This window comes from Meles meles, chromosome 18 (genome assembly GCF_922984935.1).
Source record: "Meles meles chromosome 18, mMelMel3.1 paternal haplotype, whole genome shotgun sequence".
Taxonomy (NCBI): Eukaryota; Metazoa; Chordata; class Mammalia; order Carnivora; family Mustelidae; genus Meles; species Meles meles.
Window position 1 is genome coordinate 44302239 of NC_060083.1, and position 280063 is coordinate 44582301.

The window sequence follows — 280063 nt, forward strand, 5'->3', positions numbered from 1 at the left end:
TTGCAAGGACCAGTTGAGTTAAAGGGTACAACGATGTTGGTGTACCAATGTGCCATGATTCAGTCCAGGCTACGTCTTTAGTATGCTAACTACAAACCAGGCTGGGGATTATTACTATTCCTAGTAATATTTTATGGTCCGTCTTCTTTGGGGGAATGCATTCCCATATGATTTTTATAATCCTTCCTCACTCCCCATGTAATGTTGTATCTTGGAATTGGGAATTGAGGAGCAATTAGCAGAGGTCAGCCTGGGACCCCAGCTCAGTCCAGATCCGAGGCAGTTTCTGACCTTCCTGAACCCCATCCCAGAGGCCTCAGTTTTCTCCTCTATAGTCTGGGCCCCTAAAACCACCAGGGTGCTTTGTGGTGGGAAATAGCAGAGACCAAAGCAGGGGACTGAAAGCAAAAAGAAACCCCAAACTTGACATTTCTGGGGAGTTGCGTTATCCAGAGCCACGACCACAGTCACCTCTGCCCCCAACCCAGCTTTGACACCCTTCCCTCCTCCACTCCCTTGGGTAGCCTTTGCCCATCCTGGGAAAGCTCCAAAGCTCCTCCTTCTCCCCATTGCATCGCAAAGGGAGGACAGAGGCACAAGGAAATGGGAGAAACCCAGACAGAATCAGAGATTCAGACAGAGACCAGAGACCTAGAGAGAAAGAATCAAAAGGAGGAGGAAATAGAAAAGCAAGAGGAGGCAGCAGGCAATGAAGGACACTGGGATTCAGGGCCTTACACACAGAGGGCACATTGGGGAGAGAGCAAGAGTTAGCCCAGGGAGCAGCTGCAGCCTGATCCCCACAAGGTGGGGGGCACAGCACATGACACCCTGAAGCTATGGGGGCACATCCATTTTGGCCAACCCCTCCAGTGTGGTTCACTGGCACCTTAGTCCTAGTTTTTTTTAGGACCCAGGGCTATCCACCTTCTAGCCAAGCCCAGCCCAATCTAGCTAGATGTTTGGTGGGTACAGCTGCCAGCTGGAGCAGCAGGTCCCTACAGGCCCTGGGGAGCAGGCTGGAGAGGTGGCTGCCTGGAAGCGGACAGGCAAGGCTCCCACTCCAGACTTGCCACCCCCATGTCACCTTCTCCAGATGCCCAGAAGTGGGTACATGGCAAGTGTGGCCCCCTGCCTTCCAGATGGGGCTCAGAGGACTTGGAATCCAAGGACTCTCCTCCCAACCTCTGGCTTACCCATCTGCTGGAAGCTAGAGGCTGGAGAGCACAAACCCTCCATCTTTCCATGGGTTTACATCTGCCACTGACAGGTGGTGTGACCCTGGCCAAGTCATTTCCTCTCTCCAGTCTCTGTTGCCCCTTTTGTAAAATCATCTTTACAGGTCTTTCCAGCTCTGACACTTGACTCTCATTCCAGGTGACCTAGCTCTGTGTGTCTGGCCCTCCTCTGCCAAATGAATTGCCGGGAGTGAGGAAAGAAGCAAGGGAGAGGCCATGTACTTCCCCCTCATGAGACTAAGAGACTGCAGCGATGTGCGAGACCCAGAGATCCCAGCTTCTGGGGCTGGAAACTTGCTTTTTCTCTGAAGGAAAAAGAACGACAGTGGGGAAGGTACTGAGGGGCAAGAAGGTGGGGGAGGAATGGGAGGGGGGAGGGAATGGAGAGAAAAGGGTAGATCCAAGAAGGCATAGGGAGGGAGGGAGGTAGAGGAGAATGATTCCCTCCAGGACACATGGTCCTAGCCCAGCGAGGCCCTCCCTTGGTGCTGCCAATTCCAGCTGCCAGGCAGAGGGGAGGCCCAGAGGAGAGGGAAGCTGGGCAAAGGGGATGGAAGGCTTCCAGACCAGCCTTGCCCAATTCAGCAGGCCCTGTAGGGGGCTTTCAGGGAGGGGGTTGTGACCCAGGCAAGGCTCAAGGAGGGTGTGCCCAGCTCTGGCAAGGCCTTCTGGCAGCTCTGAGTTTGTAAGGATTTAAGACACCCCTTCTGAAGGTAGGACCAGCCTCAGATGGGACTGGACCGGGTGAGAAGTGAGTGGGCAGGATCATTTAGGGATCATAGTCTGCAGACCAGGCCATAGATGCCCCCTGTGTGACCCTGGGCAAGCTCCTTCCTCTCTCTGGACTTCCATTTCTTATCTGCAAAATTTTGGGGAGGGATTTGAAACTTCAGACTGCCAAGGTTCTTTCCTGTTTCCACTGCAGGGGCCAGTGCCGGGTGGTGGGAGTGATGGAAGGTGGAGCCCTGGTGGTGAGCTGCCTTCTCTGGAATCCCCAGTCTTTCCCCTCCCTACCGCTTTGCCTCTGAGGTCACAAAAGCTGTGTCCCCAACCCACAGAAACACACACACAGACACACACACACACATTTACATTTACTTTTTTAATCTAGACACTCAAAGGATGACAAACGCAGAGCTGGAAGTCATGTCCAGCTAGTCTAACCCTCCCCTCCTCCCTTTTTACAGGTGAGAAAACTGAGGTCTTAGTTTGGGATTTCCAGAGGCGGGGGTTTCCCGGCTCTCCCACCCCCATCCCCTGCCCCCCTCCCCCGGCCACTCCAGCGCCTGCTGCCCGCCAGTCCACAGCTAGCGGGTGAGGGCTGCCTGGGACTCCCGGGGGACCCCGCCGTCGGGGCAGCCCCCACGCGCGGCGCCGCCCAGCCTCACCGCTAGGGGCCCGGCCGCGGCAGCCGGGGCGCACTCACGGGGGGAGCCAGCGACCGAGGGCGGAGGCAGGGAGGGAGCGACAGAGGCTGGGAGGGGTGTTGGCGAGAGCTCGCGCGCTGTGTATGGTCTATCCGAGGCAGCTGACCTTCGAGGAGGAAATCGCTGCTCTCTGCTCCTTCCTGTAGTAACAGCCGCCGCCGCCGCCGCCGCCGGAGCCCAAGCCCGGAGCGAGAGCCGCCGGGCGGACAGCCGGTCCCGTCGCCGGACGGCTCGGCGCCACCAGGTGGGTGGCCCGGCAGCGCGTCCCGAGTGGCGCGCGCAGAGATGGGGCACTCGACTCCCACCTCGGGCCCACGCGCCCCGGGACTCGGAGCCCGACGGCCGGCAGGGACGCGGGGACGGGTGTGCGGGACCGAGAGGGAGCTTTGGCTTCCGCGCGGGGCGCGGGGCGCGGGACACTGGACGCGGACGCGGGGAGGGAGCCGAGGGTGGGCGCCGTCCCCGCCCGCGGGGAGCAGGGGGCGCTGTCGGGCCGGACAGTGGGAGACCGTGGGGGTCCGGCTGGGGCGGGGGGGAGCCTCTGAAGAGGCAGCCTCTGTCTCCCCAGCCCTCCCTCCTCAGCATCCCCAGCCACGTGCCAGCGGGGACCAAGCCGTTCCGTCGGTGCCCTAAATTTGGGCTGGAATAAACCTCCACCCCCCCAACCCAGAAATTGGGACTCGGGGCTCCGGGCTGGGCGGGGGACCCGGGTAGGGGGGTGGTTCTTGCAGCCCTCCCTAGAGGGCCCGTGGGCCTCCGCGTCAAGTTTCTCTTTCAGTTTTCTAGCTGCCGGCCCCCCCCCCCCCCCCCGGGGAAGCCCCGGTGGGGCAAGGGGAGAGGAAGAGGGGGAGGGCACCTGACTTTCGAGAGCCCCTCCCCAAGCCTTAGCGGGTTCCTTGTTGGAGGGCCCGGCGGCCTTCCCCTCCTCACGGCCTTTCTTCCCGCACAGGAAAGCGTGTCTGTGGGAGGGGAGGAGCCTGGCCTGACTGCGGTCCAGGGACTGGTGGGCATGGCAGGACCAGAGGCGGGCGCAGCCCTTGCTCCTGTCGAGGAGAAGCCTCTGCAGCCCTCCGCTCGCCCTAGGTGAACGGACATGGCAGGCTGGATCCAAGCCCAGCAGCTGCAGGGAGATGCGCTGCGCCAGATGCAGGTGCTGTACGGGCAGCACTTCCCCATTGAGGTTCGGCACTACTTGGCCCAGTGGATTGAGAGCCAGCCATGGTAAGTCCCCTGCCCTGGGCCATCATCTGCGGGGGCGCCTACCACAGGCCCTTTGACCTTTAGCGCTTCTCTTTGTGTTTTGGTGTGATTCTAGCCCTTTCTGCCCCTCCTGCAGATGGGGTGGTGTCCCTGGGAAAGGGGAACAGGGAAATGGGACCTTGGGAAGGGAAGGGGTGTTTCTAGACCGTGATGCCTGTGGAGTTGCCCAGAACAAGTCTTGTGGGCTCTGGAGTGCCCTTAGTCTGGAGCCTGGGATTTCCGACTCCCTCTTGGTGCCTGACCTCCTTGCCCAAGGAGATGCCATGGTAGTCTTCTCTCCCCTGCCCTGCCCCAAGGGATGCCATCGACCCGGAGAATCCCCAGGACCAAGCCCAGGCCACCCAGCTCCTGGAGGGCCTGGTGCAGGAGCTGCAGAAGAAGGCGGAGCACCAAGTCGGGGAGGATGGATTCTTACTGAAGATCAAGCTGGGGCACTATGCTACGCAGCTCCAGGTGGGTGTGAACGCGGGCACTTCTGCAGGAAAGCAGTGTCTGCCTTTTCTTTCCAGCAACAGAACCCCTGGGTTTTTTCCTGGCCTGGTCACTGACTCATCGTGTGACCCTGAGCTGATCGGTAACTTTTCTGCTCTTCAATTTCCCCCACCCCCCCTTTCTAAATCAGACCTGTCAGATTCCTTGAGCATGCTACAAAGCGAAGGGTGGGGTGTGTTTGTCGCCAACAGAAGGGAGTTGGGTGAAGTGGCATTTGAAACAGATCAAGCAAAAGGGATGGAGGTAGGTTGAGTCAAGAGTCCTTTGTTTGACAAAGGAAGACTGAAAGCTCCTAGAAATGAGGAATGAGGCAAGCAGACGTCCCTCCTAGGACTCTTTTAAAGGTGAGAGGACTGCGGAAGTCCTGTGGGCAAGGAGCAGAATTGCCCCGGAGGCAAGAGCTGGATAGAAGAGCGTTGAATGAAGGATGTAGCTGTACCGTTGTGCCTTCTCCTTCTCTGTGGGGAGTAGGGGAGGTAACAGGGATAGTATAGGGGAGAAAGGAAGTTTTTGTGGAAGCAGGAAAGGGGTGTGAGTGGTAATCACAGTCAAGCATTTATTGGAACTTACTTGTATTCCTCACAGAACCCTTCTTAAATACAAGCATCAGGGTGCCAGGGAAATAAAAATTCCATCACAGAAGAGGGAGGAAACAGGAGAAAGCTGGGAGGAAGAGGAAGGCAAAATAGGAACCCAAGGCCAGGGCAACAGTAGAAAGTACCTTGGCCTTGGCATTGGATTCTCCGAGTCTTGAGTCATCTGCTCACTTGTTTGCTTCTGGACAAGTACTTAACCTTTCTGAGCATCAGTTTTCTCACCTGCGAAATGGGGATAATAGATTCTGTGGACTTCAGGGTATCTGTGCTCTGAAAGTCAAAGGAGACAAAGTAGATTGGAGGAGCTTTGGAAACTTTGGAAACTCGAGTCAAGGAGGGATAGAGGTGTCTGGTGACAGTTCCTGAGGTTTCTTGAGGAAAGCTGAGGCAGAGGCTAGAGGAGAGGAAGTGGAGGGGGCACGCGGCACCGTGGGGGGCCATGATGGGACCGTCAGGAGACCAATTGTAACTGCTGTCGGATTCTTTCAGAACACGTATGACCGCTGTCCCATGGAGCTGGTGCGCTGCATCCGACATATTCTGTACAACGAACAGAGGCTGGTGCGAGAAGCCAACAATGTGAGTGTCCCGTGGGTGTGGGGAGAGGAGCTGGGAAGTCCTTCCACCCGCCTTTTTCTGCAGACAAACTGTATTCTATAAATGCTGGCAAGAGAGCACCAAGCAGATAAGGGACATGGGCAAGTGTGAGAAGCAACAGCACATGGTAGTTACAGTCCCTGTACCTTCTCTTCAGGCCCTGGCTTCAGGCTCCCCCCTGCTCAATTGCTTACTAGCTCTGTGACTTGAACAAGTTACTTATTCTCACTGAGCCTCTGTTTTTTCAGTTGTAAATGGGGCTAGTAACAGTCTCTTCCTTATAGAGTTAGTGTCAGAGTTAAATGAGATACTGTGTGGGCCACGGGTAGACAAACAGACTAATGAAACAGAAAAGGAAGCCCTACACACACACACACACACACACACACACACACACACACACACCCCCTGCAAATTCAACCCGCGTTAGACAAGGGATCATAAGCCACCAGGGAGAAGAAGTATTTGTCGTTTAATAAATGGCGCTAGGGTTGAAAGAAGATATGTTCTCTGGTGGTGACTGTGAGGGGAGGTGGAGCTGAGGTCTGGGTCAGAAGAGAACCCTGCTAAGCTCCAAGAGCTGAGGTTCAGAGAGGCAGAAAGGAACTCATCCCCCAAGCTCTGTAATCATGAAGGCATTGAACATCTGCTTGAACAATGGGACAAATATTATCTTATCTAGAGTAAAGCAAGATGAATTTCCTTTTTTTTTTTTTTTTAAGATTTTATTTGTTTATTTGACAGACAGAGATCACAAGTAGGCAGAGAGGCAGGCAGAGAGAGGGGGAAGCAGGCTCCCTGCTGAGCAGGGAGCCCAATTCGGGGCTTGATCCCAGGACCCTGGGATCATGACCTGAGCCAAAGGCAGAGGCCTTAACCCACTGAGCCACCCAGGCACCCCACAAGATGAATTTCTTAAAGTGGCCACACATGGGTGAAGACCACAGAATAATGCCCGGAGCATATTTATTTATTGCAGTGGATGCTGATTTCAGGAATGTTACAGTTCATTCAGTTAACATGTATGGAGGTCCTGTGGTGTCTGACACTGGGCTAGGACTGGAGAAACAGACAAAAGCCTGGTCCCTACCTAAAAGGGATTCAAGCAATGATAGATTCTCTAGGGGTGAGTAGGGGTGAGCTGGGTACTAAGGGGGCATATATGGAAAACGTACCCAACTCACACTAGGGCAGCCTGACAGGGGGATGTCTTGAGGACAGGAGCCTCTAAACGGGAAAAAGGGGAAGAAGAAGGAAAGATGAACAAAAGTAACAGGAGTATTATATGTGTGGGCAGGAAGGCAGGAACCATCTGAACACATCTGAAGACTTGCAAGGGGTCAGTGATATGGGGGAAAAGGGAGCCAGTTGGGGAGCCCCAGTAGGTAAAGCCAGAGAGGAGGCAGAAGCCAGGTCACAAAGAGTCTTTTGGGAAAACTGTTGTAGCCCTTGACTTGTTGCTACCACAGAACTATCTATAAACATACAAATGAATTCCACTCCAATTAAGAAATACATGTCTAAAAAAAAGAAAAGAAAAGAAATACATGTCTACGGCATGCGTGTTGTCATGGTCACGAGGAAAGTCGTTTCTTCTCCAAAACATCAGGCTGTTCTTGAAAATCTCTGATGTGCTACCCTTTGGGGATTTCGTGGCATACAAGACAGACAAGGTTCTAGCACTTGAGAGCTTATATCCTAGTGTGTGGAGGCAGACAAGATAGAAATAAAAACATAAAGGAATAAGACACTTTCAGATAAGGGTGTTGCTATTTGAAATTGACCCATCAGAGAAAGCCAATCTGGAAAGGTGCCAGTTGAAATGCCAGCCTTAGGAAGATTTGGTGTTAGAATGTTCCAGAGAGAAGGAACAACAAGTGCAAAGGCCCTGAGGCAGGAACATGTTTGTGTATTCAAGGAACGGAAAGTACCTGCTGTGCTTGGGCAGCAGTCGTGCTGGGGAGTGGTGGAGGTAGGCAGAAGCTCTCAGCTAGGGCAGTGGAGGCTGTGGGAAGGAGTTCGGATTTTATTCTGAGAGCAGTTTACTGGACAGGCCCTGATGATTTGGTCTCCTCTCAGCCAGTTGTGGAAGTAGTAGATCAGACCCGGTCCCTTAAATGGCCTTACCAATACCTCCCCTGTAACTTTCCTCAGTTACAAAAAGGTCTTGAGTGAGAACACAGATGATGTGCGTTCACATAGCCTTGTTCCCCGCTGTGTCCCCAGCACCTCACACGGTCTGTGGCATCGGGTCGGTGAACGAATGTGGAATGAGGGGTCACTATCATTAGTCTGCAAACCCAGATAACTCCTGGATGTGCTGAGTTCTGCTCTCTCCAGAGAGGGCTTAGGTGGACCCTGTTTGGGTGACTCTGGTGGAGGCCAGAGCTACAACAGAAGTTTCTCCTGTCCTTTATGAAGTTGCCATAATCTGCCAGGTCCCCTGTTTCCTCCCTCCTTTCCAACTCCATACCAGTTCCAGTTCATGCTGCCTGCACTCTCCCCCTGCTGTGTCCCCAGGGGAGTTCTCCAGCTGGGATCCTAGCTGACGCCATGTCCCAGAAACACCTCCAGATCAACCAGACGTTTGAGGAGCTGCGGCTGGTCACACAGGACACAGAGAATGAACTGAAGAAGCTGCAGCAGACCCAGGAGTACTTCATCATCCAGTATCAGGAGAGCCTGCGGATCCAGGGTGAGGCCCGCATGGCCGGGGCGGTGTATGTCACGAGGCCAGGAGTGAGGACCACTCTGTGTGTTCCTGCAGGGCCGGGGCTGTGTCCGTGTCTGTCTCCACAGAGCCTTACCCAAAGCTTTGGAGAAGTAATAGTTCTTACTGAGCCCCTGCTGTGGGCCAGACCCCAAGCTCAGCCCTTTGCATGCATTTCTCTTTTCTTTTGCTTGCATGCATTTTTCAATCCAGACTTTACAATAGTCCCAAGAAGTAGGTAGCTGTATTATTCCTATTTTGTAGATGGTTCTAGTAATGTGGCCTGGATGGCTTATAAGTTGCAGAACCGGATCTCAACTAGAGATAATGTCATAAAGTCCCAGTACTTTACTAAACAATATTCTCTCCCTGATTGTTGAGTATCTCAATGACTGGATGAACACGGACAAAGTGTTCCCCACTCAGAGGGAGGACTTAGGTGGGGAGTCTTCTGGTTGAACCAGGCTGGGGAGAGGTGGGACTCCAGAAATGCCCCTTCTTGAGCCTCCCCGATAGGAGATGGAACTGGGAAGTGGAGGTGACCGTGGGACATTGTCCTGTCTCCTAGGTCAGTAGTTCTCCAGCGGCTGTTGTGATAAGTGTGTGGGGAAAGAAAATTTAACTCAGAGCAGATTAACTCCCAGTACAATTTGAGGAGTCTTGAGACCTGGCCCATTGTCCCCCAACTCCAGATTGACCCCAGAGCTGTTCCATCCCATCCTCTTGAGAATAGGAATTGTCAAGTTGCCTTTTCTTTTGCTCTTCTTTCTCTGGCTTCTTAAGGTAAAACCGTAGCTCATTGACTTTAGACCTTTCTTCTTTTCTGATACATATATTCAGAGCTTTAAATTTCCCTCCACTGCATTTCATGATTTTAACGATGCTGTATATTCATTATTATTCAGTTTTGAAATATTTCTTTTCTGAATAATTATTTTGTCCACACATTATTTAGGAGTATGTTGTTTAATTTCCAAGTATTTGGGTTTTTTCCCCTATATGTCATATCGTTATTGATTTGGTTTGCATTTTATTATTGAATTCCACCATTGTCAGAGAACATACTCTAAATGATCTCAATTCTTTTAAATTTATTGAGACATGTTTTATGGCCCAGTGTATGCTCTATCTTGGTGAATGTATCTTGTGGACTTCAAAAGAGTGTATGTCTCACCATTGTTTCATTTAAAAGTAGCAATTTTAAGTTAAATAATGTTAACATAAGAAAGTTTTACTAAAAAAGTCACCCAAACCAACGTCTGTATTTTCCAAAACAAAGTTTAGCAAGAAGCATTGCTTTAGATTTTTACACATCTCTTTAATGTGAGGCTTAATGGGAGATAGCTAGGTCTTGCTTTCTTTTTTTTAAAGATTTTATTTATTTATTTGACAGAGATCACAAGTAGGCAGAGAGGCAGGCCGGGGTGGGTGGGGGAAGCAGGCTCCCCATCGAGTAGAGAGCCTGATGCGGGGCTCGATCCCAGGACTCTGGGATCATGACCCGAGCCGAAGGCAGAGGCCCAACCCACTGAGCCACCCAGGCGCCCTGGGTCTTGCTTTCAATCTATTGTAATATCACATATCTTGAAGTCTTTAGAAAATGTCACTGTTTTCCTCTAAGAGATCGAAAGAGAAAAAGGCAGGTAAGGTCTTCTGACCTTATAAAAACAGTTTTGGCTTTGTAGGCTGTCAGTAGAGTTCTTGGGAACCCCCTAGAGATCCCTGGTCCACACTTTGAGAACCACTGTGATCTCAGTCTTTATTGATTTCTTTCTTTTTTTTTTTTTTTTTTCCTAATTGTTCTATCAGGTGGTGAAAGAGAAGGATCAAAATCTCCTATTATATTATGGAATTGTCCCCTTCTCTAGTTATCTCTGTAAATATTTTCTTTGTGTATTTTGAAGCTTTGTTATTAGATACATATAAGTTCATGATTATAATATCTTTCTGATTGACTGATACCTTAATAACTATGAAATGCCCTTCTTGATCTCTGGTAATACCTTTTGTTTTGAAGTCTACTTCAGCCTTCTTATTCTATATAGCCACAGGGCATCTTGATAACATGTTTTTTAAATTTAAAATGTGGATAACCATATCGTTGAGTCTTGCTTTTATGAGTATTCTGACAATTTCTGCTTTTAATAGAGATGTTTAGTCCACTAATATATATATATTTTTAAAGATTTTATTTATTGATTTGACAGACAGAGATCACAAGTAGGCAGAGAAGCAGGCAGAGAGAGAGGAGGAAGCAGCTCCCTGCTGAGCAGAGAGCCCTATGCGGGGCTTGATCCCAGGACCCTGGGATCATGACCCGAGCGGAAGGCAGAGGCTTTAACCCACTGAGCCACCCAGGCGCCCCTAGTCCACTAATAATTAACATACTATTTAATGCAGTTGCACTGAGATCTACATTTTAATGTTTATTTTGTTTTCTCCCAAATTTTAAATTATTTTCCTCTATTCTTTCTTTTTAAAATCTATTTGAATTTTTTTTTAGAATGCTGTTATGCTGTTTTATTTCTTTTTAAGATTTATTTAGTTATTTATTTGAGAGAGAGAGAGAAAGAAAGAGCATGTGGGGTTTGGGGCAGGGGGAGAAGGAGAAGGAGAGAAGCAGACTCCCGGTTGAGTGCAGAGGCCCATGCAGGGCTCTGTCTCAGGACCCTGAGATCATGACCTGAGCAGAAATCAAGAGTCCGATGCTTAGTTGGCTGAACCACCCAGGTGCCCCTATGCTGTTTTAATTTAACTATTTAAGCTCTCCTCACCCTGCTGTGTCAGTGTTTCCCATGCTCTGAATTCCTCAACACTTTGCCAGAATCATAGTAGGTGTTAAGTAAATGTTGGTGGGATGATTCTAGCATGTCTTCCTCTGAATCCATCTTGGACTGACCCCAGAGAAAGAGTGGACCTCTTCCTAGATTAAGGAACAGGAGAATTCAGACTGTCAGTTGTTTTTTGGTTTTTGTTTTTGCTTTTTTTAAGATTTTATTTATTTATTTGAGAGAGAGAGAAGGAGTGAGGGGAAGAGCAGAGGAAGAGGGAAAAGCAGACTCCCCATTGAGCACAGAGCCCATTGCAAGGCTCTTTCTCAAGACCCTGAGATCATGACCTGAGCAAAAGCCACACGTTCTGCCCCAGGCTGTCAGTTCTAACCCCAGTCTTTGATGGTTGATAGTTCTTCCAGTCCCCTTCTTGGTTTTCTGTTTCCTATTTAAGGGTTTGCATTAGATTCTGCTTTGGGTTTCTACCCACCATGCAATGTCAGTTCAGTCTCATTTATCAAGTTGACTCATCAAAAACACAGACTATTGTTCTGTTTGTGCAAGAGAAGGCTCAGCTCCCTCCAGTGGAGCAGAGAATCGCCTCCCATCTCCTGACCTTCCTTCCAGAAGCTTCCGCAACGTGCCGGGAGAGACCTAAGTGGGTCACTGGCGTAGGGAGGTTGGGCCCAGGTGTGGGGATCACCAGCACCCCCCGTGGATGGCAGGATTTCTGAGATGGCGACTATTCTGCTGTGTGCCACAGCTGGACGGTAGTCTTCTCTCTCAGTCCCCAGTCATGGGATCAGAACCGTATTTCCAATTCTCTTCCAGTGCTGGGGCTTTCTCGGGCTGTCTCGAGTTGCTTTCGTCTGTCCCAGCTTGTGTGTCCACGAGGGATCAGAACCGTATTTCCAGTTCTCTTCCAGCGCTAGGGCTTTCCCAGGCTGTCTTGAGTTCCTTTCGTCTGTCCCAGCTGTGTGTCCACAGGGCCTCAGTCAGTGTGACATGGCCCTCGACCACGACATGCTGATTCTCCCATCTCCTTGTCTCAGCCCAAGTGAGGACACTGGGATACTCGGCAAGACGTTGGGCAGGCCATGATATTCCCAGCGTGGAGGACAGTGGTTACCTTTGGAGGCCGGGATGGGTTTGCAAGCAGGGAAGGACGTACAGGTGGCTTTCCCTGTGGTTTCTTCAGCTGGGTTATCAATATGCAGGTGTTCCTTGCATCACTCTTTCTACCTTCCCTGGGTCTGAAGTGTTTCATAATAGATTTTTGGTAAAACGGTAAGGAGGCCTCCCTGACTCCCTCTTCTTGCCATGGATGAGAGCCCCACGCTAGCGTGGAGAGAAGCTACCTTCCTGTCCTGAGAGAATCTTGCTGCTTCTGTGTTGCTGCCAGTGGGCGCTGGTCATTCCCTCTCACTCGCCACCTTCTCCTTCTGTCCGTGTGTGTGCCTATCTGTGCCTCTCCATGTCCTCCTGGTTGGTCCGCTTATTTCACCACCCAGCCTGGACAAACCAACATGTTAGGCCCCTGCCAGTGCGGGGAAAGAGAAACCCCTTGTTCCAGAGGAGAGGCTGCTCCAGGGGCGGGACAGAGCCTGTGGGGCAGGGGCTTCCCTAGGTGGTCTTTCTGTGTGGGGTGGGACTGAGCAGCCGCTTGTCTCTGGCACCCTGTAACCTGCACTGGAAGCCACTGCCCAGGAAGGACCAGCTCTCACCTTCAGGGCCCGCGAGCGGGAGGTTCCTTGAGCCTTTGGTGGATCATCACTTACTTATTCCTTGGCGACTCACTGAGGCAGGGGCCAAGATTCTCCCGTTTTGCACATGGGTAAACTGAGGCCCAGAGAAGGAAATGATTTGCGCGAGGTCCTCCAGTTAGTAAACGGTGAGGGCACACATCGAACCAGGCAGCAAGGCTCCACGCTGGACCCCCGTGTGGCGTGAGGAGGTCTGGGCAGGCAGCTGTGTAGACTAAGACGGGAAGGGAGGCCTCGGGGGGGCTGTGCCCCCAGGCTTCCATCTGCACAGTCCCTAAAGGGGAGATCAAAGTCGAGAGGCCAGGGCTCAGAGCCTGCTCAGGTCTGGCTCCCTTGGCTGCTAGAGCCCCAAGTTGCCATCCGTCCGATGTTGGGCAGACCCTCAGGGCCTTGCCTCTGGAACAGGTGTTTGTGTTCTACTGGGCTTCCTGCAGGAAGCCAGGAAATGACAGTCGCGGGTGTCCCATCGCCTCTCTAGCTCAGTTTGCCGGACTGGCCCAGCTGAGTCCCCAGGAGCGTCTGAGCCGGGAGACGGCCCTCCAGCAGAAGCAGGTGTCCCTGGAGGCCTGGCTGCAGCATGAGGCCCAGACGCTGCAGCAGTACCGCGTAGTAAGTGTGGTCTGCGTCCTCTGCTCCCCAGTGCGGAGGTCCACATCTGTGCCGTCCAGGGAGCCCGAGAGAGGACTAGGGCCGGGAGGAGAGCGGGACCCTGGAGAGCTGGAGGCCAGAACCTTCTTTCCTGTGGGGAGCATGTGAGGCAGAGCGGGTTTGGGAGAGGGGAGGGCCTGTGCCCGGGGCCTGGTCCCCAGCCCTGCCTCTGGAGTGAACTCTGGGAGTTCTATGGGAGCCCAGAAGGGCCTGCTGTCCCCACCTGCCTTCAGGAGCTGGCCGAGAAGCACCAAAAGACCCTGCAGCTGCTGCGGAAGCAGCAGACCATCATTCTGGACGATGAGCTGATCCAGTGGAAGCGGCGGCAACAGCTGGCAGGGAACGGAGGGCCCCCCGAGGGCAGCCTGGACGTGCTGCAGTCCTGGTAATGGTGTTTGGGGGTGGCTGGGGGCAGGGGTGCTGCCTCTGGCGTCTACTCAGGCAGCCAGCTCTCTCTGTGCTGCAGCAAGGCTTAGTTCACTGGGGGTTCCTAATGCAACTTTGGGGCCCCCGTCATGTGCCATGTGCCCAGGAAGGGAGTCCCTGTGCTGGGGAGGGGGACAGGGCTGGGTGTGCAGAGTGAGCCTCAGGCAGAGCGGACCGGTTCCGGGGTGCTGGTCCCGTGCAGCTCTGTGTTCCTGAAAGTGGGGGCACTCTGCTCCCGGGTCAGGAGTGGCGGCTGAGGTGCAGTACCTTCCAGGATGAGGGAGGAGCTGGGTCTTGGGGCATTCTCCCCAGACTGGGGCCTGGGGCGTGGGGTGACACCATTGTCCTCCCGGTGTCCTGGGGCTCCCGTGCAGGTGTGAGAAGTTGGCCGAGATCATCTGGCAGAACCGGCAGCAGATCCGCAGGGCTGAGCACCTCTGCCAGCAGCTGCCCATCCCCGGCCCAGTGGAGGAGATGCTGGCTGAGGTCAACGCCACCATCACAGACATCATCTCAGCCCTGGTGACCAGGTGATTGCTGCCTCCAGTACGCCCAGCCCCTGGGTGGTTGGCATGGAGCAGGCCGGGTGCTTTGCTCACCGGGGTTGTGGTAGGGGGGTCTCGTTGGATTCCTTGTCTGTTTTGCCTTGGGCCCCCATCCCTCTCTGTCCTTAGTTGCAGTGGCTGCTTGGTGTTGACCTTGCCCAGTCTCTGTTGTGGACGCTCCATGGACTGCCCGTGTCTCCCCCAGCCTGGGCCAGCTGCTGAGTCATGTCACTGCCTCCCCTCCCACCACCTCCTCTGACTCTCGGTGGCCTCCCTGGGAACAGGAGCTTTGCCCTGTGCCGTTCCTTTGCCTGCGGAGCCCTGGTAGCCTCCCCACGTCGGTGAGCAGGCACTGTCCCCTGAGTCAACATCATGTGTGTTCTGGTCCCTCGTGTCCCCACAGCACGTTCATCATTGAGAAGCAGCCCCCTCAGGTCCTGAAGACCCAGACCAAGTTTGCAGCGACGGTGCGCCTGCTGGTGGGCGGGAAGCTGAACGTGCACATGAACCCCCCCCAGGTGAAGGCCACCATCATCAGCGAGCAGCAGGCCAAGTCGCTGCTCAAGAACGAGAACACCCGCAAGTACGTGTTTCTCTCTGCCCCCTGTGTTCTGGACTGGGAGTTCCTGTCTATTCTGTAACTAAGGTTCTGGGTGATGGAGGCAGCTCAGCCTCCCTCCCTACAGCCGTGGTGCAGTGTCCCAGTTCTTTCTGTCTGTCCTGGGATACACGTTCTTCTCGGCACGTAGTAGGTCAACATGGATTGCCCTGCTGGCTTGTTCAGGTACCTGTGCTAATCCCTGGGACAGAGCTGCAATCCACACCGTACTTGGCTCTGTCTTCGCCCAGCCCAGCAGAGCTGGCAGCAGTCATGAGAAGGGGAGTGTGCACCAGGGGAGACCGAAGGCACTGGGGAAGTGGGTCGTGCAGGGGGCAGGGCAGAATGACAGTGTCAGGACGTGGGATGAATGGGAGCAGCTAGGGAGAGCGTGTGAAGAGAGGAGGGGGGAGACTTTCAGACAGAAAACATGGGCCTTATCCGAAAGGAGAGTGTAGGGAAGGCGAATGTGACTGGAGAACCCAGGATGGGATCCAGGGATCAGGGCAGGCCTGCACAAAGGATGCAATGAATGAGGGAGTGAATGAGTGAAGTGGGAGACTGGGTCGTGTGTATTGAGAGCCTACTGTGGCATCTGGGAATAGGATGGTAACGAAGCCAGAGAGGTTCTCATGTTCTTAGAGCTTACATTTTGGCTGGGGAAGGAGACCATTCTATGCTTGTGGTAATTCTGCAGTGTCAAAAAGTGATAGACTCTAGAAAGAAAATGAAAACAGTGACATCGTGGCATCCAGATAGATGTTACCTCACCACGTGAGGGGCCACAGAAGGCCTTTCTGAGGAGATGTTTGAGTTGAGACCTAAACAAGAGGGTTCAGGGCACCCGGAAGAGTGGGTGCCCAAGTCTCGAGGTAGCACCAAGTTTGCGTGTTCGGCCAACAGACAAGGCGGCATGGATTGCTTGTCCTGAGTGAGGGGAGAGGAGCCCAAGAGGCCAGGGAGCCAGGCTGGGTTTGACCCTGGGGTCCTTGTAGGCTGTGGTCATGGTTATTATTTTAGCTGCACCAGAAGCTGTCAGAGCTGAAGGCCCCCGCATCAGTCTCAATGCCGACAGAGTTGTTAACCTAATGATAGAGACCCAGAGCCCACCCTTGAAGACTTTGCTTTACTCTCAGGCCTGAGACACGGAGAGAGAGAGCACGAGCAGGGAGAGGGCAGAGGGAGGACCAGAGGGGAGAGGGACAAGCAGACTCCACGCTGAGCAGGGAGCCCCATGCAGGACTTGATCCCGGGACCCTGTAATCACAACCTGAGCCAAAATCAAGAGTCATCCACTTACCCGACTGAGCCACCCAGGCACCCAGGGGGGAACACTCGAAGGAGAAGGGGGAAGGGCAGCATCTTCTGGCTGGGCTTTCGGGCGTGAACACTGGGCCCAGGGCACGCACTGAGCCACCCCCCTGGCCTGGGGCCCATGTGGCCGTGGGGGTCACTTCTCCTTCGCAGCGAGTGCAGTGGCGAGATCCTGAACAACTGCTGTGTGATGGAGTATCACCAGGCCACCGGCACCCTCAGCGCGCACTTCAGGAACATGGTGAGTCCAGGGCCTGACCCCTGGGGCGGCCGTCCACCTGGGGCCGAGTCCCCCTAAACAGCCACTTTCTCCTCATCTCCCTCTACCCTCCCCCGCTGCAGTCACTAAAGAGGATTAAGCGGGCTGACCGGAGGGGCGCGGAGTCCGTGACGGAGGAAAAATTCACGGTCCTGTTTGAGTCTCAGTTCAGCGTTGGCAGCAATGAGCTTGTGTTCCAGGTGAAGGTGAGGCCTCGCTCTCTCATCCCCCACTGGTCACCCAGAAAGGTGGAGACTTCCCTGAGGCCACCTGACTGGTTTGGGAAAGCCAGACAGCTCTGAATGCTCACACGGTCATGGCCCATTTAGCCCAGGAGGCTCTCAGAAAACCTGCTTTCACTCTGCTGGTGCGTGCCTGCTGTGTTCTCATCTGGTGCCGGCGACAGAGCTTAAGTAATGGGCCAAGAAGAACTAGGTTGTGGTTTTTTTGTTTGTTTAGTTCTGCTTTGATTTCATTGGGAGGTTTCGTGGGTGGGATGGAGGGTGAGGAATGAGGGCTCAGTGTGGTCGTGTGCCTGCTACACTCATTCCTTTGACTCTCGTTAGACTCTGTCCCTTCCCGTGGTTGTCATCGTTCACGGCAGCCAGGACCACAATGCAACCGCCACCGTGCTGTGGGACAACGCTTTTGCCGAGCCAGTGAGTCCTCATGGGACCCCCATCTCAGCACCCCCTGCCCTGGAGTCTCCCTGGATTGGCCCCAAGCCCCTGGGGCCCTGCTGGGTGGTCTCCTGTCAACCTTAGGGCCCCACCAGCGCTGAGGTGCGGTAGGGACAGCTCACGTGAGCGGGTTGCCTATGGCATGTCCTTAGGCTCCGTTTTCCAGGTCTTAGGAGGGGGATTTCCTAGGTCTGTGAGCTTAGCTGTTGGGCTCTGGTCTCTGATCTTCCTTCTGCTTATGGTTTGAGTCCCTGATCTCTATCCCAGGCTCCTGGTCTGGGTCTCTATCGCCATATGCCCACCCCTGCTGCCCTGCCTTTTCTTTTCTTTTCTTTTTTAAGATTTTGTTTGTTTATTTGAGAGTGCACGTGTGAGAGAAAGCACAAATGGGGGGTGGGGATAAGCACGTCCCACACTGAGCAGGGAGCCCAATGCAGGGCTCCATCCCAGGCCCCTGAGATCATGACCTGAGCAGAAGGCAGATGATCAACTGAGCCACTCAGGCGCCCACCGCCCTGCCTTTCTTTTTCTTGTGTTTGTGTCTCCTTTCTGGATCTTTCTTAGTCTCCTTTGTCTCTTGGTGTCTGTGGGCCCGAGTGTGTGGGTGTGTGCACGGGTGCGTGTGCGTGTAAATATTTCCTACTCCCTCGGTCTGCTTTCTCTTCCCTCCGCCTCAGGGCAGGGTGCCATTCGCCGTGCCCGACAAAGTGCTGTGGCCACAGCTGTGTGAGGCGCTCAACATGAAATTCAAGGCCGAAGTGCAGAGCAACCGCGGCCTGACCAAGGAGAACCTCGTGTTCCTGGCCCAGAAACTGTTCAACAGCAGCAGCAGCCACCTTGAAGACTATAATGGCATGTCCGTGTCCTGGTCCCAGTTCAACAGGGTGAGGGACCCGCTGCCAGCTGCCTGCCCGGAGCCACCTGTGCCCTGCCAGGCTTTCCCCACCTCACAGACACGTTCCTGGCCTCAGTCAGCAGCCCCCCTTCTCCATCCTGACCTGCCCTCGCCTACAGCCAGGAGAGATGGGGGCTAATACCCCAGGGAACGGAGGCAGGGGTAGCAGGAAACTGCACGGAGCTCTGTGAGCTGGAGCAGGACAGTGGAAGGAACCCGGGGCTGGGGGTCTGGATCCTTGAGTTCCTGCCCTGGGTCGGTTAACTAAGTGGCCAGGCCCTTCCTTTCTCTGTGCCTCAGTTTCCCCTTCTGTCCACTGGGGGCAGAAATGACTTTGGAGATCTCAGCTTACACAATTCTGGGCACCTCCTACCCCTGCCCCTGTGCCTGAGAGGCAAGAGGCGGGTTTAGTCTCTTGTACCCAGGCTGCAGGTTGGGGGATGTGTCCATTTATGGCCCACTGGAGTGTAGGGCGAGTAGAGTGAGGGATTGGGAGAGGGTTTCCCTGAGGACAAGATGGCACAGACTATTCCCTAGGCCACCTGTGATGATGGGGCCACAAACCCTGACTTGGGGTTTCCTGGGTACTCTCAGGAGAACTTGCCGGGCTGGAACTACACCTTCTGGCAGTGGTTTGACGGGGTCATGGAGGTGCTGAAGAAGCATCACAAGCCCCATTGGAATGACGGGTAAGGAATGGGGGGCCTTGGGAGTGGGAGGCCATGGGCTCAGGGGACAGGAGATGCTGGACTGGTAATGACACTCTATGCTCCATGCACCCAGGGCCATCCTAGGTTTTGTGAACAAGCAACAGGCCCATGACCTGCTCATCAACAAGCCCGATGGAACCTTTTTATTACGCTTTAGTGACTCCGAAATCGGAGGCATCACCATTGCCTGGAAGTTTGACTCTCGTGAGTGCCCTGGCTCCCATTTCTTTGCTCCCCATTCCCCATCAGGTCTGCATCCTTAGATGGTTTCCCCAGGGGAAAGACTGGAACTGAACTCAAAGGTAGGGGAAGACTTGCTCAGAAATACATTCCCTTTCTACAATTTTCCGTCATGGAGAACTTAAGATCACTGGCCCTGTGGCCTCCAGAGCTGCTGGGGGACTCCTTCAGCGGTTCTGAGTTCTCCCTTCTCTGCCCTGACCTAGTGTTGCTGGCGTCCACTTGCTTGGTTCGCTGGGTAGAATGTTCCCATGGTCACTTGCTCACCCTGTGCCAAGGAGTTCCAGACAAGGTGGAGGGTTGCAGAGCAGGCTGGTAAAAACCCAGATGTCTCCACACACCAGATCTCAAACCCCATAACCCTGACCCTTCTCCTGAGGGTGGTGGGTGGTGGGAATGAGCTCGTCCTTTTCACAGCTGACCGCAACCTGTGGAACCTGAAGCCATTCACCACGCGGGACTTCTCCATCCGGTCGCTGGCTGACCGACTAGGGGACCTGAGCTATCTCATCTACGTGTTTCCCGACCGGCCCAAGGACGAGGTCTTCTCCAAGTACTACACCCCTGTGCTCGGTCCGTCCTGCCCTGATACTCCTGGGCCCTTCCGCCCTGATACTCCTGGGCCTTTCCGCAGCAAAGCTCTTGGGGCAAGGCAGCGGGGACTCCCCAGGAAGAGCCCCGGGGCCATGTCCCCCATGGGCTTGGTCGGTGGCTTGGTGTGGAGCCCGTAGAGGGGATTTCAGGGCTCACAACCGAGAGGGAAAACAAAGCCTCTGACCCAGCTTTCTTCTCTGCAAAGTGGAAAGCTGGGTGGATTCTCACTTCTGCACCCTTGGAGGACGAAGAGGCAGAGCTGGCCAGGATAATGATACCCACAGATAATGCATTATTCCCATCTTAATCAGCTGCTCTCATGGCTCCCACCCTCAAACCTGCCCCCAAGTTGAATATGGGAAGCAAAATGGACAGGTTTTTCCTCTTCAACTTGTCCCCAGTCCGCTGTTGGGTTTGCTGCTTGGCATTGGTTCTGCTTCCTTGGCAGGGGTGGGGTGATGAGAGAGCGAGCAAAGGGCCAGAAAAGAAAGGAGGAGGAAGGAGATTGGAGTGAGGGGTCTGGGTGGCCCTTGGGCGGGGTCCACGGGCAGGTGTTTATAGGTGTCTGGGGAAATCTCATCACCGCTGAGGCCTCACAGTGATGTGGGTAGGAGGCAGACTGCATGCGGTGGGCTTCCACTACCTGGGAGCTCCCGGAGGCTGGTTCTCATCACACTCCCCCCTCGGCAGCTAAAGCGGTGGATGGATATGTGAAGCCACAGATCAAGCAAGTGGTCCCTGAGTAAGTACCCAGGGTCTGGCTCTGGTCTCCTGCTGCCTCCTTTCTCTCTCCCCCAGCCCCCCTCACCCCTCAGCCCTGCTCCGCCCACTCACCAGCCCTGCCTGGCCCAGCCCTTCCTTCCCCCCTAAAACCTGGCTTAGCCCTGGAGAGGGAACTGGGCTTAGTCTCAATGGGACCAGGACCCAGGGCCCCACTCCCGCAGCTGGAGTCCCAGGCCCAGTGGGCACTTTGTCCTTCCACGCCCCCCAAAAAGGTGTAAAAATGTCCCCCCAAGCCCTCCCCAGGTCAGCTGGTGCCCCAAGGCCACTAAGGCTCTGCCATGTTTCTCCTGCAGGTTTGTGAATGCGTCTGCAGACTCTGCTGGGGCCAGCGCCACCTACATGGACCAGGCCCCCTCCCCAGCCGTGTGCCCCCCAGCTCATTATAACATGTACCCCCAGAAGTAGGTTGTGTTCTGATGGGTCTCTGCGGGGAAGAACTGGGCACCTGGCCTCAGGCTGGGCCCCCAGAGGGCTGTTGGGCAAAGGGCCCCAGAGCTCCTGTGGGTTCGAGACCACCCAGGCAGGGCTCCAGCCTGTGCACAGGAGCAGAGAGGGAGATCAGCCAGTAAAAACGCAGAGCATAAGCTATATGTAGCAGGGTCCTTGCTCTGGTGCTGACTAGCTGTGTGACCTTGGGGAAATGATTGAGCCTCCCAGATGCTCAGTTTCCTGCTCTGTAAAAGGGAGGCAAGAACACCTACCACATGGAATGGGAGGGGTGAGGGGGGCAGGACAGAACCAGCTTACACATTTAGCTCTGGGAGGCTGTTGTAAAGGTAGCTACGGAAGGGGCAGTTGTTGTCAGGAGTTGGATAGGAACGGGGTATCACTTGCTCCTCTCTGGAGGTCCCAGAGAATTCATTCTCTGCTGAGCTGTGGGTGGCCCCAGCTGGGTGTCTGGGTGCTTGGGAGGCACAGGCTACACTGGGATGACCGTAGGCCTGAGAGTCACAAAGACTGGAATTCCAGTCCTGAATCCGTTTGCCAGCCAGGTGGCCCAGAGCGGGTTTCCAGACATGGCCGAGTCTCAGTTTCCCCCTCTGTGGAGTGGAGCAAATACGGGCCTTAACGGGAGGCTAAGCACTGGGGTCATGTGATTTAAAGGCCCCGCCCCTTGCAGGTGCTCCGCAAATGGAGCCCATGATTGAGTGGTCCAGCGTCTCAGTGGGCAGGATTCACTGGCCCGACTACCTCGTTTTGCAGAGGACAGGGACAGGGGAGAGGGACTCTGATCCCCCTCAGTGAGGCAGGGAGAGTTGAGACTAGAGCTTGAGTAACTGTCTGCCAATGAGCCATGACACGGTTTCAGCTTGAGGTCGGGGGTGGGGGTGGGGGGCAGAGGGGCATTCCACCAGAGCCAGTCCTGTTCCCATGGGACTGTGGTCTGAATGGGGAGGGGGCCAGAGGCATGCCAGCTCCCTCAGACCTCCTTCTCCCCCTCTCTCCCAGCCCTGACGCCGTCCTCGACCAGGACGGAGAATTTGACCTGGATGAGACCATGGACGTGGCCCGGCACGTGGAGGAACTACTGCGCCGCCGGATGGACGGTCTGGACCCCCGCCTCTCCCCACCCGCTGGTCTTTTCACCTCGGCCCGAGGCTCGCTCTCATGAACATTCGAATCCCACGCGTCTCTTTGGAAACAACACAGTGTGAAGGGGTCGTGTTAATGGGGATTTATAGTGTCGCTGTGCATACTGATGCCTCCGCGCGCGCACGCGCACGCACGAGGTGTGCCTGCCTCGCCTTCGCCCTCCTGGGCGTGTGGTGGCAGGACCCACCAGCTTGCTGTTCAGATCGAGGTCCCCGCGAGCCCGCCGGGCCTGTGACTGTTGTGGGAGGGGCTCTGCTTCTGCTACTGTCGCAGGTACTCGAGGCGATGCAGGTCCCCTGTTCCTGCGGAGGGGGCGCCTTTCCTGCTCTGTAATGCCTCCGAGCTTAAGTCATGCTCCGGAGTTAGCAGCTTTGGCTCCCAAACGTGTGCGTGTGCGTTTAGGGTGTGCTGTCCATTGTCATGCACGTGTGTTGATCTATTGGTTCTTTGCCTCGGGAGGGAGGCTGGGCTTCAGTTTTGAGTAATATTTTGTGTTTTATCTAATGACGTATGGACTGGAGACTGTGCCTCAAGAGCTTATCTAGAGCATGACCCTAACGCAGCAGAAACAGGTCACTGGAGTCGGGTCTGTCCGAGCTGCTCCGAAGTCAGTGTGGCTTGGCCTCCCGGCCTCCGGGCCTCCCGGCCTCCAGCCAAGGGACCTGCGCTTCGTGTCTGTGGTGCTGCTGCCAGTCCTGCTATCTTTTTCCGTGATCGCCTCCCCTGCGTCAGGCCCCAGCTTTCTTTCCCAGAGGCTCTACAACCTTGCTCCCAGGAGAGGTGGGAGAGGGGCAGGAGCTGGTCTAAGACGCAGTGGGGTAAACAGAGGGCCAGGGGCTTGCGGGGCTGACCCCCCTCTCCTCCTGGGGAAAAAACCTGCAGTGGGAGACGGCCGCAGAGCCGCTTGCTGCGTGAGGGGTGAAATCTGTGGAATCCTGCGTGAGGGGTGAAAGCTGATCTCGTTCCCCTCTGCCGGTGGACCCGGACCAGGCCTCATCACAGCTGCAGAACGCTGAGGTCTGAGAAGGCCTTGCTCCCAGCCTCACGTGCTCGTCCCTCTGGGGCCCTGTGACCTACAGCCCGGGCAGCTGGTGGCAGAGGTTCGGGAGTCGGAGGTTTAAACATCCCGAGGGAAGGTGGGGACCAGAAGAGGGATCCTTGTGTACTTTGTACATAGGCCACATATTTGTGTAAACAGTGTTTTCAAATAAAGTATTTTTTTCATAAATTTGCTGGCATGGCTCCTGGGTGGGCAGACCTGGGTAATGGGGACCCCCAGCAGGTGGCTTGTCTTGTTTCTCTCCCGTGTGGCTGCTGCTGTAATGTTTCCAAAGCTACCACTCTGCTCCCTCTTCCATGGATTAGGGGTGCCCACTAGCCCTGGAACGCAGTCTGTGCTCCTCAGAAGACAAAATGACTAGCGCTGGAGGCCTTGGGGTGGGGGGGGCGGCAGGAATTCTGGGGCAGGGGCCAGGAGTCTGGGCCTCTCCTAATCACCTACTGCTTAGGCAATCTTGAAGCCCTTGGGGGTGGGGGGCACTGTGGGGGGGTGCAGCAGAGATCCTCACCAGCAGTCCCTTCTTGCCCCGCCTCTTCTTGGGACACCAGCAGGTGGCACCATCCCGCTGCCACCAGCCTGTTGAAAGGGCCAGCCAGCCTGGTGACCTGGCCCTGAAGGGAAGCAGGGCGAGGACGATGGTCTCCCCATTTGGACCCTCTGGTGCTGACCCACTGCCAGTCCAGGGGCTGTCACTGCGGCCCTGAGTGTTTGCGGGGTACGGGTTGTGAAGCCATGAGGTTTCCTCAGAGCTCAAAGAAAGGGAAGAGGGGTTTGCAGCCCGGAGGCAGGCAGCGCAGGGGCCTGCACAGGGCTGGCGGGGGTGGGGTGGCAGAGAGCAGACGCTAATCTCTCCTTCCATCTCTGCAGGGGCTGGCGGCGCGGTCTCCATGGTGCTCGGCACCCGGGGAGGGGGTGGGGAGCCAGCCGAGTGGGTGCGTTGCTGTCTGTGAATTATCACCACCGGTCGGGCAGCCAGTGAAGTGTTTCCGTTCATCTCCACGGAGTGAACTGAAGGGAAAGCGATAATGGAGCAACTGTGGGAGGGGAGGCCCTGGGGCAGGGTGGGACTATCTGCACCCCAAGCCCCCTTAGGTAGCGCTTATCTGACCCAAGACAGGTTGGTGCAGCTTGTGAAGGCCAAAGGAGTGGGGGAAGGAAGAGGGAGGAAGGAGGCAGGGCTCCACGGAGACCTTTATGCAGGAGTATGACCTCCTTAGAGGCCGCTGGCTAACATGGTGGGGAGGGGTTGGGTGCCCGGGGTCCCAGAGGTGGGCTGCGGAGACCAGCCTGGGAGCAGGGGCCCCCACCTCCTGTCAGCATCCAGGCTCAGCCTGTGGGTAGGGCCCCCTCAGAACCGAAGTGGGGAGAGGAAGGGGGGACCTCCAGCAGCCAGAGACAAAGCTGCCACGCCCTCAGACGGTTCCTATATAACTTTTATTTCTGGAAGTTAGATACAGCAATATACAAAAACGAAACAAAAAACCAAAACCCCACAATAATATAAATTTTTACACTATGAAGTATACAGTGGAATCTGATGCGGTGACCAGGACAGCAGCCCACAAGCCACTGAGCAGGTAGTTTGAGCCATCTATGGGGACTGGGCTGGGGACGGGCAGGGGGAGACAGCGGAGAGAAAGCGGGCAGGTCCTGGAGGGCTCGATTCTTGAAGGGAGGGGCCAAGCCTGGGCTCCTCTCAGAACTTTTGCTACAATCAGAGTTAAAACCAGATACACATGCTACCTCAAAGCCACGAACTTTACAATATCGGCGCCAGAGAAGCCTGGATCCTTGCCCCAGGTCCCTCTGATCTAAATCTTCTCTCAGTTTCTGAGTTAAGCTTATTATGAAGTGAAGAGTGTTGCTGGAAAAAGGAGAGCTCTGTGCTACCTACCAACATGTCTAGGCCGAAGGACAGGGATGGCCAAGCACAACCCCTGTCCGTCTTGGAGAGAAGGTCCCCATCCCCTTATTTCTGAACCTGGTGAGTATGGGTAAAACAAACAGCATTCCCACCCACTGGGATAAGGTGGTCCTGGACTGCCTGATCTAGTCGGGCATCTGGGACAGAGACGGCCCAAGTACTGGAGAGCACGAAGTGTTCTGAAACGCACAGTAAATGGGGAGTGCGTCTGCTTCATCTGTGAGGCCCCAATGGGGAGAAGACTGTCACCAGCTTCATCTGTGAGGCCCGAGTGGGAGAAAGACAGTCACCAGCACTGGGGGGTGAGGAGGGGGGTGAGGCCAGGGTGTACACTCCCTCACACAAGGGATAGACCTCAAGTTTATCAGTAAGCCTTTGCCCCCGGCTTAACCAAGTGAAGAAGGGATTAGAGGTGCCGCCGGAAAACATCAAGAAACCGGGATAAGAACCATATTCCCTGAGCTCAACTAGACCCTTGGCTGGGGCCCCACAGTCTGTTGCGTTCCACCTGTTAACTCTCGCCTTCTTATTCTGGGATACCCAAAGCAAACAGAACAAGGGACCTTTAGACACTGGAAGGAGCCCTACACAAGGGAAGTAAGGTGGACAGGGAGGAAGGAAGGATCACCCCATCCCTTATAAGGCACCCACAGAATAGCCCAGGCTCTAGAACAGGAGCAAAGTCCAGGGAGATGGGGATGGGTGGGCTGGGGCGTCGGGAAACGACAGGTGGTAAGCACTCCTCTGCCCAGCCTTACCTACTAACAGGCCAACACATTAAAGGGGAAAATAAAAACTTTGTTTATTAAAAAATGTCTAGGATGTTTAGGTTGTCCTTCAACCTTCCTATTTCATAACCGAAGGCCAAGCCACAGCTTCAGATGTCTTTTAAGGACTGGATCTGAAGCCCATTTCAGGATTTCTATAAATTATCAGCCTGAAGAAAGCTGAATGCCTAAAGCACCAAGAAGGCTATTGACTGAGTTGTCTTAAATACAGAAAAGGCTATGCCAATACAGTGTTTTTTGCCCTTTAATTTTTTTTTTTTTTTAATTTAAAAAGAAACCTAGGGGCTGTGAAAGTCCTATCTTCTATTTGGTTGTTAGCAAGGTTAAAAGTGCAATGCCAGGAGTAACGCAGCTAGAGGCAGCCTGTGGCATGAGCTTACAGAGACAGGCAGAGGGATCCGCGGGCACCAGGAGGCACTTGTCCAAGGACAACACGAGCTGCTGAGAGAGGAGGGCCGGGGAGCAAGAAAAGACCAGAACATTTCCACTCTCTCTCCCTCTTGCCACCCCTTCCACATCCCCGCCGGTACAGTCTCAGAGAACACATTCTTATTTGCATTTAGGTAAAAGCGTATCACCCACGTTCACTCATTTCTCTATTTTTAAAAGTGCCCAGATTGCTCAAAGATAGCAGAAGTAGGAGATTAAAATCTGGAAGCACAAAGTTAGAGGAGTCTCAGACGGTCTGGGGCTGGCTGTGTAAGGGTGCTGAAACACAGGTAGGTGCCTCCGTCCTCGCTCTCTGCAGCCTCAGCCCGCAGCGCCTCACATCGGGGAGGTAGCGCACTCCGAGGTCAACTCCATGTCGAACGTGAGGGACTCTGGGGGGACAAAGCGGGAGAGCTCGTTCAGTTGCCCAAGCTTGTTCAGTTTTTTCCCCAGCCCGACAGCCCGCAGGGCACGCTCCCGTAGCCCTTGGGGGTACAGAGGCTCCGCCACCACTGCCATCCAGTGTCCTTGCCCCATATGGCCAAGACAGGGTCGGATGCTCCAGATTGACTCTCCTCCCCAGAGGGTCTGGTCTAGTGGAAGGGCTCAGCCCTCTTCCTCTCTTAACTCGTTCCCAACCATCCACGTGGAAAGACGGAAGGCTGTCCTCCTGAATGCGGCAGCCTGGAGCCCCTGGGGTGGGGAGGGGGGAACTCAGCACCAAAATGTGGCTCTTCCCACTCGAGATGGGCTGCAGCCGCACAACACCTGGCAGGTCTCAGAGACTTAGCACAAAAATAAAAAAAAACCCTCATTAGCTCTCTCTTGTGTATTAAGAGGCTAGTATTTACTGGGGATTTAGTGGGTTACAGAAAAGATATGATGAACGTTAACTTCGCTTGTTTCTTATTGCTGTTCTTCACGTGGCTACGAGAAAATTCGCACTGACAGGCATGGTCCACATTTGGTTTCTAAGGTAGAACACGGCTCTAGAACTTTCTACCAATCCCAGGGAGCCAGCTCTCAGCTTGGTGCATGGCACACCAAGGGGGCTGACTTCCCTTCCTAAGGACAGGCTCTGTCACCAAACACTCACCGAACTGCCCTCCTGCTGAGGGCTCAGCACCTTCACCATTATTTCCAAACTGCATCAATGAATCTAAAGTGCGGGGGGACATCGGCAGGTCAATGGTATTGCTGCACGTCGTTCTGTAGGAAATGGGGAGCAGCAGGAGGGGAAAGGGCCGGGTTGACAAGACACAATGGAGAAAAAAAAAAAAAGAACAAAACACACACACACAAGCCATCAAACTCTGGTCTCCAACAGAAAAATAAACGCTTCAAGCTTTTTAAACACACAAGGTCACTCTGAGTACTCCACGGAGCCCAGGGCGTTCCGCCCCTTCACCAGGTGGCTGTCACCCAGTGACCTACTCCCAGGAGAACTGAGGACACCAGAAATAAAGGTCAAATTGAGAAGGGAAGCCACTTACGGTGTCACACAGATAAACTTGGTCTTCAGGTATGGAGCAGCACCTGGGAAGAAGAAAACTGGGGTTTACTAACTGGGACCCCACTGCGGGCAGGGGGGGGCAGGAGGAAGCCGGCTGCCTCTTTGGCGCTGCCGAGCACCTTCCTCCATCCTGGAGCAGAGACTATTTGGAAGCCCCATCTCCCCCCAGAGCTGCCCTCCGGCCACTGTGTCCTACTGGGTGTGCGAGGCGCTGGCAGCTTGGCAGTTCAAGGCTTTCCATAAAGCCTTCCTGACCTGCAGACACTTAGCAGCACACCCTGGTCCCACCTGGGCGTCAACCACCACCAGCCTCGTTGGTTCTTTCCCCAGAGGATGGGAACACTGAGCTGCCCGCATGGGGTCTGGGGACTGTCCTCTGGCCTGGCCGAATGTCTTAGCTACAACCTCTCTGCGTGCAGGAATGCAGCTGACGGTCGTCTGGGCTCCGACACAACCTAGTCCTGCTCAGACGCCAAAGTCACTGAGTCTCTAAGAGAACGCGGAAATGGCTCATGCTGTTCCAGGGCCAGAGTCATACTTCTCGCTCCTATGGGCAATCGTCTGCCTCAACTACTTTTCAGGCGAGCCGTATTAGTAACTCCCAGCAGGACAGCGACATCACACAAAAAGCAGCCTCTCTGGGAAGGGAGGACCGTGGACTCTGGACTGAAGACAGGAGGCCTGGGCCTCGTTATGTCTTCCACAGCTAAGACACCCAGAGCAAAGCACTTCGCACCTTCTACCCTAAGAGGGAGGGGAAAGAGTGAGAGGGAGGTGCCCATCTCGGTCATTTACAATTCTTGTGCCATAGTTAGAAGTGTGGGGATTGAAGTAACTGAATTTTAGGTGCTGAATGTTTACACCAAGAGGTCACGGAGGCTTGGAGGCACTGGCATGAAATCGGGGGGATTCCGGTGCACAAATCACTTAGGAGGTGCGGGGCAGGGTGGGGTGGGCCGAGAGAAAGAAACAGTTACAGCGCTTTAGGTTTATAGAGAGACCGAGGAATCAGAAAGTGTGCTGACAGTCTGAGAAAAGGCATTGTCAGGAGGTCCTCAGACTGCCACTCAAGGTTATTTGGGGCCATGAAATAGATTCACATGGAGCAGAATCCAAGGACACTACCCAGGCAGGGTTCTGGGGTCCTATAAATCCACTGTGGCAAGGACCCGAGGGGAGCCGACATCCTGGGCAGAGAAGGATTTAGTTCCCCAGTGATCAGGTAGCTGCGAAAGCTAGCTTCAGCGTGAGATTTAGCCAGAGCAGAAACAAAGGAGAACCGAGACTGAAAACAGGAGCCATGGCTGTGTATAAGGTTGTCAACATACTTCATCCAATTTGTTCGGTTAGGGGGTTGTCATTTTTAAGAGAGGAGTCTTGCCCTCAAGCCATCGAGAAATCCTTTGAGGGGGGGGGGTCAGGTGGCAAAGTAAGAGGATGGTAGAGTCCTGGAAAGACAATCGAGCTATCCCTGGGGGCAAAAATACCTTCGTGATGGAAAACAAGAGGAAACGGGCACAGATCCAGCTGCTGGAGGACGCCCACTTGAATGCAGGGACGCCCCCAGCACCTGGCCCACCCCGTTACCAGGCTCCCAACACACCAAACCCCTCAGTGCCCACTGCCTACACTCACCTCCCCAGGAGGCGGGCACAGCACTCAAGTAATTAACTCCTTTCTCCTGCCTGGGGTCTTGGCCATCCCCCCCCACCCCAAAAACACGGACTCCAGGCAGGAAAGGACCTTGCCTCCCAGTCACACGGGATGACTGATGATAAAGGAAGATTGGGAAACTGGATCATGAAAGCAAACTTTATTTGCTTTCATGCATTTGGACCTAAAGGTCCTCTGCAAAAGGAACAAAGAGTAGCGTGTTGGGGTTGATAAGCACATCTCCCAACTGAAGCACAGCTGGAAAGGCAGATAAGTAGCAGACAGGAAGTGAGAGTTAACTCTTCTCCAGTAGAACAAAACCCAACACCAGAACAAAGGAAAGAGGGAAGTCAGTTAACAAGCAACTCAAACTCCCTCTGCAAAGTCTGTCTTTCCCCATCGCAAGAAATTCCTCAAAAGAGGGGATTCCTAGGAAAAGGGGTATGCCTGGATGCGTGAGGTCTTTGCACAGAAACAGTTTTTTCCAAAAACAAATGGGATACAGAAACTACCCTCCAAGGATCCTTTTAGAGAGCCCCCTGCTGGCTCTCCAATTAGGGGAAGTTTTAAAAAAAATTAATAAAAGAATGGCGAACCACAGGCTCCCCATCAGGATCAGGACAGAGAAGAATCCAGAGAGCCAAAGCAGCAAATGGGGATGAGACGGACTAGAGGGCCACCCTTCCACGCTGATGACGCTGGTGGTTACAAGCTTACTATGAAACAATGTCTACAGACTTACAGAAACACCGGTGCTCTTGCACATGACCCAACCGCTTAACTCAACTGCTGCACACTCTAAATCCCATCCCGCGCCCTCCCACAGGTTACACGCTCCCCCTCCACCACCACTCCCCCGCCGCTGCTGGTAAACCGCGTTCCAGTGTTGCGAACACTCATTTCCTCCAGAAAGCCTTTCTCCATCCCACACGACACCGCTCACATTGTTCAGTGATGGGGAAAAGGAAACATGCTAGACTCAAGTCTGAGTTGCAAACCTTCCAGCAGCTATTTCGTAAGAAGAGCTGTGCTGGCTGGACATCCTGCTACTGAAGAAGCCTGTCCTCGCCCTCTCAGCAGCATTTTAGGTGTTTGCACTGAGTGTGTGTGTGCTCTTAGGGTGGCAGGATTTCTGTGGGGCAGGGACGAGTGACTCTGACTCCCCTCCTTTCTCCAACCCCATCAGCTGCCCCAAAAGCACTCACTACAAAGTTCCTTCCCACAAAAAGGAATAAAAGATCACCAGGCTCTTCAGGCATTTACCTGTTTATCTCCCAGGGATCCTGCAATTTCCTCCTTTTCCCCAGAATTAAATGCCTGGCACGGAAAATCAACAACTACCTGGGTCAGCTTCGGGATGCTCCTGGCTCTCTGGTCGACAGTACTTTCCAAACGCCTCCTCCTTCGGAATGTCGGGGTAGAGATAGACCAGCGGAGACACCAGGATATTGGTAGCGTCCATAATCTTATAGCCCATGATGATTTCAGCAAACGACATGTTGTTCAGCTGTTGCTTAGTATATGGTTCCACTGACTGGATCTGGGTCTTACCTGTCATGGGATATTGTAAGGGAAAATAAGGCAACCTATGGCCAGGTGATCGCAGAGAAAAGGACCCCATTTATTTTTCCTTAAAAGGGAAAGTCTTATGCCAACCTAGCTCCTGAGCCCTGAATATCCTGTCTAGTCAGTGGGCACTGTGGAAACGTCCAGCTGCCTTCTGGAGAGACCACCCAGGTGGCTCACAGACAATATACCTAAATAACTACTTGCAGAAAGTGTATTAACAAGGCAGGTAAGAAAGGAGAAGAAGAATGAGGTTTAAGTGGCAAATATTTCTAGGCAAATATTAGCCCCCAAAGTAAGCAAAACCAATCTGGCGAACAATACTCCAGCTGAAAGAATTTGGAGAGAAGAATTCACTGTAAAGCCTCACTTCAAGTCCAAGGTAGGGGAGTGCGAAGCCATCTTTTCCCACTAGGGGGCAGTGGGTGCTTGAAACTAGCAGTCGTGGGGCCTGCAGGAACTGCCACCAGGTGGGGCGGGTTAGAGTCCAACTTACCGCTGATGTCCTTCTCTACCCAAGTGAAGGTGACACCTCCTTCTTTGCTGCTTTCACTGAACCGTAGCAGGAAGGTGCCTGGGGGCTTGGTGCTCAGGATGGCCCGCTCCCGCTCCTTACTGATAAAACCCATTATGTACCTGGAGCCAAAGAAAAGCAAAAAGAGAGTCCCCACCACTGGCCTCCGCAAGAGCAGGTGACTTGTTACACGCATGCACTCCGCCAGACACATTTCAACATACCCTTCATTCCAAAGAGCCAGGATGTACTTTTTCACAAGGTCAATGATATTGTCCAGCCAAACCCAGAAAGAGAAGCCTTTGCCAGCCATGTTTTCCTGAAGAAGAGAATAATGGGAAAGCTAAGTCTACCCTCCCAGCCACCTCCTTCCTTGGGGCACGATGCCACCTAAATCCCCAGGCCCATCTACCCTCAAGTAGGTCCTACTGGCCGCAAGACCACGAGTCTTCAGCCTTCAAGCCCAGTACCATCCAGGACAACCTCACAGGTGAGCACTCCCTCCCACTCCCAGAGGTGGCCCGAGGATTTAACAAGACGGCTTACTTTGCAAAATTTAGCCCACGTAATCTGACACCCTGAATAGTTCACACCGGGTCCTGAAGGAAAAAAAGAATAAAGCGGTGTAATTCACAGCTTTGAATCAAGGTCTTTTCTTTTTTTAAAAAGATTTTTATTTATTTGACAGAGAGAGATCACAAGTAGGCAGAGAGGCAGGCAGAGGGAGAGAGGGGGAAGCAGGCTCCCTGCTGAGCAGAGAGCCAATGCGGGGCTCAATCCCAGGACCCGGAGATCATGACCTGAGCTGAAGGCAGAGGCTTAACCCACTGAGCCACCCAGGCGCCCACAGTCCTATTTTCTTGTAAAAGAAAACACATTCATACACATCTGTCCCACAATGGGCCGAGACACCACCGGCTTCCACGTGTTTGAAGCTTCCCACTGTTGCATGCATGCCTGTGCGCACACACGGACACACACATCCACCCTCACAAAACCCCGTCATCAGCGTACCTGGGGTGTGGTGGTGGATGACATGTCAAGTCTCTCCCCCCGCCACCCCCCACCACCTCCTCGTCTCGGTGCGGTGGACTGGGGACCAGTAGCATACACAAATAAGCTGACAGTGTTAGAGGCTCACGTTTGGGGACAGCACGAGATAAAGCGGCTTTCAGTCCAGGAAGCATGCAAAATAGAGCACTGAAAATTTTTTTTTCAGGAGAAAAGAAAAAAAACAGCTTCCAGTTTATTGAAGAAACAGACAGGGAGGTCAAGCTTTTTTTTTTTTTTTTTTTTTTAAGATTTATTTATTTGACAGATAGAGATTACAAGTAGGCAGAGAGGCAGGCAGAGAGAGAGAGAGAGGAGGAAGCAGGCTCCCAGCCAAGCAGAGAGCCCGATGCGGGGCTCGATCCCAGGACCCTGGGATCATGACCTGAGCTGAAGGCAGAGGCTTTAACCTGCTGAGCCACCCAGGCGCCCCGGAGGTCAAGCTTTTACCTCTGCCTTCTAACACGCACTTAAAAAAAACCTCTTCCTAAAGCTAGACAAAGTGGTGCTCTGGAAGGGTGAGGGGTCCGGCCACCAGGAGAAGAGACATCTGCCTCCCACCTCAGAAATGATCACTGGGAGGGGAGCTTCCTCTGCCTCCCACCTCTGCGGGCACCCTCCCCACCCCCCTAAGTGCACAAGCGCATGCGTCCTAGCCCCCAGCGGGAGCCTCGCTCAGCACATTTTCCTGAAAACAGCCCCATGGGCCAGATTCCTTTCCCCGAGGAGGGCAGCAGGGAAAAGAGGGAAAATGCTGACCTAAGAGTTTCTCAGCCAGTGTCGTCAACTGCTCGATGCTCAGCCCTCGCTTTGTGGTGGAGGAGAACTGCCAGCTCAGCACCTCGGCCACTTGATCCCAGGTGCCAATCGGGGGCTTGGTGAAGAAGTTCACGTTCTGTTGAAAACGACACAGTTGTTCAGTGAGATGAGAGAGCGGTGCCCGAGGACCCACACGAGGGACTACAACGGTTTCCAGAGGACGGGCGCCTACCTTGGGGTTGTTGGTCAGCATGTTATACCACAGGATTGATGCCCAGGCGTTTGGCATCTGACAGATGTTGGAGATCACCACAACTGGCAAGGAATGGGTCTGTGGAGAAAGCAGGCAATGAGCTGGGGAGGCAGAGGGCCCTCCCAGCGTCAAACAGCTCTTCAGCCATACCTGCGGGTTTTGGAATAAAAGAATGTGCCGTGAACCACACCTACTGCCAACTTTTGGGGAAGAGCGTGGCTGAGTCAGCTCAACAGCCACGGTGGAGAGAATGCCAAACATGGGCCACAGGGCACAACCAGGAACTTGAAAATCTGACTTGCTCAAACCTGGAACTCACAGCCCTCCGATTCCCCATCCATAAAACCTGGAAGGCAGCCTCTGGGAACTGAAGCTGTATCTTCCCATTAAAAGAGAGGTCCCAGGAGTCAAAGACAAGGATTTTTGCTTTCTTTAGCTCCACTTTTAACTTAAAAGATCAAGAAAGTTGGTAAAAAGAGAAGGCAAAGGGCATGATTGCCTGTGTACTAAAACACTGGCTGTCTAAAGACTATTTTGCCCAAACCTTATAAAGTCAACGATAACTGATTTCTAAATACAGATTTTTCACATCAAGTCTGCTAAAAGTCGACTTTATAGTTGACCCTTGAACAACATGGGTTTGAACTGCATGGGTCCATTTATACGTGGATTTTTTTTTTTTTTTTTTTTATAAACAGAGTACGGGACTGTAAATGTATTTTCTCTCATGATTTTCTTAGCAACATTATCTTTTCTCTAACTTACTTAATTGTAAGAATACAACATAGAAAACATATAACATACAAAATGTGTGCTCATTGACTATGCTATCAGGAAGGCTTCCAGTCAACAACAGGCTATAAATTGTTAGGTTTGGGGGGGAGGTCAAAAGTTACACCCAGATTTTCAACTGGGCAGAGGGCTGGCACCCCTAACCCGTGCTGTTCAATGGTCAAGAAGTGCATCTTCCAGGGCACCTGGGTGGCTCAGTGGGTTAAAGCCGCTGCCTTCGTTCAGCTCAGGTCATGATCTCAGGGTCCTGGGATCGAGTCCCACATCGGGCTCTCTGCTCGGCAGCGAGCCTGCTTCCCTCTCTCTCTCTCTCTGCCTGCCTCTCTGTCTGCTTGTGATCTCTCTGTCAAATAAATAAATAAAATCTTTTAAAAAAAAAAAAAAAAGAAGTGCATCTTCCAAGCACTCAAGCAAGACTCTACTTTCAGTGGGATACGCTGGGGTTTGGGAAGAAAAACAAGCAAAAATAAACACAGTGCTGAGCAGAGAGTCATCTCTCTACCTTCTGTAGAAAAAGTCCCAACTGGAGGTTCTTGTCCTCAATCACCCCCGCACGCAGCCCCGTCCCAACTCTGTGGCAGAACTCACCTCAAGGTCAATCTTGAGGCCTTGGTGATACACCTCAGTCTCAAAGGTGATCAGGTGCAGCTCCTCGGTGACAATCAGGGAGGCCTACAACAACAAGGAGGACACTCTCTTCCTCAGAGAAAAGCCCTTACACTAACAGCCATGGCTGAGGAGAGTGATAGGCCACAGCCACGCTGCACCAAGAAGGGCAGTTCACCAGGAGGCCATGGACACGCGGCCAGGGACACAACTCTGGGCACATGCGCTGTTCGACTCTTAAGTGCTATGACCTTCAAGCTCATCCTTTACGGGTTTTATCAGACTATTACAGACTTATTACAAACAAGAGATTATTTGTAAAACGGGGAAGAACACCTGTACCCATTGCCCAGTTTAAGGGAAAAGACTGTTACACTGAGATTCTCAGGGTGCCCTTCCCCACTGTCATCCCTGTCCCTGCTCCCTCAGATCTAACTGCTGGGTTCGTTCTTGGGTTTGGGTTTTCAGTTTATCATTTCCTAGCTTTTCTTTATGGCGTTACCATATTTCTATCCCTAATAATGTATGCGCTGTTTAGTTTTGGATGTTTGTGAGCCTGACACAGATAGACGCATACCCTACGTACCGGGTGCCTCACTTTTTGCGTCCGTGGCTGTATGACTCGGCTGGTTATTCGTATTTACAGCTGTATCATGTTCCATCATAGGACTCTACACCAAATCCTTTATCCACTCCGTGGTGACGGTGGGCTGCCATTTAGGACTTACCGTCAGGCTGCTGTGACGTTTCGTACACGTCTTCTCACACGTATGTGCCAAGATTTGTCTACTGGTCAATCCTGGGAGTGGCACTGCTGGTTCCTTTTTTATAACCCCCAGCTGTCCTCTGAATGCTTTATACCTCCACCAGCAATACTGCAATCTTACTTTCAGTGAGACTTTCCATGAATTTTCAGACACCCAATTCCAATTCATTTTTAAAGATTTTTTTTTTTAATTTATTTATTTGACAGAGAGAGATCACAAGTAGGCAGAGAGGCAGGCAGAGAGAGAGCAGAGGAAGCAGGCTCCCTTAAAACACTTTTTTTTCTAACTATAAAAATAATGTATGTTCAGTTTAAAATACAATTATTGGGGCGCCTGGGTGGCTCAGTGGGTTAAGCCTCTGCCTTCAGCTCAGGTCATGATCTCAGGGTCCTGGGATCGAGCCCCGCATCCGGCTCTCTGCTCAGCCAGAGCCTGCTTCCCTCTCTGCCTGCCTCTCTGTCTACTTGTGATCTCTCTCTGTCAAATACACAAATAAAATCTTTTTAAAAAGATTAAAAAAATTAAAATACAATTATTATGGAGATAGGCTAGAGCAGTCCCGGGCACTGACAGCAGCAAAAATACATCAACACTGGTATATATTCTTTTTTTTTTTTTTTTTAAAGATTTTATTTATTTGTCAGAGAGAGAGAGAGAGAGAGAGCGAGCGAGCGCGCACACAGGCAGATAGAGTGGCAGAGGGAGAAGCAGGCTCCCTGCGGAGCAAGGAGCCGGACGTGGGACTTGATCCCAGGATGCTGGGATCATGACCTGAGCTGAAGGCAGCCGCCCAACCAACTGAGCCACCCAGGCGTCCCAACACTGGTATATATTCTTTGAGAACTCTGGAATACATACACGAACGGACAAAAAACTGTGTACTACGCTTTGTAAACAAATATACTAATTTACTACTCAAATGATTTTGCATCTTACTTTTTCTTTTCTTTTTCTTTTTTAAGTAGGTTCCATACCCAATGTGGGGCTTGAATTCATAATCCCACATCAAGAGTCACCCATGCTCTACCCCGTATCTTGCTTTTTCAAAACAAACATGCCACAGACATTTTTCTATGCTGTTGAACTTCACTCTTTTTTTTTTTTTTAAAGATTTTATTTATTTATTTATTTGACAGACAGAGATCACAAGCAGGCAGAGGCAGGCAGAGAGAGAGGAGGCAGAGAGAGAGGAGGAAGCAGGCTCCCTGCTGAGCAGAGAGCCCGATGCGGGGCTCGATCCCAGGACCCCGGGATCATGACCTGAGCCGAAGGCAGAGGCTTTAACCCACTGAGCCACCCAGGCGCCCCTGAACTTCACTCTTAATAGTCAAGTACTATAGGGGCGCCTGGGTGGCTCAGTGGGTTAAAGCCTCTGCCTTCAGCTCAGGTCTCGGGCTCTCTGCTCAGCAGGGGGCCTGCTTCCTCCTCTCTCTCTGCCTGCCTCTCTGCCTACTTGTGATCTCTGTCTGTCAAATAAATAAATAAAATCTTAAAAAAAAATAGTCAAGTACTATAAATTTGTTTTTTTAAAAAAGGTTTGTTGCATTTTAGAGAAGAGGGAAGACTGGCTCAGGACATAAATACCAGAAAAAGAACAGGGTGTCACAATCTTTTCAAAAGATTAAAAACCAGTTTCTGGTCACATTTACCTATTTTTTTTTAAAGTTTATTATTGACACCAAGCATTCAATAATCTGAATCAGAGGGAGGGAGACAATAAGGGAAATAGGGGGATGGGTTTTATTCTTTTTCTTTTTCTAGGATGTTTAACCCCAACTTAACTACACCCTTCAATGGCCCGTCAGTGAGAAAAACAGGTCACCGAAAATGGAGCCACGCCATCTCAGCCAGCAGAAGTTGGAAGGGGAATCTGGAAAGCCCCAGGCAAGGTGGAAAACTTCTTTTCTACCAAATGGGTGTGGGTAAGTCAGTCAGGGACTTTCCACTCCTCCTTAAAGATGAGCCAACTCTCACCAACTCCCAGGACAATCACGGAAATGTTCCAAGTTGGAGAACTCCAGAGCAGATAATGACTTCTGACCATGTCATTCTGAGCTGCGGTGATTTTTCTGTATGACTACAGCTTAACCACAGGTTGGTGTCCCTAATTCTGGGCAACAGGAAGGCTCTTGTTCTCTCCCCATCAAAGAAGACCTTCCCAGCTGGCTCCCATCCCCAATAATACTCACGTCACAATTGGCTCGGCCCCCGTTACCACATCTCTGCTCTCTCAGGGTCTGTAAGAGAGGCAAGGAACACCCGTGTCACGTGAGCCCCCCCACCCCCCCCCTCCCTCTTCCCAACTGCCCAGGAGACGCAGACCCAGGCTCCCCCCTTGTACCAGGTGTTTGAATTCTGCAGACAGGCTGCCATTGTTGGACTCTTCCATGTTCATCACTTTTGTGTTTGTGCCCAGAATGTTAAACTTCCGGGACCTGAATCACAGCAGAGAAACCAAGCACGCAGCTGACCGGGTAGCCAGAAGACAAAGTCAGATTGAGCAAATCAAAAAGAAGCCTCTAGGCTGAACTTACCCTCTGAGAGCTGCAACATCCCCGGAGTCTCTGTGAAGAATATAAACTGGTGTTAATAAAACGGGCCCCGGGTTTCTTCAAAAAGTCTACTTTGAATACCTGTCGTTTACTCTGCTGGAAAAACCACTGTTCTCCAGGGAGTTTCTAGAAACGATTCAATTACATTTTATATGGGTGACATGACAAGCCTCTCCATACCTACCCAGCATCACCTCTCCCTTCCCAAGAGACCCTTGGTTCTGCTCAAGTGTCCTTCCTGTGCCCGCCTCCAGGGCATCCTGACTGTTGAGTACATCAGAGCACAGCATGCCCACAGCGCAGTGGTCCTGGGGGTGCGGACGTGACCTCCACTGTCTCCCTCAGGCTGGGAAGGAGGTACAACCCAGCAGGAATTACTTTTTCCACAGCTTCAACTGAACAGAAGCAAGGAAGTATGGGACCTTAATTAGCAGAAGCAGCCATACTGGAACTCAGAAGACAATGTTACAAAGTGGATGATACTCATGATGGCCGAGGAGGCAGACGGAAGATACTGGGTCCTGGGTGACGTAAGTGAGTCACTAATCTCACTGTCAGGAACTTGCCCTAACTCTGCATTTCCAGTTACACTGGGCTGCAAATTTCCTTATTATTTAAGCCACACTGGACTTTCTGTAAAGGTTTACTGTTACCAGCAACTCAGACCATCCCATCTGGTATTAGCTGGAAACATTCCCCCCCCCCACCCCGGTGGGTCCACTGTCTTTTGCTCTACTGTGTTTGAACATATGGTTTTTTATATAGTCGCATTTCTCATTCTTTCTTCTTTTATTATTTTAAGTATTATCTTAAAAGTGGTTCTCCATTGCTATATATGCACTAGTATAGCTACTATTTATTAAATAGAGCATTTTGTGTGGGTTTACAGATGAAAACTGATTTTAACCCATTCAGAAGATATCTTTCCATATATCACATTTAAGAGTCTTGTTACCAGGAAATTCTCCCTCGTGTTTAATCTAGACTTCCTTTTTATTTATTTTTTTTTTTTAAGATTTTTATTTGAGAGAGAGAGAATGAGCAGGGAGGAAGGGCAGAGAGAGAAGGAGCCTGACTTGGGGCTCGATCCCAGGAGTCTGGGATCATGACCTGAGCCAAAGGCAGCACTTAACTGACTGAGCCAACTCAGGTGCCCCTCTAGATTTCCTTTTTAGAAAAAAAAAAAAAAAAAATTCTGTATTATACCTTTGACACATAACTGATGAACAGTGAAGTGCACTACTGAAAATGTATGTGGACAAGGTCTGACCTATGTCTGTACATACGCTACAAATACCTATGAAATCACCAGCAGAGACAAGATAACGAACAGACCCATCATCCCACAGTTTCCCCAGGCCCATTTGCAATCCGTTCCCAATTCCCACACCCCACCCTACCTCTGTCCCCAGGCCACCACTGATCTGCTTTCAGTCACCACAGATTCATTTTCATTTCTAGAATTCTATATAAATGGAAACTAAAGGACGAGTCTTTTTTTTTTCTTCGTTTTTTCTTCGTTTGGCTTCTTTCACGGAGTGTAATTATTCCGAGATTTCTTATGCGTTGTAAGTATCAGTAGTTCATTCCTCTTTACTGGTGAATAGTCCATTCATAGGTAGACCATAAATTATGACGTCCCAGTGGCACAGTTGGTTAGCGCACGCTTATAGACATGCCACGAATTGTTTATTTGTTCCCCCGATTAATGGACGTTTCCGTACAGCCCTGTGTGTGGATATATACTCTCATTTCTTTTGGGTTAATACCTCAGAGTGGAAGAGGTGGCTCCTAGGGTAGGTGCACGCTTAACTGGTAGGAAGCTGCCAAGTTCTTTTCCAAAGTGGTTTTACCGTCTTGTGATTTTACCATCATTGTATTATATATACGTTCTCCTACGTGTATGTAAGACACATGAGTTTAAACATACAGATGCATCTGCTGGTTAGCAATCAGTAAAACTTGAGCTTCTCATTCAAATCCTCTCCAATAGCAGGTCTTCCCAAAACTCCTTCCTGAATAATCCATCCTTCACTCACAGATTCGAGGTATCATTTTAAACATATGTTAATTCTTTATATATGAAGGTCTATTTCTGGACTCAAGATTTTATTTCAAGGGTCAATCAGTTTATTCCTGCACTAGTCACACACTCATTTAGGAGCTGAAACTACATGTTAGTATCTGGCCAGGCATCTTCCCATACCACTCTCACTTATTTTTATTCATTAAAATTTTTTTTCAGAAGTGAAATGGTGGTCAGCAGGGACTGGGAGGGTAGGGAAACGGGGGCTTGTTGTCAATGGATGTAGTTTCCATGTTGCAAGATGAAGTTGTGAGATCTGTTGCACAACAATGAGAATATACTTGACACCATATACTTAAAAATGAGTAAGATGGTAAATTTTATGTTAAGATTTTTTACCCTAAAGATAAATAAATACATCCCTTTTTTAAAAGAACTATCTTTGTGGAGTGCCTGGGTGGCTCAGTTAGTTAAGCACCCGCCTGCAGCTCAGGTCATGATCTCAGGGTCCTGGGATCAAGCCCTGTGTCAGGCTCCCTGCTCAGTGGGGAGTCTGCTTCTCCCTCTCCCTCTCTCCCTGCTTGTGTTTCCTCTCTCCCTCTCTCAAATAAATAAGATCTAAAAAAACCCCTAAAAAAACAAAAACTATCTTTGCTTATTTTTCTCATCTAAGCTACAACTTGAAGAGTTAAGTCAAAGAGTTTAAGAAATTCTATTTGCATTTTGCTTGGTGTCACATTAACTGAGAAGAATCAACATCTTTATAATGAAAGTCTGCAATCCAGGAATATTATTATTTCATCATTTTTTACAATATCCCTTCCTCATAAAATTTCATAATTTTCATCAAATAGCCCTTAAACATTTCTGTTAAGTTTACTCTAATATACTTTTTTTACTTTTTTGCTTATTGCAAAATCATTTTTTCTATTATAATTTCTGACTGGTTAATGCTAATGTATGGTTGAAGTTATTAATTTTTGTTTGCTTATTTATTAAACCTACCGCCTTCCCTAAGTCCCTTATTTCATTGGTAATTATTTTCCAATTCTCATGGTAATTTCCAGATACTTACATCACCCAAAATGAAGGGAAATTTTCTTTTTTCAAATCTCTTCAAAGTGTATGTGCATTTTAATTTTTGAGAAGTATACTTAAATTTTGAGAAGTAAGTATTCCATTATGTGGTGAAGCATGGAACAGTAAAAAGCATCAATTTTTCCCATATAGTCAGGGTTTTATGTGATATGCATAAATTACATTGATAGGTAAAAAAATTAAATAAAAACCGGGACCCAGGGTCACAACAGCAATCGCAACTCACGTCTGTATCACCAGCTTTGTGACTTTGTTCAGGCACATAAATGACAATGCACTACAAGACTTTTGAAAACTTTTGTTCAAAAAATGAAGGTCCCCGAATGGAGATAAAGTCTCTAAGGTCACATGATTATCTAAGTTCTCATTTGTTTCTCATTTGAAAAAAAGAAAAAAGAAGAGTGAAGATACAGAGTACTTACTTGTCAATGCACACTTTAATTTTAAGTTGATAATTTAACTCAGGGAACTTGACCAGCAATCTGTTTCAAAAAGGGGGGAAAAAAAAGTTTTTGAGTAAAGAAAAAAAAATATCAGTTAAAAAAAAAAGTCAGTAGGCTCCCCCTCCCAAGCAACTCTTACTTAGAGGAATATAAAATTCACAACCCTTCATTTCTAAAAGGTGAAAAAGCATAGTCCCAAATTCCTCTTCCTGCTAGTAGTGTGTCTTTGACCTTATGCCGAGTATCACCTCTTCGGGCCAAGAGGTACTGAAAGGAAGCCTAAGAACCTCGAACTTGGACAAAGTTGTGAGAGATTCACAAAAGAATTGTAAAAGTCGTTTCACGAGAAGTATTACAGGAATACGAGCTCCGCAGCTGGTGTTCTTTCTGTTAAACCTGAAACCTAACACCAAGTTTCTGAAGAGGGAAATTTCACTACAGAAGGGCAAACCCCAACATACCTGTTCTTACTTAGGTGTGAAAGCCACACACATACCTCCCGCCCCCCACCTCATCCCCCTTCAACCCCCCCCCTTCCACCCCCCGCAAGGCATACCACCCATCTGCTCCGGGGCCTCTTAGCTTCTGGATCTCAAAGCCTTACTCATTCTCTTAAAATCCTTAAGGAAAAGCAGGCTCCAAGAACAGAAAATAACCAGCATTATTCTGCCTCTGTTGCAAGACAGAAGGAGACACAACAGCCTGAGACTACAGGCCTGAAATTATAGGACTATGCCCAGTAACCTCCAAAAGAGGTAACCATTCCTTGGCTTTTGACAGGAGAATCAAGGCACAAGCTGATATCAATAAATTCCATACCCGCCATTCCACCGCCTGTGATGCCTGGAGAGGACAACCGTGGCCACCAACTCTGCTCTCATCCTAAGAGCGTCTCTCAATAAAATATCTAGCAAAAGAGGAAGTGCGGGGCCCACCTGACTTTGGTAGTGAACTGGACTCCAGTCTTGATGACTAATGGCCGGTCAGGATGCATGGGCATGCAGGGCTGCCGTTCAACCACGAAGGCACTGAAAGGCAAAGAGAGGAACAGTGGTCCATATGCTTCACAGTGAACCGGTCTTCGTCCTGTGCCTCCGAAGCAAGAGGATAAGGGAAAGAAACCGGAATTCTAAGTTACCTTTTCATTAAGTTTCTAAACAGCTCTACAATCCTCTCCTCCAGCATTGGCCGGTGCTGTACGATGGGATCCCCTTTGTAGGACACTTTCTGCTGCAACTCCTCTAGTTTCTTAATTTGTTGGCGGGTCTGAAGTTGAGATTCCGCTAATGAGGTTATCCTGCCAATAAAATAAGAAAGCTATTAGTTACCTGAGTGAGTGCACACCAGTGAGCTGGAGAAGAGGCAGGGAATCCCAGATACAAACACCACCATGCAGACCCCTCAAATTAGAAAGGGAAATTTTTTTTATTGTGGTAAAATATATATTACATAAAATTGATCATTTTAAGTGTGTAATTCAGTGGTATTAAATAAGAAAAAGTGGGGGGTGGCTGGCTGGCTTAGTCAGGAGAGCATGTGACTCCTGATCTCGAGTCATGAGTTCAAGCTCCACACTGGGCAGAGAGCTTACTAAAAAAAATTAAAATAAAAATAAGAAAAGGTAAATCTATTTTTTTTAAAAACAGTCCCTTCCTAAAATTTGACATTTCTAAGAGAGAGCTAGGCACAGAGGAAGAAGTGTTAAAATTTATCCCCCAAAGAATGGGCGCCTGGGTGGCTCAGTAGTTAAGTGTCTGCCCTTGGCTCAGGTCATGATCCCAGGGTCCTAGGACAAAATCCTGCACTGGGCTCCCTACTCAGCCAGGAGCTTGCTCCTCCATCTCCCCCTGCCCCTCCCCTTGCTCATGTTCTCCGCATGCTTTCTTGCTCTAATAAATAAAATCTTAAAAAACAAAACAAAAACAAAAACAAAAAACAAAACTTACACTCCCAAGAAGCATGAAGAAGTGACAAGCATTCGAACAAGCATTCGGGTTTTTTTTTTGTTTTTCTTTTTTTAAGATTTTATTCATTTATTTGATAGAGAGAGATCACAAGTAGACAGAGAGGCAGGCAGAGAGAGAGAGAGAGAGGGAAGCAGGCTCTCCGCCGAGCAGAGAGCCCGACGTGGGACTCGATCCCAGGATCCCAAGATCACGACCCAAGCCGAAGGCAGTGGCTCAACCCACTGAGCCACCCAGGCGCCCCTTGAACAAGCATTCGAATTACGAAGAACATGAAATATAAAATGTGGCATTCGCTGTCTTCATTCTAACCTGTCCTTGTACCAAAATGTAGGGACAGGGGAAACGCAATTAGACAGTCCCTTCACCATCGCGGGCCTTCGTGACCCCATGCATGACAGGAGTTGAAGCGCATGATTAATAAAGACTAGAAGACCTCAGAGAGAAGGTGTAGATGTGCTGGGGGGTGGGGGTGGAGGGGGCAGGTAGGAACAGGACAGCTGCTGGAATTTCTGGGCTCCCTGACTCTCTTCTGGCACTTACATTCTCCCATTCCCCGAACTTAAGATTTTTGGTTCCCTGATCAGAAAGCACTTAAAGTGGCCTGGGTGGCTCAGTCGGTTAAGTATCTACCTTTGGCTCGGTCCTAATCTCAGGGTCCTGGGATCAAGTCCTACACTGCGCTCCCTGCTGAGCAGGGGGTCTGCTTCTCCCTCTCCCTCTGCCCTTCCCCCCGTCTCCCTCTTTGTCTCTCATAAATAAATAAGATCTTAAAAAAAAAAAATGTGGGACGCCTGGGTGTCTCAGTCAGTTAAACATCTGCCTTCAGCTCAGGTCACGATTCCAGGAACCTGGAACTGAGTCCCATGTTGAGGTCTCTGCTCAGAGGGGAATCCGCTTCTCCCTCTGTCTCTCCCCAGCTCGTGCTCTCTCTCATCCTCTCTCTCTCAAACAAATAAATAAAAATCTCTTAAAAAAACAGAATGTATTTTTTAAAAAGCACTTAAAACTGCTTTTAGTGAATTAACAAAATTCAAGGTTAGTGAGGATATGAACAAGCAGGCTTTCTCATGTAGGGCTGTCCTAAATTTCCAGTTTCATGCTCTACACCTGCTGGGTGTCCTTTTATGTCAAGTTTCTCATAGTTTAAGCTGGTGCATCATGGGCACTGTTGGGCCTTGCACGTCAAGGATGCTCACTAAGGACATGCTCCATGAAGAGCAGGGAAAGAGCAGATAAAGAATGATCCCACTGATATGAAAATGTAGAAATGACTACCATTTTTTCTTTTCAGATTTTTTTTAAAGATTTTGTTTATTTGACAGACAGAGATCACAAGTAGGCAGAGAGGCAGGCAGAGGGTGGGTGGGAAGCAGGCTCCTTGCTGAGCGAGAGCCCGATGTGGGGCTCGATCCCAGGACCCTAAGATCATGACCTGAGCCGAATCAGAAGCTTTAACCCACTGAGCCACCCAGACACCCCTGAATGATTTTTTTTTAAAGATTTTATTTATTTATTTATTTGCCAGAGAGAGCGAGCAAGTGAGAGAGCGCACAAGTAGGCAGAGAGGCAGGCAGAGATGGAGAGAGAGAGGCAGGCTCCCTGCCAAGCAAGGAGCCCAATGCAGGACTCAATCCCAGAACCCTGGGATCACGACCTGAGCCAAAGGCAGCAGCTTAACCGACTGAGCCACCCAGGCGTTCCTGAATGATTGGTTTTTAAAAGACTTTTCTTCTCTTTGTTAATTTTCTGTGTATCAACTTTTTTCCCTTATAAAAAGCATGCATCATTATAAGATTATTAGAATAACTAAAATTCAAACTTTGGTCTGTGCTACATGGTTAAAACCAAAAGCTTTATTCAAATTATTAAATAAAACGGGGGCGCCTGGGTGGCTCAGTCAGCTGGGTGACCGGCTCTTAGTTTCAGCTTAGGTCGTGACCTTTCAGGCGTGGAATTCTGCACTGAGCATGGAGTTGGCTTCGGATTCTCTCTCTCCCCCTCCCTCTTCCTCTGCCCTTCTTTCCATGTGCGTGCTATCTCTCTCTCAAATAAATAAAAACATATTTAAGATATAGCAACATAAACAAAATTTTATTAAAAAATTGTCCAGGGGCGCGCCTTGGTGGCTCAGTCATTAAGCACCTGCCTTTGGCTCAGGTCATGATCCCAGCATCCTGGGATTAAGCCCCACATCAGGTTCCCTGGTCCATAGCAAGCCTGCTTCTCCCTCTCTCCCGCTTCCCCTGCTTGTATTCCCTCTCTCACTGTCTCTCTCTCTGTCAAATAAATAAATAAAATCTTTTAAAAAAAATTGTCCAAATAAAGTAAAACTTTTCAGATTTTAACTCTTAGACTTCACTAGTTTTTTTTTTTTTTTTTAGGATTTTATTTATTTATTTGAGATACAGTATGAGCGCACACAAGCCAGGCGAGGGGTAGATGGAGAGGGAGAGGGAGCAGCAGACCTGCCACCCCCTCAACGGGGCAGGGAGCCCAATGCGGGGCTCGATCCCAGGACCCTGGGATCAGGACCTGAGCCGAAGGCAGATGCTTAACCGACTGAGCCACCCAGATGGGTCCCCAGATGGACCCAGATGAGTCCATCCAAGTCTGCACCTGTGAGATGCAGTCCACTCCTGAGTCTGCAGTTAGGACCGTAATTTTAGCACAGCGTTCTAGAAAGGAAGGAACACTCCTCTGTCATCTTTTACCAGTTTTCAAGGCGATCTAGGCAGATGTTGGGAGGGCCTCCAATGCACGCAATCTGTTGCCGCCTCTTCCAGTCAGCCAGCTCTTCGTCCGTGAGAGTTTTCTGCACATACTCCATTGCGGACAACAGCCCCGCCAACTCACTCACGATGTTCTGATTGGAAACCCAAACAAAGTCAGGAAACATTTCCTCAGACAGTCTCTAACCACACTCCTTAGTCAATTCCAGAGAAGGAACTCTTTAGAAACCAGGCGAGTTCTGCCAGGAAGTGTCGTGACCGCCCAGGTCGGGGGGGATGGTGCAGGCAGGGAAGGTGGTCTGAGCTCTTACCCGTCGCATCTGGTCCAGCGCCGTGAGCATCTGCTCCAGCTGCTGCATCTTCTGCCTGGTCACTGACTGGTTGTTTCCATTCAGATCCTGCATGTCTGCGGATGAAGGAAAAACCCCCTTGACTCGATGGAATACTTGTGTCCTTAACCCTCCCGGAAGCACCAGAGCCCCTCTGTGCACCACCTCCACCCTGGCCACCGAGTCTGAGCAGGGGCCGGATGCACGAGTCCCAGGACTCAGGTAACAGACGCACTTTCTCCAGCAGATTTTAACGTCTCTAACTGTCACTTGCCTCCTTGACTCTTGAGGGTTTTGTAGTTGAAATCAAAGTCATCCTGGAGATTCTCGACCACTTTCATTTTCTGTTCTAGATCCTGTTTAAAACCAACACACAAAACACACCAAAACAAAACAAAAAGGCAGAAGTGAACAAGAGTTTCCTGGGAAGAGGGAAAGGAAAGTTTCTGAGAATTAAAATGAAGCCAAAACCTCAAACAAGACACACGCAGGACCCACAGGCAATGTCCCCCAGGAAAGGCTCCCTGCCCACGACCTGCTTCACCTGCACTCGCTTCCGAACGTCTTGTAGGTGCTGCTCTAGCATCTGCTGCTTCTCTGTCACCACGGCGGCCGTGGGGTGGTTGGCCTGGCCCCCTTGCTGCCAGAAAAGGAGATCAACACACACGTGAGCACAGGAACTACGGGGAGCTGTCCAGTGCCATCCCACTCACCACCCTTCCTGTTGGCTGAGGTGCTGCTGCTACTGGGAGGGGAAGGGAAACAGGCCGCAAGCTGGCGCCATCAGCAAAGTTTGCTCCGCGTCCTTGCCTTGACCTTGGGCCAACTCTAAAGCCACTCTCTGTTGGACTAGGGGACCACATGTTGAGCTAAGACATGGTCCCTACCTTCAAAAACCTCATTCTAAGTTAAGTATGTTAAAAAAAAAAAAAATTCAGAACCCGGGTGCCTGGGTGGTTCAGTTGGTTAAGTGTCTGCCTTCAGCTCAGGTCATGATCCCAGGGTCCTGGGACTGAGCCCCCTGTTGGGCTCCCTGCTCAGTGGGAAACCGACTTTTCCCTCTCCTGCTGCCCCTTGCCTTGGCTCGTGCTCTCACGTGCTCTCTCTTGAATGAATAAAAAAAAACCTTAAAAAAAATTCAGAACAATTATGACAGCAGGTCTTGGGTGCCCATTTAGTGTAGGTGGTATCCGACACATTTTGGTGGCGTAATAAAAAACCACGGACCGTGGCTCAGTGGGTTAAAGCCTCTGCCTTCGGCTTGGGTCATGATCCCAGGGTCCAGGGATCGAGCCCCGCATCAGGCTCTCTGCTCGGCAAGGAGCCTGCTTCCCCTTCTCTCTCTGCCTGTCTCTCTGCCTACTTGTATCTCTGTCTGACTTGTGATCTCTGTCTGTGAAATGGATAAATAAAATCTTAAGAAAACAAAAACGAAAAACAAAAAACCACCGTCCCAGAGGAGAAATGCGTTATTGAGAGACTACCTCACGGGACGTACCCTGAAAAGGTCAAAAAGCACATGAAACGTGAAAGTAGTAGGATATCTGGGGCACGTGGCTGCCTTAGCTGGAGGAGCTTGTGGCTCTTGACCTCAGGGTCATGGTTTCGAGCCCCACGCTGGGTACAGAGATTACTTAAAATGAGTAAATCAATAAAAACTTTTTTAAAAAAGGAATAAGATACCTGACCCCCAAAAAAGACCACATAAGGGTGCCTGGGTGGCTCAGTCCATTAAGCAACCATCTCTTGATTTCAGCTCAGGTCATGATCTCCGGGTCGTGGGATCGAGCCCCATGTTAGGGTCTGTGCTCAATGGGGAATGTGCTAGAGATTCTCTCCCTCTATCTCTGTCCCTCCCCCTGCTTAAGTGCTTGCTCTCTCTTGCTCTCAAATAAATCTTTTTTATTTTTTAAAGATTTTATTTATTTATTTGAGGGCAAGAGAGAGAACACAAGTAAGGAGGAGGGGCAGAAAGAGAAGGAGAAGCAGACTTCCCGCTGAACAAGGAGCCTGACATGGGGCTTGATCCAGGACCCTGGGATCATGACCAGGGCCAAAATCAACACTTAACCCAATGAGCTGTCCAAATGTCCCTAAATGAATCTTAAAAGAAAAAAAGAAAAAAAAGCTGCAGTGATCAAGACAGTACATACTGGTACGGGACTGAGGAAAGACATCATAGTGCTAGTTTTCCAAACTAGAAAATCTCTGTCTCAAAGACAGATTTCACACAGAGTCACCAAATCCTCCTGGCTCTGGGCTCCATAATCTCACAAACAGATCTCTAGTTCCACTGGCTCAGCTCAAGCTCCAACTACTGATCTCTTTGCCTCTAGTCTCTCATTTCCAATGTGTCCTCTGTACTGCTACCAGGCGTCTCCAAAGTAGACCCAAACATGCCAGTCATACAGGGACCTTCTCTCCCCCTTTCCAAAAGTCCCCATCCAAGCCCACAGAACATCGACTTCCCTGAGTTCAGGGAGGGCAACCCCTCTTTATTCTCTTCACAGTGGGAGTGACTCATCTGATTGGTGAGGTTAAGAGAAAGACTGCACGCACAGATCTTCGAAGAACCCAGCACTTTAGCTGGTGCCTCTCTCTTCCACCTCTGCCTTCCTGGGGCACACACAAGGTAGGAGCGAGGGCCTGGTTTTTAGAAGCCATTCTAGAGGCCTCTCACTCTGTGTTCAGTGGGTCCATACGGATGGTAGGGGATATACTGTCCTGCAAACCACCCCTAGTTCTAACACAGGGGCAGGCATCAGAAATCCCCAACGGTTACCTACCCAAACCACATTTTCCAGTCTTGTTTTATCAACAATACAGCTGACAGTTTACTGTTTTGGACTGCCGTGTCTATTTCTAAATTGGTGCTGCATTTAAAGGGAAACAGATATGGTTCATTGCCATGCACAGAAGCCCACCTGCAGGACCAGCGTAAAACCTGCCGGCTCCCTCTGCTTCCAGGTATAGACATACATCTCCACCCAGCACATACCAATGCAATCTGATGACGAGGGAAGCTGACGCTGCCTGTGTTTCAGTCACCCCAAACTACCCACGCTTCCCCACACACAGCATGCTCCCCACACACCTCGGCTCAGGCTGGCATGCGCTTCCGCCCAAGGACACCTGAACTCCTTCACCTTCAAACTCAGTGCAACTGTCTGCTCTCCTTTAACACCTTATTCAACTTCTGTAGGCAAAATTACTCACATCTTCCTCTATGTTTCTCTTGCTTTGAGTGTTTGTATACCTATCATCCCAACTAGACTGAGAGCCCTGCGTGGAGGGGCTCACATCTACTCGTCTTCCTAGTTCCTGGTGCTCTACCCATAAAAGACACTTAAGAACATGCCAGATGATGTAAAAAGAGAAAATAACAGGAAGGCCTGCATTAAGGCATCAAGTATCCAATATGTAGTTCTAGGTCAAGGGTGGCAAACTTTGCCTTGTAAAGGCTGTGGTACCTATTTTTGGCTTTCTGGGTCATCCAGTCTCTGCGGTAAAGACTCAGCTCTGTCCCCAAAGCACGAAAGCAACCAGAGACAACGTGTATATATACGGGTGTGGCTATGTTCCCCAAAATTTCATTTACAAAAACAGGCATGGCAGGTCGGACTGAGGCCACGGGCACTGTTTGCCAACCCTGGATCTGTAAGATTGGGAACATCCGCAGGGAACCCACTGTTCCCTTGCCTTTTGTGATAAATTTGGGAGCCTCTACCCATATTGGCTTAAATTGAGTATTTTTATCTTATGGGACAGGATGAACACATACATAAAGGTTCTCCACAACAGAGAACTCCAGTGATGCAAGGGGGAGTGCCTCTTTGCAAGCTGGGCTGTCTCTGGTGTCTCAAACAGTGAGTGTTACCAGTTCCCCCTCATGCATATCTGAGCACATTAGTGCTCTGCTCTGGGTTCCTCAGTGGGTTCTCCTTTCTTACGGTAGTGGTGACCGCCACGATGATGACCAGGATTGTGACAGAGATAGCGGAGAGCAGTTCATGTTTACTTTGCATGTATGTCAGGCTCTAAGCACTCACAGGCACGAGTTAATGTAATTCTATGAAGTGAGGTACGATGACCATTCCCGTGGAGGCATATGCCCACAGCCTGAGGTTATCCAGCAAGGGGCAGAGCTATGAGGCTCAAACCCAGGCAGCCTGGCCCTTGAACCCTTGTGATAAACTGCTCTTCCAAAGCCCAGCTGCTGGGCATGACTGACTAAAGAGATGTTCACAATATGGCCCTTGACCTTTCCTTATCCAACCAGATGTGGAATTTTCCACAGCTCCTCCCAGCAATACATGCGTTCATGTTTCCCTGTCTGAACACGATCTTCTCTCTGCCTGGAGTGCTCTCTCCTCATCAGCCTGGTGTACTTGTCATCAGCCTTAAGTCTTGGCTCAAACACAATCTCTCTCTCTCTCTGTGATACTTTCCCCAACTCCCTCAGTTAGACTTAGATGTCCTTTTTTTTCTGTTCCTGCTACATTTTTGTCTTGTAAGAGAAAAAAGTGTACACTTCTGTTCACAGCAGCATTATTCACAATAGCCAAAAGGCAGATACCATCCAAGTGTCCCTCAACAGATGAATGCGTAAACAAAATGTGGTCTATATACAGCGGAACATCATTCAGCTTCTGAAAGGCAGCAAATTCTGAGATGTGTTACAAGGATAACAGTAAGGCATTATGGTAAGGAAAGTGACCCAGGCACAAAAATACAGGGTAGGAGTCCACTTCTATGAGGTCCCAAATTCACAGAGACAGAAAGGAAAGTGGTGGTTGCCAGGGGCTGAGGTGAGATGGGAACAAAGAACTGTTGTTTCCTGGGTCTAGACTTTAGTTAAGATGAAAAGAGTTCTGGAGATGGCTGCACAACGATGTAACTGAACTCCAACACTATGAAGTGTACACTTGAAAATACATCAGATGAGGGCTTGGGTGGTTCCGTCGGTTAAGCGTCGGCCTTTGGGTCAGGTCATGATCCCAGGGTCCTGGGATGGAGCCCTTCAGCAGGGAGACTGCTTCTTTCCTCCCTCTGCCCAACTCTCCCTCTCCCCCGACTCATTCTTTCTCTCAAATAAATAAATAAAATCTTTAAAAAAAAAAAAAAGATTCAGATTGTAAATTTCATGTTGTGTGTATTTTAGCACAAATCTTTTTTTAAAGAAAGGGGGCCAGGGATGCCTGTCTGGCTCAGTCACTGTCTGACTTTGGCGCAGATCAGGAACCCAGGGTCCTGGGATCAAGCCCCGCATCCAGCTCCCTGCTCAGTGGGAAGCCTGCTGCTCCCTCTCCAGCTCCCCCTGCTTGTGCTCCCTCTCTCACTATCTCTCTTGCTGTCAAATAAATAAATAAAATCTTTAAAAGTAAATAAATAGTAAAAAATGGGGTCAGGGAAGAAAAAAAAAGTCTCTGATTATAGTAAAGAAAAGAAAACCCTCTCAGAGAAAGTAAAAAAAAAAAGCCTCCTATAACCAACCACTGTGATGAGTCAATATATAACCTTCCAGTCATTTTATCATATATACCAATAATACACGCATATTATATACAAATGTTTTTACTATTATGAATCAGATTTTTTCTTTCCTGACATTTTCTAACAGGTTATTGTTGCTATTACATAACTACATAAGATTCTTAAAATACTTACCTTGAACGCAGTCATCTTTCTAAACTCTTGTTAACGCCAATGGCTTTTTTTTTTTAATTATTTCTCTTGGATCTTACAAGAAGACCTATCTATCTATAAATAATAACAATTTTGTCTCCAGCTTTCCAACATTTTTACATAATGTAATATTAAATGAAAAAGGCAAGACACAGAGAAGTAAACGCATTTAAAAAGGCGAAAGATTTATGCGATCTGAAGAGAAACCAGAGTGTAAACACATTTAAATAGAGTGTGTGTGTTGTGTGTGTGCGCGTGCACGCGCGCATGTGTTTATTTTCTATAGTTTGTATGAGCCTGGAGAAAGGTACTGAAGGATATACACCAGACTATTCACATTGGTCTCCTGGGAAGAGATAATAAAGAGAGGGATGGACATTTCATATTTTTGTAAAACTTTCTTCCTTAGGGTGCCAGGGTGGCTCAGTTGGTTGAGCGACTACCTTCTGCTCAGGTCATGATCCTTCAGCCCAGGGATCGAGTCCCGCATCAAGTTCCTGGCTCCATGGGAAGTCTGCTTCTCCCTCTGAGCTCCCTTCTTATGCTTTCTCACTCTCTCCCTCTCTCTCTCTCAAATAAATAAAATCTTGAAAAAAAAAAACCTTTCTTCCTTATACTATTGTGTCAAATTTTAATTTTTTTTCAAAAAGACAGTGCATTATGTACTCAAGAAAAAAAAAATTCTTTCCATTGTTCATAAGAAAAACCCCATGTGGGGCCCTGGGTGGCTCAGTTGGTTAAGCCTCTGCCTTCAACTCAGGTCATGATCCCAGGGTCCTGGGATCAAGCCCCGCATCGGGCTCTCTGCTCAGCGGGGAGCCTGTTTCCCCCTCTCTCTCTGCCTGTCTCTGTGCCTACTTATGATCTCTGTCTGTCAAATAAATAAATAAAATCTTAAAGAAAAAAAGAAAAACCCCATGCATCCACTTTTCCCATGGAGGTCGTTGCACACTGTTATGACTGTGTAAGAGGGAGCCCATCTCTGCACACAAGAAGGGAAGCACGTCTTCAATGGTGCTTTGTTTCTTCCCACGTCTCACCTGGGCTGCAGTGGCTGCAGTCTGAAGCAGGCGGGACTCTTCCCACAGGCACCGGGCCACGATTCGGGCAATCTCCATTGGCTTCTCCAGATATCTGCTCTATAAGGGGGAGAGAAAGAATGAAAAGTAGCAGTAGTCCAAGGAGCTGTGGACCCAGAATATTACACTTACTACATGAAACAATAAAATGAGGGCCTCAGAGCCTGGCTGCCACCAGTGGGAGATGAAGGGGAGAACAGAAAAAAGATTGTCACAGTGAGCTGTCCTTCTGTGACAGAAGGCATACCAGTCTGAGTCTTTGGAAAATATGTTATCCTGGTCTCCTATGGAGGTGACAGACCTTGTCCAAGAGTATCTGATTACAGTCAAACATTTAACATTTAAAAATAAATCATCTGGGGTGTATGGGTGGCTCAGTCAGTTGGGAATCTGACTCTTGACTTCGGCTCAGGTCATGATCTCAGTGTCATGATATCAGTCTAGAGTGGGGCTCGCCCTGGGTGTGGAGCCTGCTTAAGATTCTTTCTGCCTGGGGTGCCTGGGTGGCTCAGTGGGTTAAAGCCTCTGCCTTTGGCTCAGGTCATGGTCTCAGACTCCTGGGATCCAGCCCCACATCGGGCTCTCTGCTCAGCAGGAGGCCTGCTTCCTCCTCTCTCTCTCTGCCTGCCTCTCTGCCTGCTTGTGATCTCTGTCTATTAAATAAATAAATAAAAATATCTTAAAAAAAAAAAAGATTCTTTCTGCCTCCTTCTGCCCCTTCCACCCCTTCCTTTAAAAAAAAAAAGTCATTTTCCTATGAAACCACTAGTTCTGATCATGTTATTAAGATATACTAATGCAAGATGATTACTGTAACAACTGGGTCTCCAGCGGACAAAAGAAGTGTATTTCAGATAATGATGCCCAAGGGTGGGTATACAGAGGTTTGAGGAAGGGCTAGTAATTTCTCCTTTGATTTAAAGTACAAGATAGAGTCTCATTCCTAGGCAAACGAGGAAAGAAATGCTTCTTGGACAGAAAGCTAACAGCCTACTCTGCAGGGTCAGGTTCGCACCCCACCTGAAGGAACTGCTTAATTCTCCGCAGATTGTGCTGATAGAGAACATTTGACTCCTGCAGGAAACGGCTGTATTGCTGGTCAATCTCACCCAGGAGATTATGAAACACCAAAGTCGCATGTGATTCCTTGCTGGCCGCATATGCCCTAGGAAAAGGAAGAAGGATACAGAACGATTCTGAAACCAACATACACCTGCATATACATACACACACACACACACACACACACACCATAAGCGTGCATGCGCGCATGCGGAAAAATCACCATCAAGGTGCGACAAAAACAAGACAAACTTGATACTTTAACTCACTCCTCACTTTAGATTCACCTTGCTCAGCAGCAAGAAATATCATGAATTCAATGATTATTAACAATTATTCCAGACACTATTAGCCATTGCCATAGTCTATACTTATAAAATACTCAAGTGGGGGCGCCTGGGTGGCTTAGTTGGCTGAGCAGCTGCCTTTGGCTCAGGTCATGGTCCCAGAGTCCTGGAATCAAGCCCTGCATCGGGCTCCTTGCTCAGCGGGGAGCCTGCTTCTCTCTCTCCCTCTGCCTGCTGCTCTGCCTACTTGTGCTCTCACTCTGACAAATAAATAAATTTTTTAAGAACCCCAAAAAATAAAATACTCAAGTGAAGTGGACAGATAAGCTGTTTTGCTTTTTTAAATTCTCACTCAGTCACCTCTGTGGTCAGATTACTAGTAACAAATAAGCAAACCCAAGTTGGGATGGCCCGTCTCCATCATCTCTGACTCACCTCCCTGGCCCCTCACCAAATTCTAGAAAAACTAGGTCATAGTCCTGAATTAAATGAAAATTAATAGGTAGATCTGAACACGTTAACATGAAGGAAAAAAGGGGTGCTTGCAATGGCTCAGTCGGTTAAGCATCCAACTCTTGGTCGGCTGGGGTCATGATCCCAGCATCATGGAGCCTGCTTGAGATTCTCTCTGTCAGGATGCCTGCCTGGGTGGCTCAGTTGGTTAAGCGGATAACTTCGCTCGGGTCATGATCCCGGGGTCCTGGGATCGAGTCCCGCATCGGACTCCTTGCTCGGCAGGGAGCCTGCTTTTCTCTCTGCCTCTGCCTGTCTGGGGGCTCTCTATCTCTCTCTCTGACAAATAAATAAATAAAATCTTAAAAAAAAAAAAAGATTTTCTCTGTCCCTCTCCCTCTGCCCTTTCCCCTACTCTCTCTCTAAAAAAGAAGAGGGAAAAAATTAAGGAAACAGTCCTTGGAATTCTGGGCCATCATCTCTATGAATGAATCTGTTTCTCTTAACTCTGTGTCTCCTTCCTTTAATTAAAGGGGAATCAGAATTACATACCCCCCCCAAAAAAAAGAATTACATACCCAAATCTCTACCCATGGGAGAACTCTCCTTGAGATAAAATATATTTGTAGCACATCCCTGGAGTGTCAGAACACACAGAGGCTCTCGCCAAGGAGATGAGATCCAAATCAGCCTTTGAAATGTCTACCACCAAGCAGGCTGCTGTCCCAGGTGCCAAGAGACAGCTGCCTGCACACACTTCTAACATAGAACACGTTTTGCAAGACCGAGAGTCTGTCTTTATCTCCTGATCGCTTTCACCCCATCACCTATACCCTTAAGTTTTTTGATGAAATAGCACAGAGTTAAGCTAGAACAGGTTAGGTCTCTTGACTCAAACCCAAACCAGACACTCTGGAGAGTTTCTCAGGAAGGACTTACCAATCCTGACTCTCGATCCAAGCGGCCAGAAACTGCCGCAGCTCCATCGGGAAGCTGTCGCTATACAGCTGATGAAGCTGCTCCAGGTACCGCGTGTCGAGCTGCTGTAGCTGATTCCATTGGGCCATCCTGTGGCAATCAGGGGTCCCAACTGTAAACCAAAGTGTCCACAGGGTCACTGCAAGCCTTAGGAGGAGCAAACCACCTAGAAACACCCCATCTACCCAACACAAGCGTCTGGTCTGTGATTAGGGATAAAAGATGCTTTGCATAGGATCCTCTTTGTTTCTCCCAGTTTACAGTAATACAGACATGTCCCCAGTCTCTGCCTCTGGAAGCATATCACAGCTTTTCCTGTACTGGGATGCCAATGTGGGTATGGCATCAGCCAAGTTCCGGAATCTGTTATCTAGCAGACGTATGTGAAGTTGAAAAATAACTTTCAGATTTCCACCTCCTCGTCTATAAAACAGAGATCATCATTCCCACCTCTCATGGCTGTTGAGATAATTTTGAAGAAGTTAGTGAAGTACATAGCATGTCAGCTCCTTTCTTTCCACCCTACCCCTCTCTTCTAAGGGGGTGCACTGGAGGGTATAGACAACAAGCCTAAAGTCAGACCGAAAAGTGGGGGAATGTGGCTGTTTAGGGAAAACAAAGCTAATTCTAAGAATACAGGTTTTAAAGTATAAGCAAGGACCTGCCTGAGATTCTCCAAATCAATGAAAAGTAATTTTGTTTTTAAAAAAGTTCTCAGTTAACACAGGCAGCAACCTCTTCCACCTCAGCGGCAGCAACTTCTTCCTAGGAACATCGCAAAGGCAAGGGAAGCAAGGGCAAAAATGAACTATTGGCATTTCATCAAGATCAAAAGCTTTTGCACAGCAAAGGAAACAGTTAACAAAACCAAAAGACAACTGACAGAATGGGAGAAGATATTTGCAAACGACATATCAGATAAAGGGCTAGTATCCAAAATCTATAAGGAACTTAGCAAACTCAACACCCAAAGAACAAACAATCCAATCAAGAAATGGGCAGAACACATGAACAGACATTTCTGCAAAGATGACATCCAGATGGCCAACAGACACATGAAAAAGTGCTCCACATCACTCGGCATCAGGGAAATACAAATCAAAACCACAATGAGATAATCACCTCACACCAGTCAGAATGGCTAAAGTTAACAAGTCAGGAAATGACAGATGCTGGTGAGGATGTGGAGAAAGGGGAACCCTCCTCCACTGTTGGTGGGAATGCAAGCTGGTGCAACCCCTCTGGAAAACAGCATGGAAGTTCCTCAAAAAGTTGAAAATAGGGGCGCCTGGGTGGCTCAGTGGTTTAAGCTGCTGCCTTCAGCTCAGGTCATGGTCTCGGGGTCCTGGGATCGAGTCCCGCATCGGGCTCTCTGCTTGGCAGGGAGCCTGCTTCCTCCTCTCTCTCTCTCTCTGCCTGCCTCTCTCCCTACTTGTGATCTCTATCTGTCAAATAAATAAATAAAATCTTTAAAAAAAAAAAAAAGTTGAAAATAGAGCTACCCTATGACCCAGCAACTGCACTACTGGGTATTTACCTGAAAGATACAAACGTAGTGATCCGAAGGGGCACTTGCACCCTAATTTACAGCAGCAATGTCCACAATAGCCAAACTATGAAAAGTACCTAGATGTCCATCAACAGATGAATGGATAAAGAAGATGTGGATTACACACACACACACACACACACACACACACACACACACACAAATGGAATACTATGCAGCCATCAAAAAATGAAATCTTGCCATTTGCGACGACGTGGATGCTACTAGAGGGTATTATGCTTAGCAAAATAAGTCAATCAGAGAAAGACAACGATCATATGATCTCCCTGATATGAGAAAGTGGAGATGCAACCTGGGGGGTTTGGGGGGTGGGAAAAGAATAAATGAAACAAGACGGGATCCGGAGGGAGACAAACGGTAAGAGACCCTTAATCTCACAAAACAAACTAAGGGTTGCAGGGGGAGGAGGGTAGGGAGAGGGAGGTGGGGTTATGGACACTGGGGAGGGTATGTGCTATGGTAAGTACTGTGAAGAGTGTAAACCTGGCGATTCACAGACCTGTACCCCTGGGGCTAATAATACATTATATGTTTATTAAAAATTTTAAAAATTATAAAAAAAAAAAAGTTCTCAGTTGAGAGGCGCCTGGGTGGCTCAGTCGGTTAAGCGTCTGCCTTCAGCTCTGGTCATGATCCCAGGGTCCTGGGATGGAGCCCCGCATCAGGCTCCCTGCTCAGCGGGGAACCTGCTTCTCCCTCTGTCCCTCCCCCTGCTCATGAGGACCCTCTCTCTCAAACAAATAAATAAATAAATAAATTTTTTAAAAGAAGAAAAAGTTCAATAAAGCAAAGAAATGGGAATGTCAGAATGAGGTAATTGCCCCCATCAGGCCAATATGTTTCCATCAATAAACTGAACCTTCTGACAACACCAGAGGTGGTGCTTGGCATTGATTTAATTTTTTTTAAACAATGTCTTCCTTCCCCTTAGGCACCTCCCAAACATTTTCAGCTGCCACACCTTTGCTGTTGCCCCTGTCCTCACTACCCCCAAGACCAACCTGCCACAGGACAGATGCTACCTGGGCCATGGTACATGTATACTAAGCATTGACTGGAACGAGAGCGGTAGCTGAGGCATTATAACCACGGTGGGCATCACCCTCGATAAGAAATGAAAGGCCAGGACGTCGGGGTGGCTCAGTGGGTTGGGCGTCTGCCTTCAGCTTGAGTCATGATCCCAGGGTCCTGGGATCAAAGCCCCACATCAGGTTCTCTGCTCTGAGAGGAGCCTGCTTCCCCCTCTCTCTGTCTGCCTCTCTGTCTGCCTCTCTGCCTGCTTGTAATCTCTGTCAAATAAATAAATAAAATCTTAAAAAAAAAAATAAATGAAGTACACTCTCTACCTGCAATGTGGGGACTGAATTCACAACCCCAAGATCAAGAGTCACATGTTCCACCAACTGAGCCGGCCAGGGGCCCCTAGACACCTACTTTTTATAATAAAGTCCAATGTTATAAGTTAATTTAAAAAACAGACTAATTACTTAATTGCTTAACTTGGATACAAATGCATAGCCATCACAATCTATTACCTAACGTTCCATGTTAGAACCATAAAGCAACATCCCACTATACCTGCTCAACTGGACATAAACATTGGGTCACACACAAATATACACATTTTCAGCAAACCATTAAAAAAGTACAAGTTGTTGAAAATTGTCTAGTTCATTTCTAGGTCCGTAACTCAGAGGTGTTTTCTGTTGTTGTAGTTTTGGCTTAGGGGTGGGGGGGACAACACAAAGGGGATAGTAAGTAGTACAATAATTTTGTCATTTATTAAACCACAAACCAGTTACTAGTTTGTTTGTTTGTTTTTTCCATAAAAGTAAAGCACCAGGGGCGCCTGGGTGGCTCAGTGGTTTAAGACTCTGCCTTCCGCTCAGGTCATGATCCCAGCATCGTAGGATCGGGCCCCACATCAGGCTCTCTGCTCAGCAGGAAGCCTGCTTCCCCCTCTCTCTCTGCCTGCCTCTCTGCCTACTTGTGATCTCTCTCTGTCAAATAAATAAATAAATAAAATCTTTAAAAAAAAAAAGAGTTTAAAAAAAAAGTAAGGCACCAAAATGACTGACATTATGCTTTACTTCTTAGTCTAATCACTGTAGGTAACACTTTAATAGCTATACTTTTTTTCAAAAATCACTGCAAGTTAAAGCCAAAAGCAGACAGCATTCTCAAGGAGAAGATGAGCAAAGAGCCTTACAGTGATGATTTTCTTACAGGCCACTTAGCTACAAACCATATTTAACCAACAACAGCCACAAGGCAATCAGCCCAATGTTCTTCATAAAAACTGTATATCCTTAAGAGATCACTAGCCAAACTGTCTAGGAAAACCATTGCCAACTAGTTTGTGGCCACTGTTTTACCAGAAAAAGTTTTATGAGAGCCTACCTTATTTCACAATCTCAATTGTTTTTTTCAAATGACAAGTTAATCTAAAGAACTCCACTTAAGTTCTCACTAAAGTATTTATCTACAAAATAATGCAAAGCCTGTGATCTAATAACCATTTTCACCGACCCACAGGACACAGAAAGTGATCTGCACAATCTGAATGCCAAGTGCCATTCTGGGTGCAGAGAGAAATGAGTTCATTCCACAGAGAGACTGGCTTAGGGCATGATGTAGGGCTTAATTCTCTCCAGAGGTGAGTGCTAAGTGTACGTTAGCAGATAGCAGATGGGAGCATATAAAGGGAATATTAAATCTGATCCTGTTTTCTACAACTTCAGAGAAAAGAAAAATAAAAATGAAACAGCAAGTCACCAGAGACTTTCCGGACTTTTCAAAACAGGAATTTCTCAACCCCTTGGGGATAACTTACCAACAAGTCATAACTCAAACAGCTATTGTCTGATGAGGAACTTATTACTGTAAAGATCAGTAAAGTTTGTCCAAAGTCGCAGTTTTCATTTATATATTACATTCTAAGGAAACCAAGAGACGTGTCAAGAAACATAAATCAGGACCCCTTACAAAAAGGATTCATTACATCATTTCATAAAACTTCGTTTTAAATTAAGATTTGTAAATCACATCCACGCACTAATGGATTTGTGGTAGAGTGAGGGGCCAAAGTGAGGAGAGAGACGAAACCCCAGCGCATATAATCCAGAACAGAAAGTGATCTAAGATAATTTCTGTTCCACCTTGTCACAAGATTCTTTTGGGTGTTAGCCACACTTTGTATTAGAAGTACCTATATTATAAACAGAGCGAAGCCGTATCTTATCCATTGCCTCTACTAAGCCCCTTTTGCTTCAGGAAAGGCCCAGTGACTAAGGCAAACAAAGAAGTAACAGAAATACCCTTGCACTAATTTCTATAGAAATTAGTCCTTTTAAGAAGCTATTGTTTTTTTAAGATTTTATTTATTTATTTGACAAAGAGAGAGAGAAAGCACACAAAAGGGGGAAAGGCAGAGGGAGAGGGAGTAGATTCCCCACTGAGCTGGGAGCCTGACTTAGGGCTTGATCCCAGGACCCTCCGATCATGACCTGAGCCAAGGGCACATGCTTAACCAACTGAGCTATTCAGGTGCCGGGAAGATTTTTTTTAAAGATTTATTTATTTGAGAGAGTGTGTGGCGGGGGGAGGACAGAGGGAGAGACTCATCAAGCAGACTCCCCACAGAGCTCAGAGTGTGAGGTGGACTGATCCCAGGACCCATGAGATTATGACCTGAGTGGAAAGCAAGAGTCAGACCCTTAACCAACTGAGTCACCCAGGCACCCCTTTAAGAAGATATTTTTAGGGGCACCTGGGTGGCTCAGTCAGTTAAATGTCTACCTTCAGCTCAGGTCATGATCTTAGGGTCCTGGGATCGGGGCCCCTAGTTGGGCTTCCTGCTCAGTGGGGAGTCTGCTTCTCCCTCTGCCCTCTGCCCCTCCCCTCTGCTCGCACATGCACTCTCTGTCTAATAAATAAAAAATTTTTTAAAAAGCATAATATATAGCAAACACTTTTCTATGAAAAGGTATTTTTGTTCAGAGCCCTCAAAACAACTATCTCATTTCTATTAGTGTTTTCAGTCTAATCCTACTAATCTCCAGGGCCACAAAATTATTTAGACTTGTAAGCTCCAATTTGTTTATCCTCCCCATACCACTTCTAAAATAATCTGAGGTAGCTGCAAACTCCATAAAGTAAATTAGGGAGAAGAAAAATTATTAAACTAAAATGCAATTAATGCTAGACCAAGACACTCAACCTGCATGAAATTTTCCTTGTGGGACAAAAGGTGTAATGAACAGCAGGCAGCCCATATTTAAATACTGTATTTTTAACAATTTAACCATGGATAATATTTTTTAAAGATCCAGGACCCAGAGATCATGACCTAAGCTGAAGGCCGACACTTAACCAACTAAGCCACCCGGCACCCGGGCACCTCTAACCATTGATAATTTAACCATTCGTAATTACCTTAGACATTAAGACTCTGTAATTTCAAATCAGAAAAAGATAATTCAAAATAAGTACGCCTGGGGGAGACTGAGCAGCTCAGATGTTAAGCCTATGACTCTTGCTTTTGGCTCAGGTCATGATCTCAGGGTTGTGAGATCAAGCCCCATGTGTGAGATCACACCCAGTGTGGAGTCTCCTTAAAATTCTCTCTTCCCCCCTAAGCACACACACTCTCTCCCTCTCTCTTTTTAAAGTACGCTTGTATAGTAAACATATAATTTTATTGCTTACAAATCCAAATAGTACTTTTAGTTTAAGTCCAGGAGTTTGCCTTTGTAATACGAAGTTTATATATAAATCTACTTTTCGTTTCCTAAGAAGAGAAAATATTAACAGTTGGGCACCCAATCCAACTATATTATTGTAATATTCAAATATATTTAATTACAAATAATAGGATTTGCTTTGAAGTCAGAAACCAATTCTTCATTGTAAAAATGGATATTGAGATACAAAGGAACATTAATTCTAGTGCCCTACTAATGTGGCAAAACTGAATATATGGACAAAGTACTAAACTACTGGGGTGTAGAGTTCAGAGAAGTGAGGGAAAGGAAAGGATGGTTTTTTCAAGATTTTATTTATTTTCTTGGAGAGAAAGAGTGTGAGTGAGAGAGAGAACAAGAGCAGGGGGGAGAGGGAGAAGCAGACTCCCCACTGAACACAGAGCCTGATATGGGCCTCGTTCCCAGGACCCTGAGATCGTGACCTGAGCCAAAGGCAGACACTTACCTGACTGAGCCGCCCAGGTACCCCGAGAAAGGGCAGTTTCCAATGGCACTCTGAAACATTCAAAAAAATGATGTAATCTTGGGGCACCTGTGTGGCTCAGTTGGTTACGCATCCCACTCTTGATTTCAGTTCAGGTCACGATCTCACGATTGTGGGGCTAAGCCCTGAGTTGGGCTCCTGGCTCAGTGCCTCTGCCCCTCCTGCTCGTGCTTGCATGCTCGTGCTCTTTCTCTCTCTCTCAAAATAAATAAATAAAATTTTAAAAAAACCAATGTATTCTCCATACTTGATTTGGCACAGGCACCATATCTGATCACAAATATTTCAGATTAAAGGAACAACAATATAAACATAATTGCTTCTAAAATGAAAGTAACACAAGTAAACGTGCTTTTGTCGATTACTAAGTGTGCAGTTTATGGTTAAAGCTGTTTGAGAACAGGTCTGAGCTCTAGATAAAAACCACAGAACAGACCAAATTGGTGCATCACATGGCCTCCCCATTTTGTGACACTTCCACTCCCCCGACCAGACAAGCTCCACTGAGGCAGGGTGATGTGATGCCAAGGACACGGGACAGACTGTCCCATAGGATGGGCCTGGGTCCAAACGCTGCCTGCCATTTATTAGCTATTTCTTTTAAGGGTATTAATTGACTTCACTAAAATGGGCAAGTATCACTCTTTTGAAAGACTGCCGTAAAAGTTAAAAAAAAAATAATAATGGATATACAGCATCTCTCATAGGTGGTGCTGGGTACCTAGTGGAGCTGAATGGTTCCTCCCTCCCACAGCATTCCTTCCACTGGTACTTCTTAGCTACATCTATCTCCTCAATGCCCAGGAAACAGATTAATTCATCAGATTAACCATGTTAAATGATGAAGTCAGCTCTCTCTGCCATGCAAAATGCATGCATTTGAATGAGTCTTTGTATTCTCTCCCGGGGGAGGGAGTTTGTAATGCTGTGATTTTTTTTTTTTTTTTAGTTTATTTTTTTCAGCGTAACAGTATTGTTTTTGCACCACACCCAGTGCTTCATGCAATACGTGCCCTCCCTATTACCCACCACCTGGTTCCCCCAACCTCCCACCCCCCGCCCCTTCAAAACCCTCAGGTTCTTTTTCAGAGTCCATAGTCTATCATGGTTCACCTCCCCTAATGCTGTGATTTAGTGTATGTGTCTAAGGGGAAGAGAGAACAACAGGAGGGCTCCCTCCATACACAGTTCACCTAAAGATAGCTCCAAGTGCTAGAAAGACTAAAGGTAAAAACACTGGAAGAGGGGCGCCTGGGTGGCTCAGTGGGTTGAAGCCTCTGCCTTCAGCTCAGGTCATGATCTGGGATCAAACCCACATCAGGCTCTCTGATCAGCGGGGAGCCTGCTTCCTCCTCTCTCTCTCTCTGCCTGCCTCTCTGCCTACTTGTGATCTCTGTCTGTCAAATAAATAAATAAAATCTTAAAAAAAAACAAACACTAAATGATAACCAAATGAAAGAAGAAGACAAAAAGAATGAACCTTGGTTTAAGAACAGGCCAAATAACTAATGATTATCACTAATGTTTATACAGCACTTCACTATGTTCTAGGCACTGTTCTTTTTTTTTTTTTTTTTTTTTTTTTAAAGATTTTATTTATTTATTTGACAGAGAGAGAGATCACAAGTAGGCAGAGAGGCAGGCAGAGAGAGAGGAGGAAGCAGTCTCCCTGCAGAGCAGAGAGCCCGATGCGGGGCTCGATCCCAGGACCCTGAGATCATGACCTGAGCCGAAGGCAGCGGCTTAATCCACTGAGCCACCCAGGCGCCCCTAGGCACTGTTCTAAACACTTGACATATTTCAGTTACTTATTTCATCCTCACAACAACCCTATGAGATAAATACATTTTTAACCCCGTTTTACAGAGGAGGAAACTAAGTACAAAATTTTAAGTGATTCACCCAGACTCATCAGATAGTAACATCATGGAGCTCGAATTCTAACCCAGTCTGTTTTCAGAATTCCTGCTCTTACCCATTAGGCTAGAGGGGGAGTTTTCATTGATTTTTAAGTAACACATGAGTCAATCATGACATCAAGCCAATGTGATCATATGGGTTTTTGGTTTTTTGTTTTTGTTTTTGTTTTTGAAGGAAGCTCTCTGCCCAACATGGGGCTTGAATTCACGACCCCAAGATTAGGAGTCACACGCTCTACCAACTGAGTCAGGGATCCCAATCTTACGTCATTTTCAACAGCCACATACAGTGTCTGAATTAAAGCTATTCATCCCGCTGTAACGAGGCTCACATCTACCATGAATCTCTAAATGTATCATAATTTAAATGGCGTGACTAAAAAACAAACATATTCAGGGAAGGGTAACCAGGGTGTGAAGAGTCTGAGAACTTGAACATTTTGCCCAGCAAGGCGGCTTGGGGAACAGGAAGTGTGGTTAGGAGAGGGGAAGATAATTACAGAGGAGCAGCTCTTCAAAGATGGGGAGATCTGTACATGCAAGGGCGAAACACTCCAGAATCAATCTGCTTCCCTGCAAGACCGACCCCTGTTCTGCCCTCTGGAGCACTCCCTCTGCATCCACAGGTACCCATCCCGGCTGCAGTTCTTTTTTCTTTGAAGGGAGAGATGCCTGGGAAATCAAACCAGATTTATTAAATCAGAACTGCCGAGGGACGGACCCATGTTTTGATATTTAAAATCTCCCCGGACAATGCTAACTGTGTGGCCAGACTGAGGACCCTGGAATGAGAGCAGAGATCAGGATCTGGGTGGTCAGGATGATGTGAGGGGCTTTCAGAAGCCAGAGGCTGCTCCTTACTCCTGATGTATTGAATAATGATCTCCAGGGACAGGGTCCGGGCAGGTTTAACGAAGCCCCGATGTAAGCCATACTGAGAAACATAAATGCCTTCCCGGGGGGTTATAAGGAAGTCTGAAGAGTGTTCAGCAGGCTGGGGACAATCTGATTTACATTTAAGATCCCTCAGGCAGCAATAATTGAGGTGAGATCTGGCAGTGACCGGAAGCTGTTGCAAGGTGGACATCTTCCAGAAATAAAGAGGGAGCTGTTATGGGGCTTGGTGACTGTGTGAAGGGCAAATGGGACTTAAGACAAAGGGAGGAGGAGGGAACAACCTCCCAGGCTCCTGTTGTGTTTGGTGTTCAAACGGAGGTTCAGTGTTCACTAAGAAACGTCCCAGGATTACCTCCGACACTGGGAGACCCCAGGCTGGATGGCCGCAGAAACTGTTCTATCTGTAAACTAAGATCGGGCTCCATTCCCTCAAGACATTAAGGTTGCTGCGACCCAAGGAAAAATGCTGCAGCGGAAGGAATACACGGATATTTAACAACAAGGATCTGGGGCTTGCACACCAACTACCAGTCAGCCTCTGTGCCTCAGTTTCCCCACCCGTGATAAAGGGCAGAAAACAGGACTCACCTCGTAGGGTCACTTAAGAACTGAATGAGCCAAAGTAGACAAAGGACTTAAGATGCCCAAGCAGGCAGGCAGGACGTGTTTCTAAGTGTCATTACTGCAACTGAGGGCCTGGTGAGCCCCGCCTTTCTTGCCTCAGCTGGTACTGGCCTCCTGGCTGAACGCCCAGCACTCACCCTGCTCTTCTTCCAGCTGCTCAAAACACCAAGGCCTCCCTCTCGGGGTCCTCCTTCTATCACCATTCCCTGCCCAGCGCTGAGCACCAGGACTCCATAACCGGGACCTGCAACCACTTGGCCCGATGCCAGCTCCGCGAGGTCAGGAAGAGCCTTGCTTAGTGCTGCGCCGCACTGTGTTCTCCTCCTCATCCACCCCTGCCCCAAGCATCCAGCACGGTGCCCCGCTCACAACAGGGAGTCCAAAAACATGTACTGAATGAATTAACTGCTGGGCTATTTTACCACTCTAACTGAATCAGCCAGACGAGGACACCACATCTGGGAAGAATTACTCGGAGGAACAGACCAACTGACCAAACCTTTCAGTTCTGCTGTCGGAAAAATTCAAGAATGGTCCCTCAGGGACCTTTCAGTAAGAGTAAAATCTCAGACAGCATTCCCCAAGCAGAAAAGCGTACACTACCTTCTCACTGTCCAATCCCAAATCTCTACCCCTGGCCAAGGCTCTGTGACTCCTCGGCCAATTCTGCCACCTCCCTCCTCTCTCCAGCCTCAAGATGACTCTCAGGTCTGTTTATCTCCTCCCCCCCCACCCCGGCCCCAAACCCCAGCCTTTGGTCCTTTCTTGCAGAGATGTTCTTGCCTGAAGTGTTTCTCCCCTTGGTGGCACTTATGTCCCTTTGCTGTCCCCATTGGAAAGGCACCTCTGGCACAGCCTCTGCTTTAATGACGAACCTCCACAGCACTTAGACATGAGTCATGGCAATTCTGATTCCTTTTCCATGTGAGGAGTTCCCTGGCAGCCCTCATGGCTCCTTCTGAGTTAGAGCTTCCGACTGGATGTTAGAGGATGCCAAATGAACACTGCCTTTAGTTTCCTTTCCTCACCTTTGCACACAGACATAAACACCAGCTCCCACTGCAGAAGTGTCTACTGATGGCCACAATACTGAAAAGCAGGACATGAATATGATAAACTGCACCCAAGGGAACAAAATCAACTCTAGCCTGCATGGCTGCTTATCCAGACTTTTTTTCCGGAGAGAAGCAAAGCATTCTTCCAACGTATAAATGCTGAGGGCTTCACCCTCGCAGGAATCAGAGGTAGGCTGCCAACTTTTTTTTTTTTTAAGATTTTTATTTATTTATTTGAGAGAGAGTGTGTGTGTACACCGAGGGAGAGGGAGAAGCAGACTCCTTACTGAGCAGGGTGCCCGATGGCAGGGCTCGATCCCAGGACCCCAAGACCATGACCTGAGCCAAAGGCAGATGCTACTGAGTCACCCAGGCACCCCAGGCTGCCAACTTTTTAAAACAGAAGGAATATAGCCCTTGAGAAACAACTGTAGATTGGGCAAGCGAACATCATGTCAAAATTTCCAGGCTTGAGGGCAACTGAAGGGAGAAGGGCAAGTTGCTGGTAGAAGCCTGCACATATTGTATCCTTGGACAAAACCCAAGTAAGAGTCAAAAAAGCACCCACTGATCTGGAATGCCAGTAAGTTACTAATATCTTCAAAGATAGGAAAACTGAAATAAACCAGCAAAAGGGAATTTAAAATTCTTTTTTGGGGGGGGGCTTAAATTTCTAAATCTCAGTTATCACAGACCCATAATATAGCTCACCACTTATTAGAGATAAGCAAGTACCTTTTCCCAAGTTTATTCAAGTCACTTCCCTAAAAGAGATTATCAAAGTAATCCTGGTCACTTAGCATGCAGCAACGCACAAGGGGGGCTGAGAACACACAGCCGTGTTTCCTGTGTCGGAACTCCTTCCTCCAAAGAAACCGTGGTTTGGGGGCAGAACCTTAAATTCAAAGGGCACTGCCGGTGGTTACAGAGCATGGCCCCAATTTCTTTAATACTCTTCCAGTTGAGACAAGAGGTCTTTGTCTCCTCCCCTTCAATCTGGCTAAGGCCATGACTGTTCCAACCAACTGGGTTAAGACAGAAGGGTCGATATGCAACTTCAAGGCTTCCGCCTGATTCTCTTGGCAGGCTCATTCCCCAGAACCCAGCCAGCACCCTGTTTGTGAAGCCCAGAGGCACAAGGGTCCACGTGGAGGCACTTGGTCTGCAGTCCCTGCTGAGATCAGCCTTTGACTCATCCCAGCCCAGGCATCAAATATGTGAGGGAAGCAGCTCCAGAAGACAATTGCCCCAGATGATCCCGTCGTCCCAGTCCTGTGCGACAAAGGCAGCCACCCCTGCTATGCCGATCACGTGTTCTGCCCCTAGCATCTCTGAGCATACCAATATGGTTGTTGCCTTGTGCCCCTGAATCTGAGGGGTTTATTCCATTTGGTACTAGAACACCATTTTTACTAAATAGTGATAGAATACCGTCTTCACATACAGTCTAACTTCCACGAGAAAAGAATTTGCAGTTTTAAAGGAAAAGGCTTTGCTGTTAAAACTATTTGATTTTTTTGAAAATTTTTTAAAAATTTATTTGAGAGAGAGAGAGAAGCAGAGGGAGAGGCAGAAGCAGGTTCCCTGCCAAGATCCCAGGACCCCGGGGATCATGACCTGAGCCAAAGGCAGACGCTTAACTGACTGAGCACTCAGGCACCCATTTTATTTTATTTTTTAAAACTTTATTTATTTAAGTAATCTCAACGTGCAACATGGGGCTCAAACTCACAACTCTGAGATCAAGAGTCGCACACTGTTCCGACTGAGCCAGCCAGGCGCCCCTACTGTTAAAATTGTTTTGTTTTGCTTTAAAGATTTTATTTATTTATTTGACAGGGAGAGAGAGCGCACATGCGGGGGTGGGGGGCAGAAGAGGGAGAAGCAGCCTCTTGGCTGAACAGGGAGACCCCAGCCAAAGGCAGACGTCAAACCAACTGAGTCATCAGGCACCCCTTAAAACTGTTTTCATAGGAAACCTCTTCTTTCCTCTGTGCACTCCCTTTCTTTTTTTTTTTTTTAAACTTTTTTTTTTAAGATTTTATTTATTTATTTGACACAGAGAGATCACAAGTAGGCAGAGAGGCAGGCAGAGAGAGAGAGGAGGAAGCAGGGTCCCTGCGGAGCAGAGAGCCTGATGCGGGGCTCGATCCCAGGACCCTGAGATCATGACCTGAGCCGAAGGCAGCGGCTTAATCCACTGAGCCACCCAGGCGCCCCATGTGCACTCCCTTTCTAAGTGATCCATCTAATCCCACTCCTTCAGAATGACCGCTACACCCTGACAGTCCCCAAATTTATATCCCTAGCCTTATCCCCCTCTCGTGAGCTCCAGAGTCACATCTAACTGCCTATTCAGCATCTCTACCTGGATTCTAACAAGAAGCTCATATTTAATGTACCCCACACCAATCCCCTCATTAAAGACCTTTTCTGGCCAACTTCTCCATTTTAGCAAACGACAACTCCATTTTTGCATAGGCTCAGGCTAAAAACCTTTAAAATAAGCCTTGACAGTGTACCTCGGTGGCTCAGTTAAGCATCTGCCTTTAGCTCAGGTCATGGCTGGGATCGAGCCCCACATTGGGCTCCCTGCTCAGTAGGGAGTCTGCTTCTCCCTCTCCCTTTAACCCTCCTCCCTGCTTGCAGGCACGCTCCCTCTCTCCCTCTCAAATAAACAAATAAAATCTTAAAAGGACAAATAAAATAAGCCCTGACTCCAATCTCTCTTCTCCTTCTCTTCCCTCCAGCATCCAATCCATTAACAAGTCCTGTTGGTTCTACCTTCAAAATGCATCTAGACTGTGAGCACCACTCACCATCTCCGCTGCCGCTACAATCTTAATCTGAGCCCCTGCCACCTCTTACCTGGCTGCCACCACTGTGCTGAATTCCTAACTGGTCTTGGTGTTCACTCTAGTCCCATCACAGTCTAATCTCCACATTACAGGTCCTTCAAAAGAGAAATCCCACCACTCCATTCTTCTGTTCAAAACTCACTTAGGAAAAAGTTCAAGCTCCTACCTCAGCCCACCAGATGACCCAATTTGCCTCTGGAGACCTCTGTGATCTCCTTTCCCACTGCTCTCCCCTTTACTCACACTGGTCCCCTTTTGCTTCTGGAACACACCAAGCCTCCCCAGAAAGCTCTTCCCTAGACTATCACCTGGCTCACTCTCTGACTCACTCAGACTTCTGCACAAACACTTCACATCACTTCAATCACTCCATCAAAGAGCACATCTAACCCTGCTGAATATTTCTTCATGATACTCAACACCCTCTAATACACCATGTATTTCTTTTTTTTTTTTTTTAAGATTTTATTTATTTATTTGACAGACAGAGATCACAAGTAGGCAGAGAGGCAGGCAGAGAGAGAGGAAGGGAAGCAGGCTCCCTGCAAAGCAGAGAGCCCGATGCGGGGCTCGATCCCAGGACCCTGGGATCACAACCCAAGCTGAAGGCAGAGGCTTTAACCCACTGAGCCACCCAGGCGCCCCTCTTTTTTAACTCCTTCCACCACCAGCAGCTAGAGATGTAAGCTCCATAAGAACAAAGACCTTCTTCTGTTCACTGCTATGTCCTCTGGGCCAAGAGGATGCTGAAATATTTGTTGACCAAATGAATGAAAATTAGTAAGGTTTTTTTGTTTTGTTTTGTTTTGTTTTTTTAAATCTGTGACAGGGGCACCTGGATGGCTTCATTGGTTGAGCACCCAACTCTTGGTTTGGGCTCAGGTCATGATCTAGGGTTGTGGGATCAAGCCCCACAAAGGCTCTGTGCTCAGCAAGGAGTCTGCTTGAGCTTCTCCCTCTCCCTCTCCTTCCATCCCCCTCCCCCCACTTGCACTGTCTCTCTCAAATAGTTTTTTTAATTAAAAAAATTAAAAAGTAATAAATAATTTTTAAAAATCTTAACATACTGCTAGCACAGAGAAGCCTGAAACACCTTAAGAAGGTAATTAACTTCGTGGGGTGCCTGGGTGGCTCAGTGGATTAAGCCGCTGCCTTCCGCTCAGGTCATGATCTCAGGGTCCTGGGATCGAGCCCCGCATCGGGCTCTCTGCTCTGCGGGGAGCCTGCTTCCTCCTGTCTCTCTGCCCGTCTCTCTGCCTACTTGTGATCTCTCTCTCTGTCAAGTAAATAAAATAAAGTCTTTAAAAAAAAAAAAAAAAGACGGTAATTAACTTCAGGGAAGGGTATCCACTGGTCTTCCTCCAGCATGAGCTAACAGGTGCAACTAATTCATGCAGATTTACTGTCAGTGACAAGCAAATATGTAACACTTCCCAATAGAAGAATTTATATTAAATGTTAAACCTCAAAAGAGAAATGACATTAAATATAAAGCTAGGGCTCCTGGTGGGCTCAGGTGGTGAAGCATGTGACTCAGGATTTTGAGTTCCAGCCCCACGCTGGTCTTAAGAGATTACTTAAGGAAATAAACTAAAAAACAAACAAACAAAAAGCTTAAAAAATAGGGGCGCCTGGGTGGCTCAGGGATTATGCCTCTGCCTTTGGCTCAGGTCATGATCTCAGGGTCCTGGGATCAAGCCCCGCATCGGGCTCTCTGCTCAGCGGGGAGCCTGCTTCCCCCTCTCTGTGCCTGCCTCTCTGCCTACTTGTGATCTCTGTCTGTTAAATAAATAAATAAAGTTTTTAAAAAATAAAAAGCTAAACTGATATAGAGTTGTTTCTCCTTAAATTGCAATAATGAGACTTTTGCACCTGTCATCATCTAAAAGAAGGTATTCGTTGACATGTGCCTGTTGGTAGTATTTGGAAATCTAAGAAATTACACCCTAAGTTAAAACTGATGGGTAGACACTGAAATGAGACATCTCATAAAACATAAAACCACTGGGATGAGTAAGTTTATTCTGAGATACTCCCAAAGTAAAAGTTCTAAGACCCAACCTAGAATCAACAGCAAACTTCTCTACACAGTAAATCAATTAATTATCTGCTTTTCAATGCTTTACCCTCAAGACACTTGGACTCAAACTCAGTAACAAAAAACATGTTTGTGATGGTTGTTGTTTAACAGCCCTTAAAATGTAGAAAATCCAACTTCCTCACACTTTACAGACATGGAAACAGACCACAGACATGAGCATCGGGAATAACAATCAAAAGGGCAGCCTCTTGACTTGGTTCTTTCCACCACACTATGACTTAAGAGGCAAGGAGTACATCCAGCCGTAAACTTTGTAACTGGAAAAATGTGGCTAGAGTGGAAAAGACATGTGACTGCAAAGAGAAAATCATCTATCCAGGCAGAAAAAGAGGGTCATAGTTGTTATTCTCCCAAAGAGAAGTACTTTATTGTTGGGATTAAAAAAAAAAAAATGTATCACATAATTGTGACCTTGCTAGATAAAAATGCACAGAAACCAAATGCATCACCTCTCAGAGGTTTTCTTTCTTTTCAGTGTTACTGAGATAAAACTGACATATAACATCGCATTATTTTTAGGTGCACAACATAATGGTTTGATGTATGTAGTATTATGAAATGATCACCACAAGTTTAGCTAACATCCATCATCTCACATACCCACAGATTTTTTTTTTTTTTTTTTGATGAGAACTTTTAAGATCTACTCTCTTACCAACTTTCACATATGTAACATCATCTTATTAACTACGGTCCCCCTGGTGTATACTATACACCCACCCCACAGGTGTTTTGGCCCACCTGTGACATTTAGGTGGCCACATGTAGAGGTGTCCTTGGTTTACTCAACACCTGAGTGCCTCTTTACCAGGTGCTTGGCCAAGCTGTGGGGACACCACAGGAGCATACTGGGAGCATATAAACTGGAGAATTCATGGTCCCTACCAGAGCAAGAGGGATGTACAATTTCAGGGGGCACCCCTGGAATGTTAATTCCAAAACAACCAGGCAAATGGTGCTCCTGGGAGTGGTGTAGCCTGGTCCCTACTGTCCATGAAGATACACTTTTCAAAGAAAAGGAGGGGGTGCCTGGGTGGCTCAGTCGGTTAAGCATCTGCCTTTGGCTCAGGTCATGATCCCAAGGTCCTAGGACTGAGCCCTGAGTCAGGCTCCCTGATCAGCAGAGAGCCTGCTTCTCCCTCTCTCTGCCTGCTGCTCCCCTTGCTTGTGTGCTCTCTCTCTCTCTCTCAAATAAATAAATAAAATCTTAAAAAAAAAAGAAAAGAAAAGCAGACATGTAACAAGATAATTACGTGTAAATGGAATGGTGTGGCATTAGAAGACCAATCCCTTACAAGGACCGGTGGTCATGCTATGGAGGAAGGGGTAAGCAGTACCAGCACAGGGAACAGCATGTGCAAACCCGGAAGAGCTCAAAAGAACATGACACGGATCTCCTGGTTAAGGATGGCCCAAAAGCTTATTAAAGTGACAGTAAAGCAGGAGCGATGAGTATAAACCCACAAGGACAAAAAGTGGGAAATGAGATGACAGTGGTCTAAAGACATCAACAGATTCTGGAATCCAGCAAGCAGAGACAGGGTCACTGACCTAGCGTAGCGGAGAACTGAATACTAAGTGCCTGCAGAAAGGATTTCCAGCCAGAGGTATGCCGTATGACCCCCAAAAGCTCAAAGTTGGAGAAAGTAGGTATGGTTCGATGGCAGGGATGAAAGGTTTGGCTGAAAAGAAGAGAACTGGTTGAAAAATCTATATAGCTGAGATTTTCCAAATAACTACCTCTGAACCCAGCAGGAGACAAAAGTACTCACTGTCTGGAAAAAAACAAGTACAGACCCCGGGAAGCCAGACACAGCTGAGAGCAAGGGAGTCACTGAACTAAAACAACAGAGATTAGGTAAGAAGCTAACATCAGCTCCCAGAATTCCGGGAGCCAGGGCTTTCCCCAGTTACCCCACAGTGAAGCCCAACAAGCAAAGAAAACCAACTTGAACTGAGAAATAAGAACTACCACATTTTTTTTTTTTAAGTAAGCTCTAAGCCCAACGTGGGCTTGGGCTTGAACTCACAACCCCAACATCAAGAGTCACATGCTCTACCGACTGAGCCAGCCAGATGCCTTAAGAATTACTACACTTTTTTTTTTAAAGATTTTATTTATTTATTTGACAGACCGAGATCACAAGTAGGCAGAGAGGCAGGCAGAGAGAGAGAGAAGGAAGCAGGCTCCCCGTGGAGCAGAGAGCCCGATGTGGGGCTCGATCCCAGGACCCTGGGATCATGACCTGAGCCGAAGGCAGAGGCTTAATCCACTGAGCCACCAGGCGCCCCTAAATTACTACACTTTTGAAGAAAACCTCCAATATAAGAGAGAAAGAGAGGGATGAAAACAAGAGGAACCCAGGAATCAGAGAATGCCATGTGCATATAAAAATTTCACAAAATTAGGGGTGTCTGGGTGGCTCAGTGGGTTAAGAGACCGACTTTGATTAAGTCTTGATCTCAGGGTCATAAGTTCAAGCTCCGAGCTGGGCTCCATGGTAGCCATGGAGCCTACCTAAAAAACAAAACAAAAATATCACAGAACTATAAATGGTATCCTCAGAGAGACAAGTTATGCATATTAAACAGGATTAGGATGAAAATGAAGATAAAGAAAATGACAAGTGAAAAAGCGCTGTTGAAATTGAAAATGGGAGCCAGAATTTAAAATTAAGTAGATGAAAAAAAAATTAAAAAAAAAATAATAAAATTAAGTAGATGAGTTGAAAGATAGTGCCAAGGAAGCCTTCCAGAATATACTTCAAAAAAGATGGAAAATAGAAGCAGAGGGGAAACAAAATAAAACTCTGATGATCTGTCAGAAGATCCAATTTCTGAGCAAGAGGATTCCCAGAAAAAGAGAAGGGGAAAAGGGTAAGATGGCAATCATCAAATAAAGAATAAGAACTTCCCTTTCCAGATTGAAAGGGGCCCATCAGGGGTACCTGGGTGGCTCAGTTGTTAAGCATCTGCCTACCTTCAGCTCAGGTCATGATCCCAGGGTTCTGGGATCAAGCCCTGCATCAGGCTCTGCTTGGCAGGAAGCCTGCTTCTCCCTCTCCCACTTCCCCTGCTTGTATTCCCTCTTAGTCTCTCTCTCTCTGTCAAATAAATAAATAAAATCTTAAAAAAAAAAAAGAGGGGTCCATCTACTACCCAATCCAATGAATGAAAACCAATCCACACTAAGGCACGTCATGTGAAATTTTGAGAGAGGGAATAATTTCTAGAAGCTTCCAGAGAAAAGAGCTATGTCTCTCAGAGAGATCAGAATCAGAAAAGCCTTAGACTTTTTTTCTTAAGACTTTATTTACTTATTTACTGGGGCCTGGAGGGCAGAGGGAGGAGGAGAGAATCCCTAGAAGACTCCACTGCTGAGCATGGGGCCCGTGGTGGAGCTCTACCCCACAATCCTGAGATCATGAACTCAGCCAAAGCCAAAACCAAGAGTTGACTCTTAACCCACTGAGCCACCCAAGCACCTCAACAGTGGACTTTCAACACAAACTGTGAAGGATTCTAAAGCCAATCACTGAGCCAAATGCCTTCAAAATGATGGACACACGATTCGATGCTCAAATGATCATTCAAGTGAGAAGAAAGAATAAAGATATTTCAGATGCTCAACTTTTCCCAAAAAACTGAGTTTCCACATACTTTTTCTTGATAGCATGTTACTGGAACAGGTGCTTCAAGAAATGAAGTAGTAAAGCTAGAAAGCGGAAGACATTGAATCTGGGAATGAGGGACTCCAACATAGGAGACCTTGATTGCAGCAGAATGGGGGTGGGGCAGGGGTGACTGCCAAGAACATAAAGACTAGTTTCCCAATGTGTTTTAAGCATTTGAAGCAAACTGCCAGGCACTTGAGAAATCTGCTGAACACTTGGGGAAAGTCAGCAACAGGTATAAGAAAACCAAACAAGTTTTTAAAAATAAGGTATTAACTCCAGAAAAAAACAACACCAAGTATTTGTATATAAAAGGAAACATAACCATAGTACACTTACCAGCGGACCACTTTTAGTCAAAATAAAACACATGATTAGCGGTTTTGCTAAAGTGGTCTACAACTTATAACCACTCTATTGTGAGGGATGGGAAGGAACAGCAGTGGCGAAAGAATACATCCTCACCAATGGTAACAGGAAATTAAGGAGCATCTAAAATTCTGAGAGGTCGAAAATAGCAGCGTACACATACTACTGAGAAGCATGGGATAGTTGGAAAGTAGAGTCTGGGAAGCAATGATTGGAAGTAAGGAAGGGTGGGACAGAAGACTGTCGTTTTCAACATAAGTTTTCCAGTATTCTTCAGTTTCTAAATTATTTGTGTGCGTTACTTGGATAAATTTTTTTTTTTAATTTTTAAAAGATTTTACTTACTTGACAGAGCAAGTGAGAGAGAGAACACAAGCAGGGGGAGTGGAAGAGGGAGGAGCAGGCCTCCCGCCCAGCAGGGAGCTAATGCGGGGCTTGATCCCAGGACTCTGGGATCATGACCCGAGCTGAAGGCAGACACTTAACCACTAAGCCACCCAGGTGCTCCTCGGATAAAAATTATAATTATGTTTTCTAAGTGAAATGTTTAATACCAAAATAAAACTTAGGTAACATCATATTCTCTTCTCTCAGAAGGAACCTCCTTACTTGATTCATTCATTCATCTGTTCATTCATAAAAGAGAAACACAGGGTAGGAACCAAGGGCAAGGTATGCAATGGTGAACAGGGCAGGTCCCTGCCCTCCTCAAGACACAGACACAAGACACAGGGAAGAAGACAGACAAGTAAGTAAGGAAGTAATTACTACTTATGATAAGAGCAATAAAAATGACAGGATAATGAATGACTGGGGCCAGGCTGGTAAACTTTAGATAGTCAGGAAAGGCATCTTAGAGGAAGGAACTATTTGTCCTGGTTTCTAAAGGCAGACAGACTTTTTGATGTTAAAATCTCAGCTTGGAGGGATGCCTGGGTGGCTCAGTAGGTTAAGTATCTGCTTTAGGCTTGGATCACAATCCCAAGGTCCTGGGATCCAGTCCCACACTGGGCTCCTTGCTCAGTGGGGAGCCTGTTTCTCCCTCTGCCTGCTGTTCCCCTTGCTTTGTTCTCTCTGACAAATAAAAAAAAAATGTTAAAAAAAAATCTTTAAAAAAAAAAAAATCTCAGCTTGGAGTTTCCAGGACCAAAAAGGTAGTATCGATCTAAATGTTAAAATGGGCAGGCCTATGCTTAGGAATTGTTTTGGGAGACTTGGCTGCTCCAACTCCTCCAAGACCAAAGACCTGGTCTCCTGCCTATAGCAGCCTTTAAACTAAAAATCCTTAGTAAAGGGGCACAGAGGTGGCTCTCAGCCAGTTCAGCATTGAACTCTTGACTTCCGCTCAGGTCATGATCTCAGGGTCATAAGACTGAGTCCCCAGTCTGGCTCCACGCTTAGCACGGAGCCTCTTTGAGATTCCCTCTCCATCTTCCTCTGTTCCCTTCTCCACTCACATACCCTATCTCTTTCTCTCTCTCTCTAATAAATAAAATATATTTTTTTAAATCCTTGGTAAAAAAGATAAATGCTAAACTCCAAGCCCCATTATTAAAAGGGTAAATGCTCTCTTTTTTTGGTGAGATTCCATTTGATTTTGGCCTCTCAAGACTTGCCCAATTTTCTTTTTTTTAAAAAAGATTTTATTTATTTATTTGACAGAGAGAAAGATCACAAGTAGGGGGAGAGGCAGGCAGAGAGAGAGAGAGGAGGAAGCAGGCTCCCCACTGAGCAGAGAGCCTGATGCGGGGCTCGATCCTAGGATCCTGGGATCATGACTTGAGCCGAAGGCAGAGGCTTAACCCAGAGCCACCCAGGTGCCCCAACTTCCCCAATTTTCTTAAAAGTTCAGTTTCTGCAACATTTCTTGGTGTTTTGCACAGGAGGGTTTTCAGGGTATCTAGTCTACCACAGAGCTGGAACAGAAGTCAATCAAGATGAGACACAACAGGAATTTAAGAAAACTTTAGAGGTAGCACCAAAAGGACTTGCAGATAATTGAAGAGAAGCAGAGGTATGAGAAAACAGGGGGTTGATGGATTATTTCCAGATTTTTGGTTTGCGCAGTGGGTTAGATGATAACGCCATTTATTTAGATGGGGGAAAATTTAGATGGGGGTAGGGAGAATGGCACAAGCTTACGGTGAGAAAGTTTTATAAGAGTTATGTTTTAGTCAAGATAAACAGGAGACAACTACAAGTTGTCCAAGGGGAAATGTCAAGTGAGCAGCACTACACAGGAACTGGGAGCCTGGAGAGGCCCTTGGTAATCACCAGAATGGAGATGACGTTTAAAGCCGAAGTAATGCAGGAGATAACCCGAGGACAGAAAACAGAAAAAGGAAGGAAAAGAAAGACCCCGAGGCCTGAAACCCTTCAAACGTTAGTTTCGGGGAGCGGATGAACCAGGAAAGGCAACTAGGAAAGACCAGTAAGACTGAAGAGAAACCAAGGGAGTATGTTGTCACAGAAGCCAAGAGAGTGTTTTAAGAAAAAGGTGTTCAACTGTGTCCAATACCACTTAAAGGATGAGCAAAATGGTGACAGCATCCATTCAGTGTGGTAAATGCGAAGTCTCTGGTGACTTACTAGTCCTTCCTTCAATTAGGTTAATGTTTCTGAACCCCAAGACAAATCCACCAAGATCACAAGGGCACTCAAACCACTCTTGCTACTTTTCTCTCTAGAAGAAGCGACCCCCTGGATGAGTATCTTCTCACTTTTGTCCCTTAATCTGATACATATCTGGCCCCCCCCCAAAAAAGAGGCAATTTAAAAGGCCCCTAGAAGGATGGTCTCTAGAAATAATATTCTTTTTCCCCGAAAAAGATTTGGAAATCTCCAGTATTTCTCCACTATTTCAATATACCTGGGATCAGAAATGTTCAGGTCTTAATGAGGATTAACACCCTATCCAACATATTCCATGGAAGGGCAGAGAGATTACTCTAAACATAAAGATCAGTGTTTAGGTCTATCCTCTGGACTACAACCCTCCAGCCAGCCCCATCTAGACCCAGGAGAATCTGAAAATTAAATGTGGGGAGCAAGCAAGGTTAAGTATTTCATTTCCTTGTTTTCAATGTGCTAACCACAAGCATCCTGAAGTTTGTTTCTGTATAAACTTGAATTCTAGGAGAGAAATTTATGCCAATTAAAAACATTTTAAGGGAAGAAAATTAAATATATCGCAAGTATACAAAGAACTCTTAAGACTCTCTGAAAAATGAGAAAACAACCCAATTTAAAAATGGGCAAAAGGGGCACCTGGGTGGCTCAGTCGTTAAGCATCTGCCTTCAGCTCAGGTCATGATCCCAGGGTCTCGGAATCAAGCCCGGAATCCGGCTCCCTGCTCGGCAGGAAGTCTGCTTCTCCCTCTCCCTCTCCCCCAGCTTGTGTTCCCTCTCTTGCTGTGTCTCTCTCTCTGTCAAATGAATAAGTAAAATCTTTAAAAATAATTAAATAAATAAACAAACAAACAAACAAATAAAAATGGGCAAAAGATCTGAACAGGCACTTCACCAAAGAAGATATCTTACACATGCCAAATACGCATATGAAAAGATGTTCAACTTAATACATCACCAGGAAACTTCAAATTAAAACTACAATGAGATACCTCTACACACCTATTAGAATGGTCAAAATCCAAAATGCTGACAACAACAAATACTAGTGAGGGTGTAGGGCAACAGGAACTCTCATTCACTGTTAGTGAGAATGCAAAATGGTACAGGCACTTTGGAAGATAGTTTAGCAGTTTCTTATAAAACTAAAATACTCTTGTTTAAAAAAAAAGATTTTATTTATTTATTTGAGACAGAGAGAAAGCATGAGTGAGGGTAGGGCAGAGAGAGAGGGACAAGCAGACTCCCCACTGATCACAGAGCCTAACCTAGGGCTCGATCCCAAGACCCTGAGATCAAAGTCAGACACTTAACTGAATGAGCCACCCAGATGCCCCACAACTAAAAATACTCTTAACATATGATCTACCCGTCATGCTCCTTGGTATTTACCCAAATTAGTTGAAAACTTGTATGTACAACAAAAACCTGCACACAAGTATTTATAGCAGCTTTATTCATAACTGCCAAAACTTGGAAATCAATCAAAAAGTCCTTTATTAAGTGAATGGATAAACAAATTGTGGGGCATAGAGGGAATGAAGTATTAATCAGCAACACAAAGGAATGGGCCTATCAGGCCACAAAAAGACATGCAGTGATTTGAATGAATGTTGCTAAGTGAAAGAGGACAATCTGAAACAGCTACATACTGTATAATTCCAACTATATGGTGTTCTGGGAAAGACAAAACTATGGAGACGGTAAAAATGAGCTGGTTACAGTGGTTTGGGGGAGGGATGAATAGGTGGAACACTGGGGATTTTTTGGGCAGGGACACTATTTTATGAGATACTATAATGGTGGACACATTTGTCAAAATCCATAGAATGTACAACGAAGTGAACTCTAATGTTAACTGTGGGGCTTTAGTTAATAATAATGTATCAATACTGGCTCATGAGGCACCCGGCTGGTGTGACTCTTGATCTCTGGGTCCTGAGTCTGAAAACTCCACATTTGGTGTAGAGATTTAAAAAATACATACTGGCTCTTCAACAGTAACAAATGTACCACACTAACACAAGATGTTAATAATTGGAGAAACTGGGTGGGGGGAGAGGAGAGGGTGTATGGGAACTCTATACTGCTCAATTTTCCCATGAAACTAAAATGGCTCTAAAATATATATAGTCTATAGGGGCGCCTGGGTGGCTCAGTCAGTTAACATCCCAGACTTTTGATTTCAGCTCAGGTCATGATCTCAGAGTCATGAGATTGAGCTCCGTGTTGGGCTCTGTGGTAGGCGTGGAGTCTGCTGAAGATTCTCTCTCTCGGGGCGCCTGGGTGGCTCAGTGGGTTAAGCCTCTGCCTTAGGCTCAGATCATGATCTCAGGGTCCTGGGATGGAGCCCCGCATCGGGCTCTTCGCTCAGCGGGGAGCCTGCTTCCCCCTCTCTCTCTGCCTGCCTCTCTGCCTACTTGTGATCTCTGTCAAATAAATAAATAAAAATCTTAAAAAAAAAAAAAAAAGATTCTCTCTCTCCCTCTACCCCTCTGGTCCACCCCTGTGAGTGATCTCTCTCTTAAAAAAAATAAATAAATAAAAATAATATATATGTATATACACACACACATATGTCTGTGCATGTGTGTCTATAAAATCTATTAAGTTTTAAAATATATGATTTGAGCTTTATGAAAAGGATTTTCAAAGATAAAGCTAACCTACAAAGCTTAAATTTTATTCCAGATAAAAGATGAGCTATCTCCCCAATTAAAACAAACTTTTCTATTAAGCCTTCTTAAAATGAGTAATATACTTAGAAAAATAAGTCATATCATGTACATCATAGTTTTCATGATGTAAACACCCAGAAAAAAACTGATCTTATCCATTAGCGTCTCCATAAGAGCTTATGAAAAGGCTCAATTACTCATGAAATTATAACCCAACAAGGTGAGGTGAGAGAAGAAAGAATAAATACTTAGAATCAGAGCTGTACAGAACTTGGCCTAAAGCATGAATTCACATTGGACTTCCCAGTCAATCACTCAGCCAAAAAGAACCCTGAAGCGGCCAAGATACAGTAACAATTCTATCAAATAGGTTGTTGTTCCCATTTTCAGATAAGGGCAGAAATGTTAAGCAATCACAAAGATAATGCTACAGCCAGAACACGAACTTAAGAGTCTTCAAATTCCCAGGCTAGTAGAGGCAAACGATCTGTCTTATCTCTAGTGTGTGATCTCTGACAAGTACATTCCTCTTTGAATTGGTTATGTAAGCAATTATAAGAAGAAAGGAAAATACTAATTTTACATATGGGGGCACCTAGGTGGCTGAGCCGTTAAGCATCTGACTTTGGCTGGGTCAGGATCCTAAGGTCCTGGGATCCAGCCCCGCATCCAGCTCCCTTCTCCTTGGCAAACCTGCTTCTCTCTCTCCCCCTGGTTCTGCCCCCTCTCTGTCTGTCAAATAAATAAAATCTTCTTTAAAAATGCACACTTAGGGGCGCCTGTGTGGCTCAGTGGGTTGAGCCTCTGCCTTCAGCTCAGGTCCCCTTTATATCCTTAAAAATAAGAACCTCAAAGAACATTTCTTTATGAAGGTTCTATCTACCAATTATTTACTGTATTAGGTGGCTCAGTGGTTTAAGCCACTGCCTTCGGCTCAGGTCATGATCTCAGGGTCCTGGGATCGAGTCCCGCATCGGGCTCTCTGCTCGGCCGGGGGCCTGCTTCCCTCTCGCTCTCTCTGCCTGCCTCTCTGCCTGCTTGTGATCTCTCTCTGTCAAATAAATAAATAAGAAATCTTAAAAAAAATTAAAAAAAAAGAAATTGAAACAAATTTAAAAATATTAATTTGTTGGGGCGCCTAGGTGCCTCAGTGGGTTGAAGCCTCTGCCTTCGGCTCAGGTCATGATCCCAGGGTCCTGGGATCGAGCCCCACATCGGGCTCTCTGCTCCGTGGGGAGCCTGCTTCCCTCTTTCTCTCTGCTTGCCTCTCTGCCTACTTGTGATCTGTCAAATAAATAAATAAAATATTTTTTAAATATTAATTTGTTTAAAAATAATAAACCTATTATATGTTAACATGAATAACATTTCTATGAAAAATAACTACAATTTCTAAAACAAAATATTTAGTGGAAAGAGTGACACTGTAAAAGTTTTTGAAATTTCTTAATGTCTGGCTTAATAGAAGACAGCTGGAGTCTCATATCTGCTTTTGCATTCAATCTGTTTCAGTATGTTGCTTTGATGAAGAAAACTTGGTGTCACACTGGCTGGAAAAGGGAGGAGACTATCTTAATAGCCTTTACAGATAATTCTGGATATTCCATAACACCACACCAAAATTCACAAGTGGTCATTTCCTTTTTTTTTTTTTTAAGATTTTATTTATTTATTTGACAGAGAGATCACAAGCAGGCAGAGAGGCAGGCAGAGAGGCAGGCAGAGAGAGAGGAAGGGAAGCAGGCTCCCCGCCCGCAGAGAGCCCAATGTGGGGCTCCATGCAGGGCTCGATCCCAGGACCCTGGGATCATGACCTGAGCCGAAGGCAGAGGTTTTAACCCACTGAGCCACCCAGGCACCCCAACAAGTGGTCATTTCTTAAAGATCAGATGCAATGTGGATTGCATGCCACTGGATCTCAATTAACTTTTCATACTCAGCGGCAATGAGATCCCCTAGTCTATCCGGCATTTTGACCCGAATGTTTTCCCAAGCAAGATCTAGTCATGTTGTGCATTAATCATCTGGAAAACACTATCTCAGAGACACGCAGACCTTCCACATGTCGACACATTTCATTAGGAACTATCAAAACATCACATCTGTTTTACCATAAAAAATTCCATTCATTAATCTAGGAAAGCAGTCAAACTCACAATTTTTCTCCCAAGTTTACTCAAATTCTAATTTTCACTCGAAAGTTTCCATTTTATCGTTGGCAACAAATACTGCCAGCCAGAGACAGCTTCTCTTCTCTCATTTTTGAGGAAATATCTACCAACATCCCAGTAGGGCTGTCATTATTTCACAGTAAAAACAGTGTTTCATGAAAAAAGCAGCTAGTTTGAGAGAACTGAAATGTTCCCACAGGAGCTCTTCCCTGAAACAACTATCATACTTGGTGATGTAGCAGGAAGAGCTCTTGTGGAACATTTCAGTTATCATCTCAAACTAGCTGCTTTTTTCTTGAAAACATTGTTTTCTGTCTTTCGATTCTGCAGTCTATGGCTATCATTAGGAGATTAAATAAATTATTAAAAATTTAAAAAAAACACTTAAAAGAAAGGGGCTGGCTAGCTCTGCCAGTAGAGCATGTGACTCTTGATCTTGGGGTCATGAGTTTGAGCCCCACCTTTGGGAGGGTAGATTATACTCAAAAAAGAAAAAAATCTAAATAAATTATGGCATCCAAAGCCTAGAATACTGGGCAGATCTTAAAAAAACACTAGACAGCAGTGCCTGGCTGGCTCAGTTGGAAGAATATATGATTCTTGATCTCACGGTTATGAGTTTAAGCCCCAGGCTGGCTGTAGAGATTACTTAAAAATACAATCTTAAAGGGGTGCCTGGGTGGCTCAGTGGGTTAAGCCTCTGCCTCTGGCTCAGGTCATGATCTCAGGGTCCTGGGATCGAGCCCCGCATCAAGCCCCACATCGGGCTCTCTGCTCGGCAGGGAGCCTGCTACCTCCTCTCTCTCTCTCTCTGCCTCTCTGCCTACTTGTGATCTTTGTCTGTCAAATAAATAAATAAAATCTTTAAAAAAATACAATCTTAAAATACAATCTTGTACAATATAAAAATATAATCTTAAGCACACACAAAAACACGAGAGTGTTTAACTAAGATAAAGTGACAAAAAGTAAGACAGAGTTATGTGTATAATGTACTATATTCTTTGGCAAGGGAAAAAGAGAGAAAATAGTATGTTTGCATGCATACAAATGAAATCACTCTGAGAGGAATAAAAAACTAGGGGACTAGCTGTCCCTGGGAAAGAGAATTTGGAGGTAAGGTAAAAAGAAAAAATAAAGAAGAAAAAAAAAAAGAAAACCTTCCACTTACTACAAACTTTTTGTACTGATTAAACTTTTTCTTTTTTTGTTTTCCTAAAATATTACTTTTACGATAAAGAAAGCCAGAGTCTGGAACCGAAAAACAAAACTGATATATTCTTGCAGCAAATCTGTGGTTAAGACTAGCTAGCATTATCTTTCCTGGGGGAAAGGGGAAGTAGTTTAATCCACAGACTGTATGGTGTGGGTTTTCTCTACCCGCCACCCCCAGCCTCCTTCTCCCCTACTCCAAAGATATTCTCACTGGGTATATAAGAATGGTACTCTCGGGGCACCTGGGTGGCTCAGTGGTTTAAGGCTCTGCCTTCAGCTCAGGTCACAATCCTAGGCTCCTGGGATAGAGCCCCAAACCTGGCTCTCTGCTCAGTGGGGAGCCTGCTTCCCCCTCCCCCCTGCCTGCCTCTCTGCCTCCCTGTGATCTCTGTCAAATAAATAAATAAATAATCTAAAAAAAAAAAAAGAATGGTACTCTCATTGTAAAACTTAGGGTGAACTAAGGCAGAAGTCTGTAGAATCACACAAGGCACTTCTGACCCAGGACACCTTGGGTATTTTTGCAGAAGTAAGATTTTAATTAATAAGCTTTAGTTTTAAGGGGTGTCTTGGTGGTTCAGTGGTTAAACATCTATCTGCCTTCGGCTCAGGTCATGATCCCACGTCCTGGGATCAAGCCTCCCATTCGGCTCCCTGCTTGGCGGGAAGCCTGCTTCTCTCCATCTCCCACTCCCCCTGCTTGTGTTCCTGCTCTCGTTCTCTCTCTGTGTCAAATAAATAAATAAAATCTTTTTAAAAAAATAAGCTTTTTAAAGCAGCTTTTAGGTTCAAAGCAAAATTGAGCAGAAAGTACAGAATTCCCATAAACTACCCCCGCCCAGAGGCCAACAGGCACAACCTCGCCCATTATCAATGTCTGGCACCACAGTGGTACACTGAGAAACAGGAATTTCAGATGGCTCCATGAACCCAATATTCTCCAATAGTTATTAGGACCTTAAGGTATCCCACATGCTTCTCCGCAGTTATAGTCCACTCTTACTTATGCACGTAAATGCAAAGGGACAATAACACATAGAATTAAGAACAAATATTGAGGGGCGCCTGAGTGACTCAGTGGGTTAAGCCTCTGCCTTCGGCTCAGGTCATGATCTTAGGGTCCTGGAATCGAGCTCCTCATCCGGCTCTCTGCTCAGCAGGGAGCCTGCTTCCTTCCCTCTCCCTACTTGTAATCTCTCTCTGTCAAATAAATAAAATCTTAAAAAAAAAAAAAAAAAGAAGAACAAATATTGGTATTTGTGGGGCACCTGGTTGCTCAGTCGGTTGAGTCTCTGACTCCTGATTTTCGCTTGGGTCATGATCTTGCAGGTATGGAGTCAAGCCCTATGTGGGACTCCCCACTCGACGAGGGGCCTGTTTGGGAATTCTTTGTTTGGGATTCTTTCTCTCCTCCTCCCTCTGCTAGTCTCTCTCTCTCTCCTTCTCTCAAAAAAAACAAAAACAAAAACAAAAAAACCCCAGGAGTTCCTAAATTATGCAGAAAGCAATATCTGTTCAGAAAAAAAGGGGGGGGGGGTGCTGGGTTCCCTCTCTCTCCATTAAGAGTCAGTAAAGTGTCTGACTCAGTTTCAGCTCAGGATCTCAGGGTCTTGAGATGGACCCTCACCTAGGGCTCTGGAGTCTGCTTGTCCCTCTCCCTCTGTTCCTTCTCCTCTCTCTCAAATAAATAAATAATTTTTAAAAAAAGATTTTATTTGGATTTTATTTACTGGGGTGCCTGGGTGGCCCAGTCATTAAGCATCTGCCTTCGGCTCAGGTTATGATCCCAGTGTCCTGGGCTCGAGCCCCACATTGGGCTCCCTGTTCCAAGGGAAGCCTGCTTCTCCCTCCCCCCGCTTTATTCCCCTCTCACTGTCTCTCTCTCTCTCTCTGTCAAATAAATAAATAAAAATTTTCAAAACACTTTTTTTTTTAATATTTTATTTATTTGACAGAGAGAAATCACAACTAGGCAGAGAAGCAGGCAGAGAGAGAGGAGGAAGCAGGCTCCCTGCGGAGCAGAGAGCCCGATGTGAGGCTCGATCCCAGGACCCTGGGATCATGACCTGAGCCGAAGGCAGAGGCTTTAACCCACTGAGCCACCCAGGCGCCCCTTCAAAACACTTTTTTAAAGATTTTATTTATTTATTTATTTGACAGACAGAGATCACGAGCAGGCAGAGAGGCAGGCGGGGGGGGGGGGGGGGGGGGGGGGGGGAAGCAGGCTCCCTGCTGAGCAGAGAGCCGAATGAGGGGCTCGATCTCAGGACCCTGAGATCATGACCTGAGCTGAAGGCAGAGGCTTAACCCACTGAGCCACCCAGGTGCCCCCAAATAAACAAATAATTTTTAAAAAGAATACTGATACTTGGCTCCAGAACACTTTAATTATTCCACCTCCCCCTATGCATAAAGTCATCATCCTAATTATGTTTGATTTTAGTTAATGTTTCAATAAACTGGCTTTCCCTAAACATATTGATAAAAAGAGGCCCAAATACCAAACTGATTTATCAGACAAAATGAGTCTAAGATTAAATATTTACCATATCTAAGCCACAAGTAGGAAAAAATAAATTCAAAGGCTGACTATTTTAATGCTAACTCAATGCAACACCGTCCTCTGTTTGGTTTATAAAAGAGATAATTATACAGCTAACATCTGGGTTTGGGGGGGTTTGAGGATTACCCTGGTGGGGAGAGAAGGGGAGAACAAAGGAAAGTCTTATGTTTTTCATTCTGTCATAAAAACAGCATAGGCTAAATAGCAAAACAAAAGTACATTAGGAGAGATTCGAAAAACATGCATTTTAGGAAGCTTTCACCTAAGCAGGTGCTCAAATTCAGACTCAAATCCTCCATTTCTCATAACTAGAATGAGTGGTCAGGATACCGAAAACTAATAAAATCAATCAACAAAGCGGGAAAGCAGGTGGTTAACACCAGGCGGGGCAGGGTTTTCCTAAATTGAGCTCACCTTCGCTAATCTAAATCAGTTTTCAGAAATGGCTTTTACAAAAACTACCCAAACATCCCCCTAATAATTTGTACTCCTCCTCCACAACAGGGAAGCCATTTATCTACCAGAGAAGGTTTACTTTCTCTTTCAAGCTCCGCTGGCTTCCTCCTGCCCCACATACTCGCTAGAAGCAATGGGGCGGCCCTTCTTTCCTGGCTTCTCGGATCCCGAACTGGAGAGCTAGTGTGAGAAAACCTGTTTCACGGAGAAGCTGAGTGGTTCTTCTCAACCGCAAGGCTATTTTGAATACAGATGCACTTTGCAAAGGAAAGTTACAGGACAAGAAAATAATGCTCTACTCCTCGGGTGAAAACATACGCACTTACACACGCACTTACACACACACACACACACACACACACACACACACGGACAAATCACCTCCTAGCCGCAGACAGGTCATTCATTCCCCTTGGGATGCGCCACACACACACCCCAAAATAGTATGCTGCCCCACCTTCAGAGCCGGACTCCTCTCCCCCTCAAACCTTCAACATCATGTGTACTTCTGGCGTTAGGAACTCCAAGGGGCTGTTCAAATTCCTAAGGGTATGTAATACATTTTTTTTTTTTTTTGGTAATACATTTTTAATGTGTCGACTACTACTTAAAGTAAATGGCCCATAATCAGAGCCTTTGGAAGATGTAGAGAGACCTGTCACAAGGGCATTCGTGTAAACAGGAATTTACGGGTTGCCTATTCCTTTTACGTGACAGCCTCCATCTCCTCCACCACAATGTAAATCCCCCTGGTCCCTATTCATTTAGTTTTTTCCTATTAGGTTAGAATCTCCCAATTACTCCTTCTTTCCTTTGGGTCATTAATGGCCCCCATGAATCATAACTTGCCTGACTTTGTAGGTGGATAGATACTGTAGTTTTTAATGGTATTAATTATTAGCACTCAAATTTTAGCTATCTGCCAGGCACTAGACAAAGTACTTTATATGCATTATCTTGTGGGGTCCTTGGCTAGCTCAGCGCATAAGCCATGCGAACCTTGATCTAGGGATGCTAAGCAGAAGTCCCACGCTGGCCGTAGAGCCTACTATAAACAAAAAAAAAAGGGGGCACTTGGGCAGCTCAGTGGGTTGGGCAGCTGCCTTCGGCTCAGGTCATGATCCCAGGGTCCTGGGATGGAGCAGCACAAGAGGCTCCTTGCTCAGCGGGGAGCCTGCTTCTCTCTCCCTCTGGCTGCTATTCCCCCCACCCTCCCCGACTTGTGCTCTATCAAGCAAATAAATTCTTTAAGACAAACATATACAAATACATATATACACACATTATCTTGCTTAATCCTCACAACTTCCCAGCAAAAAAAAAAAAAAGCCTGCTATCTGTTATTTTATGGCTAGAGAAACTGAAGCCGGGAAGTTAAAGCACTGACCCTGCAAGGTCTAAGAGGCGCCGGATTCGGGATTAAAGCCGGAGGAGTCTAACCTCACAGCCCATTCTTTTACTTCCCATAGCAGCTTTGGCTCATGAGACCCTCGAACACATGGCCCAAGCATTTCGACAGTACAATGTTACCTTAGGAATGCTCAACATAAGTTCCTTGTCCAATGGAGTTATAAAGCAAGCCAAAGGTCAGGCAAAAGTTCAGTGATTAGAAGAGTCATTTATTCTTATGGGTGGGGGGTAGCAGAAAGAAAACCCAGATAATCCAACCCTTATCGTATTTGGGGGGTAGATTTGCCTTCCTTATTGTTTTTTTTTATTAGGCTATTAGAAAGAAATTTGCAATAAATATGTCCAAGTTGGGGCACCTGAGTGGCTCAGTGGGTTAAGCCTCTGCCTTCAGCTTGGATCATGATCCCAGGGTTCTGGGATCGAGTCCCGCATTGGGCTCTCTGCTCAGCAGGGAGCCTACTCACCGCCCCCCCCCAATTTGTGATCTCTGTCTGTCAAATAAATAAATAAAATCTTAAAAAAAAAATGTCCAAGCTAAACTGGTAAGTAGAAAAAGGTGCAAAAAATCTGGAGATACACCATTAACCATTAATACAAGTATTAACAGGATATATATATCAGGATATATATATATATATCAGGATATATATATAATATAATATCTATATATAAAATACATACAACTTATAGTTCTACAAATTTAAATATTTTGTAATAGCAAAATTTTTGTAAGCAGGACCAAACAACTTAGTTTTGATGACATGTGAACCCAATAAGGAACAGAAAAGAAGGGGGAAGAGCCATAGCTCAGCAGCTTCCTCTCCCCTCAGTTCAGTCCTCCTAAATTAAGAACCTACACTTGTAGCTCCCTGGACACCCTCTGCGCATTCATGTTCCCTGGCCTTGAATGCAACTTTCACCACCAACTCTGTCAGGAGAACTCCTATTCATCCTACAAAACCCCATTCATATGTGTTCCGACCTGATAAAGACCCATTTCATAGGTATTCTGACCTGATAAAGACCCTTGGTCATGAAGCCTTTTTCTCACCCCTGAAGAGAATGAATCTCTTTTCTGGGACATTTAATAAGAACTTAGATTTATGGAGTTCTTACCGTGTGCCAGGCATTATGCTAAGCATTTTACCTGTATTTTCTCATTGCATCTTCAACAGTTCTAGGAGATAGGCCCTGTTACCCTCTACCTTCACAGATAAGAAACTGAGACTCAGGTTCTGAGGAGGAAGTAGCAGATCCAGGATCTGATCCCAGACTTGTCTGACTCCAGAGCATCAGATGTGAACCTCTCATCCTGTCACCTCCTCTGCTCTGTTTCCATACTAAAGCAACACACACCCTGTTCTGCACAACGCCTCTAAATCCGTGAAAATAGGAAGCATATTTCATAACCCTTGTATACCGCCAAGCACAGTAATTGGCTCTCAGTATAAAATGTCTGCCAATAATTAATTAAAACAAAACAAAATGAAATAAAATGTTTGCCGGCCTGATCTAAGAGTTGTGACAATCCTAACATAATGAGAACTGAGCGGAATAGAAATTCATTCTTCCACATGCTGCTCCTTTTAAGAACCAGAGACATTTCAAACAACTGACCACCAAAGTACCATCTGGCCATCCGGACTAAAGTACACCACAGTAAGTGGAGGTTCTGAGGGACAAACATGTAATGGGGATATTAATCCTTTTCACCATGACTGACGAAGTCTGAAAAGGCCGGGCAAAGTCATCCTGCTGGATCTCACCAAGGTTGCTCTAGGAACCAGGACTTCAAGATTTGGGGACATCCTTCAAGTGCTCTTTTGGTGGTTTTTATGAATGACCCAAAAGTTACAGTAGAATTGTTTAAATCTGGAAGACATAAAATGTAAGTGGCCATTTACAGCCTATCAAAAATCCTAAAAGACACTTCCGCACTTAAACACACAGATCTGTTAAGTTAGAACACCTCTCTGGGTGCTGGCCCAATTTATAAGCTCAGCCCCAAGGACAACTCCCCTACGGAAGTTGCCATGTGCACTGATCTACTTTGTACAAATTGACCAACGCCAGGCACGTGCCCAACACACAGGAGGCACTCCACAATTAAACACCAATACTTGGCCTCTCACATCTTTGAAAGGACAAAACCTGAAATTCCATGGCCGGCTTCAAGGCCCCTTATGAGTAGACACTCCTCCCCTACTTACCTTCCTAGTCTACCAGGATTTTGTTCCTACTGTACCACCATACCTCCTCACTCCCAGCTCTTTACACCTATCAAATTCCTGCTATTATTTAGGACCCAGATCAAATCTCTCCTTTGGCAAGAAGACTTCCTAGACCATTCCAGACCTTATAACCTCTCCTTCCTCTGAAGACCTGTAGCACTTAGGGCAGCACTGTCCAAAAGAACTTTCCAGGACAATGGAAATGTTCTACAGCTATGATACTTTTAACATGTAACAGCTACCTCACTGAATGGCACAGGTTTAAGGTCTCAGCACCTCTTTAAGGACATGTTGTTCTACAGGGATAATGCATTTATCAAGTCCCCTCAGTGGACTGCAAGTCCTGTGAACAAAGCCTCTGATTCTTCACGGCAACTTTCACAAAGTCTCAAAAAGCAAGTATGTGTTGATCTGTACACCACCTCTGGGGAACCCATAAGGTAAAAAGACACTGGACTCAGCATCTGGAACGCTCACTAGCCCCATCTCACATCGCAAAGTTAAGATAACCAGAGCCAGGGAGGAGAAAGTAACTTTCTATCTAGAGACACGAATGGTAACTAATCAAGCCATAAGGCACTCTGGATTAAAGTGCATTTTTCTCTCTCTCCATTAGCAAACAGCTAAATTCTGATGACAAGTTACACTAACTAAAAAGTTAGTGACTTCCCAAGTTAGACACAGCAGACAGAAAAATAACCTAAGCATACCCTGTTTCTACTTGTTTTTGCACCTGTACTGGCTATCTCCCTTGGAGTCTTAACAGCCTAATGGTGGTATTTCACTGTCCAGAGAGATGCTAGAATTCAGTGACAATTTTCCCAGCAGGGTCTGGACTCACTGTAAATCAAGACCTAATACTTAACATAGACAGGACAAAGTAACACAAAATATACCAAAGGTATGAGTTCCACCACTATGACATTCTGCTGCCTTGGGCAAGCACCTTGTTCCTTTGGCCTCAGTTTCCTTATCTATAAAATGGGGCTAATGTCATGTGAACTATCTACACTCTGTAGGGCAAGTCATAGCCGTGGATATTTCTGAACAGTTATTCTTGCCAAAAGTACTATATACAGAAAGAAAAGATCCATGAATTTGCTAGTGGTTCTCCGTGGTAGATATGCTAACGAATATACAGACTTTAAGATCAACCCTCTAATATCTAATTTTTCCCCCCGGTATTCCATACTTCTTTTCTCCATCCCACTATGCAAATGTCTGAGCAAAAATTCTGCTAGTATGCCCGTCTGGCACATGTAACAAGGAAATAAATGTGACGAAGGGAACACAGACATATTTAATATAAAACAGAAATTTGGCTGAATCGAGTCATAACAGTCTAAATCCACATATGAAAGACTGAGATTATTTATAGTTCTGATTTATTCCAACCAATGCTTTATCAGCAAAACCAGCCAAAAAGTTACAACCCATACACAGAATATAGCCTGTAGATGCACACATGATAAAAACCAGTAGATACACACTATGTACATTTTTATTTAAAAAAAAGTGTGTGCCAATACCAGACACAAAGATGTGCACTAAATATGGAAAAAGCAACCTGGATGACGGTTTGAATTTTGCTAACTTAAGCCCAACCACACCCCCCAATCACAGGTAAAGTCTGCACACATGGCTTTGCCAAGGCCAGCCTGTCTTTGTTTCCCTCTTCGTTTACCCAAGATCTTGGCTCTAAGACAAAAAACTCCCACTCTCGATTGGTTCATTCTGTCCTAGGCAATTAAGCAACACCACAATCCAGTAAACGCAAGGGCTCAATTATTTATCTTCTGGCCAAGTTTACCAGGTGTTTATAAAAGAACAATGTCAAGGAAGAAAGAGGTTTATTTCTCTCTAGAACTGGCTTGATGGAGATTTTATTTTGCTTTGTTTTGTTTTTAGAAGGGGAGAAGAGAAGCAAGGTTTAATGGGGGGGGGGAGACGGGAGGGAATTTAAAAAAGAGTACAAGGCTGTCAATTTCCCTACAGGAAACTTGATTCTTATGCAATAATCCTACCCACAACCAACCAGCCCGTGGGGCTGCAAGGGGGAGACACCTATTCCTACCTCTAGAGCGGCACAGCTGGCTCCTGGAGGAGAGAGAACAGGGCAAGGCCGAGGAATTGGCTCAGTCGGGCGCCGCCAGGGAGAGAGGAGAAAGCTCTTTCCAACACCCCCACCCCCCCGCCCGTGATCTCTGCCTGCGTGACAGTTGCTCCTGTTGCCGGAACGTCCCCAGAGCCTCGGGGAGCAGGAAGTCGGGGGGCTGTCCCTCACTCCTACCACCCCCACCCTGGGTGATTTCGCCCCACTGTCCTCCCCCTTGAGCCCGTTTTCTCTCTTCTTCGGCGTCTGCCCTTTCTCCGAAGAAGGAAACTTCCTTCCAGCGCCCCCTGTCCCTTCAGAGGCCCGCTCCTGTCATCCCGGGAGTTGTCCCTTCAGTTCAACCCTGGCGTGTCCACGTATTCGCCACCCCCCCCCCCCACCCTACTGAAGTTTCCATCCACAACTCCCCCAAACACCGCAGGGGCTCCCGGCCCCTCCCGCGCCCCCCCCCCCCGGTATCCCCAGGCCTGGGGGCCGTCGGGGAAGGCGGCCCCACCCTTCACCCCCTTCACCTGTTTCTCGGGCTCGGGCCCGATAGACCGGGGCTGCGCTTGCGCCGGGGTGCGGGCGGCGGGGCTCCCTCCGGCCGCAGGGCCTCTCCTGGCAGACGCGGAGAGAGAACGCGAAGCAGGGGTGCTCGTCAAGGATCCGGTTCGGGCTCGCTCGCTCCGCGGCGACGTCGGAACCCCAAACTCCCCCCTCCCCGTCTACGCCGCGGCCGCTCCGGAAACCGCTGAATTACAGCCCCTCCAGCCAATCCCCGCCCAGTCCCAGCTTGGCCGGGACACGCCGTCTCTGCATAATTCATGAGACGGCCAGTTTTCCCGGCCGCCCAGAAGCACTGGTGCATGTACTGTACACCCGAAGCCCCACCCACCGGCCAATGAAAAGAGCCTCTGGGGAAAGGGCGGGGACAACAGTAGGCTGGGAACGCCCCTGTGCTGGCTGTTCCGAGCACTAAGTATCCCTCCCTCCGCCACAGCAGAGGAGGAGCCGCGGCCTTGGGCACAGAAACCCGGGGGGAGGGAGGGAAGATGACCGGAATGTCCTGCTGAAAACTCAGCTGAGTTCCTGGCAATGCGTGACGTCAGGACACTTTAAATGCCCCTGATGCGGCTCTCTTCAGCCTGCTCTCCCTTTTCCCAGCTTTTGGCACCGCGTGGGGTCGAGGTTGCAGGCCACTTACCACGTGGGAATCAATCAGTTAGACAGTCCCCAGGTATCGACACATCCTCAGGGGCCCAGCGCCAGAACTGGGTTTCTGGAGACAGCAAAAAGAACATGGGTGACTCCCGCCTGCTTTGAACTTCAGTTTCTGCGTGAGTCGGGACACACACACCCGGAAACATGACGTGGAAATAGAGTAATTACTAGAGTGCGTGGGGAGAGGGTAGTGGATTTAACCCTGTTCTCCGTTCCGTCGCTTCAAGCATCAAACGCCAACGGCTCCCATATTGGCGGGTTCACAAAAAGGCAGACGATAAAGCATGTGAAGATTGACAAACACATTATTTTTATAAGTCCGAGCTGCAATACTTGAAATTGCCTTTTTCTTCTTCGTCTAGTCTATTTCGATTGCAAATTTTACTGCGTTGAAGCCAGTAGTTTATAGGAAATGTAGACATTTTACCTTACAAAATAGGGGATGTACCTTGCATAATGAAATGGGGGTGGGGTGCCCGCTAACACTATCAGGATTTTTTAAAATAACAGCTATTATATTTGTGTTTATTGTGTTTACTACAAAACGGTATAAAGATGAGATCTCTAAACAGGGCTCTTATGACACCATCCAGATAACCCCTGATGAGTTTTCTTCATTTCTTTTTTTTAAGGTTTTATTTATTTATTTGACAGAGAGAGAGAGAGAGCGAGCTCGAGCGAGCAAAAGCAGGGGGAGCGGCAGGCAGAGGGAGAGGGAGAAAGAGAAGCAGGCCCAGGACCCTTGGGATCATGACCCTAGTTGAAAGCCGATGCTTACCGAGTTGAGCTCCCCGGGTGCCCCAATGAGTTTTTTTTCAATGAAACTTTTCATTTCATGGTTCAGTGAAACATGTTCATGTTTCAAAAACTGACATAGTTCAGAAAAGTCAAAAATAAAAAATGAACATCCATCGCCTTCTGGGAGAAATTTCTCAATTTCTGGTGGGAAAATCAATGGCTCTTAACTTTTGGGGGGCAGGGGTGAGAGTGTCACAGGTGCTTCTGAGAGTCGGCCGGAGACTATGAATTCTAGCCCCCAGAGATCAGAGCATGACTTTTACTCGTCTCTGGTTCCTCAGATACCTGAAGCCCAGCCAGACTCCAGATTTGGATCTTTGGACCACCTTAAATCCAAGTAAGAGGAGAAAGTGTCTGTAGCACAATCGGTAAAGTCCCTGGTGGTGGAATTGATTTTCCCATGCCCTTCTGCAGACCCAGCCCAGTCCCAGTGTGGAAATTACCGTACTTGTCAGGGGCACGCGCGCGCGCGCGCGTGTGTGTGTGTGTGTGTGTGTGTGTGTGTGTGTGTTCCTGTGTTTATCTTCACCTCTGAACAGTAGAACAGACACCCTTACCTTCCATCTCACCTAAACTCTGCTTTAGCTGTGCTATTCCAGGCAATTTACTGCCTCCCTAAAAATGTAAGGTCTGATATTTGTTTAACTATTTACTGCTTACAAAGCACTTACTCTTTACCTCTTGTCTTTTTCACAATAATTATGTGTAGCAGATAGAAGCCGTATTATTTACAAATAGAAAACCAAGGACAAAATAGTGTGACACTTCCTGGGGCGCCAGGGTAGCTGAGTTGGTTAAGCGACTGCCTTCAGCTCAGATCATGATCCTGGGGTCCTGGGATCGAGTTCCACATTGAGCTCCCCTTGCTCTGCGGAGAGCCTGCTTCTCCCTCTCCCTCTGCCTGCAGCTCCCCCTGCTTGTGCTCTCTCTGTCAATGAATAAGTAAAATCATAAAATTAAAAAAAAAATAGTGTGACACTCAAGATCAAAGAGATACTCAGCAGTATACCAGGTAGATTTAGAATCAAATTTTTGGACTCCCCATCCCATAGCTTTGTTCATCGACTCAAACCCTGCCCTCTTCCCTTGACTCTTCAGCAAATGGCCTTCGCTTCCCTCACTGCCCTCCCCCACAGGCCACATAAAATGTTCCCCTGAGCCTGTCTGTTCCACCTATAAAACCTCTCTCCAGCCCCACTACTGGCCTTTCTCCATACTCTACCAAATCCCCCAAGCTTACAGATGGCTCACAGTTTCTCCCGCATAAGCCAATGTTTTGACCTGAACTCTGCTTTCCAGCCCCCTTCCCTCCGTACCACACACCTTGAACTCCCTCACTGAATTTATCACCTTCCTCCAAACATGTCAACACCTTCTGTTACTTTATGCCTTTGTGGATCTTCTTCCCTCCACCTGGAATGCCTTCTCTTTCCTCATTCTCAGCCAGAAAACTCTTACTCAATCTTCAAAGCCCAATCCAACATTACCTCCTCAGGGCTTTCTGAGATTCTTCCTGGCAAAGTTAATCTCCTGCCGGACTTCTTTAGCAGCTTGTTTCCCCATCCAGCATGGCGCTCTTTACCTTGGACTGCAATGTCTCCATTAATTAGCCTACTTCCTGATAAATGAAATTAATAATTAACACATATTAAGTAATTACTGTGCTCCAGGAACTGTGCTAAGCTTTTTACCTAGATTATCTCATTTGATCCTCACCAATACCCAGTGAGGTAGGTACTACCGTAATTCTCATTTTCAACTGAGAAAATTGTGGTTGAGAAAGTGGAAGATAGGTCCAAGGTCCCACAACTAGAAACTATGGATGAACTCAGAATGAGAATCAGGTTTGGCTGACTCCAAAGCCTGGACTCTGCCTGCATGCTTAAAACACATCCCAAGGATGATGCCTGGCTGACTCAGTCTGTGGAGCATATAACTCTTGATCTCAGAGTCATGCGTTCAAACCCTACATTGGGTATAGCGATTACTTAAAAAAAAAAAAAAAATATATATATATATGAATGAATATATACACATATATTCCCATAGGGGGAAAAAATATATATATATATATATGAATATAGCTGTAGGTTCCTGGAAGCTTAAACCCTTAGCTATATGCTAGAATTATTTTCATAATTCTAGCAGATAGCATCTAGCAAACTCAACTAAGCATGAGTTAAATATTGATAAACATATATTGAATAATCATATCAGCAACAGCTAACATGGAGTGTTCGCTATGAACTAGCTCTTGCTCTGAGCATATATTATTAACCCAATTATTAATTCACTTAATCCTTGTAATGACCCCATGTAGAGGATACTGTGGTGTTACAGATGACGAATAGGAGCTTATCCAAGGTTAAGTGACTTAGCCAAGAACAGAGAGCCGGGAAATGGCAGAGCCAGGATTCAAATCCAAGTGTGTGTATGGGACGCCTGGGTGGCTCAGAGGGTTAAAGCCTCTGCCTTTAAAAAAAAAAAAAAAAAAAAAAAAGCCTCTGCCTTTGGCTCAGGTCATGGTCCCAGGGTCCTGGGATTGAGCCTCGAATTGGGCTCTCTGCTCAGGCAGGGAGCTTGCTTCCCCCTCTCTCTGCCTGCCTCTCTGCCTACTTGTGATCTCTGTCTGTCAAATAAATAAATAAAATCTTAAAAAAAAAATCCAAGTGTGTCTAACTTGAGAGCCTGAATAGCTGCTCTTCCTTCACTATATCCCCAGGCTGAGCCTTCCTCTTGGATTCCTAAGGAAGAGTCTTAAGGAGGGGAAAGATGAGGTGCCCATCCTCTACCCATCTAAGTGGATAAACCAGCGTCCATCCCATTCAAGCCTGTAGTGGTTTATAAACACGTCTGAAAATTCTTTGATACTTCTCCCATTTAAAGGTAGACTGATTCCATTCCCTCAGTAACTCACTTCTAATAAATAGAACACAGTGAAAATGATGCTGTGTGACTTCTGAGGTGAGGCCATAAAACACCGTACAGCTTCCACAGGACTCTTTCCCTTGGGACACTCACCCTTGGAACTGTTGGAGGAAGCCCAAGCTATATGTAGAGGCCGCATGAAGGGGTTCTGGCCAGCAGTCCAGCTGAGGCCCAGCTGACAGCAAGCATCAGCTGTGAGTGGAGCCAGTCCCCAGATGATTCCAGCCCCCAGTCACCCCAACAGAGGCCAAGTAAAGCAGAGGTGGGTCGTTTTTGCTGAGCCTTACACAGATTACAAATTCATGAGCAAAATAAGTGTTGACATTGTCTTAAGCCGTTAAGTTTTGGGGTGGTTTGTTACATAACAATAAGTAAGTAGGATAAGTTTCCATTTATCATTTCAGAGAGATTCTGGAACGATAAGCTAGATCAGGAATGGAGACTGATCAGACTTCGTAAGGTTCTAGAAAATTTATTTACTCTCTTTTCCCTGGAGGAACTAGCAGTTAAACTCTAAATCAAGAAGACACGGCAAAGAAGAGATTTGGAGAGGAATCTTGGGGGTGACAAATGGGTGACAAATGTGTCACTGCGGTGACACAAGGGAGCAAGGGGCAACTTGTGTGTGTGATGGGACCCCTGTGGGGCTCAGCAACAAAAAGGGTCATCAGGGCTGCTCAACTTCCCCCTCACTGAAATAACAGAGAAGAGCATCTCTCCTTTCTCCTGTCTGAAGAACTGTCCTCCCTCCTCAATACTTTCAAGGCAAAGCTCTTTTCCTATGCTGCTTAAAACATCATTCATACTGTATCATTCTGTCCCTTCAGTGGCTTCCCATGGGACTTGGGATAAAATGTTTCTCCTTTTTCTTATCCCTGTCAAGGCCCTGCCTATTCCACCAACCTCTCTCCTGCCCACTAAATTCCAGATAGTCCCTTTTCCACCTCAGGGGCTTTGCACAGGCCGTTTTTTTCCCCCCTTCACCAGCTTTGGCACATGCTAGTTCCTTCTCACCCTACTGGTCTCACCTGCTCAGAGAGACAGGTGTAACTGTGTTGTGTAACTACCCCCACTGACAGTTGCTTCCAGTTTGTTAATCACTATCTTTATGTGCTGTTTCCTGTGAACTCTTAGCATTCTCATTTATTTATCTGTATGAAGTTTCTTATCTGTCAGTTTCAGGAAAATGAATCTTACCTGTTTGCTGCTCCCTTCTCTTCCCAGTGCTGGGCATATCGTAGGTGCTCAATAAATGCTTGGTGAATGAGTGGAAGTTCTCTTGGTCTCACCCCTCCCCTCACTTGAGTTTTATCAATTCTCCTCTCCTTCCTGACCTTGTCTCTGGTCATGTCTCTGTCTCAATGTCTCTGGAGATATTCCTTCTTTCCTATCTTGACCCTCAAGTTACCCCGCCCTTTCCCATCATGGCCCCCATGTCCTCACCTCCACTTGTTCTGCCAAGGTGGCTTCCGTCCTTTGTCTCCATAGGACAGTGCTCTTGAAGGCCACCAGGGATCCCCTCCTCATCAAAGCTAATGTCTTCTTGTTGTCATTTTATTTAACGTTGCAGTAGAATGTGGTACTGTCAATCACCAGCCTGTCTCCTAGACATTCTTTCCTCCCTTGACCGTTGCAGCAGTCAATAGAAGCCATTGCATTAACTACAAAGCTGGTGGAGCTGAAGTGAGACACACTCGGTTTGAATCCTGGCTTTGACACAGAATGGACTGTGCCTCCCTGGCCAAGTTCCTTACCCTCTCTGAGCCTCAGCATCCACATCTTCGAATGGAGAACATAATTCTGACTTTGATTAGTTTGCATTAAAATGTCTTTGATCAGAAGATAATCTCAAATTAACTGTGAAGCATGGCTTTTAAAAGCCAGACCCTGAGGGCACCTGGGTGCCTCAGTTGTTAAGCGTCTGCCTTCGGCTCGGATCGTGATCCCAGGGTCCTGGGATCCAGCCCCACATCAGGCTCCCTGCTCAGCAAGAAGCCTGCTTTCTCCCTCTCCCACTCCCCCTGCTTGTGTTCCCTCTCTCACTATGTCTCTCTTTGTCCAGTAAAAAAATAAAATCTTTTTTTTAAAGATTTTATTTATTTATTTGACAGACAGAGACCACAAGTAGGCAGAGAAGCAGGCAGAGAGAGAGGAGAAAGCAGGCTCCCCACCGAATGGAGAGCCCGACTCGGGGCTCGATCCCAGGACCCTGAGACCACAACCCGAGCCGAAGGCAGAGGCTTTAACCCACTGAGCCACACAGGTGCCCCAAATAAAAAAAACCTTAAAAAAAAAAGAAGCCAGACCCTGGCAGGGTTCACCACTCAGCCACCCCACCTATGCAGCAATGTGACCCTGGGCCAGTTGTGTGACATCTCTGAGCCTCAGTTTCCTCCTCAATGAAATAAGAACTATGAGAGCACCTCCCTCATAGGTTGTTGTGAAGCATTCCATACAACATCTGGCTCATGGCAACCCCTTAATAGACATTAACTCTCATTGTCTTATGCAATGTCTTTTTAAAGGGTGTGTGTGTCTTTATTTATTTGAAAGACAGAAATTACAAGTAGGTGGAGAGGCAGGCAGAGAGAGAGAGGAGGAAGCAGGCTCCCTGCCGAGCAGAGAGCCCCATGCGGGGCTCGATCCCAGGACCCTGGGATCATGACCCGAGCCGAAGGCAGAGGCTTTAACCCACTGAGCCACCCAGGTGCCCCGCAATGTCTTTTTAAATCGCAAAATCGGGGAGACTTGTTGGAAGGAAACTGAGATTTCTCCCAAATTCCAGTAAAGAGTTGAACAACCACACCTTGGGAAGGGCAATTTTAGGAACTTCTCTAGAGGGAGTCCTTGCAGAACATCTCACTCAAGTTCTGTCCGTCCTTTGTGATGACTTGAAGCTGTTGCTGAAAATGTTCAGTTTCTGTGGCTGTCAGCTCAAAATTCTAAGTTGCTGGCTGGGAGGATTTCATTGGCCCAGAAAGGACAGATCTCCATCCTTGGGAAGGCAGCTATGGACAGGGGCAGGGGTCAAGGTCAACCAGCAGAGACACAGCCCTGGAGGGAAAGGGCAGGGTCTTTTCTGAGCAGAGGGACACCCAATACTGGTCAGAATTACCTGAGATAATGTTTATGAAAGTGCCCTGCATTGTAGCAGGATGTCCTTCCCCCTCTCTGACCATCCACGTCCACTTTGCTGCTCCCCCTTCCAATCCCCATGACCTCCTAAGATGTGCCATCCCTAAAGATGGGCACTCCCGCCTTTAATTCTAAATTCCATCCTTTCTCCCCCACATTCCCTCCCTTGGCACACTCATCTATTCCTAGCACTTCCAGGGCCACCTCTGTTCTGACCAGTCTTTTGTGCTGAGTCTTACTAGGTACAGATAAATTACTTTCTCTTCTGGGTCCCCAGCAACATCCTCTGTAAGATGACTCCTTCTATTGCCTCATCTATAAAACAAAACTCTTTTTAGTTCCAACATTCCATAATTCTATTAATTGTTCCTCGATCATGCCTTCAGCTTTCCTGTCTCTACCTTTCCGCACACTATTTCCCTTGCCTGGAGAACTTTCCGTGTCCCACATCACTGCTTTCATTCAATTACCTTTACTGAGTACCTACCATATTAATAGATACCTCTTGGGTCCTGCCTGGTGCTCAACAAATCCTTCTTTCCTGGGGATTGTTCCTCTCCCCACTCTGCAATCATTCACTGGAATGGGTCCTTTCAGCCACACCTGTATTACGTGAGCCTGTCCTCCTAGCCATAGATTATTAAATCCGGGTGAACACTGATGTTAACTGCTTTAATCAGATTCTCTGTGCCAGGAATCTGGAATTTGAAACTGAGAAGCACAGAGCCTGGGAGCCCTTAGAGCTGAGTTCCATTAATGTCAGCATGTTAGGGCTATCCATCAACTCTCTCTCAGAAGTCCCTGGAGATCTCCTGGTTCCTATTCTTCCTACCTTAGCTGTTCAGCGGTTCCTTGGAGTCCATGGGATATCTTGGCAGCCTTCCAATGTAGGTTCCTTTTCCCCTTTATGGCCAGTATCTTTTTCTTATATTTTCAACCAAATAATCATTAACCACTGTAATAGTTGAGACACCATTAGTCTCTGGTGACACAGAAATCATGTAAAATGCTATCTCAGCCCTCCGGCAACATCTATTTGAAATCCTACTCATGTTTAGGAGTGCATCTTTCAAATGTCCCCATTTTCCCCACGCAGGATTAATCCCTCTCCGGTGTACAGCTTTTGCATTTTGCTTTACCTCCCTTACCTCCCTGCTTGAGCTCTTTTGCATATCTGCTTTTCCCACTAATTGCAAATGCTTTAAAATCAAGAGCTAGATATGTTATCGTTTTAGTCTCTGGGCTCCTAGCACAGTATCACTGGGAAAGAATATCTGTTGTTTCTTCTGCCTATCATCCTCTCCCTTTTCTGTTGATAACAGCAGTCCAATTTTCAGTTGGGAAATCGGCCTTCCTTCACTCTCTGTTCTAGAAGAGAAGTTTTAGAAGTGGTACATAACCTAGATGTGGTCAGAGGCACAGAGATTCAGATTTATGACCTACTTATGACCTTTAGGGCCAATGGACATCCTATCTGTGATTCTGGCTGGAAAGATTTGGAAAGAAACCCCCTTAATTGGGTGGTTTAGCTGTTAAGCCATAAGCCTACACTTACTGATGGTCATCTTTGCCAAGACATGGGGGAAAATCTGATTATTAATCCAACAAACACAATGAAAAAGAGAAAATAAGAGGGGAAATAAACTTCCAATGATATTATATCAGAATTTGCATCTTGGACACCCTTGGGCCTATTACCAGGAATTTTTTGATCACATTAATTCCTTCTGCATTTGTTTTCAGCTTTTTTCCCCCTCCATTCTTTTTTAAAAGATTTATTTATTTATTTTAAAGAGAGAGAAAGAGAGAGAGAGCAAGAGCGTGAGGAGAGAGAGCTAGGAGAGAAAGCCTGCACACAAGTGAGGGGAGGGGCAGAGGGAGAGAATCTCAAGCAGACTCCCTGCTGAGTGGGGGGGGGGGGCTCCATCCCATGACCTATGAGAGGATGACCTGAGCGGAAATCATCAGTTGGATGTTTAACTGACTGAGCCACCAGGTGCCCCCATTATTTTTTTTTTAAGTAATCTCTATAACCAACATGAGGCTTGAACTTGCAATCCTGAGATCAAGACTCATGTGCTCTACCGACTGAGCCAGCCCTGCCACCCTGATTGTTGTTTTGTTTTGTTTTGTTTCTGTTGCAGCTGGTTTGAGTTTATGATACAATAGAAAGAGTCTTGTCATTCATTCACTCATTCATTCAACAAGTGTTTATTGACATAAAGTTCTATGGGAGCCCTGAGAAGGGAAGGGATAGTACAACCAGGGTGGAGCTGGGGAAAAGGTTGGTTTAAGAGAGTGGGGCGCGTGGGTGGCTCAGTGGGTTAAAGCCTCTGCCTTCAGCTCAGGTCATGATCCCAGGATGTGTTCTCTGCTCAGCAGGGAGCCTGCTTCCTCCTCTCTCTCTCTGCCTGCCTCTCTGCCTACTTGAGATCTCTGTCTGTCAAATAAATAAATAGAATCTTAAAAAAAAAGAGAGAGAGAGAGAGAGAAAGTGAGGAGGGGAAGGCCATTCCGTAGAGAGGGAGCAGCCTGAGCAAAGGCCCACAGGTTTGAAAATGTGTGGTCCATTTCTGGCCAGCAAACTCAGTAAAGAGCATGTTGAAGACCAGTAAGAACTGGGGCGGAGACTAGACTCTTAAGGGATCTTGTGAACCATGTCACTAAGTTTAGCCCTTTGATCAGAGGAAGGGGTTTAAACTGTAAGGTATGTTTTCTTTAAATATATATATATATATCTGTATCTCTAGATCTTCTATTTCTATCTGGCAGTAATGTGGGGAATGGATTGGAAAAAGAATTTAAAGTCCATTCAAATATTCCAGGTGGGAGCAGATGAGGGTCTGGACCAGAAACTGACTGCAGCGGTTTCCGACCCCAACAGACCCCAGCCCTCTTAGGGCTTTGGAGGTACCATTTAGAGACCTGATAAACTCAATCTGAGGCTGTAGGGGAACTTCCTTAGATCTCAAGGCACATTTGATTTTATCCTTTGAGAAGACAATACCCCTAGTTTATTGTCATGGAAATAATGCTAATGATTGGTGCACAAGTTCAGGGCAAGTTCAGGACTACCTTGTGGAAAAGATGCTTCGTAGCTGTGGGACCTTGGAATGCCCTCAAATCCTATTGGTCGACTGTGGACTATCTCATCCTTACCTTAGACCCGCCCTCCTCCTCTCCTCACCAGCAAGGAAAGAGGGAAAGGAATAATTTCTGATTCTGGGGAGGCTGTGGCCCCTCACTTTGCCGTGGAGCAAGGGGTAGCAGAAATGTGGCTACTCAGAGAATTAGGACTGTTCTTAACAAAGCAGTGCCCAGAATAAACTGGGTAGGGAAGGCACACCAAAGTCATCGCCCTGGCATTGAAATTGTGGTGGACCAGTGAGAGGCATGGCTTGTAGAAGGGATGTGTGTGTGTCAGGTGCCCGATTGTGGATAAGAGAAGTAATGACGGCCTGGTATCCCAGGACTTTTCCTGGTTTCCCCTGGCCTTGTTACTCCGCAGCTGGGGTCCTGACAACATGCCCTGCTTCTCACAGCTGTACATCTGGATCCCAGAGGAAGAAGGATCCTCTCCTGGCAGGAAGGAAGTTTCCTGGCTCCCAGGCTCTGAATTTTCAGCATCAGTTTTCATTTCTTTTGGCAGGAAGCCAACCCTTTTCTGGGAGATTTGGAACTCCAGACTGCTGTGCTTGTTGCTGGTGGCGGGGATAGGGGAGTTGAAGGGAAATACATGGTTCATGAGGAAGGACTCAGCTTTTATGAGTTGTGACAAAAAGCTGGGATGGAAATCAGAAATGACACTATTTTCATTAGGGAGGTTCTGATGTACAGGTGGAACCCACATGATGACTTGAGCCCATTGTTCTAAAAAATCCATAGCTCGTGGACAGGTAGGGCAGGCTGCTTACTCATGGGGAAGAGAGACTGCACAGATAACAAAATAGGTGCCCACCCCAGGATTGTGGGGAGAATTAACTATGCTGTGTGGCTATGACTGGCGCATCCGACGTGCACTGGAATCCTTTATGACATTCAGCCCTCTGAGTCAGGGTCTCTGAATTTTCCCCTCCCCAGGTCAGATCTGATTCGGAAGTGCGGATTTGGAGGAAGCTCAAACTGAGTGGAGTTAACTGTGTGTCTGGAGGGCTAATGCCCTGATAGCAGGGAATGGATCCAGACAGGAGAAGGTTACAGATTCTTGACAGTTAAGACCATGGAGCCAGGCTGCCCAGCTCAGAATCCCAGCTCTGCCACTTACTGAGTACGTGACTTTAGACAAGTCACTCTGTGTTTCTTCATCTCTAAAATGGGGATTATAACAATATCCCACTCTCACACCCACTCCCACTCCAGGCACATGGGACAGGTTTAAACCAACAGTCCTCTCCCTCTTTCCCACCTGGTTCTCTCCTGTCCTCTGTCACTCAGCCTATGTAACTGCCTTTAGACAATATAATCCAGCACAGATCCTTTTAAAAAAGCAGGTTTATTGGTCGGGCTGCTTACCAGGACACAGCAACATGAGAGGCTCCCAGGAGCCCACAGGAAACTGTATCTGCCCACAACTCAGGCCCCTTCAGCCCATCAGCACCAAGGGACCCTGTCCCACAATCCCCATCCTCCCTCAGCTGAAGCGTCTCCAACCCTTCAGAAGAGAGAAGGGAACCAAGAAGGGGGGGGGGGGGGGGAGGGAGGGAGCGGGGTAGGGGTTGGGAGCCAAAAGCAAAGCTTTGTATTATAAAAAAAAAGTTTGTGTCCCCAGGCTCCCTCCCTCCACCCCTTAAAACAATTAGCTGCAACTCTAAAAAGCAAAGCAGGGAAGATAAGGCAGAGGAGATGCGGGAGGAGGAAGAAACCTTCAGTCCTCCTTTTTGGGCTGTGCTTGAAGGGGAAGGGAGTTGTCTTTGCTTCTGACAAGCGGCCTTTACTGGAGAGGAACAGTGGGGTACTGACGTGTCCTGAGGAGAACCTGTCAGTGGACAACAGAACTGGAAGTAGCATCCCCATCATCCCCAACGATTCAGGAGAAGAACCCACAAGGCAAGGAGGTCTTGGCAAGTTTTGCAGCTTTATGATACTAGCTCTAGGAAAGGATCTTGAGAAGAAACTGCCAGGAGTGAGCCAAGGCCGGGTTGCTCCATACACTCTCTCCATGTCCTCTCCAGCTCTGAGCTTGGTGGCCTGGCCATTAGCACGTTGCTGTCTTTCCAGTCTGCCTCCCTGCTACCTCCCAGCTCTCTACAGTCTGGTGCTGCCCCCTTCTGGAACCCTCATATTCTGGACTTGAGAAATGGGCTGCCACAAGGGGCACCATTCAGATCTCAGTTAAGGGACGGGGTGAGGTTTACCTCTCCTCTTTGGATCATCTCTTTCTCACTGTCCTTCCTCCTTATTCTGAAAATTGTCCCACTGTCCTCTGAGAACCCCACTACCACGGGATTCTTGTCCTGTGTTTCTCATGCTGCTAATGAGGAGAATTCTCCCCTCTTCACCCATTTCCACTTTCTACTGTTTCCCATTCTCGTTCCCAAAGCCGGAGCCATGTGCTGCTGTTGCAGATGCAGAAACATGGTAAATGTTCCCTACATCATCTCCTCCTTCCCCAGGGCTCTGCTTGGCTACAGCCTTCCTTGTTGGAACCCTATACAGACAACGGTGCTAGCCTCTCATTCCAGGGTCACGCTCACTCTGCCCTCTTCCCCCAACTGCCTGAGGTTCTCCTGAAAGCTGCTTTTAAGTCCTTCCAGTATGAGGCCTCCCCTGTGGGCAAAGGTCCTCTTCAGGATTCACTCTTTCCTTTTATGGTAGTTTTGACTTTCAAGCCTCCAGGGATCAGGATGAGAAAGAAGAGCGCAGTGAGCAGGAATGACAGCGGCTGGATACAAGTGTGAGGTGGAGGTTAGGGGGAAGGCAGCCTACCCCAAAGTGGGGTGGGGCAACCATGGAAACGACAGCCATTTCCTTTAAGATCCCTGACTTGGACAACCACGACACAGATCACTCCCCTCTCCACTCCCAACCAGACTGTGCCCAAACTGGGGCGATCTATGGTGGAGGCTGCCTCCCCCTCCCATCTTAACAGCCGTTAAGACTTGGAGAGGTGCTCCTTGAGGGGCGGTGTTGTCAATTTAGAAACATCTCAGCCCTCGTGGGGCCGAGAGAGAATGCAAAAGAAAAAGTTCCAGAGGGAAAGGCATGGGGAGGGGGTGGGGAATGGCGGGGCAGGGTGGCGCGGCCTCCTGGGCAGAGCCCCGCGTGCGTCCGCTCAGTCGCTGTCGCTCTTGTCCACCAGCACGGCGTCCGACTCCTCGGTGATCTCCAGCAGCGTGTGCACGTCGGGGCTGCTCCCGCGCAGCAGGTCAGCCGCCTCGCCGCGCTCTGCGCCGCCCTCGTCGTCGTCGGCGCCCACCTCCACCATCTCGGTGGCCTTGAGCACCTCCACCTCGCCCTCGCGGATCTTCTTGACGTGGAAGGTGAAGGGCGGCACCTTGTAGACCGCCGTCTTGGAGCGCGCGTACACCACGTGGTCGGGCGTGAAGGACTTGCGCAGCTTGTCTCGCGAGGTCTTCAGCTTCTCGCGCCGCTCGGCGGGGACAAGGCGCGTGCCCAGCTTGTTCATGCGCTTCTCCAGCGTGTGCCGCGTCTTCTCCAGGTTCTCCTTGGTCTTCAGGCGGGTCTTCTCCAGGTTCTCGCGGGTGCGCACCTTGGTCTTCTCCATCTTCTCCTTGGAGAAGGCCTTCTTGAAGTCGTCCACGCGCCGCAGGCCGCTGCGCTTGATGCGCTCGGCGCGCGACTCCTCGATGACCTCCTCCACCTCCACCGCCTCGTCGGACGACAGCTCGAGCGCGGCCGCGTCCTCCTCCGGCCGCTCGCCCTCGCCCAGCTCGTCGCCCTCCTTCTCGGGCAGCGCCTCCGCCTCTTTCAGCGACTTGCCGATGCTCACTTTGGCTGGCAGTTTCACCTCGTCCTGAAGGGAGAACAGAGCGAAGAGGTGAGGGGGCAGAGCAGAGGGATGGTCGGGGACCTGGGGGACGCTGGGCGAACCCGCGGCAGGAGGGTGGTGATTCGGGGGAGTGCGTGGTAGCTGTGACATCCGCCCGACTCCTTCGCCGGTGTGCCAGTGTCCAGTAAATTATGTGTTGAATGAGCGGTAACTGTATAGACAGGGCGAGGAGGGATCGGAGCTTCTGGCTTGTACAGTCATTGCACTTGAGCTCAATATCTCTGCAGCCCCCAAACCTGTCCTACATCCTGCATCCACGCATGTTAGTAACTACTCCTACCTCAGGGAACATAGTTTGACTTTGGAAATGGGCAGAGCGCCCCCTGGTGCACTAAATCACACACTGCTCTCGCTAGGCCAAAGTGCAAAGGGGTTTGAGAAGTCGTTGAGGGGTTGGGGATAGGGGAGTGAGCTCACAGCGCGACCCCCAGGTACGGTAACTTGAAGGCAAGATAAAGGGTATGTTTCCCAGACTTCAAATAAGTTCAGGACCAGTCTTAGGGAAGGAGAGCTGTGCTGCGCCCATGCTCCCCACCCTTGACCTCCTCATACTGATTTGTTCCAGCAGCGGTCATTACCCCCCACGTAGAAATTGAGAGAGGAAAGAGGAAGAAGCTGGCTGGCAGCCAAGAGCATGTTTTCTCCCCAACATGGACATTTATTCTGGTTCTGACTTCCCAGCCTTGGAATGGAAGGGAGGGATTACTTTTTCCATTGTGTGTGTGTGTGTGTTTTTTTTCCTCCCCAGACCAGAGCTTAAGGGGCCAGGAGTCGGGTAGTGGTCCCAGAGTCCCTGAGATCTAGAGCTCAGAGCCAGTTCTTCCCTTTTCCTCTGGGAGTACCTAGCACCAGCACTGTTTTCCATTCTGGGAAGATTTTCCAAGGTCCTGACTCTGGGCCAACATTTCAGAATCTCAGGATCACCCTCTGCAAGAAGGTAGGGGAGGCTGAGCACAGAAAGGGCAAGGGGGCATATTCAAGAACATAAACATAAACCCAGAACTCTTTGACTCAGACTCTCTTTAGGAACTTCAAATGAAGGAAGGAGACAGTAGGTTTTCAAAGGGTTTTCTTTTTCTTTCTTTTTTAAGATTTATTTACTTATTTGACAGAGAGATCACAAGTAGGCAGAGCAGCAGGCAGAGAGAGTGGGGATCAGGCACCCTGCTGAGCAGAGAGCCCTATGAGAGGCTGGATCCTAGGACCCTGAGATCAAGACCTGAGCTGAAGGCAGAAGCTTAACCCACTGAGTCACCTAGGTGCCGCTTCAAAGGGGTTTCTGAAGACTTATTTCCCAGAACTGTAAAAACAACATCAAAAACCCATCTGAGAAAAATGAGGCAACATGAATTGACCCCTCTTATAAACACACACACACACACACACACACACATACACACACATATTGTCCACATGGTATCTCAGCACCACCTGCTACAGAAATTCCTCCCCCAGCCCCCAACCTCTTTCCTCTTCCCACCCATCCACATCCCCCCAAGAGTTTCCTGGTTTACACTGAAAACTAGGAACACCCCCTCCCAACTTCCTTCCCTCCCTGTCAATAGCATTAGCAAGGACAAAGACAGAATGCTGACTCCACCCCTTCTCCCATACTGGACACCAGTACTGCTGGGCATCAAGCCACCTCAAGCTCTCATTATTCAACTACACCTCCCAGCAGGCAAGGTGATCTGGGCTCAGGGCATTCTGGGACTTGTAGTCTCCATCTGCCATAGCTGGCTTAGTGCTGTCATTCTGTCCATCCCTCTCCCTCATCAATCACAGAGGAGTTGAAGGGGTTGTTTTCCTTGTCTTGAGTGTAAGAGGATCACAGCCTCTCTTAACATTCCTTATTTCCAGTTGTCCCCTTTGGGTTTCCTTTTTACAGTATTTCTGCCTGCTACTCAAGTCCTCTCTCTTACACACTGTTTTAGGATTCTCCATGATCTAAGCTCTCTGCTACCTCTTCATCCTTCTCCACCCAGAATTTACCTGCAACCCCAGTATCAAAAGGGCGCCTGGGTGGCTCAGTGGTTTAAGCCGCTGCCTTCGGCTCAGGTCATGATCTCAGGGTCCTGGGATCGAGTCCCGCATCGCGCTCTCTGCTCGGCAGGGAGCCTGCTTCCCTCTCACTCTCTCTGCCTGCCTCTCTGCCTACTTGTGATCTCTCTCTGTCAAATAAATAAATAAAATCTTTAAAAAAAAAAAAATCTCAACTCTGATCTCCTTCAAAGCCTCTCTGACTAAAACCCCACACATGCTCCACCAAAGGATAGTAGAGAACCCTTCCTTTCACTAAACTCAGACAATGTGGATGGGCTAGGGAAGGGTTAGGGTGATGGGCGGGGAATAGTCAGGAAATAGTCCCAGCTGCTGGAAAACAAATCGACATTGTCTCCCTGCCCTACCCCCAGCATCCCTGATGCCTCCCCTTACCCCTCCTCCACCCCTGCCCCACCCCATCCCTTAAAGGCTGAGCTGACTGGTTTTCCTGGCCTCTGGCTTCCTAAATTAAAGGTGTTTGCCAGCTGAGCTTGAAAGTGAACGGGGATAGGGACAGAGTCACAGACCTCTTGTAGCCAATCCCATCTTCCTAATTCCTGTTAAAAGGTCTCAAATACAACATCAGGGAATAATCCCAGTGAAGGGGGTTTATTCCTGGATTTGAAGGTGTCTCTCCCAGTCCAGAAAGGTATATGGAAATATATTAACACCATTCATAGTAGGTTCCCCCCAGAGTGATAGCTTACACCAGAGGCGCTGCTTTGGTGGAAGGTCAGGGGATGGGGGAAGAAATAACTTTACCTAATTCCCCGGACAATATCCAATAGACTGGCTCTGCAGAGGGTATACCACTATGATTTTAGCTTTTTCCCCCATTAATGGATTTTTCTCTTTTCTCCCCCTTTCCAAGCCAGGTTTCCCTTATGACTCATAGGCTTGGAGTGCTGTTTTGGGTCCACCCCATCAGCCTGTTGCTACAACAACCACCAACACAATTCCAAAGCACCTCCCCCTACCCTGGGCACAATGGCCAGGCACCCTTGTCCCACCCCTGCTGCCCTGGCAGAGCTCCTACACCAAAGGAGGGGCCTCAGGGGGTGGCTCTGCTTGTTCTGTTTTCACGTTTTTATTAAAGAAAACCACCACTCCCGACAGGCTTGGTTTCCAGAGTTACCTTTAATGACCAGGTCTGAGCAAAAGCATGCACAGCTTCCCCTCCTCCCCACCAAGCACACACAGTTCTCCAACCCAGGAAGGCACCAGTCCAAGATGGGTTTCAGGAGCCCCAGGGAGACTTCCCGCCCCTTCCGCTCCACTGCCCAACTCTGCTTTATAAACTGAAGATCCTCTGGTCTAGGAAGAAGATTTTAATATGATTATAATTTAATCAAGCACCTACTATGTGCCTAGTCCTTGGCCAGGCACTTCACATTTGTCAGGGAGAAGGGACAATGTCATATGACTCTTTAAGTAGGAGCCTTTCTTTCCTTTTTTTTTTCTTTAATTTTTTTTTTAAAGTAAGTTCTATACCCAATGTGGGGCTCAACCTCATGACCCCGAGATCAAGAGTCACAGGTTCTACTGACTGAGCCAGCCAGGCACCCCAGGAGACTCTCTTGACCTTGCGCTCTTTCCCCAACTACTGCCTGGGAATAGCCAGAGAAGACTCTGGAGAGGGCATTCAGAGACCCAGGATCTGCTCAGAGAATAAGTTAGAATAGGGACAAGACTTGGGGAGAGGTAGAAAAGAGGGAAAGTCATAAAATCTCAGGATTGTTACTTTAGATTGCCGAGACAAGGGGTGAGAGACACCAAAGGCAGAGGGTCCTTTCTGCTAGAGCAGGATTCTCAACAGGATTCATGTTGCCCCCAAGAGGGTGGAAATTAATTCTTGAGGGGAGAGGTGGATTTAGATATCCCAGTAGTTTGTAGTGCCAAAGAGTCCCAATACATATGTAGATAGATAGTATATCTGTAGCATTAAAATTTCGTGGAGGAAGGGACAGTTAGGGAAAATGTCTAAAAGGACTCCTTAGGAGGATGATTTTGGAAAAAAAAAAAAAAGTTGGAGGAAACCCTTTTGTGCTATAGGGAAGCCAGAGGATCCAAGCCAGAGCCAGCGAAAATGTCCCCTCTTCCGGCCTCTCCGAGTTGGCAGCTTTTGGGTGCCCCACCCAAGGCAGGATCTGGCAAACATAAGGGATCCCTTTGCAAAACATTTTCTAAAAAAAAAAAAAAAAAAAAAAAAAGGAAAAAATAAGTGTAAATGTTTTCCTCAGCTCCAGGGAGGGGGTGGACAGGGCACAGAACAGACCCCAGGCCTGGGCCTCATGAGGGCCCTCTCCAAAGAAGCTTTGAGCCAAACTGGCCTGTCCCTGAGGAGGAGGCAGAAGGGGAACAGGAAGGAGAATCAGATGCCATGGCACAGTTTCATGCAATTTCATGCAGGGCAGCACAGGCTGCAGCTCCAATATGGGGTTTGGAGCGTCTACTATTAAGACAGAAACCCAGAGGTAGGGGAGGGCCCCGTCCCTTCGCTTCCCACCCCATTGCACACATCACATTTGCCTGAACTCTGCGAGAGTATTTTCATCATACCCACCACCAACCCAGGGCTTGGAAGACACCTCTCATCCCAACACTGATCACCACTAAGCAGTGAGCTGGTGGTGGGCTGGAGTGATGGCCCATGCCCACTGCCCCATGTCACCTAGGAGACCCTAAGCGCCCCCGCCAGCTGTCGGCTTCTCTGGGGTGGGCAGAGGCACAGGCTCTGGGTAATAGGGCAGTGTCCTAGGCATCTGGTCAAAGGGTGGGAGCTCAGGCACTGTCTCAGGCTTCAGGTCAATGGGCTCAGTCTCAGGCAGAAGGTCAAAAGGCACGATCTTGGGTGTGGCCAGGTCAGAGGGTGCTTTCAGCTTCTTCTTGGGCTAAGATGAGGAAAAGGGGTGTAAATGGGGCTTGAGATGGGTGCGGATGGGGTTGAGAGAAAGAGGCCTTAGTGGGCATGCAGAATTGGAGTTGGTGAGTAGGGGGAAGGGAATATGGCATGCATCAGGCTGGAAAGGAACCATATTTTACATTCTTCATCAAGAGGGCCCCAGGAATGAAAGTGTGACAAACCCAGGCCCGTGTTTAATAAACAGTTTAAACAGAGCTCCTCTCTTCTTCCCTCTAGAATCTTCCCCACTCCCATCCTTAGCCTCCTGCCTTCTGTCCCTACCCGGTCATAGTCGTCATAGTTGGGATGATGCTGTTGAGGGCTGGAGTGAGGGAGTAAGAGGCTGCTGCAATGTATAAAGAGCTCTCCAAGAGGTCAGTTACTGACTCTAGCTGGAGAGGCTCTGAGGAGTGAAAAAGACGGCAAGGAGGCGAACAACTCTACTGTCTTCAGAGTCCTAGTTCTCATTATTTCCTCAGGGCAGGGTGGGCACTGGGTGCTGCCCGGATAAGGAGAGGGAGAGGCACGGAAGAGGGACATCCTGGTTGTTTCCCTTTGGCCATGTCCCCTCCTCTTGCCTCCCTTGCCACCCCTCCCCTTACCCGTGCCTGGGATAGCAGACACCAAGATGCGCAAAGAAATCAGGAACAAAGCCAAGCTGTTTTTATGACAGCTGGGCCTACGTCCTGGAAGACCTAGCGGCAGCTCCCATCCTCCCTCCTGAGGGGCTGAGCTGCCACTCTTGCCTTGGACCATCATGAGAAGTCAGGGAGAGAGATGGTTAGGGGCACTACCAGACTCCAGTGACATCAGTGGTGGGTAAAAGCCTGCAGCCACAAAAACAAAGTAGCAGGTTCCAACCTTCCCTGTGGATTATAAGGAGAAGGAATGCCAAGGAGAAAGCCAACATGGTCCTCTCATAGCCAGCTGCAGAGCCTATACCAGGGGATACCCATACCGGCCAGGGAGCTCTATGCCTTACTCTCTGTACCCCTCCCTCCTCCCTCACTGTCATTGGTCCTCTGTCATTGGCCATTGCCTCTGCTTCAGTACTAGGAGGCTAAGCAACTAATGGCCACCAACCTTAGCCACCCTTCGTAATGTTGATTGCACCCTCACATGTACACACGCACGCACACGCACACATGCACTCAGACAGCAGCCCAACTGCCAGGATGGTGCAACTATCTCCCTTAGAGAATGAAGGAGCCAGAACAAACCCACTGTTGGAATAACCTCCGCCCTGGTTTCTCCGCAGAGCCCGGGAATGGAGGGAGGAAGTGGGGAGCAGAGAATTTAGCAGAAGAAGGGGTACACCTGGGTTCTAGTCCCAGCTTTGACCCCCACTGACTTGAGTGACAGTAGGCTAGTAAGTTCCCCTCTTTCAGCCTCCACTTCCCCAGCTATAGAATGAAGGAGCTTAAGCTGATTACCTCTGAAGCATCTTCCAGCTCAAAAAAATCTGTAATGGCAGAATAATGAAACATGCACAATGGTATGCTTCAGTGAAATGGAACAAACCACTACTCATCTCTGAGGTTGGTTGCCTAGCAACAATATCCTCTCACTTCTCTATATCAGTAGCTTATTTTGTGCCATTGCATCCCTTTTTGATTTTGACCTTTACAATAGTCAGACTTTACTTATTAAAAAAAAAAAATCAGAGGGAGGAGTATTATTTCCTTTAGTTTTGGGATTACCCCTAATAGTATCCTCCCTGCTTTGGATCCAATGACCAGAAAAATCTCAGCGTTTTGGAGGAAGGATGTGGTAAGCACTCTTTCCATGGCCACTAGGCTCAGGGACTGAGAGAGACAAGAGCCCCACACTGGAATATTTGGGAACAGAAATTTGGAGCTCTGGAACAGAGAGCCCTCATTTGCCTTGAGTCCAGTAAAGAGCTATATGGGTTAGGTTAGGATTTGGGGAGGAAAAGCCAGCAAGCCCTCATTCCAGCCTTGGTGGCCTCGTTTTTAAAGCCTAAAAGTCCTTAATCCCTTAAATGCTTCCTGGTCCTATCATCAAGCACTTGGAGCAGGTCTGAAGGGTCCTTGTGGAGATCACGTCTCATCAAAACTGCTCCAGAAAGTGTTTCTTTCCATTTTAGCTCCCTTTTCTACATTCTAAAAGAACACTAGTAATATCCAAATCGTTATCTGGAAGAACTGAATCTTTAATAATCACTGCCCCTCCTGTTTGTGCAGTGCCCACTATCTCCTGATCTTCAGTTCTCAGTCCACTGACCCATAGCTACTAGCAGATTTCGTTCTTCTCCTTCACTAGCTGTTGCCTAGTTAGGTATCACCTGATAGGATGGGATGCCAAACTGCTAGTTTTTGTTAGGGGATAGGGAAATGCCAGAGGACAGTAATGACTTGGAAGTGGGTTCAAGGTAAGGGCTCTGATATCCTGGAGTGGGAGGTGCTAAATTTCATGGGGGGGGGGGGCAGGGGGATCAAATGCAAACTTAACCTGTGGAATCATTATGTCTAACAGTTCCTTGAATATGGAGTGAGGCCACACAAGGGATTCTCTCCTTTATCTCCCCAGGAAAAAAGTATGGGAGGAGCAGATGGCCTGATCCCACAGCTGGGGCCTTCCTGGCCTTTCATTCTCCCTTCCACCCTGCCCCCATTGCCACATCATCACCTCCCACATCTGCAGCGGGGAATACAGTATCCACTCCCCTGTTCCCACTCTGGAAAACTCACATTCTCCCAGGAGGCCTTTCTCCAAATCTCTCTCTCTCTCTCTCTCTCTCTCTCTCTGCCTGGCCATCCAAGCATCCTACCCCTCAGCCTGACTACCATAAATGCTGCCGCCCCCAATCTTCCCTATTAGGTCTGCCAAGGCGCATAGCTATTTTTACCTCCTTCTCTTCCCAGGCCTGCAGACCTCAGAAAGGAGCAGCCTCTGCTTTTCCTTTAGCTGCTGAGTACCCCACACCCTCGCCCCTTACGTGGACATCTGCTCTGCATCTCTGGGAAGTGCTGTTTCCCTGAGCCCCACCCCTGTTGCTGGAATCTTTTCCTCGCCTCTGAGCTCCTCTCCAGGTTGGAACAGTGTTACTTATTAGTTATTTGCCCTGTGGTTTAGAGGCACAGGGTCCCCAGCTTGAGCCATTGTTTCTACCTCCAACCTGTGATTAGACCCCGCCCCCCACCCCCACAGACACATGACTACAGATCCCTGCCAGCTGCTGAGCAGGAGTAACAGAGATGCCACTGGCCTCTGCATGGGAGTTTTGCTTCCTAAGTACCCATCCTTCTCTCAGCATCTCCACCTTTGACATAGGTTTACCACGAGTCTGAGAACTTTCCCATGTTCTATGGTCTGGGATATTTAGAGTGAGGACAGCAACCTATCCAAGCCCTTCGTGGCAACCCTCTAATACACGAGGCTGTGGAGAAAAGAGCTGGCAGCTGTGGTCCCAGACCCCTGAGTGTTCTTCCCTCGGTGACACCCCCTCCCCTGGGACTAATCAGATCTCTTTTAAAATGTCTCTCACAGACACTCTTCCAAGCAGTTAGATTAAGTGAAACAGCTCTAGACAAACAATTCTACCAGACAGTGCTATATGCGCTGGTGGGGGAACTCCTAGCACCACTTGGGAGGAGTCCATGGGCATTGGAGGGAAGGGGACAGCGCCACTTCTGTCTCTGTCCCACCACCATCTCCTTGGATGGGTTCAAGTTGACCCATCTCCCTGTGTCTACTGTCCCAAACACTTGTCCTAATCTGCATCTCTCTTAGTTCCTCCTAGAGACACCCAGTTAAGGACCTCACTGAATCCCAGATGGTCACTCAGAACCCAGCTTGACCAGGCCTTGGTGCAGTCAGGGAAACCACAGCTCCCCGACAGGTTCTCTCACGTAGAGGGTGTGGGAAATGTAGCCTTCCTTTTCTTTTCCATTCCCTTCTGTAGGGAGAGGAAGGGGCTGAGGGAGCATAGCCTAACGCCTTCATCCCCAAGATCTCACCTCCTTGGGGTGGGAACGTCAACCAGGCCTGCGGGAAGAAGACAGCAGGAGAGGCTGGGCAAATTCCCACCCCTCCAAAAATCACCAAGCCCTCAGCTCAGAGCCTCTTCTAATATGATTGGGGAGGAGGGAGCGGGGAGGACCAGCAACACTGAGATTTCCAGGTTTATTTGCGGTTATGATACAAAAATGGCATTTTTATCCGGGCAAAAGCGGTAGAGGTGCAAAGGAAGCAACAAGCGGTCTGGGCGGAGCCTGGCGCGTGCCAGCCTCCTCCCGCCTCTCTGCCCGCTGCTCCGCAGTCCCGCAGACCCGAAGGGTAATTCTCTGCGCCTAGATCGTCGGGCCCGGCAGGGACTGTCCGCTCTGCCCCCACCAACCCCGCTTGCACTCCTTACGTCGCACCCCACCTCCCCTCCCCAACCACTCCTCAACCCCCCGCGCCTACTTCCATCTAGCAGAGAGGATTCGGGAGAGCTGCCTGCGTCCCCAAGGGCCTGAAAGTGCCCAGAGGCTCGGGGCAGCTCGCAGCCCGGGGACGCGGGGGCAGCCGAGGCCCATGCGGGTCCGGGGGCGTGTGCTGGCGGTCGCTGCCCTCGCCTGGCGCAGCCCCCGCCGGTGCGTGCCTGAGCCCTGAATCACCCGCTATATCGGGCGGGCAGGGCCGGAGGCCCCAAACCCGGGCCACGCCGCCAGTGTCCGCTTACAGTGGGCCCACCGGCCGCCAGGGACCCCTGGCTTTCCCCGAAACCTCCGCCAGGTAGGAAGACTTCGCACAGCCGAGCTGGGAACAGTCTGCGAGCGGGGTGCGTCCTCGAGTCCTGCCCCCTAACTTTTTTGCGAGTTTGTCGCCAGAGGGAGGGGGCTCTGTGAGAAGGCGTGGGGTGCAAAGCGCGCCCCTCTGCGCGCTCCAGGAATCTGGAGCCCGCCCCGCCCCGCCCTACCCCACCCCACCCTACTCCACCCCACTCCAACGGTGCTCCCGGAAGGAGGGTGGGTCCCGTGAGCCACCCACGCCAGGCTGGCGGGAGCACTGCACGGCGGGCAGGTCCTCCTACCCCAAGCTCGGGAGACCCGGGGCCAGACGCGTCCACCCCCCAGCTCACCTGGTAGATCATGACTTTAAAGTTGCGGCGCCTCAGCAGCTCCGCCTCGTTGACCTCCAGCTTCTTGATTTGGCCGGCCTGGCGCTCTAGGCTGCCGCGCACGGTCTTCACGTTGACGCTGACCTTGCGCACCTTCTCCAGCAACTTGCTCACAGTATTGCTGGTGGTGGCGTGTGCCTTGCCCAGCTTGCTTAGCTCGCCCTGGATGCTCTGCACGGCACCCTCCATCTCCGCCTGCCGTTCCTCCAGCTGGGCTTGGGTCAGCTGGATCTGGTCGACGGCGCCGATGATTTTGTCCAGAAGGCTCAGCACCAGCACGCCGTTCACCTGGTCCGACTTGATCAGCTCCTCAGAGCCGGCCCCTGACGGCTCCTCCGCCGCTGGCGCCGCCATTGGGGAGGACCCCGGGTCCCCAACATCGGGGTACCCGGGAAGCGGCTGCTCGATGATATGGAGCTGGGTGTCCTCCATGGCTAGCCAGAGCCGTGAGGGGCCGGCCGGGTGGAGCTGGAGCTGAAGCCCAGAAGAGGAGGAAGAGCAGGAGGGGGGAAAGCGAGAAAGAGCGGAGAGCCGAGGAAACTCGAGCCACGTCCGTGCGCACCGGGACGGTGGCCAGAACTGTAGGGCGGGGAATCGGTGAGCTCCCTGGCTCCCGGGCCAAACCCCAGAGTCTCATCGCCCATTGGCTGGCCCCACCCCAGAAAGGGAGGGACCGGGGCAGAAGGGGAGACCGGTGGTGGCGAAGGGGGGCAACCAAGGGGGACCCAAGAGCCGAGGGCCCCACCCTTCCCAGGATGGTTGGAATAGTTGGAGCGGGAGACTAGGGCCTCGGCTGCCAGCGGAGGCCACGCAGCGGGACTGGGGTGGAGGAATGTGAGCCATAAGCCGGGAAGGGAAACAGGTCCAAGAGTGGGGCTCTCCTTTTCCCTCCCGTTTTTTTTTTGTTTTTTGGTTTTTTTTGTTTTTTTTTTTTTTTTCCTCACCCACAAAAGTACCTAAGCCTTTGAAGTTCTAGAGCAGGGAGTCAAGTAGAACACAAGATCCTAAAATTGTATTCAAAATAGTGGATTTGCCTGTGCCCAGATTTTGCGAGGGAAAAATATCCATGGCTTCCACAGTGTTTTCGAAGGGAGGGGAGGTCTCTACCTCCCCCACAGCCGAGTTACTCACCACCATTCTAAAACTGCGTGAAGAGTTCTGGGGAACGTGTGACTCTTGATCTTAGGGTTGTGAGTTCAAGCCCCACCTTAGATGTAGAAATGATTTATAAATAAAATCTTTAAAACAAATGTTTGATGGGTTGTTGGGGGCAGGGAGAACTTCGATTAGGGTCACAGTGGTGGTGAAGGGCTGCACAGCCCCTCTGGGTTCTTAGATTTATACTAACTTAGTAGGACTAAGATGGGCAATAAAGCAAAAAGCAAAGCCTTTTACCTACCTCTCACCGTTCTTTCAAAATTACCTTTCCCTGTGTTTCCTCCTGCCAGAGGCCTAGCTCACACTGATTTCCCAGAGCAGGACCTAGGAATGCATCTATCTTTCTAATTCCAGAGACTGGCCCTTGGCAATGAGAGAGATCATCAAATCCCCCCTCCTCACTTGACAAGAACAGGAGGGCCTGGAGAGGACAAGTGACTTGCTGGAAGTACCCACAGGTTAACCTTGGCTTGGTGCTCAAATCAGGCCCCTGTCTCTCTTGCTCTCTCTACCTTAGCATTCTACTTTTCACTGGGACGGGGATAGGGAGTCATGGCTGCCCATGCATACTGGTTTCCAGTATGTGAGCCTGAAGATTAACTTATTTTCAACTGTGTTGGGTATCAAGGACCAGAACCAAGGAGGACCCTCGACTCAGAAGTCTAGAGAAGAAGAGGCTGTCCCTGCTCCCCTATTTTGCTCTCTAGCACAGCACTGGAGTAATGAATTCCCTGGAGTGGCACCAGCCCTCTTTCCCCCAGAAAAGCTGCAGACCTTTTCCCCGCTTAAGAAATCAAGCTTGGGTTTCCCCAGCTGGGTGAATGATGGTTTTAGCAAAAGGTCACTTCTAGTCTGGCATGCATTATCATTAGGAAGAGTGAAAAGCTGCTCCGTGGGGTCCCAGACCCCAACAATCCATTCAGAGAACCAAGCCAGAAAGATGCTGAAGAGTTCAATATCGGGACAATCTGCGATAGCCCCAAATGACTAGCAGATATATATCTGTTAGAACTGACGGATGACCATACCAAATTTTTTAGGATTTAAGAGAAAAGGTACCGGGTCCTCTGGATGGCTTAGTCAGTTAAACATCTCCCCTTCCGCTCAGGTCATGATCCTGGGGTCCTGGAATTGAGCCTTGCATTGGGCTTCCTGCTCAGTGGGGAGCCTGCTTCTCTTCTTCCCTCTGCTCCTCCCCCTGCTTGTGTTCTTTCAAGTAAAATAAATAAAATCTTTTAATAAAAATTAGAGAAAATGTTCTATAGCAGTTTAAGTTGCTTCCACTGAGGATTGACAAGACTTCTAGAAAAAAAGAAGTGACAGTAGAGAACCTTACTAGCCTTTTATAAGGTCCTTATTTATTTATCTGCACCCTGTGTGGAACTAGAACTCATGACCCTGAGATCAAGAGTCCCATGTTCTTTGGACTGAGCCAGCCCAGGGCCCCAGGTTCTTACTTTTTAAAATTGGTTAGATTGTTTTCACGGGTGACACACCAGATACAGATTGAGAAGTAGAGGGAAAAGAACTTTTCCTTATACACTTTCTGCACAACTAATTTCTCCCCCAAGAGACAAATTGTTACTGTTTTCTTGTGGAAGAAACACACACACACACACGTACACACACGCGTGCGCACATATATGCTCAGCACTTTGCTTTTTTTCAGTTAATAATATACCATGAAGATTGTTCTGTATCACCGCATATAGAGCTGACTTGGTTTCCAGGGCATGGATATGCTATACTTATGTAGCCAGTTCTCTATCAATGGAGATTCAGAAATTACGATTTAAACCTCACTGGGGGTGGGGGAGATGCTGAAGAGGAGTTTTAGTGGTTGATTTGTTTTTTGTAGTTGCATGCTTGCTCAAAGGAATTAAGTCCATGCCATTTTGGCTTTCACATTTGGAAAATATTTCTGTTCTTCAAAAAGGAATGTCAGTATTTGTGGATGAGTCAAGTTATATCCAACGGACAGTCCAGTGAATACATCTCTGACTCATTTGATGCCTCCTTAACAGAGAATTTTGCAGAAGGGCCCTACCCCTGCATACCTACTTCTAAGAAGTAGAAAGAAACAAGTTTCTTTCTTGTTCTTCTTCTTACTGAATGCCAGCAAAATCCAACAGGGGGCGTGCTGAGCCTTGTTGCATCAGCTTTATCCACCCTGATAACCAGAAATAGAGCCCAACAAGAGCCTTACCAGAAGGCTTCACTCCATTTCAGCGAAAATAGTCAGTTTCTCCTCCTGTGGAATTATATTCAGCATGCCACTGCTTACATTCAAGGTTGATGTTTTGCATTTTCCATCCCTCGCTCTATTTGCAGATACACTGTTCCATTGTGTACTTTCAGCTGCTGAGGCAGAGTCTGTAAAAGGGATGGAGAGGTGGAAACAAACAACCCTTTGGCCCAGAAAAAAGAACACCAGGATACAACCACGTCAGCAGCTGGGACCTCACAGAGCTCTGTCATATTCCTCTATCCATTCATTTGCTCAAAAAGGGTGACTAATTAACATGAGCCAGCTGCGGGACTGGGGCCTTCAAGGAGGAATCGTAAAGCCCAGTCCCTTCTGGTGAGAAGCTCATAGTGTAGCAAGGGAGAGAGATGTACAGATAGTTTCTGGTACAAAGTGGAAGGTCCTCCAGCAGCTCAGGGAGTGCGCCCACTACTTCCTGGGAGAGGGGGGGAAAGGTTTATAGGGGAGAGAGTCTCTAGGTGTAAAGGAGGAGAAAGTGCCCCCCCACACACCCTCACCCCCATCCCCGGAGCAAGAACATGAGGTGTGAAAGTGCAGGGCTGGGGAAGGAGATAACCAGGCACTGTTCATCTCTTACTGTGGTTCTGCGTAGGTCCTCTGAGTATATAATTAGGGAGATCCAGCAAGGTGTGAGGCACACAGCATGCAATATGTTCCATTCAGTTTTGGATCTGTCCTGGGAGAAATCCTAGGGAGAGAGTATGCTTTGTTAGTAATAAACAGTTTGGATAAATGATGTGTCTTTACATCAGAGAAACCATGCCACATGGAAAACCAGTCCCCAGGAGCTGGCTTTCAGCCGCTACAGACAGCAGCGGTGTTTTTCTCCCCTGATTTATAGGCACTATTCTTGTCCCTCTGACATAAACAAACAAACAAAATGCCTATAATATTTGTATATTTCTCTTCCTCAAAAATTCTTTCTTTTCCTTCCAATATTAATATATAAGGTAGCTTTCGTGAGCCAGAAAACAGTTGAAATTGTTTATTAAGAGCTAATTTATGCACAGCTTAGTGCTAGAAACCTTTCAAAGGCGTAGCAAATTTGCTGTTGGGGGGAGAGTTTTTAGTCTCAGGGAAGCAGTGATGCAGCCAGACAAACAAAACTTCAAGAAAATAAATTAATGGAAATGCCCTAAAACCTTTCCTCCTTCTCTGCCGTCAACATGCAGTGGTCTCTTATCCGAAAAATAAGAAACAAAACACACAAGCAAAAACTGCAGTCTTAACTGGTTTTACCTTCCTGTCTCCTCAAAGTTAGGTCTGTCCATTTTCTAGCATTCAAATTTCATTGGTTTTTAGAACTGCTGCCACAGATCCCTAACACTCAATTCAGTTCTTAAACTGCCATTTGTCCCAAAAGATGGCTTCCTCTCTACTAAAAGAGCACTTAAAAGTCACTAGTAAACTCCATATTCTACCAATTACCTCTCCTTTTCTAATTTTATTTGAACCCTGCAGCATTTAGCACTGCTGACCAATTTGGCCTTGACACTCTCCCCCTTGGTCTTTGTGAGGTTGTATTTATTTCCTGTCCTATTTGGTAACTTATTTTTTCTTCCTTTCCTTTTCTTTTTAAACAACCCACCTTTTTAAACCGTTAAAAAAAAAACAAACCTCAAAACAAAACAAAAACCCAGCTTTATGGAGATATAATTTACATCACATACAACACACCTATTTATTTAAAGTGTACAATTCAGGGGCACCTGGGTGGCTCAGTGGGTTAAGCCTCTGCCTTCGGGTCAGGTCGTGATCTCGGGGTCCTGGGATCAAGCCCCGCATCAGGCTCTCTGCTCAGCTGGGAGCCTGCTTCCCCCTACCTCTCTGCCTGCCTCTCTGCCTACTTGTGATCTCTGTTGAGTAAATAAATAAAATCTTCAAAGAAAAAAAAATAAAGTGTACAATTCAGGGGTGCCTGGGTGACTCAGTCAGTTAAGCATCTGCTTTGGCTCAGGTTTTGATCTCAGGGTCCTGGGATTGAGCCCCACATTGGGCTCCCTGCTCTGCAGGAAGCCGGCTTCTCCCTCTCCCTCTGCTGCTCCCCCTGCTTGTGCTCTCTCTCTTTCTTTCTCCGTCTCTCTCTGTCAAATAAATAAATAAAATCTTACAAAAATAAAAAATAAAGTGTACAATTTAGGGGTTTTAGTACATTCACATAGTTAGCAACCACAGTCAATTTTAGAACATTTTTATCATCCCCAGAATGAACACCTGTTAAATAAGGTGTTGTATAAGATGTTTGGAGGCAAAGAGGCAGAAGTGAGATGGGGCAGGAAAAAGATGCCCAATCACGGAGCGTCCTGGAAGTCATGCTAATAGGTCCAGGCCTTTATCCTAAAGGTTAAAGGCTTAAAGGCACTGTTTAAGGATTTTAACTGAAAGAGCAAGAGGGGAGAAAAAAAAACAAACGAGGGAGAGGAGATGATTTACATTGTATTTTTTTTTATTTTTATTTTTTTAAGATTATTTATTTATTTGATAAACAGAGATCACAAGTAGGCAGAGAGGCAGGCAGAAAGAGAGGGGGAAGCAGGCCCCCTGCTGAGCAGAGAGCCTAATGTGGGGCTCAATCCCAGGACCCTGAGATCATGACCTGAGCCAAAGGCAGACACTTAACCCACTGAGTCATCCAGGCACCCCTGTATTTTTTTTTTTTAAGATTTTATTTATTTGAAAGAAAGAGCATGAGGGGGGAGGCAGAGGGAGAGGCAGGAGCAATACTCCTTATTATATTTATTAAATAAAGAACTTATTTATAGAATAATTTCAGCTCATAAATGAAGATAGAATGATATAATATCACCATTTTGTAACCTCTAGTAAAATAACAATGAAGATAATGATCATTAATACCTGGTAAAACTCTGAGGTGGAAACTAATGGGGAACTCTATAACTGTTATATCACACTAACACCTAAACCTACTCATTAATCTTAACATCACAGAGAGGATTGACATTATGTGTCTAGGGTGTGATAGGAAGTACACACCAACACCTATGAAGTACTCTTGACAAAAAAAAAAAACAAACAAAAAACAATCAAGCTTGAATCTGATCAAGCATCTGGATCTAACTACCAGTTGACAGGAAACCTGAGGGCCAGAGAAATACATTAAGCGACACTGTGATAATGCAACCAGCAAAATTCAGAGGTGGGAAGCTCTACAGGACAAACAACCCAGTTTCTCCAGCAAGCAAATTGCAAAGATGGAGGGGAGAGGAAGAGATGATGATGAAGGGGGAAATCACTAAATTAAAAGAAACTTCAAAAGCCTATTTAAAAGAAACAAAGGGGGGCGCCTGGGTGGCTCAGTGGATTAAGCCCCTGCCTTCGGCTGAGGTCATGATCTCAGGGTCCTGGGATCGAGCCCCGCATTGGGCGTTCTGCTCCGCGGGGAGCCTGCTCCTCCTCTCTCTCTGCCTGCTTCTCTACCTACTTGTGATCTCTCTCTCTGTCAAATAAATAAATATATAAATAAATATTAAAAAATAAAAATATAAAAAATAATATAAATATAAAATATAAAATATAAAATAAAAAAATATAAAAAAAATAAAAATATAAGAAAAAAAAAAAAAAAGAAACGAAGGGGTGCCTGGGTGGCTCATTTGGTTAAGTGTGTGACTCTTGGTTTTGACTGCGGTCAGGATCTCAGGGTGTGAGATCAAGCCCTGCATCGGGCTCTGGTTTAGTGGGGAGCCTGCTTGAGATTCTCTTTCTCCCTCTCCCTCTGCCCACAAACCCCTGCCTGCACTCTTGTCTCTCTCTCAAGTAAATAATTTTTTTTTTTTTTAAATAGAAGAAAAGAAGAGGGGTGCTTGGCTGGCTCAGTTGGTAGAATATGTGACTCTTGATCTCAGGGTTGTGAGTTCAAGTCCCACATTGTGTAAAGAGCTTACTTAAGGGCAACTGGGTGGCTCGGTCTGCTAAGTGTCTACCTTAGGCTCAGGTCATGATCTCTGGTGTCCTTGGATTGAGTCTGGCATCAGGTTCCCTGCTCAGTGGGGAGTATGCTTCTCCCTCTGCCCTTTACCCTGTTCATGCTCTATTTATCTTTCTTTCACACAAAAATAAATACATAAAATCTTTTTTTTAAGAGCTTGCTTAAAAAGGCAAAAAAAAAAAAAAAAGAACAGTCAACCAATTACAATGTGTGGACCTTATTTAAATCCTGATTTGAACAAATTGTTAGCAAAAAATGGTTTATGAGACAATCAGGGGAATCTGAATACTGATTAGCTCTTTGGCATCAGGGAATTATTATTAACTTCTGAAGTGTGATAGTGGCATTGTGGTTATACTTCAAAAATATTCTTGGGGATGCCTGGCTGGCTCAGTGGGTGGAGCATACGACTCGATTTGGTGGGTTGAGCCCCACAATATAAATCTTTATATTTAAGAGATACATACTGAAGTATTTAGAGATGAAATGATACCACATCTAGGATATAATTCAAAAATAGTCCTGAGGGAAGTGGATGGGGATCTAGATGGAAGGAGATTGGCCATACGTTAATCATTGTTCAAGCAAGGTGATAGGTACATAGGGATTCACTGTATTATTCAATTTTTGTCTACGTTGAACTTTCCCATTATAAAAAATACCAAGGTTCTTTGGAGGAGGAAGTGTGTTTATATATGTAAACAGACATGTTAGAATGGTCGACATACATACCATTGGTGGCAAGAAATGTGCTTAACCATTTTTCCCTTTCATGCACTTAAACCAGCTAAGAACTGGTAGTATTCAAGACAACTTTCTGTTAAACCCATTCTGTTGCACACAAGAAGACCTCCCCCCTCCTCCTTTCAACTTTCCAGTTGGAATCAAGACCAGATCTTCAAAACAAGTTACTCTCAATAAGCACAGTTTAAGTGTTTAGCAGCTGCGCACATTTAAGCAAAAGCATTTAATTTGTGAAATCTGGCTCTTTTCCCAGGAAACCATGTTTCCATTTCACAACGTAACACAACAGGAAGAATGTGAACTCTTGTTTGGAAATAGATTCCTTGCGCTTCACTCAGATTTCCACATTTTCTTTGTGCTCTGGGTGTGAGAGTCTAGCTGTGCGTTGGTGGAGTGACTCATTTTTCCACCAAGACACATATTTCTATGAATCCCAGAGGCCACCGATTGGTGTGAAAGAGCAGTCAGCACAGACTTGGTTCCTGGATCCATCGTATGACTTAAGAGAGATGATTTAAAGTTTTTCAATGGGCTTAAGTTGAAAGAAGCAATTAAACTATTCAGATAATTCATGTTCCAATTTAGTGTTTTCAAGTGGTTGTTAAGAGCAGCTATTTGAGGGGCGCCTGGGTGGCTCAGTGGATTAAGCCGCTGCCTTCGGCTCAGGTCATGATCTCAGGATCCTGGGATCGAGCCCCGCATTGGGCTCTCTGCGGAGAGCCTGCTTCCTCCTCTCTCTCTCTGCCTGCCTCTCTGCCTACTTGTGATCTCTCTCTCTGTCAAATAAATAAATAAAATCTTTAAAAAAAAAAAAAGAGCAACTATTTGATACTTTAAGGAAATACAAAGGAAATAGAAGCATAATATGTCTTTTGGGGGTTTAATAATCTCATTGAGGAAATAAATTAGAAAGATTAGATTAGAGAGAAATGTAGAAAGATCCTCAAATAAGTAGATGATATTAATACACATTTATAATCAAATATATCCATCATTGTTTAGGAGCTCTAGAATAACAGAGTGATCAAAATGAGAAAAGGCTATCTGGAAAAAGTTTCATTCACAAAATTTTTAAATTATTTAAAATGTATAGAAAAGCTTTTTTTTTTTTCCAGTACAAAAAGATTGTTTTTTCTGAACCATTTGAGAATAAGTTGACAGCTTGATGTCTTATCTCCCAAATACTTTAGTATGTGTTTTCTACAAATAAGAACCTTCTGATACATAACCAGAGTACAACCCACAGTCAGGAAGTTAGCGTAGGTGCATATCACCATGTTTCTCAGCAGCCTACCAGATTTCATCATCTGTCCCGATAATGACCCAATCTGAGAGCAGACTTTTTTTTTTTAAGGTTTTATTTATTCATTTGACAGAGACACAGCAAGAGAGGGAACACAAGCAGGGGAAGCGGGAGAGGGAGAAGCAGGCTTCCCACTGAGCAGGGAGTCTGATGCGGGGCTGGATCTTAGGACCCTGGGATCATGACCCGAGCTGAGGGCAGACACTTAGCAACTGAGCCACCCAGGTGCCCCTGAGATCACACGTTGAATTGAGTTGCCCTTCTCTTCAGTCTTCCTCAATTAGGGGCATAGTTCCTCGTTCTTTCCTTGTCTTTGGTAACTTTGGTCTTTTTGAAGATTACTATGCATTTATTATGTATAATGTTGCTTGATTTGACCTTGTCTGAGGTCTTCTCATGATAGGATTTAGGATGTTTATCTTTGTCAGGAATAGCACCAAAGGGTTGCTGTGTTCTTGTCGTTGTATCCTATCAAGTAGCACAAGGTTTTGATTTGCCAGTTGCTAGAGATATTAACCTTGATGAGCGGTGAAGGTGATGTCTGGAAGACTTTTCCTGTCTAAAGTTACCTTTTCCTCTTCGTCATCCATAACTATTTTTGTAGGGGGTTATCTTGAGACTAAGTAAATATCCTATATTCCAATTTCTTGAAAAGTACAAACTACCACAACTCACCCAATATGAAATAGTTTGAATAGCTCTGTAACAGTTAAAGAAATTTAATTTGTAACTTAAAATATCATTTAATTAAAGAAGGAAATCTCTGGGTCCAAATGGTTTTAGTAAGAATTCTACCAAACATTTAAAGACTGCAAAGCTCCTAATACACACTTGCCCTAGGGCCCCTGGCTGGCTTAGTTGGTAGAGCATGTGACTCTTTATCTCAGGATCTTGAGTCCCACATTGGGTATAGAGACTAAAAAGGCTAATAATAAGATACAAAAATAAAATAAAATTTACTTGCTTCACAGGGTTTACTCAAATCTCTTATTGTCAATAGCTATACATATTGTCAGAAAACTTTAAGGTCCCAAGGTGTGTGTATGTGTGTATGTGTATTTTTTTTTTTTTAATTTGAGAGAGAAAGAGAATAAGTGTGCATGTGTGTGTGCACGTGTAGCAAGGGGCAGAGGGAGAGGGAGAAAGAAAAAGAATCCTCAAGCAGACTCTCCACTGAGCTTGGAGCCAGATGCTGAGCTTGGGGCCAGATGCTGAGCTCAGTCAGTCTCAGGACCCTGAGATCATCACCTGAGCCAAAATCAAGAGCCAGCAGATTAACAACTGAGCCACCTAAGCACCCCACAAAGCATACATGTATATGTATATTTATATGGTGTATATATGTATGTATGTATAAAATTTTTTTTTTAAAGATTTTATTTATTTGAGAGACAGTGAGAGTATGAGCAGGGGGAAGGGGAGGGGCAGAGGGAGAGGGAGAAACACACTACCCACTGAGCAAGGAGCCTGATGCAGGACTCTTTTTTTTTTTATTTATTTTTTTAAAGATTTTATTTATTTATTTGACAGGCAGAGATCACAAGTTGGCAGAGAGGCAGGCAGAGAGAGGAAGGGAAGTAGGCTCCCTGCTGAGTAGAGAGCCTGATACGGGGCTCAATCCCAGGACCCTGGGATCGTGACCTGAGCCGAAGGCAGAGGTTTTAACCCACTGAGCCACCCAGGCGCCCCTTGATGCAGGACTCTTAGCTGAGGATTCTGGCATCATGACCTGCTGAAGGCATGCTTAACCAACTGAGCCACCCAGGTGCCCCAAAGTGTGTGTGTGTGTGTGTGTGTGTGTGTGTGTGTGTGTGTGTGTGTGTTTAAAGATTTCATTTATTTTACTTGAGAGAGAGGGAGAGAGCACAAGCTGGGGGAGCAGCAGAGGGAGAGTGAGAAGCAGACTTCCTGCTGAGCAAGGAGCCAACATGGGGCTCAATTCCAGGACCCCAGGATCATGACCCAAGCCAAAGGCAGAGACTTAACTGACTGAGCTACCCAGGAGCCCCATCCAAAGTATGTTTCTTTAATAGAAATAGTTGTTCGCCTGTATTCAGAATTTCTAAACCTAACAAAAAGAAACTTGTAATGAAAATAGGACTCAAGGCAGTATCCAACTGAAGATTCACTTTGGGTATCTTTATCCTCCTAAGAAAATTTTTCTTCTCTAAAGACCATACCCTTGTACATCCTCCCTAAAAATATCCTGCAGGCTCCCTTTCCCACAACTCACTCCTTAAAATATCACCCAAGCCCAGTTAAACACTGCTTTATAAAACAAAACAATTCAATTGTAAAGCTTAGCAATCTCTAGCCTGAACCTGAGCCAAAATCAAGAGTCGGATGCTTAACCGACTCTTCCAAAAATATTTATTTAGTAGGGGTGCTTATCTGGCTCTGTCAGTAGGGCATGCAACTCTTGATCTCTTGATCTTGGGGTCATTGGGGTCTCCGTGTTGGGTGTAGAGTTTACTAAAGAAAAATTTACTAAGTATATATTAAAAACCAGACACTACGATGGGCAATACAACAGTTCAAATTAAATACATCCCTTGCGGGTGCCTGGGTGACTCAATGGGTTAAAGCCTCTGCCTTTGGCTCAGGTCATGATCCCAGGGTCCTGGGATTGAGCCCCGCATCGGGCTCTCTGATTGGCAGGGAGCCTGCTTCCCCTCTCTCTCTGCCTGCCTCTCCGCCTCCTTGTGATCTCTTTGTCAAATAAACAAATAAAATCTATTAAAAAAATACATCCCTTGACCCTTGGCTCAACCAGATCCTTTCTACTGGATTTTTCCAAAGTATTTCTTCATTCCAGGTCTCACTTTCTTTTTCCAGGTCACTGGAAACCCAATGCAGAAACATTTACCAGATTCTCTACTTCAGAAATCTCCTTGAACCAGTTTCTTGTTTCTCTGGCAAGTATTTTGGGCCTAATGTCACAGAGTCTCTTCTCTGACCTATGTCTATCAGTCCTTTCCCATCTTCCCATCTCAAGTTTTCTTTCTTTCTTTTTTGTTAAGATTTTACTTACTTATTTGACAGAGAAAGACAGCGAGAGGGAGAATACAAGCCGGGGAGAGCGAGAAGCAGGCCTCCCGTTGAGCAGGGAGCCCTATGCAGGGCTTGATCCCAGAACCCTGGGATCATGACCTGTGCTGAAGGGAGACGCCCATCGACTGAGCCACTCAGGAGCCCCCCATCTCAAGTTTTCTCAATTAAATTTTTTTAAAATTGAGGAACAGTTGACACACAATGTTGCATTAGTTTCAGGTGTATAACATAGTGATTCACAACTACATGTTATGCTATGCTCAGCAAATTTTAGCTACCATCTGCCACCGTAAAATGCTATTACAATACCATTGACTATATTCCGTATGCAGTACCTTTTATCCTCATGACTCATTTATTCTATAACTAGAAGCCTCTGTCTCTTGCTCCCCTTCACTCATTTTGTCCATTCCTCCACCCCGCTCTCTCTAGCAATCATCAGTTTGTTCTTTATATTTATGGTTCTATTTCTGCTTTTTGGTCATTTGCTTATCTGCTTTGCTTTTTATTTTTTATTTTATTTTTTTTTAAGATTTTATTTATTTATGAGAGACAGAGATCACAAGTAGGCAGAGAGGCAGGGAGAGAGAGAGAGGAGAAAGCAGGCTCCCCAAGGAGCAGAGAGCCTGATGTGGGGCTCGATCCCAGGACCCTGGGATCATGACCTGAGGCGAAGGCAGAGGCTTTAACCCACTGAACCACCCAGGTGCCCCTGCTTTGTTTTTTAGATTCCACATTTGATGAAATAATATGGTTTGTCTTTCTCTGAAAATTTCATGTCATTAAGAAGCTTTTTCCCATGGCATTCTTAACTTCCACAAGTTAAGAGGTTCCTTGCCTTATGTGTTGGTCACAAGTCTTGAGGGTTACATAAAACGTCACATGCCTTAGGCTCATTAATATCTCCTTCTGGATGTAATCACTAGCAGAGCTAAAGGGAGCTGACATTCCTTGAGCTTCAAAGGAAGCCTCAAAATCTATTATGAAGAGATTTTTACTTTTTACCCAAACATTGACAGGCTTTGAAAGTAAAAGCAGAGTGTTATTTTAGAGAACTCGGGGTGAAAAGGAATTAATTCTGTGGAAACACATTGCTAATCATCATTTTCAAGAATGATGGTCAAATGTGATTACAAGTCACCTAAAAGTCGTGGCAGGGGAATCCTCTCATCAACACTAAAGTCAGTTCCTGGGGCTCCTGGCTGTCTCAGTCAGTGGAACACAGGATACTTGATCTGGGGTTGTGAGTTCAAGCCCCATGTTGGGCATAGAACTTACTTAAAATAGATAAATAAAATCAGTTCCTTGGTAGAACTAGAGTTCATTTTTATGTAGAAGGGAAAAAAAATGATTTGACTAGACGCAAACCATCATTAAACCCAGTGACTATCATCTCAAAGAATGTAGGCAAGCAAAAGTAAATTTTTAAATCACCAATTTTGCTGTTTGCTGCCAACTACTTGCAGGTGAACAGCTGGAAAAATTTAGGGGAAAAAGGAAAGACATTTATTTTAGTCAATCCACTATACAAGACCAGTGCTCTAACCACTGAGCTATGGAGCCTGCCCTAGTCAATCCACTATAGTGACAATTTTTTTTTAAGAATTTATTTATCCATTTGAGAGAGAGAGCATGAGAGGGCAGAAGGTCAAAGGGAGAAGCAGACTCTCCATGGAGCTGGGAGCCTGATGCGGGATTCAATCCTAGGACTCCAGGATCATGACCTGAGCCAAAGGCAGTCGATTAACCAACTGAGCCACCCAGGTGCCCATATAGTGACAAGTCTTAAAACTTTTTGAGATTCTGTTAGACCACTGCCTCTGTTGTCTGCTTTGTCTTGGTAGTGAAGAACTAATTTCTACAATTTTTGTTGAAACATTTTCCCAAATGCTACAAAGTAGCTCAGTTTAGGCTCCCAGAATTGCATTACCTGCTAAGTCTCCTATAGATCTGCTCCCATCTTCCAGGTCTGTGTGATTAACAGCATTTTATGCTTGGTCTTGTTGGACCTATGCTGTGCTTTCATTGTTCAATGAAAGAAAGGCTTGAGCATGGGGCGCCTGGGTGGCTCAGTTGGTTGGGCGACTGCCTTCGGCTCAGATCATGATCCTGGAGTCCTGGGATCAAGTCCCGCATTGGGCTCCCAGCTCCGCGGGGAGTCTGCTTCTCCCTCTGACCTTCTCACCTCTCATGCTCTTTCTCACTATCTCTCTCTCTCAAATAAATAAATAAAATCTTTAAAAAAAAGAGAGAAAGAAAGGCTTGAGCACAACCTAGAAGATTCTTCTTGTCTCCTTTCTTTACTCCAGAAGCATACAGATAATTAGAGATAAAATCAACACAAATGCCTGATTTTTCTGGATCAAGTTTGTCTGTCGGTTTTGGGCTAAGTTAATGTATTTGCCTACTATGATGAAAACAAATTCTGATTTTGGTCTAAAATATTAGTACTGTTTCTGTTCAATTTTATTAGCCTTTGTTTCCTCCTCTACAAAATTCTATCCATCCCTCAAAGCCCACCTTGAATATCATGTCCTCTTAAAGGCTTCTCTAGGGCCAATAATAGCTCTCTTCTCTGAGCTTTCTTAACCTTCTGTTCTAGCCTCTGCTGTATTACATATGCTATATTACAGTTAGTTGTTTGTCTCTCTCCCCTGATGGACAAGTGACCTCCTTGCTCATCTTTGCATTTCCATCTTCTAGCATTATGTCCCATATAAAGCATGCACTTAGTGGGTGTTGCTGAAAGAATCATGGAGGTTTGATGACTGAAAGCTATTTATAAAAGTATTCTTGGGGCGCCTGGGAGGTTCAGTCAACTAAGCGTCTAACTCTTGATTTCAGCTCAGATCAAGCCCCATGTCGGGCTCCACACTGAGCATGGAGCCTGGTTGTCTCTCTTTCTCTGCTCCTTCCTCTTTCCCCCCAATGCTCTCTCTCTTTCTCTAAAATAAATAAATACATACATAAAATCATTTATTAAAAATATTCTTCGAGTATAGTGCTTGGTGGTCTGTCTTCTACTTCCCTTTCCCTCGCCTCTGAAGAGAACAGTCCCCACACTCATGGCAGGGATTTTGTGCTCAGTAGTTCGGAGGCCCCCAGACCAACTCCAAAATGTGAAAAAAGGTGTGGAGTCTCTTGTTTGTACAGATTGAATTTGTCATAAATTTACCAAGTCAAGAATTCCAGATAAAGTATTTCAGCCTTTAGGGATGCCTGGGTGGCTCAGTCGGTTAAGCATCTGCCTTCGGCTCAGGTCATGATCCCAGGGTCCTGGGACCGAGCCCCGCATCAGGCTCCCTGCTCAGCGGAGAGCCTGCTTTTCCCTCTACCTGCCTCTCCCCTGCTTATTCTTTCTCTTTCTGGCAAATAATAATAAATAAAATCTAAAAAAATTAAAAAGATGCTTGGATTAGAAAAAACACATACTCCTCAAGGTCCCAAGAATATCCTCAGTGAATGCAAAACTGTAAGTGGTTCAACATTTGATAAGAATCAAGCCCCTCATGGGGGCGCTTGGGTGGCTCCGTGGGTTAAAGCCTCTGCCTTCGGCTCAGGTCATGATCCCAGGGTCCTGGGATTGAGCCTCACATTGGACTTTCTACTCAGTGGGGAGCCTGCTTCTCCCTCTCCTACCGTCTGGTGTTCTCTCTTGCTATATCTGTCTCTCAAATAAATAAAATCTTTAGGAAAAAGAAAAAGATAGTGAGGAAGTGTTCTCATTAAAACACACACATATACATATATACATACATACATATATACATATGTATATATATGTATATATTTATTAACATATAATGTATTATTTGCCCCAACGGTACAGGTCTGTGAATCATCAGGCTTACACATTTCACAGCAATCACCATAGTACATACCCTCCCCAATGCCCATAACCCAACCACCCTCTCCCTACCCCGCCCCCAGCAACCCTCAGTTTGTTTGTGAGATTAAGAGTCTCTTATGATTTCTCTCCCTCCCAATCCCATCTTGTTTCATTTTTTCCTTCCTTACCCCCACAACCCCCCACTCTGCCTCTCAAATTCCTCATACCAGAGAGGTCATATGATAATTGTCTTTCTCTGATTGACTTATTTTGCTCAGCATAATACCTTCTAGTTCCATCCACATCTTTGCAAATGGCAAGATTTCATTTCTTTTGATGGCTGCATAGTATTCCATTATATATATATATATATATATATATATATATATATATATACACACACACCATATCTCCTTTATCCATTCATCTGTTGATGGACATCTAGGCTTTTTCCATAGTTTGGCTATTGTGGACATTGCTGCTATAAATATTCAGGCACACGTGCCCCTTCAGATTACTACATCTGTATCTTTAGGGTAAATACCCAGTAGTATGATTGCTGGGTCATAGAGTAGTTCTATTTTCAACTTTTTGAGGAACCTCCATACTGTTTACCAGAGTGGCTGCACCAGCTTGCATTCGCACCAACAGTGTAGGAGGGTGCCCCTTTCTCTGCAACCTCGCCAACCTCTGTCATTTTCTGACTTGTTAATTTTAGTCATTCTGACTGGTGTGAGGTAGTATCTCATTGTGGTTTTGATTTGTATTTCTCTGATGCAGGGTGATGTTGAGCACCTTTTCGTGTGTCTGTTGGCCATCTGGATGTCGTCTTTGCAGAAATATCTGTTCATGTCTTCTGCCCATTTCTTTTTTTTTTTTTTTAAGATTTTTTATTTATTTATTTGACACAGAGAGAAAGATCACAAGTAGGCAGAGAGGCAGGCAGAGAGAGAAGGGGAAGCAGGCTCCCTGCTGAGCAGAGAGCCTGATATAGGGCTTGATCCCAGGACTCTTGATCTCAGGACCTGAGTGGGAGGCAGAGGCTTAACCCACTGAGCCATCCAGGTGCCCCTTCTGCCCATTTCTTGATTGGATTATTTGTTCTTTGGGTGTTGAGTTTGCTAAGTTCTTTACAGATTTTGGATACTAGCCCTTTATCTGATATGTCACTTGTGAATATCTTCTCCCATTCTGTCAGTTGTCTTTTGGTTTTGTTGATCAGTCCTTTTCACTGGCTAAAAATTTTAAAAATAAATAAATTTAAAAAATATTCTTAAAAAGTATTTAAAGAGTGTTTTTCTCATAGGTATGCTTTGATGTAGACTAACTTTGAGAACTGTAAATGGAATGCAAACATCAGCACTCCTGTGCTAAACTTGGCGATCCTACAGAGTTGGCCCTGACTCCACACACATTTTCTGATTTTTAGCTTCTCCTCTGAACCTTTCCAAGCTGTCTCTCATATCTCTGTTACAAAAATAGAAGAATCGGTCACTGACGCTATTACACTTTATGTTAGAATTCAAATAAAAACTTTAAACATTGGGGCGCCTGGATGGCTCAGTGGGTTAAGCCTCTGCCTTCAGCTCAGGTCATGATCCCATGGTCCTGGGATTGAGCTCCGCATCAGGTTCTCTGCTCAGCGGGGAGTCTGCTTTCCCTGCCTCTCTGCCTACTTGTGATCTCTGTCTGTCAAATAAATAAACAAAATCTAAAAACAAAACAAAACAAAAAAACTTTAAACATTAAAAAAAGAAAAAAAGAATCTGTCACAAACTCTTTTCCCAGATAATGAAGCCCATAAAATAAAGGGGATAAAGAGGCAGGCTGTAATCATATTCCTTTTTGTCTGTTAACCTGTGTTCTTTCATTGATAGTAGATTTCTATTAGGAGGCTCCCATTTCTTTCAGAATCATCCATGTGTTCACTCATTCATTCAGGAAATAGAACTTACTATTGAATGAGTAGGTCCAAAGCTAGGGGGAGAAAAGGAATTTATAATTTGGTGATAGAAGAGAAAAAAAGTCAGGAAGAAAGTACTGTGTTTTCTTTCTCTCTCTCTCTCTTTTTTTTACAATTTATTTTAGAAAGAGAGAGCATAGGGAGGTGCAGGGGAAGAGGGAGAGAGAAACTTTAGCTGACTCCTCACTAAGCTCAGAGCCCAAGACAGGGCTCAGTCTCACGCCCCTGAGGTCAAGACCTGAGCCAAAACCAAGAGTCAGAAGCTCAACCAATTGCACCACCAGGGGCCCCAGTACTGTGTTTTCTAAAAGAGATAGGGATTAAGACCATGAGAGTCTCAATGAAGAAAATGAAGCTCAAGAAGGTGAACCAGTTTAAGACTATACTTTCAGGGATCATTTCTATAGTTTTTTACTAGAGAAGAAGGTGAACCAGTTTGCTCAAGTTCACACACCTTGTAATTGTTAGAGCTGAGATTTCTCTTACATTTGATATTGGAATGAAAGGAGGGTCTGAGATTCAAGCCTAGTTCAGGATGGTACTAAAGCCTGTGGTCTACTACACTACCCCACGTTGCTTCCCATTGGTTCCTGCTTTAGTATCTGAGAGAGGCTAATGGACCTGTATAGGTTATTAGCAATGAAAATAAAAAGGATAAGTGGGGAGAGGCAAGAAATGCAGGACACATAATTAACATGACATGGCAACTGATTAAATGTGGAGGGAGAAAGAATGGAATTAGAGATGGCTTAAGCTTGGAACTTGGGTAACTAGGAAAACAATAATGCCATTAGCAGGATTAATGATCTGAGGGGAAGGGCCAGTTTTTATTCAGTGAGAGCATAATCCTTCAAAACTCTGCTTTCAGGCACCTGAGTGGCTCATTTGGTTAAGCCTGTGCCAGAGGCTCCGGTCACGGTCTTGGGGTCCTGGGATATGTCATGGTCTTGGGATAGAGCCTCGAGTTGGGCTCCCTGCTCAGCAGGGAGTCTTCTTCATCTTCCTCTTTCCCTCTCAAATAAATAAAATCTTTAAAAAAAAAAAACACAAAACTCTGCTCTCATATCACCTCCTCAATGTAAACTTTTCTGAAATTCTCTGGTCCGTTATACAGTATTTTGTGTATCAACAGCAACAGTCATGATAATGATGATAATTAGCAATTTAAAAAATATTTTATTTATTTGACAGAGATCACAAGTAGGCAGAGAGGCAGGCAGAGAGAGAGCCGGTGTGTGGTGGGGTGGGGGAAGCAGGCTCCCACTGAGCTGCCCAGGCACCCCTAGTTAGCAGTTTTTTAATACAGACTGAGTGCCAAACATGTACTAAAGTTCCTTTTATTCCTCCCAATAACCATATGAGGAAAGTATCATTATTAACCCCATTTTACAGAGGAGGGAACAGAGGCTTAAGAGAGTCTGAAGGTTATAGATATTAAATGGCAGACCAAGACTTGAACTCAGATTGGACTCAGAGACAGCACTCTGTAGACAGTACAACAGAGGAACACTAGAAATCTGTAGAACAGTGCAGTACTTAGCACAGGAAATGGGCCATTCTGCCTTTGTTTGAATCCTGCTCTACCATTTACTAGCGGAGCAACTTTGGGCAAATTATTGAGCCTCAGTTTCACCACATCATCTATTTTTTTTAAAAAGATTTTATTTATTTATTTGACAGAGAGAGAGAGATCACAAGTAGGCAGAGAAGCAGGCAGAGAGAGGAGGAAGCAGGCTCCCTGCCGAGCAGACAGCTGGATCCCAGGACCCTGGGATCATGACCTGAGCCGAAGGCAGAGGCTTTAACCCACTGAGCCACCCAGGCACCTCCATCTATTTTTTTAAAAAAGATTTTACTTAGGGCGCCTGCGTGGCTCAGTTGTTGGGCGCCTGCGTGGCTCAGTTGTTAGGCATCTGCCTTTGGCTCAGGTCATGATATAGGACCTGGGTTCCAGGATCTAGGTCCTGGGCTCGAGCCCCACGTCGGGTTCCCCCAGTTTGTGTTCCCTCTCTTGCTGTGTCTCTCTCTATCAAATAAATAAAAAGAAAATCTTTAAAAAAAAAAAAGATTTTACTTTATTTTTAAAGAAATACTTACTTGTTTAAGTAATCTCTACACCCAACGTGGGGCTTAAACTCATGACCCTGAGATCAAGAGTCGCATGCTCTACTGACTGAGCCAGTGAGGTGCCCCACACCATATCATGTATTAAATGGGAATAATACTAGTATCTTCCTCCTAGTATTGTTATGAAAATTAAATGAATTCATATTTATAAAGCACTTAGAAAAGTGCCTGTCCCATAGTAAGTATGAGTCATTGCACTTCTCTGTCTAATTATTGGAACTTTATTTCTCACTGAACTGTAAGATAGGAAGTGTGTCTATTGCATTTTTCCCATCCCCAGCAGTTAGTACCATGTTTGCCACGTGTTAGGCCCTCAACATTTGTTGCCTGAATGGCATTATTCAGGCTGTTTGAAATGCCATCTGGAAGCCTTGGAGAAGGAAGGTGGATGGAAAAATCGGTGTGAGTCCTACACATAGACATTTACACCCGACAAGAAGCAGGACTGCCAAGGAAGAGAGCATGGAGGGAATGGAACACTGGAGAAAGATTGATGGCAGGAGATGAAAGGAGCCAGAAAATGAACTCTTGAGAGGATATACTTTCAAGGAAACCGTGAAAAAACAGAGTTCAAGGGGATTGAGGCGAGTCCAGATGAAAGCCTGTCTTAAAAGTGGAGTACCAAAAATTTGTGGTTAGCAAGTTGACTCTGAGGTTTAAAAGAAAGGCGGGGGGGGGGGGGGGCACTTTTTTTTGGTATTGTTTTGTTTTTAAATCTCAGAGGAAGGAAATGGTAGTCATTGTGTAATAGTTTTCTGAAACTTGGCAGGCTTTCAAGTGTGGGTCTCTATCTGTCCTGCCAGGAAGAGTTGAGACAGCTAGGGGACATTAAAGATCACAGGGAAGGGGAGGGTTTAGGCTTCTCCAAGGTGCTGCTTCTCAACTAAATTGTAATGGAGTCAAGTTCGATCTTCACTCACAATAGGAGATAGAAAATTTAAATAAAATGTCCATTTTTGTCCTTCATTATTTTGTTTAGGCTGGTAAAGCAGGATTGATAATGTTTTTGCCAGGTAGACAAAATTATCAGCATCAGGTTTTTATCTGAAGTATCTCCCTCATTACACTTGAATCTCAAGAGGGTTCCACCATCCACCAAGCCTGAAAAACTGGTTTTCCAAGTTTTTCCTGACACAGCTCCGGTTACTACAAACAATTTGGGATCCTTACTCCCCCTTATGGAGTTGATACAGTATTTGAGAAAGTTTTATAAATAGTAGGTAACACTGATGTGGGAAATGTTAGGGTTTGGAGCTGATGTCCAAGAAAGAATTCTTGAGATATCTTTGGTGCAAAAAGGTGATTTTATTAAAGCATGGGGGCAGGATCTGTGGGCAGAAAGAGCTGCACTGGGGTCCTGAGAAGTGGCCCATTATTTACTTCCAAGTTGGGAAGGGGTTAGGGATAGTGTTGTCTTTAAGGAATTTGAAAGGAAGGTTTCCAGGACCTTTGAGGGGGTTAGTTATTGTTAGGAAAAAGTCATTTATTACTGTCTAAAAAACCGTAGTCATGAGACCCTTCAGATGTATACTGGTGGGTCATATGCTTGGAGGATGATTGCCAACATGTATCTCTGGGGGTAGAGAGCAAGGAATTTTCCAAAGGAACTTTTATATGTTAAAGTAGACTTACAGGATCCTGGGGGTCCAGCTGAGATTACCTTTTGCCCTTAGCAAGGTATTAACATCGAGGGAGCTAAATCAAGCAAACAAAGAAAAATCGAGGCAGCTGAGTTCCTAAAGCAGGAACTTGTCAGTGGGCTGTAGCTAGTAAGGAAATTTAGTTTTTCTTTTGCCTTTGTTTCCCACATTAGCATCACTTTTGCGGCGTTACTTGTTTTTAAGATTTTATTTATTTGAGAGAGAGAACAAGCAGGGGTGGGGGGCAGAGGCAGAGGGAGAAGCAGGCTGTCTGGGAAGCAGGGAGACCAACATGGGGCTCCATCCCGGGACCCTGGGATCATGACCTTAGCTGAAAGCAAACGCTTAGCCGACTTAGCCACCCAGGTGCACCACTTTTGCCGTTTAAAAAAGTTATTCTTTAAAAACTTTTGAGGAATAGAAAACCCTTACATGGTCAAACGGGCCTGCAGGAATCCACCGAGCAAAATAAACATGTACTGTCACTACATAGGGTCTTATGGGGATTTCCCCACTAATTGGAGAAAAATAGACACTGAACCCTTGCCAAAGGGACTTAGCTAAGCACGTTCCTAAAAAGGGCTTTTCCATACTTAAGTGAACGAGCCCCTGTTTAAGGTTCTACTATGATCTCAGAAAGGCCTTGCTCACTCGGAGGCTTAAATGTTCTCCTCTGTAAAATAAGGAAAAAGCGTCCGTGTGTAATATAGAGAAGACTGGACTGTAAGCGCTTTTAATAAGCTCTCCTCTAGCTTTCAGGTCATTTCATAATGTCTCCCCTTCCTTGATGTGGCTTTCCTCAAGGAAAAAAGTTGTGAATTAATCTTTTGGATATGAAAAGAAAGCAAGCAGACAGCCCAGCCTCGAGGGTAAGTGTCAGGGAGAAGAGATTCTGAAGGGCATATGAGTGGAGGTCCTCGAGCACCCGCACCAGCAGCCCCCACAGCCACCCCGTCCTGCGGGACGAGAGTTGCAGCCTCGGGAACAAGATGGCGTCAGCATTCAGGGTCTTGCCCGCGCCCCAGCGAGTCTGCAGTGCGGCAGCCGACCCAGGCCTGCCGCCATTGGCTGACTACAATGAGGTCATCCTGGGGGCGGAGCCGGCGGCTGCGCGGGGGCAGGGCCTTGCGGACGCACGCACGTCGAGCGCTGCTGTCCCGAGCCGCTGAGGCTGCGGGCTCGGTCTGGGGCGGCTTCTTTAGCTGCGGCCCGGCCCGGGGCTGAAGGTGAGCTGGGGGGATGTAGGAATGGCGGGGCCCGGAGAGGCCTCGGAAGGGCATGGGAAATTCTAATTAGTCTCCTCGCTTGTCAAAGGAATTAGCAGAGATCTTAAGGCTTTGAGAGGAAGTGGGGGTTCACCCCTCTTCGGGCACCCCCACCCTGGGGCATAGGAATCGGAGGTTCACTCCTCTTTGGAGGCCCTCGACCCTTCCCCCATTTAAGGCGTAGGCGGAGGAACAGAAGGTTATTGGGTAGGCAGAAGAATTTGGGGGGGCTTTTTAAAGGGGCTCCCAATTTGATGATCCCTCCCCGCCTTTTAATCGCCACTTGGGGAGGTAGGTGTGCCTGGGCTCAGAGAATTCCTGCTTTCTCACTGGGTAGACAGGAAATGAAGCAGGTGAACTTGACTACCTCGTAGGAGGCTAGGGCTGGATGACAATAGTGAGGCTGGGCGCTGGGCGCTTTATTTATACAGATCTTGTGCAGAATTGCTGTTTATTCATATTTTGTTTTGTGAGAAGACATCCCCGAATCGCTTTAGCCTGTTTAGTTTTCTGTTTGGCTCCAGTGGGATAGAGATGTTCTAGGGAGACTTGTAATCATTAAAGAACAGAAGGAGGGAGGCAACTCTGGAGGCTGTCATTATTGGCAGCCCCTGAACTATGCTGATCAGGCATAATTTCACCGCTTTAGAGGTTGTGGACTCTATTCTTGTTTGGGGGAGGATGTGGGAGGGTTGATAACAGCTGTTTTGGGTGATTCAGGTATAGACAATTTTAAAGACAGTCTACATAATCTCTTGAGAAATCTTTGCTTATATCTGAGTGTTTTGTTTTGCTGCCTTGAACAAACGCACAAAGGTTTTGTCATTCAGATTTTTCAAAATGTCTTCCAGCCTTGCAGAACAGTAACTCTTCCTTTGATGCCAGTTTCACCTATCCTTATGGATGCCCTCATGATACTAAAAATATTGTAGGGTTTGCTGAGTTTAGATAGAACACAGTCTGTGCCTTACAATAGCTGATTGAGAATAAATAATTGCAGTTTCAGGACCACTGATAGCGCCATTGTCTTTCATACTGGGCAAGGATAAGACAGCCCTGAAAGGAAACCTTTATTGGCTCATGCAAGAGAAGCTTTAACAGATGGAGGAATGTAATTAATCTTGAAGGTGGGGATAAGAAATTGAAAGCTATGGAAGTGGCAGGTTTATTCTCTGTGGTTTGATAAAACTGCTTTGTCATTATCAACGTATTCCTGTCATGCTAGACTGGAAATTTAGCTTAATATGCAAGGCAGCTTTTTTTTTTTTTTTTTCTTAAAGTAAACTCCACACCCTACATGGGGCTTCATAATCTCCTGATCCTGAGATCAAGAGTCACATGCTGTGCTGGCTGAACCAGCCAGGTGTCCCCCCCTCCCCCCCCCCCGCCTTTTTTTTTTTTTTTTTTTTTTCCAGATAATGCTGATGTCTTTAGATTCCTTAGGAAGAAAGTGGTGTTTCCTGAGGAGTTGGAAGGTTAAACCCTTTAAGGTACCCATAGCTCTAGGGCAATGCTGGGACTCCAACAATTAGAAATGGGCAGTAGAGGGGCTCCTGGGTGGCTCAGTGGGTTAAGCCTCTACCTTCAGCTCAGGTCATGGTTCCTGGGATCCAGCCCAGCATCAAGCTCTCTGCTCAGCAGGGAGCCTGCTTCCCCCTCTCTCTCTCCCTGCCTCTCTGCCTACTTGTGATCTTTCTCTCTGTCAAATAAATAAATAAAATTTTTAAAGAAAAAAAAAAGAGAGAGATGGGCAGTAGAGAGTAGAAAACTAGTCTCAACAGAGATATCCTTTATGACAGAATAATCTAGGTCTCTTCCATGTGTTTCCTGACACAAGCCAAAAAAAAGTCAGGCAGCGTGAACATCTCTGCCTCATAATACCCTGTCCAGGGTATTTAAAGAGCTGTTTGGGAATCCCAGTTCCTGTTTTTAACCTGGATACACTCTTATATATTGGGACGCCCCCAAATTTTGTCATTTGATCCTGATGTTGACTGAAGGAAGTGGCTTTTTGTTAGGTATTCTGTGGGAGAGGATTTAGTAATAGCCTTTTGCAATTTCTCCTTTCCATCCTTTGAAGCAGGATGTTAAAGATCTGTCTGCATGGGGTGGAAGATATGAAATGCAAAACAAAAGAGCCTTACTGTTGTGGGTTTTGCTCCTTTTAGTAATGCAGTTTTCTCTTTTTGCTGTAGGTTGGAGAGAAATTCAGGTACTCTGTTGACTGGTGCTTTCCGCCACCATGGGGGAGCTTTTCCGGAGCGAGGAGATGACGCTGGCCCAGCTTTTTCTACAGTCAGAAGCTGCTTATTGTTGCGTCAGTGAATTAGGAGAACTGGGAAAGGTTCAGTTTCGTGATGTAAGTAGCTGTGGGGTGCCTCTTGAATACCGCTCAACTCTGTTTTTGTCAGAGCCAATCGCCTTATAATGAATGTTTTGCTTTTTATTTGCAAAAATAACATAGAACTGGGTTACTATTGGTAGAATGTACATTTCAAATTGTCTCTCTAGAGGTGAGAATATTTTGTGCCAGTCATTCCATGATTTTACTAGCTCCCTCTTTGAGAATCATCCTAAGCAGTCTCAAGGTAATTGGTTGAGATACAGGTAGAGGACACCAAGCTAACCTTTTCAAGGCTTATACTTTTCTTTTGGCCTCTTTAACACCCATAGCAGGTTATTTAAAAAAAAAAAAAGTCACAGCTCTTCTGTACAATAGGACTCTTTTTTTTTTTTACAAAATCTGATGCATCCCATTACAGATGTGTAAGTAAGGATATACTAAATACCCATTATTTTGAAGCATTATGCTGAGCAGTTGGAGAAGATATCAAAAGAAAATCAACAGTATAAGAGTATAAAAAAGTATGCCCTCGGGGTGCCTGGGTGCCTCAGTGGGTTAAGCCTCTGCCTTTGGCTCAGGTCATGATCCTAGGGTCCTGGGATCAAGCCCCACATCACAGGGAGCCTGCTTCCCCCTCTCTTTTTGTCTGCCTCTCTTCCTACTTGTGATCTCTGTCTGTTAAATAAAAAAATAAAATCTTTTAAAAAAAAGTATGTCCTCTTGGGTTTACATTCTGTTCAGGAAAGCACAGTATACCCTGCCGAAAGGAGGGAGGAGCTAACAGCTCCCTAATTACGCAGTCTCAAAGCTCCATGTACTCCCATTGATAGCATTCATTATAGTTGTGATTTTACATTCATCAGTGTTAGTAATTGATTAGTTTTTCTCTTCTACTGTGATCGTAGAACCATGAAGACAGAGATAATCATTGTATCATTAGTGTCTACATACAAGATACTCAGTCAGCTTTTGTTGGAATGAATGAGTGAAAGAAGAGTGGTTAGAAGGTGTTGGGATCAATCAATATTGGCTTCCTGAAATTGGCACACTGAAATTATACGAATGTAATCCAGTGACCTAGCACATTCGTCATTCTCTTTGAACTTTTTCATACCTTCTTTCTTCGAATGTTCTCCTGTCTGACTCTGATTCCTTCACTGACCTTTCTGAGGACTCACTGCCATCTTCCCCTAGCCTCTCTTTTATCTTCTCTGCCATGGGCCTCTGTGTCTGTTCCCCAAGCTTTATCCTTTGCTCTCTCTCATAAGCAGCTTCATACTCTCATTTTCCTTTATTACCCTTTTTGATCATCTCATCTATTCTCAAATCTTCCATCCTTATTCAGTGAGTCCCAAATCTGTATCTCTGGCCCTGACAGCTCCCAAACACTATCTTTAAATGTACAACTCTCTTTACATCTTTACTGCTCCTGGTAGCATGTCTAAATCCCACCACCTTACCTTTTCCCAAACTGTTTCTTCATCCTGACTTGCTAAATTTGAGCTATTGCAGCGGTATTCTTCCAATTTTCTAGAGTTGAGACCTAAGTCAAACCGAAGTCACCTTTAATTTGCAGTCCTTCATTTGGTCCGATGGTGTCTTCCCCTTCCTAACACCTTTGTATCTATTCAGCATTCTTAATCTTTGCTTATGATGTATTACAATCATGCAAAAAATTATAGGGAATAATATAATGAATACCTTTGTTTCAAGTACATATGTAATTGTTATATGTACTTGAAAGCCTCCACATATAATTGAAGGCTCCTGTGTATCTTTTCCCCCATGCTATTTCTTTCCCCACCTCTGCAGAGGTAACCTCTGTGAAGATTTTTCCTTTTTCTTTTTTTTTTTTAAGTAAGCTCTATGCCCAGTATGGGGCTTGAACTCATGACCCTGAGAACAAGAGTAGCATGCTCTACCCGCTAAGCCAGCCAGGTGCCCCAGTTTTTGCTTTTATCATTCCCATGTGTTTTTGTTTTTTACTTTTTCTGTGTATATGTGTATCACTAAATAATCATACATTTTAATATGATTATAGATGTTTTGAAACTATATGTATGGTATATTGTATATATCTTTCAGCCCTGTGCTTTTTAAATTCATTATTTGTGAGAGTTGGCCATGTGATACAGGTAGTGCTAGTTCATTTATTTTTAATTTTTAAAAAGATTTTATTTATTCATGAGAGAGAGAGAAGCAGAGGAAGCGGGAGAAGCAGGCTTCTCGCAGAACATGGAACCTGAGGTGGGACTCGAACCTAGGACCCCAGGATCATGACCTGAGTGGAAGGCAGACGCTAGGCACCCTAGTTCATTTCTTTAAATGACTGTCTAGTTATTTTATACACAGTCTATCATTTTTCCTTCTGATGGACAGTTCTTTGCTCTTAGTGTTGCAGGAAGATTCTTGTATGTCTCCTGGTATACATATGTGATAGCTTTTCCAGGGTAGTCATTCTCAAACTTTTTGGTCTAAGAGCCTCTTTCCACCCTGAAAACATGATTGAGGACCCCAAAGAGCTTTTATGTGAGTTATAGCTATCAATATTTATTGTCTGAGATATGCTTAACATACTTATTTATTAAAAAATCATAATAAGAAACCTGCTATGTGTTATCATAAATAGCATTTTGTGAAAAATAAGTATTTTCCAAAACAGAGGGAAAAAAATAGAAGAATGGCATTGCTTTTAAGCTTTTGGAAATCTCTTTAATGTCCGAATTAATAGAAGACAGCTGGATTCTCGTGTCTGCTTCGGCAGTCATCTGGCTGTGGTGTGTACCATGAGCCTCTGGAAAACTTCACTGAACACTCGTGAGAGAGTGAGGATGAACGAGGCAAGTGATGTTCTGGTGTTACTGCGTAAAGTAACAGACTTGCTGCTGCTCCGGGGATTATAACTAAGACGGGCATGGCTGAGTGTGCTGAGCCTCTAACTGTCAGGTGTTGTCAAAGGCTTCTTGACAGTGTCGAACCTGTTCTAACTTCTGTTGCTGGTTGAGAGTTCCTGTCACTTCACAGTTGGGTCAGTACGTCTGTGCTCAAGCTTAAAGGAATTTGCCACCACGGTGGGTGTGAAATGCATTATTTTTTGTTTTAATTTGCATTTTCTGGATTAGTACACTGGGTATCTTTTTATGTTTATTGGACATAATGGGTTTCATTTCCCATGAATGTGTAGTCCCTATCATCTGCTTGTTTTTTTCTGGGGTTGCTTGTCTTACTTACTGACTTGTAGAATATGTACAAGTTCTTCATGTATTCTGGAAGCTAATCTTTTTCTAATCCTTTACTGATAACTTGGCTTGTTTTTTCCCTTTGTTCATGGTACATGTTGTCACAGAATTCACTGCTTTGCTCATCAGTATTTTTTGCCGTAAATATTTATTTCGAAAAATTTCAAGGCTGAATACTCTGATGTAGATTCGCCAGTTGTTAACATTTTCCTACTTTGATATAATCTTTTCTACTGCACCATTGGAGTGTAGGCTGTTTCTTCCTTTCAAATCCGTATTCTTTTTTTTTCCCCTTACGTTGCTGTATACATTAAGACTTTACTAACATGTTGAAGAAGAGTAACGGCAAACTAATACTGGTTAGGATTGTGTTCAGCTGTATGTAACTGAAAACCCAAGTGAGAGGGGTGTACTTTTCTCATGTAACAGGAAGCCCAGCTTCACACTATCATCAGTGTCCTAAAATCATTTTTATCTCTCTCTCTCTTTCTTTTTAAGCAGGGTGGGAAATGCAAACCACCCATTTTTTAAAAAATTCTATTTATTTGAGAGACAGAGTGAGAACAAGAGAAAACACAGAGGGAGAAGGAGAAGCAGATTCCCTGCTGAGCAGGGACCCCCCCCCCCGCCGTCCGTCCCCCCCCCCGTCCCCCCCAACCTCCCCCACCCCCCCCCCCGCCCGGCCGATGTAGGACTTGATCCCAGGACCCTGAGATCATGACCTGAGCTGAAGGCAGAAGCTTAACCAACTGAGGTCCCCCGGTGCCCTCTGTATCTCTTTTTTTTTTTAAATTTTTTCAAGATTTTATTTTTTATTTTATTTGACAGACAGATCACAAGTAGGCAGAGAGGCAGGCAGAGAGAGAGAGGGGGAAGCAGGCTCCCTGCTGAGTGGAGAGCCCAATGCGGGGCTTGATCCCAGGACCCTGAGATCATGACCTGAGCCGAAGGCAGAGGCTTTAACCCACCGAGCCACCCAGGCGCCCCTTTCTGTATCTCCTTTTTGCCATCTTTGAGCATTTGGCTTTTGTCCTTGTAGATGACCACCACAGTTCCAGGTATTAAATCATTCATATTCTGGGCAAGAAGAAGTAAGTGCAGGGAAGAACAAGTACTTATATATATATATATATATTTTTTTTTTTTTTTAAAGATTTTATTTATTCATTTGACAGACAGAGATCACAAGTAGGCAGAGAGGCAGGCAGAGAGAGAGAAGGGAAGCAGGCTCGCCGCCAAGCAGAGAGCCCAACACGGGGCTCGATCCCGGACTCTGGGATCATGACCTGAGCTGAAGGCAGAGGCTTTAACCCACTGAGCCACCCAGGCACCCCAACAAGTACTTATATTAAGAGAAAAAAAACCCCTCAGAAATCCTCAGGAGACTTTCCTAATTTTTGTTGACCAGAATTATGGCACAGTCTAGCTGCAAGGGAGTCTGGGGAAAGTGGTTTTTTTTTTTCAACCGACCAGTAACTGCTTTTAACAAAATTGGGATTTTTGTTAATAAGGAAATAGGGCTATGTCACATGACATTTTTTTTAAAGATATTATTTATTTGATAAAGAGAGAGCACAAGTAGGCAGAGAGGTAGGCAGAGGAAGAGGGAGAAGCAGGCTCTCCACTGAGCAGGATGCCCAATGTGGGACTCAATCCCAGGACCCTGGGATTGTGATCTAAGCCAAAGGCTGACGCCCAACTGACTGAGGCACCCAGTCGCCCATGTTTTTTCCTTTAATCTATTAATTCGGTAAATTACATATCCAGATTATTTCCTGTGGTCTTTTTTTAACAGAATTACTGAGCTATAATTCACATACCATATAATTTGTTGATTTGAAATATATAATTCAATGATATTTAGTATATTCACAGTTATACAACCCCCATCACCACAGTTTTAGAATTTTTATTACCCTGACAAGAAACCTTGAACCGATTAACAGTCACTGCCCATTTCCTCCCCATACCCCCTCCCCCTTCCATCCCCTGAAAGCCACTAATCTACTTTCTGTTTCTATGGATTTGCTTATTCTGAACTTTTCATGTCAATGGAATCATATACTATGTAGTCTTTTGTGACTGGCTTCTTTCATCTGGCATGTTTTCAAGGTTTATCCATGTTGCAGCTTGTATCTGTACTTTGTTTTTTGTATCTATTTTTCTTGTGAAAATGTGCAACATATTAAAATGAATTCCGGTTTTGGGTGCCTGGGTGACTCAGTTGGTTGAGCGACTGCCTTGGGCTCTGGTCATGATCCCAGACTTCCAGTCCTGCATCAGGCTCCCAGCTCCTTGGGGAGTCTGCTTCTTCCTCTGACCTTCTCCTCTCTCATGCTCTCTCTCACTCATTCTCTCTCAAATAAATAAATAAAATCTTAAAAAAATAAAAAATAAAGTGAATTCCGGTTTTGGATATAAGAGAGAGCTATAGAGTTGTTATCTATCTTCTCTACAAAAGATACCACTCTGGGTTTTAGAGAGACAATTGAATAAGACATTTTTTTCACTCAGCCCATTCAAAATCTTCTGTGACTCATCTGTCCCCTCATCCACTCTTCGCTTTGACATACTTCTCTACTGTTCAATCCCTACACTGTTCAATCCCTACACTGTTCAATCCCTACTGTCTAACACTTAAAATCACAAGGATAGTTTGCATTTTTTTGATCGATGCATGTTGAGCATTTTACATTATTATTGTGGGCATTCCTCGCAGCACCGGAGAAATAGAATCTACTTTTGAAGAGTGGAACCCACCATTTGCATTTTCCACACTAGGAACCTATGACGTAGATGAAAATAGCTACCCAGGATACACACATCTGTACCCCTCTACTGTCTGACTCTACTGCCTATGTTCGTTATAATTGAGATAAGCCCCAAAAGTCACCATTTCACAGTGTACAATTCATTGGGTTTTAGTGTATTCACAGGGTTGTGCAACCATCATCACTGTCTAATTCCAGAACATTTCATTACCCTCAAAAGAAGCCCTGTACCCATTAGCAGTCCGTCTTCATGCCCTGGCCAACTACTTAATCTATCTCTGTCTCTAGGGCTTTCCCTATTCTGAACATAACTGGAATCATAGGATATGTTGCCTTCTGTGTCTTCATTCTTTCACTTAGCATATTGTTTTCCGGGTTCATCGACCTAGTAGCTTGTATTAGGACTTCATTCCTTCTTATGGCTGTATGATATTCCACTATATATTTATTCATTCATCAGTTGATGGACTTATTTGGGTTGTTTCCAGTTTTTGAGTCTTGTCAGTAATGCTGCTGCAAGCATTTGTGTACAAAAATTTGTTTGAGTTCTTATTTCTTTTGATTGTATACCTACGGGTGGAATTACTGGGTCATATGGTAATTCTGTGTTTAACTTTTTGAGGAACCTCCAAACTGCTTTTCACAACAGCCACAGCCCTTTACATTCCCACCAGCAGTGTACGGGGGTTCCAACTTCTTCCCATCCTCACCAACACTTGTTATTTTCCATTTGAAAAATTTTATAATAGGGGTGCCTGGGTGGTTCAGTCAGTTAAGCGTCCGCCTTTGGCTCAGGTCATGATCTCTGGGTCCTGGGATTGAGCCCTTTGTCAGGGTCCCTGCTCAGTGGGGAGTCTGCTTCTCCCTCTTCCTCTCCCTCTGGTACCCACCCCCCACCTTGTACTTGTTCACTTTCTCTCTCAAATAAATAAATAAAATCTGAAAAAAATTAAAGATTTTACTATAGCCGTCCTAATGGCTATGAAGTTGTATCTCATAGTGGTTTTGGTTTGCATTTCCCTCATGGCCAATTATATGGAGTATCTTTTCATATGCTTATTGGCCGTTTGTATAGATTTTTTTGTTTTGTTTTGTTTTTAAGGATTTTATTTATTTATTTGAGAGAGAGAGAGAGCATGAGAGGAGAGAGGTCAGTGGGAGAAGCAGACTCCCTGCTGAGCAGGGATGCGGGACTTGATCCTGGGACTCCAGGATCATGACGTGAGCCAAAGGCTGTCGCTTAACCAACTGAGCCACCCAGGCGCCCTGATTTTTTGTTTTTGATGTAAAATCATCCTTGCAAACCTGGATAAACTCAAGTTGGTCATGAGGTGTATTTCAAAAGAATTTGGAGGGTCAGTTTCCTGATGTTGTATGAGGATTTTTTTTTTTGCTTCTACAGTAATCCCCCTCCTTATCCATGGGGGACACATTCGAAGTCCCACCATGGGTGCATGAAACTTGAGATAGTACTAAACCCTGTACGTATATTGTTTCTTGCTATACATATATACCTATGGTAAAGTTTAGTTTATAAATTAGGCACAGTAAGATACCAGCACAATAATAATAAAATAGAACAATTATATCATATACTGTAATGAAAGTTATGTGCATTTGGTCCCTCTCAAAATATCTTATTGTACAGTATTCACCCTTTTTGCGAGGATGTGAGAATAAAATGCTTAGGTGAGGAGACTCGGTGAGGTGAATGATGTAGGCGTTGTGACGAAGTGTAGGACTACTGTTGACTTTCCAAGTGTATGTCAGAAGGAGGATCACTTGCACAGACTAAGATGACTGCAGGTAACTTAAAACCGCGAATAAGGATTTACTGTATCGGTAAGTGATATGGCTTGTATTGTCCTTTCTCAAACTGTTCTTATCTGGTATCAAGTTTATACTGGCCAGTCCTATTTACTAGTTGAGGAGTGTTCCTTCATTTTTCCTCTTTGTAAGAATTTTTCAAAGATTTGGGCTTAATCTAGTTTTTAAAAGATTAGTGGAAACTCTTTTTAAACCTTCCAGGCCTGATGTTCTTATTTCTTCATTATATTATTTTTTTTTAAGTAAGCTCTACACCCAACGGGGAGCTTGAACTCATGAACCCTGAGATCAGGAGTCACACATTCTATCCGCTGAGCCAGCCAGGTGCCTCTAAGTCCTGATATTTTAATTTTGATTTTAATTTTTTTCTTTCTTGCTTTTTTAAAATTAACATATTATTAGTTTCAGAGCTACAGGTCTGTGATTCATCAGCCTTAGATAATAGCCAGTATTCATTAAATCACATGCCTTCCCTAATATACATATATCCAGTTACCCCATCCATCCACCTACTACCCCTCAGCAACACCCAGTTTATTTCCTATGATTAAGAGTCTCTTGCGGTTTGTCTGCCTCTCTGGTTTCGTCTTGTTTTATTTTTTTCCTTTCTTCCCATATGACCCTCTGTTTTGTTTCTTAAATTCCACATAGTAGTGAGATCATAGGATAATTGTCTTTCTTTGACTGATTTATTTGTGTGAAAGATTTTTTATCTTGATGAAGTCCCAGTAGTTCATTTTTCCCTTCATTTCTTTTGCCTGTGGAGAGACATGTCTAGCAAGAAGTTGCTGCAGCCGAGGTCACAGAGGTTGCTGCCTGTGTTCTCCTCTAGGATTTTGATGGATTTAGGCCTGATATTTTTAGATGGATATATTTTAACCATTGAAATTTCTTTACTGATTATAGGCTTGTTCTGTTTTTTTCTTTCTTGTCAGTTTTTTTTTTTTTAAAGATTTTATTTATTTATTTGACAGAGAGAGATCACAAGTAGGCAGAGAGGCAGGCAGAGAGAGAGGAGGAAGCAGGCTGTCCGCGGAGCAGAGAGCCCGATGCGGGGCTCGATCCCAGAACCCTGGGACCATGACCTGAGCCGAAGGCAGAGGCTTTAAACCACTGAGCCACCCAGGTGCCCCTCTTGTCAGTTTTGATAAGCTATATTTTCTAGAAAATTGTTTTAATCTAAACTGTCTGAGGAATTATTAGCCTAACACTCATTTTAGTATCATCCATCTATAATTGCCTATTTATTTTTTTGTTGTACAGAACACTTCAGGATTTTGCATGCCATCCTTGTGCAGGGGCTGTGCTAATCTCTGTATAATTCCAATTTTTTTTTTTTTTTTTTGGCATACGTGCTGCCAAAGCAAGCACTATAGTTGCCTTTTTAGATTCTTATATTTATTTATGACTTTTAACAAAATTTTGTTTATTTTGTCTTTTTATTTATTAATTTTTTAAGATTTTATTTATTTATTTATTTGGCAGAGAGAAAGAGAACACAAGCAGGGGAACTAGGAGAGGGAGAAGCAGGCTCCCCACTGAACAGGGAGCCCAATGCGAGCTCCATCCCAGGACCCTGGGATCATGACCTGAGCAGAAAGCAGATACTTAACTGACTGAGTCACCCAGGCGCCTCATGATTTCTTCTTTGAGCCATGAATTACTCAGTACTATTTTAGAATTTCCAAACATGTCCTTTAGGTTGTATTTTTTTTTTTTAAAGATTTTATTTATTTATTTGACAGACGGAGATCACAAGTAGGCAGAGAGAAAGGAGGAAGCAGGCTCCCTGCTGAGCAGAGAGCCCTATGTGGGGCTCGATCCCAGAACCCTGGGATCATGACCTGAGCCGAAGGCAGAGGCTTTAACCCACTGAGCCAGCCAGGTGCCCCTGTATTTTTTTTTTTTTAATTAATCTATTTAGAGAGAGAGAGTTTGTGTGTAGAGCCAGGGGGGTAGGGGCAGAGGGAGAGGGAGAGAAAGCCTTTTTTAAAAAATGATTTTATTTATTTATTTTAGAAAGAGAGAGAGTGAGAGAGTATGTGTGGGGGAAAGTGGCAGAGGGAGAGAAAGAATCCCAAGCAGACTGCACTGAGTGTGGAGCCCATTGTAGGGCTTGATGCCACAACCCTGAGATCACAACCTGAGCCGAAATCAAGAGTTGGACACTCCACCGACTGAGCCACCCCCGTGCCCTAGGAGAGAGAGTCCTTTTAAGTAGTGCAGAGGCCCATATGGGACTCGATCTCATGATCCTTGAGATCGTGACCTGAACTGAAACCAAGAGTTGGCCACTCAACTGAGTGTGCCACCCAGGCCACCCTAGGTTGTATTTTTATACTGAGTTCTTTTTCTTTTTTTAGAGACTTATTTATTTATTTGGGAGAGAGAGTGTGTGTTTATGCTAGTGGGGGAAGGGGCAGAGGGAGAGAATCTTCAAGCAGACTCCCCACTGAGCAGGAGACAGATGGGACTCCATCTCATGATGCTGAGATCATGAGCTGAGCTGAAACCATCAGTTGGATGCTTAAGCAACTGAGCCACCCAGGTGCCCCTTGATTTTGATTTTTTTTAAAGATTTTTGTTTATTTATTTGACAGACAGATCGTAAGTAGGCAGAGAGGCAGGCAGAGAGAGAGAGAGGGGGAAGCAGGCTCCCCGCCAAGCAGAAAGCCCGATGCGGGGCTCGATGCCAGGACCCTGGGATCATGACCTGAACCGAAGGCAGAGGCTTTAACCAACTGAGCCACCCAGGTGCCCCTGATTTTGATTTTTAACTTAATTGTGTTATCATAGAACATTATCTGTATAGTAACGTTCTTTACTGAGATTTGCTGTATGACCTATTTTGTACTCAGTTTTCATAATGAATTCTTAGAGAACTATTGGATACTGGGATAAGAAAAATATGTGTGTGTCTGTTTTATTTTTTTTTAAGATTTATTTATTTGACAGATAGAGACCACAAGTAGGCAGAGAGGCAGGCAGAGAGAGAGAGAGGAGGAAGCAGGCTCCCCGCTAAGCAGAGAGCCCGACGCGGGGCTCGATCCCAGGACCCTGGGATCATGACCTGAGCCGAAGGCAGAGGCCTTAACCCGCTGAGCCACCCAGGCGCCCCGTGTGTCTGTTTTAGATTAAGCTCATTGATTGGGTTGTTCACATTTTCTCTGTCCTTGTTATTTGGTAGACTTTTTGAATTAATAATTTAAAATTGTATTTCAAATTTTCCACTACACAGACAGATTGTCAGTTGTCTCCTTGTGGTTCTGTTCATTTCTGTTGGAAATATTTTGAGGATGCCTTGCCCAGATATTTTGAACTGTCTTACCTGACACTGCTTGCAGTTGAACTTTGCCTACAGATAATGAAACCAGTAGAGTTATCAGGAGTCTTTTGTGGCTACTTTCGCCTCAGTTTCATGTTTATTGAAGTGGAAATTTATGAATGGAAGCCAAAATACTGCCTGCTCAGCGAAGAAAACAAACATTTTCTTAGAGACCTCCAAGTTTAGGATTATTACATCTTCCTGGAAATTGTTTATAGTTATTCTCATAATCTCTAATAATGCTTCTTGCTTTAGATTCTCTCTAATAGTAATATAATACTGATAATGTCCTTACTGGTTTCTCCATTTATCAGTCTGTTCCTCTTACAACATATTCTGCGTATACAGTATTATTCAAAAAAATAAATCTTTAAAAAGTGTTTCTAAGAACTCGGATTATTTGATTCCATTCTGCCTATGGAAAATTCTTCCCCTTCTCTGAATATACAATTTATTTATGTCTCTGAGTCACTTGTCTTAGTCTTTCTGCTTCATTCTGCCTATTTCTGCTTGGTGAACTCTGCCTCATCTCCCAGAGTCCCACCTCAGGTGTTTCCTTTATACATTTTTTTTTACTTACTCATTTTTTTCTTATAGTTATTCCTGTATATTTTCATTTTTTCTTTCGTTCTTCCATTTTTTCCCCTATTCTTTTCTTTCCTTTTTTCCCCCCACATTTTTTTTGGTTGTAAAATTTATATTCACTGAGATGCATAGACCCTAAGAGTACAGTTTGATGATTTGGTAAATTTTTATACCTCTGCAAACACCACTCCAGTCAAGATATAGAATATTTGCATCAGCCCAGAAAAGTATTTGGTGCCTATTTCTGGTCATTCTCCACTAGTTTGATTCCTACCATCATAGATTAGTTTTGCCTTTCTTGAACTTATGTAAATACAATCATACATTGCAAAGGCTAATGTCTGACTTTGTTAACTCAAGCTAGTGTTGAGATGTGTCTGTTTTTATGTGTATCTATAGTTGATTCTCTTTTTATTACAGAGTAATATTCTGTTGCATGAATATACCACAATCTCTTTATCTGTTCTCCTGTTGTTGGATATTTGGAACAGTGCCAGTTAGGGGCTATTGTGGCTAGAGCTGCTGTAAACATTCTTGTACAAAACATGTTTTCTTGTACGAGACATGTTTTCGTTTCTCTAAAGCAAATACCTAGTAGTGGAATGCTTAGTCATGAGGTAGGTAGGTGTATGTTTAATTGTATAAGAAAATGACAACAATATTTACTTTTTTTTTTTAAGATTTTATTTATTTATTTGACAGAGAGAGATCACAAGTAGGCAGAGAGGCAGGCAGAGAGAGAGGAGGAAGCAGGCTCCCTGCTGAGCAGAGAGCCCCATGTGGGGCTCGATCCCAGGACCCTGAGATCATGACCTGAGCCGAAGGCAGAGGTTTAACCCACTGAGCCACCCAGGTGCCCCAACAATATTTACTTTTTAAAAAATAGTATTTTGGGGGGCGCCTGGGTGGCTCAGTGGGGTAAAGCCTCTGCCTTCGGCTCAGATCATGATCCTAGGGTCCTGGGATGGAGCCCTGCATCGGGCTCTCTGCTCTGCGGGGAGCCTGCTTTTCCCTCCCCCTCTCTCTCTGCCTGCCTCTCTGCCTACTTGTGATCTCTATCTGTTAAATAAATAAATAAAATCTTTAAAAAAATAGTATTTATCACAACAAATTGTATTTATTAGTTTGTGTCTGTCTCATCCATGGGTCTAATAACTCCTCAAAGCTCAGGCACAGTCTTTTGTATTTACACCGGTGCCTGTTATAGTGCCTGGCGCATAGTCGGTGCTCCATAAATGTTGAGTGAGTAGCCATAGCTTGTTATTTGTATTGCTTTTTTACAAAAATTTTTTTTATTATTTCTAAGCTCACTTTTAAATTAAATTTGATTTATTTGTTTTATAGAGTGTGTGTGCATGTGCAGGGGGAAGGGGCCAAGAGAAAGGGGTGAGAAACCTTTTTTTTTTAATTCTTTTTATTTTTTAATTTAGAGGATTTATTTATTTATTTATTTACTTATTTATTTGAGACAGAGAGAGAGAGAGAAGCACAAGTGGTGGAGGGTGCAGTGGAAGAGGGAGAAGCAGACCCACCCCTTCCCCCCAGAGCTCGGTAGGGGGCTCGATGCCAGACTGAGATCATGACCTGAGCCAAAGGCAAATGCTTCACCGAGCCATCCAGGAAGCCTGGGGTGGGAGAATTTTAAGCAGACTTCATGCTAAGTGCAGAGCCTGACCTGATCACGACCTGAGCCGAAACCAAGAGTCAGATCCTTAACAGACTGAGCCACCCAGGTGCCCCTTATCTGTATTACTTTTATAGAGTTTATCACATGGGGGACACCTTGGGTGGCTCAGTGGGTTAAGCCTCTGCCTTCAGCTCAGGTCATGTTCTCAGGGTCCTGGGATGAAGCCCCACATCAGGCTCCCTGTTCAGCAGGAAGCCTGCTTACCCCTGGCCCCTGCCTGCCTCTCTGCCTACTTGTGATCTCAGTCTGTCAAATAAATAAATAAAATCTTAAAAAAAAAAAAAAAGAATTTACCACATGATATCTTACTGGTTGTCTGCATCCTTTTTCTTTCTTTTTATTTTTTAAGATTTTATTTATTTGACAGAGGGATCACAAGTAGGCAGAGAGGCAGGCAGAGAGAGGGGGAAAGCAGGCTCCCTGCTGAGCAGAGAGCCCGATGTGGGGCTCAATCCCAGGACCCCGAGATCATGACCCAAGCCAAAGGCAGAGGCTTAATCCACTGAGCCACCCAGGCACCCCTTCATCCTTTTTATTAGACTGCAGTCTTCTTAGTAAGTAGGAAGTTTTATTTTTTGTTGTATTTCCCAGAATGTCTGTCACATGGCTTTGAAAATTACTTGTGATGTATGAATGAAAAACTAGCTGTGCCCTAGGAAGTGAAGACCCTGGAAGAATAGAGAAGTTTGCCTTCTGTGTCTTCTGATGGGGATGAAGAGAAGGAAAACCTGGCAGAGCTTCTCTTACAGCCATTGCTCAGATTTTTGGTTGGGGGAGCTCACTGAGACCTTGGCCTGGGAAGAACATTTTGTACCGTATTGTTTTCTCTAATTTGCCTCCATTCTAGTAATATGGTGCTATGGTACGGGAGGGGTTTTTACCTTCAGTTTGTGTGATTGGCCCCAAAACAGGTTATGTAGATCGCTAGGCCATTTTTGTTAGTGTTGCATCATGCACTGACACAACATGTTAGATTTTTGCTTTGCAGAGTGTTGCTTGTGAAACAGAAAATAGATGCAGCATTTAAATATGTGGTATTGTGTTCTTATTTTGCAGTTAAATCCAGATGTGAATGTTTTCCAGCGGAAATTTGTGAATGAAGTTAGGAGATGCGAAGAAATGGATCGAAAGCTTCGTATGTGCATTTTGGTTCCATATTATATTCCTGTAATGAGTCATTTGTCTTAAATTAGAGACACTAGTCCTGTTAACAAAAGAAGAAAATACTACAGAAGAAAAAGAAAGGAAGAATAGTCTTACGATCCTGATATTAAGATGAATTTCTTGTGTACAAGTAGATTTTATGGTATTGGGTCTAGGTGGTGCTTAAGGGAAACCTTGTTTGAGATGACAAGGCTGAAAACTGAACATAATGGTTATTTTTTTTGTGGGAAGGTTTTTATAGCAGTATTGCATTATAGAATTATGAGAGGCAGGACACAGATCCTCATCTTATTTTATTTTATTAAATAATTTTTTATTTTTTTAAAGATTTTATTCATTTATGAGAGAGAGAGAGAGCGTGCGCACAGCAGAGGGAAAGGCAGAGGGAGAGGGAGAAGCAGAAGCAGAAGCAGACTCCTGGTGATCAGGGAAGCCCATCATGGGGCTCGATCCCAGGACCTAGAGATCATGACCTGAGCCAAAGGCAGAGGCTTAATGATCTGAGCCACCCAGGTGCCCCAATAATTATTTATTTTAAAGATCTCTCTCTTTTTTAGGGGCGCCTGGGTGGCTCAGTGGGTTAAGCCTCTGCCTTCAGCTCAGATCATGGTCTCAGGGTCCTGGGATCGAGCCCCACATCTGGCTCTCTGCTCTGCAGGGAGCCTGCTTCCCCCTCTCTCTCTGCCTGCCTCTCTGCCTACTTGTGATCTCTCTCTCTCTCTGTCAAATAAATAAAAATTAAAAAAAAAAAAATCTCTCTCTTTTTTAAAAGATTTTATTTATTTATTTGACAGACAGAGATTACAAGTAGACAGACAGGCAGAGAAAGAGGAAGGGAAGCAGGCTCCCTGCTGAGCAGAGAGCCTGATGCAGGACTTGATCTCATGACCCTGGGATCATGACCTGAGCTGAAGGCAGAGGCTTTAACTCACTGAGCCACCCAGGTGCCCCTAAAGATCTTATTTTTAAGCAATTTCTATACCCAGCATGGGGCTTAAACCCACAGCTCTGAAATCAAGAGTTGCACGCTCCACTGACTAAGCCATCAAGATGCCCCACTATCTAAGATGTCAACATAGCCTTTCTATGAGGAAAGAAACTAACACACTTAAGAGTCCTGTTGAGAGTTGTGGTGTTCACAGACTTTATTTCATCCTTCAGGTGGGTGTTAACCTCATTTAATAAATGAGGAAGCTGTGGCACCTGGCTGGCATAGTTGATAGAACATCTCACTCTTGATCTCAGGGTCATGAGTTTGAGCCCCACGTTGGGTGTAGAGATTACTTTAAAAATAAATAATAAATAAACAAGTAAATAAATGAGGAAATCAAAGATCAGAGAGGTTAAGTGACTTGCCCAAGAACATAACCAGTTATGCTGGAATCAGTATTTGAATCCCGATTGCTCTCTCTGGCTCCCAAACCAATGATTTTGCTACTCTCCTATGCCAGTTTTCAGCTAGCTCATGGGTGAATTTGGTCTCTGCCCTGAAAAAAATGTCAGTAGTTGTCACTTTTCTGGTATTTTGGGGCCTTACTCCATGTCACTTTTTGTTTTTTTGTTCTGTTAAAACTGATAATTATTGTTTTCATATTTTATGAAACTGTTGATCTGGAGTTGTCTCACTAGTATGCTAAATGTCAAATATTCTATTGAATTGTGCCATTCTGTAGCTCTGCTCTACAGCAGTATCTACAAATTTAACCATCGTACTCTGGAGTACTGGTCGCACGGGGGAGAACTGACGCAAATGAGCATTTAAGATCACAAGAGACAAGGTGGTTGTGGGGTGATACTCCTCTTTGGGGTGTCTGTGATTTAAAGATTTTATTTATTTATTTGACAGAGATCACAAATAGGCAGAGAGGCAGGCAGAGAGAGAGAAGAGGAAGCAGGCTCCCTGCTGAGCAGAGAGCCCGATTTGGGGTTCAATCCCAGGACCCTGAGACCATGATCTGAGCCCAAGGCAGAGGCTTTAACCCACTTAGCCACCCAGGCGCCCCTGGGGAGTCTGTGATTTGGAGAGCATGCAGTGAAAGAAAAGGAAAGTGGAGGAAAAAGAATTTACATGTAGTGCTTCTTTCGTATGAAAGTATCTTTATAGAACAAAGCCCTTTTAGCCAGGTTTTTGCTCTTATTTTTTTTTCCCTCAAATATTGGCAATTCCAGGCCTATGTTATATATGAATGTTTTGATTCTGTCGTTTTAGGATTTGTTGAGAAAGAGATAAGAAAAGCTAATATCCCAATTATGGACACCGGTGAAAACCCAGAGGTGCCCTTCCCCCGGGACATGATTGACTTAGAGGTAAGCAATTCTAAGGAAGCCAGATATGTTTCTTTCTACTTAAATGCAGAAATTATTTTCCTCTGTGAGTGGAGAGTAGAGGAATTCTTACTGCCATTGTCCCCATTGTCTCTTGCTTGAGAGTTTCTTGTGGAGACTTATTATAGAGCACTGTCTTGAACAATATCACAGGCTACCAAATAAACATTTATCGCCTTATTGAAACCTTATTGGATTAATGTCAACTTACCTAGCAATTTATTTATTTATTACTTAGCAATTTATTTATCTCACAGACTAAATGAATAAGCAGTAGACTTTTTTTTTTTTTTTTAAGATTTTATTTATTTACTTGGTAGAGAGAGAACAAGCAGGGGGAGTGACAGGCAGAGGGAGAGGGAGAAGTAGGCTCCCTGCAAAGCAGAGGAAGCCGGATATGGGACTCGATCCCAGCCAAAAGCAGTTACTCAATCAACTGAGCCACCCAGGCACCCCAGCAGTAGACTTTTCCATATTTATTTTATCCATCCAAGTCCATATTTATTTTATCCATCCAAAGCAAAAAATTTTCATCAAGAAAATTGCCCTGGCAAAATCACATATTTGCTGGGTAGATATAAAATACGTTTGAACCATGAGGGTTGCAAGAATTCTGTGGGATGGATGAATTCATCTGTCTGTCAGAACAAGCATGTTGAGCTTAGTGTGAGTTAATAGTTTTTTTTTTTTTTTTCCCTGTAGGCCAATTTTGAGAAGATTGAAAATGAACTGAAGGAAATCAACACAAACCAGGAAGCTCTGAAGAGAAATTTCCTGGAACTGACTGAATTAAAATTTATACTTCGCAAAACTCAGCAGTTTTTTGATGAGGTCAGACTATTGTTTCTTTTAGTATTTGAGCAGCTGATATCACACCCACACAAGTGGGCCATGTTGTTATTCCAGAAATTATTTTAATTTGCTAGTTTGAAAGCAATACCATTTTTGCACCATTTTAGTTGAAGAAATATCAGATTATGTTCCATTTTTCATGCAGTACACAGCCAGTCATGGTTTTGTATATTTTTGCATTTTCTGCAGTTTTTCATCCTGAGATGGGGAAAGGAACCCTAAAGTAGTTGTATATACATAGTTGAAATTTTTACATTATATTTTAAGGTAAGTAAAGGGTAAGGTAAAAGTTAAAGCAATAAAAAACATTCGGTCCTACATGAAACTATAATGAAGTTTTAACCTCTGAACTTTTTATCATCAAGTTTTTATTTTTATTTTATTCTCTATGTTTGCTTATCAATCATGAGCACATTTGTAACTATCCACATAGCACATATCACATTTTAATTTTTCAAGAGTTTTTCTTTATGTTGTATGGAAATACTGGAAGGATGCCTGTTTTGAAGTTCCTGGATTTTCACAGAAACTCAATTGCAATACTTTATAGGGAAAAATGTAAATCAGTTCCTGCGTTAAAAATGTAGGTTTTTTAAAAGGAGGGATTCCTTCTAATTACGCCTGGAGAGGACTTTCAGCCAGGACTTGCTTTATTGGTGGCCCAAGATATTGGTATCTCTCTTTTTTATGGTCAGGTGTCTTGGCCACCAGATTAGTAATATCAGACACTTCAATTGTTGGTCCAGCCACTGTTCAGTGTGCCTTCCATAAAATTCTTCATTTCCTTTGCTCAACAACAATGACAAATTTGGCAAAGCTTTTTAAAAATAGAAGGCCCGTTTTAGTTAGCACATGATGTATTCTCTCTCTCTTTTTAAAGATTTTACTTAGTTATTTGAGAACGAGAGAGAGAGAGAGAGAGTGCGCACGAGCAGTGGGGAGAGGGAGAACCAGGCTCCCTGCTGAACAGGGAGCCCGATGTGGGACTCTATCCCAAGATCCTGGGATCATGACCTGAGCTGAAGGCAGAAGCTTAACCCACTGAGCCACCCAGCCGCCCCATGTGATCTATTCTCAGTTCTACTTTTAATATCTGTCTTTTAGGGAAAGACCAACTCTCCAGCCCTCTAGACTGGAGCACGGGCTCTGTAACCAGCAGCGTGAGCCTCACCCGGGAACTTGTCAGAATGCACATTACTAGTCCTCACTCCAGACTCAGGGAATCAGAAACTCTGTGGGTGGGGCCCAGCAATCTGTTTTCACAAGGTGACTCTGAGGCACACTAGTTTGTGAACCGCTGGGCTCCAGAAAGTCAGCTGAAGATGTGACACATTCCTCAGTAACTAAGAACTGATTCAGTGAAGCCACGCTAATTAAAAAAAAATCCACTGGGGCAAGGGAACAGGGAAAAGCTCAGATGAATTTAATTGCGTGATCATCCCAAGAATTAGAATCTGGCTATGTATCAAGAGAGTTTTGGTGTGAATATTCAGCTTGCTGACTGAGTGGAGAATTTTGAGACTGACAGAAACTTCTTTCACTAGTACTCAATACCTCATTGCATTAGAGGGTGTGGGACAGTGTGATGAACTCTTTCCAAGTGTTTCAGGTCTTTTGCAACAGGCATGGCCACTTTTGCCGGGTGGTTTTAATGAACAAATAATCTGGAATTCCAGTTGCTCACTACCTGAACTGTTACTGTATTTATATTCATTAACTCACTGAGCTTTAATGAGCACCTACTCTTCGTGAGTCACAAGATGAGTAAGACATGGTCCCTGTGCTCACAGAATGCATCGCTGAGTCATATCAGGAAACATGCCAGAACACAGTGCCTCCATATGCTCCCAGACCTGTGCTCTTCTAAAGGCGTCCAAGCTGCCCACAGGTCCCTTTTCAGCTGGCCTCAGAATCAAAGCTCAGGTACTTCGAGCATCATTTGGGGCTTAATTCTTTTGCCCTACCCCCTCTTCTTCCCCTTTTGATATAGTCTTAGTTTATTGCTGGGTTGTTGCTGAAATGTATGCAAATGTCTTTCATAACCTCCTGAGTTTAAGGAATGGAATAGGTTTCCTTGTCTAGTTCATTCTGAGAGAAAATCTGAATAAAGACTGACAAGTGGATTCCCCTATGGGCAATAGTTACTTGAATTGTTAATGTTATTAAAAACAAGATACTAAAAACTAAATAAGAGAAATCACTTAGAAACATGATGATTGCAGTTTTAAAATCGCACGTTCTGGATTTAGGAATTTTCTTTGTGATTAATAAATCTCAACATGAAACACCCGTGCTGAGAAGGCACTCTGGAAGTCTTCATGACCTTCATGCCCGATCCATATTGTGTTGTTTTCCCCCTTACTCACACAAAACATTTTTTGGAGGGGGGGGAGGGATTTAACTTTTTTTTTTTAAAGATATTTATTTATTTATTTGAGATAGAATGAGAGAGAGAGCGCGCACAAGCATGGGGAGCAGCAGGCAGAGGGAGAAGCAGAACTCCCTGCCGAGCAGGGAGCCTGATGCAGGGCTCGATCCCAGGACTCTGGGATCATGACCTGAGCGAAAGGCAGGTGCCCAACCGACTGAGCCCCTCAGGCACCCCAGGGTGGGGGGTGGGTAATAATCTTGAAGTACTTTTGAGCATGAGGCCTTAGCTGTGAGAGATTCTTTGGCTGCCTTTGTCATCAGTCTCTCTTGTTCCTAGCACCCTCACCACAGTCTGGGGAGTCTTCTGGCAACAGCTACGCTACCTTTCTTCGTGAGTGCAGAGTCCATGCCTTGCAGAGGCGTGTCACTAGCTCAGAGGCTCAGCCAGGTCCCTTTCAATGGCCCTTGCCCTACTGTTGCCAGACAGCAGCATCAGGTGTCACTGCCTTGACAGGAAATGAGACCTCACAGAGTAAGTGCATCTGTGCACGTGAGCGCACACTTTAAATAATGCGAAAGATAAACTTGGGACCCTCAAATCTCGGAAATGTAATTTTTCTCACAAGATTGTCTTCCATGCCTGAGATTATAATGTTTGCAAATGGCCTAAAACACGACCAGTTCAAACCCTTCCTTTTTTTATAAAATTTGGTGAACATGATCAGTAATTTATAATAATGAGTTACCAGAAAATGGCTAAATCAGGAAGTGGTTCTTTCCATCTTTAGGCATAGGGGTCATGATTGGCAAGATGTCTGGAAGGGGAAGAGTAAACATAAATTGGGCATTTTTATGATTTAAGATGATTACAAATTCAACTTAGCCATTTCTTATCCAGAGCATTTAAAATGACTTGTTAATGATTATCCTTTTCTCAGTCTTCTTGCTTATGAAGAACTGTAAGAGCTGGAGAACGTTCTCTGCATCTTTTACCATAAGCACCCTAACACATGAGAGTGTAAAGAAGACTGGAAAAGTAATGGTTAATGGCATGCAGGTCTCCCTGCCTTCCTTTCCTTCTGAGTCTTCCATCCATCTGCTTTTCTTTACTTTTCTTTCCCATCTGCCATCTCCTCTGGGGCTTGGGTGAATACCTTCAGTGATGAAATGTGGTTTCTCTCGCAGAGTAGCTGGAAATAAAAGTGTTTGCTCTCGTTAATTCATGCAGCTTGAACCGGACGTGCTATGGACAGGACTCCGCTGAGGTTCTGCCACTTCCTCTTTCAGGGCATGGTTTTCGTGTTGTGACTGGGGGAAAGGTGAACTGGAGAGCATAGCAAGTAATTCAGACAGTGGCAGTGTTGTTATTGTTATTAGGGAACCCAGAATAGGATTTAGATACCCCACGATGCAGTTTTAGAGATCATCTTAAAGGCCCCCAGTGAGCAGTTCTGGTCCTCCTAGTTCCCCATGAGGCACAATTATTTTATTTTAAAATGTTTGACTTTCCTCTCTAAGGTTTAGGATTCTTTTTTTTTTTTAAGATTTTATTTATTTGATAGGGAGAAAGAGATCACAAGTAGGCAGAGAGGCAGGCAGAGAGAGAGGGGGAAATAGGCTCCCTGCTGAGCAGAGAGCCCCATGCAGGGCTCGATCCTAGGACCCTGAGATCATGACCTGAGCCAAAGGCAGAACCTTAACCTGCTGAGCCACTCAGGCACCCCATAAGATTTAGGATTCTTAAGTAGCAAGTAGTGAAGTTATTAATTAGAATATTATTGCAAGTTTCCATTTAATTTGAACTCTGCTGAGGATTGTGTACGCCCACAGAGTCCCAGAGTGGGAGTAGATGATCGGGTAGTCTGGTTTTGCCGCTCCAGCAGTTGTCCCCTGTACAGCACATAGGCTTGCGCTGTGCCTGATCTTTTAGATTTACTAAAACCAGGTCTTATGAACCGTGGCAGGAAGTAGGCAGTCTTGCGGGTAGTAGTCAGTTTCACTGGTTTTTGCGAAGGGACATCCCTAGAACAAGTTGAAATGAGGTAGTCATCTAGATCCTTAAAATGAGTTACCCGTGGCTTGCAATCAACTGATCTGATATTAAGTAGAAACAAAAAAGCTAAACTTCCATTTCATAGGAAATGGAAACCTGTTGCCCCCATTATCTCATCTTAAACTTTTTCAACATCTGAGGACAGTATCTATCTGCCCTCTGATGTACTCAGTGCCTGCCCTTTTCTTTTTTTTCTTTTTTTTTGGGGGGGGGTCAGGGAGTGAAAAGTGGGTTGAATGTTGATCCTGCATCAACTTTAAGAATTCACTTCCCCCAAAATTTCTTTCTTTTTTTTTAGGCTTTCAGCTTTATCATTTGGTTTATATCTGCAGGTTATACTCAATCCTAAAGTCCTCCCCCCCACCCCTTGGCTTTACCTTTATGGTCCTGTCACTTAACAGGTGAGATTCCCTTGTGACATTTTTTAAGGTTTTTTGTTTTGTTTTGTTTTTCTAAGATTTTATTCATTCATTTGGCACAGGGAGACACAGCGAGAGAGGGAACACAAGCAGGGGGAGTGGGAGAGGGAGAAGCAGCTCCCCCACCCCCCCACCCCCATCAAGCAGGGAGCCTGATGTAGGGATCCATCCCAGGATCCTGGGACATGACCTGAGCCGAAAGGAGGCACTTAACAATTGAGCCGCATGGGCGCCCCATCCCGTGACATTTTTTGATCACAGGGTTAACAAGAAGGGAGTTGAATTGATGTGTGGAATAAAAATGATAGAGAAAAATTCTCCTAATTTTTTTGTTTAGTTTAGCTTTTGAAAAGGAAGATTATTCTTGCTGATTTCTAGTCTTTGGTCAAGCAAGCAGTATGTGGATATTAAAGTCGGGGAGATCAAGTGATAGAGATGTTGATTGGCCTTTATTTTTTAGAGCAGCTTCTCCTTTCTGATAAGAATAAAAGGTGGTAGGATGCGTTGGGTAGAAAGCATCTAGGAAGTATAGATCTCCATCTGAGAAGGTCCCTCTCCTTCATTTCATTGTATAAACTGTCATGGTGGAAATCGTTTTAAATCTGAACAATTAAACTAGCATACATGCTCTCTATTGGCTTATTATCGGTTACATTCTCTTCACTTGATTAAGATTATTGGCTTCCACTTTGTTCTCAGTGACACTTAAGCTATATAACCTAACATCACCTTTTTAATATTAGATTCCCAGTCAGAAAGTAGGCCACTCAGAGAGGTTTTCACTTTTCCTTCCTTTTGTTGGCACAGTGGAGGCCTAGGCCTGCCCATCTACTGTGCTGCTTCTCCTTGTGGAGAAAGAAATACTCTTTTTTATTTTTTTTTAATATGATTTTTAAAAAAGATTTTATTTATTTATTTGTCAGAGAGAAAGAATGAGAGCGCGCACAAGCAGGCAGAGAGAGAAGCAGGCTCCCTGCCGAGCAAGGAGCCTGATATGAGACTTCATCCCAGGACCCTGGAATCATGACCTGAGCCAAAGGCAGCGGCTTAACCTACTGAGCCATCCAGGCGTCCCAAGAAATACTCTTTAAATCCCATGGCTTGGGGCATTTTATACGGTGGCCATGTTGGAAGCTCTCATGTTCTGAATTTTGAAGAACATGGAAACCCAGACATGTGGAAATGCTCCTTCCACCTTTCTCCTGATCACACTGTGCTCGGGACAGTGGCTGTGCCTTGCTTTCTTCCTTGGAAAGAGAGTCTCCATCTTTCACATTCCCACCTAGGGAAAATTCTAGTCTGTAGCTGCCTGGAAATTTGATGTTGCGAGTATCTTCAGAGTTGCTTTGGTTTTGCTAAAAACAGAGAAATATTTCAGCTTCCATCCATATGCACACATATTTCCTGATACTTTCTTGGCTCATTCAGGGAAACACAGAAAAAAATGGTTTCCACCAAATGACAGATTTATACATTGTCACCATTATTTAATGTTTTTTCCCCTTTATTCCTTGTTTCAAAAACCATTTCCCCAGAGGCTTTACTGGGGCAGTTAAGCTTTCTTTTCCTCTTTTTTCTTCCCTTATTCTTTTTGTGGGTATGTCGTCTCTTTTGGTGGTTTTTTTCTTTTCCTCTTTATTTTCTGAACTTATCTCCTGGTTCCTCGTTCCCTGCATGCCACTAACTATTTTCATTAGATATTAATTGATTTGTGAATTCAGGCTGAATTGCATCATCAGCAGATGGCGGATCCAGACTTGTTGGAAGAGTCCTCGTCCCTCCTGGAGCCAAGTGAGATGGGAAGAGGCACACCTTTAAGACTTGGGTAAGTCATGCTTCAACCCTCCATAACTCGGGGTCACATTCATTTTTGCTGTCAAAAGAGTAGTGAGGCTGGGCCTTCACTTGTTTCCAGGATGCGTTCTCTTCTGAGCTTCTTGAGACGTGTTCCTATGTCACTTTGGGTTCAGTTCCTGAACTGTTCCATCAACCCTCTCCTGGTTCTGGGAAGACGACTTTGGGAGTCCTTTTGACATAACATTGCATAGCTGTGTGTTGGTCATGTTTGAGCCTCTCCCCTCACTTCCCTTCTTTGTCTTAAAGCCTTCCAACCCATGGCGTGGAGTAGAGTTCCCCATCTGGCTCTTCTCCCCACAGCTTCGTGGCTGGTGTGATTAACCGGGAGCGCATCCCTACTTTTGAGCGCATGCTTTGGCGGGTGTGCCGGGGGAATGTGTTCCTGCGACAGGCTGAAATCGAGAACCCCCTGGAGGATCCTGTGACTGTAAGACAAGGAAATTGTATCCCGTGGCGTAGGTCTTGTAAAAGGGAGCTCAGAACAGTAACCCTGCATGGTACCTCCTGAGTCTGACCCTTCCACAGAGGAGCCCTTATGTTTCCCCTGCCCCGATCTGCGAATAGGAAGTATTGCTCTTTTCTTCTTAACTTCTGTCCCGTATGTGCCGATGATGTGTACTGACAGATGCATAGACATTTCGAGCCTCACCTGTGTCAGTATTATTTGGACTATAAGTATATTTTCTCCCCTTATTTTAAACTTCAGCTTTCTATACTTTCTGTTACTTATCAGAGGCCAAAAGAAAATTAATTAACTTTCTATGAAAATTCAGAGTATGACATCTGGTTCCAAGTTCGGTAATATCAATGTGTAAGGAGAGGAGAGAGTTCCTTCTCAACTATGACCTTCATAAGTTGATGAAAGTTTTACTTGGTAAGGTGTTTTGTCTACTTGTTTGTTGGGAGATTTAGAAACTTAGTTTAAAACTAATACTTTGTGCCAGATCAGAGGATCTTCCCTACCTAGTGCTTTGCAAAGTAGGAATGGCTGAACATCTTGGCATTTGACATAATGGGGCAGAGCTCTTAACAGCAACGTACACCAAGTGTGGTGAATCCTGATTTCAAAGTTCCCAAGCAAGGAAGGTGAAATGTTCTGCAAAAAAATTTAACTTTACTTTTGTATTGGTATTATTTGGAAGCCTGGGCTTTGTTTTTCTGTTGAAAGTTATCCTTTGGATTTTCTTAAATGAGTATCCTTTGCTCCATGAAGAGAGATGGGATTGTGAGACTTCTCAGAGTGAGTGGGTGATGCAGCTGAAATGGTCTGAGCACCTGAGGCTTTTATCCTTTTATCCTCCTGAACAGGAGAGTGGTGACACTCAGGGTGCAGGGAGCTCCCAGAGGACAGAGCTGGGCAGACTCCCCGCAGGCTGTCCTCGCATTGTGGAGACATTGCAGTCTGTAGTGACTCCTAATGTGGAGCTGTTCTCGGGAATATTCGGACAAGTTTCTGGGCAAGAGAAACATTATTTTATCAACAAGTTGAGGAAAGGGGTCTGGATAGCTACAGCAGAGCGGCTACACAAGTCACGTGGTCCAGCTTATTTTCCATCCTGGAGAACTTAGGGATTGAAGACTCTTTGCCTCATTTTCTTCACTCCTCATCTCCTTTTATCCTTCTAAAGTCTGTTTGTTTTTTATTATAAGAACGCTAGGAATATGAGAAAATACAGGCAACCAGAGACAATACTGGTTAACACCCGTTATGCTTAATTTTCTGATCTTGCCCTGCAGTCCTTATGTCAGACTCCACATGTGAACTTGGTATTTGGAGTAGATGGCCTTCCTCCCTGGCCCTTAGATCAAACTTAGCATGAAGCATGAGATTCTATATCAGCATTTTTCCCAAACCCTCACCTCCTTATCGTTCCTCAGTCCCCTTTATCTAGGAACTTCTAAGCGTGGAACAAACAGGAATGGCTTCCTTTCCTCTCCTCCCTCCTTACTCAGGCATTGTAAGGTCTGAAGTTGAGTTAGTAAAAAGGGCTATATGGTGCTACAAGGAGAATCATCTTAGCATCTGTATTTCTCATGGTTGAGTTTAAAAACAAATATAGAAGGTTTTTTTTTGTGTGAGTGGGAGACCCCAGGGCAAATGTTCTTGTAACAGAGCTTAAACAGTGCAGGGTTGCCATGTCCTTCAAGGACTCCCGTTGTTCCTGTAGCACCAAGTAGGGTATTTAAGAAATTTTCTTCCAGGCCAGAAATCTGACTTCTTTGTTTTGGGTTTGGGGCCCAGGGTGACTACGTGCACAAGTCTGTATTCATCATCTTCTTCCAAGGCGATCAGCTGAAAAACAGAGTCAAGAAAATCTGTGAAGGGTAAGAGAAAGGTGCCTCCCAGAGGGTGCAGCCAGGCTGCCTATTAAGCCATGGAATATAGAAGAGTGAAATAATAACCCTTTTAGTCTCCTTTGACACAGCGCAAATATCTTTTAATTATATTAGGACTATTTTAAACAATTAGAAATGACCTAAGTTCGTTTTTAAAAGTCCTGTCAAAACCACAATTTCCTTTCTTTGGAAAAATGTATTTAGGACTCATGGTTTACAAATGCTACATTGTTTTGGGACAATGGGTTGTAAGCCCAGCAGTGTGCTATAGGCCCTACACCCTCACACTTTTCTGAAATTCTAGCCGTGGGGTCGCTTTTCCCTGCCACTTTTTTCTAATAATTTACAATATGATGTGCACTACTGAGTTTTTAAAACTTTAACAGAATTCAGTAGCTGCAGAGAATGTAAGGGTAGTTCAGATGTTCTTGCTCTATCTATAGGACACTTAGATTTTATTAATGATCCGTGCGCCAGTCTGAGCTAATCCTGTTTTGGTCCTTCTGGTACGTTGAGACTGCTTTCTGAGGTTATTTAAATTGGACAGGTTAAGAAACTTAAGTTTTCGGGGCGCCTGGGTGGCTCAGTGGGTTAAAGCCTCTGCCTACAGCCCAGGTTATGATCCCAGGATGCTGGGATCGAGCCTCACTTTGGGCTCTCTGCTCAGTGGAGAGCCTGTTTCCCCATCTCTCTGCCTGCCTCTCTGTCTACTTGTGATCTCTGCTGTCAAATAAATAAATAAAATCTTAAAAAAAAAAAAAAAGAAGGAAAGAAAGAAACTTCGTTTTTCATCAGGCTGTGTCTATATGTTCCAGGTTCCGGGCCTCACTCTATCCCTGTCCTGAGACACCACAGGAGAGGAAGGAAATGGCTTCTGGAGTTAATACCAGGATTGACGATCTCCAAATGGTACCAGAGGGCTGGAGGGAATTCGTGTGTGTGTGAAATACTATAATCGAAGACCATTCTCTTTCCTTGAAATACTGTTTATGAGACACCTATAGCAGCCAGGATGCCAAAAACAGAAGTGTCCGTGGGTGACTTGTGCTGTTGGGCGCTGGGGAAAAGTTGCAGGGAATGACTGCTAAAAATAGCATGACAGTGTTAATCATCCTCAAACATGACAGGAATGCTATACCTCCAAAATTGTCATTGCTTTGAGTATTCAGTTTCCCTCCTTATGAGTCTGAGGTATTTTTTATGAGGTAAAAAAAAAGCATACTTAGATGAGAAAAAAATATCAAGCAATACAGAAATACACATAAAGTCAGTTCCTCCGTCTCTCACACTCTCTCTCCCTCCAGAGGCAGCTGTTTTTAACAACTTGGTGTATAACTCTGGTTACCTCAGATCTTAACCACACGGTCTAGCCAGAGAGGCCTACCGTAAGTCTTGTACCCCAAAAGAAACTGACATCACCAGTGTGGTTTATACACTCCATGGTTAGCATGAGGTCCTAAGGTTGGAGTCATGATTGAGGCATCCATGGAGGGAAAGCATGGCCAGTTGGAGCTTTGTTCCTGGTTGAAAGGATGTGATGATTGTCCTCTTGAAGCATTAGAACACACAGCAGTCCCTGCTCCCTCTTCTTTGTGCTTTTGCCTTCTGCGATCTCAGTTACCCACAGTCGACTGCGGGTCTGAAACATGATCCTGCCCCTGATGATGTCAGAAGGCTAGTAGCAGCCTTTCTCCTCACTCCATCCCCTCACCTAGGCATTGTGTCCTCTCACATTCTCACAAGAAGGGTGAGTATGGTACAATAAGATATTGAGAGAGAGAGACCACATTCACATGACTTTTATTATAACATATTGTTATAATTATTCTGTTCTATTATTAATGTTGTTAATCTCTTACTGTGCGTAATTTTTTAAAATTAAACTTCGTCATAGGTATGTGTGTGTAGAACAAAATGTACTATAAATAGGTAGTATTAACGGTTTCAGGCACCCACTGGGGATCTTGCTTGGGTGGTGTCCCCTACAGATAGGGGCCCACTGTACTTAATATCAAAGACCGTTCTTTCCAGCAGGGGCAGAATTGTCAGAGGTATGTTCTAACTCCCATTTCAACTCCCTTTGTCATCTTTCCCTCCAGCTCCCATTGTCTGTGACCCACCAACAACCTATTCCCATTTCCTTTGAGATACACTTAACCTGTTTAACCAAGGGAAGAGAGTTTTTTAGACCTGCTGGCAGGTGATAGGCCAGTTAGTACATTCTGGGTTCTGGAGCTATCTTATCCCCTCCTTGACTTATGCATAGGTTTTTAAAAGCATGGGCAATATGCAGAATTTGATCTTTGAAATACCCAGCTGTATGAACTGGAACTTTATTTTTTTAAAAGATTTTATTTATTTATTTGAGAGAGAGAGTGAGAGAGAGAGAGCATGAGAGGGGGGAGGGTCAGAGGGAGAAGCAGGCTCCCGCTGATCAGGTAGCCCCATGTGGGACTCATTCCTGGGACTCCAAGATCATGCTTGAGCCAAAGAAAGTCACCCAACCACTGAGCCACCCAGGCACCCTGAACTGAAAGTTTAAAAAGAAGTAGAGGGTGGGGCACCTCGGCTCAGGTCATGATCTCAGGGTTCTGGGATCGAGTCCCGCATTGGGCTCTCCGCTCAGCGGGGAGCCTGCTTCCCTTCCTCTCTCTCTGCCTGCCTCTCTGCCTACTTGTGATCTCTGTCTGTCAAATAAATAAATAAAAATCTAAAAAAAAAAAAAAAAGGAATTGAGGGGCACCTAGTTGGCTCAGTTGGTAGAGCATGCAATTCTTGATCTTGGGACTGTGAGTTGGAGCTCGATGTTGTGTATGGAGATTACTTAAAAATAAAATCTTAAAAAAAAAATTAAATAAATGTGGGTGTGGGAGATGGGGAAAGAGAAAAGCAGGTAGGGCAATGCTTACAAGTTTATCCAGCATCCTTCCTGAAGTTTGAATAGTAGTTGTAAAATTGGCAACAGCCAGAAGGTGTGAAAATGACTTTGTTCCTTCTCAAGTGATAGAAGAGTTTCTCTAGCATGTGTGTTTTTTATGGAAGTCACCACCTGTTGCCCTTCAGAAAGCAGTTACTACTTTTTTCTGAATTGACTTGATGAACCAGGTGTGATGGAGCCTTGTGCATTTTTTTTAAAAGATTTTATTTATTTGACAGAGATCACAAGCAGGGAGAGAGAGAGAGGAGGAAGCAGGCTTCCCACTGAGCACAGAGCCCAATGTGGGGCTTGATCCCAGGACTCTGGGATCATGACCTGAGCCAAAAGGAGAGGCTTTAACTCATTGAGCCACCCAGGCACCCCAGCCTTGTGCATTTTAAAGAAATGTGGAGATTTAAGGTCAATTTTCATGCAGAAGTGTGAGTGGTAGGTTGCTCGCCCTTTGGCTTAGCCCCTCTCTTGCTGTTGAAATGGTAAATGGTGATAAACAAGGCAGTAGAATGTTAAGTATCCCTGCTCCTGAGGGCAATGTGTACTGGTTTCCAAAGGATCACCGCTGAAATGTCTTTTTCCCCCCAAGAAGCCTGACAGAAAGATAAAGACTTATCTGCCCCACGATAACAGTGGTATGTGGCAGTCTAAATCTCTTCTAAGGGCTTGAGTCCTTCTGACCCCACAGTGTCTCCTGTCCCTTGTTCCCTGGCATGGAGTCTCTCTTGGCATAGGCGGGCAGTGGCATTCAGCCCTGCCTCTTTCCCATCATTCCCCGGTGCTGGCTTATGTTCAGTGCATTCTGCAGATTACTGTTTTTAAGTGTGGATTTTGTCCAGTCCCAGCCCTATGATGCTGACGTCTTTGAGTCTGAGTTACAGACTGTACATGGAAAGTCATTGCTCTTTAATGATCAGATAAGCTGTGGAGTTGGGGGGAAGATAAATAGAGAGGAACTAAAAACTATCTCTTCAGGTTTCTTTTCAGCTTGAAGCCGAATGAAAATGAATATTAGTAACTAAAATTCTAATTCCTTATAATCCCCCCGGAAAAAAAGCCATTGTAGTCAGAAGAAGAATAAATCCCTAGTAGTCCTTCTCAGAAAGCTGTGCCTCTTTGCCATTCATATGCTGAGACCTAAGCCTGGTGTAGAAGGATCTCTCCTTGCTGCTTTATCTCCCATAAGGTTCTCAATCAAACAGAGGATCACCGCCAGAGGGTCCTACAGGCAGCTGCTAAGAACATCCGAGTCTGGTTCATCAAGGTACGGAAGATGAAGGCCATATACCACACCCTGAACCTGTGCAACATCGATGTGACCCAGAAGTGCCTGATCGCAGAGGTCTGGTGCCCCGTTACCGACCTCGACTCCATCCAGTTTGCGCTCAGAAGGGGCACGGTGAGTCCCCCACAGCTGGCAGTGCAGCTGGGAGGAGCAGTTCCCATCCACACTAACATTAATTGATGACATTTTATGGCATTTTTACTTTCAGAGTTCTTGGGTAGACTCATCTTGTACTCCTCTTGCCTCCTAACAATACATTTTGTATAACCTTGTTTTCCAGATGTGGAAACTGCAGTTCAAAAAAATGAAATGACTGGGCTCCTGGGTAGCTCAGTCCTCAGTCGGTTGAGTGTCTGACTCGATTTCAGCTCAAGTCATGATCTCACAGGGCTGTGAGATCCAGCCCCACATCGGGCTCCACACTGAGCGTGGAGTCTGCTTGGGATTCTCTCTCTCCCCCTCCCCCACTCATGTACACGCACACTCTCTCGCTCTCAAAATTAATATATAAATATTAAAATATATTTTTTTAAAAGATGAAATGACTTGGTTATATACTCATGCTTCTTCAGAATAGCTCCTGACCAGAATGTCAGTTTCTTTACCCATTCTCTTTGCCCCTCAGACTGGTTCCTTTTTTTTTTTTAAGATTTTATTTACCTGACGGAGAGGGAAGGGAGAGCACAAGCAGCAGGGGGTAGGAAGGGGCAGAGGAAGAGGGAGAAGCAGATCCCACTGAGCAGGGAGCCCAGTACAGGGTCATCAATACCAGGACTCTGAGATCATGACCTGAGCCAAAGACAGCTGCTTAACCAACTGAGCCACCCAGGCGCTCCCATCAGGCTGCTCTGAGAGATAACCCTGGCAGTCCTGTCTAGTAGTTAGAGTTCGAGAAGATAATGCTGCTTTCTCCATTAAAAGGCAGAGCAACAATACTCTTAACGGTGCTTTCTCCATAAAAGGGCAGAACAACGATACTCTTAGAAAGGCACGTGAGAATGTCTCCAGACAAGGAAGTTCCATGTTTTCTTTGGTTGCACATTTTAGAATTGACTTTTCTCACATAAGGATATTCTTTGCAACACTTAATTTAAATCTTTCACTGTAGATTTTATACCTAGCTCGTATTTTTCCAAAGACTGGGCAAGATGGAGACACAGTTTACATAAAGTAAAAAACACCTATTTTATATGTGTAGTTTGATGAGTTTTGATAAATACATACGATCTAATTTTGATATATGTGTTTACTGTTTCCCAGGAACACAGTGGTTCCACTGTGCCCTCTATTCTGAACAGGATGCAAACAAATCAGACGCCCCCAACCTATAACAAAACAAACAAGTTCACGTATGGCTTTCAGAACATAGTAGATGCTTACGGAATTGGAACTTACCGGGAGATAAATCCAGGTAAAAAAGCTTGAATCTTCTCCCTCTAGAGGTTTTATTTGTTTGTTTGTTTGTTTCTTCTAATGCCTCCCTTCAAATGTTCCTGAGGAACTGGTGTAAAACTAACAATGTTGTCAAGACTTCAGCCCTGGCGGAATTCCTGTAAAGAGGTGCCCATTTTGACACAGGGAGGGAAGTTTATTACTGGGCAGCTCTCCTTTGAGACATGGTTTTATAGGAGTGGGCTCAGGGGATTGGATTCTTTTGTGTGCCCTCACAACTATGAAACACCTGGCTTTCTCTGCACACCATTTGTAGGAAGTGCTTTAAGCAAAAAGTTTTTTCTGAGATTTCTGATATTTTTAAAAAATGGCTTCCCTATTCCAGGTTAGACAGAGAAAACATAGCAGTTATCGACCATTTTAGACACAAAGCAGATTTCACAAAGCAAAAACAGGAGAGTAATTATTAAGTCACAAGTCTGAGAATTTGTTTTTAGCTAAAGTCTGCAGGACTGGCTTTTCTCTGGGCTCTGGGCTTCCTCCCACTTACCTGGGAACTTTATTCAGCTGAGAAATGGTTGCTGCACAAGAGAAGAAAGCTTGCCTGTCAAAGGAGCAGCGTTCTGGTGTTAGAGAAAGGGAATCAAAGAACAAACCACACTGTTGCCAGGGCTAGGGACAGAACTTTCACTTCCTGTGTTCTTTGTTTAAAAATGCTAATGGTCTCCCAGATCCCATCAGAGCTGCTTTGTGAGGACGTGGGGATCCTGCCATGGAAGGTTTTCTCTGGGAGTCCATCTGACCAATAGCTAGAGAATAGGTTCCCTTATACTGATCTTAGTGTATGAGGAAGAATGTGATCTGCTGCTGATGGTCGTGGTTTTCTGTACTTTGCTTTTTTCCTCTGGTTTCTTTATAGCTCCATATACCATCATCACTTTTCCTTTCCTGTTTGCTGTGATGTTTGGGGACTTTGGCCATGGTATTTTGATGACCCTTTTTGCTGTATGGATGGTATTGAGGGAGAGCCGGATCCTCTCTCAGAAGAATGAGAATGAGGTAATGTTTGCTCCATCTGCATTGGACTGAACTTTGTCATCTCTCCAGCATTCATTATAAAATTATGATCTGGGAGTCTTTTATCCATGAATTTACAGAGAAGTTACAGAGACTGTTACAGGAGTAGAGAAGTTATATTTATTTTAACTCTAAAGTGGTCATGTGTTGTGAAAGTAATTTCTTGTTAGCATTGTATTTGGCTTTTACTCTAAGCTCTCTGACCCGAGGTGGGTGGGGTAGATTAGTGTGAGAAGGGTCATATATTCTCCGTAACATTGTCACAACATGAGCCATGAGGAATACATTTCATTGACTTCTTTCTTCTGGTTCCCAGATGTTTAGCACCGTCTTCAGTGGCCGGTACATTATCCTGTTGATGGGCGTGTTTTCCATCTACACTGGCCTCATCTACAATGATTGCTTTTCCAAGTCTCTTAATATCTTCGGGTCATCCTGGAGCGTACGGCCAATGTTCACTTTATATAATTGGACGTAAGTTGCAAAGAAGCTAAAAGTAAAAGTTCATTCCCTTTCTGTTCAGCTCTGATTATCCAGACAAGAGGTAAACTTATACCTCTTTAAGAGGTGGCTGACAGCGTCTCTGTTTAGGAAGAATGCAGTGTCCCCTCTTATTTATGCCCCAGCCAAGCAAGTGTTTGTGATTCCTTCATCAGTATCAAGAAACTGAGTGCCTGGGGTGCCTGGGTGGCCCAGTCAGTTAAGCATCTGACTGTTGTAATCAATCAGTCTTGATCTTGGGGTTGTGAATTCAAGCCCTATATTGGGCTCCACACTGGGTGTGGAGCCTACTTATGATGCTTAGCCAAATGAGCCACCCAGGCAGCCCTAAGTGTGGAGCCTACTTAAAAAAAAAAAAGAAGAAGAAAAGAAAGAAACTGAGACTATAAATTTAGGCACATTGTTTCTTCTTGTAAATTAAAAGCAGAGTCCCCAAATTCCTTACTTAGTTGTGTAGGTGTGTTATTTCTGATCCCTTCTTATTCTCAGATGCTAGTCGCTCCTCTTTTATTGAAGAGAGAAGACAGCTGTAGTAGTTTCTTTTAGGATCAGTTTTGGACCCCAGCAGTTTCCCTCTCTTGATAAAAATAAATGGAACTTTTCTCCTGACGTGATAGGGAGGAGACACTCCGTGGGAACCCTGTTCTGCAGTTGAACCCATCCGTCCCTGGAGTTTTTGGTGGACCATACCCTTTTGGCATCGATCCAGTAAGAACACTTCTTTCCTTTTGGCTAATACCAAATTTTTAAAAAAAAAATTATTGGTTTATTTACTTACTTGAGAGAGAGAGTATGCATGTGTGTGGGGGAAGGACAGAGGGGCTGAAAGAGGAAGAGGGAAAGCATCCCAGGCTGACTCCTTGCTGAGCACAGAGCCCGTTCCAGGGCTTGATCCCATGATGCTGAGATCATGACCCAAGTCAAAACCAAGAGTTTTGCCCAGCGCCCAACCAACTGAGCCACCCAGGTGCCCCTAACACCAGATTTTTAAACTGTAACCCAGAAGTGAGAGAATTAAATTGAAGATAGTTAATTTGGTTTTCAGCTGAAGTATTTTTGGAAAGCCTTTGTGTAGCGGTCTAGAGTACTTCCAAACCATAAGAAACCCAAATGCCTTGGGGAGCCAAATAATTTTCCCTGCACTATTTATTTCAGAGGTGTGTGATAATTTTGACCCTGGGAAGATTGACTTTTAAGACTCCTTCCCAGTTTATTTCTGTTTAACTTAGTTTGGCTTTTATTTTTAGCAGATGTTTTAACAAACAGAAGCAGTTCTTTCTATGGATTTTTAGATTTCCATTTTTATCCTTACATACTTACAGAAACTTTTCCCAGAATTAAAAAAAAAAAAAAAAATGGCAAATAAAGTATGATCAAATCTTTTGTATTGTCTGCTTAAAGGGGGATGGAGGGAGGAATTTAAGAATGAGCATTAGACAAGAAGGAGTACAGAATTCCAGAGGAAAAACAGGTCATTATGGGACAGAAAGATCAAGGTTTCTTTAAAAAATGGGCATGAATTTGGCCTTTAAAAAATATTTCAGAGGCGCCTGGGTGGCTCGGTTGGTTAAGCATCTGCCTTCAACTCAGGTCAGAATCCCAGGGTCCTGGAATCAAGTCCCACATTAGGCTTCCTGCTTATTCCTGAGTCTGCACTTCATCCTGAAGAAGACACTGGGTGTGCGGGGTAGGTTTGGGCACAGGGAAGTGCCTGCATCGGAGGCATTGGTTCAGGAAACATAATCTGATGGTCAAGTAGAGGCAGAACTGTGGAAAATATTGCAGATGTCCAGGCCCAGGTGACAAAGCTTAAGGCAACTGATATTTAAAAATGGATATAGATGAAACTCCCCCAGAAGACAGACCGGAAGAACAGGTGAATGACAAGCTTATGGATCCCACAGGACAATAAAACTCCAGCACCAGGGGAAGAGACTATTTGAGCTCCAGGTGTTTCCTCACAACCGTTTGTCCTTCAGACTAACTTTTTACATTTCTTTTATTTTTTCTTTGTTTCTTCCTCTCTCTCTCTCTCTTTTTTTTTTTTTTTTTTTGCCTTTTTCCTGTTTCAAATAGATTCTTATTTTCCAAATAAAATTTTTAAAAATAAAAATAGATGGAAAGACAGCACCATGGGGATATGATCAGCAAAACAATGACTGTGGGAACATCTACAAAATAAATGTCCCAGCTTCTTCAAATATTTTGTAAGGAATAAAAAAGGAGAGTAGAGGGAGAATTTATAGATTAGATATTTAAGAGCTGTGTCAGTGTAGAGACCTAATCTGGACTCTACTTTGAATAAATGAATTTCTTTTTCTTTTAATTGAACCATAGGGTGCCTGGGTGGCTCAGTCAGTTAAGCATCTGCCTTCATTCAGCTCAGGTCATGATCCCAGAGTCCTGGGATCAACCCCTGCATTGGGCTCCCTGCTCAGCAGGGAGTCTCCTTGTCTCTCTCCCTCTGCCTCTGCCTCTCTCCCTAGCTTGTGCTATCCTTCTCTCTCTTTCTCTCTCTCTCTCAAATAAATAAAATCTTTTTAAAAATAAATAAATAAATAATTGGGGCACAGTCGAGGAATTTTAAATACTGACTGTATGTTTCATGATATTAAAGAGTCATTGTTAATGCTTTGGGAGTGATAACAGTATTGTGGTCATGTTTTAAAAAAAATTAGTCCTTGGGGCGCCTGGGTAGCTCAGTGGGTTAAAGCCTCTGCCTTCGGCTCAGGTCGTGATCCCAGAGTCCTGGGATCGAACCCCGCATCGGGCTCTCTGCTTAGCGGGGAGCCTGCTTCCTCCTCTCTCTCTCTCTCTCTCTCTCACTCTGCCTGCCTCTCTGCCTAATTGTGATCTCTGTCAAATAAATAAATAAAATCTTTAAAAAAAAAAAAAAATTAGTCCTTGCCTAAAAAAGGTGGGGTGTGGTGCCTGGGTGGCTCAGGCAGTTAACCATCTGATCTTGATTTCAGCTCAGATCATGACCTCAGGGTCATGAGAGTGGGCCCCATGTCCATCCTGGGTGTGAGCCTGCTTAAGATTCTCTCTCTTGGGCACCTGGGTGGCTCAATGGGTTAAAGCCTCTGCCTTCAGCTCAGGTCATGATTTCAGGGTTCTGGGATCGAGCCCTGCATCGGGCTCTCTGCTCCGCAGGGAGCCTGCTTCCTCCTCTCTCTCTGCCTGCGTCTCTGCCTAGTTGTGATTTCTCTCTGTCAAATAAATAAAATATTAAAAAAAAAAAAAAAAGATTCTCTCTCTTGGGGTGCATGGGTGGCTCAGTGGGTTAAGCCTCTGCCTTCAGCTCAGGTCATGATCTCAGGGTCCTGAGATTGAGCCCTGCGTTGGGCTCCCTGCTGAGCAGGGAGCCTTCTTCACACTCTCTCTCTGTCTGCCTCTCTGCCTCCTTGTGATCTCTCTCTCTGTCAAATAAATAAATAAAAATATTTAAAAAAAAATAAGATTCTCTCTCTTGGGTACCTGGGTGGCTCAGTCAGTTAAGCATCTGCCTTTGGCTCATGTTGTGATCCTGGGGTCCTAGGATCAAGTCCTGCATCCGTCCCCCTACTCAGCAGGGAGTCTGCTTCTGCCTCTGCCTCTGCCCTCCCTCCTGCTTATACACTCTCTCACACTCTCTCTCTCTCTCAAATAAATAAAGTCTTAAAAAAAAAAAGATTCTTTCTCTCTCTTCCTCTCTTTCAGTCCTTCTCCCCACTTCTTCTCCTCTTCCCCAGCAGGCAGGCTCTCTCTTTCTTGAAACAAAACAAACAAAAAAAAGAGTCAAATATTTACTGGTAAAATGATATGATATCTGGACTTTGCTTCCAAATAATATGGAGATAGAGAGTAGGTTGTCTGTATGATAAAATAAGATTGACCTTGAGTCAACAGGTAATTGTGCATCTGGGTCATAGGTAAATGTGAGTTTGTTATACTGTCCTCTCTACTTAAGTCTGTGTTTAGAATTTTCTATAAGTTAAAAAAAAAAAGGCTTTAAAAAGTAGGTGAATAGGAGCACCTGGCTCGCTCAGCTGGTGGAGCATGCAACTCTTGATCTCAGGGTCATGAGTTCTAGCCCCACATTGGGCGTAGAGCTTACTGTTTGTTTTGTTTTTTTTGTAGAGTTTACTTTTAAAGAAAAAGAAATAGGTGAATAATATCCTATTCACGAACTCTGTAATGCCTTTTTGTTTCCTTGTGTTGTGACAGATCTGGAACATTGCTACCAATAAACTGACCTTTCTCAACTCCTTTAAAATGAAGACGTCTGTTATCCTAGGCATCACCCACATGATGTTTGGAGTCACCTTGAGCCTCTTCAACCATACGTGAGTTGCTGTATTTATGTCACAAGAACACGCATAGCTTAGATAATGCTTTTGCATAAAGAAATAATGGTTTATTTGGGGAGGGATTAGTAACTCAGAACCCCATTCTGTGTTAAAGAAGTGCTTTTATAAAAATCTCATATTCTTTTTTTTTCTTTTAAAGATTTTGTTTATTTATTTGACACAGACAGAGATCCCAAGTAGGCAGAGAGGCAGGTAGAGAGAGAAGGGGGAAGCAGGCTCCCTGCTGAGCAGAGAGCCTGATGCGGGGCTTGATGCCAGGACCCTGAGATCATGACCTGAGCCAAAGGCAGAGGCTTAACCCACTGAGCCACCCAGGTGCCCCCTAAAAATCTCATATTCTTAAATGAGGCCTAATATTAGTCCCTTAACAATTCATAACTGCAGTAAAGATCTTTGAAAAACCTTATGTCATTTTCATCAAAATGAGTGAGTTACTTTTTTTCTTTTAAGGGTAACTCATTTAAAATTATGAACTGTGGTCCCAGAATGTACTATATTTTCTAGTCTCTTTCTCATGGGAAAAGATTACTGGGGTTGGTACCAAGATATTCAAGGTCCAAGAGTTTGGAAGTCACGGTTAATCCTTCTTGTTTCTGTTGGCCTCCTGTGCTTCTGGCTGTTGCTTCTTTAAGTGATAAAGACAGAATTGAGGGAGCTGTAGGTAGGAAATCTACCAAGTACTCCATTTCGTGTAGGGGTCACCCTGGGTCTGTTCACCTTTAAAGTAAGCTCTGCCAATGTGGGACCCGAATACACAACCCCGAGATCAAGAGGCACATGCTCCACCGACCGAGCCAGCCAGGCACCCCCCTGAGTCCGTTGACCTTTAACATTTTTTCTCTCTCTTCCTTTCTAGCTATTTCAAGAAGCCCCTGAATATCTACTTTGGATTTATTCCTGAAATAATCTTCATGACCTCTTTGTTTGGCTACTTGGTTATCCTCATATTTTACAAGTGGACAGCCTATAATGCTAATACATCTGAGAAAGCGCCGAGCCTTCTGATCCATTTCATAAACATGTTTCTCTTCTCCTACGGGGACTCTAGTAATTCGATGCTGTATTCCGGACAGGTGCGTCAACCCAGAGGTGGACTGTCTTAGGTGGTTCCCTAGATCAGGAAGCCAAATATTTCTGTGACTCTGGCAAAGCCTTTAAGAATATCTTTCTGTGGTTTTAGTTTTCAACCCATATATCCAGACCTAAATTCAGCCCATCCTCCTTAGCTTTGGAGGACCTATTATAATTCCTGTATCCACAAAGGGCAGAATTTATAACTCTCATCCTATGAGACAATTCCTGGGCTTTGCCACAACATCATCTAATTATTTTGAGAAGCTAGATAGTGTTATCCTTAGATCAGTAAGAAAGTACTATTTGGGGGAAATTTGTGCTGGAGTTGGAAACTGCGTGTTTGACTAATGTGATGTGCCTTGTCCTTACTTTGTAGAAAGGAATTCAGTGTTTCCTGGTAGTGGTTGCACTACTGTGTGTGCCTTGGATGCTACTGTTTAAACCACTGGTCCTTCGCCATCAATATTTGAGGAAGAAGCATTTGGTGGGTGTATTTTTACTGCTGAAAGTTACTAGATTTTTTTTCCCCCCTTGAGATCAAGGCAATTCCTCATCAGATATAATGAATTGTGCATAAGTCTGTTTGATCTTAAAATGTGTCATATCCCAGCATGAGCACTGGACCTGCTGAAAACCACATGTATTTGCTGTTCGAACATCTGGATTCAGCTTTGTGTAGCTCAGGTAGAGAAAACAAGTCATGGGTCTTTACCTTTCCTGGCCATGCTTTGCTCATGCCGTGCTCAGCACAGTCCAGGTCTGGGCCTGCCTAGATGCAGCGTCAGCCAGATCAGGGCTGCAAGAGGTGCAGGGAGGTGAATCCACTCATGTGGTTTGCCTGGGCAACCACAGGGCTGACGCTGAGACATTTTCTTCTAAAATGACACCGTGATACTTTCACCAACCAAGACATCCGGAAAAAACATTTGGTTTAAAAAACACAGATTTTTTTTTTTTTTCTTTTTAGAAAGGAGCACATATACTTGTGTTTACTTAATGTATGTGTGCCTATGAATTCTATACACACACACTCCAGTTGCCAGATTTTCATTTCTGCCTATGCAATAATGCTTACTTATTACACTACTAGTAAAGCCCAAAAGATCTTATTGCATGACTCTCAAACGGCTGTTAGATTATTATTCCTGTTGGAGAGCAGCTGAGTTACAAGACCCTCCTTCTCCCTTTTCTGACCATCTTCATCCTTCCATGTACCCTCCATTCGTCTCCCCCCTCACTCCCTCCCTCTTTTTTTCTTTCCCCCTTCCTCTTCTCTTCCATTCACTATCAGGAAGGGCAGCCTGTGGAGGCCCCAGTCAGCCCAACCCCGAGCCAGCAGGGACTAGAGGCAGCAGCGGCTGCAACAGTGAGTGAATTAAAACTGACAAACCATCACATTTTGTGTAAAGAGGTGGCAAACAGTGCAGCAGAATTCTTTTCAGTTACGCTGAGAGCGCGGGACACGTGTGCTCTTGGGAAGTACGTCCTTGTTACTCATTGAGATGATGACAGAAAAGATATCCACCTCTTATGAATAGATTCTAATATCATCTTTACCACTGGTCTACTAAGTTAAGTTTCTATTAAAAACTGTAAGTACAGTCATGTCTATGGAAGCAAAGTGACTGTTGTACCCTCTCAGAATCCCATCATCTTAACCCAAGATGGCAGCTCTTGGACTCATCCACTTTTCATGTCTGTCTTTTGTAACCATGTATTAGATGATTTTTCAGCATGGAGCGAGAACTGTGATTCTTGAATTAATTTCCCTGCTCTTTAAACTTCTGGTTTGGAGGGATGCGTGGACCTTTGGTCCATTTTAGCCATGACTTTCTCTCCTGCCAGTGGGACCTTATACATGTCTGCTCTTTTGTGAGAGACTCAGAAGCCCTCCTGCCCTCAGCTGCTCCAGAGACCTCCAGTCTGCGTGGGTCTCTGTGCCCTCTGCATCTGATGCAGTAAGCAAAGTCATCTGTCTGGATCTTTCCTTCTTTAAATATCGACTCATAATTCAGCAACAGCACTTCAAATGTTAAACATTTCAATATTTGTCCTTAATGATATCTCTTAACAAAACTCTTTTAATGCGCTGATACCAACTTAGCCCAGTCAATTCCAGGTAACTGGTAAGATTTTTAAAATATCACCAGCAGTGATCACACATGTTGCTGGTGTGATCTAGTGACAGACATCATACTCCTTTAAAAAAAAAAATGAAATATTTAGATGGGGAACCATTTCCTTCATTAGGTGTTTCTGATCATTTTAAACTTAGATACTTGCCATAATCATCCTTCTAGAACGAGTCTAAAAGGGCTGACATTTTGGATCAGAAGATCATTAAATGTTGCCACTTGAAATTATGTTCAAACAGAGACTTACTCTCTCCTTTCCTATGAGAATTTTTTTTTAAAAGCCCACAAAGCACATACTATCCATTTATCAACATTCTTTCCCAGTGCTCTTCTTTTTTGCTAGTCTTAGCATATTTATGATGTGCTTCTGAGGCATCCATCTTGATGCTCTTAACTCTGGTATCCCCTTTCTGTGACACTCTCCAAATTAAATGTCCCCAGTCTGGAAAGCTGCACATTCATGGGGTCTTCTTCACCTCACTGGTTCTTTAGCAAAATATCTGGCTCCGGAGAGCAGCCTGAAGGCATCAGGACGGTCATTTTACAACAAGGACCCTGGATTCTTGACCCTAAGGGCTGAGAATACAATCATTGATCTGTGTTTCTTCTGTTCTATGTCCTCTTGGTTGTCTGTAAGCGGTGTGTCACAGTTTACTTTTTTCTTTTCTTTTTTTTTTTTGCTGATGTATATGTCTCATCCCCTCTTCCTAAAACTCTCATGTCCTGTGTCCTGAAGAGATACTTGTTGGTGTTTGCCTGGGGAGATGGTTTACCTGTCTGGCCCTCACTTTGCTGGTTGGGGAAAGCTTCAGAAATGACCTTCTGTTTTGGGAGCCTTAAAGCCTAAAGGCTTCCTGGACCCTGTAACCCTTGTCAGGGTACTCTGGGGTCCTCTCCTGTCCCCAGTCCACCTGCTGAGGGTTGTTGGGTATAAGGTGCGTGACCTGGAGGTGCCCAGGGTCTTAGGGCTTCCTGAATCTGACTACACATCAGAATCACCTGGTAAACTTTAAATTTGTTTGTTTCTTAGGGTATTAAAACAAAAGAAGTAATAAAGATGGTTCCTGATTCCATGGCCTAGACAATCCCCTATTGACATTAAAAAGTAAAATTAGGCGGCACCTGGGTGGCTCAGTAGGTTAAGCGTCTGGCTCTTTATCTCAGCTCAGGTCTTAATCTCAGGGTTTTGAGTTCAAGCCCCACGTTGGGGCTACTAAAGCCCGACTAAAACCAAAACACAAAAAAAGTAAAATTAAAGCAATAGTTTAGAGAATGCAAATAGTACAGAAAGAGAAAGTCTCCCTCTCCCCAGACCCCTTCTGCTCAAAGGCAGGGGAGTTTTGCTTCCAAATTTTTTCTGCATATTTCTATTATCCATTAATATAAATCTGTATATATGTTTGTACATGTATATATGTATGTGTTTAAAACATACTAGGAATTGTGTTTTAAACTGTGGCACTCTTCTGCCCCTTGATTTATTAGGTTTTAAAGTTTTTAGTGTATCCTGGAAGATTGTTTCACTCTTACAGTTGTCCGGTATTCCATAGAACATTCTGTTGGATATGCTAAAATTGTGTAATCACTCTCTTGTTGATGGATGTGTTGGTTGTTCCCCATTTTTGCTATTACAAATAAGAATGCGGGGAACGTCGTTGTCTGTGTACCTTGATAAAATTTCATAAACACAGATGTTCCCAGCAGCGGGACTGCTGAGTCTCAAAGGGTACTTGCATTTTTGTGTGTGTGTGCTTACATTTTCAATTTTGACAGACAGTAAAAATGATTATACAGTTTGCACTTGGGGAGATATTTTTTTTTAAACATAGATTTCCTAGGCCCCACTCCAGACCTACGAAATGTACAATTTCTGGAGGTAGCACTTGAGAATCTCTAATTTCAAGGTGATTCTGATGCATCTGGCTCTCTGACCAGCACGGGAGAACCCGTGCTACAAGTAGAGAGAGACTTTGCCCAGACACTGAGTTCTAGTAGTCCGTAAGCTGTGGTAAAAAGTGCACACCAGAAGGTGAAGCCGTGAGTGGGGACCCCAGGGCAGTTAGCACGTCATGCTGCTGCCCAGAAGGCCGTTTTGCTGGAGAGCAATTTTTAAACTCTTGCCTCCTTTGGGCTCCCTGATCAGAAACCATAAGCAGTGGCTCTAAGGGCTGGTTCTTTAGCTCCTTTTCCCTCTGGCAGGTTAGCTCTCATTGCTGTTTGTCTGATTTTGCTCCAGTTCTGCCTGGTTTTTGCACTCAAAGAGTACTTTTGCCTCAGCAAACCCAAACTTTTCAAGTCAGGTTGACTTAGAAATTCTGGTTCTGGGGAGCCTGCTGAACACAATGCCTGGGAAACGGGAAGAGGCAAACACCCAGTCCACATCTGCCACATGCCTCCAAGATTGTTGGAACATTCCAGACTCCTCCACTGAAGGAAAGGAGCCTTTTCCTTGTTCTTTTTTCTTTCTTTCTTTCTTTTTTTTTAAACTCCGTATTCTCTAGCCACGACCTGACGTACATTAAGCTTTTGTCCCTTCCCTGATCCTAGGAAGTCCTTTTGTTCCTGGGCAGAGACCCGGTCCGCTTCTGGGAGAGGTTGCTGGAACTCTTGGGTTCCAATTGAAAGCTTATCCAACCAGGTTATAGTCACCATGTCATTTGGCTCCTCCCCCCCAAAAAGTCTGATCTTTAGTTCTAGAAAAACTTAGACCCCTGACAACTTTATAGATAGAGCTGCAGTCGTTATAAGAGTCTGCTCATATGAAGCTTTTCCTTTGAGCAGGCCTCTCAGCTGGCCTTGACCGAGGCCAGGTTAGTGCATTCTGGAGCAGCAGGCAGAACTGAGCAGAGTGGTAAATGCAGCTGGGGCTAGGGCTGGGGCTGGGCCGGCAGTGGTTGGCGGGGACAGTGGTCTGTTTTTAGTTTAGCTGTTGGATCAGCGGGTTTTGATTTTGTTTCTAGAATATATGCTTTTCTGAGGTTTGTATGTACTAACCATCGCCCTTCCCCACCTCACAGAATGTCACATTAAAGCCCAGGCAAATTCTACTGTTTCTGTTCATCCGTGTAGGGAACTCTCAACTTTGGTGGGATCAGGGTGGGCAACGGACCGACAGAGGAGGATGCTGAGATTATTCAGCATGACCAGCTCTCCACCCATTCAGAGGACGCAGAAGAGGTAAGATCCAGTGGCGTGGGCTTCCTCTCCTTCTCCTGTGGGTCAGCCCTCGTCTTATGTGCGGAAGTGGCCTCCCTCTGGTCTTCTTGAAAAATGAAAATGCTCATGTTAGTGATCAGCCTGCGTCCGCGCCTCTTCGGGCAGCACAGCTTTTCCCAGCGGGCCTGCTGTGAGCTCCGGGTGGCCCCTACAGTACCCGCAGCGGTTGTGGTTGCTTGTCCGAGCTCGTTGAATTCTGAGTTGCCCGCAGTACTCTGCATGCCGATCTTAGTGACTAACTGTGCTCCTGGGGACCGAGGGCAGAGGAGGCTCAGGCTTCCCCACTCTTGTTACCAGAAACACAGCACCCTTAGGGCAGCTTCTTCATCCCTTGCCCCTTCCAGGAATGGTTCCAGTTGGAACTGTAACCACGGTATTTTTCAAGTCTTGTCCTGCTAATGCGCTCTTTTTTTTTTTTCCAAGATTTTATTTATTTATTTGACAGAGAGAGAGAGTTCACAAGTAGGCAGAGCAGCAGGCAGAGGGAGGGGGAAAGCAGGCTCCCCGCTGAGCAGAGAGCCCGATGCGGGGCACTATTCCAGGACCCCAAGATCATGACCCGAGCTGAAAGCAGAGGCCCAACCCACTGAGCCACCCAGGTGCCCCAACTAATGCGCTCTTACTACAAATATATTATCTGAGCTTTTTAAAATTGTTATTTGCCTACCTTTTACAGGGAGAGTGAAAAGTAGTAAAGCCAAATTAGACTTTTCTTTAAACCACCACCTCTAGGCTGTTTTTTAAAATCCAGTCTCCTTGCCTGACCACTCACACTACAGAGCCTCTGAACTGAACTTTTGAATGTCATCTGTTCATTATATTCTCTCTCTCTCTCTCTCTTTTTTTTTTTTTTTTTTTTTTTTTTTTTGCATTATATGCTTTTTTGAAGCAAATAGAATAGGAATTGGGGACCCAGGTGACTAAACTTTTCAGTCTGACTGACCGCTTCCCCTATGTGTATGACATTTTTAAAAGAAATTGTAAAGATTGGGGTGCCTTTAAAAGATATGTATCTTTTAATGCTGTAGATCCTGCTGGGTTTGCTTTCTGCGTGTGCTGAGGAGGCCTGCCTCCAACGCATTAGGCCCATTTAACATCCACAGTTTTCCCCGAGAAACAGTCCGTAACCTTGTGCTCGTGACTTGTGACCGTGTGTGGCATGGCTTCCCACTAAGTGTCAATTTGTGTTTACAAGCCTACCGAGGATGAAGTGGTAAGAAACAAGCTGGCTTTGCCTTCATGTTTATCTGGGGCTTCTCTTCCCATCCTTGTGATCACTCTGCTGACCCTGCTGCAGCCGGGGGCCACACACGACACCCGCGCATCCCGCATCTCACGGGCCATGTCTAACCAGTGCGTGAACCTGTGTTCTGAAAAAGCTCATCTCCATTAACTGCATCTCATGTTGGTCACCTCTGTCTTTGTTTCATTGACTTTGCTGATCTAATCCCTCTGAGAATGGCTTTGAAAGGAGCTGCAAGTAATGTCTGCTTTGGCATTCTTGAAGTGACCCCCCCCTTGGGGGTTAAATCCCATTGGTCTTTGCCTTCCTTTCCTGTGGTGTTATGTATGGTACGGTCGCTCTGCCGCTGGGAGTAGCTGTTTCCTCCTTGCTCTCCGAGAGCTTGTGAGTAAAGCTTACCCTTCCTCCCTGTCTGAGATGCAGCCAGTCTCTTCCTCCTGTCCTCATCAGCTTGATGATGCTTGAAGTGAGAATTGCTGGGCCTTCACTTGGGGTCCACTCTACCTCCCTGTGACCCAGATGGGAGGTAGAAAGCTTTCAAAAAGGAGGCTTTGTCTCTCCAATATATCCCAGAAAAAACAATCCCATCTGCGTGAAAGGAGTTGATATTATACCAGGTAATAGAAACAAAGTTGGCTATTCAGGCCACATTTGGAGTAGAAGGCCTTCTAGCTTAGCAGTAATTCATTTAGCAATACACAAATTTTTAATTGACTTTTTTATTTTTAAAGGCCTTGCTGCACTGTTTGCATCTTCCCCCAAAACTTTTCTCTAAAACACATAGACCCATGAACCTTCCCTCTCCCGGCTCTCCTGGTCCTCTCTAAAGGAGAAGTGGGAGGCGAGCAGGAAAACCTTGGCTGTTCTGTGTAAAACCAGACCATGCTCGGTCTTCCTGAAGGCTGGAGAGGCTCGTTCACTGGCATCCAGGAGCCCCTGTGTTCCTGTGAGCTGCTCACCTGCACATGGTCACTGGTCGAACTGCTTGGAAGGGCTGGCTGGGAGTGTGTTCCGTGTTAGTGAGGAGCCCAGGCCTCTCCCAATAACACAGCCTCCAACAACACTCTTTCTAAGTGTCTTCTAGTAGCGCACCCAATGCATGGTCATCATCAGAATGGTCCACATTAGTGAGCCATGTCCCAGGGGCTTTGGATGTCCACCCAAGATCGACTGTAATTCAGTCTCCCTAGTCTCTGGCCCCTCAGCTCCCTCAAGGGTTCAGCTTCCTGTGGCTTCCTAAACAATGATTACATTTTATCTTTATCAGGCACATGTACGGTGTAGTGCTCCACAGCCGGATTTAGATGAACTATTACAATTATCTGAAGATTTCAAACAAAACTTTTTTTTTTTTTTTTTAAGTTCAGCCTAATTCTTCTAGAACTTCCCCTTTTTGCTTGGTTGTGAAAACCCATTTGCCCCATGTAGGCCATTATTCCAGCTGGGTCAAGCTGTAGTTCATCTCCCTGGGAAGCAGTCAGTCCAGTTGCGAACCAGGGCCAGGCCAGCTGATCGTCTGGGAAGTCTTGAAAGGCTGTAACCATTCAGCAAGGGTCAGTGGCACCTCTCCCTACTGTCATCTCACCAGGTGTGGTCATCCCACACACCCAGCCGTGTACTCATTCCACCCGTCCATGTGTTTTTTTCATCCCACTCACCCATCTGTCCATCCAGTCATCCCACTTACCCATCTGTCCATCCCACCCATTCATTCATCTCATGCATCCATCTGCCCCGCCTGCCCACCCATCCTCCATCTGTCCATCCCACCCATCCATCCATCCATCCATCTGTTCACTCATCCCACCCACCCATCCATCCATTAATTCTTTTATCCCACCCATTCATTCATTCACCCTCTGTGTGCCAAGCACTGTGGTGCTACAGAAACTGCAAGAAGAAAAACACAGCCGTTGCCTTCAAGGAACTCCCAGCCAAACTGAAGAAACAGCCTGGGTGACAGATGGTGTGATTAAGATGTGCCCAGGATGCTGTGGGAACACAGAAGAGGGCACCTGACAGGCACTGGGGTTGGGGTGGAGAAGGGGTGACCAGGAAGTGATTCCCTCCAGAGATTGTTGCTAACTCAGTCGGGTCAAGCAGGAGTCTTTGTGGGGGCTGGGTGAGAATGCAGACCCATCCGTGTGTATAGTTATCGGAAAGACACAGGCATGTGGGCTCATCACGTGTTGGGGATAAACAGGCACACAGCTTGGCTGGAGCTCAGGGCAGGAATTGGAGACCAGTGAGAGGGGCGCCTGGAGGTTGCAGAAACTCACCATGGTACCGAGTGTGTGAAAAGTAAGGAGCGATCAGAAGGCGGAGGCAGCGGGAAGTGTCACAGCTTGTGTGCGTTGCTGAAATGCTCTAGTGGGTGTGTTCCAGGGGATACTGGATTGGGGAGGGGTCACAGTGTGGAAGCAGGGAGACCAGCTAGTTTGATACGAGTCATGAAAGAATCAGGAGGCCTGAAGTGAGGAGTGGCAGAGGAGTTGGAAAGGAAGGGACAGCTAATGAGATCAGGGAAGTTAGAGCTACAGGTCCCAGGACTTCAGTGAATGTAGGCAGTGAGAGCGAGTGAGGATGCCAGATTGACTTCCAGGCTCGGGTGCCTGGGGCCCCAGTGATGACACTGTTAGACATGGGACCTGGAGTGGGAGCAGGTCCTAGGGGGGTCAGAGGAGAGCAATGAATGAGTGTGGAGGCATGGAGTTCGGAATGCCTCTGGCGCACTGGGAAGGGATGTAGCACGGCCTGTTGGGAACAGGGAAAGCGGAAATGAAGGTGTCCATCAGGGAGTCACTGCTACGGGTGGCCATCCAAGCCTGAGCGGCCACGCTGCAAGAGAAGTGTGAGAGCTGAGGCTGGACCTCCGACATTTAAGGAAGAATCAAGATGGAGACTGGGAAGGAGCATCCAGGGAGGTAGGAGGAAAACTGAGGGCAGGGGTGTGTCTCCAGAGCGAGGAGGAAAAGGCCACAGTGAGAGACACTGCAGGGGCTCAGTCAGGACACAGAATGTGTTAGACCTCACACCTGGGAGGCAAGGGAGTGGGTCCTGGGAAGGTAGGGTCTGTCGGGTGGAGAGGGTGGAGGGCAGGGCCACGCACCTGGAGGAGAGTGTAGACGCCAGACCGTAGCCGTCCTTCTCAGTGACAGCCGACTCCTGAGGCAGTGATGGGCTCCATAGTTCTGGGCTGCATTTGCACTAAATCTTCACCCACTTTCTCCATTATATAGTGATGAAAACTTGCCCACGGTTACAAAGCAGGAAGTTAGGAAGAAAGTGCAGAGAAAGTGTGGTAACACCTGGAAGGGAGGCTCCCTCCGTGTTCTCCATTCTTCTGGGAGGAACTCGGGGGCCAGTTCTACAGGAAACCCAGCAGTCCGTGCTTTCGTGGAGCTCTTAGGAGCAGTGCTCCTGGGAGCCAGGACTTCCTGCCTCTACAGGCTCTGGGGTGACAGCCAGCACTGGTGGGAAAGAGCTCTCAGTGGTGTTCTTAGGGCGGAGGGAATGAGGATTTCCCTAGATGCAGGGTAACTAGGAGGCCTGAAGAGCCTGTTACAGAAGAAAAGCCCAGAAATACTCCAAGTGTAGATGGTCAGGTGAGGGAAACTGAGGCAGTTGCCCAGAGATGGTGTGTTGGAGCTGGCCCCCCTCCCTCCTGGCCGCATCCCCGAGCCCTAGGCTGTTAGCGCTTTACCAGCCAGCTCCTTCTCTCATCCTGCCTTCGTGCAATTTCCCAGGACATTTCTTGTGTCCTTTGGGAGTGGAGTCATGTGAGTCTTAGACTGGTGAAAAACAGACTCTGACCTGAAGGCAGGGCAGGCGGGGAGGCCCTGTGCTTCTGGGTTTCTGTGGGGGCTGTGTGGGAGGAGCCCGGGAAGGGCTCACCTCCTGTTTTTGGTGGCTGTGATTGCCCCACCTGGGGTGGGAGTTGGGGGGCCTGGAAGGATGCCTGGCTCCCCTCCAGTGCATGCTCGCTCTTGGAGCGAGCTGCATGTGAACTCCTGCAAGCTTGTTCTAGCTCTACCCCTTTATTCTCGAAACAGTATTTGATATGGGAAGGAAAGCTGGGAGAAAGGGAGCCTGAGAAAAACAGAAACAAAAAAACAATAGATGTTCCATGTGGTCTCAGTCAACTGGAGGATTTGGGGAAACTTTTGTCAGAATTTCCATGTGTCATCTTCTCAGAAGCCACAAAAGAAAAAGGAGGTTATCTTGCTCCCAACAGGCCGTAAGAATAATAAGTGAAGTGACTGTAGAGGCTTAGTCTTGCCTCGGCAGCTTCTGGCCTGTGAGCCTGTCACCTGAAGCATGGCCGCCCGGGAAAAGCCCTCTGCTCTCAGGACTCAGAGGAAGGAGGAAGTCGGTTGGAGGAGGCCCAGCAGCAGGGCCCTAGAGTCCCGCGTCCAGACAGCCCATTTCTCTGAGTGCTCTTAACTCGGCATACATTTCTCTCTCGAGCTTACAGCCTAGTGAGAAGAAAAAAGTGTGTTGAGAGTCATCTCGTTAAGATGGAGGTCATTAAAATGTAGTCTATCAAGGGAAATGGGGTGTCCCAGTTAGGGTCTAAGCCAGGCAAGATTTCTGGGGATAGTGTAGCTGAGGTCAACACTGGGGGCTTCCTGGCCTGGATAGCCCTCAGTGCTGGTGCTCAGGCCCGGGCCCCAGGCACCAAGTGGCCACAGCCCCACCTGCACATCGCCTCCCAGCCTTCTGTCTTCTCTCTGGTTTCCTCCCATGACAGTTTGACTTTGGGGACACCATGGTCCACCAGGCCATCCACACCATCGAGTACTGCCTGGGCTGCATCTCGAACACCGCCTCCTACCTGCGGCTCTGGGCCCTCAGCCTGGCACATGCACGTGAGTGTATTTCTCTCTGGTGGGAAATTACAGGTTTCCCCTTCTCTGGGCACTCTCCCCGATGTGGGACTTAAGTAGAGTGGAAATAACATAGAGGTCTGGAACTACTCAGACTCCCGAATCCCGGGAGAAAGACGTCCAAACGGGAGGACCAGCACTTTGCCACCTGAGCTGTGCACGGGAGTCCCTGCAGGAAGCCGGGGTGCAGCAAACACTTTGGGTGAGGGACGGCAGAGCAAAGTGGTAGGCCCACGGCACCTCTTGCCATGCTGAACCAGATGTCCTGTCTCTCTGCATTCCCCAGAGCTGTCTGAGGTGCTCTGGACCATGGTGATCCACATCGGCCTCAGCGTGAAGAGCTTGGCGGGAGGCCTGGCGCTGTTCTTCATTTTCGCCGCCTTTGCCACCCTGACCGTGGCCATCCTCCTGATCATGGAGGGCCTCTCGGCCTTCCTCCATGCACTGCGATTACACTGGTGAGCGGCAGCGAGTTCGGGGGGCTGGGATGTGTCCTTAGCTGCAGCTTTACTCTGGTACAGAATCCAGAGACACTAGGAAGTGTCTGCTTTCGTTCACATCATTATACCCAAGGACCTACATTAGGAGTGAGCATCAGGAAATGTCCACAGAAAAGCACAGCTCACTTTTCAGAGCCTCCAACGGAGAATTAATTCTCTGGTGGGTGTTGTCCGATTCCCTCTCCCTGCCTTTAGCTTTCTTCACTGCTCTTGATTATGGCTTAAAAGCCCTGCTGAGGTTGTTGGTTTGTTTGGTTTTTGTTTTGTTTTGTTTTGTTGCTCTGGCATAAACTTCCTCCTGTCTTCAGAGCGATGGAAGCAACTCTGGAATAGATTTGCAGTCCGGGAAGGGGCTAGAGCACACTGTACCCCAGTTTTGTCCCCCTCGTTCTGTCACTTTACGTAGGAGCCCTGGCAGCCCCATGTGGGTAGGGGGGTTCCTGCTTCCACCGGGTGTAGCTCAGCACCCTGAAGCGGCTTCTTCAGAAGGGCGGGTTTGGATTTGTTTGTTTTCCTTAAAGTAGTTGATGGCTTTTAATGCCTCTGTCTGGAGAGAGCTAGCTTCCTCCCAGGGAGTGGGAGGGGTGGAGTCTGGTCCAGGCAGTGACCCTGTGACCTCAAGGTAGGGTTACCAGGTTTGGCAAATACAATTACAGGACACCCAGTGAAATTTGAATTTCAGATAAACAATGATTTTTTTTTTTGGTAGTATAAGTATTTCCCAAATGTGCATGGGATATACTCCTACTAAACACTAGGCATCCTGTACTTCATCTGGTTTCCCTACCTCAAGCTCTCCCTCTTTTGAGTCTCTACTTCGTCCTTTATGTTATGATTCTCCCTCTCTTTTTGCGTCTCAGACCCCAATGGCTGTGGAAGCTCTGGGCCCTGTCCCTAGAGAAATACCCCCACCAGCAGTTTGACCCGTTTAGGGGGTCACAAACTCAGAGACCCTAACCTTAGGAACTCCTAGACGAGAGGGCCTATGGTGCTAATGATCTCAAGATCAGGGGGTGTATGGAATGTCTCATGACATCAGTTTTCTAACCCTGAACCCAAGGATCCTCTTCCCCATTCCCCTTATCTTTGGTTTTCCTCCTGACTTGGTTATGCCGAGCCCCCTCCAAGATTCCTCTGTTTGCTGTTCTAAATGACAGGGGAGCGTGAGGCATGGCAGAGCGGGGCGTAACTGGGACTTGCTCTTCCCTCAAAAGCTCCTTTAAAATAACCCGTCCTCTGGCTGGCTTTCCTCCTCCTTGCCTTCCTCCTCCCCACCCAGCTGTTGTTTATTTACTGTCCAGCCAAGAGGTTAGGGGCGCTGTGTGGCTCGGACTGCTGGCCCGCTGCCCTGTTCTCAGCTTATCAGCACGCTCTCTCCCAGCACACTTCCTCAGCCGCTCGGTATGAGGGAATGTCTGTGTAGCCAGCCTGTGGTGACTCACTGTCTCTTCCTTCCTTTCCTAGTCACTTCTCTGTCTCCCGAGCCCTGGGCCTGAGGGGCCAGTTGCCACCCCACCTGAATTCCAGGCCAAGAGGGGAGCCTGTCACCTCCTCCCTTGGGCGGGCTGGGAGCAGTCACGGTGCTGGATCAGAACTGTCAGAGCAGTGAGCCAGGCACACTGTCGTCACCTGAGTCTGGGCCTCATCTCCAGAGTGAGCAGAGGCCGCTTGGGAGGCCATGTTCTGTTGTGGCCAGAAGGATTATTTCTCCCTTGGGCTTACCTGTGGCTTTCAAGTGAAGGTGTCTTCCCACGGCCCCATGAGCGAGCCCAAGGACCTGATGAGTGACAAGAGAGCAGGCTTCAAATTAGGCCCACCCGGGTTCAGATTCCGGCTCTGCTGCCACTGGCTGGGTGACCCTGAGGAGAGCACTTACCTTTCTGGACCTCACTTTCAGGTGGGGAGAGGATGGTATCCACGTAACATGGTCGCTGTCATAAATAAAATAATGCGCACACCAGGTGCCTGTCGCAGTGGCCGGGCTCATCAGAAACTGACGTTTGAGTGCAGATCGCTTAGAAGTGGGCTGCCCTATGGAGAGGGCATCTTAGAGGCAGTCCCTTGCAAAGAAACTGATTTTAGTATTTCGAGAGGGGAGACCTCCCACCACGAGAGGCACAGGCTCATCAGACAACCTTGTGGGTTGTGGAGGTATCTCTGGGAAGAGAAACACGAAACTCCTTTGTCCAGCTTTCAGAATCCCGTGGTTGGGAGGCCGGTTTGGAGCATCGCATAGCCCAGACTGAAAAGGGGTGAATGAAACGGGTGCTCGTGCTCCCCCTCCTGGCCAGATGTGGATGTGAGGCAGGGATTGGGGCGTTCTAGTCCCTGTCCCCACCACCGCTGGGATGCAGGAATTCTAGTTATGGCCCTCTTGTGAGGCTGAGGACAGCGGGTCCTGCTGAAAATGGCTGTGGGACATTGCTGTGTTTTTCCTGGGGTCCAGCCTGGACGTCCTCATAACTGTCACTTTATCCTTGGCTGTCAGCTGAGGTTTCCTGATCCTGGTATAAGGGCTGCCCCATTACAAAAGCTCTGGACGTCTTCAGTGGGGACAAGAAAAACAATGTCATACACCACTAGAGTGAGATTCGTGTAGGGTCCTAAGGAGGTGGGCGATATATTTGAAAACAAGAGGGAACAGGTGACTGTCCCCGCCTGTTCATTCCGTGTCCTTCTGAATTACATGTTTCTCTCTTTTGCTAATGTCATAGATGTCTTTCCTTGTGCAAGAAAGGCAAAGGCAGGGATAGAATTTGTCAGTTTGTGGACACCAAACTGACTTCAGTTGAAAGACTGCTGCCCCCTGGCCCATGCCACTTTCAGGAACCAAATCCCTCCTTACCGAGCAGATCCACACGCGTGTCGAGGTGCACACGTGTGCACTCACAGATTTGGTGAAGGGCAAAGGCAGGTGGGGACCAGTCTGTCGTACAGAGTGGAGTGGCGCGCACAGGACGCCACGGGGCGGTTGCAGGAACAGCTGGCCTGGAAGTGAGCACACCTGGAGTGTCGTTCCTGGCCGCCATCATCGCCCTGGCGTGGGGGCCATCAGACAGAGGTGTGCTGCAGGCCCTGGGCTGCTCAGAGAGCGGCAGAAAGGGCCCAAGAAGTAGCTCAGCCCAGGATCATCTTTCTGAAACTGCCTCTTTCCACTCACATGCCTGCCAGGAAAGGGAGGAGACCCAGGACTCCTTTCCCCTTCCTTCACTCAAGGAAACGAGGTTTCCTGTTACATAGCAGTGCCCAGTGCTCTGGCAACTCCCCCTTACCCTTCGGGTCACGGGATGGCCTCTGCCAGGTACTGCAGCAGGGAGGGAAGGGGTGTCTGAGGAACCCATCTGACTTCCTGAGGCCGGGCCTCCTCACAATTGTGGAATTCTAGAGGTGGCTTGGGCCATGGCAGGGCCCCGGAGGCTCCCTGAGTAGTGTAGCAGGCTCCCAAAATAAGAGGAACTTTTGCAGGGCTGTGAGCAGGGCCTTCTAGGCCCCCATGCAAAGAACTTGATGTTTGTACTTTCTCAGGAAGCACTCATTTCCCTGACTGGGCGGGAGAAAAGGGTGGGGAGCCCGATAGGGAGATTGCTTTCCAGCTTTGTTCTAGGAGGTTGGAGTAAGTGAGGCTGAGAGGGGACAGGAAGTCAGACTGACCCCGAGATGCCCCAGGGTGTCCATGGTGGTGGCCACCTGAACCCTCTAACCACAGGCAGTGGCTCGAGGTAGAGGGAGTAGCAGGCCTGTGTGTCAGAGGGACCGCCCGTGTGCTCACACAGCAGAAGTCATCTACCTGCATCCCAGACCCCTGGAGCCCTTCCTTCCCGCTGGGCCCCCTGGGTAGGTAAGGCACACAGAGGAATGCCAGAAAGATGGTGATCCCACAGGCATCGGAAAACCTCCTGAAGCTCCTATTCCATTCGTCCAGTTTGGAATTTGAATTGTTTGTGTGATTAGCCAGCCAGGGGGTCAGAGTTCTGCGCCCCCCGTAGACCCTAAGGAGACTTGGCCACCATCTTGCCACATGTCAAATGCAGAAGGGATATGTCGATCTCTTTCTACTTGTTCAGAAATACCCTTGCCATATGCTGACAGCCTGCTCGGCGTGAAGCATGCAGACCCGACAGCAGTGGATGAAAAGCAGGAACCTGCCCCATCCCTACCTAATGCCCCCAATGGAGGCCTAAATAACTGTAGCTTCTAGGACTTCTCAGGGGGTTGGGACAGGGGGATAAGTCCAGATCCCGGTTTGAAATTGCTCTCGCCAGGAATCCTGTGACTTCAGTGTGAAGCCCCCTCCCCCAGGTCCTATTTTCCCTTGGCCTAGGGAACCCTCCAGAGTCTGGGAGGCTTTGGGATCTTGGCCCAGCCCCTGGAATGTGGGGCTGGGAGGAGAAGGCCACCTGTTCTAACGCCCCCCGCAGAAAATTCTGTTCACCTCTTCTCCCCAGGGGTTGCAGCCAGCATCTCTGCAGTGTCCTCAGCCAGCACTGCAGGGCCGAAGGGGCCTCTAAGGACCTGTGGGGGCCACTATCAGACAGTCCCTGATGCGCACAGTCCTTCCTGTGCAGGCCTCTGGGCTTGGAGGCAGGACGGAGTCCAGCCCTAGGTCCCAGCCTCCAGCCCCAGCCCCGCCTGTCCTTTGCAGGGCTTTTGCTGGTGCCCCCAGGGTCACACAGGCTGCATGGAAACTATTCCTCAGGGCAGCTCTCCTTGGCTTTTTTATCCTCTGATTCATGCATTTTTCTGCCCATATTTGGTGGTGATTTGGTTGCTGGGCCGCCCTCCAGGGAGTGCGCAGGGGGAAGCTCGGCCTGCAGCCGGACCGGGCTCTGCTTCCAGGAGGGCCAGCTTCCTGCCCCTCGGAGTTGGAGAGGGCCCCAGGGAGGCCGTCAGCGATGGCTGCTGGGCTGCCTGGGAAGGGAGGTGAAGCTCTGCTTTTCCTTTCAGCCCCTGAGAGAAGAATTCCTTCTCAGATGTTTTTGTCGTTGGAGAATATTTTTCCCATTACTTGGAGAAGACTCTCACCCCCGCAACTCCTGGGAATTTCCTCCCCAAAGCCTCCAGCCTTCACTCACAACCCTCCCTTCTCCTTCCTCCTGCAAGAAAAGAAACAAACAAGGGCACTTGCCCGAGTCGCTGGCGCTGAGCTCTGCCGCCCAGGGGCTTCTCTGAGAGGTCTGCCGTGAGCCCCTGAGCCCTGGCCGGGAGCTGGTGTCCAGTCTCATTGCTCTCAAGAGACTCAGAGCAGTGGCACTTTCGCACAGGGCTAGACAGAGTTTTGTGTAAACACACTCAGCTTAGCAGGAAGGAGCCGGAAGGACAAACCAGTGAGGAGGAACGCGGCACTCACTCCTGCCTTGCCAGAGTGCCTGGCCGAGGGCAGGCCCCGGCTTCAGAAGCAGGGCTTGTGTGCACTGTGGGAAGTAGGGTAACGCCTGGGCTTGGTGGGTGGGTGGGCGGGTGGGCGGCAGAAGGCTGAGCTGTTTGCCCCGGCTCAGTAGGAAAGTGAGGTCACCAGGAGAAGCGTCAGAGCATCCTTTTAGCCCCTGGGAAATCCCAAAAGGATTCTGTGGAATGATGGCTTTCCTTTTCCCTTTCCCCAGGGTCGAGTTCCAGAATAAATTCTACAGCGGAACCGGTTTCAAATTCCTACCCTTCTCCTTTGAGCACATTCGGGAAGGGAAGTTTGACGAGTGAGGCCGTCGTGGGGCTGTGTGCCGGCAGGCTGCCCTCCCCACTCCCTCCGCAGTGGTTAGCTGTGCTCCTCTGGCCTGTTGGTTGTGTTCCCTGGGTTTCGGGGTATTTGTGTCATCCCTGCCACCCCTCCCCCAGCCACCTGTGAGTCATTTAGATAGATCCGTCCCTCCCTGGGTCCTCCGCCACCGCCAACTTCATGTGTAGTGTGATTTTCTAGAGAGAAGCCGGGCTCTGGCTGTCACTCATACCCACTGGGCACTGGCCTTGCCTTCCCAGCCTCCATCCAGCCAGAGACAGCCCCTTCTCTGTCCCCTGGTGATGAACAAGTTTGTGCATTTTACATTTGAGCCCAAAGCCCACAGAAGGAGCGCTGTCACCATATACACCAGGACTTGGAGCCCCCTCTTCCTGCCACTCTAGTTACTGGTTGGGGGTAGGGGTGCCCTTTAACACATCCCACTCTTGAGTTAGTAGGGAGAGGATCCAGGAGGTGGTGTTGCTGTCCTCTGCCCATCCCCTCTGGTCTTCAGAGCAGTTGTTAATCAGGAATTCAGCTGGACCCGACTGTGCCGTCATGCGTGGCTTCTCCCTGTCACTCCCAAGGGTCCCAGGGGACCCCACACCACCTCCCTAATCTGCGCCCTCTCCTCCTTCCCAGAATCCCCTCCTCCCTACCCGCTGTGTACCCGGCACAACAGCACAGCTGGGTCTCTGCGAGGAGGTCCTGGCTGCCTCCTGTGGTGGGATGCTGCTCAGGCCGAGCTGCGGGCCCTGCCGCAAGCAGGCCCTCTGGGCAGAGGCTTCGAACTGGTGCCCTTTCCTGGCGCAGACCCCAAGACATTCCCCTACCCCTAATCATGAGTCTCGAGGGCAGGACCATAGTCATCCAGGGTGGTTCTGCCGGCAGACCTGCCTTCTCTGCCCTCCAGCGCCCCTCTGCACTTTCACGGGGGACCCTGGTCAAGGGAGTGTGGTCCTGGTCCTGGGCAGTGAAGGTCGGTGCCATTTACAGTTTGTCGGTGGGAGGCTGGGCCGGGGCTGCAGTGCGCTGCTTGTGAGAGCTGCAGGCCTTACCCTGTGGGCGGTTGGGGAGCACCCCCAAGAGACAACCTCTCCGGTCACCCCCATGCTGGGCTGTGGCTTTCAGGGCCTTAAATCATGTATTGACATAGCAGCCCAGGCTGCTTCAGCTAAATTGAACCCTGGGTCCCCAGTGGTGGAGATAATCCCCTGAATTGGCCAGGGCCCTGCACTCCTCCCACCCGGGCTTTTCTGAGTGAGTCACTTAGAGTCTCTCCTAGGCATTGGCCACCCGAGCTTCCCCCTGCGTGGCCAGTGAGGCCCCGTGTTGAGCCCCCTCCCCTCTGGGCCCCGTGGTTTACATGTGACCTTTGCTCTGTTTACAGCAGGGTTTGAAGCAGAGCTCTTAGGAACCCTGCCCAAGGCCCTTCTGTTCACAAATTCCTGTGCGGAATAAAGTGTGTGTTTGACTCTACCAGGGAGGCTGCCTGTCCTTGTGCCCACAGCCCCTGTGTTGCATGCCCCTGCCCCTCCCCCAGCACGTCTGCTTCCCTGTGATCAGAGGCCACAGCTGCAGGCCAGACAGTTTGTGAAATTCTCACCTCTCAAGTTTCCCAGGCGCCTTCCCCTCCCTGGAGCCCAGCAGCTCCGCAGATACCTCCTGTGGGGAGGGGAACTAGGGAACTGTCGTCCTTTTCCTTTCCCACTCTGCCCACCTACTGGGCAGGGGAAGAGGGGGCCTGGGCAGCTGCGCACCCGCCTGTGCCTCTTCTACAAGTGTGCTGTCCAGGACTCAGTAGCCTGGCCCTTCTGAGCCCTGATGCCCTTGGCCTTGTTGTAAGTGGAGGCTCTGCGTGGGGTTCCTCAGGGCAGTGGGAGGATGTGAGGTGCTGAAGTCGGCAGGCAGCTGAAGAGGCAGCAGGCGGGGCGGGCAGGGAGGGCAAGGTCTCCCTCCTAACTGCCGCGTCAGGCACCCACATTCTTCCGCAGTGCCCTCCCTCCCCATTCCTCCTGGGGCCTCCAGGACGGGCTGCGGAGGAATGTGAGCAGCAGGCAAACAGCTGCTGCTCGGGAGGGGTGAGGCGAGGCGGGGCGAGGAGGGGGCAGGAACACCCTGTTTCATGTTCCTCTTCCTCGAGCCCTCTCCTCCCGGACAGGCCACCTGCCCTGGAACAGGCCGGTGAGTGCAGGTGCCTCAGGCCCCCGCAGGTTGAACCTTCATGGGGAGGAGTGCTTTCAGCCTCTGCTCGGTTACCAACTCAAAAGGAGAGAGATTTGGAATCAGTGGAATGGAATTGAGAGTCCAGAGGTAAATAGATTTACTTTGTGGGAGATTGAGCTTCCACAAAGGGGCCAGGACAGTTCAGTGTGGAACGAACAGTCTTGAACAAGTGGTATTTGTACAACTGGGTATCCTCGTGCGAAAGAACACATCTGGACGGCAGCCCCCACACCGTATTTAAAATGAACTCCAAGTAGGCTACGTTTTCTCTAAATGTAAAAGTTAAAAACGAAAATTCCGGGCGCCTGGGTGGCTCAGTGGGTTAAGCCGCTGCCTTCGGCTCAGGTCATGATCTCAGGGTCCTGGGATCGAGTCCCACATCGGGCTCTCTGCTCAGCAGCGAGCCTGCTTCCCTCTCTCTCTGCCTGCCTCTCTGTCTACTTGTGATCTCTCTCTGTCAAATAAATAAAATCTTTAAAAAAAAAAAAAAAACAAACAAACGAAAATTCCTATGGGAAATTATAGGAGAATGTTTTCGTGAGCTTGGGTTAGGGGGTGATTTTTAGATATAACCCTAAAAGCAAAGCGACAACAAGATAAAAGAGGGGGGCCGGTGGGTTAGTGTCCGACTGTTGCTTTCAGCTCAGGTCCTGGTCTCAGGGTCGGGAGATCAAGCCTGGCATTGGACTCAGCACTCAGCGCAGGGTCTGCTTGAGTTTATCTCCCACCTCCCACCTCTCTCTCGCTCTCAAATAAATAAATCTTAACAAAAAAGAAAAGATAAGGGCCTGAGGGCTGCCTGGGTGGCTCAGTTGGTTGAGAGTCCCAAATCTTGACTTTGGGTTGGGTCACGATCTTCGAGTCTTGAGATCAAGCCCCACACTGGGCTCTGGGCTCAATACAGTCTGCTTCTCCCCTTTCCCCTTCTCCCTCTGCGCCTCCCCACCGCCGCATATGCACAGGGTCTCTCTCTCGCGCTCTCTAAAATAAAATAACTCTAAAAAAAAAAAAAAAGATACGGGCCTTAGTCTTAACAAGGTTTTGTACTTTTTTAAAAAAGATTTTATTTATTTTCTTGACAGACACAGCCAGAGAGGGAACACAAACAGGGAGTGGGAGAGGGAGAAGCAGGCCTCCCCCGCTGAGCAGGGAGCCTGATGTGGGGCTCCATCCCAGGATGGATTTTTTTTAAATCTTAAAAAAAAATTTTTTTTTAATTAAATAAAAGGTAAAATTAGGGAAGCCTACGTGGCTCAGTGATTTAAATGTCTGCCTTTGGCTCAGGTCATGATCCTAGGGTCCTGGGATGGAGCCCCACATCAGGCTCCCTGCTCAGCTTGGAGTCTGCTTTTCCTTCTCCCTCTTCCTCTGCCCCTCCCCCTGCTTGTGTGCCCTCTCTGTCAAATAAATAACAATTTTTTTAAAAAGATTTTATTTATTTATAAATAAATAATCACAATTAGAAATAAATAATCAGAGATCACAAGTAGGCAGAGAGGCAGGCAGAGAGAGAGGAGGAAGCAGGTTCCCTGCGGAGCAGAGAGCCTGATGCAGGGCTCGATCCCAGGAGTCTGGGATCATGACCTGAGCCGAAGGCAGAGGCCCTAACCCACTGATTACCCAAGGCGCCCCTAAATAACAATTTAAAAAAAAAAAATTTTTTTTTAAATCTTAAAAAATAAAAGGTAAAAAAATTAACTTTTTAATTTAAAAAATGAAAGGATTTGAGCAGACATTTCTAGGAAGAAAACAACACAAATGAACAATAAGCCCATGAAAAGATTCTTTGCCTCATTAGGGAAATACAAATCAAAACCATAAGAAGATCTGCCACATCAAACCCACCGTGAAAGGCAGTAATAAAGGGAAAATCAAAGTGTGGACAAGGATGTGGAGGAATTGGAACTGCAGTGTGGGGCGGGGGATGGGAAATGGTTCAGCTCCTTCAGAAAGCAGCTCTGGCCGTTTTTCAAAACATTTAATCTAGGGGCTCCTGAGTGACTCAGTTAGTTGAGCGGCTGCCTTTGGCTCAGGTCGTGATCCCAGGGTCCTGGGATCGAGCCCCACATCAGGCTCCCTGCTCAGCGGGATGCCTGCTTCTCCCTCTCCCTCTGCTGCTCTCCCTGCTCATTCTCTCACTCAAATAAATAAATAAAAACTTAAAAAAAAAAAAAGCATCAAGCTAAGAAGCCAGATGTGAGACCAAATAATGTGTGATTCCTTTAATGTAAAATGTCTGGAATGGGCCACAGATCCGTAGAGTGTAGACGGGCGACCGGATGGGGCTGGGGCCCAATTAAAATGACATCAGGGACTGCTAGTACGTATAGGGTTTCTTTTGGGGAATGATGAAGATATAAAATTAGATTATAGTGACAGTTGCACAACTCTGAATTTACTTTAAAAAAATTGCTGAGTCGAACTTTTTTTTTTTTTTAAAGATTTTATTTATTTATTTGACAGAGAGAGATCACAAGTAGGCAGAGAGGCAGGCAGAGAGAGAGGAGGAAGCAGGCTCCCCACGGAGCAGAGAGCCTGATGTGGGGCTCGATCCCAGGACCCTGAGATCATGACCTGAGCCGAAGGCAGCGGCTTAATCCACTGAGCCACCCAGGCGCCCCTGAACTTTTTTTTTTTTAAGATTTTTTATTTATTTGACAGGGCACTAGCAGGGGGAGCAGCAGACAGAGGGAGAGAGAGAAGCAGGCTCCCCACTGAGCAAGGAGTCTGACGTGGGACTCGATGTGGGCTCATGACCTGAGCCAAAGGCAGACACTTAACTGACTGAGCCACCCGGGCACCCCTGAAGTGAACATTTAAATTGGTAAACTTAAGATATGTATCAATAAAATGGGGCAGGGGGTGAGAGACCTAGGGCTTCCATGGGGAGAGATACCTCTCTTGTCCACTGGAAAAGACCTGGGTTGGCAGGTCATTGCCTAAGCAGAACTTCTGGGATCTAGTGGCCTTGGGCTGCCTCCAGCCCAGCCAGCTAAAGATGGACTGAGCAGGAACGGAGCCATGGAAGTGGGGCTGGGGAGGAGTCCCAGGAACCCTGGGGTATGGGCAGGGAGCAGGATGGAGCCATTGCTCCTGTATTTAAGGGGCACACCATGTATCCTGATCCCCTTCTTATGGAACCCCTGCACCACAGACCTCTGCTGAATGAGTGTGCTCCTGTCCGGGGAGTGCGCCACTTGGAGGTACTGGAACAAGTGTGGGAGAGGGTGGCTTGATGTTATAGGAGACAAGTCCATCAGCATTTTCAGGACCCCCCTCTCATCCTGTCCTTCACTGGGGGCCTGGGTAGGACTGCACCTTTTTCTGCTCGCAGGAGCTCTGGGTAGAAGGGGCGTTCATTGGAGCTCCTCTCAGATCTCAGATTCTCAATGACCTGCCTGCTCTCCCAGCTCCCCAGCAGACCCAAGGCATGTCCTGGGTGTGGGCTGTCCCCTGGTGGTGAGACAAGGAAGGATCCACACATTCCTCCTCACACACAAGGTGGTGGGATCCTACAGGCTGTGAGGACAGGCAGAAAGGGGTAAGTGACCCTGAAGGTATTCTGGGGGTGCATAGGCAGAAGGTCAGGCTGGCCAGGAACGAAAGAGGAGACAGGTGGAGAGCAGAGAGCCCAGCTCACTCGTTCCACACGTTAACTGCACAAGTGTCGTGGTGAAATGATCAGACAGAACAAAAGGCCCTATTATAAAAGCCATCCTTCCACCCCGAAAGTCCCAGTGCCCAACCCAGGGCAACCACTGTTTTCATGGCCCTTAAAAAAAAAAAAAAAAAAAAAGCACAAATGGGAGTATAGCAAACTTGGCCTTTAAATATAAATATATAGGGGCACCTGGGTGGCTTAGATAAGTGTCTGCCTTCTGCTCAGGTCATGATCCCAGGGTCCTGGGATCAAGCCCTGCATCTGGCTCCCTGCTCTGCAGGAAGCTTGCTGCTATCTCTCCCACTCCCCCTGCTGTGTTCTCTCTCTGTCAGGTAAATAAAATCTTAAAACAAAAATTTAAAAATATATAAATATACGTATAATTTGCAGAACATTAACACCACACATTGTCCTCATCCCCCCACTTTTTTTTAAGCAATTGCTTGATACTTCATCCAGTTGATGTACCTTAATTTCTTCAATCAGCCGCCTACTGTCTGCGGAGAGCTCCCAGCCCGGTGGGGAAGATGAGCAGAGACAGTGTGACTTGTCCGGAATAATCTGCGAAGCTCCTGCCCAAGCATCCATGAGCTCAGGCCTTGAAGGCGCTACCAAACCCGTCCTAATCTTTCACTGCTGCAGGCCGCCCCCACCACTCTGGATGAAGCCAGATCCCACAGAGAGGCGCCCTGAGCCTGACAACCTGCAGCCCAACTGCCCCAACCCTTGTGCACCGTAAAACCCAGAAATGCTGGTCAAGTGGTCCTGGGAGGGATGTCTGACAAGTCTTACTTGGAGCAAAGAGCGTTTGGAGGGGAGACTGGAGGGGAGTGGAGAGAAGCCGGGGGCCAGGGGTGGTATAGGCTATGGCCTCAGGAGGGCACAGCTCTCTGGGCTAGTCTTGGAGCTGCTCCCAGGGAAAACAGTGGGAACCTTCTGGTACCAGAAACCGACAGGGAGCAGGAGCTGCTCACTGACCTGGGAACAAGGCAGGGTGCCTGCAGTTCCTGCCTGTGGCCAGGCAGGGGGCAGAGGAGCAGGGAAAAAGCTCTTTGGACTCCCATGTACTCTTTTGGTTCAGGCTCTGAATTCCCTGCACTGGCAACTCTTCCTCTGACCCCCTCCCCTTTCTCTCAGCAGTTCACTCAGGCCTAACACTCTAGAAAAAGCTACATCTGCCTCCAAAGGGACCCAGAATCATCTTAGGAAGTGTGGTCCTCCCAAAGGGCCCACCACTTCCGGTCACTACACAGCTCCACCCAACCCCACCCGGGCCAGCAGACAGCCTGAAAAGTTGCATCATTTGGGAACGGTGGCAAGGACGGTGGGAGTTAGGAGGTCCAGGTTCTAGTCCTAAACATGTTCTCCTACTGGTTACTGATCTTGTCCACATCACTTCCTTTCTCCAGCCATCAGTTTCCCAGGAGGTACAATGAAGATATGGGGTCCACCTGTCCTGCTTTGGCTACCCTTTAAGGATCAAACGGAGAGCCTTTAACCACCCCCCATCCCCGTTCCCCCACCCCTCCACCCTGTCCCACCATGGGCAGTCCAGACTCACATGACCCATCTCCTTCCACTTCCTGATCTTTTAGTTCCTCAAATCTGCCCAGCTCTTTCTTCACCCTTCTCTAGTCTTTTTTTTTTAAGATTTTATTTATTTATTTGACAGAGATCACAAGTAGGCAGAGAGGCAGGCAGAGAGAGAGGAGGAAGCAGGCTCCCGGTTGAGCAGAGAGCCCAATGCGGGGCTCAATCCCAGGACCCTGGGATCATGACCTGAGCCGAAGGCAGAGGCTTTCACCCACTGAGCCACCCAGGTGCCCCGTAGTCTTTTTTTTTTTTTTAATATTTTATTTATTTATTTGACAGAGAGAGATCACAAGTAGGCAGAGAGGCAGGCAGAGATGGGGAAAGCAGGCTCCCCGCTGAGCAGGGGTTCTGATGTGGGACTCGATCCCAGGACCCTGAGACCATGACCTGAGCTGAAGGCAGAGGCTTAACCCACTGAGCCACCCAGGCGCCCCCCCCTAGTCTTCCTACATACATTTTCTCTGCGGGGAATGCTCTCTCCTCCCTCCTTTCCTAGTCAATCCCAATTTAATTCATATTAAATATTGCTTCCTTTTGGAAGTCTTAGGCCGAGTACCTATTGTGTTTCTTCACAGCATCACAACTTTATTTATGTTACAGTGGCCAGTGTCCAGGGCAAAGAATTGCAAAAAGAGTAGAGGAACAAGCAGGACAGAGCTTGTCTATTCTCCCAGGGAAGAGAGGGGCCAGACATCCCAGAGAAGTCACCTGAGTTTTTGACAGGCTGGATCTTTTAAGGGGTTTTGAAGGATGTGAGAGGGTTGCGACACTTGGCCAGGTAGAGCAGGAGATGGCAGGTTCTCTGAGGGGCTCTGTCCCGGGCTCATCTGGGATAGGGGGAGAGAATATGCTCCGTAGTGGGGGTCTACTTTCCGAGGATGGAGAGCACAGAGAAAAACAGAGAGGCAAGTGGACACCTGTGAGTTTTGTCTGTTAGCTTTGCTGGGGTGGGTGGGTGGGCGGACTTTGAATAGATTCCTTTCAGTTCTTTTTAGGAGTAAATGAATTTATTTAGAACACTTGAGCGGGAAGGGGGAGGGGGGCAGAGGGAGAAGGAGAGAGAAGAGCAAGCAGACTCCCTGCTGAACACGGTGGGGTGCCAGATCCCACAACCCTGAGATCATGACCTGAGCCAAAATTAATGTCAGAGGCTTAAAGGACTGAGCCACCCAGGCGTCCAGATTCCTTTCAATATATGTAAGTATTTAGTTTCTAGGTTTTTCCTAGAGGAGAGTGCCTGTGTCTGGCACAAAATAAAACTCCAAATAAAACTCTGTTGGGCAGTTGCTGGCTGGAAGACAGTGTGAAAGCTCTTCAGGTACAACTGTACCTGAAGACGCTTCTGAAGGGCACCGGGTCACAGCCCGGGCTTTTGATGACACGGGTCACGCGCTCCCACACCACGAGCGGTCAGGAGACACCCCCGGGACTCGGGTCTGGGGCCCGGAAGCGCGGTCTCTCCCCGCCCGGCTGGGGCGCTACCTTCTGCGCCACGTGGTCTGAGACCCGCAGCTGATTGGGCGCAGGCCGTCCCGCCCCCTAGTCAAGTCGCAATTGATGCCCAGCGGGCCGCGGGCCAGCCCGAGACCGCAGGACCATGGAGGCAGCAGCTGTTGCCGCAGTCCTGGGCTTCCTGGTCCTGGCCGCCGCGGGCGGCTCAGCCGGGGACGAGGCCCGGGAGGCGGCGGCCGTGCGGGAGCTGCTGGCCCGGCTGCTGGGGCCCGGGCCCGCGGCCGCCTTCTCGGTGTCTGTGCAGCGCGCCCTGGCGGCCGAGTCTGGCCTGGACACCTACCGCCTGAGCGGAGGCGGTGCCGGGGCGCGGGTGCGGGTGCTTGGCTCTACCGGCGTAGCCGCCGCCGCGGGGCTGCACCGCTACCTGCGCGATTTCTGCGGCTGCCACGTGGCCTGGTCCGGCTCTCAGCTGCGCCTGCCGGAGCCGCTGCCCGCCGTACCGGAGGAGCTGACCGAGGCCACGCCCAACAGGTACGCGGCGCGCCTGCCCGCGGGGTCCCACACCGCCCTCCGCACCCCCCCACCCCTGGCGGCCGCTGCACCTGCACCTGCCTCCCACCTCCCGCCTCGCAGAGGCCCGGCCGCGCCCCGCGCTAGATACGGCACCGAGACTGATCCTAGCGCCGGCCGTAGGGTCACTCTGCCTCTAAAAGCCGTGTGTCCTTGAATAAGTCACTTACGAGCCTCAGCTGGCTCATCTGAAAAATGGAAACAGTGACATCTATCGCGCAGTGTTGGTCGTGAGGATCGGCCCCGTGACGGGCATAGGATTTGTGGTGCACAATTAGTGGCCAGAAAATGCTATTCCTTTCCTTCCACCTTCTCTTGGAAGATGCTCACCGAGGAATGACACCCACCGCCTCACAGCCTCCATGCTGGCGCTTGTCCCACTGCAGGAAGGTGTTCACACATCTGTCTCCACATTAGACTGTGGGGAGGGGGACCCCCCCTTCCAGGACAGGGACCAGCGTTGCCGTGGAGCACTTAACCACTGTGCAGGGGGGGCTCTGGAAGAGTTGACTGGAGATGCAATGCGCTCTCCGGGACTCCTGCCTGGCTGCGGCTAGGGGCACCTCAGAACAGCGGGGTGGCGGAGGCCCTGAATGGGAGGGCGTCAGACCCCTCATAAGAAGGTTCTTGGCTTTTGGGGAGAAAGGTTCAAGAACAAGCCGTTTAGAGAAGGGACAAAGATTTATGAAGTCTAGAAGTCAGAAAGGTGCTACTTCACAAAGGAGCCCTCTCTCCTCCCAGACCAAGGGTTTTGTAAGTTTCTCAAATTAGCTATCCATGTAGGAAGAGGCTTACTTTTTAACTTTGGGTGTTTTAAAGATTTTATTTGATTTCTTTGAGAGAGTGACTTGAGTGAGCGTGAGCAGGAGGGTGGGGCAGAGGGAGAGGGAGAAGCAGGCACCCCGCTGAGCAGGGAGCCCAACAGGAGGCTGATCCCAGGACGCTTTGATCATGACCTGAGCTGAAGACAGATGGTTAGCTGACTGAGCCACCCAGTCGCCCCTAACTTTGGGTTTAACCTTTACTTTGGACGGTTAATTTTTCCACTGTTTTAGGGTTGTGATTCCGGTTGTGGAATTACCCATGGGGATCAATTTTAAGAATGTCCAACTTTTGCAGCTTTTACTACTGGAGAGAGTGAGGGTGTTGTAGCTTTCCATGCGGCAACCTTGTGACTCCTTTATGACCTAATGACTTTTAGGTTCGGGATCAGCCTAACACCAGAATTGCTTTACTTTGGTCACTTTGTCTCCCGAGCCTCCCTTCCCTCCTGCCTCAGTACTGAGTCTCAGCGCCCCCCGGGGTGGGTCCCAGAGTGAAGCAGTGGGTGGCCACAACTCCTCCCGTCTGGGCTTGATCTGGAGTGGGGGGGGGGGGCTTGTTCCCTGGGCAAGGGACCCTCAGAGGTTGGGGGACCCTCTGCCCTCAGGGTCATGCTGCAGCTCAAACCCACCCCATCCCCCACCCCTTCCCCGACAGGTACCGCTATTACCAGAATGTGTGCACGCACAGCTACTCCTTCGTGTGGTGGGACTGGGCCCGCTGGGAGCGGGAGCTGGACTGGATGGCACTGAATGGCATCAACCTGGCACTGGCCTGGAGTGGCCAGGAGGCCATCTGGCAGCGGGTGTGTGTCCCCCTCCCCTCTGTGTCCCTGCCTCCCCACAGCTCAGGGTCTGACACAGAGAATAAAGACTTTAGAGGTGTTCGTGGCGTGCATGATGGCCCGAGGTGTCCAGAAGCAGGCTTCCGTTGCTGAGCCGAACACAGAGGAGCACCTGCTCGGGGCTGGACCCCAGCACCCCACTAGAAACACTAAGGAGTCGGGCTTCCCTCTCTCCCCATCCCCACAGCTGGTCAGGCCACAGCTTCCATGGATTCTGTCTCATCGGCAGCCCTTGATCTGCCTCATCATCTTTATCCTTATCCATGTCCCCAGTGCAGGCTGTTGCCCCCTCTCCCTGGACGACCCTCACCCCTAACCCCGCAAGAGCCTCTGAACAGGACTCCCGGCTCTTAAGTTCCACCAGTGTCCTGAGATGCAAATCTGGGGGAGACCTGCTCCTGTCAACACATGTAGGAGCTCCCCTCCGCTGCAGGCATTCCCCTGGCCTGGGGACTTCTGTACCAGGACCCTGAGGGCTCTGGCTGCTGGCGGGTGGGGGCGGGGAGGGTTGGTGGGTTCTTTAGTCTCCCTGCAGAGCTGGCCTCACCCATCATTCTGGCCCGCCTTGCTCTGTGAAGCCTTCTAAGACCCCTTCCCCGTTTTGGGGAGAGCCCCTTTGTGCCTCACCTCACTCTTGCAGCAAAACTGACCGATAAGTCAACTCCCCTGTTCACAGGTCTGTTTCTCCTGGACTGTGGACTCCTGGAAATGGGTCACGTTTTGTCTTAGTAACTCTAGGGCTCAGCCCAGAGAAGAGATGAATGAGCGTTGAGCGCATGAATTACCGAGCGGAGATGAATGTATTCACATGTGTTTATGTGCGGGGCTCGCCCTCCTCCTCAGGTGTACCTGGCCTTGGGCCTGACCCAGTCGGAGATTGATGAGTACTTCACTGGCCCTGCCTTCCTGGCCTGGGGGCGCATGGGCAACCTGCACACGTGGGGTGGCCCCCTGCCCCGCTCCTGGCACCTCAAACAGCTGTACCTGCAGGTAAAAGGACGGGGGAGGAAAGGAGGCAGCGTTGGACAGTGCCACGTAGTCCTGGGCCGGGGGGTGGGTATTTGGCCAGCCTTGGGGCTCTTAACTAGGCCTTGGGGACTCAGTGTGCCGTGGGGGAGTGAGGGCCTCCGGCCTCAAGGCCATGCCCACTGCCTCCCCACTCCGTTCCCTCCAGCATCGGATCCTGGACCGCATGCGCTCCTTCGGCATGATCCCGGTGTTGCCTGCCTTCGCAGGGCACGTCCCCAAGGCTCTCACCAGGTAATGGCCCCCCTTACCCCGCCCTGCCCTCGGACTTGGCTCAGAGAGGGAATTTATTTTTTCCTGCAAAACGTGATTTAAAGAAAAACTGAAGCTCTAGATGTGAACCTGGGCTTGATCCCTGGCCTCCTTCCCTTGTGGCTGGGAAAAGTCTCTGAGGCCAGCTGAGACCCCCCCTCCCTCAGGTAGCCTTGCTGGGGCCCCCACCTTGTTAGCACCTCCTTCACGCCCATGAACACCCGCTTCCCACCGCTGTCACAGGCCTTAGTGCACTGCTGCTGGCCTGGCTGGCCACCCCTTCACCTCCCGGCTGGGTAGCAAGAGCCTCATTCTTACATTCAGCAAGTGCTTGTCAGACCGGGCTCTGTGCTGGGTCGTGGGGATGCAGCGATGAAGGTGCATTGAGTTCTGCCCCTGCTCTGTGAGAGGTTGGCAGGGGCATACGGTATAGTGATACGGGCAGGAATATATGTGGGTCCACTTCTCTGTTTAGGCCCCTTCTGCCTGGGGAAGAGGGGCAGCCAGGCCTCAGAGCAGAGGCAGCACTGGGCCAAGTATTGAAAAATGAGTGTTGCTTGTCTCAGCTGGTGGGAGGGGGAGAGAGAACAGAAGCTTTACAGATGAGATGAAACTCAAAGGATGTTGAGGAGTAACCAGCTACATAAGCAGGAAGGGAGGAGGAAAGGATTATTCTAGCCACAGGACACAGTCTGTGCAAAGGCACGGGGGTACGAGAGACTGGGATGTGTTCCAGGAACTGCAGATAAGCCAGGGAGGCTGCTGGTGAAATCTGTATCAGCCTCCAGTAAATGTTTGGATTGTCCCCTGCTCCCTCCCCCACCAGGGTGTTCCCTCAGGTCAACGTCACCCAGCTGGGCAGCTGGGGACATTTCAACTGCTCCTATTCCTGCTCCTTCCTCTTGGCTCCAGAAGACCCTCTCTTCCCCATCATTGGGAGCCTCTTCCTGCGGGAGCTGACCAAAGAGTTTGGCACGGATCACATTTATGGGGCCGACACTTTCAACGAGATGGTGCCCCCCTCCTCGGAGCCCTCCTACCTTGCCGCAGCCACAGCCTCTGTCTACCAGGCCATGATCACAGGTTCGGTGCCAGGGAGAGCCGGGAAGGGGAGCCCCCCACCCCCAGCCCTCAGAGACACGGGTGCAGCAGAGGTCAGTGGCATGGGAAGAAAGACAGCACTTGACCATTTACGGAGCACTTGTACACATACACCGTCTCAGTTAACCATACTGCGGGTGGGAGATGAGCTCTGGAGCCAGACAGCCTGCTCGAACCTTGGCCCGTGTGACTTGCAACAAGTTATCTCCCACCCAGTGTCTCAGTGGCTTCATCTGTAAAATGGGGCTGCCACGTAAGCAGAATGATGCCTGGCCCAGAGTAAAGTGCCATTAAGTGCTGGCTATTGCAGATATTTCATTTGGACTCTGCCTCCGAGCTGAGGTAGGTGATGCGGGCCAGAGGTTAGGGGATGTGTTCAAAGCTGGTGGGTGCCCTTCCTGGTCCTCCAGGAACGCTCCTCCAGGAACCAAGTGCTCTGTCCTGCTGCTTACAGGGTGGGACAGAGAGGGGTCAGGTCAGCAGTGGCAGGGTGCGGAGGCCTCCGTGTCAGCCAGGAAGGGAGCCCATTGGCTCAGGCTGCCTCGAGAGCACTGTGATCCAGGCCCCGTCGCCTCAGCCTCATCCCAGAGCCGTCGGGTCTGCACCTTCTCCTGAATTGGAATGACTCGGGCTTGGGCCCAGGCACCTGTTTTAATCAGCTTTCTGGGTAATTTTTTTTAAAAGATTGTTTATTTATTCATTTGACAGAGAGAGATCACAAGTAGGCAGAGAGGCAGGCAGAGAGAGAGGGAGAAGCAGGCTCCCTGCTGAGCAGAGAGCCCGATGCGATGCTGGGCTGATGCAGGGCTCCATCCCAGGACCCTGAGATCAGGACCTGAGCTGAAGGCGGAGGCTTAACCCACTGAGCCACCCAGGCGCCCCCTTCTGGTAATTTTGATGCTTCGTAAAGCTTGCCAACTGGGATAGTCATTTAACTTCTCTGGACCTCATTCTCATCTGTAGAACGGGGTGAACGGCCCCCTACCCTCTTGCCTCTCATCAGTCCTCTCTCTGTCTCCCTGCCCCTCCCCAACCACAGTGGACCCTGACGCCGTGTGGCTGCTCCAAGGCTGGCTCTTCCAGCACCAGCCCCAGTTCTGGGGGCCGGCCCAGGTGAGAGCCGTGCTGGGGGCAGTGCCCCGTGGCCGCCTCTTGGTTCTGGACCTGTTTGCCGAGAGCCAGCCCGTGTACCTCCGCACAGCCTCCTTCCACGGCCAGCCCTTTATCTGGTGCATGCTGCATAACTTTGGGGGTAACCACGGTCTGTTTGGGGCCCTGGAGGCCGTGAACCAGGGCCCTGCCGCGGCCCGCCTCTTCCCCAATTCCACTATGGTAGGCACGGGCATGGCCCCGGAGGGCATCGGCCAGAACGAAGTGGTCTATGCCCTCATGGCAGAGCTGGGCTGGCGGAAGGACCCAGTGGCTGATTTGGAGGCCTGGGTGACCAGCTTTGCGGCACGTCGGTATGGAGTCGACAGCAAGGAGACAGAGGTCGCCTGGAGACTGCTTCTTGGGAGTGTTTACAACTGTTCTGGTGAGGCCTGCACTGGGCACAATCGCAGCCCCCTGGTCAGGAGGCCATCCCTGCAGATGGTCACCACCGTCTGGTACAACCGCTCGGCCGTGTTCGAGGCCTGGCGGCTGCTGCTGACAGCCACACCCACCCTAGCCGAGAGCCCCACCTTCCGCTACGACCTGCTGGACGTGACTCGCCAGGCGGCCCAGGAGCTGGTCAGCCTGTACTACACGGAGGCGAGGACCGCCTACCTGAACAAGGAGCTGGTTCCCCTAATGAGGGCGGCCGGCATCCTGGTGTACGAGCTTCTGCCGGCCCTGGATGGAGTGCTGGCTAGTGACAGCCGCTTCCTGCTGGGCACCTGGCTGGAGCAGGCCCGCGCGGCCGCCGTCAGCGAGACTGAGGCCCGTTTCTATGAGCAGAACGGCCGCTACCAGCTGACCCTTTGGGGGCCCGAGGGCAACATCCTAGACTACGCCAACAAGCAGCTGGCGGGGCTGGTGGCGGACTACTACGCCCCACGCTGGGAGCTCTTCATGCAGATGCTGGTTGAGAGCCTGGTCCTAGGCCGTCCCTTCCACCAGCCCCAGTTCGAAGAGCATGCCTTCCAGCTGGAGCAGACCTTCGTCTTCAGCACGCAGAGGTATCCCAGCCAGCCCCAAGGTGACACTGTGGACCTGGCCAAGAAGCTCTTCCTCAAATATTACCCCCGGCTGGTGGCTGGGACCTTGTGACAGATGAGCCACGCTTGGGTGGTGGTCCTTCCTGAATTCCAGGCCTGGGCAGGCTCCCAGGGCCTGGAGCTAGACGAGCAGGTCCCCAGGCCCCGGCAAAAGAACTCAAGACCTGCCAGAGGATCAGGCATGGGAAGTTGGGGGAGGGGGGAGGTGAGCTGCCCTCCTCCTCCACTCCAGATTTGGGATCAAAGTACTCTTTTAATACAACTTAATAAACTGGTGAGTCCCCTAGGCCTCTCAGAATGTCACTCCCATGATGACTGGGAGGACTTGGGCTATAGGATACACATTGGTGTGAGGGGCTCTTTCTCCCTGCCCCCTTGCTTCGGCCTCCCCATTTCTGATACTAACACCCGACCTTGGAACTGGGAATGCCCTCCCAAAACGTTTACTTTCACACCCCCCGCAGCCAACTTTGGAACCTGTAATTGTCTCTATGGGACAGAGGCACACCCAGGGGAGGATGTGCCCAGGGCACTCAGTGCCCACATCTCCTAGTCACAAAGCTTTGCCTTGCCTCTGACCAGCCACCGAAGAGGGTATTCCCAGCAGGGGCGTCATCTCCACCTTGACCCGGAGCAGAGCAGGCCCCATACCCGAAGGAGGGCTCAGCCTTGAGATTAGGTTGGAGACACAACAAGGGGTGGGGACCCCGAGGGTGGGGGCGAGGCGGAGCAGGTTAGATTAAAGAGCTCAGAGACCTGAGTCTTGAGCAGTGCACTCCCACTCCCGGGGCCTCTCCCCACTGTCTCCCCATGGACCGCACCGTGGTGCTCATCACCGGCTGCTCCTCTGGCATCGGCCTGCACCTGGCCCTGCGTCTGGCGTCCGACCCCTCCCGGAGCTTCAAAGGTAGTTGAGAGGCTGGGATGGAGAGAAAGGAGCAGCCCCAGGGCCAAGGGGACCAGATAGCGGGAAGCAGGGAATTCAGATACTCGTCCTCTTCCTGAACCTCCAGTGTATGCCACGCTGCGGGACCTGAGGGCGCAGGGCCCGCTGTGGGAGGCAGCCCGGTCCCGAGGGTGCCCTCCTGGCTCCCTGGAGACGTTGCAGCTGGACGTGAGGGACGCGGATTCTGTGGCCGCTGCCCGGGCACGCGTGACCGAGGGCCGCGTGGACGTGCTGGGTGAGCCTCCCCGCAACACGCGTGCAGAAGCCTCCCCGGCACTGTGTCCAAACCAAAATGTCCTGAGGCCCAGGAACCTGCTGGGTCGGAGGACAGAGAGGCAGGCAGGGTCCGATTTCTCTCCCCTCAGTGTGTAATGCGGGGCGGGGTCTGATCGGGCCGCTGGAGGCGCACACGGCTGGCGCAGTGGGGTCGGTGCTGGACGTGAACGTGGCCGGGACGGTGCGGACACTGCAGGCCTTCCTGCCCGACATGAAGCGCCGCCGCTCGGGACGCGTGCTGGTGACCGGGAGCATGGGCGGCTTGATGGGTGCGTGGATGGGGCGGGGCCAGCGGGAGGGGCGGGGCCTGGTGGCAGTGCCTCGGGCTGCCTGGGGCTTCCGGTGCCTACCGTCCCAGACGCGCCTCCGAAGCCTCTTCTCCCCTCGAAGGGCTGCCGTTCAACGCGGTTTACTGCGCCAGCAAGTTCGCGATCGAAGGCCTGTGCGAGAGTCTGGCGGTTCTCCTGCCTCCCTTCGGGGTCCAGTGAGTCAGCGCCCCGCCCCGGGGACCCCTGTCCCCTGACTTTGGGAACTCCAGCCCCCTGTCCTGTTGGAGCCTCTCTCAGGCGTTCTCCCTGGCCCCTCCCCACTGCGGGTCACAATTATTGTGTGCCAGGGCACTTGCCATTCCTTACCGCGCCTCTGCTGCCATCCAGCTGGGAAGCCGAAGAGGTTAGGTGACTGGCTCAAGGTCACACAGTAAGGGAGCTTGCCAGGTTGGAATTCCGATGCAAATCTCCCTCACACCCCCGAAATGGCTGTGGGTGGGCGGGGGGTAGGCAGGGGTGCTTGTCTGGCTGTAAGCCGCTTTTCAAAGGCTCTGGTTACCTCGGCGGCGCCGGCGCCGGGGCATAGACCCGCATCTCGCAGGTCCTGCCCTGCCCGGCGGCAGAGCTGGGGTCCGGCCCGCTGGCTGCGCCCCCCCCCCCCGACCACTCGGCGCTTTGGGCCCGCAGCGTGAGCCTCATCGAGTGCGGCCCGGTGCGCACCGCCTTTCTGGAGAAGCTGGAGGGCGTTGCGGGCGGGGTGCTGGACGGCGCGGACGCCGAGACCCGCCAGCTCTTCTCCCGCTACCAGCGCCATCTAGAGCGGATCTTCCGCGAGGCGGCGCAGGACCCGGAGGAGGTGACCGAGGTAGGGGTCGGGCGCGGCCCCGGGAGCCGGGACGGCGCGCAGCGGCGGCGGGGGGTGGGGGAGGGGGACCCAGCTCCAGCCAGCGCGCCTCCTCCCGCCACCGCAGGTCTTCCTCGCCGCGCTGCGCGCCCCGCGCCCCGCGCTGCGCTACTTCAGCACCGAGAGCTTCCTGCCGCTGGCGCACCTGCGCCTGGCAGACCCCAGCGGCTGCAGCTACGTCGCCGCCATGCACCGCGCTGTGTTCGCCGACGAGCCCGCGGAGGAGCTGACCGCCGCGGCCCCGGGCGGCCCCGCGCTCCGCGCTCCTCCCGCCGCCGCTGCCCCGCAATAAAGGCTTGGTCCACCGCTGTCTGCCGCTCTCTCCTTTGTGCCCCAGGGGCGCGCGGTTCTGGGGGACGGCGCCAGGCTGCCGGCTGCACTGCTCTGGCGGGACAAGTGGCGCGTGCCGCGGTTGGGCGATCTGGAAAGATCGTGGTTAGCCCGGGTTATAGCTGCACGGAGACCGAGGCCCAGAAAGAGGAAGAGGCTAACCCGCGGAAGGGCGGGGCGGCGAGTGGTCCCTGGATTCCCACGGGGTGTCTGCAGCAGGTGTTAGGTGGACCGGGGAAGGGCGAGAGCCAGGTTGTGACTTGCCCCCCCCCCCCCGCCCCAGTCATGGGAAATCAGGCAAGGGCCTTAACCTTTCTCCGACTGTTCTCTTACCTGTAAAATGGATATAAGACCTATGTCATGGAGTGTATGGGGGATTAATTGAGGTACTGTCTGAAAGTGTTGAGATGGAGATTTGTTGATGTTGCTTTAAGATTTTATTTGTTGGGAACGCCTGAGTGGCTCAGTCAAGCGTCTGCCTTCAGCTTAGGTCATGATCCCAAGGTCCTGGGACGAAGCCCTGCATCCAGCAGGGAGCCTGCTTCTCCCTCTGCTGCTCCCCCTGCTTGTGCGCGTGCGCGCGCTCTCTCTGTATCAAATAAATAAAATCTTTTTTTTTAAAGGTTTTATTTATTCGTTTGTCAGAGAGAGAGGGAGCACGCGCAAGCAGGGAGAGCAGCAGAGGGAGAGGGAGAAACAGGCTACCCCACAAGCAGGGAGCCCAACACTGGGCTCTATCCCAGGGCTCCACTACCCCAGCCTAACGCAGGTGCAAACTGAGCCACCAGAACGCCCCTGGGACGGAGGCCCTGATATTCTTTCTGCTACTGGTGGTATTACTATGGTAATTGTGTTCCTATGTGGAAGCTAGATACGTAAAGAAGAAACAAAGCTAAGTGAGTCAACAGGACACAGCTCCACTCGTCCTCCTCCTGCCCAGGCACTTGACAAAACTCAGCTGGACGGATACCCACCAGCCCAGAGGCTGCCACTCACCAGGAGGGTCAGCTGAAGCTCCAAGCCAAGCGGGGGCCTGGTGGGCTATCCTTCCTGCAGATGGGGGAAGGCGCTGGGATGGCAGGAACCCGTGAAAGGGCCTGCAGGTTTGTGTGGCCAGTCTCTTTCTAGGGTGCCGGAGGAGGGCTGGAGGGTAGATGGAGAATAGGCTAGAGGTTGCCAGCAGAGGAAGGGCAGGGGTGCCCAGGAGATGGGACCAGGGAAGGGACTAGGAGATGGGAGGGAAATGACCATTTGGAGAGGGCAGGGACCTGGCTGCAGAGAACTTGGGAAGCTGGAATAGAAAGGAAACTGCTGGGGTTTTGTGTGGAACCTGAGGGGGGCCGGAAGGAGTCACCCCATCTTGGTCTGCTGCTACTTCTAGGTAGTGGTCTTGCTGGGCCGTTGGGCTGCTGGCTGCTTCTGCTCCTGGGACAGGGGACCTCAGCCGGCTCATCCCTACCTATCCCCCTGCCTCGCTGGCCCAGATGGTTCTGCCGTGCCTTCAGGATCCAGAAAGGCCACAGAAGGGGAAAGGGCCATCGGCCTCAATCCCTGGGACAAAGGACTTGCTCTCAGAGCCCAGCTCCTGTCCCCCAAGCTGTTCTTTTTTTGCTTTTTAAAAGATTTTACTTATTTATTTGACAGAGATCACAGGTAGGCAGAGAGGCAGGCAGAGAAAGAGGGGGAAGCAGGTTCCCAGCTGAGCAGAGAGCCCGATGCGGGGCTTGATCCCAGGACCCTGAGATCATGACCTGAGCCGAAGGCAGCGGCTTAATCCACTGAGCCACCCAGGCACCCCCCCCAAGCTGTTCTTTTGCACCCCTGTGTGAGTTTGTGTCTGTGTGTATGGATATGTGTGTATGTGCGTGCTCACAAGGTCACCTCTGGGGGGTGGGGACACAATGATGAGAAAAGCATCATACCCTTTTTTTGTTTTAAAGATTTTATTTTTAAGTAATCTCTACACCCAATGTGGGGCTTGAACCCACAACCCCTAGATGAAGAGTCCCATGCTCCATCAACTGAGCCAGCCAGGTGCCTTAGCTACATTCATACTTTATTTTATTTATTTATTTGAGAGAGAGAGAGAGAGTGCGCACGTGCATGAGAGGGGGGAATGTCAGAGGGAGAAGCAGACTTCCCGTGGAACAGGGAGCCCAATGTAGGACTCGATCCCGGGACTTCGGGATCATGACCTGAGCTGAAGGCAATGCTCAACCAACTGAGACACCCAGGTCCCTACATTCATACTCTTAAGTCTCATGCAGTCCTGTGACTTTGAAGACCATTTTTATGCCAATGAGCCCTACCAAAGTCTCCAGTATCTCCAACCCCATTGTTTCCCACAAACTCCAGACAGACATCTCCAACTTCCTACTCAACTTATCTTCTTGATGCCTAATAAACTTAATGTATTCAAATGCCAAGTCCATTCCAGCCCTCCCACTGCTCGCGCCCGTCTACCCCACTTCCGTATATGACAACTCCATTCATTTTTTTTTTACATTCATTCTTTTTTTTTCACTTAAAAATTTTTTTTAATAAACATATAATGTATTTTTATCCCCAGGGGTACAGGTCTGTGAATCACCAGGTTTACACACTTCACAGCACTCACCATAGCACATACCCTCCCCAATGTCCATAACCCCCTCCCCCTCTCCCAACCCCCCGCCCCCGGCAACCCTCAGTTTGTTTTGTGAGATTAAGAGTCACTTATGGTTTGTCTCCCTCCCAATCCCATCTTGTTTCATTTATTCTTTTCCTGCCCCCCAAACCCCCCACGTTGCATCTCCACGTCCTCATTCCAGGGAGATCATATGATAGTTGTCTTTCTCCAGTTGACTTATTTCGCTAAGCATAATACCCTTTAGTTCAAGCCGCATCGTTGCAAATGGCAAGATTTCATTTCTTTTGAGGGCTGCATAGTATTCCATTGTGTATATATACCACATCTTCTTTATCCATTCATCTGTTGATGGACATCTAGGTTCCTTCCATAGTTTGGCTATTGTGGACATTGCTGCTATAAACATTTGGGTGCACGTGCCCCTTCGGATCACTATGTTTGTATCTTTAGGGTAAATACCCAGTAGTGCCATTGCTGGGTCATAGGGTAGCTCTATTTTCAACATTTTGAGGAACCTCCATGCTGTTTTCCAGAGTGACTGCACCAGCTTGCATTCCCACCAACAGTGTAGGAGGGTTCCCCTTTCTCTGCATCCTCGCCAGCATCTGTATAACAACTCCATTCTTTCTCACTCATCCCCCAACCAGTTCATCAGCAAATACCTTCAGTTGTCAAAACAGATTTGGAAATCACCCTGGTCTCTGAGGGCACCATCATCTCATCTGGATTATTGCAGTAGTTTCCTAATTGGTTTCCCTGATGACAGCCCTACCCACCAACAGTAAAACATCCACAGAGCAGCCAGAATAATCTTTTAAAAATGAAAGTTATTTCATGTCTGTACTTAAGACATCTCCTGTGTAGGGGCACCTGGGTGGCTCAGTGGGATAAGCGCCTGCCTTCAGCTCAGGCCATGATCCCAGGGTCCTGGGATTAAGCCCCGCATCGGGCTCTCTGCTCAGTGAGGCATCTGCTTCTCCTTCTCCCTCTGCCTGCTGCTCCCCCTGCTTGTGTGTGCGCTCTCTCTCTCTCTCTCTCTCTCTCTCTGTCAAATAAATAAAAATCTTAAAAAATAAAACAACCCTGTGGTTTTCTAAGTAAAATCCAAGGCTTTTCCCCAAGACCTCCAATTCTTTGATCTGGCCCCACCTCCTTTCTGACCTTACTTCTTTTTTTTTTTTAAGATTTTATTTATTTATTAGACAGAGAGATCACAAGTAGGCAGAAAGGCAGGCAGAGGGAGAGGAGGAAGCAGGCTCCCTGCTGAGCAGAGAGCCAGATGCCAGGCTGGATCCCAGGACCCTGGGATCATGACCTGAGCCAAAGGCAGAGGCTTAACCCACTGAGCCACCCAGGCACCCTCTGACCTTACTTCTTACCATTTCCCATTATCTGATTCAGCCCTGCTGGCTTTCTGCCCCAGAACCTTTGAACTGGCTGTTCCTCTGTCTGGTTCTCTTTCCCTAATTCTCTTCCTTTAGGTCTTTACTGTTTCCCTGGACAACCTCATCTAAAATAGCATTCCCTTCCCTCCACTGTAGTCCCCTTTGTTTTATTTTTCTTCGTAGCACTTATCATCACTAGATGTTACAGATTTATTTACTGACTTGCTGACTTTATTGTTATATATTTATTTATAACTTTCACCACCCTATCCCAAAACACACAGGAATCTCCCATCCAAGTACTAACCAGGCCCAACCCTGCTTAGCTTCCGAGATCAGACGAGATGGGGCACGTTCAGGGTGGTATGGCCGTAGACAACACACAGGAATCTAAGCTCTAGGGCAGCCCTTTGTTTTGTTCACTGGTTGATCCCTTGTACCTAGAACCATCCCTGATCATGGGAGACACTAAATTAATATTTACTGAATAAAAATGACTCTTGGTTCACACTCTGGGCTGCTCCCTGGATGAAACCTGAAACTGGTCCTTGTACACAGAGGGCAAGAGAGGATGGAAGAAAGAAGCAGACGATTCCAGATTGGTAGGTGGTGGGTTTAATAAGCAGGCGGAGTGACATAGGAGACTCATCCTGGGCAGCTGTGAGACAAGTGGATCTCTGCACTTGTCCACCAGAATCCTAAAAGCTTATATAGAAGCCTTCCTTAGGTTCAGTCACATACAATGTCCAGATGGTCTCAACAACATTGCTCCCGCGGTGGGGATATTCTGACAGAGGAGGGGTCAAGGAACTTACACTTGCCTAAGTCCAGCTTGAGTGTCAGCTGGCAGCCAGGTTTTCTTGATGATCTCTTCCAGCAGTGATTCTGCGTGGGAGTGTGCTCCGATGTTTCAAGGTACTCCCTGAGAGTCTGCAGTTTGATTCTTTATTTTGGGTTCTCTTTTTATTTTTTTTTAACTTTTAAAAATATTTTATTTATTTATTTGACAGAGATCACAAGTAGGCAGAGAGGCAGGCAGTGAGAGAGGAAGGGAAGCAGGCTCCTCGCCAAGCAGAGAGCCCGACTCTGGGCTTGATCCCAGGACCCTGAGACCACGACCCAAGCCGAAGGCAGAGGCTCCAACCCACTGAGCCACCCAGGCGCCCCTGGGTTCTCTTTTTAAAAATCCAACCTAAGGGGGCGCCTGGGTGGGGGGACACCTCTTTATTTTATTTACTTTTTAAGATTTTATTTTTTTTTATTATGTTCAGTTAGCCAACATATAATACATCATTAGGTCTTTACTTTTGTTTCTTTTTCATCATTAGTTTTTTTTAAAAAGATTATTTATTTATTTATTTGACAGAGGGAGAGAGGGATCAGAAAAGTAGGCAGAGAGGCAGGCAGAGAGGGGGGTGGGGGAAGCAGGCTCCCTGCTGAGCAGAGAGCCTGATTTGGGGCTCGATCCCAGGACCCTGAGATCATGACCTGAGCTGAAGGCAGAGGCTTAACCCACTGAGCCACCCAGGAGCCCCTCATCATTAGTTTTTTTTTTTTTTTTTTTAAATAATTTATTTATTTATTTGACAGACAGAGATCACAAGTAGGCAGAGAGGCAGAGAGAGAGGAGGAAACAGGCTTCCCGCAGAGCAGAGAGCCCGATGTGGGGCTCGATCCCAGGACCCTGGGATCATGACCTGAGCCGAAGGCAGAGGCTTTAACCTACTGAGCCACCCAGGCGCCCTCATCATTAGTTTTTGATGTAGTGTTCAATGATTCATTATTTGCGTATAACACCCAGTGCTCATCACAACACATGTTAAGATTTTATTTTTAAGTACTCTACACCCGATGTGGGGCTTGAACTTACAATCGTGAGATCAAGTGTTGCATGCTCTACAGACTGGGCCAGCCACGCACCCCTTGGGACACCTTTTTAAGGTGCCTGGGTGGCTCAGTCGATTAAGCATCTGCCTTTAGCTCAAGTCATGATCCTGGGGTTCTGGGATAGAGCCCCATGTCTGGTTCCCTGCTCAGCAGGGACCTTGCTTCTCCCATTCCCTCTGCCCTTCCCCCTTGCTTGTGCTGCCTCTCTGTCTGTCTCTCTCAAATAAATAAATAAAATCTTTTTTTAAAAAATCATTTTTGGGTCACCTGGGTGGCTCAGTCGTTAAGTGTCTGCCTTCAGCTCAGGTCATGATCCCAGGGTTCTGGGATCGAGCCCCTCATTGGGCTCCCTGCTCAGCAGGAAGCCTGTTTCTCCCTCTCCCACACGCCCTGCTTGTGTTCCCTCTCTCCGTGTCTCCCTGTCAAATAAATAAATAATAAAAGCAAAGACTTTTTTTAAAAAATCATTTTTGCTTTTTTTTTTTTTTTTAAGATTTTATTCACTTATTTGACAGAGAGACAGCAAGAGAGGGAATACAAGTAGGGAGAGTGGGAGAGGGAAAAGCAGGCTTCCTGCTCTGCAGGGAGCTCAATGCTGTGCCGGATCCCAGGATACTGGGATCATGACTCCAGCTGAAGGCAGACGCTTAACAACTGAGCCACCCAGTCGCCCTAAATAAATAAAATCTTTAAAAATATACAAAATGAACCCACATAGTTATGAAAACAAGCATTGTTTAGTTTGGGAAAATGATAGCACATTACTGCAATCTTGGAAATTGGTTTCCCTCCCTTTTGAGACCTTTGTGGACACTTTATCTGAAATATCTCCCGATGGCATCCTAGCTTCCTCCCCCCACGGAGACTACCAGTTCCAACCTTTCGGGCCCCATTAGCTTCACAGTAAACCCTTGCCTCTAGGTCTCCCTACCTCCTCCCCTTTTCTCCTGTCTGGAGACCACCCTCTGGCAACCCTACTGGGCTGCCAGGCAGAGCTCTCCTCCTCTCTCTCTCTCAAACTGGTTCTGGGTGGTGTGGAGAACTCCGGAGCCACAAGACCTTCGTTATAATGTTCCTGGAACACAGAGGGCTTCAATTTCCCCAGCTGTGCAATGAGGACTCGGACAGAATGGTCCTTCCACAGGAGGATCCTCAAACTGGGAGGGCGCCAGGAGGGTTGCGGGGGACTCTGAGTCCTGACTTCGGTGCCACCCTGTGACTCCCATTTCTGTAATTTATTAAGAGGAAAGCCAGGTGTTAGTTCTGCCTTTGCCGCTGTCCTGGGTAACCTGGCTGAAGCCATCCTCCTCTCTTAATGTCTAAAGAGCATTCACAAAACCCTTTCAGGACCGCCTAGCCCTCCACGGTCCAGACCCCCGGCGGCTGGAATCTGGAAATAAGGCTTCACCCACCTACTCAACCCCGACTCCGGCCCCGCCCCCTCGGCAGGACTCGCCCCACGCCGTACAAAGTCTCGCGACATCCCGAACAGAGCAGAGACTTTGGCCTTTCCGCCGTTCCGTAGCTCGGACACGCAGCTGCTCAACTAGTATTTCCGGGTCGCATCCTGGTGAGCCTCCGCGGCGGCGCTCGCGGAACCTAAGCCCAGAGGTCTCAGTAAGTAGGGGACCGACCCGAGCCTGAGCGTTTTCCTCTAGTCCCCTCCTTCGAGTTTCTGAAGACCCGGGTACAGCCTGGCAGGAGGGCCCGCGATTTCTGGATCCCCATGACTCAGGGGCTCTTGTCCAGCCTAGTTTCCCCGGATTGCGATTCAGTTCAGCGACTTCACTGCTGCGTTTGAGAAATGTGGAAAGCGCGGCTTAGCACATAGACCCGAGGCGCCGTGTACCAGGCCCCGTGCCTTCCCCCGGTTTCCTTTGGATCAGCACAGACCCCCGTCCCTGCGCCAGGTCCCCTCCCTTGGGTCCAAGGCCCCACTTTTCAGCGTCAGCCACATAACCCCTCATCACCCACGCCTCGTCTCCCTGGCTGTCCGCAGGCCTGGGCAGCATGGCCGTATTCCGGTCGGGCCTCCTGGTGCTGACGACGCCCTTGGCCTCCCTGGCCCCTCGCCTGGCCCCCATCCTGACCTCGGCGGCCCGGCTGGTGAATCACACGCTCTATGTACACCTGCAGCCCGGCATGAGTCTGGGGGCCCCAGCTCAGCCCCAATCCAGCCTCGTGCCGGCCACGTTTGAGGTCTTGGATTTCATCACACACCTCTACGCTGGCGCCGACGTCCACAGGCACCTGGACGTCAGAGTCCTGCTGACCAATATCGGAGCCAAGAGCGCCTTTCTCCCTCCCCTGTCCGGTTCAGTCCAGAACCTGGCCCACCCACCGGAAGTGGTGCTGACTGACTTCCAGACCCTGGACGGAAGCCAGTACAACCCGGTCAAGCAACAGCTAGAGCGTTATGCCACCAGCTGCTATAGTTGTTGTCCCCAACTGGCTTCAGTGCTGCTATACCCCGATTATGGGCCGGGAGAGCTGCCTGTGGAGTCCCTGGATGTCCCCTTACCCTCCACCATCAGGCCAGCCTCCCCCGTGGCCAGGTCTCCAAAGCAGCCAGTGCGTGGCTACCACCGTGGGGCTGTGGGTGGCACATTTGACCGCCTGCACAATGCTCACAAGGTGTTGCTCAGCGTCGCGTGCATCCTGGCCCAGGAGCAGCTTGTGGTGGGAGTAGCAGACAAAGACCTGTTGAAGAGTGAGTGAGACCAACCCTGGAATAGAGCAGGGGAAGGCCCTCAGAACTCCTTAACCTTGCCCCCAGTTCATGATTGAGGAACAGGGGGGCCCTCCTTTACTTCCCACTGTTCCCAGATGTCACAGTGACTGGCATCCAGTTGGTGCTAAGGAAATGATGTTAAATGAGTAAGTGCAGCTTTCTCAGTGTGGTCTAGTCACCACTCAAATCAGAATTCCCCAAATGTGGAGCCAAGGAGTCTGCACTTTGAAGAAGTTCTCCGGGTGATGAACCCCACAGATTGAGACCCTGGCAATAAATGGATGAGTGGGTTCTAGGTAGTTGTGCCAGAGACACAGTGAGAGGGGACTTGTGGTTGGGTGGGTCTTGGAATTCTCCATCTGACTCTGATGCTGGCACGGCTGGTTCTCCGGGCACAGGCCGGTGCCTACCGTGACTGTTGTACTTGGCGGCTGCCCCCTCTTGGTAGCTCCCCTGACACAGACCACTTCCCAGCTTAGCCCTTTCTTCCTGCCACCCACCCCTTTCCGGAGATTGGATGCTTAGGGACAGTCTTCCCCAAACTTGCTTATACTTTTCCTCCCCAATAAAAAGATCTCCCTGTTTTTTTGGGCTCCTTCCCCAGGCAAGTTGCTCCCTGAGCTGCTCCAACCCTATGCAGAGCGTGTGGAACATCTGAGTGAGTTCCTGGTGGACATCAAGCCCTCCTTGACTTTTGATATCATCCCCCTGCTGGACCCCTATGGGCCCGCTGGCTCTGACCCCTCCTTGGAGTTCCTGGTGGTCAGCGAGGAGACCTATCGTGGGGGGATGGCCGTCAACCGCTTCCGCCTTGAGAATGTAACCCCTGGGGGAGACTGGCAGAGGGAGTGGATGGGGCTGGGGAAGGCCATGTGGGGGACTGCTGGAAGTACCACAGCCCTAGAGGAGGGAAGAGAGGGTTTAGGGTGGTGAGGAAGAGGCAAGAAGGAAACGGTTCCCAGCTTGCTCTTGGCTGCAGGCTCTACCTCTGGAATATGTAGGGGAGGATATGGGGGGTGGGGGACAACTCGAGTGTCACTGGCCCTCCTTCTCTCTCCTTACCTCTCCTCTTGTACTGCAGGACCTGGAGGAGCTTGCCTTATACCAGATCCAGCTGCTGAAGGACCAAAGCCACAAGGAAAATGAAGAAGATAAAGTCAGCTCCTCTAGCTTCCGCCATCGAATGCTGGGAAACCTGCTTCGGCCTCCATATGTATGCCTACCCTCCCACTCTCTCCCCTCTTGGGTGGGCTGGAAATGCTGGAGAGTAAAGACTGAAGAATTCAGTCCCAAGGATGAGTCCGAAGACCCTAGTAACTGGGGTTCCCTCTCCTCCACCTCCAGAAGAGGCCAGAGCTCCCCAAACAACTCTACGTGATTGGGCTGACGGGCATCAGTGGCTCCGGGAAGAGCTCAGTAGCTCAGCGGCTTAAGGGCCTGGGGGCATTTGTCATTGACAGTGACCAGCTGGGCCATCGGGCCTATGCCCCAGGTGGTCCTGCCTACCAGCCTGTTGTGGAGGCCTTCGGAACAGGTAATACCTGGGGAGGGCTGCAAGTGGCCTGAAGTGAGGAGTCAGCCCGGCCTCCTTGCCCAGCCCCGTGTCTCTCTTGTCCAGATATTCTCCATAAAGATGGCATTATCAACAGGAAGGTCCTAGGCAGCCGGGTGTTTGGGAACAAGGTAAACATACTCCTCTTCAAGGGTTTCTCGGCTGCTACTAGACGCAGAGGTTGGGAGCCAGTGGACCTCTCTGCTCTGGTCCAGAGTGCCACTTTCCACTCACCTGTTCCCAGTCACCTCCCTCGGGCTGGCTCCGTCTCTGAGGGAAGGTCAACTGTCTGCTTCCTCTGTTCTCCTCCTCAGAAGCAGCTGAAGATGCTCACGGATATCATGTGGCCAGTTATCGCAAAGCTGGCGCGAGCGGAGATGGAGCAGGCTGTGGCTGAGGGTGAGTGGAGGGATAAGGGGAGCAGCCAAGGGGGACATCAGGCCAGCTCTCCTCCTGGGAGCTTCCCCGCCCCAAGGCAGACCCTCCACTGTCCTTGGGACTGGGCCTCACTGGCTCTGTTGGTAAGTGGCGGCACGCTGCCAGCAGTGACTGGGGTCTCCCCACAGGAAAGCACGTGTGTGTGATCGATGCTGCTATGCTGCTTGAAGCCGGCTGGCAGGACATGGTGCACGAGGTGTGGACCGTTGTCATTCCCGAGACTGAGGTATCTGGACCCCATCTCCCACCCTGTCCCCACTGCAGGCTGCAGCCTGCTCTGAGCTAGTGGGCTGACCTATGCCTTGTCTGTGTCAAGGCCATAAGACGCATCGTGGAAAGGGATGGTCTAAGTGAGGCTGCAGCTCAAAGCCGGTTGCAGAGCCAGATGAGTGGGCAGCAGCTCGTGGACCGGAGCCACGTGGTGCTGAGCACCTTATGGGAACCGCATGTCACCCAACGCCAGGTTGGTGCTGAGGGAAGGGCTGGGTTGTGGGGAGGTGGTCTCTGCTGGGTGCCTGCCTGACCCTGTCCTCTCTTCTCCAAACCTTCTGGCCTGCTCAAAGGTGGAGAAAGCCTGGGCCCTCTTGCAGAAGCGCATCCCCCAGACGCTGTGAGGCCCGTGGCTGACATGGACTTCTCTGTGGGGCCAGAGTGGCCCTTGGAGCTGCCCAGAGATTCAGTGGTGAGGAGGAGTGGGGGCCTCCGTGCTCATCCTGGTTGGGCCTAGAGGGCTCTGAGCCAAACTGAGGAGCGCAGGGCCGGGCCTGCTGGACGTGCGGAGCCTTACACAGCTTGCTGGCTGGCCTTTGGCCATCACTGAGGATGTGGCACTTGGGGGAGCAGGCCTCTCTGGCATTCTGTGCCCACTCTTGCCCACAGCGTGTGATATCCATGGCCGACTGTGGCCAGGGCAAACACTGGAACTTGTAACAATTAAAGATGAATGTTGCCGGGTGCTGCCTGTGTGGTGTCTTCTTCCTGGCCGGATGCCTCTGGGTATCTTGGGGAGCCTTGAGCTGGAACCTGGGAGTGCAGTGGTTAAGAGCTTGGCTTTTGAAGCTAGCCAGACAGAGGTCAGCCTTGGTTCTATCACTGATAGCGGTCTGTTTTGCAAGAAGCTACAGACTTTCGAGGTTCCTCGGTTTCCCCGTCTGTAAAGTAGCATAACTTGGCTAACAGACTCTGACAGTGTCTTCCACTGGTCTCCTGCCAGATGCCTGGCTGGTTTTGGAAAACAGTACTTTAAGAACCCCGGCGGGGCCTCTGCCCTCACGGGGCTGGAGCTGGCAGCCAGGCGGTGTCGACCCAGGTGGCTAAGCCTGCACCTTCAGGGCCGCCTGCAGGGCGGGGCTGGGACACGCGCCCTGAGAGCCGCCTGGGCTCGCACAGCGCGTGCACACGACTGTCGGTGACACTGGACGAGCCTTTTGAGGAGACCCCATTTTACAGAATGATTCATGTCGCGTTAGCAGAAACACTACCCGTTTCCGCTCCGACGCCAGCGTCTTTGGTACACGGTTTCGGTGTTTCTGGGCCGCGCATGCGCTCGCCCCACCCGCCCCGCCCTCCGCCTCGCGTTCTTGGGTTGGTGGGTTTGGGTCACGTGGATGCGCCTCGCCCCTTCCTCGCGACAGGGGGCCCGCCCGCGGGCTGGTTTCCGGTTTGGTGGGTCGGAGATGACTGAGCCGGGCGCCTCTCCGGACGACCCCTGGGTCAAGGCAAGCCCCGCGGGCGCGCACGCCGGCGAGGGGAGGGCGGGTCGGGCTCGTGCACGTGGGGGGGCCGGAAGACGAGGGGATTCCTTACAGTCCCCAAAGGTCCCCCCGCCCTCCGGGCCCCGGGGCTGCAGAGAAGACAGCTCTCACCCCGCGCGTGCCAAGGTGGGGAGACAAGTGACGCGTGGGTACACGAGTGTGTGGGGGGGCAGGGTTTGGGGGCTGGAGAGGTGCTGGAGCGTGGGTAGGGGAGGCGCTCCCATGGCCTATCCGCTCTTAGGTCCCGGGGCAGTCCTGCAATCGCCTGCGCACCCCAGGGGAAGAGTGTGTGTGTGTGTGTGCGCGCGCTCGCGCGCGCGTGCATCCCGAAATTGCCTGCGTACCTTGGGGGTTGGGTGTGGGTAGGATATATGTGTGTGTGCGCGCGCGCGGAGTGAAAGGAGGTGCGGTCCCTGGGCCCAGGTCTGATGAGCTTCCTTTGCTTGGTGCTGCAGGTGGAATACGCCTACAGCGACAACAGTCTGGACCCCGGTGAGTGCCTCCCCACTGTCTCCTGCTCCCTCACGACGCTCCCGCTGCAGCCCTATAGATTCCCATGGCCTTGCCAGCCACACCTGAGCACAGTCCACTGTCCCTGAGCCGAGTTCCTGCCCTGAGACAGGGAGGAGCTGCAGGACCGGGGCAGGAAGCATAAGGGTACACCTGGTTCCCTCTGCTCTGAAGCAGGGAAGTGATGACAGTAGTGATAGCTGGCCGCGCTCTCACCCTCCTTGTGCCCAGATGCCATTTTGTGAACCAGTGGTACCATTTCAGGCCCATGGAGTAGCGTGGACATCAGGGACAGGAGCACTGCAGCTTGGCACAAACAGGAAAAGGGTGCCCTAGTATGAGTGGCTTTGGGGTTGAAAGGGAGAGGTCAGATTTAAGGATCAGGAAGCCACTGTACTCACAGGTTTCTCAGGGTCTAATAGTGTTCCCCTGCCTTACCTCTTAGTGATTGGGACCTCTCTTTTCCAGGGCTTTTTGTAGAAAGTACCCGAAAGGGGAGTGTAGTGTCCAGAGCTAATAGCATCGGTTCCACCAGTGCCTCTTCCGTCCCCAATACAGGTAGGCAGCAACATGCCCCGACCTGGGGGGACTCAGTTACACCATCATTTTAGTGTATTTCCCAGACAGGAAGCTCCAGTCACCCACATGGGGGTGCTGGAGGCCTAGTGATAGACACAGGCTCTCACTGTCTCGCACCTCATCTAGGACCTTAGCTTGTTCTGTACATTCGCTGTGTCTAGGCACCAGTTTTTTCTTTCACGGTGGGTGAGCTGGGCCCCACTGGGCCTCAAAATGACCTCTTCCCGCCCCCAACTTTGAGCGTAGATGACGAGGACAGCGATTACCACCAGGAGTCCTACAAGGAGTCCTACAAGGACCGGCGGCGGCGAGCACACACGCAGGCTGAGCAGAAGAGGAGAGACGCCATCAAGGTGACTGGGGGGCCCGCAGCTCGGCCAGCACAGGAAGGCCCATTACGTTTGATTCACTCTGCCCCGACCTCATCAAGACAGCCCCAGGCATCCTTGTGGGCAGCTAATCTGGTCTCTGGATGGGAACACCTCCCTCCTTCCAGCACCCCCACCTGTTTGAGTTTCGAGCATGGAACTCAGTTCTTGAGGAGAAAGCTTGGTGCGAGTTTGCCTTAATCCGCAGAGTTAAAGGAAGCCTTGTTTCCCCTGATGTCTCCACAGAGAGGCTATGATGACCTTCAGACAATCGTCCCCACTTGCCAGCAGCAGGACTTCTCCATTGGTTCCCAAAAGCTCAGCAAAGCCATCGTTCTACAGAAGAGTATGACCAGGGAGAGCCCTGGGAGTGGTTGGGGCCAGCAGGGTAGTGAAGAGGCCAGAGAATTCTACCCACTCTCGGCCTGGCCCTGGGGGGGGGGGGGGGGCAGTGGTTATGGGGGAGGTGGGGAGTGAGATGGGGGGAAAGTGAGACAAAGTCAGCCTTGTCCTTCTGGTTGAGACTCCTCTGTGCCCACCCCCACCCACCCCAGCCATTGACTACATCCAGTTTTTGCACAAGGAGAAGAAAAAGCAGGAGGAGGAAGTGTCCATGCTACGCAAGGACGTCACGGCCCTGAAGATCATGAAAGTGTAAGGGCGACACGGAGCTGGGGGAGCCAGGGCTTCTGAGGGGACTCGGCCAGACCTCAGTTCATACCTTCCTCTCATTCAAAGGCCACATCAGATACTACGGGCCAGATAATCTCTCACTCCCTCAGGTGGCCGCTTGGAGGCCGGCCTCTGTACCCCAGTGTCCCTGACGCACAGCACGTTCTCGAAGTGCCTGTGGGCTTCATGACGGGAAGGGTGGGGAGAGGGGCCACCATTTCTGTCCCCAAGCAGTGTCTGGCTGATGTGGACTACCTCGCAGCAGCTCTCCAGGAGCTTCCTGGGGGAGAACCTCGGCACCTGAGCCCTGTTCACTCCTCGCTTTCAGGAACTACGAGCAGATTGTGAAGGCACACCAGGACAACCCCCATGAGGGGGAAGACCAGGTCTCTGACCAGGTCAAGTTCAATGTGTTTCAAGGCATCATGGACTCCCTGTTCCAGTCCTTCAATGCCTCCATCTCCGTGGCCAGCTTCCAGGAGCTTTCAGCCTGTGTCTTCAGCTGGATTGAGGAGCACTGTAAGCCTCAGGTACGGAGTAGCCGTGATCGTGGGGTGGGGGGAGTGTTCTCCCCTCCTCCGGGCAAAGTGGCCCAAGTCCGAATTTGTCCAGAGGAGGAGGGCAGCAGCTTTCAGGTTTCTTAGGGGGTGTCTCCCTCCTCTCCTTCTTAGCCCAGATTTTCCTATAAGGTTTCATTTGGCAGGACTGATTGGGCACTTAAGTCCCATGGGCCTAACTCTGGCCCTTCTCAGCCCACCTGTGGCTGCCCAGTACGTCACCCTCACTGCGGCAGCAGATTTGCAGCAGATTCACTCGGCCCATCTGGAAGATTGCTGGCCGCCACCCCCAGGCCCCCGGGAGTAGTCTGCCCGGGGCTTGTGTTCTTTGTAAGGGGACAGCGGGGCAGCGTATGAATGCCCTTGCGGAGTCTTGTGCTCCTGAGGCCTCGTTGCCTTTTCTGAGGCTTGACTTGCATCCAGAGAGTCCCACTTTTTTGTTTCCTGGCATCTTCTGGGAACACTTGTAGCATACTATGTCCCGAACACTCCCAAGCCCACACTTAAATGCTACCGTTTCCATTTCTTGCATTTGCTTTTCCACATAGCCAGCCATGCCTTCATCGCTTTCCCTATCCTCTCGCAGGGACATTTCAGAGTAAACTGCAGACAGCAGTGCGGCCCAGGGGCTTTTTCTGTTGAATTCTAAAGAGCACGCCTTGTGTAGGCACAAGGTCCCCTAGACGGAGCTCTGTCCTTGCCTGAGCGTCACCCATGTCTCCCTCTGCTGCCCCCACCAGACCCTCCGGGAGATCGTGATTGGTGTCCTGCACCAGCTGAAGAACCAGCTGTACTGACCGGTGCCCCGAACCCGCAGAAGAGCCAGAGAGAGGCCTTAGTCTCCTGCTTGGCCACAGAGCCGCTGGCCTTCTGAGATCAGACTCGATGCTCCACACAGGTCCGCTGGCTCCCGGCGTTTGGTTCCCCGACACCCCTCGTCCTCAGTGGGGCTAGGTTGTTTGTTTTGTGAAAGCTTTAATTTATTATACGGACCACAAAACTCGAGCCTCTTGTCTTTCCCCCCTCCCCGTAAAAATCCTCAGGGTGGGAGTCTGCTCTGGGCATCCCCAAGAGCTCCCGTCCTCTCCCCTCCTAAGCCTCAGATTTTTGCTCTAGATCTACACGTATCTGGGAGCTACTATTTGCATTTGGTTAGATCTCTTGGACCAGATCTGGGCAACACCTGGCCCAAGTTTGGCCATTTTGGCAGCAGCTGGACAGAAAGAAAAGGAACGTGAGGAAATACTCTCACAGCCATGAAGTGTGACAGGCTGCCTAGTACCTGGGCCAGGGCTCCCTGGCGGGCCCAAGGTGGGACCCAGGCTCTGCTGGCCAGCTCTGGGCAGGGCTGCCAGGATCCTGCCCTCGCCTGCTACTCCATCTCTTTTCCTGCTCTGGGTGCTAGAGGGAAGCAGCCTTCCTGTGTGCTCCTGCTCCCTCTGTGCCCACAGGCAGGAGCACAGCACAGAGAAGTCAAGTGTCACACACAGTACTACGTAGCAATCGTTTTTTTTTTTTTTTTTTTTTTTTTTTTTTTAATTTTCTAAACACCAACAGTGCAGTTTTGCTAAACTTACAATTTTGGAAAACAAACTGGGCCTCAGAACCACTCCTACCCTTCCTGTCGAGTGTATCTGGGTCTCTGTCCCCATGCTGCCTGCATCTCTCCCAGGACTTGGGGTCAGAGTGAAGGGGTAGAGAAGGTATTTAAAGGCCTCCTGGGTACAGAGCTCCAAGAAGTCCTGGGTAAGGCCTTGGGCTCCTTGAATGCTATGTACAGTTTCCGTCTCCACTCTGTAGCCTTCTGCAGGGTTGACATCTGGGAGGTTTGGTTATCCAGAGGAAATTTAAGTATTTTTATATCAAATGATATTACAATAAATACTGCCAAATGCTTTCCTTTAGCATTGTTTCCAGTTGGAGCGTTCAGTTCAAGCAACTGGAACGTAGCCAGTGAAACGAACTTGAGGCTGACCATCGGCTGTGGGCTTGCTCACTCCCCGCGCCCCATACTCTGGCTCCTGCCCCTCTCCCAGCTGCTCTGCCCACAGACAGCAGCAGGAACAAACACAGAAGCCAACCTGGAGGCAGCCAGTGCCGGACCTCTCTTTCCATCCCCCACAGGGTCCTGCAGGGGGACCCCTCAAGGGTCTGGGAGCTTCACGTTGTGATCCTCATCTGTCTCTATCCCGACTTCCTCCTGGGGCAGGGAGACAAGTGAGTGAGCGCTCCTTGGACCCAGCACTCAGAGGAGCGGGGACGGGAGAGAGAACCACTTACAAAGAACTGCTTCTTGCTCTTGGGGTATCCTTCCAGAATTGCATCAGACAGCTCTGTTGCCTGACAGGAAACAAAACCACCCCTTTTCAGGTGGGCAGCACCGCCTGGAGGGGCCGCGCTGTCGGGGCCCCGGGTCCTCCTGCCGTTTCTCGGGCCTGCCCGGAGCACGCTCACTCACCATCCTCTTCCGCTTCCTCCACTCCTTGCAGTACTTCTGCCTCTCTCTGTACACCTGGGCAGGGAAACAGCTGCCTCTAGCCCCTCAGCCCCACCGTGGCTGCTGGGGCCCAGCCGCTGCCTCACCCGCCCCCACGACTGCCCGCGCTCCCAGCTCACCCGCTCTTTCTCTTCTGGAGTCACGTGGTTGGTGGCTGCTTTAATATTCTTCAGTCTCTCTCTGTAGCCAGCACACTCCTTCTTCAACTCCTGGATCTCCTTCTGCATCTCCGGTGTGGTCAGGGCACTAGTTAACTCCTTCAGCTCTGAAACCACAGCTCTCCGGGGTCACTCCCAACCCCGAGGCTGGGGCTTTGTCTTTCCCAGCGGGTGCTCCTGAGGTAGTGACTGGGCCCCTACCTTGCTCTCTGGTTCTACACACAGAATGAGTTCCACATTCTGGAAATGCTCAGCTGAGATGAAGGCTTACAGAATTACCAGTTTATTCCTGTTTTCTCTCCTCCTCCATCTACTGGGGGTGTTAGGGAAAGCAAACGCATGTCCTGCCCACTCCCATTCAGAGGCCATTAGCCTTTCTCTCTTTTGATACGATGCCTGTGGCAGCCCAGCAGAGAGAGTCACTGCCGTGGGACAACACTGCACCCAGCAAACCGTTCACTCCCTAATCCCTGACCTCTAGACCGACCCTGACCCTAGGGGCACCCTCGGGGGCTGCCCAGTCCTACCAGCCTCCATGTGGCGGCAGCTCTGCTGTAAGCTCTGCACCTTAGCAGTGAGGGCCACGATTTTGGCATCCAGGCCTTGGAGGTCAGCGTCGCTCACCATGGCAAACTGGTCCTGCCAGAGGTGAGGAAAAACGGGGGGGCTGATGTGAGGCACGGGAGGGGAACCTCATCTGGGGTGGGGGCAGCATCACATACATGCAAGACTGGGGGGTTCCCCAGCCCTCCAGAGGGCCTGTGAGAAACCACTCAGTTTAGTACTGGTCCCAGCTAACAACAAGGTATGATCGAGAAGTGAAACCTCGCGCTTGTCCTCAAGGAGCGTCAAGGCTGGCAGGATACTAACAGGGCGAGAGATCTCAGCTTAGTGCTAAGACTGCTCACTGGGCTAAAGGAGTAAAGGAACATTCTCCCCAAGGTAGGGATACCTGAATTACACGTTCCCACAACAGGAAGAACTGGGACGGGGACGGAGGCGGGGGCAGTACTGAAGGGACAAGCCTGAGCAGCCTGCCCCGAGGGACCAGCTGCTACCGAGGATGGTGCTGGGGCTCTGGGGGGTCTTGTCGGTGACAATGGGGAGCACATTAGGGAGAACAGGAATGCCAGCCTGCACGCCGGGGCCTCTACATTATGGCAAGGCAAACCCTTAGAGCAGCAGGCAGCAAACTACAGCCTGCACGCCACATCCTGTCAGACCCGGAGTTTGAAAACACACCGACTGAAACAGCCGCGACCATGCGTTCAGTCTTGGGTGGCTTTTGCTCTCCAGCGGCAGTCACAAGGGCTTGTGACAGCTGTGTATCTGGGACAAGAGACCATCTGGCCCGCAAAACCCTAAAATATTAAGGGTCTGGCTCTTCATAGAAGGAAATCTGCAAAACTCTCCCTTAAGGAATCTAGAGTTGTCACATAATGAAACCGATTTTAGGAAAATCAGCCTTGGTGGTGGTTCGGTTCAGTGAAACTAGTATTCGGTGTCTACTGGATGTCAGCTTCTGGGGTGGGGGTGCTGAGCAAAGGAACACGGGTGAGAAGTGGGGCCTGCCCTGGAAGAGCTGCGGTCCAGCGAGACGCGTAAGACAAGCGCGTCCCTCAAAGAAGCGAGCGCCTGCAGGACAGGCGATCAGAGAATTCAGGGAAGGTCTCTGGAGAAGGTGATGCCTGAGGAGAATCTTACAGGATGAGTAAGAGTTAGCTGAGCAAAGAGGCAGAAGAGTCTAGAAGGGTCTTTAAAACTCGAGGCAGAGGAAGGACACAGGAGTAAAACTCATCTAAATGTTCTTGTCCTCGTGAGTGGACCGAGAAGGGACAGTGAGGCACCAGGGCCGAGTCTCCCTAGTACCTTTTCCCTACTCTAGGGAGCGCGAGAGTTCGAAGTCGGGCAACGGCACTCGCTGTGCACCCACGCAGACCACATTGGGAACGTGTAATTCAGTGCTGAAGACCTCTGAGGCCAGCAGAAGCTAGGAGGGTATCAGGAGATGCGGATGGAAAGGAGAGGCCGAGTCAGGAAGAGGGAAAACCAACAGGGCCCTGGGGGAGAGCGGAGAGGGGCTCCCCAGTCTCTAGGTTGGGTAAAGCATGACTCCACTGAGGGAGAAGCAGGGAGAGGCGCCCATGTGGGGGGATGAGGGATACTTAGCAGTATTACTACTGACTCAGAAAGGTCTAGAAGGCATCCAGGTGGTGGGCTGGCCCAGAGATACAAAATCAGCTTTACCTGTGTTGGGAGTGAGGGGTGGGGGCAGGAGGCGAATCGTGTGGCAGATGGTTCTAATCTAGATGACTGGGAAAAAGAAACTTCCAGGAGGGAATGGATCTCGGCAGCAGCAATTCAGGATCTTCTGTTATCTATCCTGGCCCGAATCTGAGATCTCGTTAAGTCTGCGTCACAGCAAGGGGGAGTACCCACTCTGATTTAAAGGGTGCCTGGGGCCCTTTTCATGACCTAGGACAGGTGAGTTTCATGGGGTGCCCCAAATTCCCCAGAAGAGAGTTCATTCTAGAGACTGGCTGACCTAATGTCGGGGTGTCACACGGGCGATAATCTGCACAGGTTCCCTCACCTGGTCCGCAAAATAGATCTTCTGCTTGCCGTACATCTTCTCTTTGATTTTGCCTTGCTGGGCCAGCTGCTCCAGCGCCTTCACCACCGCCTGGCGGGGGAGGGCGGCGGGCAGTCAGGGCAATAACTTCGGGGCCCACGCAGCGGGAATTTCAGCCCGACAAGCCTTAGGAAGCCCAAGGCTGGAATGGCAGCCCCGCGAGGGCAGCACCCCGGACTGATTCGAGGGGCCCCAAGGGGAGGAGTCCCAGGAGAGGGTCCTCACCGCCTTGCCCAGTCCGTGTTCCCGCTGCAGGTTCCCGAACACGTCCTGGGCGCTGTAGGGTCTGTTCTGCTCCTGCAGGTACCTCAGGAGGATCCCAGGGGCTACGAAGACACACGCGGCAGGGGTGGGGGTCACCAAACCATCGCCTCTCCCGTACCCCCGCCCGAGTCTCTCCCGCGCCCACCGCCCCGCTTACCTCCCGCCGCGGCCTCCGCCCGGCCTTTACTCATGGCCTTTTCCCGCCGCCAACTCGGAAAGCCGGACGTTGTCGTTGCTCGAGGCAACGGCTGCTTCCGGCGACGAGAGGGGCGGGCCGCAAGCGGTGATTGGCGGAAGGGGACGTCTTCGCGAAGCACGGACCGACCTTCCCGGGCGCCGTAGTTCAGTCCGACTTGAGCGGGGCGTCGGCCCCCGGGGTCGCAGCGGCGGGGGCGGGACGCTGGCGCTGGCGCTGTCTCCGGCCGGCTCCCGCCCACTCCTCCCCGCGCCCTCCGGCTCCGGGAGCAGGTCGGGCCAACCACTACTTGGGGCCTGGAAACCCACTTCCAGGGGCGGCTGAGCTCTCCTGACCGTGAGCTGGGGCGGTGTTCCAAGGGAGAGAGAGGCTCAGCTCCCGCCGGGTTAGCGACTTGCTCAAGGTCACAGGGTCAGTTACCCACAGGGACGTGTCCTGTCCCACGGCCCAGTGTCCTTTTCGACCGCCAGTCTCATTTGTAAAACAGGAACAAGAGGTACTAGCAGGAGGGCGGTTGGGAGGACCCAATGCCTGAGAGCCCTGCGAGCACAGCGCTGTCCACATTTGCCGGTTCCCGAGCCTCGCGCACAGGGGGCGCTCCACACGCGCTGAGGTTTGGACGCCGGGGGAAGGCAAGGTTGGGAGGGGGCTATGCTGTTAAGCCGCAAAGCTTGTAGAAAGTTTCCTGTTGGCGGAGTGATCTTATGGCAACACCTGGCAGGTGTTTTCCACTCCTGCCCACAGTGGCCAGTGGGACAAAGCCTGAAATAAGTGTTTCTAGTTTCTGAGGTCAGCCGAAGGCCAAAGAGCAGCTGTCCCTGCGGCTCACTCCAGAGGAGGAGCATGGTGCCACTTTTTAAAACCTGTTATCTAAATAAATAAAAGCTTAAAAAAAATTTTTTTAAAGGGGTGCCTGGGTGGCTCAGTGGGCTGAAGGCCTCTGCCTTCCGCTCAGGTCATGATCCCAGGGTCCTGGGTTCTAGCCCCACATCCGGCTCTCTGCTCAGCAGGGGAGCCTGCTTCCTCCTCTCTCTGCCTGCCTCTCTGCCTACTTGTGATCTCTGTCAAATAAAATCTTTAAAAAAGATTTAAAAAATAATAAAACCTTAAGTTCCCTAAAGTCTCACTAGCCTTTGAAGCATCTGCTTGTCTTCACACGGCTAGGGGACAATACTAAGAATTAAAAATGGGGATGCCTGGGTGGCTCAGTTGGCTGGGTTTCTGCCTTTGGCTGAGGTCCTCAGGTCCGGCTCCTTGTTCAGCAGGGAGCCTGCTTCTCTCCCTCTTGTTTGCCACTCCCTGCTTGTACGCTCGCTCCCTCTCTGACAAATACATAAATATAGTCTTTGAAAAAACAAAAATGATGGGCGTGCAGGCTAGATGCTAGCGAGAGTGCCAGTTGTGCTGTCTGGGCTCTCCTGGGGAGGGCAAGTGTCCTCATATGTGGTGACTGTTCTGACCACCACAAAGGTCACAAATAGGGACAGGCAGGTGGGTCCCTCACACCCAGGCTTACTCTTCTGAGGCTGTCACCTCAGAGTAATCAGATCTCGGATTAACAAGCTGTCCTTACAAGGGCAGGACACCATTCAGCACCAGTCTCTTAAAGATTGTTCTCATACAAGATTTATTCCCCAGCACCGCTCCCCCCGCCCCCCCACCCCCGTCGCCCATCCCCACCCCAGTTCACAGTGGTGGACTAAGGAGATTCAGAGCCGGATCCCCGGGTAGAAGAAACACCTTCTGAAGATTTTGCTCTCCTTCCTCCCTCCCTCTTGCCAACTTCCAAGGCCTGAAGCTACCCACACTCCTGCAAACACCCAAACCCACTCCTCTTCCACACCTCCCGTTTTTTCCCCACATCAGAGCTCACCTGTGAGACATCTGGGCTCTGTCCAAAGTCATTTGTCCATTTATCCCCAACTTCACACACACAAGTGACTATGAAACAGGCACCTAGCTCTTCTTTAATTTCCACTCCTGGCCTCTACCTTTTCCATCAACCAAGAGCAAACATGTTAGCACACTCCCACCTGCAGCACACGGAAATGGGCTCTGTCCAACATCCCTTGCCCAGGTATGGGGGTGTTGGGGGAGTGGTCCCTGAGGATCAGCAAAGGGTTAATGCAGAGGGCAAGAGGACAGGACAGTTTGGCCTGAGCTCTGACTGGGGAGCCAAAGAGAGGCTGTAGGCTGGCATAGGTTTAGAATGACCATTTTTAGTTTTTGTCTCACATGATTTTTCTAGGGGCAGTAGAACAGATACCCCTTAGAGAAGTCTCTACTGACTACAGACACATTCTTGCTAACTGGGTTCTCCTTAAAGGAGGCCCTGCCAAGTTGGGAAGCAGTTAAAAATGAATGCATTAAAGGAACTGAACAGGGAGCAGGAAGAGCCGGGCCCCGCGCGAATGCCAGCGGGCCACTCATTAAGTGCTCCCTGACACGCCGCGCAACCACTGCCGCTCCAGCGGAGGGGCCGCAGAGGCGACAGGAACACGGACACGGATATGGTGTGGTATTGCTTTGCTCGTTGCTCAGGCTGATGGTCAAATGGAGCCAGGGGTAGCAGCACCAGAAGTAACCAGGCAGCTTCAGAAGATTCCATGAGACCAGGAGATGCAGAGGCACTCGCCCTCTCAGCCAGCTGACCCCACAGCCCAAGGTAATGTCAAAGAAGCCCGCCCCCACAACATGTTCACAGTTCTTAAGTTTCACAAGCACTACTCTGGAGCACTGGAGGTCAGGCCTCAAGAAATGAGGATGGGCTGGGGCAGAAGGAGCAGGCCTGCTCTGCCCCACCAAAAAACTTGCTTAGAAAAAGACAAATCAAATCATGGCTTCGCAAAAGAGGAGGATGGCAGCTGCTGCCTGACTTGGAGCTCCAAGGAGGTGATGGAGGGAGGTTAAGAAGGGAAGGGTGCTTCTGTCACGGAGGGCCCCCGAGCACCCATACCTAGAAGCAAACAGCAGCACCCCCTCAAAGGGGAACCAATACCCCTGATTACTTTGTTCCCCAAAAGTACCATTCTGATGGAGAGAAGCCTCCCTCAGGGGAGCACTCTCACTGCAGCGACTGAGCTCGGAACTGGGCGTCCAGCTGGTAGCAGGGTGTGAGTATCCATCCTCTCAGCAGGCCTGAGCTTCAGCCAGGCCAGCAAGCACACATACATAATTCAGCGGATGGGACCCGGGTTCTTCCCTTGCCCCTTCACCTTAAGTGGGATAGGGAGGAAAAAAAACCTAAACCACAGTGACCCCTAAAAGAAGTCTCTGCTTCAGTGGCTCCTGGAACTGGCAGGGTCCAGCTGATTCAGCTCCGACTGGTCCAGAAGTTCAAAGTCATCCCCCTCAGCATCAGTGTCCAGGTCTGAACTGGGGGCCCGGAGGAAGCCTCTTGTTGTTCTCCGGGGAGGCAGGCCAGAAGGGCCTGGCTGGGAGGCCCCTGACAGGGCCAGATGGATCATGCCCTGGGAGACCAGGCTGGCGAGGTTGCTGGTGAGGTTGGACCCTGCAGGCAGGGCACTGAGCAGGAGCTCCGGCAGCACAGCCTCGTCCTGGCTGGCAGGGGGGTTCTGGAGCTCCTCAGCCCCTGGTGGGGAACGGTACATCAAGCTAGGCATCCCAATGCTGGTATCGTCCTCATCATCCAGGCCAGCGGGATCCACATTAATGGAAGGGAAGTCGGGAAGGTCTCTGGCAAAGGATTCTTCTGGATCACTGTGACCATCTAGGTCTGGGAGAACAGAGAGTTGTCTGAGACATGGCAACAGCCTGGCACTCCTGTGCCCGAGCCCCACAAAGTCAGCACCATGCAGCCAGGTTTTTTTACCGGGAATTGCTCAGGGTAAAGCAAAACCTGGAGCACTGGCGGGCGTCTCCCCTCCACTTATATCCTGCTGTGATCTCAACGGGTCAAAGAATTCCCTCCCCTTCCTCTTATGCTCCACAGGAACCCAGAACTGAGACTACTGAGGATTTTAAGGAAAGCAGCAGTGCAATCCCGACTCCGGCATTGCCCCCAACCCCCACCAAAGCTGCTCTGCCACCTGCTCCACACCTCTGAAAACGGGAGGAGGGGGCAGTATCCTCTCTGCCCAGGGAAGCTGAGCAGCGACAGTCAGAGCCCTTATGAATTCATGTCCATGGTCCCCCTCACCTTCAGAGCCTTCTGTTAGAGGTGTCTGGCCCCGTGAAAGATTGAACGTGCCATTGTCTGTACAAGAGACCTCAGCATCTGAGTGCTCAGAGTCTGTGATGGCCAATTCCCTGGCAACAGTAGAATCATCCAGCTTAGGAGAGAAAAGATCAACAAGCCTGAAGAGCGGATGCCATTAGGAACAGGTGCAGTTCCCCAGTTATAGCTCTACTAATTAGCTGGCCCCAAAGGCTAGCCTACGGCCAGCACTGCAATCAGACACGACTGGGGACTTTAGTCAGTACTGTGATCCTTCTAGGCTGTTCCCCCAAGGAAAATACCCTTATCGATCTCGAGCAGGAAGGAAAGCAGTCGGGGAAGCCAACCAGCCACTTACTCTGAAGAGAGTAGCTGATGCACAGATAACCTTTCTCGGGGGCCGGGAAGATACAGTGCCCAACAAAAGGTGAGCTGGACTGTTTAAAGTCGATCACACTAATCCCAGAAGTCCTGCCATGATGGCAGGGGTTAAAAGGAGACATGGAAGAGGGTGTGCTGGTCACCAGGCTCAAACTGAGATCTATGCACACAGTCCCAGTACAACACCAGCTGCTTTCCTCACTGTTCTTGGGGCAAGGGGAGGGCGGGGCCACGGAGCACCCGTAAGTTTGAAAGCCTAGTTACGGCCTAAATGTGAGGCCCATATGGTTAAAGGGAGCTAAAAGAAAACTAGCCAGTGGTGTACTTCCCACATCCAAGATACCTGAGGACAGAAGGCCGCGAGCTCCTCTTCACTGTCGCTGTGGCTGTCCAAGGCACGCTCTGGGTGCAAAGCTCTGCGGCGTACTGGGTGCAAAGAGCAGAAGGCCTTGGCACCTTCCCTTGAAGGAAAAACCCACCCACTGGACTTCAAAGGCATAAGATCAGAACACAAGAGAATGAACCCTCTAAATGCGTCCCAAACCAAAATTACAATGCCTGAAAAAAAACAACCAAAACAACAATGCCTAGTGGTGTGTGTGTGGGGGGGGTGCTGCTGACCCTCAGCGGCAAGATAAGCTGATAATAAGCACAGAAAGGCTCTCTCCCAGCGCCTCTCCTCCACCAGCCCCTCTCCATTTTTGTTCTGGCCAGAGGATCAGCAACTTGCAGGATAGGCTGGGGGCAGACAGGATGTCAAGCAGAAAGTAGATGCCACTGCAGAGAAGGCAAGGGAGATGCCCCACTCCAGTTCAATCAGGCTTCTGAGGACTGATACTATTCGGCTGGCCATGCTGGGGAGCTGGGCCCACATGACCACAGGCAGAGTGCTGGGCCTTCGTGCAACAGCCCATCTGACCAGCCCGCAGAAGGGAGGGGAATGTTCACACGATTGTCATTCCTGTGTAGGAGGGACTGGGGCTAGTACCCTTCTGGATTCTCAGGCAGTATCAAAGTATCACCTTTGGAAAGCGGCTTTCAGTAGTGAAAAGAGGCATGGCTTAGTTAGGAGGTACTATTTACTGACTATAAAGTTCCATTTCTTTTTTCAAGGTTGTCAGGGTTAAATAAGATACACATGAATAAAATAAAAATATACAATACAATAAAATAAATAGAAATACGCAGAGCCGCCACCACAGTGCTTGGGCATATGGAAAGTGCTTCATAAAAAGCAGCAAACTCTAAGGACAGAGATCTTCACTATCTGACTTTTATTCAACTTGGGAGTGTCCAGAATTGCAAATGCAAAAACCCGTAAGCCTGCACAGATTTCCCTCAAATAAGATACCACTTTTACCTACCACCCTCATACACACCACATCCCACCACGCCCACTTTTGAGGATCTACCCATTATGTCAGGCCTATGGGCCTTTTCTTCTCTTCCCCAAACTGCCCAAGTGGAAGGAAGCCTCCCCTTGACACTTACACTGTCTCTCTCTCTGCCTGGACATCATGTAGCCGCGGACACTGAAGTCCAGCCGCTGCAGAGCCGGCTTCAGCCGTACGTAGGCTCGATCCCACAGTCGGTGGTACACGGCTAGGGGCCACATCAGGACAGTGACAACTGAAAGGAGGAGTAGGAAATAGTCACAAGGTGGAGAAGAAGGTGGACTGTCCCTCTTCTACTGTGTCCTCTGACCAGAGAGTCGGTGGGGCATAGTTCCGCTTCATACTCCTGGTGACCTTTACTCGTCTCCCATGCCACATGAGGGGGTTCTGGAGGGCAGAGACTTCTGTGGCCACCGACGTGGCGCGCACAGCAGAGTGTGCTGCTGATATACTGAGGACAGAACCAGGTGTGGTCATTTGCATCTGGGTGTCACTGAGCCGTAAATAAGGCCAGACCAGCAACAATGCCTCAGGAACGACTCAACGAATCACAGGAGCTGTTGGCTGCAGCCATAACTGCTCAGTTTCCCAGCCCCACGCAAAGTTCATGCCAAGAGGAAGTAATGGAACTTAAAACCTTGCACTCCGGGAGAAAAAGAAGTGCCCTAGGATAAGCAGAATCTAGGAGAGTAACCCCTAAACCTTGTGTTCTGCTGTTACACAATATACTGACTCTAAAACTTTCCTCCTAAATAGGGATAGACAGTCCTTTATGAATGGTAATACAATATATGTTAACAGACCGTCATCAATTTCTAAAGCTCACTTGGTAAGAAAAGGACTTGATGTTGGGGAGCCTGTTATAGGCAAGAAGAAAGACATTTTCATGACACCAAACAGGTTATAGAAATATAAAAAGGTTATTTCCTGGTGAACCAAAATATAAAAGTCCTCTTCCTAGACCCAGAGTTAGCTCTGGCTAGAAAAGCTAGGAGAAGGGGAAGCTTGGGGGAGGTACATGCCATACTTACGTATCAAGTAGGACAGCAGGAGCCCAGGGATGTAGCGGCCCAAGACAGCCAAAAATGTCAGTATCCCACAGCTCAGCAAGCAGAACTAGAGGAGTCAGAAAACAGTATTAAGTTTCTGTTACATGGCAGGAGACTGGGGTGCAGACAAGGGATAAGGTGGAGACGTGGCTGAAATGATTCTCTATGACCTATGAGTGGGCAGGTCAGAATGAGAGCTATGTCTAGCCACTGGTGCACCCCGTGGTGATTCTGTTTGAGGTGAAAAGGAGCATGTCCATTCTATTCACATTCCTTCTCCCTTGCTAACCCAACAGGGCTGCACCCTTTCCACTGGAAAATTGGTTTGCACAGGCTTAGCCAAAAATTCTCTCTGAAACCAAGTGTTGGTGGTGGGTTTTTTAAGTCACACACACACACACACAAAAAAAACGTAAAAAAAAATTTAAAAACCCAACAACCTACCATATGTTTAATATGACACAGAATGCACGTAAGCAAGCTCTCTTTCCCATCTTAGGGCAGGAAGATGGCTCAATCTAACAGGCAAGGACCCAAAGGAGTCATCAATCAAGCTCTTCCCTTAGTTCTAGTGGCTGGTCAGAAGCCCCTTCCCATAACTTCCCTTTGTCTCCACAATCATCACTGTCTTTCCTTTCTTGAATGAGGCTATGTAGTCAAAGGACTGTTTCAGTTTAGCATGAACTGAACTAAGAAGCCAGAAATGAAAATGAAAAGGGAAGAGTCTTACCTTGCCTGGGTTTTGCTTTTTGAAAAGCACAAGATTCCTTATGAAAATGGTCCCACTAACCCAGACTTCAGCTACGTGGTGGCAGAGCTCGGGCACGCTGAGCAACCGAGGGTGCACAAAGCCCCAGCTATAGAAGAGAGAAGGGGGAGCTGTGAAAGGAGGGTGTTGAGGGATTCCCCCCATCTCGCTGTGTAGGCAGCCAATGCTTCTAGGTTTCAATTGGAGCTGGGGAGTGGCTGGTTGTAGGTGCTTTGGAGGTGAAGCTCGACTTTTTTCTTGTCTCACCAGGTTGAAACTTGAATTTAGGGACTAGGAGGGCACACTGGTTCTGACAACTCCACCCTATGAGCAAGCGGCCCAATCCACGTGTATAAACCTGCCACCAGCTCCAAGGCACTCTGTGCTGAGAAACATCTTCCCTGCCCTCGGACCATTGCAATTCACTGTGATTGCAATTCAGGCATCAAAGTAGAGCACAGTCTGACGCTGCTGCTGCTGAAGGGGAGGCAATGGTAGGTGTGTCCCTCAGAGAGAAAATAAATTCAGCAAAAGCAAAATAAACCATAGCAGAGGAAATTCCTTGGATCAAACATATGGGATGAATGAACTGAGAAATAAAGCAGGAGCTGTAAGACACAAGAGGAATCTTTGGCTTGTTGATGCCAGGAACCAATGTGTTTTCTGACCGGGGACCTTTTAAAAAGCCAGAGGTCACAGAAAACACTAAATGACCTGGTATAAAAGCCAGGAGACAAATGAAGTAAGCTTCTTCTAGGTTTTTACAGTAGGGCTAAAAAATGCAACTCACTCCCTGGCATCCCAGGTCATGGCACTATAATGTTTCTTTTTCAGAAACTTTTCTCGTTAATAGCAGAGGACAGTAGCCATCTCAACACACCGCTGCCTAAACTTTAGGACTCGTTAAGACGATTACTTGGAACAGACTAGGTTCTCAGTCATACTCTGTATCCATAACATGGGGTTAACAACATGTACCCAGAATATTACAACAAGAGAATCAATCAGAGCAACAAAAAGGGATTTAATTAGTGTTCCATACCTCTCATTGTCTAATGCGTCGGGTCTTGGCACTACAATATTAAAACAAACACCAGCATTAGTTGGTAGGGAAAACTAAACATAAAAATGTTAGGCTGTTGGTCTGACAGCTCGAGTTTTAATAGGTTTGGGGAAAAGAAAATAGTAATAGCCAATAAAAAGGAGACACAATGTTATACTGACAGAGTTAGGGAGGTGCAGACATGGGGAGGGTGGCTGATGCCTGCTCATTTCTCCAGGGGGGGCGGGACAGTGAGGGGATCCAAATGGAGCATCAGGGACCCTTCTACTTACTACAATCAAGAGCCAAGGTGCACATGAAAAAATGACCCATCCCGCCCCTCAAGTGTGTCTTGGTTGCTCATACACATCAATGCGCACCAGGTTACCGAGGCAAGTTATAACCACTCCAACCCTGGAAATCTGCCTTTTCTCTTTGAAAAAGTTCCATTAACTACAATGAATGATGTCACGTCTTTTGACATTCACCAGCCATAAGACCTGTGAATGAACTACGCGATTGCCTAAAGTCTCTGCAAAATAGGATGGGAATGTATTTAAAAACTGTATACTCTGGTGTAAATATCCTGCCAACACTTCAAAATTAATGTCAAAAACATACATCAATTTTCCTTGCTCTCAACCCCCACCTCCCCTGCCTGACACTACTGATCTGGTACCTGAACGCCATTGCCCCACCCCCCTAGCGCTGAACTCCCACAGCTGGCTTCTATTCCTCACCCTCCTAACCCCCTATTTATCAGTCTTCACGTGTCTTCCTTCTTCCCAGCTAAGTCACGCATGGTTTATTTCCAGGAACACCTCTCTGACTGCTTCTCACATAGATATAGCCATAGTTTCTTACCAGGTCTCCCTCCTTCCCCTTTTTATCCTTCCCTGGGATCCTATAAAATGCTATTGAGTTAATCTGTAATATATAGCTCTAATAAAAAAATGTTGGGACGCCTGGGTGGCTCAGTTGGTTAAGCGGCTGCCTTCGGCTCAGGTCATGATCCCAGCGTCCTAGGATCAAGTCCCACATCGGGCTCCTTGCTCAGCGGGGAGCCTGCTTCTCCCTCTGCCTCTGCCTGTGCTCACTCTCTCTGACAAATAAATAAATAAAATCTCTAAAAAAAAAAAAAAAAAAAAGTTCAATGACCACACACTACATATGGGATCAAGTCTAAACTTCTAGACCTAACTTGAAAGGCTTGTAAAATCTAATCCCAAAACATTTTCAGTTTTATCTCTTCTAGCACTCCTTTTATAATGACTTCGTCCTGGTAAAAGTGACTAATTCCCTGCTCTCAGGAGATGCTTTGCAGCTTCTGGTTTCTCAGATTAATCAAAACTACTAGCCCCTCTAGAAACGCACTTTTCACTTCACCTGTTCAAAACTCTTGCTTCATCAAGGCCTGAGCCAGGGCCAAAATACATGACATACACATCGATCACACGCTGCACAGTGACATCTCCGGTGCATTCTGTTGTTTGTGTGTGTATCATCTTTGAGAAAAGGAACCGTATCTTAGAAAATACTTTATATAAGTCAAAATGCTTAGCTTAGTGCTTTGCAAATAAACAATTCATAAGACATCCCTGGGAGGCAAACTGACACTACCTCAGTAAAGATGCAGTATCCAGGGGCGCCTGGGGTGGCTCAGTGGGTTAAAGCCTCTGCCTTCCGCTTGGGTCATGATCCCAGCGTCCTGGGATCAAGCCCCGCATCGGGCTCTGCTCAGCAGGGAGCCTGCTTCCTCCAATCTCTCTGCCTGCCTCTCTGCCTACTTGTGATCTCTGTCTGTCCAAAAAAAAAACAAAACAAAACAAAAAAAAGATGCAGTATCCAAAGATAATTTTTTGTTTTTAAACTTGAGGACTATGCATTCCTCAGGCCAGTTATGAGGTGGAGGATATCTCAGGTGGTGGATACAGATTTCCTGAGCTTGGTAACAACGGGAATGGTGGGACAAAGCTCTGAGGAACTACAGATGGGGCCCCAGCCCTTCAAGTGTCTCCTAATGCAACAATTCAGACCTGAAAGGATATCCCAGTTCTAGATACAGCCTCATAAACCCCCAAAACTAAAGGTAAAAATTAAAGGAAAGACCATTTTCAGTTCAGATTCTTCTAAATGCTACCAACTCACCTTTTATTTCAGGCCAGATTTTGTTCTTCCACTGATCTATACATACGATGATCATGGAGCTGAATGCAAGCAGAAACACAAGACGAAGGGATGTCAGCGCAAAGAACCTACAGAGAGGGAAAAACAGATTATCATCCAATTAAGCTAATTTCAGAAAGGACCATCTGTGTAATTCAGGCTCCAGTAAACAGACTTAAGTCCTAGTTATATACCTTAGGAAAATCAGTTAAACTTTCTGAATATCAGCTATTTCACCTATGGGACACAGATAACAATTTGCTTCTGTAAAGGCAGAGGGCTAAATCAAATGACCTCTTAAAGCCCCTTTCGACATTCAAGTCTGCAATTCTATTGATTTCAGGGAGAAATTCATTCCTGATAACAACTTATTATGATGGAAGCAAACACCTTTCTACCAAATGAGACCTTAGTGGAGGGCAACGAACTGACAGAGATATGTTAAAAAGCACAAAATTCAATCAGATATCCTTTTACAGATGAAGGAACTCAGGTCCAAAAAATACAATGATTTGGTCAAGGTCAACAGAAAGCACTGAAGCTACATCTTAAAATCTTAAAAGGCAGCTCTTCAGAATTAACACCAGCATTTCTTAATACACCATTTCCAAAAAATTTGTTAATACACCAACATTTCCAAAAAATTTAAGAGGGAATACTTTTTTTTAAGATTTTTTTTTTTTAAAGATTGTATTTATTTATTTGACAGAGAGAGAGATCACAAGTAGGCAGAGAGGCAGGCAGAGAGAGAGGAGGAAGCAGGCTCCCCGCGGAGCAGAGAGCCCGACGCTGGGCTCGATCCCAGGGCCCCGAGACCATGACCCGAGCCGAAGGCAGCGGCCTAATCCACTGAGCCACCCAGGCGCCCTTTTTTTTAAGATTTTATTCATTTATTTGACAGAAAGAGGTCCCAAGTAGGCAGAGAGGCAGGCAGAGAGGGAGAAGGGAAGCAGTCTCCCTGCCGAGCAGAGAGCCCAATGCGGGGCTCGATCCGAGGACCCTGGGATCATGACCTGAGCCGAAAGCAGAGGCTTTAACCCACTGAGCCACCCAGGCGCCCCAAGAGGGAAGACTTCTTGATTGATTTTTATGAGGCCAGCATTACTCTGATACCAAAGCCAGACAAAGACACTACAAGAAAACTACAGCCCTACATTCCTTATGAACATAGAGGCAAAAATCCTCAATAAAACACTACCAAACTCGGGGTGCCTGGGTGGCTCAGTGGGTTAAAGCCTCTGCCTTCGGCTCAGGTCATGATCCCAGGGTCCTGGGATTGAGCCCCACATCAGGCTCTCTGCTCCGCAGGGAGCCTGCTTCCACACCTCTCTCTCTGCCTGCCTCTCTGCCTACTTGTGATCTCTCTGTCAAATAAATAAATAAAATCTTAAAAAAAAAAACAAAAACACCACCAAACTGAATTTAGCAGCATAGTCAAAGGATTAATTTCAGGAATACAAGGGTAGTTTAATATATAAAAACCAGTAAATGTAATACATCACAATAACAGAATGAAGGAAAAGTTTGTGGTTTTTTTTTTAAGATTTTATTTACTTATTTGAGAGAGAGAGAGAGAGAGAATAAGAGAAAGCATGAGAGAGGAGGTCAGAGAAAGAAGCAGACTCCCCGTGGATCTCGGAGCCTGACGAGGAACTCGATCCCAGGACTCCCAGATCATGACTGGAGCCGAAGGCAGTCACTCAGGTGGCTCAGTGCCCAAAAAGTTACTTCTTATTTGAATGAATCAAGCACAAATAGATATTTACAAAAAAATCTGGGAAATCTGAATACAGACCGAAGATATTTGGGAGCCACTGCTTATTTTTTAGGTGTGATAATGTTATGGAAAATATGATGGTAGAGTCCCTATTTTTAAAAGATACATACTATAACATTCATGAACAAAATGATGAGATATCTGGGATTTATGTCAAAATAATATAGTCTGGCAAGGGAAAGAATATGAAATAAGATGAAACAAGGGGTACCTGAGTGGCTCAGTCGGTTTAGCATCTGACTCAGGTCATGATTTCAGGGTTCTGGGATCAAGCCCACATCAGGCTCCCTGCTCAGCAGGAGCCTGCCAGCCTGCTTCTCCCTCTGCCTCTGCCTCTCCCCCTGCTCCTGCTCTCTCTCACTGTCAAATAAATCAACAGAATCTTTAAAAGAAAAAAGTAAAACCAGATTGATAAATTCTAATATTTAAAATCTTCCACAAAAAATGAAAAAAAATTTTTTTTAAAAAGTAGGTTTTTTTTTTCTTCCCTTAAAGATCTGATTTATTTGTCAGAGAGAAAACTCTCAAGCAAGGGGAGCAGCAGCCAGAGGGAGAAGCGGGCTCCCTGCGAGCAAGGACTACCCACCCCCCAAAATGGGACTGGACCCCAGGACCCTGGGATCTGATCTGAGCCAAAGGCAGAAGTTTACACAACAGAGCCACCGAGGCATCCCTAAAAAACTAGTTCTACGAGTCCTTCTACTACAGCAGCCTACGGCTCTAAAGCAGCGCCTCTCAGTATCTGTAGGCCAGTGCAGGGCCACAAGCTGACTCTGCCTGTCTGTGAGCAAGTCAGTATTCAATTTAGAGTAAACACTGAGAAATTTTTACAGCAATCTGACCAAGTAATTTTGAATCTAAGAACACATTTGGGTTTGTATATTCTGTCCCTTTTTAAACTTTATTTTTCTAGTTATTGTATTTTACAAAACTACTAATTTGCAACACATCAGGGAAAACACCACTACTAGCCTTCCCCACAGACGGTTAAGCAGGGCAGTAAGGATGGCTTTCAAAGTCAGATGTGCTCGAATCTGATTCTCTGAACACCCAGTCTTAGTTATGTGTCCTTGAATGAATTAGCTTAACCTCTTTAAAAACCTCAGTTTCTTCATCTATTTGTAGTGTTAACAATAACAAAACTTGCAGGACTGTTTGTAGTTTTAGATACATACTTAATTGCCTATAAAAATATCATACTTCATCTTGCTAGAAAGACAAGAAAATACAAGCCTAACACATAGTTCTATTCAACTTTACAACGTGGAAGTGTTATCAGCTATTATCGCAGGAACTGATCAAACAAGGGTAAAGATGACCAAGGTTTGGTTACAAATGACCTCGTCTCTTAACTCAACACATGCCCTAATGGCTTGGCATAACACAGAACAATACCAGAGTCTGATCCTGGTAAAGGGGGGAAAAAAAAGCTTTATCTGTGTGTATATATCAATACATCTACATATGCAGGGACTGGCAGAGGAACTTCAATTTTTGCTTCTAGATATTTTTGTACTTGTTTTCAATAAACATGAATCCATGTTACGTAATTTTTTAAGACTACGTGAAGAATGAAGGATGAAGGAAACAAGAATTTAAAAATCTAGTCACCAAGCGATAACCCTATTCCAATTTCTCCACCCCACCACTTAAAGGACACTGTAATTATACATGAGATTAAAGAATGAAAGCAGCTTAACAAAAATAAGCCTCTAGAGCTGCCTCAGGTCATTAATCTTTTCTCCAAGGCCAGTTCATCATCCCAACAAATAAGCAAATTTAACAAGGCCAAGGATAAGGGCCCTAGAGCTTCCTGCTCCCTAGCACTGCTGCTTCTCTGTCCCAGCCGCAGGAGGATAAGGCAGGACCACTGCTCCCTCCAGAGTTCTTGAAAGGGCTCCCCAGGGAGGCCATCCAGACTGTCTGCAATTTCCACTTCCCAGATCATGACTACTAACACCCATATAAACTGGGGTACGGAAAGGATATTAAGCTCTCCTAAGAAAGGCTAATTTTCCAAAAATGATGGCAGGAAAAATACTGCTTCTCCAAGACCTGAACGACTTCATATTTTGGTAGCCTGTTATAGTCCCCACCTCTGCTTCAATTCAATCCAGCAAACACTTACTGAGTGCCCATTTCATGTGGAGGCCGGAAGTACGCAGCCCAGTTACAAAAAACAGTGGGACATGGACCTCACTCTCAAGTGTATTTATGTGTCTATCTGTGTTTGCAATATAACATGTCAGGGTAAGGATAACAAAGAGAAGGATGTCAAGCTGGAATTTAAAAGATAAATGGTAAGAATGGGGTGCCTGGCTGGTTCAGTCAATGGAGCATGTGACTCTTGATCTCGGGTTCTGGGTCTGAGCCCCACGCTGGGTGTAGAGATAACTGGGGGAAAAAAAAAAGATAAATGGTAAGAAAACAAGACAAAAGGGTGTGGGGAAGGAGGTGAGGACACTCAGATAGGGAGAAGAGCCAGCTGGCATGACATATTTAAAGAACGACAAGCAGTTTTGATAGAACTGAAACAGAACACAAGGAGGAGATGAGTATGGGGAGAGAGGCAAGAGGCAGATTATGAAGGGCCTTTTATCACAAGCATATTAGATTTTACCCTGCAGATAAAGGGGACAAAGAGTTTTACAAAGGCTGTATTTTTTGGGTCATGAAGGCTAAAAGGGCAAACATCTTTTTTTTTAAGATTTCATTATTTATGTGACAGAGAGATCGAGAGCACAAGCAGGCAGAGCGGCAGGCAGAGGGAGAGGGAGAAGAAGCAGGCTCCTTGCTGAGCAGGGAGCCCGATATGGGACTCAATCCCAGGACCCTGGGATCATGACCTGAGCTGAAGGCAGCCGCTTAACCGACTGAGCCACCAAGGCACCCGGGTGAACATCTTCTTGACCAGATTAATCCTGGTCCATATATTAATTTTAGGAACAGATTTATCTTTTTTCTTGAATAAGCCAGTGTAGGAACCTCAGAAGAAGTTTTTCTGTGTGGTGTAAAATAACATTTCTTGGGAAATCAGTTTCTTCCACATAGGTAAAAATATCTTTTTTTTTTTTTAAGATTTTATTTATTTATTTATTTGGCAAACAGAGATCACAAGTAGGCAGAGGCAGGAAGAGAGAGACGGAGAGGCAGACTCCCTGCTGAGTAGAGCCCAATGCGGGACTTGATCCCAGGACCCTGGGATCATGACCTGAGCCGAAGGCAGAGGATTTAACCCACTGAGCCTCCCAGGCGCCCCCATATAGGTTAAAAAGACTTAATGTAAAGATCACCTCAATATATTGCAGTTGACCCCTCCAAGGTAACCAGACAATAGCATCAGTGTTCTCTTAGAGGCCTGACCATCAAACATAAAATATGGATAAGGGTATGCTTCTTTTCTTCCAGGCCTCAATGCTAAAACCCTAAACAAAAAGGAGTATCAATCTCAGATGAGTGTTGTTGTTTTTTTTTAAAAAAAGCTCAGAAAAGAGTAAGACATGGACCATATGAAAAGAAGTCACATCAATGCTTATCATTTTACAGACGTAACCTGGAAGCCTATCTGTAAGAAAACTCTGCAACTATGTGCAAAGATAAGACTAATTGGGGGCACCTGGGTGGCTCAGTCGGTTAAGCATCTGCCTTTGGCGCAGGTCATCATCCCAGAGTCCTGGGATGGTGTCCCACATTGGGCTCCCTGCTCAGTGGGGAGCCTGCTTCTCCCTCCCCCCCAACCCCCACGCTCATGCTCACTCTCGCGCGCACAATCTCTCTCTCTCTCACAAATAAATACATAAATAAATAAAATAAAATCTAAAAAAAAATACAAGTCATAACTGAAGATAAAGTATTTTTGAGACTGGTACAGGTAAAGGATGGATGAAAAATAAGGACTCTCCTGGACTTGTTCAAGTCCTGCAATGTCTATTCATCTGGCCAAAAATCCACAGGCAGATTTAATAGCATATGAGTTTGATAAGACAATATGCAACACATTTTTCAGCAACTAAAATCAGCATGAAAACTTCCCAACTTAACAAACACAAGTGCAAATGCAGTCAATTCTGAATCTTGCCCTGTGAGTGGTTCAATCTGGGGATTGCCCATAGCCCATTACTCATTTTACCCACTGTGGGCTCACACTCTATTCTTTCTTAATTATGTATTTTTTTCTTATTCGTATAGGCAACCCTGTTTATTGGAGAAAGTTTAGAAAATGTAAGTGATAATTACAGATGAAATTAAAAATTGAATTAGTACATCATCTATAAAACAGTCTTACCTGCCCCCCCCCAAATTCTTGAACCTGAATCTAATCAAGTCTCTCGATCCAGCTATCAATGTACAGGAAATACAGAGCGTAGGGGTATGTGCACACGGATGCAATAAGCGAAATCCAGTCTGTGGAATACTTTATAGAACAAACTGGTTTCTTCAACCAACAAATGGTAGAGGAAAAAAGATTGAAAAGGAACCAACAGAGTAAAAGAGATGTAAAAAACAGAATGATCAGTCACAATATATGGACTTCATTTGGATCCTACCCAAACAATTTTATTTTTTATTTTATTTATTTATTTGGAGGGTAGAGGGGCAGAGAGAGAGAGAGAGAGAGAGAGAGAGAGACTGACTGATTCCCAAGCAGGCTCCACACCCCCCAGCACAGAGCCCAATGCAGGGCTTGAACCCATGACCCTGAGATCATAATCTGAACCGAAATCAAGAGTTGGACACCTGACTGAGCCACCCAGGTGCCCCCCCAAACAAACTCTTTAAAAAAACAAATAATATTTAAATTTTTTTTAAAGTAAGCTCTACACCCAATGTGGGGCTTGAACTCACCAACCTGAGATCAAGAGTCATATGCTCTGTCGACTAAGCCAGCCAATGCCCCCAAACACAAATAATATTTATGAAAAAATTGGAAATTTGAACACTGACTAGAATCATTAATTTTTCACATGTGATAATGGCAGTGGTTTTTTTTTTTGAAGTCTTTATTTTTCAGAGATTCACATTCTAAAATACTTACAGATTACATTATAAGACACCTGGGATTTGCCTCAAAACAATAAAGGAAGAAGTAAAAAAAAACCCGAGGGACAGAAGACACAAAATTGGCCATGAACTGAAGAATTTTAAAGCTGGGTACATGGTGGTACATATTATTATTCTGTCTACTTACGTACTTACGTATATGTTTTAAACTTTCCATAAGAAAATGTTTTTTTAAAATGGCCTTCTGAGGGTGCCTGGGTGGCCCAGTCGTTAAGCATCTGCCTTCAGTTCAGGTCATGATCCCAGGGTCCTGGGATGGAGCCCCAAGTCTGGCTCCCTGCTCGACAAGAAGTCTGCTTCTCCCTGTCCCACGCCCCCGGCCTGTGTTCCCTCTCTTGCTGTCTCTAATAAATAAATAATCATTTTTTAAAAAATGGCCTTTTGAGGTGCCGGGGTGGCTCAGTTGGTTGAGTGTCCAACTCTTGGTTTCGGCTCAGATCATGACCTCAGGATGGTGAGATCAAGCCCCATGTCCAGCTCCACACTCATCATGGAATCTGCTTGAGATTCTCTCTCTTCCTCTCCCCTCTGTTCTCTCTCAAAGACCCTGAGATCATGACCTGAGCCGAAGGCAGAGGCTTAACCCACCAAGCCGCCAAAGCGCCCCTCAAATAAGTAATCTTAAAAAAATAATTTTTCTAGGGGTGCCTGGGTGGCTCAGTGGTTTAGGCCACTGCCTTCGGCTCAGGTCATGATCTCAGGGTCCTGGGATCGAGTCCTGCATCGGGCTCTCTGCTCGGCAGGGAGCCTGCTTCCCTCTCACTCTCTCTGCTTGCCTCTCTGCCTACTTGTGATCTCTGTCAAATAAATAAATAAAATCTTTAAAAAAAAATAAAAAAAATAATTTTTCTAAAGATTTTTATTTATTTGACAGAGAAATGACACAGTAAGAGAGGGAACACAAACAGGGGGAGTAGGAGAGGGAGAAGCAGGTTTCCTACCAAGCAGGGAGCCTGATGTGGGGCTCAACCCCAGGACCCTGGGATCACGACCCAAGCCGAAGGCAAAGGCTTTAACTCACTGAGCCACCCAGGCACCCCTCAAAACGTTTTTAAATAAATAAATAAATAAACGAATAAGCAGAAATTAGTAACTCATTGCCATTTACATTAAAATCTTTTGCTACTACTGAGAGTGAAATATTATATATCCATCAATTCATTATTTTCTGCCTTTTCTCCCGTCTTTTTGTAAACCTTCCATCCCCTTTATTAGGGGTTAAAATCCAATTATCAGTCTAAATAAAATATTCCTTGAAAAAACTGGTTTCCTGAAAAGTCACAAGAAAGTCCAAAACTAAACAATTTTTTTGAGGTTAACTATACCATGGATCCTCATTTTTAGTACAGGTAAATCAGAGTTTGCTATAATCATAAAGTTTATGCTACAATCATAAAAAAAAAAGAGCATATGTCTATCTTCAATCAAAGAAGATACTATTTCTGGGTTCCTTTGTTATTACAGAGTAAGCTTGTCTCACTGGCACTTCAGAACAAAGCCTCCCATCCTACAGGGACAAAAAGCCCATTATTGTACAGCACTTGTGGCCGTCTGGTTAATGAGCCAGTCACTGGTAAATGAGAATGAAAAAAATTAACCCAACCCACATAATGTAGTGATCATTGTTGCTTACACAAAACCAGAAATGAAACCAGCTAGCTGCTAAACACCTACTTTATGTTAATGGTTGTCCATTAACATAAAGCACCCAACCTTACAATTAGGATAAATAAAAGCTAATGGCGAAAGGGAGGCCAAAAAAAATAAGCCAAGGCATTCTTGGGAGTCTCCCTGGCTACTAAAAGCCACAAGAACCTTCCAGAGACTAGCATTAGAAACATGTGCTCAAAAGACTGCACCTGCAATTTGATTGTAAATTTTTCTCATAGAACAAATGTCTTTACTTAAATGGACCCTGCCTTCCATTTCTTGTTCCTCACTATTGTTTTTCACTCATATTCTAACCGTTTAAATCAGAATTGCTGTACTCTTAATCACTTCTTGCTCATTTTTAAAAAAAAATTTCATTTATTTATTTGACAGACAGAGATCACAAGTAGGCAGAGAGGCGGGCAGAGGTGAGCGGGGGAAGTAGGCTCCCTCTGAGTAGTGAGTCCGACATGGGGCTTGATCCCAGGACCCGGAGATCACGACCCAAGCCAAAGACAGAGGCTTAACCCACTGAGGAACTCAGGCGCCCCCTCAGTCATTTTTTTATTTGGGGGGCTTTGTGGGGGAGGGAACACCTGTATTTTTTTAATCATGGAAACAACAGATTGCATAATATCCCCTAGGGTATAGGATGGTTAATTCAGACAAGTGACAGTTAAAGCAGATCTCAACAGGGTATCAGTCTGTGATTGCTCTAAAGCAGCATCCCTAATAGAGACTGTCTAGAATCCTAGAATGTTAAAAAGTGTAAAGGAGCTCCAGGGTCATCTAGCCCTCCTTGAATCATGCGCTACTCTTAAGAGAAGAGGGAGAGCTTAGAATGCATATACATCTCCAGGGCTCCTTGGTGCTCCCCTGATCTGCTAGGTCGCAGTGAAACCAGCAGGTTACTCCACCCTGTTCTTTTCTGACCCTGTGAGGATACACTCTTGCGGACTCAGATATTCTTCCCCCAAATCACTCATTTACAGGTGGCACTGAGGCTAATGAAAACACAAGCTACTGGAAAGGAAGGGCTAACATTTCTGTTAATATCCTAGAGATAATAACATATCGGTGACCAGAAGCAATATAGACTGGAAGATTTCTGACTTAATAGATATAATTGCTCTGGAACCTGAAGGGGAAAAAAACCCCCAAAAACCCCAGAACAAAACATGAATGAAAGCCCTGAAATACTGTATAGCAAAGCTATACATCTCTTTCTTTTGTGTTGTTGTTGTTTTTAATTAAGATGTAAGAGGGCACATTCACAGGCACAGAAAAACCCTGAGTGAGAATACATATCAATGAAAGTTAAGAGCTACCTACCCGAACTCCGATTTTTTGTACTCCTATTCAATCTTCCAATACCTCAAAACGTATAAAACATCTCAGTTAATGATGTATCATTATTCAGAACAAATAAGGAAAAACAACCAATGATCCTCTTACATTTTCTAAACATTTGTAAAGTCTGAGAACTAAAGTGACGAACTGAAATGTCAATACACATATAAAATATGTTACTAGAATGTTAAGTCTAGTCTTCAATTTGAACTTCAAACTGCCTCCCAGGGAGGCTCATTTACTAAAACAACAATCCTATGAACTGCCATACCAAACTACCTTAGCTGTCACTCTGTAACCTTCATGGGTATGAGTCCTCTCTCCATAAAGTGCCAGAGTCTGGAGTCACACCTTCCTTCTGCCTTAGCTCTTCACCTACATTGTGGAGAGGGATGGGAATGTAACAAGTAACCATGTTCTGGATACACAGTAGGCAAGCTACCAGAAAACAGCAGAGATAAAGACCAATCACAAGGCTTTAAGAGACCAAGATGTAAGAAAACAGGAGCTGAGTGAGATTCTAAACGTAGCCTATAAGTAAACTTGAGCATACTCTGCTGAGGGCCAAAATTAAAGCTAACTCCAACAGCAGGAGCAGCCATGTTCAGACTCCACAACCTACTTCTAAAGTTTCTCATGCAAGAGGCATATGGAAAGTCCCCTGAGAAGTAACGACATGCTACTGATTCATTTGTATTAACACACCCTTGGTTTCATTATTCATTTAAATCCTGATGGAGTTTTTATGTATCAGCCAATCACACTTGGATCCACACTGGTTTAATGAGGACCAATTTTTTCCCTAGGAGTACAATCTCTCTGTAGGTAAAAAACGAAGTTTTGACTGGATGGTTTGGGGTTAAGGGCTGTGATGGGGGAGGTAGGGAAAGGAAGAGAAGATCATTTTGGAAAATGCTCTTGACTGACGTGCTACAGTTAAAGGTTTCTGACAGAGTAGAACAGGAAAGGAAGTAAGTACCTGGGGATCAAAGAAGCACTACCAAAAATAAATGGAGAGTGCTGTAGGAAAACTTTATCACCCCGTTTGCTGAAGTCTCTGGAAGCAACTAATGTCAGAGACTGCTGCAACACCTTTAATCTGAGTCTCCTTCAAACTGTGAGGAGTAATAGCTGAACACTGTGTCTTTCTATCAGTGAATTTGAAATTGTTGTGCTCCAGTTCACTGAAAATCTTTCAGACAAAAAATAATAAATGTGCTGGTTTTAAAACCAAGAACTTTTGGAGAAAAAATATTTTTAGCAAAAACATTATCTGGGATGCCTGAGTGTCTCAGTCGTTAAGTGTCTGCGTTCCGCTCAGGTCTTAATCTCAGGGTCCGGAGATCAAGCCCCACATTGGGCTCCCTGCTCACTGGGAAGCCTGCTTTCCCTCTCCCACTCCCCCTGCTTGTGTTCCTGCTCTTGCTGTCTCTCTCTCTCTCTGTCAAATAAATAAATAAAATGTTAAAAACAAAACAAAACACATTTTCTTTGGAAATACATTTTGTTCCATTTCAGACTTATCCAGAATAGGTTTTTTGTTCAGCTGTAAACCCCCTCCCCAATACTGCAGTTCCCTTGGAATTTGGTGGATAATCCTTTCCTAGCTATGAATAATTCCGAAGTATGCTCAGCAGATCGTATGAAGACCTATGTCCACCTTAGGTCATGACAACTGAGAAGCAGCAGTTCCATTTCACAAAGCATGACACACAGACTCTTAGAGCATATATATAGTCTCACTTCTCCAGCTGAGGAAAACTCACACACGCTTTTAGGCATCCTCAATTTCCCTGCCTATAAACCATGCCTAAGGATGGATCTCTAATTCTTTGGGAGGAGTTGCAATCTTAAGTGGCTTTGAAACGGGCGAAACCTCACTATCACTATTTCATAACTGTTCTTCAGAGGCTTGTAATTTTCTTTCAACTTGCAGCTTTGGAGGCTCTCACTGACGCTCCGACTTCACAAACTTCCTTGAGCAGGAGAAAGAACACCTAACGTGCTAATTCTAATTCAGATCGCTCAAGCTTGTTCTCTTATCACACCTACGGATACCTTTGCAACATCTCAAGTCTCACGCATCTACCCCAGTAACCCAGTAACAGAGCTCGGTGGGGGGGGGGGGGGTCTTCAAACCACATTTGAGCAAACAAGAGACGGGAAGTGATAGCCTTAAGTGACACAGCTTTCCCTAGCCAAAATGAGGCGCCCTCGCTCACTGCTCACTGATGTTACCAGAAGCTCCTGCCATATATGTACGGGGTGAGGCTGCGGGACAAGTAAAGCAGGGACGGTAACTGGAAGGCCCTGGGGAGAACTGCGGTGCAAAGCCTGCAGGCGGGATGGAGTGGAAGGAAGTGAGGCAAAATTAGACAGTTACTGTAAGGAGCCAATGCAGCGAAGAAAACAGGGGAGGCGAGAGGTAGAGCCCTAGAAAAATCTGACGAATTCGCGCCTGGGAGGGTTTCCGAGGGCCCAGTTCTCTCACCAGAAAGCCGCGTTCAGCCCCAGGCACCACAGGGCGCTCCTGGCTGGCCGCTCCCACACCAGGGCTGCCTGCACCCGGCTCAGCAGAGGCTCGTAAGGCCCCAGCACCTCCACCAGGGCCCGTTGCGCCGCCTCAACCTGCTGGTCTCGCTCCCAGGAGCCTGACAGAGCGCGGCGGCCCCTGAAAGTCGGCCCGGAGGCTGGGCCTGGGGCCGCGGCCACCCCCTCGGCCTCCGCCATCTCCCCCCCCGGCGGCCACAACATCCGGGGCCGCGGCCCGACGGTCACAATAAACACCAACTGCGCAGATGCGCGATTCGGCGGGGGAGGCCGCGATCTCCACAGTGCGCCTGCGCGCAGGCTCTAGCTCCCGTCCACCCAGAGGAAAGAACACTACGTCAAAGTACGTCCTCCGCGCCCAGGCGCAGAGCGCGACCCGGGGCTGCGCATGCGCAGTCTGCTCGACTGAAGCCGAATGAATAAGGACCTGCCATCGCCAAAACTCAGTTCTCATTGGAGCAGAGAAAATTTGTGGGAGGAGCAGGTTGTTTGGCGCCTGCGTCGTGCGGCTAGCGGCTACCGAGCCGCAGCTTGGCTGGCGGGAGCGTCTGCAGCACCGGTGTCTGAGGAGCGATGCCGAGGGAAATCATCACCCTACAGTTGGGCCAGTGCGGCAATCAGAGTGAGCGAACCTCCGGCCCCTCCACTACTTAGGTTCCTTAGATTCTGTGGGATCTCGCTGTGTAATCCCGGACTCCAACTGCCCTTCCCAGAATCGTAGTTTTCCGAAGGCGGGACATGCCTGACCCAGTGTCCAGTTGCCCAGCCCCGAAGGGCCCTCCCCTCCCAGTCGCTGGCATACAGCCCTTTCCTCCTACATGGGAGACTCCCGAGGCTTGACTTCCTACCTTCAGACCCAGACGCTCAGTCCCTCAGCTCCTAGTTGGAATCTGCCCAGACCCAGATACCCTCTTTCTCCCCCGTCCGTCCCCTTCTCCCAGTTGGGTTCGAGTTCTGGAAACAGCTGTGCGCCGAGCATGGTATCAGCCCCGAGGGCATCGTGGAGGAGTTCGCCACCGAGGGCACTGACCGCAAGGACGTCTTTTTCTACCAGGTGCCCCCAGCGACTTGGCCGGGGGTCTGAGGGAAGGGCAGGGGCCTGGTACCGGGAGACCCGCTGGGCAGAGGAACCAGAGGCGGGAGGCTTGAGGAGGGAGGGCAGGCAGGAGCCAGAGCTGGGAAGATGGAGGGCTGGGCCTTAGCTGATGGTGCCCCTCTTGCTGGATGCCCCTTGGCAGGCAGACGATGAGCACTACATCCCCAGGGCGGTGCTGCTGGACCTGGAGCCCCGGGTGATCCACTCCATCCTCAACTCCCCCTATGCGAAGCTCTACAACCCAGAGAACATCTACCTGTCGGAGCATGGAGGAGGAGCTGGCAACAACTGGGCCAGTGGATTCTCGCAGGTCATTTGCTATTCTCTGGCAGGACCCACAACTCCCTTCCTGTGTGAGGACAGGTTGTATGACTTGCCAGAGAGAGAAGAAACCAGATCAAGGATGTATGCGTAGTGGAGAAAGAGAGAGATGGCTGAGGAGAGTTCTTTTTTTAAGTCTACTACATAATATGGTTAAGACTGCACTTGCCAGTGCTATGTGCCAGGCTATACTAAATGCTTTACATACAACTTGCTTAAACTTCCCCACAACTGTAGAGGTAGATATTATAGGTTCATGGCCTCTTAACTGCTTTTTCAGATTCCAGAGAGCTGTGAAACCAAAAGATGATTTATAACTTATTTAGTAGCAAAACCAAATCTTGGGTGCCTGGCTGGCTCATTCAGTAGAGCGTGTGATTCTTGATCTCAGGGGTTGTGAGTTTGAGCCTCACGTTGGGTGTAGAGATTATTTAAAAATGAAATCCTTAAAAAAAAACAAATCTCAGTGGAGATAGCTATTTTAGCTTCTATTCAACTTGTCATTACTCATATGTGTCATTGCAGAAATATTAATATATTTAATATTAATATATTAATATGATTAACACACATCAGACACCCACTGGCGTTTTACTTAACATACATCATATGTACCATAGTACCTTACTTGAACAGGAAATATTTGAATCCCAAAACATACCTGGCCCCAAGAATTTTATTTTATTTTATTTTATTTTTAATATTTTATTTATTTGACAGAGAGAAATTACAACTAGGCAGAGAGGCAGGCAGAGAGAGAGGAGGAAGCAGGCTCCCTGCGGAGCAGAGAGCCCGGTGTGGGGCTCGATCCCAGGACCCTGGGATCATGACCTGAGCCGAAGGCAGAGGCTTTAACCCACTGAGCCACCCAGGTGCCCCCCTCAAGAATTTTAAATAAGGCATTGAAGAGTTGTATTATTCCCTTCATTATACAGATGAGGAAACTGAGTCATCTGCCCAGAGTCACTTGGTTAAATAAAACTAGAAGTAATACATGACCCAGATGTACCGTCTGCTCGTAACCACTGTGCTTTACTGCCTCTCAATACAAATGAAAAGCAGGGCTACTGTGCTCCACAAAAGGACTTTTATTGTTCTGTAAAGAGAATCCAGGGTGGCTATTCTGAGGTCAGAGTCCTTATCCATGGTCCTGTCCCACTCTGACACTCCCCGTGTCTGTACAGGGAGAGAAGATCCACGAGGACATTTTTGACATCATAGATCGGGAGGCAGATGGCAGTGACAGTCTAGAGGTGAGTGTCTTAGGAATGCTGGTGGGAGTTGTCATAGGAAAGGCTCGACGACACCCTTTAGAAGCCACCTGTTAGGTACAAGACCTCCCCATGTGCCCTTTCCACTGAACAAGCACACTGGGCTTTATTGGACACAAGGCAGGGTCTCCTAAGCTGTAGGTGTGGGGGAGGGAAGTGGAGGAGAGGCCTCAGGAAAATAGGAGTCCCAGAAGTCGTAGGATGGGTCCAGTTTGCAATGCAATACCTAAACACTGACTGTCCCTTCCCCATGCAGGGCTTCGTGCTGTGTCACTCCATCGCTGGGGGGACAGGCTCTGGCCTGGGCTCCTACCTCTTAGAACGGCTGAATGACAGGTAAGTCTGTGTTTCATGAGGCTGGAAAACTTGGTTTCCCAAGAAGCTGGGAGGCCTTCCAAATACGCCTTCCTATTTGCTGGAACAGAGAAAGAGCCCTTCTGTTCAGTCCTGTGGTTAGGAAAGGGAAGGTACAATAACCAAGAACCTGATCACACTCTGGGGAGTTCGATCCGCAGCTTAGAATCTAGGCCCTAGATGAAGAGATGAAGGTTCACGGAGCATGGCTGGTTTAGAGTTGAGAACCCTAAGTCTGAAGATGTGTCTCTGCCATTCCTCCTTTGGGCTTGCAGACTTCTAAAAGTCAAGTCTCCTTTCTCTGTTGATCCTGTGTCCCACCCCAGTTTCCCCATGTAGGTTCAGCCACTTTCTGACTATCATGAGCCCCATGTTTACCAAGTCTCCAGTCTCTTACCCTGACCCTCTTCTCTCAACCCCATTAGGTACCCCAAGAAGCTGGTGCAGACATACTCAGTGTTTCCCAACCAGGACGAGATGAGCGATGTGGTGGTCCAGCCCTACAACTCACTGCTTACGCTCAAGAGGCTGACCCAGAATGCAGACTGTGTGGTGCGTCCTGGATTCTGCCATTCTCCACTCCAGCACCTCTGTCTGCTTTCATCATCTTCCTGCACTTAAAAAGTCCATTTTGAGCCCTTTTGTTCCTCAGTCCCGTGCCAGTGCCTTTTGGATGAGTCTTTTTGGCCATGAGGCACCAAAGAAATTAAGTTTCAGAGCCCAGACACAGGCAGAACTCCTGTTCTTTCTGTCTGCATAAATGTGCATTCTCTTCTGTCCCCCCCCCAGGTGGTGCTGGACAACACAGCCCTGAACCGGATCGCCACAGACCGCCTGCACATCCAGAACCCGTCCTTCTCCCAGATCAACCAGCTGGTGAGCCCCCGCTCCCGGACTCTCTGGGCTGGAACCCCTCCTTGCTCTGGTCTGCTTCAGGAAGAGAGCCCTCCCCCCTCCCAGGGGCCAGGGCCCACGGCACGCACTCCTGTCCCCAGGTGTCCACCATCATGTCAGCCAGCACCACCACCCTGCGCTACCCCGGCTACATGAACAACGACCTCATCGGCCTCATCGCCTCGCTCATTCCCACTCCGCGACTCCACTTCCTCATGACGGGCTACACCCCGCTCACCACGGACCAGTCGGTAGGAGCAGCCGCGGCAGGCCCTGCCCTTGCCTTTCTGGCCCCCTGCTGTCCCAGGAGCTGCCCCTTGTGGGCCCCAGAGGCTCTGTGTTCCGGGACCGGCATAGACCGTCCGACTCCACGCTGACCCGCCCTCCTCTCCCCTGTGCCTCTGGCTCCCTTCCCGCAGGGCCTGGGCTCTGTGGGGTCTGCGGACGCTCCCGCACAGGGCCCTGACCTTGCCCAGCTGAGAAGGACTCAGTCCCCCAGCAGAGCCTCAGTGTAGACCTGGATCTCGAGACCCTTCCCCAAGAGACCACACTAGCCCGAGTCGGACGGGGCTGAGGCATTGGACGGCGGCCTGAGTGCGGGCCCGGGCCCTGTGGCCCACTGTCCCCTCAGGTGGCCAGCGTGAGGAAGACCACGGTCCTGGATGTCATGAGGCGGCTGCTGCAGCCCAAGAACGTGATGGTGTCCACGGGCCGGGATCGCCAGACCAACCACTGCTACATCGCCATCCTCAACATCATCCAGGGGGAGGTGGACCCCACCCAGGTAGGTGAGGCCCCTTCGTGCCACCCCCGGGCCCCGCAGGGGTAGAGGAGAGGCTACCACCACCACTGCTGTGTGCACCCCTCCCCCCAGGTCCACAAAAGTCTGCAGAGGATCCGGGAACGGAAGCTGGCCAACTTCATCCCCTGGGGCCCTGCCAGCATCCAGGTGGCCCTGTCAAGGAAGTCTCCCTACCTGCCTTCGGCCCACCGGGTCAGTGGGCTCATGATGGCCAACCACACCAGCATCTCCTCGGTGAGGCTCACTGTTTACACGTGTCTTCCCATATTTGCTTCCCTGGTTGGGCCTCACCTCTCCACATCCCTGCTGCCCCTGCTTCTGGCTCTCTTAACGTATGGATTGCCCAGCCTTGCTTCCCTGGCTTTCTGGGCCATACTGCTGCTCTAAGTTCTTTGTGACCCCTGCTCTCTGCACACACCAAGCTCTTCGAGCGGACCTGTCGCCAGTATGACAAGCTGCGGAAACGGGAGGCCTTCCTGGAGCAGTTCCGCAAGGAGGACATCTTCAAGGAGAACTTCGACGAGCTGGACACGTCCAGGGAGGTGGTGCAGCAGCTCATCGACGAGTACCACGCAGCCACGCGGCCAGACTACATCTCCTGGGGCGCCCAGGAGCAGTGAGGACCCCAGGACGGGGACCTCATCTGCCTTACTGATTGGCCCAGGCCCTGCCTGACCGGCCATCCACTCAGAGAACCGATCAGGGACCTCACATATCTCTTCCTCATAAACACACACACACACATATATACACACACACACACACGTACTCTGTACTGGCCTGGGGATATGTTTATGTCTCCTCTTATGAGACTATTTATGTTAAATAAAGCACTGGACATAATAAATCAAGTCACTGATCTCTTAAAGGCTTGTAGATGTGCGGAAGGGGGATGCCTGTTCTCTCTCCATCACAGTGAAAGGGTCTTCCCCAACTTCCAGCCTCTTCAACACTGAGCAAATGCCTCCCCTCGCTTTTCCTTCCCCTTCCTCATTTTGGAGAATATAGGTGGGGTTCACTCATGGGAGACATTTCTTTCCAGGGTAAAAAGGCCAACAGATACTGCCTTACTCTCTCATGACATTCTGGGCCCCAGGCTCCCCACCCCCGCCAAGCCCTCTGTGGATCAGGTGACCCTTCCACCAGTTTCATGTTCCCACAGCAGAGTGTCCTGTTAGTCCTCCCAGCAGCAGGCCTGCCGCCACCACCCCTACCGCCAGGCCCTGAGCAAGCAAGAGAGTTGGACCAAGTGCCTTTCATCTTGTAAGCAGAGTGTGCCAGAGAGCCAGTCCAAGAAAGCCACTGGTCAGGCAGCTGGAGTCCAGGACAAACAGCTCAGGAGACCAAAGCCAAAGCCTGGACTACATGCAGGGCCAAAGTGGGCCCACAGCTAAGGGTCCGTGATTCTGTGAACAGGGGGTTCTCCAGTTAAAGGGCCAGTGGCCTCCACTTCTGGTGGAAGATTGCAAGGAAGTAGTAAATATGTAGTGACCTAAATTCTCAGAATCACAAGAGCAAAGTAGGTTGTCCCGAGGTCATGGTGGATTGTCAGGGCCCCCTTAGGCACTTATGCACCCCAAAGGTGAGGTTTGGGGGTAAGAGCAACCACGTATGTGGACACTATGCTAGGGTACTCACGTTATTTTGTTCAGTTCTATGAAGTGGTAGATTTTATAAATAGATTTTATAAACAAGAAACTAAGACTAATCGTGCCTAATTTACCAGGTCTCAGACCTAGTAAATAACAGAGTGGGAGTCAAATCCTGACTGGACTGACTGGTACCCGTATACCTAACGATTGCATATCCTGCCTTTTGGGTATCTTGTGGGTTAGTGTAGAATCATCCCATTCCTGAAGTCGTCTGGAGCCACTGGATGAGTCTGTGGTTGTCAGAGTGTGTGAGGACCTTGAACAGCTGTGCAGATAGGACAGGTGCAATCCCTGGGTTGGAGGGAGGGTCAGCCTCAACTGGCTTCAGATAAGCCTGCAAAGTGTCCCCATCACCCAGGTCAGGGTAGCTGGGGACCTGTGCCTGCCTTCTCAGTGTCACCACCAGGATGTCTGGGGCCAAAGCCAGAGGGTCAGCCCAATGGATCAGGATTGGGGCTGGCAGAGCTTAGCACACAGGTGAAGGACCAGCTCCAGAAGGTGTCTGTGAGTCCCTACGGAGGCTGAAGAGTACCTAGGAACTTCGGGCAAACTACGATTTTTTTCTCCTGCTTCATTGTTGACCTGAGGACATCTTTTTCCTCCCATGGACCTACTTATCTTTAATAAAGCCTTGAATATTTACAGTGAAAAACACTGAGGCCAGACCAAAGGGACTGACAGGCAGAGAATGGACAGTCAGAGGCTGGGCCCTGGGCTTCCTGAGGAGTGGCAGGGAGGCCATTAGCCTGTCACCACCACAATCAAAGCATGAACTTGTCACCTTCAGTTGCCAGGGCCCGCAGGAGGCTGACTCAGGAGAGCCAGCCTGGTTGGTGTCAAGCAGAGGATGACTTCAGGGGAAACCAGCATGCACCTGGTGCCTTCAGGGCTCCACCTCTGGCCCCTGCACCACTGGGCACCTTGCCTGGCTCCTCTCCCTTGACTGCCTCTGCCCCTGTTGACCAGCCTTTCATCACCTGGGGTAGCCGCGTGAGCAACTGGTGCTGAGTGGGGGTCATGAGCACTGGCAGATGTGGCCACAAGCCCAGGGCCTTCTTTGCCAGACCCAGTTCTAGGGTGAGGAGCCCTAGGGGGAGGAAGCACCAGGCAGTCCAGAGGAAAAGTTGTGTGTGGCTAGGACTCCAGCCACCAATCCAAGCGGGGAATGCCCTGGGCAGATGGGCCTCTCCGGAAAGGAGGGCTGGGTCTGCAAGGACGCCTCTCTTTTCCCCACTGCTGAGGGCCAGGCGCTAGAAACACAGACACACACCTCAGTACCGGCCTCAAGGCCAGGCCCCTCCCCCAAGTCTATTTCCAGATCACCCATCACCCCAGGCCAGCGCGGCCCCTCCCAGTTCTTGGCCAGCGGCAAACCCCTATGCGTGTCAACTAGAGGGCAGCGAGGAGGCCAGGTGGACAGGGAGGAGGTCCTCTGGGAATGAGGGCAGCAGGTGGTGCTGGTGGTTCCAGAGACTGCACGCCACTAAAGTAACTGTCCTGATGAGAGGTGAGGGCGGCCGCAGAGAAAGATGACTCACGCCCAGAACAGGAACCTCTCTGACTGAACAAATAAGAAAATCAGCCACTTCAGGGTCATATTCCCAGGACCCCCGTGTGATGTGGCCCAGGGACAGAGCTCTGGTATCAGGAAGCACTTTGTAATAGAGAGTTGTGTAAGCGATCTGGGACTCACGAATGTCACTTTGGCAAGCATACCGGCACAAGGAGAAGAGGGGACCACCCCAAGGGTGGGTCGGGAGCTCACGGTCAGTGCAGATGCCAGGCAGGGGTGGCGAGTCAGTCCACTTAGACTCATCCGTCGTCTCCACTGGTCACCCGTATGTTCTACCTCCCTAGAAAGGGGCTCTCTGCAGTGGAGAGTCAAATCCAACATAGGACACCTTCCAGGAAGGCCTATCTCCACCACCTGCTCTCCTTCCATCCTTCTTCGGTATCTTAAGCAGATAAGGGGTTGCTCTAATTGGCAGTTTGATTGTCTAATCCATCATTTATAAGTTTTAACGAAATGCCCTAGGGCCTGATCACTGCCGTGTGAATTGGTAAAATCAAGTTTCTTGCAAAGCTGCAGGCTCCGTCAATCTCACCCCTGTGAGACTCAGCGGGAAATGCCCTCCTTGTATCTCTGGCGTTGCGATAGCAGTGACCTTGGCCATGATCTCCAGAGGTAGGCAGTTCATCCCTCCAGCCCTCAAATCCATTATGAATCATGAATAGGGTGACTGAAAGCTCTGAGTCTCAAGAACCCTTCAGATCTGGTTTTAACTAAAATTCCCACATTGCCTCAGTCCTGAGAAAACTGGGATAGTTGGTTACCGTAAACGAAGAAACACCCCTGAGAACGATGAGAAAATCTTGAAGCAGTATATATTAATGATCAGGGCTCAATTAAGGTCTGATAAACAGTTGTTCATTTTGCTCATTAATTAAGCAAACATTCATTAAAAAATAGAGACCAAGGGGCACCTGGGTGGCTCAGTCAGTTAAGCGTCTGCCTTCGGCTCAGGTCATGATCCCAGGATCCTGGGATCGAGACCCGCATCGGGCTCCCTGCTCATCAGGAAGCCTGCTTCTCCCTCTCCCACTCCCCCTGCCTGTGTTCCCTCTCTTGCTGTGTCTCTCTCTGTCAAATAAATAAAATCTTAAAAAAAAAAAAAAGAAAAGAGAGAGAGACCAAGTTGCCCATCAAGCTTCATAATAAACCCCACCTAAGGGATTTTCCAATTTTATTGGGGGCAAGGAATATAATATATACTACAATTAACTTAAATGAAATAGGTATAATATATTAATATAACTTTTGCACGTGATCATATATTATTCTGCTTTTGTTTTTAAACTACGTAAGCTGCCCACCCAACATGGGGCTTGAACTCATGACCCTGAGATCAAGAGTCTTATGCTCTACCGAGGACCCCCCGTTACTGTTTTCTTTACTGAATGTCTCAAAATATACGTTGCAAAATTTTAAGTGCTATAAATAAAATAGTACATGAAATAATATTTAAATCATAAAAAGTAATAATATTGAAATCATTACTGAGCATTTAATATATACCAACTACTGTTCTAAGCACTTTACATATATGAGCTCATTTAATTTTGACAGTAACTACATAGATAGGCACTGTCTTATCTGGATGTTTACAAACAAGGACACTGAAGCTCAGGGTCACACAGGCCGGGCAATGGTCTTACCTCCCCTGGAAAGAGAAAACTTAGGGGCATCTGGGTGGCTCAGTCAGTTAAGCATCTGCCTTTGGCTCAGGTCGTGATCCCAGGGTCCTGGGATCAAGTCCTGAGTCAGGCTCCCTATGCAGCGGGAAGCCTGCTTCTCCCTCTGCCTGCTGCTCCCCCTGCTTGTGCTCTCTCTCTCTCTCTGACAAATAAATAGGTAAAATCTTTTAAAAAAAAAGAGGAAACTTAGGAAGATATGCAGTAACTGTCACATATATGGTGGGGTGTGGGCTGCAGGAGGGAAGGGCCTCTACCGTGACCCTCCAGGGAGCAGAACGGGGCTGGTGGAGGGAACTAGGAAGGAGCAGATCCACAGGCTCGCTGCTGTCTTCAGGTGGCAGGAGGGACCACAGGGACTGTGAGGCACCCCCTTCACTGAACTCAGTCAAGCAAGTTCTGTGTGATGACTAGCCCAGAATGGTCGAGTCCTAGGACACAGATGAGGCAACCTTCAATGTGTCTTCCAGCTTTAAGGATTTAGGAATTTCTTGGAAACCAATTTCATTTATAATAAAACATATCCCTTTTTTATTTGTATTTATACTTCTTTTTTAACAAGGCTCCATGCCCAGCGTGAAGCCCAATGCAGGGCTTGAACTCACGACCCTGAGATCAAGACCTGAGCTGTGATCAACAGTCGGACACACTCAACCGACAGTCATCCAGGCGCCCCCAGGAACTCATTTTTGAAACAAATATATTAAGGCCTACTGTGTGCCTAAACCCTTTGCAGAAACTGGGGATTCCTAGGTGCATAAGCTAAGGTCCCGAATGTCAAGAAGTTCTCACCCTGAGACACCCACGCGGCAAAGTGACAGTTAGGTGGTAGGCGCACATCAGCAGGATGGCCGCAGTGCGAGCTCGCTAAATATTTACTGAGCGTTAGCAAGAATGAAAGGCTATGCGAGGCCTGTGTGGGAGTCACACAGAGGAACGATCAGTTGACAGGGTCTTGAATTCTGAGGGAAGTTTCCAAGCAGAGACGTACAGGAAGGTTGGGGCGGGGGGGCTCGCATGTGCCCCCTCGCAGGGGGCTCGCATGTGCCCCCTCGCAGCGGGCTCTGCTGGCAGGGAAGCGAGAGATGGAGTTTACTTCTCCTCTGGGGCTCAGCCACCCCCTTCCTGTCAGCTGGGAAGGGGAAGCTCACACCAGGCAAATGAGGCCACCAGAGCCCACCTGGGGCTGAGGAAAAGGCCAAAGGCAGAGGAGTTATGGCCCAACCCAGGTATGATGGAAGGTTTCCCGGAGAGAAGCCAACGGGGCCTCGTGTGCAGGGGGAGCGGTTAATGTGTTGACATCCAGAAGGAAAAACATGGAGGGTAAAGAGAAAAAAGGACCTGAGGGGGCTGGGAGGCCTAGAAACAGGACAGGGGGTTCCGGAAACTGCAAAGGCCCGGAGGTGCATTACGGTGCAATATCCGCTTGATATTCCAAGACCAGACTGACCATGCAGGGTCTTTTATGCCATGTGGAACTTGGACTTCATTCTCCGAGCAAAGGGGAGTCCTTGAAGACCAGCTGGGAAGCTGTAGCCACCAGCCTGCTCTTTCTGGACTTTTCACCTAAAATAACACAGCACCCCTGCTCTCTATGCGCTCCTGTTCCCTTAACTCTTCCTGCAAAACGGTGTTTGGCAGAATCTGATATCAGAACTCTAGCCTATGTTCTGTTGCTCCTTCCTAAAGGTGAATTCTTAGATACTGCCGCCCACACCCACGCTTCTCATCATTTTGTTCTGCCCTGCCCTGCTCTGAGCTGCCCCAGACCAGCTCTGCCCAGCGGACTGCTCCACTTTCTTCCCTCCCCCAAAGCCCTCACAGATCATTCCTGACCAGGCACATCCAGGGCCTCCTGCCACACTCAACCACAACAATCCCCTTTCTGTCTCCCGTCCACCCCGTGCATAATTTCACATTATTTTGTTAGTCTTATAATTGTATTTTTGTCGTGTAATTTCCTTTTCTAATACTCGCAAATACAACCCCATGTGTTCTATAGAATGTTCAGGCATTCTGGCATGAATTAAGTTCCAATAAATACTAGATTTTAAAATATGTACCCTCAAAAAACTTTTGTTAAGGGGCATCTGGGTGGCTCAGTTAGTGAAGTGGCTGCCTTTGCATCTGATCATGATCCCCAGGGTCCTGGGATCGAGCCCTGCATTGGGCTCCCTGCTCAGCGGGGAGCCTGCTTCTCCCTCTCTCTCTGTCCTCTCCCTGCACTCATGCTCTCACTTGCTCTCTCGGTCTCTCTCAAATAAATAAATAAAATCTTAAAAAGAAGTTTATTTTGTAAAATATTTTATTTATTTATTTGACAGAGAGACACAGTGAGAGAGGGAACACAAGCAGGGGAGTGGGAGAGGGAGAAGCAGGCTTCCTGCTGAGTAAGGAGCCCTATGTGGGGCTCAGTCCCAGGACCCTGGGGATCATGACCTGAGCCCAAGGCAGAAGCTTAACGACTGAGCTACCCAGGCGCCCCCCAAAATTTTTTAATGAATACATTTCTTTATTTTCTCAAAGCACTTAGGTAAATAAAACTTAAGATCCCTGGGAATTTGGGGGCTCCAATGTTTCAACTGATCTTGAGCCTAGAGTAGTTCCTCAGACACCTGACAGGATGCGTGTTCCCCCACCTGGAAGATGCTCCCTCCGGAAGAACTGGTCCCAGTCCAACTCTGTGCCACACCTCTCCCTGACTCCCTCCGCTCCTTCCGCATCTGGCTTCCCCCAGGGCCTTCAACCACTCACACTCTGGCTTCCCAGCCTTTTCCACATGTCTCCTCCTCTGGGGTGTCTCCTCCTCATTCCACTTCCTTCATCTGGTTGGCTCCTTACTCAGTCTCCAGGTCGCCTGACTGTCACTTCCAGTAAAGGTTTCTGATTTCTCCCTAGACATTCCACCAGCATCTCTACGTTCTTTGCCATAAATGTCACCACGCTTTATTATTTTATGTTTTTGGTTTTGTTTTTTTTTCTCCTTGAGGGCAAGGACTGACCTGGTCATCGCCATATCTCTAGAGTCTGACAGAGGGAGAGAATTAAGAAACATTCCTCAAAAGAATGTAAATATAAAGTAGAAAGAAAATGATAAAGAGGGCACTCTGGATAGCCAAGTTCACATGCTCAGGATTAGGTACTTTAGGGGCGCCTGGGTGGCTCAGTGGGTTAAGCCTCTGCCTTCAGCTCAGGTTATGATCCCAGGGTCCTGGGATCGAGCCCCGCAACAGGCTCTCTGCTCAGCAGGGAGCCTGCTTCCCCCCCCCAAACTCTGCCTGCCTCTCTGCCTATTTGTGATCTCTCTCTGTGTCAAATAAACAAATAAAATCTTAAAAAAAAAAAAAGATTAGGTACTTTACTCGTTGGTGAGCCTGTCAAGTCTTGACTCATAGTCTACTCACTCTTATTTTTTTTTTTATTTTTAAAGATTTTCGTTAATTTACTTGAGAGAGTGAGTGAGAGCACAAGGGGTGGGAGGGGCCGAGGGAGAGGGACAAGCAGACTCCTTGACGAGCAGGGAGCCCAATGCAGCGGCTCAACTTGGGGCTCAGCTGGGTGCTTGATCCCAGGACCCTGAGATCACAACCTGAGCCAGAGGCAGTCTGTTCAACCAACTGAGCCACCCAGGAGCCTCTACCCACTTTTATTTTAAACAAAATTCTCACCTATTTAGATGTATGAATTCCTAGACTAACACAAATTTGCAAGGAGAAAGGAGAGGGGTACTAGGGACTTTTTTTTTAGAGTTTTTTTTTTTTAAGATTTTATTTATTTCTTTACTGGAGAGAGAGAGGGAGCTCAAGCAGAAGGAGGTACAGAGGGAGAGGGAAAAGCAGACTCCCTGTTAAGCAAGGATCCCGGTGCAGGGCTCAATATGGGGCTCAATCCAGGACCCCAAGATCATGGTCTGAGCCGAAGGCACATGCTAAACCAACTGAGCCACCCAGACACCCCTAAGTGTACCAGGGACTTTACATTAAAAGCAGTTAGGACCTGGGCTATCACCTTGATAAGAAGAAAAGAGACAGAAAAACGACAAAAAGGCATAAGGAAGGGACCATCTGGCTTAAGGGTGAACACGCCTCCAAAGGCGTCTGTGGGCAGCTTAGCCAGATGCCAAGGTTGGTATTCACGTCTATTCCTGAGTCAACAAGAAAAGGTTGAATTTCATTCAGTATATTCCACTTAAGGAAAGAGAGGGGTAAAGAATACATTTTACGAATATTCCCACCAAAAATAATTTTTAAAGGTTTTTTTAAAAAGATTTTATTTTTAAGTAATCTCTACACCCAGTGTGGGGCTCGAACTCACAAATCCTAATAGCAAAAGTCACATGCCCTACCAACCGAGCCAGCCAAAGTGATTTTTAATGTTTCAAGTTATGGGACCTACAGAGATAAGTCTGGTTTTCTGGAAAATTCACTTATCTACGTGGAAAATCTTTTTTTTTTTAGTCTGATAAAAATGTAACAGTGGTTGAAAACAATAGTGAAACAATGAGGGGCTACTGCTTTTCCACTGAAAGAAGCAGTGACCTTCCTCAGGGATGCCGGCACTGCTCTCTTAGCAATGACCCCTCTGTATTCCAATCAATGGTCCACTTCCCTGCCTTCCCCACTGGCCGATGCATTTCTCGTGGGCTGGGACAGTGTTTTTCATCTCTATACCCTGATAACTACCACAGGTCCTAAGACATTGGAATTGTTCAACAAATGAGAGAATGAGATCAAGGACATAGCTTCTCTTCCCTGCCTCTCCTTTAACAAGAAGACATTAAAAGACTTGCCGCATGTGGGACACCTGGCTGGCTCAGTCTGTAGAGCACGTGACTCTTGATCTTGGGACCATAAGTTCGAGCCCCATGTTGGGTGTAGATATTACTTAATAACAAAATCTTAAAAAATAAATAAAACAAACAAACAATATAAATAAATGGGTTATACAATCTGATCATAGTGTACCTCAGCATAAATTCATTGTTCACTACATTGGCCTATACATCAGGAATATTGTGACTTTAATCCTAATCAGTTTTCCCAAAAAGGGGAAAGGTGGCGGTATTGAGGGGGGAGACATCATTTCTGCACCTTTAGAAATGAATTTTTCTTTTTTTAAGGATTTTATTTATTTATTTGACAGAGAGAGATCACAAGTAGGTAGAGACGCAGGCAGAGAGAGGAAGGGAAGCAGGCTCCCCTAGGAGCAGAGAGCCCGATGCGGGGCTTGATCCCAGGACCCTGAGATCATGACCTGAGCTGAAGGCAGAGGCTTAACCCACTAGCCACCCAGGCACCCCTAGAAATGAATTTTTTCGATTCCTTTTATACACGACATAAGAAAAGATATCCCAAGGTTCTTACACAGAGTAGCTATGTGTCAAGGAATTAAATGGCCTGATGTTGCTGATTTTCTGATATTTGATCCTTTGGAAATATTCTGAACATTATACATTCTGAACATTATACATGATACATTATACGATATGTCATTAGCACCTGAATGGAAACACACTAGTGACAACAAGTATCTTCCTTCCTACAATATCAAATAATTGCCATGAATCATGAACTGATCTATAGACAGCTGCACCAGAACGTGGAATCAGCGGAAGGCGGGGAGGTTTC

The 280063-nt window shown here is 47.9% G+C and overlaps 11 protein-coding genes, 1 long non-coding RNA gene, 1 other non-coding gene and 1 pseudogene across 24 annotated transcripts; 8 read left to right on the top strand and 6 right to left on the bottom strand.

The window, feature by feature from the left end:
• Nucleotides 1–2740: 2740 nt before the first annotated feature.
• Nucleotides 2741–23367, top strand: LOC123929453 (signal transducer and activator of transcription 5A). 2 transcript variants are annotated; one of them, XM_045985124.1, is made up of 19 exons: nt 2742–2909; nt 3749–3886; nt 4222–4378; nt 5503–5592; nt 8131–8305; nt 13333–13463; nt 13736–13887; nt 14303–14458; nt 14877–15056; nt 16539–16626; nt 16728–16850; nt 17211–17303; nt 18002–18208; nt 18814–18908; nt 19003–19133; nt 19587–19742; nt 20454–20505; nt 20840–20947; nt 21996–23367. In XM_045985124.1, the coding sequence occupies exons 2-19, from the start codon at nt 3759–3761 to the stop codon at nt 22156–22158; spliced, it is 2385 nt and encodes a 794-aa protein (XP_045841080.1). In that variant the 5' UTR covers nt 2742–2909; nt 3749–3758; the 3' UTR covers nt 22159–23367. The 2 variants fall into 2 exon arrangements, with proteins under 2 accessions (XP_045841081.1, XP_045841080.1); XM_045985125.1 differs by lacking the exons at nt 20454–20505; nt 20840–20947 and having other exon boundaries at nt 2741–2909.
• A 1247-nt stretch (nt 23368–24614) lies between these two features.
• On the bottom strand, nt 24615–97822 carry STAT3 (signal transducer and activator of transcription 3). 5 transcript variants are annotated; one of them, XM_045983990.1, is made up of 25 exons: nt 97769–97822; nt 95467–95541; nt 56463–56613; nt 54742–54886; nt 53683–53781; nt 47502–47597; nt 47232–47313; nt 46940–47034; nt 46611–46762; nt 43071–43229; nt 42868–42960; nt 41912–41971; nt 38348–38377; nt 38155–38248; nt 38003–38050; nt 35029–35112; nt 33628–33726; nt 33396–33531; nt 32133–32185; nt 31811–31905; nt 31569–31708; nt 30845–31057; nt 27834–27876; nt 27437–27549; nt 24615–26732 (listed from the first exon to the last, which is right to left on the bottom strand). In XM_045983990.1, exons 3-25 carry the CDS (start codon nt 56588–56590, stop codon nt 26677–26679), a joined length of 2313 nt encoding a protein of 770 aa, XP_045839946.1. In that variant the 5' UTR covers nt 56591–56613; nt 95467–95541; nt 97769–97822; the 3' UTR covers nt 24615–26676. The 5 variants fall into 5 exon arrangements, with proteins under 5 accessions (XP_045839946.1, XP_045839949.1, XP_045839947.1 ...); XM_045983993.1 differs by lacking the exons at nt 95467–95541; nt 97769–97822 and adding an exon at nt 94793–95022 and having other exon boundaries at nt 27437–27499; nt 30848–31057; XM_045983991.1 differs by lacking the exons at nt 95467–95541; nt 97769–97822 and adding an exon at nt 94793–95022 and having other exon boundaries at nt 30848–31057.
• Nucleotides 97823–106817: 8995 nt separating this feature from the next.
• On the bottom strand, nt 106818–120009 carry CAVIN1 (caveolae associated protein 1). Its single transcript, XM_045986355.1, has 2 exons — nt 119385–120009; nt 106818–109317 (listed from the first exon to the last, which is right to left on the bottom strand). Exons 1-2 carry the CDS (start codon nt 119853–119855, stop codon nt 108616–108618), a joined length of 1173 nt encoding a protein of 390 aa, XP_045842311.1. The 5' UTR covers nt 119856–120009; the 3' UTR covers nt 106818–108615.
• Nucleotides 120010–138062: 18053 nt separating this feature from the next.
• LOC123930409 lies at nt 138063–138194 on the top strand (annotated as a pseudogene).
• A 4381-nt stretch (nt 138195–142575) lies between these two features.
• Nucleotides 142576–203649, top strand: ATP6V0A1 (ATPase H+ transporting V0 subunit a1). 5 transcript variants are annotated; one of them, XM_045986530.1, is made up of 22 exons: nt 142576–142679; nt 144914–145077; nt 159553–159631; nt 161870–161967; nt 162688–162816; nt 169401–169504; nt 169837–169963; nt 171779–171861; nt 172689–172782; nt 175989–176201; nt 177348–177498; nt 178399–178538; nt 178873–179030; nt 179675–179765; nt 183264–183382; nt 184263–184479; nt 184857–184964; nt 189685–189792; nt 191027–191044; nt 195825–195942; nt 196247–196418; nt 202061–203649. In XM_045986530.1, the coding sequence occupies exons 2-22, from the start codon at nt 144961–144963 to the stop codon at nt 202152–202154; spliced, it is 2538 nt and encodes an 845-aa protein (XP_045842486.1). In that variant the 5' UTR covers nt 142576–142679; nt 144914–144960; the 3' UTR covers nt 202155–203649. The 5 variants fall into 5 exon arrangements, with proteins under 5 accessions (XP_045842486.1, XP_045842489.1, XP_045842487.1 ...); XM_045986533.1 differs by having other exon boundaries at nt 169422–169504; XM_045986531.1 differs by lacking the exon at nt 191027–191044.
• On the bottom strand, nt 154153–154262 carry LOC123930339. Its single transcript, XR_006816055.1, has one exon. It is a non-coding gene; the product is annotated as a U6 spliceosomal RNA (small nuclear RNA).
• A 7555-nt stretch (nt 203650–211204) lies between the features above and the next one.
• Nucleotides 211205–217982, top strand: NAGLU (N-acetyl-alpha-glucosaminidase). The gene is made up of 6 exons (XM_045986155.1): nt 211205–211633; nt 213152–213299; nt 214182–214328; nt 214513–214598; nt 215443–215699; nt 216757–217982. Exons 1-6 carry the CDS (start codon nt 211248–211250, stop codon nt 217965–217967), a joined length of 2235 nt encoding a protein of 744 aa, XP_045842111.1. The 5' UTR covers nt 211205–211247; the 3' UTR covers nt 217968–217982.
• Nucleotides 217983–218691: 709 nt separating this feature from the next.
• Nucleotides 218692–220620, top strand: HSD17B1 (hydroxysteroid 17-beta dehydrogenase 1). Its single transcript, XM_045986156.1, has 6 exons — nt 218692–218822; nt 218929–219096; nt 219227–219406; nt 219528–219621; nt 220094–220271; nt 220378–220620. Exons 1-6 carry the CDS (start codon nt 218726–218728, stop codon nt 220600–220602), a joined length of 942 nt encoding a protein of 313 aa, XP_045842112.1. The 5' UTR covers nt 218692–218725; the 3' UTR covers nt 220603–220620.
• A 6609-nt stretch (nt 220621–227229) lies between these two features.
• On the bottom strand, nt 227230–228650 carry LOC123930254. The gene is made up of 3 exons (XR_006816022.1): nt 228516–228650; nt 227954–228140; nt 227230–227769 (listed from the first exon to the last, which is right to left on the bottom strand). It is a non-coding gene; the product is annotated as an uncharacterized LOC123930254 (long non-coding RNA).
• Nucleotides 228552–232218, top strand: COASY (Coenzyme A synthase). Its single transcript, XM_045986586.1, has 9 exons — nt 228552–229251; nt 229877–230091; nt 230354–230485; nt 230617–230806; nt 230891–230955; nt 231139–231223; nt 231391–231488; nt 231579–231725; nt 231826–232218. The coding sequence occupies exons 1-9, from the start codon at nt 228552–228554 to the stop codon at nt 231874–231876; spliced, it is 1683 nt and encodes a 560-aa protein (XP_045842542.1). The 3' UTR covers nt 231877–232218.
• A 653-nt stretch (nt 232219–232871) lies between these two features.
• Nucleotides 232872–237606, top strand: MLX (MAX dimerization protein MLX). 3 transcript variants are annotated; one of them, XM_045986392.1, is made up of 8 exons: nt 232872–232980; nt 233472–233508; nt 233995–234084; nt 234352–234458; nt 234720–234819; nt 235028–235127; nt 235474–235675; nt 236443–237606. In XM_045986392.1, exons 1-8 carry the CDS (start codon nt 232939–232941, stop codon nt 236497–236499), a joined length of 735 nt encoding a protein of 244 aa, XP_045842348.1. In that variant the 5' UTR covers nt 232872–232938; the 3' UTR covers nt 236500–237606. The 3 variants fall into 3 exon arrangements, with proteins under 3 accessions (XP_045842348.1, XP_045842349.1, XP_045842346.1); XM_045986390.1 differs by having other exon boundaries at nt 232904–233142; XM_045986393.1 differs by lacking the exon at nt 233995–234084.
• Nucleotides 237248–242295, bottom strand: LOC123930140 (PSMC3 interacting protein). Its single transcript, XM_045986394.1, has 8 exons — nt 241411–242295; nt 241215–241315; nt 240951–241040; nt 238885–238996; nt 238319–238464; nt 238161–238214; nt 237983–238042; nt 237248–237902 (listed from the first exon to the last, which is right to left on the bottom strand). Exons 1-8 carry the CDS (start codon nt 241442–241444, stop codon nt 237846–237848), a joined length of 654 nt encoding a protein of 217 aa, XP_045842350.1. The 5' UTR covers nt 241445–242295; the 3' UTR covers nt 237248–237845.
• Nucleotides 242296–243115: 820 nt separating this feature from the next.
• Nucleotides 243116–265055, bottom strand: RETREG3 (reticulophagy regulator family member 3). The gene is made up of 9 exons (XM_045986047.1): nt 264736–265055; nt 252389–252495; nt 250241–250271; nt 249181–249307; nt 248433–248517; nt 247499–247636; nt 246351–246433; nt 245609–245741; nt 243116–245185 (listed from the first exon to the last, which is right to left on the bottom strand). The coding sequence occupies exons 1-9, from the start codon at nt 264996–264998 to the stop codon at nt 244728–244730; spliced, it is 1425 nt and encodes a 474-aa protein (XP_045842003.1). The 5' UTR covers nt 264999–265055; the 3' UTR covers nt 243116–244727.
• Nucleotides 265056–265290: 235 nt separating this feature from the next.
• Nucleotides 265291–270400, top strand: TUBG1 (tubulin gamma 1). Its single transcript, XM_045985792.1, has 11 exons — nt 265291–265416; nt 265736–265848; nt 266033–266200; nt 267396–267464; nt 267739–267818; nt 268262–268388; nt 268626–268712; nt 268832–268981; nt 269362–269514; nt 269605–269766; nt 269955–270400. The coding sequence occupies exons 1-11, from the start codon at nt 265368–265370 to the stop codon at nt 270150–270152; spliced, it is 1356 nt and encodes a 451-aa protein (XP_045841748.1). The 5' UTR covers nt 265291–265367; the 3' UTR covers nt 270153–270400.
• The last annotated feature ends 9663 nt before the right edge of the window (nt 270401–280063 follow it).

Bases quoted from the DNA above. Each gene is read 5' to 3' on its own strand.
- HSD17B1 (XM_045986156.1), top strand. From the start codon at position 218,726: ATGGACCGCACCGTGGTGCTCATCACCGGCTGCTCCTCTGGCATCGGC. The intron at 219,407-219,527 runs GTGCGTGGATGG...CTCCCCTCGAAG, and splicing joins GAGCATGGGCGGCTTGATGG to GGCTGCCGTTCAACGCGGTT. The intron at 219,622-220,093 runs GTGAGTCAGCGC...TTGGGCCCGCAG, and splicing joins CTGCCTCCCTTCGGGGTCCA to CGTGAGCCTCATCGAGTGCG.
- CAVIN1 (XM_045986355.1), bottom strand. From the start codon at position 119,855: ATGGAGGACACCCAGCTCCATATCATCGAGCAGCCGCTTCCCGGGTAC. The intron at 109,318-119,384 runs GTGAGCTGGGGG...TTCTCCCTTCAG, and splicing joins TTAAAGTCATGATCTACCAG to GACGAGGTGAAACTGCCAGC.
- STAT3 (XM_045983990.1), bottom strand. From the start codon at position 56,590: ATGGCCCAATGGAATCAGCTACAGCAGCTCGACACGCGGTACCTGGAG. The intron at 42,961-43,070 runs GTAACTTAGAAT...TTTGCCTTTCAG, and splicing joins TTTAGAAACTTAATGAAAAG to TGCCTTCGTGGTTGAACGGC. The intron at 33,532-33,627 runs GTAGGCGCCCGT...CGTTTTCAACAG, and splicing joins TGCTGACCAACAACCCCAAG to AACGTGAACTTCTTCACCAA.
- ATP6V0A1 (XM_045986530.1), top strand. From the start codon at position 144,961: ATGGGGGAGCTTTTCCGGAGCGAGGAGATGACGCTGGCCCAGCTTTTT. The intron at 159,632-161,869 runs GTATGTGCATTT...CTGTCGTTTTAG, and splicing joins AGAAATGGATCGAAAGCTTC to GATTTGTTGAGAAAGAGATA. The intron at 184,480-184,856 runs GTGCGTCAACCC...CTTACTTTGTAG, and splicing joins CGATGCTGTATTCCGGACAG to AAAGGAATTCAGTGTTTCCT.
- COASY (XM_045986586.1), top strand. From the start codon at position 228,552: ATGGCCGTATTCCGGTCGGGCCTCCTGGTGCTGACGACGCCCTTGGCC. The intron at 230,486-230,616 runs GTATGCCTACCC...CTCCACCTCCAG, and splicing joins ACCTGCTTCGGCCTCCATAT to AAGAGGCCAGAGCTCCCCAA. The intron at 231,489-231,578 runs GTATCTGGACCC...GTCTGTGTCAAG, and splicing joins TTGTCATTCCCGAGACTGAG to GCCATAAGACGCATCGTGGA.
- RETREG3 (XM_045986047.1), bottom strand. From the start codon at position 264,998: ATGTTGTGGCCGCCGGGGGGGGAGATGGCGGAGGCCGAGGGGGTGGCC. The intron at 246,434-247,498 runs GTAAGTGTCAAG...CTTTGCACCCAG, and splicing joins CAGGCAGAGAGAGAGACAGT to TACGCCGCAGAGCTTTGCAC. The intron at 245,742-246,350 runs GTATCTTGGATG...TTCTCTCCTAAG, and splicing joins TCGCGGCCTTCTGTCCTCAG to CTGGATGATTCTACTGTTGC.
- NAGLU (XM_045986155.1), top strand. From the start codon at position 211,248: ATGGAGGCAGCAGCTGTTGCCGCAGTCCTGGGCTTCCTGGTCCTGGCC. The intron at 211,634-213,151 runs GTACGCGGCGCG...CTTCCCCGACAG, and splicing joins ACCGAGGCCACGCCCAACAG to GTACCGCTATTACCAGAATG. The intron at 214,599-215,442 runs GTAATGGCCCCC...CTCCCCCACCAG, and splicing joins GTCCCCAAGGCTCTCACCAG to GGTGTTCCCTCAGGTCAACG.
- LOC123930140 (XM_045986394.1), bottom strand. From the start codon at position 241,444: ATGAGTAAAGGCCGGGCGGAGGCCGCGGCGGGAG. The intron at 241,041-241,214 runs GTGAGGACCCTC...CTCCCCCGCCAG, and splicing joins AACACGGACTGGGCAAGGCG to GCGGTGGTGAAGGCGCTGGA. The intron at 237,903-237,982 runs GTAAGTGGTTCT...TCCCTGCCCCAG, and splicing joins AGAGCAAGAAGCAGTTCTTT to GAGGAAGTCGGGATAGAGAC.
- MLX (XM_045986390.1), top strand. From the start codon at position 232,939: ATGACTGAGCCGGGCGCCTCTCCGGACGACCCCTGGGTCAAGGCAAGC. The intron at 233,509-233,994 runs GTGAGTGCCTCC...TCTCTTTTCCAG, and splicing joins CGACAACAGTCTGGACCCCG to GGCTTTTTGTAGAAAGTACC. The intron at 235,128-235,473 runs GTAAGGGCGACA...CCTCGCTTTCAG, and splicing joins GCCCTGAAGATCATGAAAGT to GAACTACGAGCAGATTGTGA.
- TUBG1 (XM_045985792.1), top strand. From the start codon at position 265,368: ATGCCGAGGGAAATCATCACCCTACAGTTGGGCCAGTGCGGCAATCAG. The intron at 265,849-266,032 runs GTGCCCCCAGCG...GCCCCTTGGCAG, and splicing joins AGGACGTCTTTTTCTACCAG to GCAGACGATGAGCACTACAT. The intron at 269,515-269,604 runs GTAGGTGAGGCC...CCCTCCCCCCAG, and splicing joins GGGAGGTGGACCCCACCCAG to GTCCACAAAAGTCTGCAGAG.
- LOC123929453 (XM_045985124.1), top strand. From the start codon at position 3,759: ATGGCAGGCTGGATCCAAGCCCAGCAGCTGCAGGGAGATGCGCTGCGC. The intron at 5,593-8,130 runs GTGAGTGTCCCG...CTGTGTCCCCAG, and splicing joins TGGTGCGAGAAGCCAACAAT to GGGAGTTCTCCAGCTGGGAT. The intron at 14,459-14,876 runs GTGATTGCTGCC...GTGTCCCCACAG, and splicing joins ATCTCAGCCCTGGTGACCAG to CACGTTCATCATTGAGAAGC.